This window comes from Rhinopithecus roxellana, chromosome 12 (genome assembly GCF_007565055.1).
Source record: "Rhinopithecus roxellana isolate Shanxi Qingling chromosome 12, ASM756505v1, whole genome shotgun sequence".
Taxonomy (NCBI): domain Eukaryota; kingdom Metazoa; phylum Chordata; class Mammalia; order Primates; family Cercopithecidae; genus Rhinopithecus; species Rhinopithecus roxellana.
Window position 1 is genome coordinate 100,816,040 of NC_044560.1, and position 288,358 is coordinate 101,104,397.

At 42.5% G+C, this 288,358-nt stretch overlaps 2 protein-coding genes across 7 annotated transcripts; both read right to left on the reverse strand.

Moving 5' to 3' along the window:
- Positions 1 to 12,463: 12,463 nt before the first annotated feature.
- On the reverse strand, positions 12,464 to 93,137 carry DPY19L3 (dpy-19 like C-mannosyltransferase 3). 5 transcript variants are annotated; one of them, XM_010355779.2, is made up of 19 exons: positions 92,546 to 92,742; positions 90,477 to 90,616; positions 87,489 to 87,622; positions 65,882 to 65,972; positions 62,185 to 62,306; positions 61,439 to 61,584; positions 59,581 to 59,704; positions 58,904 to 59,038; positions 45,332 to 45,463; positions 43,547 to 43,648; positions 40,408 to 40,481; positions 40,072 to 40,230; positions 35,228 to 35,350; positions 34,735 to 34,846; positions 33,930 to 33,986; positions 29,905 to 29,987; positions 20,688 to 20,820; positions 17,864 to 18,022; positions 12,464 to 16,264 (listed from the first exon to the last, which is right to left on the reverse strand). In XM_010355779.2, the coding sequence occupies exons 2-19, from the start codon at positions 90,577 to 90,579 to the stop codon at positions 16,103 to 16,105; spliced, it is 2,151 nt and encodes a 716-aa protein (XP_010354081.1). In that variant the 5' UTR covers positions 90,580 to 90,616; positions 92,546 to 92,742; the 3' UTR covers positions 12,464 to 16,102. The 5 variants fall into 5 exon arrangements, with proteins under 5 accessions (XP_010354081.1, XP_030768543.1, XP_030768544.1 ...); XM_030912683.1 differs by lacking the exon at positions 92,546 to 92,742 and adding an exon at positions 92,913 to 93,137 and having other exon boundaries at positions 13,462 to 16,264; XM_030912684.1 differs by having other exon boundaries at positions 13,462 to 16,264; positions 92,569 to 92,742.
- Positions 93,138 to 110,198: 17,061 nt separating this feature from the next.
- ZNF507 (zinc finger protein 507) lies at positions 110,199 to 151,166 on the reverse strand. Of its 2 annotated transcripts, XM_010355780.2 has the most exons (7): positions 150,983 to 151,156; positions 149,447 to 149,540; positions 141,801 to 143,929; positions 140,016 to 140,133; positions 136,113 to 136,227; positions 114,470 to 114,604; positions 110,199 to 114,354 (listed from the first exon to the last, which is right to left on the reverse strand). In XM_010355780.2, exons 3-7 carry the CDS (start codon positions 143,925 to 143,927, stop codon positions 113,988 to 113,990), a joined length of 2,862 nt encoding a protein of 953 aa, XP_010354082.2. In that variant the 5' UTR covers positions 143,928 to 143,929; positions 149,447 to 149,540; positions 150,983 to 151,156; the 3' UTR covers positions 110,199 to 113,987. The 2 variants fall into 2 exon arrangements, with proteins under 2 accessions (XP_010354082.2, XP_030768702.1); XM_030912842.1 differs by lacking the exon at positions 149,447 to 149,540 and having other exon boundaries at positions 150,983 to 151,166.
- Between the last annotated feature and the right edge of the window lie 137,192 nt (positions 151,167 to 288,358).

The window sequence follows — 288,358 nt, forward strand, 5'->3', positions numbered from 1 at the left end:
TTGCACATGTGCAGTTCTCTCTCCATGCCCCCTCATGGGTCCCATGTACAAGTTTGCGGCAAAGTAGTATGAAATGTACAGTGGAAATTTGGGCTGTGATGTCCACAAGCTCCTGCGGTGCAGACTCCAGTTGGCAATATGGGTTCAACTGATTTCTGCCAGTTTTGTTATCTTACAAATGGAGGGAGTTTCAGTGTTTCAGCAAATTGTTTCTCTTCTTATCCGCCATCTTGCAAGCTCAAGAATTTCTGTCAGTCATTGGTTTTAGTTAACTCTTTGGGGCATGGTTTCAAAGGTAACATACCTGACACAAATGACTGTAGGGTCTTTAGGCACCTCTCTACATGGCTAATTACTGTAGTCGAGGCAACTGGCAAAAAAAAAAAAAAAAGTTACTTATTATTTTCATTGCTTATTTAGGAAAAATGTTTGTCAGAATAAATCTAATGGTGGTTAAAGCTTACATGGGAGACATTCGTGTCAATTCTAGCCAACATTATCAGTGTTTGCAATGGTTCCCTGAAGGATGGGAATATTGGTAAGTGTGTAGGTGCTGAGGCAAGAGACTGAAGGCACAAACTGTTTCAGTATAATAAATAAAATAGTTAGAATAAGAATAGTTACAATACAAATTAGATATAGAGATGATCATGAACATTATCAATCATTAGTATAAACGTTATCAATCATTAGCTTTTAATATTACTCTTCGTTGTATTACTAATATAACCAAGGAATAACCAGCGGGTATAGGGTCAGGTGCTGAAGGGACATTGTGAGAAGTGACCTAGAAGGCAAGAGGTGAGCCCTCTGTCATGCCTGTGTAAGAGCCGCTTGAGGGCTCCTTGGTCAAGCGGTAACGCCAGTGCCTGGGAAGGCACCTGTTACTTAGCAGACAGTGAAAGAGAGTCTCCTTTCCTTGGAGGAGTCAGGGAACACTCTGCTCCACCAGCTTCTTGTGGGAGGCTGGATATTTTCCAGGCCTGCCTGCAGTCATCCGGAGGCCTAAACCCCTCCCTGTGGTGCTGTGCTTCAATGGTCACGCTCCTTGTCCACTTTCATGTTCCTCCCGTACTCCTGGTTCCTTTTTGAAGTTCTTAGTAGACAGGGGTAGAATAGTGAAAGTCTTTCTTTCTCTTTAGGTAGCCGAAGCAGACAGCATTTTCTGCTGATGTATGCTGCCTTCCCTCTCTGCTTCGGCTGCCTAAAAGGGAAGGGCCCCCTGTCCCATGATCACGTGACTTGCTTGACCTTATCAATCACTTGGATGATTCACCCTCCTTACCCTGACCCCTTGTCTTGTATGCAATAAATATCAGTGAGCCCAGCCATTCAGGGCCACTACCGGTCTCTGCGTCTTGGTGGTAGTGGTCCCCAGGGCCCAGCTGTTTTCTCTTTAACTCTTTGTCTTGTCTTTATTTTTCTACAATTTCTTGTCTCCGCACATGGGGAGAACACCTGCTAAGCCCCATCGGGCTGGACCCTAGAGGTAAGACCACACAAAGTGCCAAAGACAGTGCCAGATCTGCTGCAGGAACTTGAAGATGTCTTTTTCCTTGTACTGGACATGTATTCCCAGCATCTCTTCCCATCTTCTCCCTTTCCAATAGTAATCTGGCTTTCCTAGCCAGGTGATTTATGTGTGATTATTTCCACATTCCAACTCCAGAGATAGAAACTGACTGGTCCAAATCATCTACTGAACCCATGCCCCTGGTCACAGTGGTTGGCTCTATGATGGGCACATGAACCAAGCCAGGTCCAAAAGGCTCCAGTACTGGTCCTTTGAGCTATATTGGAGGTACACTTTCCCTACTCTGAACTTGGACCAGGAAACATACAGACCTTGAGAGTAGTGGGCAGCTATTCTAGAACCAGGAGTGGGTCTGCAAGAATGGAGTAGAATATGTTTACACTCCTCACAGCACAGCAGTGGAGTGGGCAGAAAGGCCTGGGACCTGGAACACCACTGAAAAAGCACCTTAAACTCCACATGGCCAATTCACAATTCTTTTTTCCTGCTCCTCCCCCAGTATGTCAGGTCAGAATGGGTGAGACTGTGGGGCAATAACACACAACCCCCAAATCTCAGTCACTTAAAACAATACAGGTTTATTTCTTACAGTACAAGTTGAATGCCAGTTGACAAGAAATCTCTGCTCCTCACCATCCTTATTTCAGGACCCAGGTGGACAGAGCAGCAGCCACCACTGGGGAGAGAGAGAGTTCTGGAGGATTTTGCAAGGGGAGTTGAATGCTCTGACCCAGAAATGACGTATCTCATTGTCAAGAACAAGTCATAAGGCCCCACATAAGTGAAAAGGGGCCAAGAAGAGGGGAGAACCAGAATATTTGTTGAACACCAATCATGACTAACACATAATCTTCTCCATCTCAAGAAAAGTCACCCTTTTATGTTCATAATATTAGGTTCATTAAAAAAAAAAGAGAATCAAGAAAAGGCACCATTATACACCCAGTTATGCAAGCCAAGAAAAAAATTTGTTCCTGATAGTCTTTCCCCTATTCCTAATGTCTAATCTTCCAGCAAGTCTTTTTTTTAAATTTATTTTTAATTTTTGTGGGTATGTAGTAGGTATATATATTTATGGGTTACATGAGATCTTTTGATTCAGCCATGCAATGCATAATATTTATATCAGAGTAAATGGTATATCTGTCACCTCAAGAATTTATCCTTTTGATATGGTATAGCTGTGTCCCCGCCCAAATCTTACCTTGAATTATAATAATCTCCATGTGCCAAGGGTGGGGCCAGGTGGAGATAATTGAATCCTGGGGATGGTTTCTCCCATACTGTTCTTGTGGTAGTTAAGTCTCACGAGATCTGATGGTTTCATAAATGGAAATTCCCCTGCACAAGCTCTCTTCTCTGCCACCATGGCAGAAATGCCTTTGCTCTTCTTTAATGTTCCGCCATGATTGTGAAGCCTCCCCAGCCACGTGGAACTATGAGTCCATTGAACCTTTTTCTTTATAAATTTCCCAGTCTCACGTATGTCTTTATTAGCAGCGTGAGAACAGAATAATACACCTTTGTCTTACAACATTCCAATTATAGTCTTTTAGTATGTACAATTAAATGCACAATTAAAATGTACAATTAAATTATTTTTGACTACAGGTGCACTGTTGTGCTAGCAAACACTAGGTGTTACTTATATTTTTTGGTACTCGTTAACCATTCACTTCCCCTCCACTCCCCCACTACCCTTCCCAGCCTTGGGTAACCACCCTTCTACTCTCTATCTCCATGAGTTCGATTATTTTAATTTTTAGCTCTCACAAGTGAGAACATGTGACGTTTGTCTTTCTGTGCCTGGCTTATTTCACTTAACATAATGACCTCCGGTTCCACTTATGTTGTTATAATACCAGCAAGTCCTATCAGCGCTACTTCCTCTCTTTCTCTACCCCTACCTACCATTCTGTTCCCAAACACCATAACATTGCACTTGGACTACCGAAGTATCCTGATCACTTGATCACTGGTCTCCCTGCTTCCGATCGCACACCTCACCCGCACATCTGATTTCCACCCAGCATCTGTGGTCGGCTGATTAATGCTGCCCCCCTCTGAAATATCCACTTCCTAATCTCTAGGAAATGTCCACTTCCTAATCTCTACAACCCGTGAATATGTCATGCTCCTTGGCCAAAGGGCCTTTGCAGATGTGATGACAATTATGAACCTTGAGATGAGGGAGATTATCTTCTCTTATCTGGTGGTTCCAATCTCACACACACCAGTCCTAAGAAGTGGAGACTCTTTCCCAGCTGAAGTCAAGAAGATGCGGCAAAGAGACAGAAGGAATGTGAAGCTTGACACCCTGCTGGTGGTCTTGAGATGTAGGGGGCTATGCAGCAAGAACCAGAGAGAGGCCTTGAGGAGTGAAGGGTGGTCTCTAGCTGAGAGCCAGCCAAGAAATGAGAACCCTGGTTCTTCAACTGAATGAGCCTGGAAACAGACTCATCCTTGGAGCTTCCAGAAGGGAGCCTAGGTTTCATCTTCCTGGACTCTGTGCAGAGGAAACAGTCACACCCTGTTCTACCTGGACTTCCGATTACAAAACTGGAGACCACATGTTTGTGATGTTTTAAGCCTGTACGTTTTTGGTCACTTGATATGGCAGCAATAGAAAAATACAGTATCACAGAGATGCTGTTTGAAACACAAATGAGATAATGTCACTACCCTGCTCAAAATCCTCCACTATTTTTCAGTCACATCTGGGAACAAATTCAACTTCCTTATGGTGGCATGTGTGGTCTGCCTTCTGCATCCTTCTACTCTCTCCTCTCCCATGTGCTGCATCTGACAGGCGCACCAAGCTCCTTTCTGCCTGGGGCTTTGTGATACTGGCTTAGCGACCTGGAGGCTTCTTCCCTCCAATCTTAGTATAGAGTGATTCTTCTGGGGGTAGTCATTGAAACCTTGGCCTAAATATCTCCTCCAAGATGGCTTTCTGAGCACCCAAACCCAAGGAGCCACCCACTCATCTCTACCACAGCACTTTCATTTCTCTTAAAACATTTGGAGTTTTCTGTAATTTTTCTTATCTGTTGTCCGTATCCTCCACTAAAATGTAAGCTCTATGAGATATGGAATGTCTTAGACACTAATGTATTCCCAAGGCCTTTTAGGTATCAATAAATATTAACTGAATAAATCTAATTACTAGGATATCAGATTAAGCCTTACCTAAAGGCCTAAAAATGTTAAATGTGCTAAAACATTCCCTTTATGTAAGACAACCTGAGTTAGGTTTTCTGAAACTTGTGTAAATCAAACATAAAATTCTAAGGCCCCCCCAACCACCTGAATGGACCCCTCCTTTTGGCCAAGGGCATTCTGAAGTTAACCTGAAAAACTAGTTCAGGGCATGATGGGAAGGGGGAACTGGACATGCTTCATTATATCCTCCTTACTTTGGGAATTATGGATAGAACAGACTCTTTAAGTCTGATAAGAAACATTTACAATCTACTGTCTCTGAAGCCTGCTACCTAGAGGCTTTATCTGCATAATAAAACCTTGGACTCCAGAGTCCCTTACCATAACTCGGACATTCCTTTCTATTGACAATAACTCTTTCAATTAACCGCCAATCAGAAAAATCTTTAAATCTACCTATGACCTGGGAGCCCCCCACTTTGAGTTGTCCCACCTTTCTGGACTCAACCAGTGTACATTTTACATGTATTGATTGATGTCCCATGTCTCCGTAAAGTGTATAAACCTAAGCTGCACCCCGACCACCTTGGGTACATGTCATCAGGACCTTCTGAGACTGTGTGTCATGATGTGTCCTTAACCTTGGCAAAATAAACTTTCTAAATTAAGACTTGTCTCAGATACTTTTGGTTTACACTTGCAATTTTAAATTTCCTAAATGATACACCCTTGGTTTTCCCTTAGAGGTCATCATAACCATTTCAATTCAGTGCAATAATAGGATCTTTTGAATTCATGTTTATATCATAAACCTATCCTCATGCCCTTTACTCCCCTGTTCCTCTGGCATAGAGTAGTTACTCAGTAAGTTCTCCCTGAAGAAACCATTGAGCTACATGATGGCCTAGGAAAAATTGTGTTCATAACTTTCATAATCTACCAGGCTCTTACAGATATTCAAAGAATATCTGTTAAACAAAAAGGCTGCCCACAAAAATACCACAGTAACAGTACAGCAGGTCCCCTAACAATGGTTTTGTCTATTTGTGCTGAACTATTAATTATCAGTAACCCCCAAAGCACCTTCCTAGCTACAGAGTGAATCTAGTGTGAGATCAGGTGTTGTAAAAAAAAAATAATAATAATTAACAGCAGTGAGTGCCAAATGAGCAAAACTTATGTAAATAATCTTAATAGAAATGAGAGATAATTGTTCACAGGTGTCATTTCCTGAGAAAAAACATACACCTTTTCTTGCAAGAGAAAATGCTAATAGTTTCATTAAATTTATGAGCCTTAATTAGCTCACTGCAGTTCTAATTACCCGGCTAGTCCTGAAATCATGTTCCTTCACTCCTTTCCCTTTCTTAAGCAGATTCATGCACAATCAGCCCCTTCTACTTCTTTATGAATATGTGCACCTTGGCAGGGCTTTGGCATTTATCTTCAGCAATGATAATGTCTCCTCTAAGAACATTCAATCAATCAGTGTCTCTTCGTCTTTGTCCATGGCTCTATTTTTCTGTCTCTCTTCCCCACCCATACACAGACACAAACACAAATCCATTTCCTTGTGTTGCAAATACACACCTCGGGACTTACTAAGAAACTGATTTCTCTATAAAACTGTTCTCTTTATCTCCTCCTCAGTCCCTGAAGTTTTTTTTTTTTTTTTTTTTTTTTTTTTGCTTTTAAAGATATTTTCTACAGCAAGAATAGTCAACATAAAATTACTAAGGGCTCTTTAGTATCTGTCAGACTCACCTGTAACTTTGTTCTTCAGGCTTTTCTCTTTCACATTCTAATTTTGAAGATGACTATAATAATAATCCTGCAGCTTTCATCTAATGTACTTACCATGTGCTAGATATTGGGCCTAGTGCTTGAAATGTTACCTCATTTAATCCACCCCACAACCCAATAGGTAGATTATGATTACAACTCCATTTACAAAAGAAGACATGAAGCTAAGAATATGAGTAGCATGCTCAAAGTGATACAGGTTCACTCTCTTTCCTTTTCTTGTGGGACTCCAGTACCACTTAGAGAATGGCATAAAATGTATCAAAATACATTCCATGCTCTCCTTTTTCTTTTTAAATAAAAATGGGGGCCGCGCATGGTAGCTCACACCTGTAATTCCAGCACTTTGGGAGGCCAAGGCGGGCGGATCACAAGGTCAAGAGATTGAGATCATCTTGGCCAATATGGTGAAACCTTGTCTCTACTAAAACTACAAAAATTAGCTGGGCATGGTGGGCGGCTGTAGTCTCAGCTGCTTGGGAGGCTGAGGCAGGAGAATCCCTTGAACCTGGGAGGCAGAGGTTGCAGTAAGCCCAGATCTTGCCACTGCACTCCAGCCTGGCAACAGAGTGAGACTCCATCTCAAAACAAAACGGGTCTCACTATGTTGCCCAGGCTGGTCTCAAACTCCTGAGGCCCAACCTATCCTGCTTTGGCCTCTCAAAGTGCTGGGATTACAGGTGTGAGTCACCACACACAGCCTTTCCTTTGTTTTTCACGTTCTCCCCAACCCACAATGTTTTAGTCTGGATATTTTCTTTTCCTTTTTTTTTTTTTTTTTTTTTTTGAGACAGAGTCTTGCTCTGTCACCCGGGCTGGAGTGCAGTGGCTGGATCTCAACTCACTGCAAGCTCCGCCTCCCGGGTTTATGCCATTCTCCTGCCTCAGCCTCCCAAGTAGCTGGGACTACAGGCGCCCTCCACCTCACCCTGCTAGTTTTTTGTATTTTTTAGTAGAGACGGGGTTTCACCGTGTTAGCCAGGATGGTCTCGATCTGCTGACCTCGTGATCTGCCTGTCTTGGCCTCCCAAAGTGCTGGGATTACAGGCTTGAGCCACCGTGCCCAGCCTGGATATTTTCTTCTAACCTATTGTCCAGTTGATCAGTTCTCTCTTCAGCTGTGTCTAACCCAACAGTGAACACTTAATTCATTGCACTTTTTCAGTTCTAGTATTTCCATTTTGCTTTTATCAAGTTTTCAGTTATTCACCTAAATTCTCCATCTTGTCATTTAAAGTCTTAAATATGATAGGCAGAGTTATTTTAAAGTCTATGCTTCAGGCTGCAATATTTGATTTGCCTATGGCTCTGTTTCTACTTCAATTCTGTTTCAGTCATGTTTTTTGTTTTTTTTTTTTTTGTTTTTGAGACAGGACTCTGTCACCAGGCTGGAGTACAGACTGACATGATCACGGCTCACTGCAGCCTCGATATCCCAGGCTCAGGTGATTCTCACACCTCAGCCTCCTGAGTAGCTGGGATTACAGGCACATGCTACCACACCTAAGTTTTTGTATTTTTTGTAGACACAGAATTTTGCTTTGTTGTCCAGGTGTCAAATTCCTGGGCTCAAGTGATCCTCCCTTCTCGACCCCCCCAAAGTGCTGGGATGACAGGTGTGAGCCACCACACCTGGTCTCAGTTTTTAAAAATTATTCCTGATTATTTTTTATTGAGTGCTACACTGTGTATATAAAAAGTGTAAAGATAATTTGAAGCCATGAATAAGGTTATCATCCTTCATAGCAGATTTACATTTGTTTCTGGCAATTTGGATAACAGCCTCTACTCCCAGAATAAGGTATAGCCTCTCTAGAGTCTCAGCTGAATGCCTGGGAGATTCACCATGGTCTCTCAGTCCCAGCTGGACCCAAATTCCAAAGTCTCCTCAGGATTGTGTAACCTCTGAAATTTCTGTTCAGTTCTGCCACTGACCAGATGTTCTCTGCTAAGCCTCTGCAGGCTAGGAACTGACCAAGGACCCAATGGGAAATTCTTAGGTTTTCTTTGTTGTAACTCCCTCCTCTCTGGTGCTCTGCCCCTCCAACCCCCTGCCAAATCCCAGCCACCTTAGCAGCTATCAACTCAAATCTGCTTCCTCCAGGAAGCCTGCCATACTCTGCTTGGGCTCCATTTTCCTGTGCCACAGTTTGGAAAAGCCTCTAAGGGAGAAAGCCTAGGTGACCCTGGGATTCACCTTGTGTGCCTCCTTTCTGTCAAAGTTTACAAAAGCTGTATGTTAACCATTATCGCCAGGCCCTATTCTTTTAAATTTTTTTTTAAGAGACAGGGTCTTGCTCTGTTGCCCAAGCTGGAGTGCAGTGATGCAATCATAGCTCACCGCTGCCTCAAATGCCTAGGCTCAAGGGATCCTCCCACCTCAGACTCCTAAGTAATTGGGACTACAGGTGTGTGCCATCACTCATGGCTAATTTAAAAAACATATATTTTGTAGAGATGGGGTCTTGTTATGTTGCCCAGGCTAATCTTGAACTCCTGACCTCAAGTGATCATTCTGCCTTGGCCTCCCAAAGCACTGGGATTACAGGTGTGAGCCACCATGCCTGGCCCAGATCCTGTCCTTTTAAACTGTGGTAGGAAGAATTCTAAGATGGCCCCCAAGATTCCCACTGCCTGAGGAACATGCCCTGCAGAGCCCCTCCCCTTGAGTGTGGATGAGCCTATGAATATAAACGCTACTCCTACTTATGTAATTAGGCAAGGCTATATAGCAAAAGCAAAAGGATTCTGCAGATGTAATTCAGGTCACAAATTAGCTGATTTTGAGCTAACAAAAATGGAGATTATATCAGGTGGGTCTGACTTAAACCAGGTGAAACCTCCCCTTTTTATTTTTGAGACAGAGTCTTGCTCTGTCACCCAAGCTAGAGTGCAGTGGTGTGATCTCGGCTCACTGCAATGCCCAGGCTGGAGTGCAGTGGCACAATCTCGGCTCACTGCAAGCTCCGCCTCCCGAGTTCACACCATTCTCCTGAGTCAGCCTCCTGAGTAGCTGGGACTACAGGTGCCTACCACCCCCCCCAGCTAATTTTTTGTATTTTTAGTAGACACGGGGTTTCACTGTGTTAGCCAGGATGGTCTCAATCTCCTGACCTCATGATCCACCCGCCTTGGCCTCCCAAAGTGCTGGGATTACAGGCGTGAGCTGAAAAACTCTTAAAAGATGAACTGGAGAGATGATTTCTGATGGCCTTGAAGAGGCTAACGGTCATGCTGTGAATCGCCTAGAGAGGGGTGGCCTCTAGGAGTTAATGGCCTCAGTCCCAAGGCATAAGGAATTTAATTTTGCCACCAGCTTGTATGAACTTGGAAGAGGTCTCCTAACTCCAGATGAGAAAGCAGCCTGGCTGATACCTTGATTGCAGCCTTGTGAGACACGAGAGGACCCAGCTAACCTGTGCTTTGGCTCCTGATCCACAAAACCTTGAGATAACAGACATGTGTTTTTTCAAGCTGCAAAATTTGTGGTAATTTGTTATGTAGTAATAGAAAATGGATACATTCTCTGTGTTATTTTGGTGTGAAAGTTGGACTAGCTTTCCTAAAACTTGGGGCTCTCCCTATTCTATGGCTGAGACTAAGTGAACTTGGGAGTCATCCCCTCTTTAAAAGTGAGAAAGAATCTGGCTGTGTACCCTTCTTGTCCTGATGTCCTTTGTGACCTTTGATGTCCTTTGTGACCTTTGAACCCCATGCCAGAACTTTCATGGGTCTTGTCTATTCAAGTTTTCAACTTCTTTTTTCAGGCCACATTGACATTTTCTATTTTGTTAGAAAGTAACCTATTTCCTATAGGTTATTTACTTTTGTTACAGAATTGCATAAGTTATCCTCATATAATTATTATTCCTGATTCTGGAATTATATTTTTTACATTTCTACTGTTTTATATTTTTGTTTTGTCTTAATCAGGTTGGCCCATTGTTTATCTGCTTCATTTTAAAAGAGCTGAATTTTGAATTTATTTATCCTTTTTACTATTTGTTGGATTGATTGATTTCAGCTATCTCATAAATTTTATCTTCCTAGTTTCCTGGTCTGTTTCGTTGGGTTTAATTTCTCTCTTTTCATTATCAAAAAATTCCAAACTAGCTTAAACCATATGTTTTCATTGTTAATTTGTTTCATCTAGATGCCCCACAAAATTTTGACACAAATCCTAGACATACACTTGCCTGTAAATATTTCAGTATATGTTTTAAAATATAATGACTTTAAAGAAACTTAAGAAAATGTCCATATCACATACAAGAATTATTGAGATGAGACTGTTTCCTTGAGCAAGGGAACCCCTTCGTGGGTGAGAACTGGAGTGGCTGTTTCACTCAGCCTGCTGCTGGCCACTCCTCGCGAGAGGGAGTATGTGAGCAAGTGAGTGCAGGAACTGGAGGGAAGGAAGGCTGGAACTGGCCAGTGGCTCCTCTCTGGCAGGAGGCAGGCTGTGTGTGGGCCCCACAGCAGCATCCAAGCCCCTGCCCTCCTGGCACCTGGGTTCTTGTCTGGCATCCAGGAAGAATCGGGTCACATGAACGGACTGAAGCGTAGTAATATGTGGATGATTTTATGGGGTGATGGAAGTGGCTCTCAGTGGGATGGGAGTTGGAAAGGGGATGGTGTGGGGAGATCTTTCCCTGAAGCCACATGTCTGAAGTTAGCTGGGTCTATCCATAGTCTCCGCTGCTCAGCTGCTTGTATTCCCGCCAGTTGGCGGCTTGTATCCCTGCTGTTCAGCTGCTTGAGTTGCTCTGCCACCTGAAGTATTTTTATGGGCACAGGATAGGGGTGTGGCAGCCGCAAAAGGCAACATTTGGGCAGAAAAACAGGGTCAGCTGTTTTCACTTAGGGTCAGGGTTCTGGGCTTAAGGGTGGGGTTCAGCCGGGAGCCCAGCCATTCTGTATCATTACGCTAGTTCTTTAATATCACCAATGTTCATTCAGACAGTTCTGCTAGCACAGAGGGCAAGGACACAGACAAGTTCAAGCTGCCATCCTCCCAGAATCCCCCAGCTAATAAAGGCCTGGCTTTCAGCCTGACTGTAACTCAGAAGAAATATATTTTATATTGTACCCCCCAAACATGAATACCTACATGTATAACTGGAACAGATCTTCCACAAAACAGCACTTACATTTAACACTGGGCTGTCCTCCTCCTTCCCTCCCTCCCTCCTTTCCTTTTAAATGTTGGTTGTAACTCATGAAATTGACTTCACATTATACTATAGTTCTATTATGCGCATGTTGAAAAACAATCTTATAAAGCAAACTTCTAAATAATAACAAAAAGGTTTATGAAATGAGTTTCAGACACCTTATCTGAAAGGAGGGGCAGAGAAAAAAAAGCATTTCATCTGTCAAGCGGCTGGTGTCCATGTCAGCCCATTCCATGTTCAGTATCATATCCCACATCTCTCGCTTATCTATACTATTATTCTTATTTTGCTAGGGACCACCTGTCAGTACAGAATATCTGAGATCTCACTGCCGGTTTTTTTCCATTTTTGTCTTTCTGACCATTTTTGCTTGAAATTTCAACTTCTGCTTTGAACGTAACAGTCCAACACATTTGTTATCTATACACTCTAACCAAGCAGGTGCACTACCACCCATCTTCCTGAACTACTAAAGACTCAGAATTTAATTAAGTAGAAACTGTTCTTGAGGTCAAAACAAATAGCATTTAGTCCTTCAAGGATAAATTCTGCTGATAGTAGTCTTCTCTTTATAAATCTAAACTATAACCTTGGAATTCAAGTGAAACAAATAAGCAGATGTCAAACCAAAATCCGTGTGAAAAAATAAACACCCTCAACAATAACAGTTACAATTAAGATCCCGATACACCCATCTTTAGTGATTTACTCTATTTAGCAAATATTTAATGCACTTCAACAAGCAGGTTCCTTGGGCTTTGACCTTCAAAGAAATGCAAGACACTCGTGCAATTTAAAAGAGCTTTACTTAGTATACAATCTCCATACAATTCAGTAAAACAAATTATAAAAGCTCTTTGTAAGATTTTACCCAAAGGGTGTTAAAAACAGAAAACCAATTGCCACAAGACAGACAGACATTCTCTCATCTCAAAAGCTTTTTTCCACAAACAGACAAACACTCTCTTAGGCCAAAAGGTTGCCACGTTTAAAGTATTTGGGAGCGTATTAACCAAGATACAGGATCTGATAACACTTTATTGATTTTGAGATTTGAGTTAAATTTTAAAAACCAAATATTTGTACGTTAATTTAGGTAGGTTTTGGCCAAAGATGAACTAAAATCTTTACATCTTAGACAAAATTAATACAGAATCAGAATAGACATTTTTACTTTTAGTTAATTGTGGAATAAAGATGCAGATCGGATGATGTATTTACATATGCCTTTGCCACCTGGCAGCATCCAACCAAAAACACACACCCACACAAACACAAACGCACACACTCCTGTCACGCTGATCTCACAAGGGTCAGGAAAATCACCATTAACACGATGACAAATGGCCTGGGTAACATCTAACTATGCTCCTGGCTAATATACTTGAAATGAATCCCTATTTTTCAAATGCCTGTAATAAAAGTGATTAGAACCTTCCAACTAAATTAGAATCTCTAATAACTATTGTGATCAGTATCAGTAGTTGGTCACTTAATAAAGTAAGTAGGTTAAAGTAGGGAATCATAACCTCAACTGTGTAACTGTACATTCGTTTGCTGATCTGCTGATATAAAGACATGAGTTTTTCCTTTGCCTAAGGGTCCAATGACTGTAGTTCTACTTCTCACATAAATCACACCAATAACATGATTTGGGTCCCTTCTTCTCGGTTTAGAGTTTTAAAAGGTGGGATGAGTACTTAAATAAATCTATGAAGCAATCTAAGCTCAGAAATTTTCTTGATTTGTAAAATTTCCCCAATATCTTATAATTTTCCCAGCCACACCTAATTTAAAAGCAACTTTTATTGGCAACTAGCCTTTATCACTTCTTACCAAAGCATTCAACTTAATTTTTGCAGAAAGCTCTTTCTTTTCACACCCGTATTTTCTACGTGTACGTAAATACTTAACTGAGTTGTGTACTTACAAGAGAAAGCAGAGCTTGCATGTAGTAGTTTGGGACGGGCGCACAACTCAAGGGAGAGAGCCAGAGCACTGAGAACACCAGAGAGCAGCCTCCAGCTGTGCTGGGGCAGGTGGCTTACGAGAGAGATGGAGACTCCGGGGCCTGGGAGTCACATAGACAGAGTCCGTTAAGAGCACTTCTATTGTACTTAGAGGGTCTTCTGATTGCTAACTCAGAAGCAAAATCAAGTGGGTTTTCTATCAACAGAAAACAGAGCCATTCTTTGAGGCTATCACCACCCAGGTCTGAGTGGCGGGGAGCTGCCGCCGTGGGTCTCTTGCTTCAGCCTGGTGGAGAGGCTGTAAGCCAGAGCCAGAAGTCAGATGCTCTTCTTTGCTTTCCTTCTGTGTACTCCAATGAGAAGGTCACATTGGAGAATACTGACAAGTGCTAAAAATATTTATTAATAACATGATTCGTTGATAGATTTGGTCATCAGGAAATAAAAACTTCTACTGTACATTGTCACAGTGTCTTGGAAAGAGTGTTAAGTATGGATTCTGTCTTGCAAGATTTTTTTGGCACTTTATATTTTTCACTGAAGACTGAGCACTAAAGGTGCTGGCAACAATGACACCTAAACTATGAAAAAGAAAAAAATCACTGTTTGCCATCATTGCAGTGATAAGCATACAAATTTAAGTGCATGTTTCTTGTATATTAAGACTCCAAATGCCCAAATGCTTAGATGAATACATACAGGAATACTTAAAACAAATTTAAATATAGCCATAACAGAGGATTTTGAAAACAAAACCACAGAGTCTAACATATTGTACCTTACGTGTGCTTGGTTTCAATTAGAGTAAGGCACTCGCTGAAGGATGGACTGACCCATGCTGTCAGCTACAACAGGCATGCATCATTATTGGCTTAATTAAAGTTTTAGTACTGATTAAAACGTTTTATTATTGTATTATCCTAAACTGCAGTGGTCTCCAATCTTATTAAGGGATACAAAAAAGGTGTAATTCAGGAGTTTCAGTTGCATAATTTAGTAACCCAGCTACTGTCAATTTTTTATTTAAACAAGTTTTGATAAAAGCTGAGTCTGCTTGTGTCCAACATGACAGTGTAAAAGACTTTTTGAATGCTGCTTAATAAGTAGTAATTTAATATAAAATCATTTGAAAATGTGATGTAGCCATCTTGATGTCTATGGTAATTTACTTCAATACAACTGCAAGCAGAAATGCTTAAATCATTTCCATCTGGCAAGAACAGGGGAGAACGTTAATTCCATTAGCCATCTTGATTTAATTAAATGCATAATATGTTCTTACTAGCAACTTTTACATGTCCTCATCATTAGAAATTAATTATATAAGCAATTATCAAAAAAATTTTGAGCAAGTACGTATACTCTTCTTTGTTGTTTACAAATAAGCATGACTTAGAGGCACTTGGTTACCTTTTAGTAAGGAAAAGAATTATACTACCAGGGCCCTCCCAGTAAGATTGGAGACCACAAGTCAAACTTGGTATGAAAATGCTGTCTGCTAAAAATACTATATTAGTGAACTAGTTAAGATAGAACATTTAAAAAATATTCAGACTTTGCAAGATTCTAGGCTGTAAAAAATACAAAGGCTAAAAACACAAAAAGTTTACAAAATTTTGCAAACCCAATAAATTGAAATGAGTAAGAAATAAAGCAAAACTATTACTTGCAAGAGAGGTTAGCGTATCAGTAAGTTTTAAAATAATAACACTAAAATGTAATAAATTCTACTTGGCTACATACATTTCTGCCCCTTTAAGGACTTACAATATGGAACTTGTAACACTTTTCTGTGCCCAGCATTAAAACACATGCGCGCACACGCACACACACACACAAATACATGACACATAGTGCTGAAGTACTCCACATTACATTTCAGACAGAGTGTAACAAAATGTTTGATAAAAGCCCTAACATGATTTTTTTGTTAATGCTAAAAGCATGACAATTGGAAAATATTGTAATATTTTAAGATACAACAGGACACTAAAGAGCTTTTTAGAAAGCTACCAATTCGTCTTCACCAGTGAAATCATATTAAATAAGCCGATCATCGTCTCTAATTGATTCAATCATAGCTATTTTAAGCCACCTGAAAATTAAAAGTATTTCAAATCCTGAGCAGGTGCTCATCTTCCAACATGGTATGTGCCTATCCAGGTATCCATGGAACACACATCATTCTCTCCAACAACATAATTTTAGGTCACTCTTAGAAAGTTGTCAACATTTAGGCTAAAGAACATTAATGAGAAAGATAGACACACAACAAAAAAGACTTCCGCTTGTAGAAGATGCTTTCAAAGATGGCAATGCTTGTGTAAACATCTGTAGAACTTACTCATATCACAGCTTGAAGGTTTGGGCTACCTACTTACATAGGAAACGTCATCTACCGAGTTTCATCATGATGCAGTTTCACTGTATCAAAAATAGACACTGGGCAGAAATCTGTGCTACTTGTTTCTGGACAGCTTGTAAACGTGGAAGGTTTTGTTCTGGAACACTCTGGTGAAGTGGGCCACGTAGGGAGGCAGGTTTCTTTTGATCTCTTCACAGAAGCGAGGGTGGTCTGCAGGTTTCAAATCAGGATCATTCTCTCCTGGGCCATCCATCATCTAAAACCAAAACAAACCCAAATACAATTTTTGGGGAAAATCCTACTTATGAAAGACAGTAGGAGCAGGAATGGGTATTGGGTTTAAGAATGGTATGTGAGTGAAATTAAATTATATTATTTCAATGTCCATGGGCACTTGGAGATCATCTGGCCCATCCTTTTCCCCCTTCAGAAGTGCAGACCACGGCTGAGAAGGAGAGTGCAGCATCACACGATGATCCCATTAACGGGAAAGCCAGAACTAGAACTCAGGTCTGCTTGTTCTTAGGAACATACTATACTGTCTCTCTCACAGAAATGAAATATAGAGGACCACTGTGATCAGAGAAAGCTCTCTAATTCATCAGAAAAAGTCACACTTCGGCCAGGTGCGGTGGCTCATGCCCAAAATCCCAGCACTTTGGGAGGCTGAGGCAGGAGGATCACTTGGATCAGGAGTCTGAGACTTCTCTGGGCAACACAGCCAGACCCCATCTTTACAAAAGATAAACAAAATTAGCTGGGTATGGTGATGTATGCCTGTGGTCCCAGCTACTTGGGAGGCTGAAGTGGGAGGATCACTTGAGCCTGGAAGGTTGAGGCTGCAGTAAGCCAAGATCATGCCACCGCACTCCAGTCTGAGTGACAGAGTGAGACCCTGTCTCCAAAAATAAATAAATAACCTGAAAAAGTCGCACTCAAATCAAAATTTAAATGGATGTCTTTGGTCTGCACCACCTCTGAACTCAAGACAATTATGAACTATGATTCTCCTCGGGCAAAAATCTGAATCTCAAATTTTGTACAGTTAAGAATTTTTTTTTTTTTTTTTTCAAATTCAGGCTAGGTTTGTCACTTTGTACAACTCATTTACAAATATCTATTGGCTTCCATACCATTAATTACAGCACACCTCACACCTCTAAAGGGTGAAAATCTGTTTGCTCTACTGAGACCTGGCAGAGCTCCAAGAACACTTTCCTCAGAAGGGAGAGGGGACAAGCGGCTGACTGCTTTTCTGCTCTGGAGTGCAACTTAGCCTCTGACAGCCGGCCTGTGGAAATGCACCAGAGGACACAGGACACTTAGTGGAAGACAGCAGGAGGGGCAGGGGGAATCCACCACCTAGATCGGAGGGCAGGAGGGCCCCACCATCCCCGCCATGCAGCGGCTAGCCAATACGAAGCGTTGGAGCAGTGGGTTTAAAAGCTGAGGTTTTGTTTATAGCAGCAAAATCCTTAACAGATACATTTTATGCAGAGCCCTATCATACGAATGAGCTGAAGGCAGAGCTGCTCTGTTTGATGTGACACTGGGGACCCAGGGCTCCCCTCTCACCTCTTCCTTGCCCAGCCCCAGTGGCAGTCACTAAAGTGCCAAGAGAGGCGTTCTGCAGGAAGCAAGAGAAAAAGTGAATACTTGATTTGTAGCGTAATTCAACTAGACATAAAGGATAAAAAGATGCACATTCTTAGGATTCAAATCAGAGTCCTGCCCTGGAGTGCAACTTAGCTTCTGAAAGCCAGCCTGTGGAAATGCACCAGTGGACACAGGACACTCAGTGGGAGAGAGCAGGAGGGGCAGGGGAACCCCACACAGGGAGAGGCAGCAGGCTCACGTGGCCGTTGGCGATGTCCAGCAGGTCCCGGAGTCGGCAGCCCCGGCGGTGCCTCCGCTCGTAGCAGATGCTGTCTTCCAGGATTACGTAGTCGGTGCCAAAGGACCTTAGGAGGGCATGCACTTCCTCTGGTGCCCTCTTGGCATATATCTGATAAACCTTCAAAAAGAGATAAAAATGCAATGTGGCAAATGCTACTCAATTGCCAGGGAGTTACCTATGTGACGTAGCCTTTCACAGGGCTGAGTCTAAGACCTAATGCCCAAGGTGCTCTCTCCAGCCGAGGCCACGCTACACACACTCATCTGCAGGCCTGGAGTGTGTGCATGGAAGTTCCCAAAACACTGCGAGTGCTCGGCCTTGGGAAGAGAGTGAGCCAGGAAGAACACATCTGGATTCAGAATGTATTACTTCAAGTTAGGACTATATTCATTAGTAGGCGCTGTTCCAAGGTAAATGACAGGGCTGAGTAAATAAGATACAGTCTCTACTTTTAAAAAGGGGACCCCTAGACTAAAATGGCCCATTAAGAGCGATGGGACAGTCTGGGAGACACCCTTCCCAGTAAGGCAGAGCCCCAGTTTCTGACACGGGTAGGTGGGGAGAAGGACCCCTGTAGGGTCCCTGCTCCTAGGTTGGGGCAGCACAGGCTGCTTTACCTGCTACACCGCATCTCGGCTAACTGAGAGACCCCACTGCTCCTCTCCCTCTCGTCCATCCTGGGGGTGAGAGCCACTTGCAGCACACCATGGGAAATGCCACAGGAGGCCCCCTTCACATTCATACCAGTGCCACACACCCTTAGTGGATGGATGCAAATTGAGCGTCCTATATTCTGGGGCTGGAATGGAAACAGACTTTGTGAGGTGTTGAATGTGGGGGTTCATGAAGAGAGGCACTGACTCCTTTCTTGCACCCTGATTTCGATGCTAGATTTCTGATTTGGGCTTAAGGGTCTAACTTGAATGTGTCCACACGGATGCGTGAAATGGTAGGGAGTAGGATGCTATTACTGAGACAACTGTGTCATCCTACAGTCCAGCACAAGGTCTCGGACTGAAGGCATTCCAAGGATTCCAGGGTCATGATGAAGAGCCGTAGGGCCTTCAGGATTTCAGCATGGGGGGCCTAACCCTAGTACCGAGACAGGAAAGGAGATGCCCAGAAGGACGCTCTGTGCACCTAACCTGTCTTTTCTGCAGTCTCCAGTCCAAGCAGTAGAGGCCACCCCGATGAACCTGGTGTCTCAAACACCAGGGAGCCCCTTTCCTGCATCCTCCTAGTTAATTTGGAACTATCTGGAACACTTGAGCCCATCAAAAAATCCCTATTTTAGCAGGAGTCTAAATTCAAATGATTCTTACACAAAACAGGAGATTTAGTAAAAATCATCTGCTTTCAGACTAGTCAAATGGCACCTCAAAACAAGACTTTTTCAACAACTTTTCAAATGTCAACATGAAAAAGTGACATTAGGAAACATTTATGAGTTGGAAACCTGATTGGAGGGACGAAGGGACACAGGCACCCTCCTGCGCTGCTGACTTGAATGTAAACAAATACGACTTGTATAGAGAGGACTTGATAACATCTTTCGATCTACATTACAGATGCCAACAACCCTGACCCAGCACTTCCACATCCAAGAATCTGCTGTACAGACAGACACTGTGTCTGGAAAGAGTGATGCGCAGACAAATTTATCTGCAGCATTGTTCATATAATCGCAAAAGACAGGGAAACAGCAGAAATGGCTAAATAAAATATGCCATAGCCATGTAAAATATTAAGCAGCTTTAAAAATAACAAGGAAGCTGTTAATATATTGAATATAGAATGATTTCCAAAACACATTAAGTGCCGAAGAAGCAGAATGTAGAATGCCACTTCTTTTGTTACAATGGAGAAAGGAGCACCACCCTCCCCCACCATATTTGTATATGCATGAAATACCTGTGGAAGGAGACACAAGAAACTGCTAACATTATCTGCCTCCTAGGAGGGGAACTAAGAACTGCAATAATGGAAAGGCATTTTTCACTATATTTCCTTTTGTATGTTCTGAATTTTGAACTATGAGACTATTATTATCTATTAAAAAACAAAAACCCCAGACTTCAGAATGGTCCATAAGAAATGTGACCAGTATGCCTCAACTCCTTTTCCTTCCCCTCCCTAATCCAAAAGCTTTGCTCCCAAATGCTCTTTTCTGCACATCTCAAGGCGTGTGTCTTCTCGGTTCTTCCCTGGGGAGGACCTGTGGCCCAATAGCACGTCCTTAGTGGATGTGGGCAGGCAGAGGTCCTGAACCGGGAGATGTGAGCCCTGTGCACTTACGCTCTGATTTCCCCTCTGATATGGTTTGGCTGTGTCCCCAACCAAATCACATCTTGAATTCCCACATGTTGTGGGAGGGACCCGGTGGGAGGTAACTGAATCATGGGGGCAAGTCTTTGCCATGCTGTTCTCGTGGTAGTGAATAAATCTCACGAGATCTGATGGTTTTATAAGGGGGAGTTTCCCTACACAAGCTCTCTCTTTGCCTGCTGCCATCCATGTATGCCATGACTTGCTCTTCCTTGCCTTCTGCTGTGATTGTGAGGCCTTCCCAGCCATGTGGAACTGTAAGTCCATTAAACCTCTCTTTCTTCTGTAAATTACCCAGTGTTGGGTATGCCTTTATCAGTAGCGTGAAAACTGACTAATACACCCTCCTAACCTAATGCTGGAGGGTGCAGCATTCAGCCCCATCTTTACCACACATAGGGACATGCAGCCCATGGCTGGCCCACAAGAAGCAAGGGGAGGCACAGGGAACCCTCACCGCTCTGGTCCGCTCTCTCAGGCTGCTGTCTTCGTAGTGTGGGTGGTTGGTTAGGGTCCTTCCCGTGCACAGCTTGACTCCGGCCAGCAACTGCATGCTTCCCGCAAACACAGCCTTTCTTGGAGTGTTAGAGCTGAAAGATTTTTGAGTCTGAATTAACCCCACCGTTAAGAGGTCCTTAAAGACAACAAAGAAGACAATATCAAACTCTTTCAAAAGAATCCAGCTATGTTACAAAGAGTTACGAAATCAGGGGAAAAAAAAAAACGGGAGTTTGTTTGGGTTTTGACTTCCACTCAAACCAGTGAGTGCAAAAATAATTGCGGTTTTTGCCATTACTTTCAACAGCAGAAACCTCAATTACTTTTGCACCAGTCCCTGTATTTTTTTACAACAATATTTTGTATCTGTTTTTGACTGTTCACCAGAATAGCAGTGGGGAAGCCACTTACTGTTTTGCTAGGTTTACTTTTATAAGGAATTGTCTTAGAAGGCAGGCAGTGTAGCTTTTGAGTTCAGACTTCTAGGCCAAGACCCACAATCCTCTCTTGCTATATTGTTCCAGAGGGGCAGAGTCTAACAAAAATAACCTGAAAGACTGCCACTGCTTGTGTATCCAACTTAACAAAAGGGCTACCTAAAGCAACATGTAACAAATCATCAAGCCAGAAACTGCAGGTGATACTATGTCAATTCCAAGGGTTTTCGCTTAAAAAAGCAATAAGGAAAAAAATCACAGATACTACCATAAATAAAAACACAATTAGCAACAATAACAAAAAATATGGGGCCGGGAGCGGCCCCACTCTGGGAGCGGTGGCTCAAGCCTGTAATCCCAACACTTTGGGAGGTCGAGACGGGAAGATCACGAGGTCAGGAGATCAAGACCATACTGGCTAACACGGTGAAACTCCGTTTCCACTAAAAAAAATACAAAAAACTAGCCCGGCGAGGTGGCGGGCACTTGTAGTCCCAGCTACTTGAGAGGCTGAAGCAGGAGAATGGCATAAACTCGGGAGGTGGAACTTGCAGTGAGCTGAGATCCAGCCACTGCACTCCAGCCTGGGCGACAGAGCGAGACTCCGTCTCAAAACAAAACAAAAACAAAAACAAAAACCAAATAAAAAAAAAACCATGGAAACAAGATTCTGAAATAGCCAATATCTTATTACTCAATATGGGGGATACACAATACTTCTGATGTGAAAACGCAAATATTTTACACATAACTTTTCTTTAGTCCTGATTATGAGAAACTATATGCAGTTTAAGGAACACAGGGCACCCTAGTATTACGGCACAAACTCGCTTTCTAGTTCCCACCACACTACGATCCTCCGCTTCCCATGGGTGTGAGGGGCAGGGACTAAGGACCAAGAAAAGACTCCCAGAATACAGGGAAAGCATTTTTCCTTTTTCCTCCCTGGAAAAAAGGAATCATAGTAGCTGATTTAATCCCTTTCCCTTTTTTTTTTTTTTTTCCTGAAACTTGAGAGTCACTTGCAAGCGGTCAAGGAGTTAATTTCTCAGGAGGCCCTAAGAGCTCTCTTCCAGGGATTCTCCTGAATGCAGAATTTCCCACAGAGGCCCACTGAGGACACTGCGGGATGCGTTTATCCTTCTTGTGTTGAGAGGAGTGTGTGCCTGCTGGACTGAACTAAAATGAGGAAGATGGTTGTGAGGAGTTTATTTAAAATCATTAAAATTCAACATCCTTTGCAGAAAAAGCCACGGCAGGCTGTTCTCCATGGTTTTGGAGCAGGGCACGCAACTAGCTCTGGTGCTGCGGTTTCTAAGAGAAGCTTCATCACATTCATACATCCCACCAGGATGTTTTATTTATTCCAACTCAGTGCTAAGGCTCCAGCGTGAACGCCATCCAACAGAGGCCTTGGATGTCTACAAGCAAGACATCCTACAATTCAAGTTGTGACATTTACAAATAGTTTACTTTTGAAAAATTCAAGATTTTCTTTCTAACAATGACACTCTCATTCACTCGCATTCCAATAAGTGTTCTTAAGTGAGGAAAAAAAGTGGCTGGAATGACAATGAGCATACATAATGACACATAATATGCATCCCCTCTCCCATGCCAGAGTCTAGAATGCGGATTCCAGCAGGAAAAAAGTTTCATATGAGCTTGGCTGCACTTGAGAGCTTGTCATTCTGACAGACCCAGGAACACAAGAACAAATAGATGTTAGCTCTGTCCTCCGTACCAACAAATTACAGGGACTGTCTCACATTTTGTCCCACGTGGTCAGAGGAATAAGAAGGCTTCAATGAAAATGCAATGAAGGTGCACAGAATTCCTTAGTGAAAGGTTTTAATGGAATTCAGTTTAATTCAACTGACACTTAATAAACACTTACTCTGGGCTTTGTGTACTGTGCTACCCTCACCTAGAGTATAATGCTAAAGGAAACAAGTACGAACAAATACTAATTTTTCAAAGTGCCACCATTTTTCCAAGCCAGGCTTCTTTCCTTTGAATACTCTCAACTGGCATGAGCCATTCCACAGCAATCAATGATACGATAACTTGACACATCCGTGCCAAAAAGTGGCTGTCTTTGGTCCTCTGAACTAGACAGATTTAAGATGCAGAAAGAACATGAGTCTGGTTTCCACGCCTGGCAGAGCAGGAGGTGGAGGCGAGAGCTATCAGGGGTGAGTGATCCTGGTTTGTAGTCTCACTGCCTGAACAGTGCCAAGCTGGCCTTCTACACAAAAGACAAACCCGGCAGCTGAGCTTACAACATCCATTCCAATCACAAGACTGTCTCCCCATCACCGTTTTGAATGTATAATAGGAATCTCTGTGTAGCTTCAGCACCAAGAAGATGCACAAAGCTATGTGTAGCATGCATTTTATAATTACAGCAGAGATGAGATGACAGGCCTTGTTATCCAGCCACAGCTAACGACCAAGGTTTCAGCCTGCCTCCTGGACTATAATCATAGCCCTTGGATGAATTAGAGTTCACAAAGGCTTAAATGCCCAAAGTCCTAAACTGCCCTCTAGGGAGTTATAAAGTTCTTTCTTTATTCAAACAATATTGCCGAGGGTCTACCATGTGCTGGGCTGGCAAACACGGTATGACAACCTGCCTTCCAGAAGCTTACTTAGGCCAGGTGTGGTGGCTCATATCTGTAATCCCAGCACTTTGGGAGGCCAAGATGGGGAGATCACTTGAGGTCAGTAGTCTGAGACCAGCCTGGCCAATATGGTGAAATCTGTCTCTACTAAAAATACAAAACTTAGCCAGGCGTGGTGGTGGGCGCCTGTAATGCCAGCTACTCAGGAGGCTGAGGAGGGAGAATCACTTGAACCTGGGAGGCAGAAGTTGCAGTGAACCAAGATCGTGCCACTGCACTCCAGCCTGGGCAACAGAGCGAAACTCCATCTCAAAAAATGAAAAAAGCTTACTTAACAGGTCCCATTACAGACAGACACTTCAAAATAACCCAGTGCTGTAGTGAGCCTAGTCTATCACATATTTACTAATGCTTACTGCAGGCCTTCAGCTAAGCTGGAAATGAAACAGCAGTCACTGAAGATGCTCTCTCCTGGGCAGGCTCTAAGAGCTCTTGAGTGGCTCCCACCCCCAGCCCCTAGCAGGTGCAGCCCCAAGGCAACAGCAGGGCCATCACCAGCAGAGCAAGTGACACATGGCTGCTCAGGGGAATGAGATAAAAAGTGGAACAAAGCTCATTAAGTTGTGACTGTCTTAATGTCTGGCCTTATTAGCAAAAGTCAGAAAGTTTAAAAGAAGTATCTCTGTTTAATGTGCTAGTGCCACAATCCTCTGGATTGTTAACATACTCTTTCACTGAGGACGTGGCTTTATTTTAAAGCAGTAAAATACACATATCCTCATGCCTATAAGATGAATTAAAAATAATACGTCTAACTGGGTGTAGCAGCTCACACCTGTAATCCTAACACTTTGGGAGGCTGAGATGGGTAGATTGCTTGAGGTCAGGAGTTTGAGATCAGCCTGGCCAACACAGTGAAACCCCATCTCTACCAAAAATACACAAATTAGCCAGGTGTGGTGGCGCCTGCCTGTAGTCCCAGCTGCCTGGGAGGCTGAGGCAGGAGAATCGCTTGACCCTGCAAAGCGAAGGTTGCAGTGAGCTGAGATCACGTCACTGCACTACAGCCTGGGCGACAGAGATTCCATCTAAAAAATAAAATAAAATAAAATAAAATAAAATAAAATAAAATAAAAACAAAAAAATAACACTATTTGAAAATGACTGACTTCTGAGGACAGTAGGGATGATGCTTCTTTCCTCTGTGCCATGTGGCCTTGTCTGATATGCCAGCTCCGTGGTAAACCTGGGAAATATCACTGCTACTTCCAATACTTCACTCTACCCGTAAGGCAAATGCCAAAGGAAAAGCTACAAGCAAAGTGGAACAAAATGAGAAACAAACAATCACACATTTCTAAACTTAAAAAGATACTTATATTCACTGTCCTTTCTATTTTGTGGTAAATTTAGCAGGCAAAGGGAGAAGGGATTCGTTGTCCTTAGCTGAAAGCACGCAGTGATGGACATAATGCTGGGTGCTCTTCCTTCACACACACTCTTGCCTGATACAGTCTGTGGTCTGTATCTAAAATAGCTAATGTGCTTTTAACCATTGAATGACATTTCTCTATTATAGAAAAACAAAGCAATTTTTACAAATGTTTGAACAAATGATGTATAAAATGAAAGGATAATTTGTTTTTATAGCTCTCTGCCAAGCTCCATAGCAGGCTGCCCAACCTGCACCCAATTTGTTCTGTAAGAAATGTCACTAAATAATGACAAGGACTCACAGGTCAAATGGATTTACATTATATAATTTAAATGTCATTCCAGGAAGACCTGATGGCATTTTGAACAAATAATCTCATTTATTTGTGAAGCTCTAAGCTTCAACAAGTTAATTGCTGTTGAACTAATGGGGAAACTGAGCATTATAATACAATGTGTGAACATTTGCTTTATCTACACTTCAAAAATTTATAGAATTATGCAAATACTAGAAAATGATTCATTAAATAGAAAAGAGGCTTATAGGCATTTAAGGTCTGCACTCAGCCTACATCATATTTAAAATATACACTCACTTTCTGCTTTGCTTAAATGTGAAAGAAGTTGGTTCATTTTTTCAGACCCATCGAGAAATTCCTGCACACGCAGGTTTCATTACTGGAAAGAGCCTATTTCCAGTGAAAATCTCCTAAAGTGAAGTAGCTAAAATGTCATCCCTCAAAACATGCAAATCTATAGATCTGTCTATCTTATTTGCAAAATGTCAGAAGAAAATTTTCAGGAACGAAAAATGAAACATTCAAGGACACAAAGAAACAAGGTGGAAACCACAGATTGTGGCTGCATTCGGCCTTGCTGAGGTAAACGTGCTTTCTAATCACACAGAACCTTTAAAACTACCGCCTGACTTTTGCTGAAAGAGATACCAGAAGGAAAAAAAAAATTCCAAGTTTTTAATTTTGTATCCAGGAAACCTTATCAGGAGAGAAGGGTAAATATGAATATATGCATTTAAATCGGCTTGAAAACAAGGCATGCAATGCATTGGTGTAGTGTGGAGAGCAGCAGACAGGTGAATGCACAAAAGCTGGGGGTGGAAGGCTGGACATGCCTCTCAGCTCTTAGGGAAGGCGGCTGGGGCTTCCGCAGCCTGGGGCCCTGACTTTAACAACATGTCAAATGTCACAACATCCTTGTAATAAAGAGCAACTTAATCCCTAAACACTCTTGGTTTCATTCTGAAACTTCAATCTCTACTCCTTTTAGGAGCTAAAGATAGGAAAGCATAAAACATTTTCTATTATTAAAATTAGAATTCTAAAAAAAAACTTTCCCACTGAACTCGCTAAGCCACTGAAGATCTTAAAATGGAGTAGAGAGTGAGAATCCGGGAGAGAAGAATGAGGGCAACTGTGCTGAGGCAAAGCCCAGCAGTTACTCCAGTGAGAGGCAGCTGCAGTGGCGTGCCACCTGCATCCACACACTTCACACGGTGCCCATACACAGCTGGTGCTCAATGAGCATCTGCTGAACTCTATTAACAAGTGCACAACTTCAGATGTGGAATAACTTTATAAATTAGTTAAGGCTTTAAGAGTCTTCACAGGAATCCAATCCCTTGGGTATGACCCTTCTCATTCTAAGTGTTCCCCTCAAGTAACGCCCTTTGTTTTCCCTTGAGGATATCTCTTCAGCCTCTGAAAAAGAAAGAACCAACTCCCACTGAGGCAACCACATCTTTCAATTTACCCTCAAAGCAGAGAAGCCCTCCAAGAATACTTGGAAAGCCTGAATCTCCGAGCTGAAGCCCTGTGCCAGGAGCACAATAGTGACACCTTGTGTGGGGTGTGGCTTTCCCCAGCAGCAAGGACACGGGGCAGGACACTTCCAGGTACGTGAGTGATGAAGAGGACGGATAAGCTTCTTTTCAACACTTCACATAAGGGGTGCTGTGTGCCAAAATGTAGGGTCACTTGAGGTGTCCCCAGGGTTTCTGCAGGCCACTATTTCTCTAGTTGTGATTCATCCCAAGGACAGCCATCCCTCCCATAATGGAGGTTGTGCCCCTGTCCGACAGATGCCGTGATGACTGCATGGGCAGAAGACAGACATTTGAGTGTGTCTGCTTCGACTGTCTGGGAACAGGGCAGACAGGAAGACAGGCAGCGGAGGACAGAGGCAGCCCTCAGGGACAGTGCTGGTTCTCTGTCAGGCATCTTGGGACTCTTTCAGACGCAGCCCATGCATCTGAAAGAGCCATTAGGCCGCAGCCTTTTCTCCAGAACAATTCATACTTGCTAATAACATGGATACTGTGTGACTAATCAAAGCAGTGAGGTGAAACTTGAAGGTCATATTTTATGTCTCAAAAACAGAAGAAATCAGGGCAGGTTAAAAGAATATTAAGGCAGTCACTTGCGTTTGGAATCCATGCCTTACAGGCCAGTGTGGATTTGAGTGTTGGTTTAAACAAACATATCTGATGTCTACATAGACCCTATTGTGGCATACATTCATCACCACTTACGCTTACTTTGCAAACATGCCAAGCAGCTGGTTTTATAAAAATATTATTTAGATTTGAAGAATTTTAGGGGAAAAAGCCGAGACTAGATCACAATAGAACAAATTTTTTGGAACAATGCAAATCCTTCAGTTGCTGAGAAAAAAAAAAAAAGCCAAAAGAGTATGTCTACTACAAAGGCACTACAGGGAGAGGAGCTGTTAGCAAAAGGAGGGACTGAAGAGTGAACATCACCTCCCAAACAAGGGAAATAGGACACTTGTATTCTCTTCTTTACACCTGGAATCATCTCTCATCCACAATTTTTCACGGTCAGAAATGTTACTTTAATTTTTTGTGGGGAAAAATATAAAAATAAAGGCACTACAAATAAATATATCTAGTCTGACACTGCCAAAGATAACCTGGGGCTCTGCTAGAATACATTTTTAATGACTTTGTAATTAATTCCTGAAAGACTGGGGTGTTTATGGTGCTAATCTAAGGAGATCTGGAAGACCCACTACCTTCAGGTTGCTACCAGAAAGCAGGGGTCCTCCAGCATTAATTTCAACAGTATAGTCCTGAAAATAGAAAATATCAGCCTCAACTTCAGATGTACGTCATAAATTTCCAGCCGACTATAGTTAAATTAGCTTTCCTTTACATGAATAACTCTCTTTTCCTGTACATAATAAATACTGAAGGAATTATTTACTCTGTAATTGTCTGGCATGATTTAAAATTAAATAAATAAAGACAAAGCATGGCTTACTGCTCTCAGCACTAGAAATATGTGAAAAATTATATTGACTGAATCTAGTCACACCCAGCCCGATATTAGGACCAAAGCCATGTGTATGTTTTAGACATAAATCTCTATGAGATCCATGCGTTGCCCTAGAAGGCCTCAGCTATCAAGCATCTCTGCAGACACTCAGGGCTGATGTGTACTGGTGAGTAAGCCTTAGCCATGGGCAGGTGCTGAAATAGTCGCTAACATCCCAAGTGATGCAGACAATCCAGCCAATGTTTTCAGAAGGTACCACATGTGATGCGCAGCCTCTATTTACGTGTGAATAATTACACTGCTGCTTTCTGGTTAAAAGTAGGGAAATACAGTGTTCCAGGGCATAGGAATGGTGCTCTAGGTAGAAAAGTTTATTTTTGCTGGTGCGAGGCAGGTTTTGTTAATAAAGCTTTGAAATACACAAATTTCATTCAGATGCTGAATGCTGAGGCAAAACAAAGTGCCGGAAGAAATAAGAGCCAACAGGACACTAAAGCATTATATTCAAGACAGAAGGTCCCAGGTTTTGTATCTAAAACTTTCTCTGGTCCTAAGCTCTAATATGATGAGTTAACATAAAATCTGCACTGAGCTGGCATGAGCCTCTACTTAACTGGAGTTTACAGTATAATTTAAAAATAATTAACGAGGGAAGAATATTTCCTTTCCTTTTTTTTTTTTTTGAGAGAGTGTCTTGCTCTGTCGCCCAGGATGAAGTGTGGTAGCGCGATCTCGGCTCACTGCAAACTCTACCTCCCGAGTTCAAGTGATTTTCCTCCCTCAGCCTCCTGAGTAGCTAGGACTATAGGCGCCTGCCTGGCTAATTTTTGTATTTTTGGTAGAGACAGACGGGGTTTCATCACGTTGGCCAGGCTAGTCTTGAACTACTGACCTCGGGTGATAAGCCCACCTCAGCCCCTCAAAGTGCTGGTATTACAGGCGTGAGCCATTGTGCCTGGCCAGAAAGAATACTTTCAAGTGTCACCATTAGTAGAAAATCAGAATGGTATTAAAATGAAAATAATAAAGATAAAATTGACAGAGACATAAAGTTTTAAGTTTCAACAGATACTATAAATAAACTTTTATTGTCATTTCTGTCAGTGGTTTGAAATGTCTTTATTGAAGTTGTTTTCCTCTCCAAATGAGTATTTTCCCTTTCTTCATGAGATACAGTTGGAGAGAATATTTCTTGAATAGAAAGACGTTATTTTCAAATATGGAGTTTTAAAGAAAAATTTAGTAAGGACGATTGTTTCTTCATAATTAGATTCAGAAACAAACAAAACCCCCCCAAAACCAAATGTGGTCTATAGTGACTCTTAAAAGGCACTTACAATTTTAAAAGTTAAAAAAAATCCTCTTACTTAATCCAGTTCATCAGCTCCACTGTATCTGGATCATAGAATTCTCTCAACTCGGAGAGTTCATCCATCATTCCTGGCCAGAACTGAAATTAAAAACAAAACAAAAACAAAATCCACCCCTATACCCACAACTATCACTAAGATTAAATGAAAAAAAGATAAACTGCATATAATGTGTGAACTAAATAAACATGGCAACTGGAATATACAACTATTTCACTTCTGCAGCAACCCTCCTAATACAAGGGAACTGGCGTCTGGGAAGTGTCTGAAATTATCTTCAGCTGAAGCTAATCAGGATGAGAGGTATCACCAACTTTAAAAAATGAGCCTTTTAGCTCGTTCCAATAAAAATGCTATTGTATGTGATGTGAATACCTGACAAAACATTATCTTGACATGACAAAAATGCCAACCATGAGAAAGCTCAGAGTCCGTTAGGAATATGTAATTAACTAATACCACGCAATTTACCCCTAAAAGTAGAATGTATCCTGTAGAAGACAGAGCCGTCTTATGGCTGCAAAAATGTTTTAGAATACGGCGTTGTTTTATCCTCACAATAACCCATGACATGGATGACGCAACAGGCAGCATCACCCACTGGGATTTATTTTTCATTTAGAAGTGTGGAAACTGCGGCTCAGAGAGGTATCTGACTTGACCAACTCACAAGTGGCAGAGCTACAACCTGGACCCTGGCTCCAAATCCAGCCCCCTTTTCATTTCATAATAGCATGATTGCATTTTTGTACTAGAAATCTGGTCAAATGGTTTGACATATATTAATATAATTGCTGGTACAATGAGAGAGAAGAATCTTTAAATGTAGGGCTCTCCAGGAAAATCTGGTACATCTGGTTGTATTTATACCACTTGGTGCCTCCTGGTCAACTTGAGTTACTTAAGATTTTGTAAATAAAATATAAAAACTACTCTCTGAATAACCCACTTATCTAATACCTTAAGTCCATTTAATTCAACAATTAACTAAATCTTAATTGTTTTTATCAAATGACAGTTGACTAAAAAGACTTGATCATATCTATGTACATCCTAAGGTTAAAGGCAGAATTCATTTCACATATTAGCACAGAACACCAGTGACAACGTATGTATGCTCCACTGACATAGAAAATAGAATACTTTTATTTAAGAACCACTAGTAGAATTAAAGCAGCACCTGATTGATCTCTGGCTGTGTTTGAGACCTATCACTTTTTTTTTGGTCATCTCATCTTTGGCCATTTTTACTGCTCATTCAAATCTTGTCTCCTGGGTGGGTGAATCAGGAAAATTGCTAGTGATGGGAAATCAGGTGTCAGGACTTCTGGTTCTAGTTTTTGGAAGAGATGTAGTAAAAATTACTGATTAAATGATACCTTTGTAATATTTCAATGATCTATTTTTCCTCATTAATTTGATAACCAATAGAATACCAACTTTTTAATGAAATGCTCTAATTCTTACAGCATAAACATATTTGAAATCTGTGAACTCAATGACTATTAGGTATTTTTCTAGTTTGAAAGTTACTAATTCTGAAAACGTTAAAAGCTAGTGAGAATTTTGTGGCAAACTCCTTTAACCATATGAAAGTGCTGAATTAACTAACTGCTGTTTTTACCAATCAACAGTAGGGATTTCAGCAATCCAAATAAGTTAATCAAGACCAACGTACTAATTTTACTAAAGTCTTGACTTCAGAGTGGAGGTTAGTACATGCTTTTATCCTTTTAATAGGCTTATCCTAAAGAGAGATACAGTAAAATTGGTAGTATAAACAAGAAATTTTGAAACCCTAATTAACAATTGCAATGTAAAACTGAAATCAGGCTTTGAAACATGAATTCACGTTACTTACAGGTAAGTCTGTAAGAGTTGGAATAGTTGGAAAACAGATTCAGTTTCAGGGTAACCCCTCATACCTGTAACATCTTTATTTTCTCTGTGATTTTATATACGTTTTGTGGAGATGAAGTATCTGAACTATTTTACACAGTGAAAGCTGAATGCATTAGGATTTCTCCTGAAGTCCTGTATCAAAGGCTAGGCCAACAGTCTTTTGGAGGATTCCTTAGGATACTAACTCTCTCAATTCAGGGAAAACCTGCAAGGATTTCCTGGAGATGATGGCTTCTTTAGCCGTCCCTGTTCTTCTATAGCAGTGGTTTTCAAGAGGAGTGAGGGGAGAGATTGTGCCCCCAGCCCTAGTCCCAGGGTGTTTGGCAATGTCTGGTGACATTTTTGGTTGTTGCAGCCAGGGGAGAGGTGCTTCAATGAGTGGGCTGAGGGTGAAGGTGCTGCAGAGCAGCCTACAGCACAAAGGACCGCCCCTGCCCCAGGCGGCAAAGAATTCTCTGGCCCAAGTGTCAATGTGCCACTGCTGAGAAACCCTGTAAACGCTACAGCAGGGGGGTTCTTAAACTTGGGGGCTGGTTAAGTGCATATTTCTATACTGGATTCCCACGCTTCTGACTCGGTAGGTCTGGAGTGGGACCCAAACACATGCATGTTTACAGGATCCCAAGAGATGCTGATGCTGTTTATCTGAGGACCACGCTTCAAGAGTCAGTGCTCCCTAGGACAGTTTACTTCTTATACAATGTCCTTCTTCAATTTTATTACAAACAAACAACCTCAGTCCTCAAACAGCAAAAAAAAAAAAAAAAAAAAATCTGTAAAATTTCAATAGATAGCTGAGACATAAAAGAACTGAACCTACATGCACACGGGCAGTGTGAAAGATGGTTATTGTCTGGTACAGCTTCAGTGGTGAGAAAAACATTCATGGGCTTTATCTTTTCTGTGAGGAGTGTGCTTTAATCCTCAGCATCATTGTGTAAAGAAAGGTAAACTGACTGGACTCCTCAGTAACATATACCGTTTAATCCTTAATTGTTGGTGTCTAGATGTTTTTAATGAGTTTCAGTTATTTACATTAGAGCAATAAAATTCCCAGAGGTGGGGAGGCATAAATCTATTTGTGTGTTTTTTAATATCTAGGAGTTAGCACAGAGTTTTGCTAATGGTAAATGTTTGATAGGCTCATGACAGAACACATTTTTTGAAATACTTACAATACAGTATTTAGCAATATTTTCTTTAGCCTGAAACCTTTGGTTCACAAAATCCTACATGAAAATATAAGCAAATAAACCCCAAAGCTGCGCTGCTCTAGCTGATCCTCTCTGTGGGAGGCCCCATCAACCCTGCTTTTAGCCACCCTCCCGAATCAGAGAACAACTCTACACGGTAGAGTCTGAAATCCGTCATTCCAACTCAAAGTAAAACTTAAAAGGAAAAAAAATCTAAACTTAGTATGTTAAGTTTTTTAAAAAGAGAGGTCAGAAGCTCAATTGGATAAAATAGTCTGTGCTATCTGCCCTGGTGATGATTCAAGACTGTCAGTGTCAAAGATGTGACAAAAAGCCACAGTCAACCTGACCAATGATCACTGTCTCTGATAATATCTGAATTAAAGGGCAGTTCATGCTGTTTCAGAAACTAGTCAAATGAGAATATGAAAAATTCAAATACTTCCTATTGATACTGAAGAACAGATTTAAAAAAGCCTAGCCTTAGACACTATTTATTTATGTGTCTAATTCTCTTATGAAGATAAGCATCTAACAAAATATGGAGCTTAAAGTAAGATACATTTAAAAATCTCTTAGTCTATATAAATCAGGTAATGGGAAAATAATTTTTCTACTTTCATTTCAAAATAGCCTGAAAACACTTTATTTTCAGAATTTGCATCAGCTGAATATTAATAGTCTAAACCAAAATTAATTAGAATTATTAAATGCTATAGTAGTTTTTGCTATCATGTTTTCACTTGTTAAAACTATTTGGGAAAAAGATCCGTTTTCCAATCAATGTCACCTGCAGTAGGAAGCTAAGGTGGTATTTATAACCTCCACAAACCACTCTATTTGCCAAATAATACAAAAAATACACTGAATCAAAGCAATTATTTTGCTAAATAAATGAATGACAAGAATGAGGAAAATCAGTCTTACCTTATAGCACAGATACAGCAGTATTAATATCGGTACTGAATATCGCATTATACATATCTATATAAGAAAGACATTATTTAGATTACAAGTATTTTGAACCTTTTCTTTTTTGAGAGACAGGATTGTGCTATGTTGCCTAGCCTGGCCTGGAATTCTTGGGCTCAAGTGATCTTCCTGTTTCAGCCTCCTGAGCAGCTAGGATTATAGGAGTGAGCCACTATGCCCAGCTTTTTAAAACACTTTTGACTTACAGTTTTGCTTTGTAAATATATGACTTAAAAAAATACCAGAAATATAATTTAATGGAACACAAGTCTCCAATATGCAAAATAACTGAGTCGATATGAGGATTCTAATCATTTGTAAGTTATCTGCAGCTTCTACCATATTGCCACCTAGTGAATGTACGGAGTAGAACAATTCAAAACTGCATTTATAGGCTATTGAAAAATGGTCATACATGTATTAATAATTACTTTATGAAAATACATTGTAATAATAACAGTTATAATTCTGGACAAGGGGAGTATTGGTAATTTTAATTCCCCTTTTGTGCTTTTTTTGTATTTCCAAATTCTGTATAATGAATATATTTAACTTATAGTCTGAGAAAAAAGAAGTAATTTTTAAAAATAAAATTATTTTAAAATATTCCCTATAAAATCTTAATATATCAATTATGTATTTTTAGCTTCAATTTCAGTATCCATTTTATCTCACTGCTACTGAAAAACAAACAAAAAAAAGTGGTATGAAAGAAATACTACAAGTCACAAAAGGAGATGGAAAAAGGGATGACACTGACCCTCTTTGGGTTATAAAGATGGACTGACTTCAGAAGTAACTCCCATATTTCGGGGCTACATAGGCCGAATGATGCGAACACGCACATGTGTGACGTCCAGAGGTACTTCATTCTGCAAGAACACATACAGGCGCAAGTCAGGAAGTACTAGTTGTAATATAAACCTGGATCCTGAGATACCTATAAAGGCAGCTTTACAGTCTATGACGGCAAAATCTTACTTAAAACTATGCAGATGCCATTTGCCGAAGGGTTCGTTGTTTAACTCCACTGCCTTTTGAGGACTATGTTTTGAGTAAAATGTAGAGGCATGTTTGTAATTAATTGTAAAAACTGATGATGAATATTTTATACTGAGAGAAGATAGTATATAAGGATGATTTTATGGGAACCATGATTATTAATGAAGATGACTGTCACTTTCCACATTATATTGCTAAGTAACATCAAGAGTGGTCAAATTAAAAAGTAAACAAACAGGTAAGAAAAATACCTCATTGTACTCAATGCCAAGAATCCAAACAGAATGGTATGTATTAAGTTGTAGGCAGTTTCTGGTTTCAGGTTAACTGTGCCTTTTTCCGTTTTACCCACGGATTGTTGATTTGTAGAATCACTGAGTAAAACAGCAACATACAAAATTTGAGCTGGAAACATAATTTTAGTTAGATCTTTTTAAAAGAAGAAGATACAAGAAATGTATGCCTTTATATATTCAGAAATGGATTATTTCCATAACATGAAATGAATTTGCATTGATCAATTTTGAATTTATGAGGCTAAAAGTGTAATATAAATGCATTAATAATGAGAAAAACTGAAATTTCACAGCAGCTTTGAAGTAAAAATTTAAAGTGCTTCAATTCTTTAAAAAAAAGAGAATGCAAAAAAAAACCCCAAATTTTTTTGGAATCTCTGAAACTGAAAGAGAGCTTTAAAAGATGTTTCACCAGTTATGAGTATTTTTCAAATTTTTACAAATAAAAGCAAAAAACACATCCATTAACTTGGAATTCAGTTTATGAACCCTCAAAAATCACATTTTTAACCTACCAATACCTCCTGATATCCAAAAGATGACTTTTATCAAACACAGCTACATTAAAATTATTACGCCCAATAAAAGTAACATTAATTCCTTAACATCATCTACTACCCAGTTCATGTTCTATTTTTCCTGTTTGCATCAACTGCTTTTTTCAGGTTTCTCTGAATCAAGAACTAAGAACTGCACATTGCATTTCACTAACACATCTCTTTAAATATCTTTTGATCTATAAAAGTATCTCCTTTTTTTAAAAAGCAGGCCATTTGTTTGGGGAAGAACACGGAACATACGTCCTGACGCTGTTCCCGTCTCCCAGGTGTGGCTCACAGGGGTGGTTATACACTTCATGCTTCTTGTAAACTCGTAATTAGATCTAGAGGTTTATTAGACACAAGTTCAGTGTTTTGGCAAGAACACTTCACGGGGTTATGATGCACAGTAGTCCCCTCTCATCTGTGGATTCACTTTCAGTGGTTTGTTACTGAGGAAACTGTTGTCCGAAAATATTCAACGGAAAATTCCAGAAATAAACTATTCATAGTGCTGAATTACACGTTATTCTATGTTGCATGATGAAATCTCTCCATCCTTGTCTGTCCCACCTGAGACATAGATTATCATCCCTTGCTCCTGTGTTTCCACGCTGTATACTCTACCCACCCACCCGAGACAGACAAGCAGATACATTCAGCTACTAAACTACTAATAAAGTAAGATACATTTAAATGTCCCTGTATTGTTTGTGTTCAAGCAGCCCTTATTTTACTTAATTAAGACCCCAAAGTACAAGAGAAGTGATGCTGGCATGTTGCTATTGATTGTTGTATTTTATGATTATTGTTAATCCCTTACCATGGTTAATTTATAAATGAAACTTTATTACAGGGATGTATGTATGGGAAAAAAACATAGTATAGAGAGGGTCTGAAACTATCCAAGGTTTCAGGCATCCACTGAGGGACTTGAAACATATTCCCACAGAAAGTGGGACAGCTCTACTCCACATTGCATTACACTGGGAAGCACACATTGCCTGGCTGTCTCCACTTCAGTGATGTTAAGACTGATCAGTGTTTAGATGTTGCACAATTTGTTGTCGAGGGAAAAAGAAAACAACAGTAAAGGATACTAGTTAAAGATGAAACTTTCATGAAGGTCTACTGATCACTTCATACATACCCAATAGAACTGGGCACCTGTGATGCTTCTCTATGTAACTAAAGACCTGACCTTTTTTATTTCCCAGAAATCCTTTTATCCCTACCCATAGATACATAGGAAAATTAAAAGGATATTCTAAGGCTGTTCTCACCACTGGTAATTCACTACTGGAATCTTAAAGGAAATATTACAACCCAAACACTGGTTTCTCTATTGGTACAAAAAGGATACTCCAAACAAGGAGAATATCCATAAACAGGGCAAGGTGTGAAAAGTAAATAAAAATAAAACAGACAAGGAGAGTATCTGCTCTTATCCTCTCTAGATACCTAAGAGAAGTCCTCAGCACCTCCCCAATAACCCAGCCAAACTGGAAATCTCTGATTAATTCCATGAACACAGAACACTGTGCCCCTTTCAGATGTACCCCTCACACTAATGCAGACGTGTTGCATAAAAGTTACAGTATCCGGCAGGGTGCAGTGGCTCATGCCTGTCACCTCAACACTTTGGGAGGCTGAGGCAGGCAGATCACTTGAGGTCAGGAGTTCAACACCAGCCTGGCTAACATGGTGAAACCCCGTTTCTATTAAAAATGCAAAAATTAGCTAGAGGTGGTTGTGCGTGCCTATAATTCCAGCTACTTAGGAGGCTGAGGCAGGAGAATTGCCTGAACCCAGAAGGCAGAGGTTGCAGTGAGCTGAGATTGCACCACTGCACTCCAGCCCAGGCAAGAGTGAAAGCATCTCAAAAACAAAACAAAACAAAGCAAGTCATAGTATCATCCTTCCTAGTACTAAAAAGGTAGCAATACTTTAAAAACTTGGCACTGACAAAAGGCCCTTATTTAAAAGTTAATTCACATTTGGACATAGTCACGTGCCACATAACAACATTTTGGCCAACAACAGATGACACTTACCACAGTGGACTCGTAAGATGATAATGGAGCTGAAAAATTCCTATTGCCTAGTGACGACATAGCCATCATAATGTCATAGCACAGTCACTTTGTTTCTTAAATAGATTTACTGTAGCCTAAGTGCACAGTGTTTATAAAATCTACAATAGTGTATGGTAACATCCTAGGCCTTCGCATTCACTCACAGGCTCACACAGAGAAACTTCCAGTCCTGCAAGCTCCATTTATGATAGCTGCCCTATATAGGTATATAATTTTTAATCTTTTATATAGTATTTTTTTAAATAGAGATAGGGTCTCCCTCTATTACCCAGGCTAGAGTGCAATGGTGCAATTATAGTTCACTGAAACCTCAAATGCCTGGGCTGAAGTGATCCTCCCGCCTCAGCCTCCTGACTTGTTAACACTACAGTTTGCACACATCATGCCTGGCTAATTTTTCTTTTCTTTTCTTTTTTTTTTGTAGAGATGGGGTCTTGCTATGTTGCCCAGGCTGGTCTAGAACTCCTGGCCTTAAGCAATCCTTCTCAGTCTCCCAAAGCACTGGGATTATAGGCGTGAGCCACCATACCTGGCCTTTGTATTTTTACTATACCTGTTCTATGTTTAGATACATTTAGTTACACAAATACTTACCATTGTGTTACAATTGCCTACAGTATTTAACATAGTAACTTGCTGTCCAGGTTTGTAGCCTAGATGCAGTAGGTTATAACATATAGCCTAGGTGTATAGTAGGCCATACTATCTATGTTTGTGTAAGTACACTCTATGATATTCGCACAATGATAAAATCACCTAATATGCATTTCTCAGAACATATCCCCCTTGTTAAGTGACACATGACTGTACTACGATTCTTTAATTACTTTAATGTAGTGCTTTTCCTCTAATAAAATCCTAATATCCCTATCTGGTAGATGAAGATGCTCTAAAATCTTTTATCTATGATCATATACCAAATCAGCCTCCAGAGATGGCTCATAGATTCACACAGGGCATGGCAGATATTTTCACAAAGATACTGCAGGCCCACTGAACTTCCTGCTTTGTATGCAGTCTAGAGTCCTGTCGACACTTGGTATGTCTGGAATAATATTAAATCACACTGTCCAGAATAATTTCCATCTATTTTCACAGGGCTAAATTTTATCTTGGGTTAGGTATAAAAAAGAACACTTCTGAAAGATAGTAAAATAGTTTACGGTCAATGAAATATTTTCATGGTTCAATGTTGCTTCATTCTTAATAATCATAAAACCTCTCAACTGCTCTGGACTCATTTTAATGACAGCTCTCTCGTGGCTGTGAATCACAGTTCACCAGCATCTTAATTGGCAAGGTAACTACAGAAAAAGGGCTTCCTCCTGAGCTTCATTAAGTTTTCACAAATGACAGTAGCTTCAACTTCTTACACTTAATTTTCTTTCAGTTTAACACGAACAGTCAATGCAAACCGCCCCCAGCAGCTTGATGGGTAGATATTCTTACAAGTTTTTAAAAAGCCTTTATACTCTTGATTTTTTTTCTTTCAGTAGATTAGTAGACATGCTAAGTTTTTTAAAACTGGCAGTTATTACTCAAAACTTTCAGTAGATACTAATAATTATGGTCCACTCCAATATTATCAGCCCTGAAGCAAGATGCAAGAAAACAAATGAGCAATAATTAATTCTTACATTTCAAGAGGAATACAAAAAAGCAGCTACAGGTGGAAGGGAGAAAAACACAGGATGCTAATGATGGAAACACAACAGAGGCTTATGAGTCAACAGTGATAATGAAACCAGTTCATGATGGCTCGTACCTGCCAAAGTCTAGGCACCAGACACTATTTTAAGTGCTTTATGTTGTTCTGACTTACTTATTTCTCAAATACCCTGTAGAGTAAGTACTCTTAGTCTTCCAATTCTAAAGATAAGGAAATGGACATATCGAAAGGTTATGTAACTGACTCAAGGATCACTTTGTCCTCAAGTGTGCAGGCCAAGACTTAGGCCCAGACCGTATGCAATCTGATCGTTACTCTGTTGTCTCTTAACTACTGGGAGCGTAGTCCACTGTAAAAGAGGTATGTTCCCCCTTTAAGATGAATACTATTACTCTGTTCTGTGTCTAACATTCTGACTTTCAACTTTGCGATTTTTCTGCAACATGTAACAAGTTCATTAATAGGAGAGCATTAGATTTCTGAAATATACCATACCTGAGATTATGAAAGGCAACAACGAATGCTACAGTCACTGTGATGGACAGAACAAATACGTAAGCATAAAAAAGCAGAGTGTCTGAAAGCCTTCCAAATGTATTAAAAGGCAGGAGGCCAAAAGCTTCTTCACACAGATAGAGATTTGCATCAAAATCCCTAGGGAATAAATGGAAAGCAAAGTATTAAATTCAATACAAGACAAAGAAATGACATTACATCTTTCCTCAAAGGGAGTCTGTAATTAATAGGTGAAGGCATAATGACAACTTAAGTTTTAAAGTCCCTGCTGATTCAACAGAAAATAGCAAACACAGATTTTCAATTCAGTTATACCTTGTTGCTCCAAGCCCAAATTTTGCCTTCAGAAATTTAAATATGTGTTCATCTGACTTCAGGTTAAGAATTTTCTATCGAGGAAAGAGAAAACAAAAATTGCTATTAGTCCTTTAGGTATAGTTTCCTGATAATTCCCCATTGAATTTATATATTCAGTGTCCAATTTCATAGGAGCGTGTGGGTGTATAAAATCAGTAAATGTTCACAGTAGTTCTCAGAACTGAGGAATTCCAAAGCAGGGACTTCCAAACTCCTTCCAATCCCCACTCCCCATTTTAGCATAATCCTTTATTCAAAAAACATCTTATACATAAGTTAAATATGCAAAATAGGTAAAAGATGAGATTTTTTGGTTTCAGGGAGAGGGAGAAGGCTGAGGCATAGTGAGCGTAAGTTTTCAGACCAGAAAACTGACAAGACGATGATCTGAAACCTCAAATAGATACACCACCCACAAGGCCTGTCTGGCTTTGGGGCTTTTGGTCTGCGGATATAATCGATCCAAGACTTATGCACTCAAAGACAATTCAAGACCGTTGTAACCCTCAAGGGGTGGACAGACAAATATGAGTGTTCATCATTAGTGATTACAATTTTAACTCATATAATTCTATTTTAAATTTGTGGCTTAAAAATCCATATATAATAACATAAATGGTGAAGAAATTCTATTCGAAGAAAAATGAAGATAGGGAAAAAAGATGAAGCCACAACTGAGTTCAGTACACACAATATATTCATTAGAGATGAGCCACAAATCTGGTCTTTTGCATTCCAGCAGCAAATGCAAGGAGGTAGGTCAATATATTTATGTTACTCACAGGTTTATAAGAGTAAAACAAAACAGTTGCTCAGAAGAGATCCTAAGAGTCCTAGAACTGAGACTCAAAATAAATTTTTCCCATGGGTATAGCAAAAATAGCAAGGACTTTCAAGGAAAATTTTCTCTACTTCCTCTTTTTGTAGGTCACTGGCAAGACTTCAAATGCAATTCAACAGATGTTATTCTTTGGGGGTTCAAAAAATGGTGGTCCAGGGATGCAGCTCTTTACTGATTTAATCCAAGAACAGGTCACTGAATATGTACAGTGGGCCAATGGAAGAATTGTGTATCTTTCGGCCACTTTTCCAGAAATGCTAGCAGTTCCACTCAAATAAGTTTTTGAAAAAAAAATTTTTAGTAGAGTTTAGGTTTTGCTATGTTTCCCAGGATGGTTTTGAACTCCTAGCTAGCCTCAGGCGATCCTCCCACCTTAGCCTCCCAAAATGCTGGAATTACAAGCATAAGCCACCATACCTGGCTTTGAACAAGCTTTTTAATTTTTAATTTTTGTGGGCACATAGTAGATGTATGCATTTATGGAGTATATGAGATATTCTGATACAAGCATATAGTGTGTAATAATCCCACCAGGATAAATGTGGTATTCATCAACTCAAAAAAAAGCTTTTGGCTGAGTGCAGCGGCTCGTGTCTGTAATCCTAGCATTGTGGGAGGCTGAAGTGGGGGGATACCTTGAGCCCAGGTGTTTGAGACTGGCCTGGGCAACATGGCAAGATCCCATCTGTACAAAAATTGTGAAAATTAGCCAGGTGTGGTGGCACACACCTGTAGTCCCAGCTACTCAGGCTGAAGTGGAATGACTGCTTAAGCCCAGGAGGTCAAGACTGCCGTGAACCAAGATCGTGCCACTGTACTTCAGTCTGGGTGGCACAGTGAGATTCCGTCTCAAAAACACAAAAACAGAAACAAAAGTAGAAATTTAAAAATAAATTATTGACAAGTACTGGACTATATGGAGTTTAAGACCATACTGACAGCCGGGCATGGTGGCTCACGCCTATAATCCTTCGGGAGGCCAACGCAGGTGGACTGCTTGAGCCTAGGAGTTTAAGACCAGCCTGGGCAACACAGCAAAACCTTGTCTCTACAAAAAATACAAAAATTAGCGTGGTGATATGCATCTATAGTCCCAGCTACTCAAGAGGCTGAGGTGGGACGATCACCTAAGCCCAGGAGATCGAGGCTGCAGTGAGCTGTGACCACACCAGTGCATTCCAGTCTGGGTGAGAGACCCTGTCCAAAAAAACAAAACAAAACAAAAAAAAGAACATAGTGACATAGTGACTGGCTGAGTGAAGACCCTTTTTTTCTTTGATAGTCAACAGATGTGAACAAGGACCACAGTTCTCTTGTGGAAAAGGAGCTTGTTTTGCAGATGCCTCCTATCCTGAGACCAACCTTCTAGGACAGGTAAAATTATCTGAAGAAATCAATGTAGTTTTGCTCTAGCATAAAAACAAATGGGATATCAAGGTCCAAGAACTATGCCTTTAATAAAGCCTACCCTGAAAAAAAATTAAAAAGCCAATAAAAACATTTAAAAAGTATGTTAAACGAAGCAGAGCCCCTGGGGCAATGTAAAAATCTTAGCAAAGCACCTACTGGACATAAAACCAATGGATGTCTACGTTACTAAATGAGTTGTTCTGTTAGGCATGTTACATATAAGTCAGTTAAATGTTGGGAAAAATGAGCTTAACTCTTCTTTCTAGCAGAAAGTAGATAGTAAGGCCAGTTTACTTATTAACTGAACTCAATAAAAATCATGTCTTTTTTTTTTTAAGTATCACAATACAGAAAGTTATGTGTATATTATGGTACTAAAAATACAAATTTTAAATTTAGGGAAATATTTGTTTAATGCTTTTTAAGCTTTTAAAAGTTTCATAACAAAAGGTGAGTAAGTTCAAGGTGGGACATAAGAGTACATAGAAATGAATGACTAAAATCAATAAAATAATTGTTGTTACTAAGACAAAGTTAAAACTGAGCCTGTTTGAAGTAAAACTGGTAACTCTCCAGTCACGGTAATACACTTTATAAAGCAAGAATTTATTTAAAATTGAAAGTTTCAAAGAAGCCAGGTGTGGTGGCACCTGTAGTCCCAGCAACCTGGGAGGCTAAGGTGGGAGGGTCATTTGAGACCAAATGTTCAAGAACAGCCTGGGAAATGGCAAGACCCAGTCTCTAAAAAAATTAGTTTATTAAAAATGAAAAAGAAAGTTTCAAAAATTATCTCCAATGCCATAAGTTAATTAAAAATACATTAAATATGTCATTTTATTAACTTACCTTAATTATGTTGTTGAGAAAAAGTGTCAAACATAAAACCATAAATAAATGCAACAAAAGTTTCCCAAGCCTATTAAGGAAGCTTCCAGTTTTCAGATTTTTCTAGAAATTAAAAGAGTTATGTTTTAATTCTTCAGTTTTAAAATAACTTCATAAACACTGAAGATAAGCTTACTTAAGGATTTAAAAACACTGGCTCATACAACATAAAGGGAAAATACACGTGGAAAATACAACCTACTCATTTTCATGGGGTTACACTGTCTTAATATCTGTGATTTTCTAGTGGTAAATGAGTCACTTAACAATGAGCTTCATAAGATGAGGAAATGTGTCCTAGTCTTTTTTTTTTTTTCCTAATTATTTTTTAAGACCTTAGCAACTGGACGACTGGGGTCTGCCATTTGGAAGGTATTCAGGATATGCTGACCGAACAAACTGTTACATCTTTTTTTTTTTTCTCTTTTTCTTTTGAGACGGAGTCTCACTCTGTTGCCCAGGCTGGAGGGCAGCAGAGCGATCTCAGCTCACTGCAAGCTCCCCTTCCTGGGTTCACGCCATTCTCCTGCCTCAGCCTCCCGAGTAGCTGGGACTACAGGCACCCGCCACAACGTCCAGCTAATGTTTTGTATTTTTAGTAGAGATGGGGTTTCACCATGTTAGCCAGGATGGTCTTGATCTCCTGACCTCGTGATCTGCCCATTTCGGCCTCCCAAAGTGCTGGGATTACAGGCATGAGCCACCTTGCCCGGCCCTGTTACATCTTTTATCCATTAATTCCCACATCACAGACATAGTTACAACTCAGTTACATAAAAGACCTATAGGTGTAAAAAGAAGTACATTGTGCCTTTTGACATGTAATAGTTTTCTTATAATCATCAGATAATTTTATACATTGTTAAATATAATAATATCTTAACAGTTCAAATACGAGTAATATTTATTTATAATTAAGGTTAAAAGGATGACTGTGAACTGCTGATTTTGATCGTCAACTAAAAGCCTTTGTCCATAACAATTCTCACTCAAAAGACTAATAAGAAAAATGATTTCTTTTTCTCAAAGTGGAAAACTTGAGACATTTCTTGACACAGAAATGTTTCTAGTATATGTGAAGCAGGATGTTATAATTTTAAGCAAAAACAAATGACTCATATCTTATGTAAATACAAGAAATTTAATTATATAAATAAAGCTAAAAGAGCAAGTCATTGTTTTCAAACATGATTTGACAATACCCTAGGAAATGTTCCACTGTTTCTAAAGCTATTTATTTGGATTTTCAAAATTCTCAAAACAGAGTTAATTTTGGTTCACCTAAAAATAACTAGTATGGTATGGAAGGATGGGGAAGAGAGTAGCTTTACTACATCAAATGACAACAGGGTATCCACCAACGTGAAAGACTGTGATGAACACGCTCCCAACATAAGCAGGAGACTCTTCTCGCTCCTGAGTTCACACTCATGAAAATTAAAAACTTTTCTCTTTTACTTCAACTTTAAATCAGTGGCCTTCAACTAAGCACCTTTAGCCGATCCCCACACTGAAGGTAAGGTTCCAATTCTCTAAGAAGTAACTGTCAAAACAAAAAGATGACCTCAGAAAGCTTGAAATAGAAATGCTACCACATGCACATGAAAAAGCACACAATGCCACTTGCGCTTTTTACTGCGAAATCAGGTCGTAAATTTCCCTTTATATGCTGCATGAAAATAAGGTTCAATAAGCCACGCAATTAAAAAAAAGTTTACTTCGATAAAGGACAAAAAAAAGTCCTACCTGAAGTTTTCTTGCAATGAATACTGAAAGGTTAAAACTGATGAGCAGCGATCCAAGAATCATGGAATTAAAAAACTGAAGAATGCAGACCAGGAGTAAACTTGTTATCTGTATTCCATACAGCCACGTCGCCTGCAAGAACCAAAGATTAGATGAGTACAAACATTTTACCAAGAGATCACCACACGTCGCCATGTTGGTCATGAGTTGGATACAACCTCAGCTTACAAATAATGCAGAAAACACACACAGCTTCAAGAAACACAATCTAGGCCGGGCGCGGTGGCTCACACCTATAATCCCAGCACTCTGGGAAACCAAGGCAGGCGGGATCACTGGAGATCAGGAGTTCAAGACCAGTCTGGCCAACATGGTGAAACCCCACCTCTATTAAAAATACAAAAAAAAAAAAAAAAAAAAGGGCCTGGTGCGGTGGCTCACGCTTGTAATCCCAGCACTTTGGGAGGCCGAGGTGGGCAGATCACAAGGTCAGGAGATCAAGACCATCCTGGCTAAGAAGTGAAACCCCGTCTCTACTAAAAAATACAAAAAATCAGTCAGGCGTGGTGGCGGGTGCCTGTAGTCCCAGCTACTCAGGAAGCTGAGGCAGGAGAATGGCATGAACCTGGGAGGCAGAGCTTGCAGTGAGCTGAGATTGCGCCACTGCACTCCACACTGGGGGATAGAGCGAGACTCCATCTCAAAAAAAAAGCCAGGTGTGGTGGCTCGTGCCTGTGATCCCAGCTACTTGGGAGGCCGAGACAGAAGAATCGCTTGAACCTGCGAGACAGGTTGCAGTGAGCCGAGAATGCGCCACTACACTCCAGCCTGGGCAACAAAGTGAGACTCCATCACAAGAGAAAAAAAAAAAAAAACACAATCTAAAAAAGGAAACTAAATCATATACATACCAACTGTTTATTTACCTTTTAATAACAAATCTTCTAACATTAATTAAAAGGGAAGTAAAGAGGGATGATATGAAGTAGAGGATGTAAAAAACAACATAAATGTATTTATTCATGGGAATTGGCAAAGGCCATTTGTAATCTTCAGTTTTCTTTTCAACTATTTCAGTTACTGTTTATGGCCAACAATAAGTACTTTACTGTGCTCTGTTCTTTCCTAGCTTTCCATTCTCTATACTTTAGGACTGTTTCATTCCTTGCTTTGTCTGTGTTAGTGTGTGCCCAGATCCCCTGATTAGACCGCAAACCCCTCCTGCTGCATGACCTTGTTTTCTCTGACCTCACAGCTTCACAGCAGGCAGCACAGTATAGTGGGCAATGACATCAGCTCCGGCACCAACAGCACGGTACTGCAGTTCCGATTCTGGTGCAAACCAGCTGTGTGACCTAAATGGTTCATCCGTGAACCAGAGACGATGACACCTTCCTCACAGTTGATGTAGGGTCTGACAAGAACCAGATGTGGTAATGTATGAAAATGCCTGGTGGCCAAGCACGGTGGCTAATGCCTGTAATCCCAACATCTTGGGAAGTTGAGACAGGAGGATCGCTTGAGCCCGGGAGTTCAAGACCAGCCTGGGAAACACAGCGAGACTGTGTCTCTACAAAAATAAAAAAAACTAACCAGGTATGGTGGTGCAAAAGTCCCAGCTGGTCAGGAAGCTGAGGCAGGAGGATCACTTGAGTCCAGGAGGTTGAGGCTGCAGTAAGCTATGATTGCTCCACTGCACTCCAGCCGAGGTAACAGAGCAAGACCTGGTCTCTAAAGAAAAGAGGGGGATGGGCGGATGGGGAGGAAATGCCTGGCACATAATGAGCGCTAAGGATTAACTCTCGATGTAATGAAAATTGTTGACAGGTTGATACTAAAAGCAGCAAAACACAACTAACTTGAATACACGAAACATGCCACAAAGAAAAAAAGGCAGTTCCTAACAAAGAGTGGACACTTATTCTGTTAGTTCGCTTTTTCTCTTTCAAATTAGACAATGCCATACTCATACTGACATGTGAAAAATACCAGTTTTATTCAGCAGCAAATCTGATTTTCTCCATGGTTTTGTTCTCTTAAACTCAAGGGAAACAAACCTATTGCTAGAAGCATTGAAAAGTGAGGCTTGCAGCAGTTCAGCGCTTTGCTTAGTGTCAGTGGGAACCCAGGGAAATGGATGCTGATGATCTTTAGGATCATGAAGATAATGTATCTTACTCTAGGAGAATTAAACACTTCAGAAAAACACAAACAAGAAATAGCAATCGATAGGTGGCCTCTTGAGTCAAAACCCAGCACCATTACCTAAAGAAATAATATTGATTTCATAGCAGTATATACTATTTCATGTACAGGATTTTACATCCTTCACATCCTACCATATCCTTTTCTCACATCAGTGACTATTCTGTGAAAACTTAAATTTTAAATGGTTATGTAACATTCCACCATATGCCATAATTTATTTGCCACTGGACCATTTAGGTGTTTCTGGCTTTTTATTCACATTGTGAACATCCCTTTAAAAATTTTTTTCAGATCTGATTCTCAGAATTTCTAATCGAATTCTGATTAGTTATGTATTTTGTTCACTGCTATATATCCCCAGCACCTTAAAGAATACCCACTAGAAGAGTGGCACTTAATAAACATTGGAGGAATGGATGAATAAAAACATTTCCTTAGGGATAGATCCCTGAGTACAATTACTGGTTAGAGAAGGAAGAGTTTTTTCCTTATTAGCAGTTTCATTAGTTGATATAATTCATATATCATCAAATTCACCCATTTAAAGTATACACTTCATGATTTTTGGCATATTCACAGAATTGTGCAACTATCACCTCAGTCTAATTTTATGACATTCTCATCACTTCAAAAGAAACCCATATCCACTAGCCATCACTCGCCATCATCCCCTACCCCCAGGCCCAGCAACCACTGATGCACTGTTCTCTACAGATTTGCAAATTCCGGACATTTCACAGAAATAGAATAAAGTGCAGTCTTTTTTGGCTATCTTCTCTTACTTAGCACGGTATTCTCAAGTTTCATCCATGTTGCACCATGTATCCACATTCTTTTTTATTGCTGTACACTATTTATTGCACAGCCGGACTACATTGTTTATGGAAGGGATATGGGCATTCGGGTGGTTTCCACTTTGTAGCTATGAATCACACTGCTATGAACATTCATATACAAACATTTCTACATGGTTATGTTTTCATTTCTCTTGGTATGTATCTAGGAGTGGGATTGCTAAATCATATGGTAGCTCTATATTTAAAATCAGGAAATGCTGAGGAAATGCTGGTTTTCAAAGTGACTACACCATTTTATAATCCCATCATCATCAACGTATGAGAGTTCTAATTTCTCCACATCCGTGACATTTGTCTCTGCTTTTTAATTTTAGCCATCCAAGTGGGTGTAAAGTGGTATCTGCTTGTGGTTTTGATTTGCATTTCTCTGACAGCTAATGATGTTGAGCATCTTTTCATGTGTTTATTGGACATTTATGTATCTTACTTGGAGAAATATCTACCCAAATCCTTTGCTATTTTATCACTGAAAGAGTTATAAGAGTTCTTCATACATTGTGGAATTCCTGATCAGATATATGACTACAAATATTCTCTCTTGTTCTATGGGCCGTCTTTTTACTTTCTTAATACTACACTTTTGAGTAAAACAGTTTTAATTTTGATGAAGTCCAACTAATCTGCTTTTGTAAAAGTCACTTGTGCTTTTGGTGTTGTATCTAAGAAGGTCTGTGCTACTCCAAGGTCATGGAGAGTTATTACTATGTTTTCTTCTAAAAGTTTTGGTTTTAGCTCTTACACTTAGGTCTGTGATTCGCTTTGAGTTAGTGTGTACAGTGAGAGGAAGGGGCTCAACTTCATTCTTTTGCATGTCGATATCAGTTATTCCTGCACCATTTGTTGAAAAGGCCATTAATTCTCCATTTAATTATCTTCAAACCCTTGTTGAAAATCAACTGACCATTTCTAGTGAGGGTTTCTCTCTCTCAATTCTATTCCTTGGGTGTATGTCAATCCTTCTGCCAGTATCACACTGTCCTGATTACTATAGCTTTGTAGTAAGTTTTGTAATTGGAAAGTGTGAGTCTTCCAACTTTACTCTTCTTTTTGAAGATTGTTTTAGCTATTCTGGGTCCCCTGAGTTTCCACATGAATTTCAGGATCAGCTTGTCAATTTCTACAAAAACTCCTCCTGGGATTCTGAGAGGGAATGTGTTGAATCTGTAGATCAATTTGGGAAGCACTGCCATCTTAACAACAGTTAAGTCTTCCAACCCAAGAACATGCATTATCTTTCCAATCTAGGCGTTTAAAACTTTCAACAATGCTTTGCGGTGTTTTGCAAAGCACAAGTTTTCACTTTGTGTTAAATTTGTACCTATGCATTTGACTCTTTGATGCTCTTCTTTCTAGGAAGTGTTTGTGTCCTTAGTTCCCTTTTCTCATCGGTTTATAAATGGTTTTCTCATGGACGTGTAGAAACTCTTTAAGGATACTAACTCATTCACAAATGCTTTTTTTCCAAAAACATCTTTCTATTTGCCTTTATTTGTGGGTGTTTTTTGATGTTTACAGTTCTTTTTATATCAAGTGAGCCTATTTCCAGAAAAAGGGGCAGTTTGTGTAACAAGATTGTATAGTTTTATATACATTCAAATGAAACATTGCTGATGAACAGCCAAAAATGTAAAATTGAGCAGTACTGTGTATTAGGAAGTCCTGGATTATCAGTGGTATATTGGATATTCTTTCCCGGTTCTATTAGTACAGTACAGTATAGAAACAAGGCGGCAAGAATATAGTTGACCCCTGAACAACACAAGTCTAATTATACATAGATTTTATTCTGCCTCTGCTACTCCTGAGAGAGCAAGACCAACCCCTCCTGTACCTCCTCCTCCTCGGCCTACTCAATGTGAAGACGATGAGGATGAAGACCTTTGTGATGATCCACTTCCACTTAACAAACAGTAAGTACATTTTCTCTTCCTCTGGATTTAACATTTCCCTTTCTCTAGCTTACTTTCAGAATATAGTACATAATGCATCACATACAAAATACGTGTTAATCAACTATGTTATTGATAAGGCTTCTGGTCAACAGTAGGCTACTAGTGGTTGAGATTTTGGGGAGTCAAAAATTGTGTGCAGATCTTCAACTGCTGGGGGGAGACATTGGCACCCGTAGCCCCTGTGTTGTTCAAGGGACAACTGTATATCCTTTCTGTGTATAATAACTGTAGCTGTCTTCAATGGATCATGTTCAGGCTCCTTATCACCATTCATAATAATCACAGTTAATATCTGTTTAACATTAATAAAATATCAAACATTTTTCCATATGACCCACGTATGACTTACTCAAACTTAGGCAGCCTGGCTGCAGACTCTGTGTGCTTCACCACTATGCTATACTGGCTATCACATAAATAGTACCAAGAGGCTCAAAACTTTGATTTATACATTTGTGTACATTTAAGCGGTACAAGTACAGTTTTGTTACATGTATATAACATATACTGATGAAGTCTGGGCTTTTCCTGTATCTATCACTCAAGTAATGTGAATTGTATCCATTAAGCACTCAACACCCACCCACCTCCCACTCTTTCTGAGACTCAGAACTTTGGAAGTCTGTTAAGATTGAAAAGTTTTAATGTTCCAAGGCAATTATGGAGGAGGTTCACAATTTTACTAATCTTTCAAAGAGCCAGCTCTATCTATCCATCCATCTATCCATCCATCCATCCGTCCATCCATCCATCCATTCATGAGACAGAGTTTCGCTCTCATTGCCCAGGATGGAGCGCAATTGCACGGTCTCGGCTCACCGCAGCCTTTGCCTACTGGATTCAAGTGATCCTTCCGCTCAGCCTCCCAAGTAGCTGGGATTACAGGTACCCACCACCACACTGAGCTAATTTTTGTATTTTCAGTAGAGATGGGGTTTCACCATGTTGGCCAGGCTGGTCTTGAACTCCTGACCTCAGGTGATCCACCCGCCTCAGCCTCCCAAAGTGCTGGGATTATAGGTGTGAGCCACCGTGCCCAACCAAGCTAGCTCTTTTTAATTAATTCTATTATTCATATGTTTTCAATAGCATTGATTTCTGCTCTTTATTATTTTCTTCTCCTGGCTTGAATTTATTTTGTTTCCTTTTTTAAGGTGAAAGCTTGGATGACTGATTTCAGACTTTCTGTCTTTTCTAATGTAAGTATTTTAGTGCTACACATTTTCCTCTTAATACTGCTTTGGATGTGTCTCACAAATTTAAATATGCTTCACTTTCATTTTCATTGAGTTCAATGCTCTCCAAGGGTTCCTGTTTGACTCTTTTTTAGTATATATCTTTATATATTTTTAAAGTGGTTATTCTGGCTATTACTACTATACATGTAATAGTGAGCTTAATTCCCAAGTATTGAAACATTTCCTGTTATCTTTCTGTACTGATTTCAAATTTGAATCCATTGTAGTCAGAGATTATAGTCTCTATAATCTTAATTCATTTATGTTTGTTGTTTTATGGCTCGGGAGATAGTCTATGTTGGTAAGTATTCTGTGACTGCTTGAAAAGAATGAGTATTCTGCTGTTGTTGGGTGGAGTTTCTGTAAATGATTATTAGATTCTGTCGGTTGAAGGTGTTGTTGGGTTCTGTATCTCTGATGATTTTCTGTCTGGTGTTCTATCAATTGTCCAGAGGGAGGTGTTGAAGTCTCAAACTAAAATTGTGAATTTGTCTATTTCTCCTTTCAGTTCGGTCAGTTTTTGCTTCACACATGTTGCAGTACTGTTGTTTGGTGCAGGTACACTTAGGATTACTGTGTCTTCTTGGTACACTAAACCTTTTATCATTATATAATGTTCTGTTGTGTCCCTAGTAATTTTCTTTGCTCTGATATCTACTTTCTCTGATATTAACACAGCTACTCCTTTCTTTTGATTAATACTTGCATGTTGTATCTTTCTCCATCCTTTTACTTTCAACTTATCTATACTGTTGTATTTCAAATATGTTTTAGACAACAGTTGGGTCATGCTTTTTAAATCCACCCTGCCATCTCTTTAATTAGTATATTTAGATCAATTACCTTTAATGTAATTATTGCTATTTTAGGTATTATATCTGCTCTTTTATTCTTTTTTGTTTGCTTGTTTCTAATTCCTGCTTTCTTCTTCCTGCCTTCCTGTGGGTTATCTGAACATTTTTAGAATTTATTTTTATTTATCTGTACTATTTTTTCATGTACCGCCTCATATAGTTTTTTAAAGTGGTTATTCTGGCTATTACATTATGCATTAATAACTTATTACAGACTAGTGGTATGGACATTTTAACTGTTTGAGTGAGGCATAGAACCCTAACCTCCATTTAGGTCTCATTACCCTTCCCATTTTATATTGTTTTAAGTATTTCTTTTACATACAGAGAACCGCATAAGACAGTGCTATAATTTTTGCTTCAGCCATCAAATATAATATATATGTATTTTTGAGACGAAGTTTCCCTCGTCTTCCAGGCTGGAGTGCAATGGCGCAATCTTGGCTCACTGTAACCTCCGCCTCCTGGGTTCAAGCAATTCTCCAGCCTCAGCCTCCTGAGTAGCTGGGATTACAGGCACCCATCACCACGCCCGACTAATTTTAGTATTTTTAGTAGAGATGGGGTTTCGCCATGTTGGCCAGGCTGGTCTTGAACTCCTGACCTCAGGTGATCCGCCCACCTCATCCTCCCAAAGTGCTGGAATTACAGGCATAAGCTACCATGCCGAGCCTCAAACATAATTTAGAAACTCAAGAGAATAAGAAAAGTCTGTTATATTTATTCACACTTTTACTTTTTTCATTGCCTTTTCTTCCTTTCTGATGCTCTTAAATTCCTTACTTCTTTTCTGTTTCAACAACTTCCTTTAGCCATTCTCTTAAGGTAGGACTGCTGGTAATATTGGTTTCCTTAATTGGGAATGTTTTGATTTCCCTTTCATTCCTGAAGGGTATTTTAACTAGGTATAGGAGTATAGGCTGACAGGTTTTTTTTTTTGTTTTTTGTTTTTTTTTTGAGACAGAGTCTTGCTCTGTCGACCAGGCTGGAGCGCAGTGGCATGATCTAGACTCACTGCAAGCTCCACCTCCTGGGTTCATGCCATTCTCGTGCCTCAGCCTTCCGAGTAGCTGGGACTACAAGTGCCTACCACCACGCCCAACTAATTTTTTGTATTTTTAGTAGAGACAGGGTTTCACAGTGTTAGCCAGGATGGTCCTGATCTCCTGACACTGTGATCCACCCACCTTGGCCTCTCAAAGTAGTAGGATTACAGGCATGAGCCACTATGCCCGGCCTTGACAGTTCTTTTTTTCTCCATCTGAAAATACTATGCCACTTCATTTTGGCCTCCATGTTTTTTTTTGTTTTGTTTTGTTTTTGCTTTTATTTTTGAGACTGGGTTTTGCTCTGTTGCCCAAGTTAGAATGCCGTGGTGCAATTACAGTTCACTGTAGCCTCAATTTCTCCCACTTCAGCCTCCCAAGTATCTGAGACCTCAGGCACGTGCTACCATGCCTGGCTGATCATATTCTTCTTCTTCTTATTTATAGAGATGGGGTTTCATCACGTTGCCCAGGCTGGTCTCAAACTCCTGGGCTCAAGCAATCCACCTGCCTCAGCCTCCCAAAGTGCTGGGATTATAGGCCTGAGTCACTGGGCCCAGCCCCTCCATGGTTTTTGATGAGGAATTCACTGTCATTTAAATTGGTTTTCCCCTATAGGTACAGTATTTTTCTGACTACTTTCAACTTTTTAAAATGTATGTTTACTCTCCAGAAGTTTGATTATAATGTGTCTTAGTGTGGCTCTATTTGGATTTTTCCTGTTTGATACTAGCTCAGCTTATTGATTCTGAAGGTTTATAGCTTTTGCCAAATTTAAGGAAATTTCAAATTTTTTCCAAAAGTATTTATTTGCATACTTTTTTCAGCTTCAGTATACTCTTTTCGTGTCGTCTTCTGGGGTTCTGATTACCTGAATGTTAGACTTTTCATTATAGTCTCACAAGTCCTCGAGGCTCTGTTCATTTTTGTTTCATTCTATTTTTTCTTGTTCAGATTAGGTAATTTCTAAATTGTTCTATCTTCAAGTTCACTGATTCTTTCCTCTGACCACTTCATTTTGCTGTTGAGTCCATCCACTGAGTTTTAAGCTTTGATTATTGGAATTTTTGTGTTCTAAAATTTCCACTTGCTTATTCTTTGTATCTTCTCCTTGTTTGCTTAGTGCTTGTATTTTCATTTGCTTCAAGTGTGTTTGTAACTGCTCAATGAAGCTTTTTTTTTATGATGGCTGCCTTAAATTCTTTGTAAGATAATCCAATTTCTGTGTATCTCAGTGTTAGCATCTATTGACTGTCTCTTCTCACTCAAGACAGATTTTCCTGATTCTTAATATAAGAAGTAATTTTTTTTTTTTTTTTGAGACAAGAGTCTTGCTCCGTTGTCCAGGCTGGAATGCAGTTGCCCCATCCCGACTCACTACAACCTCCGCCTCCTGGGCTCAAGCTATTCTTCTGCCTCAGCCTCCTGAATAGCTGCGTTACAGGCACATGCCACCACAGCCAGTTAATTTTTGCATTTTTAGTAGAGACGGGGTTTCACCATGTTGCCCGGGCTGATCTCAAACTGACCTCAAATATCTGCCTGCCTCGGCCTCCCAAAGTGCTGGGATTATAGGCATGAGCCACTGTGCCCGGCCTAAGAAGTGATTTTTAACTGTATCCTATTACATTATGGGATCCTGGATCTTATTTAAATCTGCCATGTTAGCAGGCCTCCTGTGACACCATGTGTCTTGGTCCATTTAGGCTGCTATGTAACAAAATACTGCAATCTAGGTAGCTTATAAACAACAAAAGAGTTACTTCTCATAGTTCTGGAGGCTGGGAAGTCCAAGATCAAGGAACTGGCAGATTCACTGGCTGGTGACGGCTTGTTTCCTGGTTCACTGATTGCACTTTTTTGCTGTGTCCTCCTCACATGGTGAAACAGCTCCCTTGTGCCTGTTTTATAATGGCACTAAACACCTCCTAAAAGGCCCTACCTCCTAATACCATTGCCTTGAGGGTTTGGGTTTCAACATATAAATTTGGTGGTGGACCACAAAAACATTCAAACTATGCCAACGCTATGCTAACGGGGAAAGAAGGGTGCTGCCTCGTTACTTCCAGATGGAAATGGAAGTCCAAGGTGCCCACTTGCCCTCCACTGACATCTGGGGGTCAGGAGAAGGTGTGGTTCCTTATTGCTGGGTGAAGGTGAAAGTTCAGGCTCTCTACAGGTCCCTGCTGACACATCCTGGCTGCGAGAGATAGAAGTGCATCCCCACTGCTCCTTACATGGCCTCCACCGACAGCATGAGGTAGGGCAGTAGATAGAGAAAGGCTTATTACATCTGGGTGGTGGTTAGAGTCTCAACCTCCCTGTTGGCCTCCTCTGACACCATCCTGACAGAGAGGGGACAGGATGTCTCATTATCACTGAGTGAGAGCTGAAGTCCAGGTTTCCCAAGCGGCCTTCACAGATGTCTCTGGGAGATGGTGAAAGTTCTGGTTCCCCACTAGACTTCTCTGACACAGGTCTGGCAGGAAGCGAGGCATGCCTAGTGACAGCTGGGTAGGGGTAGGAGTCTAGGCTTCTCACTGAACTTTGCTGATGGAGGTGGGAGTGGGGCTGTGGTTTTTTCTGTAGCATCTGGCTAGAATAAGGCAGTTAATGTTTGAAAGTTTTCTGTCTTGTTAGGCTTCCTCTCTTCTGGTCCTTTTGCTAGAGGGAGGAGGCTTTTTGTTTGTTTGAGTCCACTGGTATTCCCAGGTTTCTGACTTCTTCAGCACCCAGTCAAGGATATATGGGGCAAAAAGAAAACCCAAGAAACTCGCTGCCAAATTTTCCCTCTGGTCTCAAGGTCTCTAGGCAGTCTGATTTCGTCTCACTACCTCTCAAATTCCTCTTAGGTTTGTTATATACATATACTGTCTAAGGTTTTCAAATGTACTTTGGGGAGGAACAGGGAGAAATGTCTCTATCCCCTCTCGTCTGGAACCATATAGGGTACTTAACATGATCTCTTAAGCATTTATCATGAATGTGTCTTGTTTCCACATAAATTAAGAAAACTTTATTAACCTCCATATTTTAGCCTTTAATTAAGCTAAAGTATATACTTTATAACATGCTTGCTGTTCTGTTTTACTCTGTTCACATTTCTGACTGGAAACTTGAGTTTTTGCTGGCAAGGGTTTCATCATTCATGAAAAGATGACAAAACGGACTGAAGAAGGTACTGCTTCTTGTCAGCATCTCAAGCTCTGAATTTGTATCACCTTTTTCTATACCAATTATTCCAACTCTTTCCCATTTGACATGGTTAGAGAGAAGTAATTCTAATTTATGAAGAAACTAAGTGAAATCACTTGCCTAAGCTAAAAGAGCCAGTTACTTTCAGAGCTGATAGCCGCAATTTAGTTTTATAACTCAGGATCCTTTCATTGTAATAATGTTCCTCCTTAAAGTCTGATACTTAAAACTACTTCTAACACCAACATAGTTTCAAATGCAAAAGTTGAACAAAGTTTAGAACTAAATATAAATTAGCTATATTATTTTAAAATGTTGTGTGAGCCAAAACAGTACCTTTGTTTTCTAATTTTAAAAGAGATACATATTCAGATGGGCACAGTGGTTCACGTCTGTAATCCCAGCACTTTGAGAAGCTGAGGCAGGTGGATCACTTGAGGTCAGGAGTTCAAGACCAGCCTGGGCAATATGGCAAAACCCTGTCTCTACTAAAAATACAAATATTAGCCAGGTGTGGTGGCAAGCACCTGCATTCCCAGCTACTTGGGAGGCTGAGGCAGGAGAACCGCTTAAACTCGGGAGGTGGAGGTTGTAGTGAGCCAAGATCGCGCCGCTGCACTCCAGCATGGGAGACAGAGTGAGATTCACATTATCAGAAAAAATCAAAAGATCTAAAGAACAAAAAGAATATGCAGAACATCAATCATGTCGCTGACTGTTAATACTTGACTGTGTGTTTTTCCAGAACCTTTACTCATTTTCTCTATGTTTTGCTTTTTCAAAAAAATATGGGGGGAAACTAATGGTTATGTAATACTTGATTGCATAGATATGCCATCATTTATTTAAGTATACCCTATTGCTATTGGCTCAAGTCATTTCCAGTGTTTTATTTCTTTTTATCTGTTCTGCCCAGCTTTTTCTTATTACAATACAGCTAAAATGAACATGGTAGATTATTTACTTACTTAGGACAAATGTATAGGGGTAGAAATGTTGGTGAAAAGGCAAATACATTTTTAGGCTTTTGATACCTGCTGTGAAACTACACTAAAGAAGGATTACAGGAGTGTATAGGTTGCCAGCAGTGTAGGAGTGCCCACTGGCACACCTGCAGAAACACTAAACATTTTATATACATATATAAACTTTGTCCTATCTACTTGCTCTTGCTGTATTCCACCTTCCTATTCTGCCCCTACCCCAATATCCCACCCAAATTTTACTCTCGTTTGTGATCCCGGTGGTCCAGTTCTAGCTTCTCACTTCTGTAAACACTTCTCTGCCTAAAAATAACTTTTCTTCTTTTAGATATATCAGTATTGCTAATTAGCAGCTATCATTTGTCTGCCTGTTACTTGATGTGTGTAACCTTTGTTTCCCAAGCTAAAAGGCAAACTGTGGCTACGACAATGAATTACATATATTAGCATTTCCTGTAGTGCCCATCCGATTACAGTGTTTCAGCAGACAGGCAATGTGTATTTGCTGGTTGGCTTTCATGTTTCTTAATTCAGACTCAATCCGTTATGGAAGCTGACTGCATCTCCTTTGATATGGAATAAATGAGAGCAAATCCTTGGGCTACACTGCTGCCTTAGATGTGGAGAAAGTATTTTATTATACTTGGGAAATATTTAAGTTATTACTATTTTAGAATAGTAACTATAAGGCATTTTAAAACTGTACACAATACATAAAATCATATTTTTGCACATGAAAAAATGTGATTAAATGACAGCAGCAGACACTAGGAGACAGAGATGGGTTTATTTCACATGTGACTTTCAGCCAGTCAACAGGGATTCACATCCCATATTAGTTAAATGTGACTATGAAAATTTTATAAAGTACTACAAAAAAACTGTTATATACCTATTGAGTTCTTTTTTTAAAAGCGGCAGTACACAGTAAGAAATCTTAAAAGAGCTATCTTATATTTTAAAATTTAAGTCATCTCTATAAATAACAATTGACCTAGGCACTTATGCTCCAAAATAAATCCATTCCATTTTTTAACTTAAAATAAGCAGAATAAAAGTTAAGATGGTCAAACTAGGCTTCATAAATTACTTAGCTTCAACTGGCCACAGCAAATTTACAGCAGATCTAAGAAACAGCTTCAATTTTACCCATAAGTACTTGCATATTTTCATCTCATTCTATGATATAAAAACACTAAATGGCGAAAATCTCAAGTGAGAAAAGAAAGCAAAGCTCACCTTCACTGCTGGCAGCATGTCCAGGGAGTCCAGTGTGAACAGCACTAATGCTTGCATCAGCATCATAAATTGATTAAATTGCCATGTCAGACTAAAGAGAAAAGTTGATATGAAAATGGCAAGAAGTGTCAGCCTCTGTAAAAAGAAAACCTTTGTATAATTTACATGTCTCTAGTAATAAAAAACCTTGCAGACAAGTTTTCTCAAGAGCAGCCAGTATCTCTTTAAACCAAACAGAAAAACCATAAACTGTTGCTCTGAAAACCCTTGCATTTGTTATTTAAGCTCTAACTATCATAAAGTGACACTTTGCATATAAATATTCACATACGGTGTGTGTATTCCACACTATTATGGAGGCGATAATGCATCAAATCACATCTCAAGAGCAAGGGCTTAAAAATTCTGACAGTTTTGCAGAAATCATGTGTGGGTTTGCTGCAACTATTTAAGGGTAGATTATGTATAGTACATTTTTAACATCAAAAATGAAAACATTTTCTTTGCAAAGTAGGAAAAAGCTCAGGAAAAGAAAACTTAATTTAACTCAAGTTTAAAAATTGGTCATGGAATAAGAACTATTCACATGCATTGGGATACTAAGCACATCCCACTTTTTGAAGCTTCATATATAAAATTGGGGGATTAAAAATATATGAAATTTTATAAACACTTACTTCAGAAAGAGGCTGTAAGTTTGGTCTCAGGAAATATGTAATTGCTGCTATCTGAATTGCAAAGAATGGCAGTGCCCAGTTCTCCCTCAGTGGGATGGTAAACTCAACTCTTGTGGTATCTATTCTGCACAAAAGAAAACACAAATGGCCAAAGTGATAGCTTTTACAGTAATTTCTTCGAAGACTTCCTCAGTGAAAGATATATTACATTAAGGACAAGTATACTTAAGATTCGATTCTGGCCACTGGTTCTCAATAACTGTCCTTATCATCATCATCATCATCCCTGTAACATAAAATTGGCATAGAGAACATTTAAGTCCATGGGTATGCCCTTAGCACCTGGGATTCAAGCCCAGGTCAGACCTACTCACAAATGTATCAAACCAAACCCTTACTTTTATTTCTCCCTAACTTCATTAGTGTCAAGAGGCAATAAACATTTTCCCTCTCTCTGTATTTCTTTGGTGTTTTTTATGCTTGAGTCTTAAATATGTCATTGACAGTATTTTTTTAAAAATTCCTGCCTCTCTAGAATGTGAACCCCAAGAGGGCAAGTATGGGTAAGATTTTTCATCTTTGTATACCATCCCCACACATACTAGGCATTCAATAAATGATACACATATGTAACACAAACATACGTGTGTGTCTATATATCAAACAAGGTATCTATATCTACATATACCTCTATATAAAAGAGATATATATATGAAACAATGTATCAATGTATCTATATCTACATATATCTCATATAAAAGATATATAGATATATATACAGATATCTATATCTAGATACAAAATGTAACCTTTTAAGCCTCGATTTTATCATTTCTAAAATGGGGATAATAATGGTATCTACTCTATAGGGTTCTTAGAAGAAGACATATAACGCATATTGTAAAGTGTTTGGCATACAGTAAACCCCCAATAGGATTGTAATAACAATTTGCTTAGACTTATAAAATAAAACCTGTATTAGAACTCATGCTCAAGTTTTAAGACTCCTTTTGAATACTGGTATTGCCACTGTAGGTCAGGCAATAATTCAATGATCTTGAATATGTTTTTTTAAAATGTGATTTCATAAGGCTCTACTGCTTATAACAGTAGATATTAAATAAGGCAAAAATGTCCTTGCATTTGTACATCTTTAAGCTCTACTAACTGAGAGCCATACACAACCCTATTAAGGTTGACAGTGAAGATACAATTAAAACTTCTTAGGCAAGGCACAGTGGCTCATGCCTGTGAATCCCAATACTTTGGGAGGTCAAGGTGGGAGGACTGCTTGAAGCCAGGAGTTCAAGACCAGCCTGGGCAACACAGGAAGATCCTGTCTCTACAAAAAACAAAAACAACTGCTAAATAAATAAAATTTTTAAAAATATTCATTGGCTTTAAAAAAGAGCAAAAAGAACCCAAAAACTTTTTAATGACTGATATGCTAATTACCTTGATCTGATCACTATACACTCTGTATGTATTGAAATATCACTATGCAGCCCATGAATATGTACAATTACTATTTGTCAATTTAAAAAAACCCTTTAAGAGATGGGACATGTGGCTGGAGAAATCTTGATCACACAGCAAACAGATAATAGGTTTGGGATTATTATGAATGATTTTCTTGATTTGCAATTCAATGCTCTCTGTTCCTCAGCTGGAATTATACGTAAGCAGCACTTTCTCCCTAACTAAACAAGAAAAATTGAGTAAACCACCAGGTAAACCAAAGAGAAAACGCTCCCAACCAATCAAATGTGGCAGAAGAAATTTCTCTGAGCTGGAAATGAAGTGACTTCATTTTCACTTACATTTTGGAAAGAAAAGAAGCATACTGACTCCAACTCACCTATTTGTGACATACCAGAAAGCTGCCAACAGTCCTGACAGCCACGTACCACTGAGTAGCCAGCTGGTTATATAGAGAGCTGTGACATAGATTGCCTGGAGCCCAAATAAGGTGTAAATATAAAAATAAACCGGCTCTAAATATTTCTGTAAAAGGGAACAATAAAACAAGTTTGTCAGGTGAGCCCTAACCCTCCTTAGTGCCATTTAAAACATGACAGTAGGAACAGAATATGCAGGAGCTTGCCCCTAATTCCAAGCAGCAAGCCTACACACTTTCACCTGTTCGGGCAGCCTTTCTTCCCACCACTAAGAGACAGGGGAAGGAAGTCCGTGAGAAGTCTGGCTTCACTCTTTACTCCAGAAAGTTTTATACCTAACTTAGTCCGAGGATACCTCATTCACATGAGAAGTAGTCATTGTGATTTGCTGACTTTACAAATTTTTTTATCTCAAAGATCCATCAGGACTGATTACACATTTCCAAATGAAAGTATTTATCAGCTTCTAGGCCGCATACATATATAAGCCAGGAAGCATCTATGTACAAAAACCTTTTATCTTATGTAAACAAAAAGCAATATCTTACAAAATATAAAGTTCACAATATACATGGAAAAAATACGGTATTGCTGATTTTCTACTAAACCAGTTGAAGATCAACAGATGTGACAACTTTCAGCTCAAAATGGCAGGCTTTGACTTTCATCTGATATTAACAATTCAATGTCACAAAACATAACATACCTGTATGGGTAGAACTCTATATAAAATACTGAGAAAAACCTCTTGGTAAATATTCATTCGCTGAAGGAGATTAATTGTCTTCATAGATTCAGTTTTATTATCATATATTAGGCCATGAAAACCTAAGATTGGTATGTGAAAAGTCAGGAAGAAAATAATTACACTCATAATTATTCATTCATTCAAAACTATCCACAGATTGTTCAGTATGTTGTAGAGAGTGTGGTAGGCATTGGGGATATAATAGTAAGCAAAAAAACCATACTCCTGCCCTCAAAGAGCTTACCACACATTCGATGGACATCATTTAAACATTTACACAAACATAGGCAAATTAAAACTTTTGTAACTGGAATGCAAATACCACCACCACCACCGCCACCACAAGGTTCTTCTCTAGAAACGTGGGCAAGAGGATTTCACATTTTTCCACCCTGCCTTCCTGCCATGCGACCTGCAGTATCTCCTTTGGGAGAGTATACATGGCCTTCCTTCTCCACTCCCCAGAACAGCTTTGGCCATGTGCTCTAACCAGTGGCATGTGAGTGGATGTAAGTCACAGGTGAGCAGAGGTTTTAGGAGACAAAGCATGTTTCTACCAGCTCTTGCTCTTGCCCTCTGCCATGACACTGGCATGTTCCAGATAGGGCTTGAATGCACGGATGTTCGGGGCAGAGTAGAGCTGCAGCTCCCTCACAGCTGACATTGTCATGAGAAGGAGAACTCTACCTGCTGTTACAGAGATCCAAGCCATAGAGGTCCTCTGTCACTGTAACCAGGCTAATTAATCCAAGGCATGAATGGATAGTTCACAGAAAACATGCACACAGTCCTTCCCTATAGGAGAAGATGCTCAACCTTGCTCCTATTAAAAGACTGCAAATTAAAACTACCCTGAGGGATGCTATTTCTCAACTACTGCCTTGGCAAAAAAAGTTTTAAAATACACTCTGTGAGATTATAAAAAAGCAGACTCCTATATACTATAGTTGGGAATACAAAATGGTATCATCTCTATGAAGAGGAATTTTGCAGTATCTAGCAAAATCACATATGAATTTACCCTTTGACCCAGAAAGCCCATGCCTAGGAATCAGTCCCACACACAGGCTGGCAAAAAGACAAAATGACATCGGCACAAGGTCACTCATGCAGCACCATTTGTACCAGCAAAAGATTGATCCAAAACAACCCAGATGTCCCTCAACAGGAGGTGCTGTGGACTGAAATGTGTCCCCCTCAAATCTGTATGCTGAAGTCCTAACCCCTAATATGACTGTTCTTGGAGACAGGGCCTACAGGAGGTAATAAAGGGTAAGTGAGGTTACACAGTTGGGGTCTTAATCTGATAGGACTGGTGTTCTTATAAGAGGAACAGAGAAGAGCTTGCCCTTGTGCTCTCTGCATTTGCACAGAGGAAAGGATATGTGAGGACACAGCAAGAAAAGGGCATCTACAAAGCCAGGAAGAGAGGCCTCAATAGAAACCAATCCTAACAGCATGGGGATCTTGGACTTCTAGCCTCCAGAAGGGAGAGAAAAATTTCTGTTGTTTAAGCCATGCAGTCTGTGGTATTACATTATGGCAAGCCTGAAGTCTAACACAGGAGTGTTACGGATGGATAACTCTCCAACTCTTAGGTCGGAGAGTTATGGGCCCTCATGATGGGATTAGTGGCCTTAAAAGAAGTGACACCAGAGAACTCGCTCTTCTCTTTCTGCCATGTAAGGACAGAGCAAGAAGGTGGCTGTCTGCAAGCCAGGAAGACAGCCCTCCCTAGAACCTGACCATGTGGCTCCCTAACCTCAGATTTCCAGCCTCCTGAACTGTGAGAAAAAAAATTTCTGCCATTTAAGCCACCCAGTCTGTTGTGTTTTAATTCATTAATTTTTTTATTTTTTAAATTTTGATACGGAGTCTCACTCTGTCACCCAGGCTGGAGTGCAGTCACGTGATCTCGGCTCACCACAACCTCTGCCTCCCAGGTTTAATTGATTCTCCTGCCTCAGCCTACCGAGTAGCTGGAATTATAGGCATGCGCCACCATGCCCGGCTAATTTTTTTGTATTTTTAGTAGAGACAGGGTTTCTCCAGGTTGGTCAGGCTGGTCTTGAACTCCTGACCTCAGGTGATCCATCCGCCTCGGCCTCCCAAAGTGCTGGGATTATAGGCGTGAGCCACCGCACCTGGCCTTGGGGGATGATTTTAAACTGCAACAAAGAGCAAAACAATGCAAAGGCCATGGCATAAAAGAGACTTTCTGAAAGGGACACTGCAGTGTGAGAGCTGAGACAAGGAGGCAGAGTGTCACCTCATTCAGTCTCTGTGGGAAACACGCATGCCAGAAGCTACTCTGTTGCTCTGGACATGTCCATGAATGACTGTGAAAGCACTATTAATACTGATTTTAGGTTATAAGTACATTTTAGGAAGTAAATGATTTTGCAACTATGAGATCTGTGAATAACAAGGTTTGATTGTATGGGGAAAAAATGAATACTAAGCCTGCCTTTCTTGTATAAACTGTACCGCAAAGTAGCGAAACAATGAGAAGGTTCTCTATACAACAGAGTTCCAACTAATAAATACAGGAGGAATGACAGAATTAGAAGGTCACTAATTTGCATCCCTACTGAAATAAGAACTACAGATGATAATCATCAATGGCTGCTAAAACCAGTGAAGGGCTGGTGAGTAATTACCCTTATTACGGATGAATCTATCAACACAGGGACCAACTCATTAATTTTTATGGCACAAAACCAGAGATAACCAAAATGTCATGTCTCCTAGGTGATAAAACTACAAGTATAAAACATCACTTATGGGCTGGGTGCAGTGGCTCATGCCTATAATTCCAGCACTCTGGGAGGCTGAGGCAGGAGGATCACTTGAGCTCAGGAGTTTGAGACCAGTCTGGGCAACATAGTGAGACTTCGTCTCCACAGAGAAACAAAACAAAACAAAAAACGAATGTGGTAGTGCATACCCGTAGTCCCAGCTACTTGGGAAGCTGAGGCAGGAGGACTGCTTGAGCTTGGGAGATTGAGACTGCAGTGAGCTATGATCATACCACTGCAACTAATTTATGAATAACTGCCACCAAAAATGTCAAAGCCGACTCCAAATAAAGCCTATAAAAGAGCAGTTTTTCTGTCACATGCACTCATGCTAAGCCTATCAAGTATACATTAGGTAGAAGAGATGCATGTTGGGGCTTTCATTAGATGGAGTAAAGGCAGAGTGTGGGGTCTAACCCACTCAGGGTAAGTAAAACTGCAGGAAAATGACAACTGTGAAATAAACGAATGAATGGGGATACTGGGGACAAGAGAGACAACTGTAATTTTTATTTGTGTTACCAAAATGCCTCCTGTTCTCAGACAATATTTCTTTCGCCTGCAAAGACCTCTTCCAAAATGATCATGAGAAAATTCAGCAACAAAACCATGAAATTGTAAAGGTATTACTTTTGGGATGGAACAGAGCTGGAAGGCAAGGAGAGGAGGGTTATGTAAAGTATTACGTAACTTCTTCCAGAGCAAAAAAGACATTTTCATGGAATGATTAGACATTAACAAGGAAAAGCCACACATGTTCTAGAGAGCATTTAAGTAGTTTTTAGTACACAGTACTTCTGACTAAACTATTGAAAAAAATGCAAAAGACCCCAAACGAAACTATCAGTTGTAATTACCTTGCACGACGGTTGGAGCCTGCAGCATCTGCTTATAGTAGGAGTAATACAAACCACACTCTGTTCTGAATGAGATTTCTCGCTCCACTTCCTGAAAAAGAGTTAATCCTATGGGTTTACATGACCTAGTTTTGGTTTAAATACATATTGTTCCTGTAGAAAGGATATATAACTGCAACTTGAAAGAGAAAAAACTCTGAAAATATATCTCAAAAAATCTTGGCAAACAAGAATGGAAGGCTGATCATTGTTAAAGTTGAGTGAGGGATACATGGGAGTCTGTCCTACTATTCTCTACTTTAGTGAATGTTTAATCTTAAAAAAGATTTTTAAAGAATACATCACCATTCCTATGCAATATCAGTGAGACACAAAACAGGGATGGCAGAAAAAAAAATCTCCCACATGAAAAGAAATATAATTGCATTAGACACCTACCTAAAAGCTACTAATATTACATAAGATCTATCATTTTCTTTTTATTCTAAGATTAAAAGGCATTCGTAGTCAAATAAGGCAGACACATGAATTTTACTCTGACAAGTGTAACCCTGGTGGGAAGAGGTTCATGCAGGTAAATGGATATATGAAATATTTAAACTGCTTTTAGATAAGTATTCAACCCTAGAAGAACTGAAAACCTAAAGTAATAGCTATTAGCCAATTTAGTTACACGATACTTTTATTAAATTTAAATTATTACTATAAAACATAGAAGCAATAGGCAATAATGACACAGAAGACTTTCTGGAATAATGCAATTAATACTGTTGGATGATACATTTTATCTATAGGTTAAGCAGCCCTAACCTGAAAAGCTGAAATCCAAATGAAATACTTTAAAATCGGATACTTTCTGAGAGCCAAAATGATGCCACAAGTTACCCTGAAAGTGTTATTTTTTTCACTGTACTGATGGTATGTCATATTTTTTATCGTTAAGTACTTACGTGTGAATAAGTATAAGAAAATGATTACTTATAAAGGTAGCATGTAAATTCAGAGTCAGGAACAATGGTGATGCCAAATAATCATAGATTGCCCACTAGGATGGTTGACATAGTGCCACCTTTGTTTTCTGATGGTTCAGCATCTACAAACTTTGTTTCATGCACAAACTTATGAACTACATTGTATAAAATCACCTTTGGGCTATGTGCATAAGGTATACATGAAACATAAACGAATTTCATGTTTACATCTGAATCCCATCCCCAAGATTTCTCATTATGTATATGCAAATAACCCAAAATCTGAAATCCAAGACACTTCCGGTCCCAAGTATTTCAGATGAGGGATACTTAACCTGTACCTGTAAAAGCATAAATAAATAAAAAGTTATTATCTATGTCATTAGAGATTCTTTTACACCAGTATTAAAAATGAAACAAAACAAAACAAACCATGTCCTAGAATCTGTAACACACTGTCTAAAATATAATTCGATCTGTCCTTTTTTTCTTGAGATGGAGTTTCACTCTTATTGCCCAGGCTGGAGTGCAATGGTGCGATCTTGGCTCACCGCAACCTGCAACTTCCAGGTTCAAGCGATTCTCCTGCCTCAGCCTCCCTAGTAACCGCGATTACAGGCATGTGCCACCACTCCCGACTAATTTGGTATTTTTAGTAGAGACGGGGTTTCTCCATATTGGTCAGGCTGGTCTCGAACTACCGACCTCAGGTGATCCGCCCGCCTCAGCCTCCCAAAGTGCTGGGATTACAGGTGTGAGGCACCGCACCCGGCCGTGTTTTTTCATATTATAGCAGATCCACATTCCACAAACCCAGTGGGGGAAAGTGATAAACACTGAACGTATCATTTTCCAATTGATGAACTTCTTTTAGCTCATTTTGCTTTCCCTTAAGTCCAACTAATTTTCATATGGTAATAAACATTTTATTTTATTTTTTATTATTATTTTTTTTTGAGATGGAGTCTCGCTCTGTCTCCTGGGCTGGAGTGCAGTGGCCGGATCTCAGCTCACTGCAAGCTCCGCCTCCCGGGTTCACGCCATTCTCCTGCCTCAGCCTCCCGAGTAGCTGGGAATATAGGCGCCCGCCACCTTGCCTGGCTAGTTTTTTGTATTTTTTAGTAGAGACGGGGTTTCACCGTGTTAGCCAGGATGGTCTCGATCTCCTGACCTCATGATCCGCCCGTCTCAGCCTCCCAAGGTGCTGGGATTACAGGCTTGAGCCACCGCGCCCGGCTAAACATTTTATTAAAAGAACTACTCAGGCTGGGTGCGGTGGCTCACGCCTATAGCCTTGCACTTTGGGAGGCCAAAGTGGGTGGATTGCTTGAGCTCAGGAATTCAAGACCAGCCTGGGCAGCATGGCAAAACCCTGTCTCTACCGAAAAAAAAAAAAAAAAATTAGCCAGCCATAGTGGCATGTACCTGAATTCCCAGGTACTGGGGAGGTTAAGGAAGGAGGACTGATTGAGACTCAGCCCACTGGGAGGCTAAGGGGGCAGTAGCCATGATCAAGCCACTCCAGCCTGGATGACAGAGCAAGACCCTGCCTCAATAAATAAATAAATAAATAGATAAGTAATAATCATTCATGTTATTATCTTCAGACTTAGAAATGATTTATTTAATATATTTCTGCTACCCTCTAAATCTTTTTATCATTGTTTGCTAACTCCTTTTAGAAAAATGAGAGGTATGGTAGCAAACCTTACCGAACTTCCTTTCACAGAAAATAAATTTATCCTGAGGAAATCAAGCATTTAAAAAAAGGCCCATCAGGTTCTGAAATTTATTTATTTATTTTTTGGAGACAGGGTCTCACTCTGTCACCCAAGCTGGAGTACAGTGGCCTGATCACGGCTCATCATAGCCTTCGCCTGCCAGGCTCAAGTGATACTCTCGCCTCAGCTTCCAAGTAGCCTGGGACTACAGGCACATGCCACTGTGTCCGCCTAATTTTTGTATTTTTTGTAGAGGTACAGTTTCGCCGTGTTGCCCAAGCTGGTCTTGAACTCCTGAGCTTAAGTGATCCTCCTGCCACAGCCTCTCAAAGTGCTGGGATTACAGGCAGGAGCCACAGTGCCTGGGCCTACAATTTAATTTCAATAACACACTTGCTTCATAAAAAGGCTAATACATAATGATACAACTTTCCTAACTTTCATTGCGAGTGATTTGTGTTGTATCTTTCATAGCAGTAAAGGCAATTCTTCTGGGTAGTTATGTTAACCCACTCATTTTTTATCTTTGAGAAAAAGTGCTCTATTGCTTTTAAGAACACACACCTGGCTGGGCGCGGTGGCTCAAGCCTGTAATCCCAGCACTTTGGGAGGCCGAGACGGGCGGATCATGAGGTCAGGAGATTGAGACCATCCTGGCTAACACGGTGAAACCCCGTCTCTACTAAAAAAATACAAAAATCTAGCCAGGCGAAGTGGCGGGTGCCTGTAGTCCCAGCTACTCAGGAGGCTGAGGCAGGAGAATGGCGTGAACCCAGGAGGCGGAGCTTGCAGTGAGCTGAGACACGGCCACTGCACTCCAGCCCGGGCGACAGAGCGAGACTCCGTCTCAAAAAAAAAAAAAAAAAAAAAAAAAAAGAACATACACCCAACCTGGTATCACTCGTTTCTAGAATGTTCAAACTCCTACTCAGTCAAACAGCCACAGAGGCTATGAATTGATGTTAATTGAGCAAATACTAGCTTTTGTCCATGCAAATAAGAAAAACAACAACATTAATTACATTATTTTCTTTAGATTCCTTAAAGTGTTCAAAGGCACTCGAGGAGTGTGAAAATCCTCATGTCACACCTACATCCCAAATCAAACTGGAGAGCCAATAAAGAATGAAAGAGTGAATTATATGGTTCTAAGAATAAAAGACCAGGGAATAAGAAAAAACGTTGCTCAATGTACTAAAGGTAGAAAGCTTTTGTGTCCCATCCCTCCCTTTAATATAGCCAGAATGCATAAAGAACAGAGGGGGACCTAATTAGTAAAAATGCATTCAAACATGATTAATTGGTAATCTGGCACCAGCTGTATAGAACCAAATGCTATACTTTATTAGACAGACACTTGCAAGTTTTACATCTGCTTCATGCTAACAGAACATCTGCTTCACTCATTCAAACACTTTTCCAGTTTTACGGCAATTTATACTTCGCTTGGTAGATCACACCCGTGAAAATATACACCAATAGTAGTTATCCTCTAAAGAATGCAAAATGAACAAATACTTCATATTTCAATCTGCACAGGTTCCATGGGGAATGCAATGTTGACAGAACGAAAACATCTTCGAAGATGACAGAAAGAAGTAGAAAGACAAAAGACTTGTATTTATAAAGAACTGTACAGCTGGCCGGGTACGGTGGTTCATGCCTGTAATCCCAGCACTTTGGGAGGCCACGACAGGTGGATCATGAGGTCAGGAGTTCAAGACCAGCCTGGCTAAGATGGTGAAACCCCGTCTCTACTAAAAATACAAAAAATCAGCTGGGCATGGTGGCAGGCACCTGCAATCCCAGCTACTTGGGAGGCTGAGGCAAGAGAATCACCTGAACTCGGAGGGCAGAGGTTGCAGTGAGCCGAGATCACGCCATAGTACTCCAGCCTGGGAGACAGAGTGAGACTCCGTCTCAAAAAACAAAACAAAACAAAACAAACAAACAAAAAACCACATGGTTTAAGTACCACAATGGTACTTAAAACCACTGAAGTAACAATGTATATAGTAACTTAACAGAAGTACAAAAAGAAAATAAAATGACTGCTCACAATGACTCATCACATTCCCCACAGGCACTCAGATAAGTTGCTGGCAATGCCCAAAGGCTAGAGAGTCCTTTGAGACAAGCGACACCCAATGTGGAAAGGAAACATTAAATTAGCTTTTAAAAAATCTCATGTAAATAGATCCCCCACATAATGTCTGGTCACCCTGGCCTGCCTTTAGCAAGAATCCTCTAAGCCTGGTTGAGCCAGAATCTCCGATACCCCAGTGGTTCCTCTCACTCATTTCCCAGCCACTGACCCCACCCCACTCCTTGGCTGCCCATTCCTACTCATCCACGCTGTACTAGGAGTTGAGTACAATCTCTCTCCACCACTGCAAGACCTTGTTGCAGCGGTCCCTACATCTATCATGATGGTCCTAATAAAGTCTTCCTCACCCTGCTTTAAAAAAAACAAAAACAACTGATGTAAAAAAGTTCTGTTTACAGGCCGGGCGCAGTGGCTCACACCTACAATCCCATCACTTTGGGAAGTCGAGGTGGGGAGATCACTTGAGGTCAGGAGTTTGAGATGAGCCTGGCCAACATGCCAAAACCCTGCCTTTACTAAAAATACAAAAATTATCTGGGCATTGTGGCACATGTCTGTAATTCCAGCTACTTGGGAGGCTGAGGCATGAGAATTGCTTGAACCCGGGACATGGAAGGTGCAGTCAGCTGAGATCCCAGCACTGCACTGTAGCCTGGGTGATGGAGTGAGACTCTGTCTCAGAAAAAAAAAAGGTTTTGTTTACAAAAATTGTCCCCCCAAATAATTAGACTGTTAGTAGTGGGGAAGCCACCGAAAAATTAACTTTATAAATGTAATCTGTTTCAGAATGAGGTTAACAAATCATCTCACCAAGAAATAGTAGCCCATAAGACAGCTGTTCTTAAAGTTCTGTACTGGGAATCATGCCCTCAGCAAACATATTTATGGCACATACATGGTTTATTGTCTGGTTAAATTCATGTCCATCTGTTAGAGGGGAATGATTCTTGCCCTAGAGTTGATTAAAGCCGTGGCATGTGAGAAGTGCCAAGCAGGGCTTGTGAGGAGGGCAGTCTGCTGCTGAAGCGACAGTTCTTCCACTGGGCCCACACTCAGGCAATCAGCAGTCTTAGCACTACTGTGCTAGTACTGTGTGGATTAACCCTATCTATTTTAAAGTCTCCTTGCTTTGCAGGAGTATTCCATGGGAAGTCATGCAAATTCGGCGATATCAAGTAAATAAGTGGAAAATGTTAGCAAATGGAAAAAAAGACTAAAAAGAAGAGTGACCTTGGTGCTCACAGCCAAAGGAGAACTGCCTTCTTTATCACTGCACATTTATTTGCTGGGGAAACAAAAAGGTGCAGGAATTTAGTACTTGACCAAAAGATGTTTATGTTCCAGTAAGAAAGAAGAATGCGGCTGTGTGCGGTGGCTCACGCTTATAACCCCAGCACTTTGGGAGGCTGAGGCAGGTGGATTACTTGAGCCTAGGACTTTAAGACCAGCCTAGGGAACATGACAAAACCCAATCTATACTAAAAATATAAAAAATTAGCTGGGCACGGTGGTATGAACCTGTAGTTCCAGCTACTCGTGGGGTTGCAGTGGGAGAATCACCTGGGCTCAGGAGGTCGAGGCTACAGTGAGCTGAGATCGCACCGCCGCACTCCAGACTGGGAGACAGAGTGAGATCCTGTCTCAAAAACAAACAAACAAACAACAACAACAACAAAACACTAAAGAAAGAACACATTGTAAACAAAGGGAAATGACTTCAGGCATGCCTCATCTCACTATGCCTCACTTTCCTGCCCTTTGTAGATAATGCGTTTTTACAAACTGAAACTTAGTGGCAACTGTGCATCAAACAACTATCAACGCCATTTTCCCAACAGCTATTGCTATTTTTTGTCTCTGTCACATTTTAGTAATTCTTCCAATATTTCACATTTTTCTTTATTATTATACTTGTCATGGGATCTAGGATCAGTGATCTTTGATGTCATCAATACTACTGTAATTGTTTTGGGGCACAATAAACCACACCCATGTAAGACGGTGAACTGAAATGTGTGTGTTCTGATACCTCTGTCATTCTTCTGTCTCATTTCCTCTCCCCAGGCCTCTCTGCTCCCTGAGACACAATCATACCAAAATTACTAACTTTACAATAGCCTCTAAGTGTTGAAAGGAAGTGTGGCACATCTCTCACTTTAAATGGAAAGCTAGAGATGATAAGTTAGTGAGGAAAGCATGTCAAAAGTTGAGAGAGACCAAAAGCCAGGCCTCCTGTGCCAAACAGCCAAGCTGTTAACGCAAAGGAAAAGTTATGAAAGGAAATTAAAAGTGCTACTCCAGTGAACGCACCAATGATAAGAATGAAAAACAGTCTCATTGCTGATACGGAGAAAGTCTAATGCTCTGATAGAAAATCAACCCATCTAAAACATTCTTTTAAGCCAACGCCTAATCCAGAGCAAGGCCCTAACTCTCTTCAATTCTGTGAAGGCTAGAGAGGTGAGGAAGCTATAGAAGAAAAGCTGGAAGCTAGCAGAGGTTGGTGCATGAGGTTGAGGGGAAGTAGCCATCTCCCTAACATACAAGTGCAAGGTGAAGCTGAAAGTGCTAATGGAAAAGCTGTAGCAAGTCATCCAGAAGATCCAGCTAAGATGGCTGATGAAGGTGCCTACATTAAACAACAGATATTCAATGTAGATGAAACAGCCTTCTATTGAAAGATGTCGTCTTGGACTCTTACAGCTCAAGAGGAGAAGTCAATGCCTGGCTTCAAAGCTTCAGAGCATAGGCCGACTCTCTTGTTAGGGGCTAATGCAGCTGGCGGCTTTAAGTTGAAGCCAATGTTCATTTACCATTCTGAAAATCCTAGGGCCCTTATTAAGAATGATGTGAAATCTACTCTGCTTGTGCTCTAGAGATGGACAACAAAACCTGGATGACAGCAGACGTTTTGATAGCATGATTTACTGAGTATTTTAGGCCCACTGTTGAGACCTACTACTCAGGAAGAAAAAAAAATTCTTTTCAAAATACTACTGCTCATCGATAATGCATCTGGTGATTTGTGTTATTTTCACACCTGCTAACACAAAATCCACTCTACAAGGAATAATTTTGACTTTCAAGTCTTAATTTTTAATTTTTTTTTTTTTGAGTCGGAATCTCGCTCTGTCACCCAGGATGGAGCACAGTGGTGCCATCTCAGCTCACTGCAACCTCTGCCTCCCAGGTTCAAGTGATCCTCCTGCCTCAGCCTCCCTAGTAGCTGGGACTACAGATGTGTGCCATCACACCTGGCTAATTTTTGTGCTTTTAGCAGACACAGGGTTTCACCATTTTGGCCCGGCTGGTCTTGAACTCCTGACCTCAAGTGATCTGCCCACCTTGGCCTCCAAAGTGCTGAGATTACAGGCATGAGCCACTGCGCCTGGCCTGATGGTGTACTTTGGAGTATGAAAATGTCTAATTTTGATGAAGACCAATTTATTTATTTATTTTTAATCATGTGTTTTTAGTGTTGTCTCTATGAAGTTTTGGCCTACTCCACAGTTATAAAGATTCATTTGTATGTTTTCTTCTAAATGTTTTACAGTTTTAGACATTCAGGACTATGATCCATTTTGAGTTAATTTTTGTGTGTGGTGTGAGGCAGTGGTCTAACTTCATTCTTTTGCATGTGAATATCCATTTGTTTATAGATCATTTATTGAAGACTATTCTTTCTCTACTTAACTGGCCTTCCTGGTGCCCTGCTGAAAATCACTTGATCATCTAAGGATTTATGTCTGTATTTCCAATTTTATTCTACTGATCTATACGTCTACCTTATGCCAGCACAAGAGTCTTAATTACTGTGGCTGTGTAGTAAGTTTTGAAATCAGAAAGTTTGAGTCTTACAACTTCGTTTTTCTTTTTCAAAACTGTTTTAGCTATTCTGAGTCCCCTGAGTTCCCATATACATTTTTGGACTAGCTTGTCAATTTCTGTGAAAAGTCCACCTGGGATTCTGAGAGGGATCATGTTGAATCTGTAGATCAACTTGAAGAGTACTGCCATCTTTTTTTGTTTTTGAGACAGGGTCTTACTCTGTTGCCCAGGCTGGAGTGCAATGGTATGATCTTGGCTCACTTAAGACTTGGCTTCCTGTGCTCAGGTGATCATCCCATCACACCCTCTCAAGTAGCTGGGGGTAAGTTGTGTGCCACCAAGCCTGGCTAATTTTTTTTTAAATATTTTTAGTATAGACAGGTTTTTGCCATGTTGCCCAGGCTGGTGTTTCTTACCAGTTTTAAATCAAAATTTTGACTTCCAGATATAAAAGAGAAAGAAATCAGGATACTCCTACCTATTTTTTAAAAACTTTTTTTCTTTTCTTTTTTTTTGTTTTTAGAGACACGGTTTCACTCTGTCACCCAGGCCAGAGTGCAGTGGTGTGATCATAGCTCACTACAGCCTTGACCTCCCCAGCTCAGATGACCCTCCTGTCTCAGCTTCCCAAGTAACTGGGGCTGCAGGTGCACATCACCACACCCAGCTAATTTTCAAAAAAATTTTTGTAGAGATGGCATCTCACTATGTCGCCCAGGCTGGTCTTGAACTTCTGGGCTCAAGCAATCCTCCCACCTTCTGCCCTCCAGAGTGCTGAGATGACAGCTGTGAGCCACTCTGCCGGCTGGCTTCCCCCATCCTTTCTTTTTTGAGACAGGGTCTCATTCTGTCAAACAGGCTGGAGCACAATGGCACAATCTTAGCTAATGACAACCTCTGCCTCCTAAGCTCAAGTAATCCTCCTATACCTCAGTCTCCCGCGTAGATGGAACTATAGGCATGTGCCACCATGCCTGGCAATTTTAGTTTTTCAGAGATGGGGTTTCACCATATTGCCCAGGCTTGTCTTGAACTACTGAACTTAAGTGATCCTTGGCCTCCCAAAGTGCTGGGATGACAGGCGTGAGCCAGTGTGCCCAGTCAGCCTCCACCATCTTTTACCCTCTCTTCTCCTTCCTCTTTTATCTTGTGTTATACATATTACACTGTTATGTTATTATTATACTATTATGTATTATAACATTATTACTTATGTTGGCATTCTTATGTACTAGGTTGGTGCAAAAGTGATTGTGGTTTTTGCCATTTAAAAGTAATGGTGGCCAGGCATGGTGGCTCATGTCTGTAATCCTAACTTTGGGAGGCAGAGGTGGGTGGACTGCCTGAGCTCAGGAGTTCGAGACCAGCCTGGGCAACATGGCAAAATCCTGTCTCTACTAAAAATCCCCACCCCAAAAAAAAAATTAGCTGGGCATGGTGGTGCACGTCTGTAATCCCAACTACCAGAGAGGCTGAGGCACAACTGCTTGAACCCAGAAGGTGGAGGTTGCAGTGAGCGGAGATCATGCCACTTCATTCCAGCCTGGGTGACAGAGCAAGCTCTGTCTCATAAATAAATAAATAAATATTAATGACAAGACCTGCATTACTCTTGCACCTAATATGACAATATCTATATCATATACATTTTGTTCTATCACTAATTTTTAGTTTTAGTCCTATAGTTAAATAAATTTGAGCCCCACTGGGCATCTTTCTGTCATTGTTTTTCCATGTATCTCATGGATGGATCAAGTTTTTCCGCTTCCAATTTTTTCAGGTATTCTTAAAAATATATTATTTCTAGGGGAAAAAAAAGGTTGTATGCTGTCTTTATATGCAATGGAATGACTAGGTTGAAATGTGTAAATCATTTTCTCTTACTTGAGTATTTTCTAGGCATCACTCATGGTCTCTGACGATTAGACGTTACTGTGGAGAACCTGAATGCCAGGTTGACCTTTGTTTCTCCTTATTGGTAACTTGATCTTTTTGTCTAGAATGTCCAAAGGTTTCTTTATATATTTAAGTCCAGCAACTTCAGAGAACTCTATCCTGCTAATGGTTTTTCTAGGCCAATTTATCCTGGAACCTGCTCTGCCCCTTCAATTAGTAGATTCAAATTTCCTTTTATTTTTGGAAAGTTTCCTTGAATTACATCTTTAAACACGTGTTTTTTGTTTTGTTTGTTTTGTTTTCCTGATTTATTGTTCTGGTTCTCTTTTTTTGGGACACAAATGATGCATGCTTGCTGCTCTTTGTCCTCCTCAATTGTCACTTGCTTTCTCATACTGTCACTTTATTCAATCTTCCTTTCATTTTGTTGACCTCTCTCAGTCCTGTCCAACATTGCTCTTTCTGTACATTCTGCAGATTCTAGTCTCCTGTATGGTGCATCTGAGATGGTCATAATTTCCACAATGATTCTACCTTGAAATTCTATTTCTTTCTTTTTTTTTTTTTTTTTGAGGCGGAGTCTCGCTCTGTCGCCCGGACTGGAGTGCAGTGGCCGGATCTCAGCTCACTGCAAGCTCCGCCTCCCGGGTTTACGCCATTCTCCTGCCTCAGCCTCCGGAGTAGCTGGGACTACAGGAGCCCGCCACCTCGCCTGGCTAATTTTTTTGTATTTTTAGTAGAGACGGGGTTTCACTGTGTTAGCCAGGATGGTCTCGATCTCCTGACCTTGTGATCCGCCAGTCTCGGCCTCCCAAAGTGCTGGGATTACAGGCTTGAGCCACCATGCCCGGCCAAGAGATGGGGTTTCACTGTGTTAGCTAGGATGGTCTCGATCTCCTGACCTTGTGATCCGCCCGTCTCGGCCTCCCAAAGTGCTGGGATTACAGGCTTGAGCCACCGCGCCTGGCCAATTCTATTTCTTGTCTAAAGTCTGCCAGTTCATGTTTCACTTCCTTTTGTTCTCTTCCTGTTCCCCCTTGAAGAAGGTACACAGCTTCTTACGCTTCTCCTTTGTATGCATCTTCCACAGTGGCAAATGATTATCTTTTAACATGACATGTGTGGCTACAACCTCCACATCTCCACTGTAAAATTCTTCTGGGGACTGTTCTTCATCAATGATGTCTACTTGTTGTTCTCTTCCCTTTTCTGTTGCAGTATCACTGGACAATCTTGTCCCAGTTCCTTCCTTATTAGTTATGTCTGAATGTGGCAAGTTCTTACTACACAAGCTACTTGCAGGAAGTTCATGTGGGGGCGAGGCTGGGCACAAAGCTCAGGTCAGCAAGATTTTTCATTATATAGGGTGGTTTACAAGGGTGAGTTATTCAGTATTTTCCTCATTTTAGTCAACAGAACTTGATAGCTTTGGGGATCTTCAAAATGCAGGTTGCCTCCCTTCATTACTGTCCTCTTAAATCCCATCTCTTACAAATATGGCTTGTCTCTGTGATCACTCCTTTTGGCCTGCGTAGCGTGCTGTTCTTCATAGCAGAGTGAATCCAAGAGAGCTGCTGCCACTATAGCCTGCACACTCATCCCATGGTCCTACTCAAGGCGCTGTTGGTTTTACCCCTTAGGAGATACCACTAACTTTGGAGGACGACGCTTTACTCACTTTATCTGATCCCTGCAGCTTGCAGACTCCTCTTTCTTTTTTTTTTTTTTTTTTTGAGATGAAGTCTCGCTTTGTCACCCAGGCTGCAGTGCAGTGGCGCAATCTTGGTTCACTGCAACCTTTCCCGCCTGGGTTCAAGCGATTCTCCTGCTTCAGCTGGGATTATAGGAGTGCACCACCACGCCTGGCTAATTTTTGTATTTTTAGCAGAGACGGGGTTTTGCCATGTTGGCCAGGCTGGTCTTGAACTCCTGGGCTCAACTGATGTGCCCGCCTCGGCCTCCCAAAGTGCTGGGATTACAGGCATGAGCTACTATGCCTGGCCGCAGACTCTTCTCTCAGCATCTTTCTGAGTACCACTGGATTTGGCAGCCCCCTTGATCAAAGTTGGAACTTGATTATCTATTTTTCACATTCCTTAATTGCTCTGAGGGAATTCCAAGAAAGAAGGAACTAATAACCACTACATTGCCACTTTAAAGTGAGAATAAGTGAGCCATGTTAGGAATTTAACTGTAGTATTATAAACAATCTAACTATCCAAAGTTGGGAGCATGGAAATAGTGGAATAATCAAGAGTATAAAAACTTCAAAAATATTAAATTATAAAACCATAACTACTTACGTAATTATAAAAGTTTCGTGAAAATGTATATATGGAAAAAGCATATGATGTAACAGCAGATAAGGTAGATTATAAAAACTAGCTATACTCGGGTCATAAATAAGTAAAATATTTAGGCACTTAGGAGGAAGAATAGAAGGGAAAAATGAAAACTGCTTTTTTTTAAGGGTAATGAATATTAAGTAACTTTTTCATTTAAAATTTTTCATTATTGTTACAACAGAGTTTCAATAATTAAAAAAAAATACACACTCAAAAAATAAAAAGGAAGGCTATACAGATCTATCAAATTTACCCTAAGGGGTAAAACCAACAGCGCCTTGAGTAGGACCATGGCAAAGCGCGGTGGCTCACGCTTATAATCCCAGCACTTTGGGAGGCCGAGATGGGCGGAACACCTGAGGTCAGGAGTTCGAGACCAGTCTGACCAACATGGCAAAACTTCATCTCTACTAAAAAACACAAAAATTAGCTGGGCGTGGTGGTACGCACCTGTAATCCCAGCTACTCTACTCAGGAGGCTGAGGCAGGAGAATCACTTGAACTCGGGAGGCGAAGGTTGCAGTGAGTCAAGACTACACTACTGTACTCCAGCCTGGGTGACAGAGTGAGACTCCATCTCAACAACAACAACAACAAAAAACAAAACTACTAAATAAAAATCACTTAAAATGCATCCACTGGCTCCTGTAACTGCCAGGACTAACCATATTGTATCCCTGAAGGCAAGCTCCGAAAGTCATATCCTCTGGTTCTAGTTCCCACCCAGATCCTTCACAGCAGCTAGTGCCTCCCCTTTTCCTCCGCCTACCCCGTACCCCTCAGCCCCAGCAGCTGACTCTACTGCAGAATACTGGAAGCTACTTAGCACTGATGATGTGCCAGGCACCATAAGGGCAGAACACCAAGTAAGAAAACAGGTTTTCACTAGCTGGGCGTGGTGGCTCATGCCTGTAATTCCAGCACTTTGGGAGACTGAGGTGGGTGGATCACAAGGTCAAGAGATCGAGACCATTCTGGCCAACATGATGAAACCCCGTCTTCACTAAAAATACAAAAATTAGCCAGTCATGGTGGCGCCTACCTATAATCCCAGCTACTTGGGAGGCTGAGGCAGGAGAACCGCTTGAACCCAGGAGGCGGAGCTTGCAGTGAGCCAAAATCGCACCACTGCACTCCAGCCTGGGTGACAGAGCAAGACTCCGTCTCAAAAAAAAAAAAAAAAAAAAAAAAAGGTGGGGGGTGGTTTACTTTTTGTTTACAATAAAGGGCAGTAAGAAAGCAGGTTGCATTGAAAGGACAATTTAGAGTTAGTGTTTGGGCTCTAAAGGCAGGTAGATTAGCAAATATGTAGGTCGGGCATTGTGGCTCACGCCTGTAATCCCAGCACTTTGGGAGGCCCAGGTGGGAGGCTTGCTTGAGGCCAAGAGTTCAAGAACAGCCTGGGCAACAAAGTGAGACTCTGTCTCTACAAAAAATGAAAAAATTAGCCCGTGCCACTTGGGAGGCTGAGGTGGGTGGATTGCTTGAGCCCAGGAATTCAAGGTTACAGTGACCTTGATTGTGCCACTGCACTCCAACCTGAGTGATAGAGTGAGAACCTGTCTCAAAAAATAGGTACAAATAAATACAGCATGTATTAAAATGCCCCCAAATAGTTCCAAGCATGTAACAGACATTCAATAAATGGTATTTTAAAAAATCTTGAATACTTTCAATTTCCCAGCATTAAGACAACAGAAAAATAACTTAAAATTTCAAAAATATGCTGAGAAAGGATACTAGATATATATTTTCAAAGACCATGTAAAACTAGTATCTTTTCCTTTAACTTTCCAGTTGCTATTTCAGGGTTCCCACTTTTCACATACAAACAATACAACAAACATTTAAAAATCATTTTGAATGCATAAATTCAATGTATGACTTGTCTATTATATAAGCAACACTTTTACTCTCTGAATAATTACAACTACTTCAAAATATTCAAAAATAACATCAAAGTATTTTCATTAAACACTACCTAATTTTGATGAGGTAAGAACACGAAAGGAAAACAGATTTACTCTTCTCAAGTAATTCCCCAATATCGAAATGGTATAAATTAGAGGAGATTTATAAAGGAATATACACTCTAAAAATGAGCTTTTCTTTGGCCAATAAGGTCTTTGTTCAGTGATATTTATAATTTCTGATTGTTTACTGAAAGAAAATATGTACATATTTAAAAATTAAATCAGATTAATTAAAAAAAATTGAGTTCCTGAGTTGTACTACCCCATTTCAAGTGTTCAGTAGCCACATGTGCCCACTGTACTAGACAGTGGATAGACTGAACATTTCCTTCATTATAGTCCTATTGGACAATGCTGATCTAGAGAATCTAAACAAAACACTAAACCAAATGCCTACGCAGAGGTATTAACAGTTTGAGAAATGGTTCTAACATTGGAGGATTCTTCTTGTGATATAGGAAACAAACCAAAATGTGTGCTATGGACTACTGCTTCAACAAAGAGGAAAAAAATTGAATAAGACTCTGAGCTCAATTGTAAGTTTCAGAGGACAAGGTGGGTGGGTGGGAAAAAGTGCCTGTTTTATAGCTTCCCAGATGGTATCTGAGGCACAGACAGAAACTGGCCCAGGTTCTCTTTCCTTTCTCATTTTACACACTCCTGAAACAATCTCACCCACACATCTACAAGATGGTAATATGAAAATGCCCATTTCCAACACAGACGGAACTCCTGCCTTCAGCCCCGTAAGTCTAGCTCCCTTTACTCCATATTTCTGTGTGGACTGCTTTAAAAGTGCCTCACAACATAGTCAAACCTCAGCTCGTTGTTCCCTGCCCTGCCTCCTGTGCAAGAAAAAAATTGGCTGGCCTCTGTTCCTGGTTACGGGGAGGTAACCTTGTATTAGTCCATTCCTCACTCTGCTAATAAAGACATAACCGAGACTGGGTAATTTACAAAGGAAAGAGGTTTACTGGAGTCACAGTTCCATGTGGCTGGAGAGGTCTCACAATCATGGAAGAAGGTGAATGAGGAGCAAAGTCAAGTCTTACATGGTGGCAGGCAGATCTGGCCAGGCGTGGTGGCTCACACCTGTAATTCCAGCCCTTTGGGAGGCCAAAGGGGGCAGATCACGAGGTCAGGAGTTCAAGATCAGCCTGACCAACATGGTGAAACCCATCTCTACTGAAAATACAAAAATTAGTTAGGCGTGGTAGCACGCATCCTATAATCTCAGCTACTCAGGAGGCTGAGGCAGGAGAATTGATTGCTTAAACCCAGGAGGTGGAGGTTGCAGTGATCCAAGATTGTGCCACTGCACTCCAGTCTGGACGACAGAGTGAGACTCTGTCTTAAAAAAAAAAATTAAAATAAATAAATAAAACCAACAGATCTCGTGAGACTTATTCACTATCACAAGAGCAGCACAGGAAAGGCCCGCCCCCATGATTCAATTACCTCCCACTGGGTCCCTCCCACAACATGTGGGAATTATGTGAACTACAATTAAAGATGAGATTTGAGTGGGGACACAGCCAAACCATATTAAAACTCTACGCTCTAGGAATAAAGAATCTGGCTGCTGTTTGTCCCCAGTTCCTGGAAGATACGCTCTAAATCCTTAGAACTTTAAGTGATGAGAGTGTCTTTGTTATTCATGGTAGGTTCTTCAGACCTCATCTGAGAGCCTGTGCTAGCAGGTGACAGGGTGAGCTCCTAATTTGTGTTAAGGAGATGACTCAGGATTGGGGTTGGCCATGCCAGAAAACTCAACCATGTGGCTTGAGAGTCAGGGCTTTGAGCCATGTGCTAGCAGCCCAACCTCAAAGGAGCAGAAAAGGGCTGGAGATTGAGTCCAGCCTTGTGGGCAATAATTCAATCAATAGTGCCCACATAACGAAACCTCAATAAAAACTAGACACCGGAACTCAGGGGAGCTTCTTTGGTTGGCTCCACATAGTGTAACACACTGATGTGCCAGGAGGGTAATGGGCCTGACTCCACGGGGAAAAGATCATGAAAGCTTCCAAAGGGACCCTCGAAGACTTGGCTGCATGTGTCACTCCCTTTGGCTGGTTCTGATTTGTAATCTTTTGCTATAACAAATCTGTAGCCATAATACAGCACTTTCCTGAATTCTGAATTGTTTTAGTGAACTGTTGAAGCTGAGCGGGTGGTGGGAACCTCAGAATTTGTAGCCAGCTGGTCAGAAGTGAGGGTTGCCTGGGGGAGGCCCCAAACTTGCACTGGTGTGTGAAATGAAGGCATTTTTGTAGAGAGCTGTGCCCTCATCCTGTGAAGTTTGGCCTAATGGTGGGTAGCTGGTGTCAGAACTCAGACCCTCCAGCTCTGCTCCTCCTGGTGCTCACTGTCACAGTAAATGGCATGTCCATCCATCCACCCCGCTGCTAAGCAGACCAGGCAGCTTGGACCGACAGCCTCTCAACTGTTTCCTCTCAACGAACTTCTACACAGTGAATCAAGACATCCCTCCAAGTCCACTTCCTAAAAAGCTCTGACTTCTGTTCATGTCTCTGCAACTCTTCTGCAGCCTCAAAGCCCTACGTGATCTGTTCTTCTCCTCTTGTACCTTCTCCTCATCGCTCATACAATTCTGGCTACATGCACCTTCTCTCTGATCCTGGATTTGCCAAGTTCATTCCTACCTTACAGACTTTTGGCTTGCTGTTTCCTCTGCCTAGAACGTTCTCGCAGAGCTTAGCTTGGCTGGTTCCTTCTATAATATCATGTAGGTTTTGATTTACTTGTCCTCAAAGTGGTCTGCTTTACTTCCCTATCCAAGTAGCCTTCTAGTGACTATCTCATCATCCTGTATGACTTTCACCACAGGATGCATTTTCATTTTCCTTCTGATTTTTCCCCTTTTCATCCTAATTAAGTTCTATGTCATATTCAATGTTTTATTCCCAAGGCCTAGAAAAGTCTGGCACACAGAAGATATTCACTTACTGAATATCTGAATGTGATAAATATTACTGAATCCACTGAATTGGATTATTTTAGCAGTTTCCTGACTTTAGTTTTGCTCTCCCCAAGTCCATTTTCCACATCATAGCCTGAGGCAACTTTCTGAAACACCAGTACAATGACATCGCTGCCTCACTAAAAATATGGCTCACTACTATAATACATTCAGAGAGAGTTCTATCTTTGAGACAGAGAAGACAGACCCTTTATTATCTGGCCTCTGTTTACCATTCCCAGTACATCCCTTCTCCCCTTCTACTCTCTAGCCAGGTGGAGAGTAGTGCCTAAACCACTGCCAATGCTTCACATACCAGGCTCTCTTGCCTCTTCACTTTCCTGCACTTGTCCCTCTTCTAGGACACTCATCTTTCCTCCCCAGCTTGCCTGGTTAACTCTTACTCATCCTTCAGGTTTATTTAACCATCATTTCCTCTAGAAAAGCCTCCCTGATCTTCCAAAATGAGGTTAGGCTCCCCCTCCTATGTGCTTCCACAGTGCTCTCTATCTCACCCCATCCTAGCACTGAGTTTGGACGTCCTGTAATTGGCTGGATACTCACCTGTTTCCCTCTCAAGAGTGTAAGTTCCTTGGGGGCACGGCCTTGTCTTATTCAGTGATACTGCTACCACTAAGCACAGTGCCTGCTGGCATACTGTAGGTGCTTAATATATACTTACTCAATTCATTTACTATACTGGAAAATCTGCTGGCAAATTCAGTGTTTAACTCAATGTTACCCACGGAACAGGAGCTCAGTAAATACTAGGTGAAACTAGAACTTTCTTAACTCAGTGAAAGTAAAGAGAGAAAAACGAAGGGTGTTCAAGTTTCTTGATGATGGGATATATTTATTTAAGGAAACCAGCAAGGCTAGTTACAAGTTTTACATTAAAGAGCTACACTTAATAGTTTATAATTAAGTTATATGATCTCTTTCAACATGTCTCCTTGCTACACTGTTGTTAGCATTTAATTTGGGCTATCTGCTCACACAGGGATATTTCAGTCTTTTTCAAAATACTTATGTTAATATATAAGCACTACATGGTTTAATTCGAGGTAATCACTTTATAAGCACTTTTTTTTTGAGACGAAGTCTCGCTCTGTCACCCAGGCTGGAGTGCAGTGGCACGATCTCAGTTCACTGCAACCTCTGCCTCCTGGGTTCAAGCAATTCTCCTGCCTCAGCCTCCTGAGTAGCTGGAAATACAGGCACGCACCACCATACCTGGCTAGTTTCTTTTGTATTTTTAGTAGAGACGGGGTTTCACCATGTTGGCCAGGCTGGTCTCAAACTCCTGACCTCAAGTGATCCACCACGCCCTGCCAGCATTCCATTTTAAAAACATAGGCAAGGCATAGCGGCTCATACCTGTAATCCCAACACTTTGGGAGGCCAGTGCAGGAGGATTGCTTGAGTCCAGGAGTTTGAGAACAGTCTGGGCAACACAGTAGGTCCATCTCTACAAAAAATTAAATAATTAGCTGGCAATAGTGACGTGCACCAGTTACTTCGGAGGCTAAGGTGAGAGTAATGCTTCAGCCTAGGAGGTTGGGGCTGCAGCGAGCTGTGATTGCGCCACTGCACTCCAGCCTGGGTGACAAAGAAAGACCCTGTCCACCCCAGCTCCTCCCAAAAAAAAGATAGATAAACGGGTAAAATTCTTCTGACAAGAAGAACTACCTACTGTCACTGAAGGATAAGAATTATTCTTCTTTGGTACTATGATAATTTGCATAAAGATATATATATATATACTGTTCCCATAAAGCAACACAGCAGGTTTAAAAATAAACACACTAGAAGTTATTCTTACAAACTAGATTTCTCATCAAAGCAATCTCCTTTGGAAGCTCATTCCAGTAAGAGAACCAAAGCTCAAAATGTTTTGGAAAACTTTCTTTGGAAAATGTCTTTAGATCCTACATCAGTCACTTCTTTTGAACTTTCTTACAGATATACATCTTTGGCTTTGACGGTGTTTGTTTACCTTTACAAGCAACTAGTCATTAGACACCACAGTTTACGTTAAAAGAGCGTGACAGATTTAAAAATAAGGTATATTTGGATGTAAATTTCCACATGTAAGTTATATACGAGTTCTGAAAACAATGCCAAGAGGAGTTCTAGAAATGTTGAAAAAGAGAGAAAGAAAACAAGGAAATGTGTTTAAAGAGTCACAGACCACCCTCCCAACTTTTTTTTTTTTTTTTTTTTTGAGACAGAGTCTCACTCTGTGGCCCAGGCTGGAGTGCAGTGGTATGATCTCAGCTCACCACAACCTCTTCCTCCCGAGTTCAAGTGATTCTTGTGCCTCAGCCTCCCGAGTAGCTAAGATTACAGGTGCATGTCATCATGCCCGGCTAATTTTTGTGTTTTTAGTAGAGTTGGGGTTTCACCATGTTGGCCAAGCTGGTCTTGAACTCCTGACTTCAAGTGATCTACCCACCTTGACCTCCCAAAGTGCTGATATTACAGGCGTGATGCTCGGCTGACCCTCTTGCAAATCTGATTAAAATTACTGCTCCTTTCCCTGGAAATACCATGGGTTCCCCATCGCCCTATGCCCTGCAAAACCACTTGCACAGAGTATTAGATAGGCATGAACATGCTGAGGACCCTCTGTGGCGCCACATTCAGACCCCATGATTTAAAGCAGTGGCTTTTTTATTTCTTTTTCAGTTTTTTGTTTGTTGGTTGGTTTTTTTCCTGTGTAGCCAACAAGAAAAAAAAGAGAAGTACCTTGTATACTGTGACCCAGTTTGTGCATACATATATATATACAATTAAAAGTTTCACAAAACAATCCTCAACTCTACTAGATGTGATAGTATTCTCTTCTTTTTGATTTCATTAAGAAAAATGTTACTCATGACGTACTGCACTAATTTCACAATCTATAACTTGAAAAATACTAATTTAGAATAACTGCTAAATAAATGGAATAATTTAATGAAAAAGAAAAAACTCATTTGATTAGAAAAATCCTGGGCTGGGTGCTGTGGCTCATTCTCATATTTTGGAATACCGAGGCAGTAGGATCACTTGAGCCCAGGAGTTTGAGACCAGCATGGGCAACAAAGTGAGACCCTGTCTCTACAAAAAAATCAAAAAATTAGCTTGGCGAGGTGGTGCATGCCTGTGGTCCCAGCGACACAGGAAGCAATGGCAGGATACCCGCTTGAGCCCAGGAGGCTGAGGCTGCAGTGAGCCATGTTTGCACCACTGCATTCTAGCCTGGGTGACAAAGCAATAACCTATCTCAAAAAATTAAAAATAAAGAATCTGGCTGGGCGCAGTGGCTCATGCCTGTAATCCCAGCACGTTGGGAAGCAGAGGCAGGTGGATCACAAGGTCAGGAGTTCGAGACCAGCCTGGCCAACATGGTGAAATCCCGTCTCTAGTAAAAACACAAAAATTAGCTGGGTGTGGTGATGCGCACCTATAGTCCCAGCTACTCGGGAGGCTAAGCCAGAAGAATCACCTGAACCTGGGAGGCGGAGGTTGCAGTGAGCCAAGATTGTGTCATTGCACTCCAGCCTGGGTGACAGAGTGAGACTCCATCTCAAAAATAAATAAATAAATAAATATTTTTAAAAAGATTCTGATATGTTATTTTAAAATAATAAACACAAAAGTCTTTTCACTGTATAGTTCAACCTTTCTAGAGATTGGATTCTTTATGGCAAAACTGTGTTGCCTTGGTCATTCATCCACATGGCTTACTACTGGAGACCCTATTGAGTGAATCATACAATGGTCAAAGAAACTCCATACCTTAATATTAGAAAACCATAAATCATTTTCATGTAACGTGGCAAGGTAAACAGACGTAAGAAGTCCAATGCAAAGGGCAATGGTTCCACCAATTGTCAATGACAAAATCTTCCATAATCTTCTACTGGTACAACCTTTTGGAAAAATGGAACAGATAAATAACTAAGTTAGCAAAAAAATTAGAATGTAATAGTTCTACTTCAGATTACCAAGTAAGCTAAGTCTAGCTGCCTGTCACTGGGAAAGCTTTTCCTGTCTCCAACAGAGAGTCCTTTCTGATTTCACAGACCTGTTTTTATTCTATTACAACTTTTACCCCATATCCAACTGTTCATGTGTCCATTCTGCCAACTACAATGTGAGCTTCTTGAAGACAAATATATTATCTTATTCATCTTTAATACTGAGGACCTCTGTCTGGCACACTTTAACAACCATAATTTAACTATGAAGTCTGTTAAACGGATGACTAAATGTGTTACATGCCTAGGATGCAATCGATCTTTTAGACGATCTAGGTACAACTGGTGGTTTATTCTTTAAAAGCTATTTGAAAAACTTAATTACCTTAAAAAATTTTTTTTTTTTTTTTTTTTGAGACAGGATCTTGCTCTGTTGCCCAAGATGGAATGCAGTGGAGCATTCTCGGTTCACTACAACCTCTGCCTCCTAGGTTCAAGCAATTCTCCCACCTCAGTCTCCTGAGTAGCTGGGACTACAGGCACACACCACTATGCCTGGCTAATTTTTGTATTTTTAGTAGATACAGGGTTTCACCATGTTGGCCAGGCTGGTCTTGAACTCCTGACCTCAAGTGATCCACCCGCCTCGGGCTCCCAAAGTGCTGGGATTATAGGCATGAGCCACTGCGCCTGGCCGATTACCTAAAACTTTTTTTTAAAACCCACAGGTTTTGCAGGAATGCTCTGGCGGGAAAAAACCCAGAGAATAAATAATCCAACATTACTCAAGTTAAAGGACATATAAACTAGGAAAAATATGGATAGCACATATAAGAAAGCTTAAATACCCTTAATATAAGATGAATACTTTCAGGACAATTTATTTTATTTCAGGACAATTTATTGTCCTGTCAAGATGAATACTGCAGTAGGAAAAAGATAAAGGACATGAACAGGCAATGTACAATAGAAAAAAGTGGCCAATAATAACAGACTGAAGATGTTCAAATTCATTAATGTTAAAGAAATGCAAATCAAAAGTGTGAGTTATACTTCTAAAAATCTTGGCCAATTTGACAGCTTTCAAAATGCGAATACCCTGTTTTGGTAACGGTATAAAAAAAAGACATCTTCAAACACTACTGCTAGAAGAATAAATTGGTGCCTCTCTGGAATGCAACATGGCAGCAGTGAGTAAAAGCCACCAAAATGAGCATCCCATTTGGCCTGTAATTCCAAATCTAGGCATGTACCCTGCTATGGTTTGACTATTTGGCCCTCCAAATCTCATGATGAAATATGATTCCCAGTGTTGGAGGTGGGGCCTAATGGGAGGTGGTGTGGTGATGGAACCAGATCCCTGTAAAACGGCTTGGTGAGATTCCAGCAGTACTGAGTTCTCGAGTTCTCATTCTGTTAGTCCTAGGGGAGCTGGTTGGTTAAAAAAGAGCCTGACACCCTGTATTCCCTGGAAATTACTTCTGCCCTGGTCATGTGATCTCTACACACTGGCTCCCCTAGGCCTTCCACTATGACTGGAAGCTTCCTGAGGTCTCACTAGAGGCCAATGCTGGTGCCATGCTTCCCGTACAGTCTGCAGAACGCTGAGGCAAATAAATCTCTTTATGGCAACAGAAATGGACTAAGACATGCCCCAAGGAAATAAAGTTTTAAACAAACATATGGCCACAAGGAAACTGATCACGGTTCTGTCTGTATTAGCAAATGGTAAGGAAACCTTTCACTTCTACAGTGGCAGCTATAAAAATACTTTACATGGATATTTCAAAAATACGTTAACTGGCTTATGACATGTTCATAACATAATAAGAGAAAAATAGCAAGCCACAAAACAGCACGTGGATCCCAATTTTGCAAAACTGTATATGAATGCTTATGGGTATACATATGCAGAATATGACATTTAGACAGCAAGACAGTGTCATCGGTGTTAGTTTCAGGATGGGAGTGTATTTTTCTTTCTTTGCAGTGTTTAAGGTGTTCAGAAAGTACTATTATCCAAAATGCATTGATTACTTGCTCATGGCTGAGCCAGGTGGCATGACCTCCTATTACAGATCACTTTTGTTAAACTGTTTCCCTGAATTGCTTTACTAGCCTGGCTGGTAAGAATTAACATGGCTGTAAATAATGCAAATTCTCTCAGATATCCAAAATGGTTAATGGGTATGAAGATTTTCATGTTAACTTTTAAAATCCTGATCATGCTTTAGTTATAAAACCTACTCAGGAAGACAGAAATTAATGCTATTTGATGCATCACTTAGCAAGCTTTACCATTATACAAACAACTGACCAAGTTCTGATTACTTTTCCTACCAATAAAAGAAAAAAAAAAAAAAAAGCAAAAGAAAACTTCAGGTATTTGACTAAATTATAAGGAATTTAAAAAATGTTGATCCACCATTCACTATTTTAATGAAATGAGAAACTCACCCAAGGTAAGGCTGCCTGGTGTGAACAGTATACACGACTACAAAAATTAGAGAGACTAAACTCTGGGGTGTGGATGGGGGACCATTACTCCAGAGAGTCAAAGGATGAGACTGGAAGAACCATAAGTTAATGAACAGACAGCTGACGAATGCTTCTAATCAAAGTTCTTTCATCTTTTGTCAAATCGTAACTGTAAAATCAATCTAATCAAATTGCAATTAGAACATCAGGGTACTAGAACAAGTTTTAATTGTCAGGTCCCAACAAATTTTTATCCTATTGGAGAGTGACATTTTAACATGCAGAAATAAAAGCAACCCAAACCGCTGCTTTAGTTTAAATCACCTACCAGATGGCAATTTATTTTCCAACTTCACATCTTCTTCTTGGGCTGGAAAGTCTTCAGAAACTTCTGTGGCTCTTATTTCTCTTCTTTGCCGAATGGATATCATGATGTCAGACTTTCATGCATTGTTCTCCCAATCACTCCTACACAGAAATACACAGGCCATCAACGTCAGTACCTTCTCCCCAACACACCCCCTGCTCATCCATGCTGAAATGACTTTACTAATGCCATTTTCCCTCAATTCGCATGCCCTCCCATCTTTTTTTCTTCACCCTAAGAGAGGGTCTCACTGTCACCCAGGCTGGAGTGCAGTGGTATCATCATGGCTCACTGTAGTCTCTACTTCCCCAGGCTCAGGTGATCCTCCCACCTCAGCCTCCTGAGTATCTGGGCTACAGGAATGTGCTACCACACCTGGCTAATTATTTTTTGTAAAGATGGGGTCTTCCTATCTTGCCCAGGCTGGTCGTGAACTCCTGGCCTCATGCGATCCTCCCCGCCTTGGCCTCCCAAAGTGCTAGGATTACATGCATGAGCCATTGTGCCCAGCCTGCCCTTGATCTTGCCATCTAAATCGTTGCTGGCTTTCAAAGCTACACTCAAAACATAAATATTTATTTGACTCAATCATATTTATTCATGAAGCATGTGCTCTACAGCAGGCCCTGCCAGGAGTCAGGAATACAGGTGAGCAACACACACAAGCCACTGTTCTTCCAGAACATCTTGGGACATTCCAGTTCCAGCTGATCTTCTCCCTCCCTGAGCCATAGCAGTTACCATGCAATGCGTCACGTAATTACACAGTTGTATATTATTTTCTACTTCCATAGGCGGTAGTAGGTCTTCAGTACCTCCCACAGAAGTGGCCACGTGGGAGATACTCCATAGTAAATGTGTTGACAACCGGATTTTGAAGAACTAAAATATTGTTTAGTCTCAGGTACCTGAATTTTAACACCAGTGTTCTATAAAACAATTCACACTGGCAGCTTCAGGAATATGCCTCAGTGGTGATGACTGCGGGGGTGTGCCAATCAGGGCAGCTGCTATCCCAGGGAGCGTCGGTGGGAGTAACCACGGGGAGCAGGAGCCTGGTTTGGCAGCAGTAAGTGGGAGGCGGGGGAGTGGTGGCAGTGAGTAAGCGGGTTCCAGTCCTCCGGAACATCTTGCTTCACTCCTCTGAATAATGAACAGCTTCTTACTAATTATTTCTCAAATGTGACTAGTAGCCTGACATGATTGTTTCCACAGTTTATTAATTCCTAAGGGTAACTTGCTCCACAGAACAAACCAACTAACATTATACAATTCATGTATTCATTCATACCAAAAAAAAAAAAAAGCAGGAAGCCAGATTTAAGTACTGCGCTTTCAAGCACTGGAAATGGAGAACCTGGAACAGAGAGAGTGTTTAACAAAGTCCTACAGCCAAAGATGGGCTTATCCCCCATGTGACCGCATCCTAGAGTCCTCCCTAAGTGGGAAAGGACTTTTTAAAACAATTCATATATTCTAATATGGTAAGGCAGAAAACCAACACATATTTAAGTACCAATTATGTGTCAGGCACTGCAATAGTCCCACGAACTATGAAACAAAAAGTTCCTCCATCAGATCAAAAGGAATGCCATGGTAAGCGACTGAAAAGGGACCAGACTCGATTCTTTATTAATAAGGACGACTAGTGCTGGCCGAGCGAGGCGGCTCATGTAATTCCAGCGCTTTGGGAGGTTGAGGCAGGAGGATCACTTCTGACCAAGAGTTTGAGACCAGCCTGGGCAACAGAGCGAGACCCTATCTATACAATAAATAAAATAAAAATAAAAATAAATAAAATAAAATTAGGCGGGTGCGGTGGTGCATGCTTGTGGTCCCAGCTATTCCAGAGGCTGAGGTGGGAGAATCGCTTGAGCCCAGAAATTCGATGTTGCAGTGAGCCGTGATCGCGCCACTGCACTCCAGCCTGGGCCAGAGAGCGAGACCCCCGCCTCTAAAAAAAAAAAAATTAAAAAGCCTAGGGCTCTAGTGAGCATCCCCTGGGTGACGCAGGCACCGGGTCCGCTTACCTACGCGCCACGCCCCTGCACACCTGGCGTCCCCATCAAGTAGGTCTCCCAGGACAGGGGCAGCCGGGAAGTTCCGGCAAGCGGCCCTGGGGGTCGCAGCCCAGGCCCTGCCTCGCCGCACCGCCGTCGCGCAGAAGCCGCTCCGCAAACTTGGTCCCTCCCGAGTCCAGCCCGGCCCTCGTCCCGGCTGACACTTCCGCGCTCCGCCCCTCCCGACGCCCCGACGCCGCGGCCGCGCCCCCCGAATGCGCCACGCGGCGGGGCGGGGCGGCCCGAGGGGCTCGAGGCTGTAGCCGTGTGTTCCGCCGGCGGCCGCCCGCCCTCTCGGGGGACCCTCCCCCGCGCGTCCCCGCGCGCCGCCACAGACCTGCGGTCTCAGCGGTCCTCACGCGCGGCTCCGGGAGGGGAAGGAGGCCGACTGGGCTAGGCGGGAACGGGGCAGCGCCACGGGCCGCCGCGCCGCGGGGACAAGGAGGGCAGAGCCGCCGCGGAGCTTTGTGGAAATGAGGGGCTGGGGGGCGTCGACAGCCCCGGGGAGGGGGCGCGCCGGAGAGGCCGGGCGGCTGCGGCCGCACCCATAGGCCCCAGGAGCTGTTCGTCAACACGAGTCCCCGCCTCCTTCCGCGGATCCCCGCCCCGTCTCGTGCGGCCCTGGCCGGAAGGAAGCGGCACACTTCCGCTTGCCTGGCCTGCCTTGAGTCCGCTCAGTTCCGGAGACTCTGAGCGCCGCCGCGGAGCCGCTGTCGTGGGGAGCGGGGTGCGAATTCTGTGTTTGCGCACGCAGGCGTCGGTCACCTCAGGCCAGAGCTAGAGATTCGGCTCGGGAGAGGAGGGCCCGGCGGCTCCGAGGAAGGGTCGCCTCGAGCCGCACGGCCCGGAGCAGCGACTCAGCGATGGCCCCCGGGGCTTGAGAAGGGTGCGGGCCTGGGAGCCCCTGAGGGCCTGATTTACGGGACTTCCCCTCCTTCCTGCCGTCCCCTGCTCTGTGGCGGATGCGCAGGGATCGGTAGGGACGCCAGCAGTAGGGCCACTCGGGCCTGCCCCGCTTCCCGCGTTGCCTGGCCTGGCGCGCCGCTTCCAAGCCTTGGCAAAGCCCCAGTGCCCGATTGCCACTGACGAGTGCTTGGAAGTCCTTTAACAACTGCCCGTCAGCGTCCGGCAGAGAGGGTTTTTCGTTTCCAAAGACGCCCCTTTTCCGAAAATAGGCTCCTCTGTGTTCTTACTCGGATATGTTTTTCTGTCTCCAAACTAGATTGGCAGCCGCTTTTTGAGAGCAGGTAGTGACTGTGCTTTATTTCTAGATACCTTTCTTAGTCACACCACGAAAAACACTAAATGGAACCTTTTTTGAAATTATTTTTTAGAGATGAGGCTCTCACTCTGTCGCCCAGGCTGGAGTGCAATGGTGCTATCACGGCTCACTGCAACCTCGACCTCCTGGGCTCAAGCAATCCTACCGTCTCAGCCTCCCAAGTAGCTGGGACCACAGGCTCGCACTACTATGCCCGGCTAATTTTTAAATTTTTCGTAGAGACGGGGGTCTTGCTTTGTCGTCCAGGCTGGAGTGCAGTGGTGTGATGATAGCTCACTGCAACCTTAGTCCCCTGCACCCAAGTGACCCTGCTTCCTCAGCCTCCTGAGTAGCTGAGATTCATTTTAATTATTGTAGAGATGGGGTCTCGTGTTGCCCAGTCTGGTCTAAAACTCCTGAGTTCAGGCAGGCCTGCCTCAGCCTCTCAAAATGTTGGGATTACAGGCTTGAGCCACTGCACCGGGCCCATCAAACGTTTTATTTGTCAGCACATACTTTACATGTTAATTGATTTTTGTTAAAGGGATGGCCATCTGGGACCTCCACCCTTGAAAAGGCGGTTCATTGGTCTGACTCCAACACTCAATTACTCCATCCAGGAAGCCTTTCCTAGTCACCTCTGCTGGAGATCGTGAAAAGGCGGCTCATTGGTCTGACTCCAACACTAAATTACTCCATCCAGGGAGCCTTTCGTAGTCACCTCTGCTGGAGATCGTCCTCCTTTGTGTGTTGGTTGTTAGTAAAGAGCACACATTCTGTGCGAAGGTATTAAGGTATCTGCTGGATGACTGATAGAAACAAATGCCAGCTGTTTTTTCAGATGACATTTGTCTTGTTTCAACCTGGTTGTTGGTAGCTTTTCTGTCGCCTGGCTTGAGGGCAAGGACTGTATGTTTATTATCTTTCATGTTAAGATGACTTTATATACATTTGTCTGCTTCATGAATTTGTCTGCTTCATGAATACAGAGGTGAATTGAGTCCCCCTTAAATAGGATTTCCCTCTTACTGTATAGGTTTATTTTTTTTTTCTCTTAAGTTGTTTCACTCTGGGGGAAATGTGACCATTGTGAAACATCATCGCTTAGTTAAAAAGAAAGTAGAATTCAGCAGCAGCTGCTTGTTTTAATACTATGAAAGGACATTCCTAAGCAAGATAAAGCTTTGAGACTTTTCCTAAGTAGGACCTACTGCTGAGAGTAAGTCTTGGGGAGGATAAGCCAATTAAGAATTAGTCTTTGGTTCTGATAAAGTAACCATGGAGGTGATGGGTAATGAGTGTAGGTCCTCGCTCACATCTCTGGCCATATGAGCCAGGAGCCAGAGAGGAAATGTAAAAGGAATGGGTTCCAGTAATGGACTGTGACTGCAGTGGTGGTGTAGAGGAAGACTTCTGGTTTGCAGTAGGTTTAGAAGCCTAAATGGTCTCCCTGGTTGTCTCTGCCAGGGCCAGAAATAGTTGTGCTGTGCATCTCAAAAGTGTGGTCTGGGGATCTGCAGCGTCACTGTCACCATCACTTGGGAGGTTAAATGCCCGTTATCGGAAACCATCATTCTTAGCAAACTATCGCAAGAACAGAAAACCAAACACTCCATGTTCTCACTCATGGTGGGAACTGAACAATGAGAACACTTGGACACAGGAAGGGGAACGTCACACACCAGGGCCTATTGGGTGGGGGCAGGGGAGAGGGATAGCATTAGGAGATACACCTAATGTAAATGACGAGTTAATGGGTGCAGCACACCAACATGGCACATGTATACATATGTAACAAACCTGCACGTTGTGCACATGTACCCTAGAACTTAAAGTATAACAACAACAACAAAAAATGAAATGCACGTTGTCAGGTCCTACCCCACACCTACTGAATTTAGAATCTGTAGGGCTAGGGGACCACTAATCTTTAAGAAGTTGATGTGGTTAGACTTTATGTCCCCACCCAAATCTCATCTTGAATTGTAATTCCCATAATCCCCACCTTTCAAGGGAGAGACCGGGTGGAGGTAATTGAATTATGGAGGCAGGTTCCTCCATGCTGTTCTCGTGATAGTGAGTTCTCACGAGATGTGATGGTTTTATAAGGGGCTCTTGCCTCTTCGCTCAGCACGTCTTCCTGCCTCCTTGTGAAGAAAGTGTCTTGCTTCCCCCTTTGCCTTCTGCCATGATTATAAGTTTCCTGAGGCCTCCCCAGCCATGCTGAACTGTGAGTCAGTTAAACAACTTTCCTTTAAATTACCCAGTCTTGGGCATTCTTTATAGCAGTATTCTTCAAAGCAGTATGTATAGCTGTGTGGACTAATACAGAAGTTTTCCAGATAATTCTGTTCTCAGAAAAGTTAGGGAACCACAGGAGAACCTTGTTACTCAACATGTGGTCTGTGGGTTATGCAGCATGGGCATCACCTGGGGTCATCTGAGACATGCCGGGTCTCAGGTCCTACCCAAGACCTGTGTAGCCAAAATCTGCATTTTAACATGACCCCCCAGTTCATTTGTATGTACATCACACTTTGAGAAGCACTGCACCAGAAGTCATTAACACTGTTCATTACATCCTTCCCATGGAAGTATCTTTTCTTGGGGTCCCGAGGGTGTGAGTTCTTCTGTATTACTGGCTTTTTCCTGTCTGATATACAATGTTCATTTTATTTAATTTTTTGAGGTGGAGTCTAGCTTTGTCACCCAGGCTGGCATGCAGTGGCACGATCTCAGCTCACTGCAACCTCCATCTCCTAGCTTCAAGCGATTCTTCTGCCTCAGCCTCCCAAGAAGCTGGGATTAGAGGAGCCCGCCACCACACCCGGCTAATTTTTGACTTTTTAGTAGAGAGGGGATTTTACCATGTTGGCTAGGCTGGTCTCAAACTCCTGACCTCAAGTGATCCACCCGCCTCAGCCTCCCAAAGGACTGGGATTACAGGCGTGAGCCACCATGCCTAGCCCTGTAACTCATATTCTAAATTGTGATAAACATTGGCAAGCTACCTCCCAAAAAGGTTCAAGATTCTGTTGTTTTTCTCTTCCACCAGCGGGTATTATGGCACTTATTTCTCCATGCCCTTGCCAACAATTAGCATTTTAAATCTTTGCCAATCTTAGGTGACAAATAATACATGATTATGTAGTGTGCATTCTTTAGTAGTGAGGCGAAGACAATATATCAGGAGTTTATTGGCTATTTGCATTTATTTTGTGTAATTTGTACCCTTTCACCATCTATTTAATCTTGCTATGAAGGGATTATTTATAGATTATCGGGTTTTTTGTTTTGGTTTTTGTTTTCGAGACAGGGTCTTGCTCTGTTGCCCAGACTGGAGTACAGTGGCACCATCTCAGCTCACTGCAGCTTCAACCTCCTGGGCTCACGAAATCCTCCCGTCTCAACCTCCTGAGTAGCGGGGACCACAGACGTGTGCCACCACACCTGGCTAATTTAAAAAAATTTTTTTGTAGAGATGGGGTTTTGCCATGTTGCCCAGGCTGGTATTGAACCCCTGAGCTCAAGCAGTCTGCCCACCTTGGCCTCCCAAAGTGCTGGGATTATAGGCATGAGCCACTGCACCTGGCTGATTAGGGGTATTTATTAATCTGTTGTCATATATGCTGCAGATATTTTCTTATTATTGTGTATCTGATATTTTCTCATTATTGTGTATCTGGTATGATGTCTTTTGCTGTGCAGGGATTTCCCATTTTTATATTGTCAACTTTCTTTTATGCCTTCTGGGTTTTTCCATCATGCTTAGAAAAACCTTCCCCGTCTCAAGATCGTAAAATTTTTTAAATTCTTTCTGCTAGTATTTAAAAATATTATATCTTCTTAATATGGTGTGAGAGAGACTTGACAATTTTTTAAAAATTAGATAGTTGCCGGGCGCAGTGGCTCACGCCTGTAACCCCAGCACTTTGGGAGGCCAAGGCAGGCGGATCACCTGAGGTCAGGAGTTCGAGACCAGCCTGATCAACATGGAGAAACCTCGTCTCTACTAAAAATACAAAATTAGCCGGGCGTAGGGGCACAAGCATGTAATCCCAGCTACTCTACGGAGGCTGAGGCAGGAGAATCGCTTGAACCCGGGAGGCAGAGGTTGCGGTGAGCCGAGATCATGCCATTGCACTCCGGCCTGGGCAACAGCGGAACTCTGTCTCAATATGTATTTTGGCAATTTCTGCTATTTACTTGCTCAGATAAACTTTATAATCATTTACCAAGTTCCAAAACAGAATACATGGAAATTTTTACCAGAATTATATAAAATGTTTAGAAATGTTTGGGAGAAATGAGATATTTACAATGCTGAGTATTCCCTTACAGAAACATGTATGGGACAGTTTAGTACACTACGTATATTTTTTTTCCAACCGTGCTTTCATTCAATTTAGTTGACTTTTCAAGTGTCTTGGTGAAAGTCAAAGCAGTGATCTCCAAACTTCTTCTTCTTTTTTTTTTTTTGAAACGGGGTTTCACTCTGTTTCCCAGACTGGAGTGCAGTGGTGCGATTTCCCTCCTGGGTTCAAGCGATTCTCGTGCCTCAGCCTCCTGAGTAGCTGGGATTACAGGCATGTGCCACCACACCTGACTGATTTTTGTACTTCAAGTAGAGACGGGGTTTCACCATGTTGGCCAAGCTGGTCTTGAGCTCCTAGCTTCAAGTGATCTGCCTGCCTTGGTCTCCCCAAAGTGCTGGGAATACAGGTGTGAGCCATTGCGCCCAGCCTCCAAACTTTTATCAGAAAAAAATGTTGTATTCTCTTTCTGTATCTATATAAATGTATATATTTTTTTAAGTGAGGCAAGGTCTCGCCATGTTCCCCAGGCTGGTCTTGAACTTTTGAGCTCAAGCGATCTTCCAGCCTTGGGCTGCCCAAGTGTTGGGATTACAGACATGAGGCACCACACCCAGCCCATATAAACATATTTTTAAACAAAGTGACTACACGTGGAAATCCTAGTGTTTTCTGCATACATCCCATTGAATTGTTTTACACACACTGTATGACTCATGTCTGAGACCACAGAGGTGGGGCGTGTCTATGGCAGTCCTCTGAGATTGGCTTGGCATGTGTAGGTCTCAGGGAAGCCAGGCCGAGTGCCAGGGATGAGCTTCCTCTTTGCTCGCATCATTCCAGAGTCCCACAGTCACTGACATCACACTGGATTACTTTTTCCCTCCTTTTAAAGTGTTTATCAATAGATGGCTGCTTCTCTTGGAGTCTTCATGTGACAGGCCAGGTCTCACTAATGCAGGCCTCCGTAGCAACCATCTCATTACTGACTGAGTGGTGAAGTTAAATAGTAAAAACCAATAGAGCCAGTACCCTATACAAAGGCTAGAATGTAACAAATGCCCATCAGGAGTTTCGCCCTGGCCTTTCCTGGGTCTTGAAGCATGACAAGATAACGAGGAATTCTCAACAGGACCCGTTTAGGATTATACTAGTTTTATTGGGGTCTGAAGGAACTCCCCAAACCATGATTTAGCAGGAAACAAGATAAGGGTAATCACCCCAGTACCTGGACCCATTTAGATTAAATAAATTTACTGAGGCTCCAGAGGAAGGTCTTCAGGACTTAGATCTTAGTTACAGATTTGAAAAAGTCGATCACTTATGTGTTTAGATGAATGCACACTTACACACAGACATATAGCTGAGAAGGTCTATAAGCTCTGGAACACTATGATTTTGAGTTAGTCTGGGGATAATTTCTAGGCCTTCTCCCTGTACCCGATTACAGAAATAAACTCCCTCCTTTCCCAGGTCATCTGCATCTCGTTATTGGGCTGTGAGAATAAGGAGCCTGACCCTCGATTTGGTCCGGGAACATTCAGAAAAGCATTATGAAATGTTTGTGTTTTTTCTCTTCCTTTGTTCAACTTTATATTAACTAAATTTGTAGTGCTTTAAAATAGTGAAATTTTTAGACAGATTAGCATAGGTGCACAAATCCAAGGATTTCTATGAAATGTAAAGTTAGCAAAGTATTTACATATGGAACTTTTGTTTCATTTTCTTTTATTATTATTTTTGAGACAGAGTTTCGCTCTTGTCACCTGTTGCACTCTTGTCATCAGACCAAGTGCAATGGTGCGATCTCGGCTCACTGCAACCTCCGTCTCCTGAGTTCAAGTGATTCTCCTGCCTCGGCCTTCCAGGTAGCTGGGATTACAGGCATGCACCTCCACACCTCCCTAACTTTTTTGTATTTTTAGTAGAGACAGGGTTTCACCATGTTGGCCAGGTTGGTCTCGAACTCCTGACCACAGGTGATCCACCCATCTTGGCCTCCCAAAGTGTTGGGATTACAGGTGTGAGCCACTGCACCTGGTCAATTTTTAATAGAGGTGGGGTTCCAGTATGTTGCCCAGGTTGGTCTCGAACTCCTGGCCTCAAGCAATCCTGCCTTGGCATCCCACAGTGCTGGTATCACAGGGGTGAGTCACTGTGTCTGGCCTCATTTTCTTCTTTAACACCTGCTTCTCTGCTTACCTCTACTTGTCTGTACTTTTCTCATTTCCATGGTTACCACCTACACTTTTTTTCATTTCCATGGTTAGAATAACTTGTGTATTTTTGAATGAGGACACGGATAGGTAAGGTATTCAATTAAAGCAGATGATGATGCTTTATTACATAAGCTTTTGCCACATGTGCTGATTCCCTAGATGTTAGTCCGAGAATCAGTGTCCTTGGCTGGTCCTTCTGGTTTGTTTCCTTGGACTGCTGTAATGTCATTTCCTGCAAAACAGGCATGTACACACGTGTCCACAAATCTCAGCAGCAGAATTTTCCCTCTAATAGATGCCAAGGTGTATTGTTAGGCTTGGGACTTTTTTTTTTTTTTTTTTTTTTCTTGTTGTACGCAGGACTTTCAGCCAGAAAAGGATGTGTTTCTAACACTCTCAAATTCAGACATTTTATTGTGCCTTAAATCATGGCTGGATTTTCACTAACACTTACCAGGTGCTCCCCACAAACCTTCCTGAGTCAGCTGGTGGACAGAAATGAGATAACGCAAAGGACTCCATATGCATAAAGTCCACAGGTTTGGTTGCAACTGTCCAGGTCCGAAAGCTCTGAGACGGAAACTATCCCAACAGCTAGATGGAGTCTAGCTGTATCGAGTCGATTTTGTTGTACTTTAGTGATTCTCCACGTGATGGAGGTAACAAATCCAGCCTCCTCTTACAGGTTTCTCCTCACAATCTCTTGACCTTTTTGGATGTTCAGTCAAGATACCAGGAAATGAGATTTGAAATAAATAGCTTTCCCTGTAACTCTTCATTCAACCAGTTCATTTAAATACAAGGATGAATTTCCTATGGCAGTATAACCCCCTAGTGGGGAAAAACTGGTCCCTGGTTGTTGAAAAAAATTACTATTTTAATGTATAAAGCACAGATATACAGACTTGGTGCGGTGGCTTATGCCTGTAATCCAGCACTTTGGGAGGCTGAGGTGGGCAGATCACCTGTGGTCAGGAGTTAGAGACCACCCTGGCCAACGTGGCAAAACCCCGTCTCTACTAAAAATGCAAAAGTTATCCAGGTGTGGTGGCACGTGCCTGTAGACTCAGCTACTCAGCAGGCTGAGGCAAGAGAGTCTGTTAAACCTGGCGCGGTGGCTCAAGCCTGTAATCCCAGCACTTTGGGAGGCCGAGACGGGCGGATCACGAGGTCAGGAGATCAAGACCATCCTGGCTAACACGGTGAAACCCCGTCTCTACTAAAAATACAAAAACTAGCCGGGCGAAGTGGCGGGCGCCTGTAGTCCCAGCTACTCGGGAGGCTGAGGCAGGAGAATGGCGTAAACTCGGGAGGCGGAGCTTGCAGTGAGCTGAGATCTGGCCACTGCACTCCAGTCCGGGCGACAGAGCGAGACTCCGCCTCAAAAAAAAAAAAAAAAAAAAAAAAAAAAAAAAAAAAAAAAAAAAAAAACCTGGAGGTGGAGGTTGCGGTAACCTGAGATCACACCACTGTACTCCCGCCTGGGTGACAGAGTGAGACTCCGCCCCCCCCCCCACAAAAAAAGAAAAAGCACAGATATACTTACAGTACCTAGAAAGATAAACAGTACAGTACTTCTGTGTCATGGGTGGGGAAATTAATTGGGAAAAATGCCTTGAAGGGCTTAGGAGGAGGGTAATGAAATAAAGTGGAAACACCAATAACAGACTCGGTTTTGGTGATTGGATCCTTGCAGAATCCTGGTGGTTTACTTTTCCCTTTAATGTATTTCTCGATATGTAAATGGTGGGACAGATTGGAAATAAGAGCTGAGGGAACAGTATTGACCCAAAGACAGTGGCTGAAATGATGTTTATTTCTGTCACGTAAGCAGTCTGGTTCCACAATGTCAGGGACCCAGGGTCCTTCCAACAAAAATGTCACACTTGTGGTTTTTAAAAAAAATTTTCTTTTGTGGCAAAATACATGAAATTTACCTTCTTATCTTACTCTGTCGCCCAGGCTGTGATCTTAGCTCACTGAAGCCTCCACCTCCTGGGTTCAAGCCATTCTTGTGCCTCAGCCTCCCAAGTATCTGGGATTACAGGCACCTGCCACCACAGCTGACTTATTTTTGTATTTTAGGTAGAGACAGGGTTTCACCATGTTGGCCAGGCTGGTCTCAAACTCCTGACCTCAAGTGATCTGCCTGCCTTGGCCTCCCAAAGTGCTGGGATTGCCACTGTGCCTGGATGATTTTAACTATTTCTATATGTACAGTTCCGTGGTATCACATTCATAATGTTGTGCGACCATCACCATCATATACCTCCAAAACTCTTCATCTTATAAGACTGAAACTCTATGCGCATTAGACCACCATACTGTTTCCACAGTGATTGTACCATTTTACGTTCCCACCAATGGTGCACAAGGGTACCAGTGTCTCCACATCTTTACCAACACTTCATTATCTTCTGCTTTTTTATTTTTTGATAGTAGTCATCCTGATGGGCATAAGGTGGTATCTCATTGCAGTTTTGACTTCCATTTCCTTAATGATGAGTGATGTTGAACATCTTTCCATGTAATTTTGGCCATTTGTAGATCTTCTTTAGAGAAATATCTATTCAAGCCCTTTGCCCGTTTTTGAATTGAGTTTTGTTGAGTTTTAGTTCTGTCCTGTGCTTGTTCTCATAGTTAGTGATCATAACATTTACATAACAGGTGGCAGCACAGAGAAAGAAGGGGAGGTGGAACTTCCCTTCATTTTAAGGGCACACCCAGAAGTTTCTTTCATTTCTTTTGGTGGTAACTTCAGCTGATGTATTCTATCATTTTATGAAACAAAACAATTTTATATTTGCATTACAATATGTTTAGAGAAAAGACAGCCATCAAATACAGTGGATGTTTCAAGGACAACTGGTATATTTTCTCAGCCAGCTTTGAACTCTGTGATCCTAGATTCATTTCATCTCTTTTTTAAAAAAATAGTTTTAATTTTTATTTTTAGAGATCGTATCTCACTCTGTTGCCAAGGCTGGAGTGCAGTGGTGCAATTATAGCTCAATTACAACCTCTACCTTCTGGACTTAAGCAATACTCCCACCTCAGCCTCCTGAGTAGTTGGGGGTGTTACCTGGAAGAGCAGAGTCCTCAGTTCTTAGTCTTCCTTGGGAGAAGGAATTCGGCCAAGAGACAGTTTAGCCAAAAAAGAGAGAATTGATTGAAGGAAAACAGAGAGCAGAGAGTTTATTTAGAGAGACAGAATACTTTGAAAGATGAGGCAGAGCCAGCTGCGGAGACAGAATGAGCCAACAGCCGCTCCAAGGGTTCTGTGGTGGGTTTTAATGATGTCTGATTTTTTTCTGGAAGTTCCCGCCTCTGTCTTAAGTCCCTGCCCTTTTTCTTTGTCTAGTTTTCCTGCTTCTGCCTTAAGTCCTTGCCTTTATCACTGCCTCATTCCCTCCCATGCTCAAGGGACCCTCTCTTACTACTATTTGGTGGGCATGTGTGGCCGGTGTTGGGTGCAAACTCTACCAAATGGCTGCATTGCTCACTGCCGCCACCCCAGGAGGGTTGTATAGAGGTCAGGTCTGTATTGCACCTGGTATCTTAGGAATTTCTCCTTTGCCATCTTTCCCTCAACAGCACACAGCTAGCAACATTCTGAGAGGTTTACTGAAGAGTGGGTGATTACTAGGAGTCTTAAGGGGTGTTCCTTTCTGCATAGGTATTTCCCCGCCTCCTTGCTCACACTGGACTCGTTGCACACCCCCTCCAGTATTAGAGATGTTAATAATTTGCAAATTTTGGGTGGTCCCTGGGCATGAGGTTTCCCAGACCTTCCTTTTCTAGGGGCTCCCCGTCCTGCTTATGTCTAGCTGTTTGCGTACTATAACAGGACTACAGGCGTGTGTCACAACACCTGGCTGATTTTTGTATTTTTTTGTAGAGATGGGGTTTCACCATGTTGCCCAGGCTGGTCTGGAACTCCTGGCCTCGAGTGATTCTCCCTCCTTGGCCTCGCAAAGTACTGGGATTACAGGCATGAGACACTGTGCCTGGCGTGATCTCTTCAGAACTTTCGTATATCACTAATCATATCCCACGAACCATAACTTGGTTACATGACTTCATGTAGTTACAAGGAAGCCTGGGAAATACAGCCTCCCTGGGCAGCTTTGTGCCCAGCGAAAAATGCTGTGATCATGGAAGAATGGATGTTGAACAACTGGCAGTACCTGCCATTACCCATGTGAAAAGTGCATTCTTTTGAAGGCTAAGGTTGATGTGTATTGTTTCAGGCACACCATTAGTCCCTCCCTCCCTCCCTTTCTCTCTGTCCTCCCTCCCTCTCTCTCCTTCCTTCCTTTCCTCCCTCCCTCCCTCCCATCCTCCCACCCTCCCTCCCATCCTCCCACCCTGCCTCCCTCCCTCCCCTTCCACTTCCTCCTTCCTCCCCTCCCTTCCTTCCTTCTCTTTCTTGCTCTTTTTCTTCCTCCCTCCCTCCCTTTCCTTCTCTCTTCTTTTTTTCTTTTCCTTCCTTCCTTCCTTTCTTTTCCTTTTCTTTCTCTTTCCTTTCTCTTTCCCTTCCCCTTCCCTACCTCCCTTCCGTCCTTTCTCTCCCTCCCTCCTTCCTCCTTTCCTTTCCTTTCCTTTCCTCTCTCTCTCTTTTCTTTCATCTTGCTCTGTCACCCAGGGTGTTGTGCAGTGGTGCAATCACAGTTCGCAACAGGCTCAAGTGATCCTCCCACCTCAGCCTCCCGAATAACTGGGACTATACCAGGCTACTTTTTTTATTTTTATTTTTGTAGAGATGGGGTTTCATCATGTTGCCCAGGCTGGTATCGAACTCCAGGCCTCAAGCAATCCTCCTGCCTTTGCCTCCCAAAATGCTGGGATTACAGTGAGCCACTGTACTCGGCCTGATGTCTTGAATTTCAAAAACTCTGAAGGTATTTAATACAATGTATAGGTGCAGCTGGCTTGCCTGTTTACAGTAGATAGGTGTTACTATTTTAGGGTTTTAATTAGCGATCATGCCCTTTGTATCTCATGTCCATACTTATTCTTGTTAGTTTTGTAAGGAATAACCTAGTTAGGAATATGGCTATGAAGCTCTTGTTCCACTTTTTTTTTTGTTGAGACAGAATCACACTCACTCTGTCACCCAGGCTGGAGTGCAGTGGTGCAACCTCGGCTGACTGCAACCTCTGCCTCCTGAGTTTAAACAATTCTCCTGCCTCAGCCTCCCAAGTAGCTGGGATTACAGGTGCCCACCAACATGCCTGGCTAGTTTTTGTATTTTTAGTAGGGATGGGGTTTCACCATGTCAGCCAGACTGGTCTCAAACTCCTGACCTCAAATGATCCACCCGCCTCGGCCTCCCAGAGTGCTGGGATTACAGGCATGAACCACTGCACCATGCCTTGTTCCACTTCATCTTTCAAGAGTAAGTTTCATCAGTGGATTATGGTTAAAGACAAGTGCTGATTTGGTTTTATTTTTGCCACTTTTGCTGTTTTCCTGCCTGATCACGAGGCCACTTGATAGAACTATTAAGCTATGCCCTGGGCCTGCAGGATGGCACCTGATGTGAAGAGGCTAGCATTTGGACTGGTTTGCAGGTATACTTTTAAATTTTTTATTTTTTGAGATGGAATTTTGCTCTTGTTGCCCAGGCTGGAGTACAATGGCACCATCTTGGCTCACTGCAACCTCCGCCTCCCGGGTTCAAATGATTGTCCTGTCTCAGCCTTCCGAGTAGCTGGGATTAGAGGTGCATGCTACCACACCCGGTGATTCCTCAAAGATCTGGAACCAGAAATACCATTTGATGCAGCAGTCCCATTACTGGGTATATACCCAATGGAATGTAAATCATTCTATTACAAAGATACATGCACACATGTTCATTGCAGAACTATTCACAATAGCAAAGACATGGAATCAACCCAAATGCCCATCAGTGATAGACTGAATAAAGAAAATGTGGTATGTATACACCATGGAATACTATACAGACATGAAGAAGAATGAGATTATGTCCTTTGCAGGGACATGGATGAAACTGGAAGCCATTATCCTCAGCAAACTAGCGTGGGAACAGAAAACCAAACACCACATGTTCTCACTTATAAGTAGGGGCTGATCAGTGAGAACACACAGACACAGGGAGGGGAACACCACACACTGGGGCCTGTTGGGGGTGGGATGGGGGGAGGGAAAGCATCAGGATAAATAGCTAATGCATGCAGGGCTTAATACCTAGGTGATGGGTTGATAGGTACAGCAAACCACCATGGCACCTGTTCACCTATGTAACAAGCCTGCACGTCCTGCACATGTACCCTGGAACTTAAAAATTAAACAGCTGTCAGACAGTACACGGGAGCTTTTGTCTGCATTTGCAGGATGAGCACAGGGTTGCTCCAGGGGGGCCCAAATGCCGAAGAGCCTCATGTTAGAGTTTTTCATCTCTGCGGTGGAACTGGTGGACTCCAGTATCACCATTCCAGGGAGGCACAGCTGCACCAACTGTGTTCTCAGGCTTCACATGGAGAAGGGTTTTACAAAGTGCAGATAGCCTTGAAACCACTGGTTTCCTACCGCTGTTTATTTCAGCATAAGTATTTTTTTGTGGAATGCTAGCTCTGGAAGAGCAGAAATACAGCTTAAGCTTTGAACCATATCCTGCTGTACTTTTTCTCATAAGCCTGAAATAGAATTTTCTAACACCGTTTGTGGTGGGAAATACTGAATTTAAATGGGACTGCAGATATAAACAAAAAGAACAAGATGTGGATTGACGTGCCTATTTCAGTAAAACAGTCACATTATTTCTGAAATACGCATGAGATGACAAGTAGGAAAAAAGTTGGAGATATGCACAGTTGTGACAAAAATCTTTTAAATGTCAATAGTAGGTGCTAATAAAAATCCTGAAAAATGAATGTTTAATTTTGTTGAGGGTCTGTTCAGGTCCAGCTTTCCATTGTGTATACATTTCAGATAACACACTTTCTCATTTTAAAACTATACTTGATTATTACTGATCAATCCATGGTAATAACATGGGTAATTATAAATATTCTTTTTGTTTTTCCTTTTAACAAAGTACAAAGCTGATAGAAAGGTGAAACAGTTGGGTCTGAGCTCATGGCTAAGGATTCATGATTTTCTGATTTGTGCAAATATTTTTTTTTTTTCTTTTTTTTGAGACAGAGTTTTCGCTTTGTTGGCCAGGCTGGAGTGCAGTAGCACGATCTTGGCTCACTGCAACCACCGCCTCCCGGGTTCAAGAAGTCCTCCAGGCTCAGCCTCCCAAGTAGCTGGGACTATAGGCGTGTGCCACTACAACCGGCTAATTTTTGTATTTTTAGTAGAGATACAGTTTCACCATGTTGGCCAGGCTGGTCTTGAACTCTTGACCTCAAGTGATCTGCCCGCCTCAGCCTCCCAAAGTGCTGGGATTACAGAGGTGAGCCACTGCATCTGGTGAAAATGTTTTAAAAGATGTTTTTAGATGTTTTTTCTACATTTACCTAATATGTAGAATCCTTTTAAAACAAACACCGCATTGTAGAAGTACCTGTCTTATATAGATCTGTACAAATTATTACAGAATGACACCTTTTCTATCTGGATTAAGTAACACGACTGGTGTGACTTAGGGAGCAAAAAGCCACCACAATGTGACACAATTTTGTTATATGGCAGTAAGAATTTATATTAGATGCCTGACATTAAACTTTTTAATTCAAAAGAAAACCTTCTTACCTACATAATCTACTTTGGTAAGGCAAACAATTTAAACTGATTACCCATTATTGGAAAAAAAAAATCAGGAGATTAAAGAAACCAAAGCTGTCATATTCTCATAAACACTTAGTTCAAATAAAACTAGATACAGTATACTTATTAATGTACCACTAGAAAAATGAGGTCTATAGTCCCCTAGCACAGCATGCCAACTGGACTGTGCTGTACACATAGGTCTCTGGAAATGGTTTCAGCATCTCATGCTCCACTGATTTGGATTCTAAGATACACATCAAAACACACTACCTAAGTCAGTCTATCGTATGGCACCAATTAGTAACTTCTCTATGAATTTACAGGGCCAAAAATGTTCTCATTTTACATATTCACTGATTGACTTGGAAGAAATCTATGTAGAAGAGTAAGGACTTTTTCTTAGCTCTGCCAGTTTAATCAACAGCTCTAGACCAAAGCCAACTACCACCTCCTCCCTACCTTTGAAGCTGGCTTTGGAGTCACACGCTATTCATTATAAAGAGGTGCATTTAAGACTCTTTTCTTTATATCCTGGATTATTCAATTCACTTGTCACCCCAGCCAAGTGGATTAGTCACTGGGGGTATGCTGCACCATGGTTACATGTGCAGGCGGTGTGCTGCAGTCCCACACCACTGACAGGGTGAAGCCGTGGGGGCTGACATCAACACCATAAAGTTGTCAGGAGGCAAGTGAGACTTTTTATAGCTGCATTGTGATTTAATTTATTATTTAATCATGCATTGTTATTTCAAACAAACTGTTTGGCTTTAAATATCAGAGATGAAATAGGTTCAAGTCATCAACTATAGTTAAGATCTGAGACAGGTAGACTATAAAAATTACAAAGGAAGAAACAAACTAATTTAGTTATAAAGCACTACTATAAAAAGCTTTCTTTGTAAACAGCCATTTTCTTTCTGGTAGCTCTAGAGCACAAATTATACCATTGTTCTAGTTCAGAGGTCTATAGTCAGAAGGCTTTTTCTATCAAATAGGTGGTGAATTAGGCTTTGTGGGCCATACAGTCTCTGTCACAATTACTCAGTGCTGCTGTTGTACCTTGAAAATAGCTGTATATGATATGTACACACATAAGCATGGCTGTGTGCCAATAAAACTTTTAATTGCCAAAACAGGAGGCATGCTGGCTTTGAAGAGAGGGCCCTAGTTTGCTAATCTCTCTTCTGTACCAGCACTGTCCAAAAGAAATATAATGTAAGCCACACATGTAATTTAAAATTATCTAGTAGCTACATTAAAAAAAGGTAAAACTAATTTTATTTAAACCAAAATATCATTTCAACATGTAGTCAATATAAAATACTGTTAATACATTTCCTTTTTTTGTACTAAGTCTTTGCAACTCCTGTGTATTCTACACTTAGATCATATTATAGTGGTTGCCACACTGGACCATATGTTCTAGAGCTTCCATGCTAGGATTCTCTAATTTGGAGGTTAGTGACACAGTTTCAGATTGGGTTCTTCAAAGACAGGGGATATGATTACATTGTCCCTGGGAAGCATGGGATGAAATATTTGGTCTTGGTCACTTTCAACTGAGGTGGCTCAGGATTCTAGGGCACAAATGGATAACTAGACCCACAATACAGTCAGATGATGTTAGCTTCATTTGTCAATGCAACAAATATGATGTCAACAGCTATCTGTATACATTACAAAATGATCAAAGTATGAACATATCACTGTAGTTTTTGGCCTTCGCTAAGGAATGCTAATTGTCAATAGCAGAACTAGTCATTAGCACTTTGACTATATCAGAATTGAAAGCATATAAGCGTGTCACATTTGAAAGAGAAACTGAACTGGGTAGCAAGGAAAAAAGCTTCAAAATTAGACTGAATTTTTAAAATGATTTTAAAAGCTAAATGCTTATTCAATTTATCGTGTAACAGTCTAATGCTAGTCAGCAACAGATTAACAAGTTATTAAGAGTCATCATAAACCTTTGTTTAACCCTTGGGAAGCTTTTAATTATTTAAATACAACTTCCTAAGCAATAAAGTCATCATTTCCAGGAAAAGAATGGACACAACCCATGGTTAATAAAACTTGGAGGCAAGTTTTTTTTTAACAAAAAATTTATTACCAAAATACAATATTAAAGTCAATACATGACAAACTCCTGTAAAGCAAAATAAATTATTCTAACATTGTACAGTATTTCCAAAGGTAGTTAAAGAAGCACTACAGACCTTGCCTCACTGTTCTGAACAGATGAACTGTTCTCCCATGAACACAGTCCTAGAGTTTCAGCTTTAAGGCATGCAGCTCGATGTGCAGGATAATTTTACAAAATGCAAATCATCCTATTTTAATAAGATACAGTGTCAGAATTAACTGTAGTCTTTACATGTCAGTATTCCAGAAATTTTTATACTTTGGCTATAGAAGCAATGCCATAGTGTTACACAATACTTATTTCTTAAAAAAATACATGTATTCATGTTCATGAATATCAAACGCAAATTTCTATTAAATATATTTTATCGAATATTACTTAGAGCACCTTGCTGTACAATTTAAAAAGATTAAATAAGTGTCTATGAAAACTAAAAACACAATAAGTCTCAACAGAGAAGCCTGCTTGTCTTTGTCAAGCCAATTACAGCACAGGAAGGTGCAATGTAAACATGGATGCCCACCATTTACTTTGTGAGAAAAAAACAGAAAATAATTATGAAGCCACCAGCAGCCACCTTCAATAGAAGAAAGATCCAGAACAAAGGCTTCGGTTGGTGTCACAACATTGCACTATCTGGCCAAAGAACTTGGACTACCGATCAAATGGAATATTAGCATGATACTGTTGAACACTGGGACACCTGCCGTATTCTGGATGATTAGAGAAAGGGAGAAAATGATAGAGCCCTGAAAAGTATTCTTTATAATGATCAGAATGCATCATCTTCCCCCCTCCCCACCTTTGCCATATGCAGTTTCTTTTCAAGGCTATTTTCACTATCACATCTTAGAATTTTTTAAGTGTTCAGAGCAGAAAACAAATACTGTGAGCTCTCTGTCTAATAAGTCTAATGCCAATAAAGAAAATGTTATTCCTATGAAGGAATTGCTACTGAATTTTTTTTTTCGCGGCAGGCGGCGGTGGTGGGTAACAGGACCTCATCTGTTACCCCAGTTGGAGTGCAATGGTGCCATCACGGCTCACTGGAAGCCTCGATCTCCCAGGCTCAAGTGATCCTCCCACCTTAGCCTCCTGAGTAGCTGGGGTACAGGCACATGCCAACTAACTATGCCTGGCTAATTTTTAGTTTCTTGTAGACGGGGTCTCCCCTTGTTGCCCAGGCTGGTCTTAAACTTCTGGACTCAAGCAGTCCTCCAGCCTTGGCATTCTAAAGTACTGGGATTACAGGTGTGAGCTGCTGTGCCCAGGCTACTGATTATTTTAATAGCTATCTCTGTTACAATTATAATTGCATAATCTTCATTATCACTTTTAGAAAACTCAACTGTTCTTGGTAGACACATTGTTAACTTAAGGCTTGCCACAAAATGATAATGGGAAGGTAAAGAACCTCCTTGATATATGCTTCCTCCTATGGGCCAGGAGAAAGCTTTTAAGGACAATTCTAAGGCCAGAATCAAATGAAACTTTAAAGGCTTTGAACTTCTGGGTTAGTTTTTTCCCCATGAGGTGGGGAAATTTTAAATCCATGATTCCAAGTGGAAAATTTAAGTAACAATCAATGGAATTAGTTTAAAGAAATAAAAAAAGGTAATTTAAAAATTCACATCTTTCAAATTTTGGGGATGCTTATTATTATTTTCTAAATATGACATAAAACTAAAGCCAAGGAAATATTATAAAACAAGATTCTTCTAAGGTTGTTGATTTTCAGAACAACATATTTTTATAAAGAAATACTGAGTCATTGTACCAGCAATGAAAAAACTGACTTACAATATGAGTGGCAACAGTATGGGTAATAATAATGAAACCATTTTAAATGTTTTATTTGAATTTGAAATTAAAATGTTTCCATTCTGAAAAAAGGAGAAAATGCATATAAGTCCACATTCAGTGGATTTGAGGAATACAGTATATATAAATCCATTTCATATTTTTAAAAACCATGTATCAGAAATGGATTAACTTTCATAAATAAATTAAAGCTACCTAAATAAAAAGGCTGCAAAGTTACAATCATTTATGTTTGCTTAAATATCACCAAAATGAGATTAGAAAGAAAAAAAAAAAACCAACAAATCAGAAAATGTTGCAAGATGCCTGGCCCCACTTAAATAATTCCTAGTAATAATTTTATAAATATTAATCCAATCATACCTGGACTTTGCGAACAGAATTCTTCCTAAAATGTGCCTACAGTGTATCCCATTCGAAAACCTTCAGTGTTCCAAGTTGATCGGTCACAGCCTCATCTCAGGTGTTAGAAATCAATATTCAGATATTCAGAAATAGCACCATGAGGATGGTGCACGGAAGAGCGCACCGACCTTTTCACTTGTAGGCAGAATTTACTTTAACAAAACAATGCATAAATGAGTAATCAGAACTACAAAAACAAAAACACCCTGTTTTCTTCACTCCTTGAAATAATTAAATCACAAAATGTGTAATTAATAAGACTACATCTATTTGATGGTGAGTTTTAATGCTTAAGCATTTTGCATTGGTTTTCCATATGTCCTGTTGCACTCTTAACAAAATAGAATTTCCCAGATAGGAGGAATCCTATAGACTTGCCAAATGCTATTTGTTATTAAAATTTTTACAAACAACCTGAATTTTTGCTATTAATTTTAGTCACATTTGGTTATATTCCTCTTCTGCTAAATATAACTAAATTAATATATCCCAGGAAGGAAAAGCTCAACACAGCAGTACTCATTTTCAGCAGCTTCTAAATTTCACCCCTCATCCCCTAAGGGATTTTTGGAAATAGTTCAAACTATTTCCAGTGCAGGATGATCAAATGTAAATTTTCATACATTGTTTCTTTTACACACTTTCAGATAACAAGTGTGGTCTCATTTAGCAGAGAGTATTAGAAGGTCTATGTACTATGAAGAAAGTATGCCAAATTCTAACAGACACTGAAAAGAACCTCTGAGGACACACAAGACGATTTAGCATTACTATGAACTGAGATCTGGTTTGAGTCTGGTGGGAATCACCTGTTTCGTCCTCAGCTCACAAGAAATTAATTGTAAATTTAAGACAATACTTCTTGAATGCCTATTTACAATCTAGTTTTGAATTAAGAGGTCTTTTCTTTTTTAAGGTTACTCCTTAAAACATGTCCTAGATTGAGTATGATGAATTTCTATCAATTTAGGGATTTCAATAGATCATTTCAAAGCCCTCTAATTATGTTTCCTTGTTGACTCTGTTGGTGACACTGAAAAAACCCCTCCCAGAACTGCCTCCCATTTCTCACTGGAGGCCTCAAGTCTGCATTTGAGAAGTGAGAAGAAAACTAAGCTCTGCTTAAGACTGTGACCTTTTTATGACTTTTAGAATGGTTCCTGAAAAGCCCTTTCTTAACTCTTTTGCTTGCATTTCTACACTCTAATAAGCTTTAATAAATACACTCAACACTAAGAAGGGGTGACAGAGGGTTACTACAGGATTACACCTCTGCTTCCTCTTCGACCCACTCCCCCTCACTCAAAATATTTAAGTATCATTACTGCTTGTCCATTTGGAATTCCTTTTATTACAAGCTTGGTTCCAAAGTCACATCTGTCATTTTCTTGAAGATCACATCAATGATTTCTTCTGTGGCTAGGAAGTTATTTGACAGCGTAAATGTGAAACTGTGGTGAAGGAATCCTCTTCTACTGCTTTCGTGTTCGAGTCATTATTCCACCTAATTTGTGTTTAGAGCTGTGTTGTGGTCCTTATTCAGGATAATGTTTACAATTTCACCCTCATGCTCTTTCATATGATCCAAGAGGTTTTCTTTGCTGGTTGATTCAAAACCACAAATACAACAGCAGAAGAGTAAAACGCAGTACTCCATACCAGGAGGGGCCAGACTGGAGATTTTTTCTAAACTATATGAGGTATTACTTGTAGGGCTCAGTTTTTCATTCTCGCTGGGACCCAGAACTTCGGTGGGAGTCTGGGAAATCAGTTCTGCAGATGACACTGCATTTTCCGAACTTCCAGTGATGGGATCAGAACTCTCTTCACTGCTCTTTAATTGAGTCTTTCCAGGGGATTTCCCCAGAACTCTTAAAAACAAAACAAACACACCACACCGTGAGGAGGCTATAATGTAGAACTAGTAGATTTAATCCTGGCTTTAATTTACACATAGTAATAAAGGGAGGGGGTAGGATGAAATACCTGCCACTTTGTGAAATTGCGTCGTTAATAGCCTTGTTTACTTGTTCATAATTGTAGTTTTGGTCACTTGCATGTTTCCACATATGAGACTTCAAAGAAGGAGGATGGCTACACACATACCCACACAGAGAGCATCTGGAAGACAGGCAGGCAAAGGAATATAAGAACGGTTCCATAACACCGGTGAAAAATTATCATTTTGTAACAATCATTATAGCCCTTCTTCTGGACCCTTATTAGACATAGATTCATTCACTGAATCTAAGATGTTACTCATTCTAAGAGGTACACTGATTTCAGAGAGGTCCTAGAATAGATGTCCTGGAATCAATGAAAGAAGGTGTTTTATAAAGAATGAGTAACAATCAAGACAAACATTCCAGATTACTTTAGCTATTACAATATTTGGAAAGATTTTTGATGTAGTAATATGCAAAATATTTGCTCTAAATTAATCACACACGAAGAAAAACTTACACAATTAATACTTTATACCACTCTACTACTTGAGAAAGCAAAAAGGAAATGAAATGATTTTCAACATGAACTCTGCACTCTTTACAGACCCACAAAAAAATGGAAGCAGTCATCTTGAAAAAGCTTCAACAATTTAGATTTCATAAATAAAACAAATAATCTTAGAAAGTTTCTATTAAAAAACAATTGTTCCACATAGTTGGGTACACTTGGTAAAATCTGAATTTAACAATGAAGGATTTTTAGAAAAATTAATATACTTTATTTTTTAGATGTCTTTAGGTTTACAAAAAAAACTGGTCAGATAGAACTGAGTCCTCACATGCCCCCTCCTCTCCTGCTCCCAATTCCTCCCATTATTAATATCAGTGTGCTATATTGGTTATAAATGATGAATCTATATTGATACATTTTTTATTAACAAAAGTCCATAGTTTACATTAGGGTCTGCTATTTGTGTTGTACAATTCTGTGGGTTGTTTTGTTTTTGTTTTTTGAGACAGAGTCTTGCTCTGTTGCCCAGCCTGGAGTGCAGTCTTGCTCTGTCGCAATCTTGGCTCACTGCAACCTCTGCCTCCTGGATTCAAGTGATTCTCGTGCCTCAGACTCCTGAGTAGCTGGGATTACAGGCATGCACTTCCATGCCTGACTAAGTTTTATATTTTTGATAGAGATGGGGTTTCACTATGTCGTCCAGGCTGGTCTCGAACTCCTGGACTCAAGTGATCCACCCACTTCCCAAAGTGCTGAGATTACAGTTGTGAGCCACCATGCCCAGCCAATCCTGTGTTTTGACAAAGGTATAATGCCATGAATCCACCATTCCAGTGTCATATGAATAGTTTCACTGCCCTAAAAATGCCCTGTACTCCACCTTTCCATCCTTCCTTCCTGCCCCTGAATCCCTGGCAACCACTGATTTTTTTATTGACTCCATAGTTTTGCCTTTCCCAGAACATCACATAATTGGAATCATAGCAATATGCATGTACGATTTTTCCATGTCTGTCAGGGGTTGATCATTCTTATCGCTGAGTAATATTATACTGTGTGGATGTACCATAGTTTGTTTGTTCACTCACCTGCTGAACAATATCTTGGTTGCTTCCAGGTTTTTGCAAATACGAATAATTGCTGATATGAACATTCATGTGCAAAGTTGTTTTGTTTTGCTTTTGAGACTGGGTCTTACTCTGTTGCCCAGGTTGGAGTCCAGTGGCATGACCAGAGCTCACTGCAGTCTCAAACTCCTGGGCTCAAGCAATCCTCCTGCGTCAGCTTCCCAGCAAGCGCAGGTTTTTATAAGGAAAGCGCAAGTTTTTATAAGGATAAAAGTTGTCATCATTTGGGCAAATACCTAGGAGCACAATTGCTGAGTCGTACTGTAAAACTGTCATCTTTTTAGGAAACTGCAAATGCACTTTTCCAAAGACATTTTTGTTAAATACTTAATTACAAACCTAACAAATCAGATAACTTACCTGAACTCTTTCCTACACCAATAAGAGACACAGCAATAACGAGGCACAAAGAAAATCAAACGGCATAGGAGTAAATAAAACAATTAAATACGGGCAAAGACTAAACTCTTATTCTGACCCACCTCCAATTTAACTTTGTGATAGCATGCAGCAGTATTCTTTTTTTACACACCCTGAGGAATCAGGTCCAAGGCCAAAGGTCTCTGATCTCAAGAAATACCAGCCCACTTACAGGCAATACACAGGCAGTTCTTTTTTTTTTTTTTTTTTTTTTTTTTTGAGACAGGGTCTTGCTCTGTCGCCCAGGCTTGAGTGCAGTGGTGCGATCATGGCTCACTGCAGTCTTGGCCTCCTGGGCTCAAGTGATCCTCCCGCCTCATACTCCTTAAGTGCTAGGATTACAGGCATGAGCTACCATACCCGGCCCAAATAGGCAATTCTTGATAGAACTTCTAATAAACTCAACTATATGAAAAGATGTTCAATCTCACTAACAATCAGGGAAATGTATCACACCCCTCAGATTGGCAAAGATAAGTAAGTCTGATAAGATGTGGAATCTGATGAATCTGGTAAGATTTTTCCACAGATGTGGAAAAATGGAAATGTACAAATTTTATGTATGGCGCTCTGAAGAACAATTTGGCAATATCTATTAAGGCTGAAGTGGCACACACCTGTAGCCCCACAATTCTGGTGTTCACAAGGAAACACAAGAATCATCCTAGCTACGAACAGCAAGAAAAGATAGAACCCACAGCCCCTGTTCTTCCACAAGGATATGAAAATAAATTAGTTTATTTTCATATAGTGGAATGTTATAAAGTGGGGTTGAAAAAAAAACAACCAAAAAACCCCCATGAGATCTACACTTAGCACCAGGAACCAATGTCAATAATGATCAGTGAAAAGAAAAATAAAAAGACCTGTTAGGCTTTTAACTTAAATAGTTGAAACACCAAAACCAACAGAATGTATTGTTTAATACATCCATATATATGTATATCACATACATATATGTTATATACATAGAAAAGTTATTCACGAATACCTGAAATGATACACATCACTATCAAGACATCAAGACAATGGGGTACCTCTCAGGAGAAAGGGTTGAAGAAGTAAGAAATTGAAGCTTTAGCTGTATCTACAATGTTTTATTTCTTCAAAATGTGGTAAAATGTTTGACGTTTCATTATTTAAATATTTAAAAAATTGTTCCCCTTTTAAGCTTTTACAGCCTGCATTCTCCTTAAGACTTTATTACAGCTGGTATAATAAAATAAAATCACTACATTTTATTATTGGTTATCTACCAAAAAAAAAAAACCAATCTTAATTCATTTTACTTTGCCCATTTATATCTGAGATGCAGCCATTTTTTGACAAACCTCAATAAATCTATAATATTTTCACTAACATCTTTATCAGAGGGTGGGCAGCTGGCAACTTTTCCACCCCCAAACCATTAAACTCAGTGTTTATATCTGTGACTGTCACACAGTGGTGGTGTGTACTACAGTGTGGTTACAGTCCCCTGCTCAAATGTCTCTGGATCAGTTGCTTGAGAAGGGCAACTGCCCTGCGCCATGGTGGCTGGGCACCCAGCTTGATGCCAGCCAAGAGATGCCCACTCCCTTCCACCTAGTGCCTCTACCAAGGTGCCTTTACATGTCGGGCTCTCATACGTTAATTTTTATGTTATGCTAAGGGGAAACAGATACAAAATGCTGGCTCTTCAGACACCTGCCTCCTAACTTAGATTCAGACTGTGGTCCTGAGGCCTCACCCGAAAATTCTTTATCCAGAATGATCCCCCAATGACAAGTCATACTTATGCAACAAGAATTGCATACTTTTGCGAAAACTGGGTCAGAAAGTAAACACCAGAAATCTCAAATGTATCCTATAGAACATCTCTAATGTTATTCCAACCTTTTAAAAATGAGAGAACTGTTTACTGTTTTCCTTAAAAAAAAAAAAAAAAAAAAAAAGCTGCTCATTTTAGAATAGTTACAGATATAGATGCAGATACATAGAAAAGTTATTTCCCTTACTGTTAACACGTTACATTCCTGGGGTACATCTGTCACAAATCAGGAGCCAATGTTCCTTACATCATTATTAACTGAAGTCCACACTTTATTCGGATTTCCCTGGTTTGTACTTAACATCCTGTTTCTGTTCCATGACCCCATCCAGGAAACAACATGGCTTTTAGTCCTCACGTCTCCTTAGGATCTTCTAGACTGCAATTGTTTCTCCTACTTGCCTCATCTCTTCTGAGATGCATTTTCACTCTGGCGCCCAGGCTGCAGTGCGGTGGTGTGGTCTCGGCAAACGGCAACCTTGGCAAACTGCAACCTCCGCCTCCCAGGTTCAAGCGACTCTCCTGCCTCAGCCTCCGGAGTAGCTGGGATTACAGGCGTGCGCCACCACGCCTGGCTAATTTTTGCGTTTTTAGTAGAGACGGGGTTTCATCATGTTAGCCAGGCTGGTTTCTAACTCCTGACCTCAGATGATCCGCCTGCCTCGGCCTCCCAAAGTGCTGGGATTACAGGCATTGAACCACCAAGTCTGGCCAACTTGCCTTGTTTTTAATGCCCTTGACAGATCTGAGGAACATGGGTCAGATATTTTGTAAATGTCCCTCAAATTGGGACTGTCTGCTGTTTTTTTCACAGTTAGACTAAGCTGATGAGTTCTTGGGAGAAAGGCCACAAAGGAAAAGGGCCGTCCTCCCGACATCCCACTCTCAGGAGAACTTGCCCCTGACATTCCTCCCCTGGCTGAGCTCAGGTTTCTCCAGGGACAAGCTCCTCTTTCTCAACCCTGTTTCCATAGCGTACCACTGGGAAGGTGGTCACTGTGTGCAGCCCACACTTAAGAGCTGGGATGATCACCCCCCTCCTCGAGGGAGGGGTATCTACATCAATTATGTGGAATTCTTCTGCACGGGATGTGTCTATTCTCACCCACCTATTTATTCAACCATTTATGTACATCAGTATGGACACACGGGTATTTTATACTTTGGGGTATAATTCTGTATTGCACTATTTATTTTGTTGCTCAAACTCCTCTAGCCTTGCCCCCTGGGCCTCTGTGGTTGGCTCCCATGTCCTTCTGTCACACCCCGAGTTTTGTTTCTTAAGCACTTCCTTACTTGCTGGTCCCTATGAGATGCTCCAAGATCACCTTGCATATTCCCCACCAGTCCTGGACTAGACTGATAATTTCTCTCTAGTTCTTTCTATTGGAAAAAGGTATCAGAAACCAAGATTTGGGTGATAGGTGAACTGCTATAATTTTGTAAATAACTTTTTTCCTGATTTTAAAAATTCACTCTAGAAAATTAGAAATATACAGGAAAAAAAAAAAAAAACAAAGAAAATAAAAATCAATCATAGCCTTTTCACTAGATATAACCATTATTATTATTTTGATGTTTATTTTCCAGTATTTAAAAATACATATATTTTTACAAAATTTGAATTATGGAAGGCTACTGTTACAATTTAAACTTTCTACAATAAAGTATTTATTGACTACAATAAGCTGCCTAGCATTTCACATTGGATGGAATTGGTGGAATTCCATTTAATTCTCTATTTTATGCAGAATATATAATTCTGACAATTGACAATCATCTTTGCATAAAAATTTTAGGCACTTAAAGCTTCTAGGAACACAGTCTATAAACTTTAATTTGTGTACCAGCATGTGCTCATTCTTTTAGGGGAGACTTATTCTAGGAATACAGACAGTTCAGTATTAGGAGCTTCATTATTATGAGTCACCATTTGAAAGGATTGGAAGAGAAAAGGCATATTTTTGCTGGTGTTCCTGAGACTAAATCTAAAAAAAAATCAATATTCATTTTTAAATTTCTGATTATGGAAATTGTTAAACAAAGACAAAATTATAAATAAAAATGTGATGAATCCGTACCATCCAGTTTCAATACTGATTGTTGGCATTTTGCTAATCTTGTTTCATGTATTCTCCTAACTTAAAGTTGCTTGATTTTTGCAGACATGTCTTATTCAAATTAGGATCCAAATGAGATCTACATTTCATATTTGGTTGGTAAGTCTCTTAAGTCTCTTTTAATCTATAATATCTCTTCTTTCTTTCCCGTCACCCCTCATGCATGTATCTGTTGAAGATATCAGGCCATCTGTCTTGCAGAATCTCTCACCACATGGACTACACTGAGGACTTTCTGGTGATGTCGTTTATCATGTCCCTGTGTCCTTCATGTTTCTTGTGAACTGGAAGTGAGATCTAGAAAAAAGTTTCTCAGCTTCTGCATTCCTGACATTTGGGGCTGGCTAATTCTTCACTGTGATGGCTGTCTGGGCAGCAGGTTGTCCAGCAGCATCGCTGGCCTCTACTCACTAAATGCCAGTAGCGCTTTCTCCATCAATTGTGACAAACACAGTAATGTCTCCAGACACTGGCAAATGTCCTCTGAGGGGGCAAAAGCACCCTTAGTTGGGAACCAATGATCTACAGATTTCATTTCATTAGATTCAAGGTCATATTTAATTTTCTTTCTATTTTTTTTTTTTTTTTTTTACAAATATACTCCATGGGTATAGCTGTGTATTTCCTACTGCCATACTCAGGAGGCACTTGAACCAACAACACCTAACCCAATACACATTCTTAATAAAACTTCTCTACAAAATAAGGTAGATGGATAATTCTTCAATATCATAAAAATATAACTTTCTCAACTCCAAAACTAGTGTCAAGCTTAATTAGGAACCACCAGAAGCATTTCTATTAAATTCAAGAACAGAACAAGGACATTTACTATCCCCACTGTTATGCAGTGTTGTGGAGGTACCAGCTAAGACAATCAGACAAGGGAAAGAAAGAAGAGGTATAGGCTCAGTGTGGTGGCTCACACCTGTAAATCCTAGCACTGTGGGAGGCTGAGGTGGGCGGATCACCTGAGGTCGTGAGTTTGAGACCAGCCTGGCCAACATGGTAAAACCCTGTCTCTACCAAAAATACAAAAATGAGCCATGCATGGTCGCAGGTGCCTGGAATCCCAGCTACTTGGGAGACTGAGGCATGAGAATCTCTTGAACCCAGGAGGTGGAGGTTGCAGTGAGCTGAGATCATACCACTGCACCAATGTACTCCAGCCTGGGTGATAGCACAAGACTCTGTCTCAGGAAAAAATAAAAAATAAAAAAAGAAAGAAAGAAAGAAAAGCTATAAACAGAAAGGAAAGTATGAGAAAATGATTTGCAGATAATGTAATGATATACCTTAACAATCCAATACAAAATTAAAAACTGTTACTAAGTAAAGCCACAAATCTAACATTCTGTACAGATCAACAACTTTCTTATATGGAAACAATATTAAAATGCTAGCAAAATGCTAGAAGAAGGAAAAAATTTATAATAGCAATGGAAAAAATAAAATATACAAGAACAAGCCTAACAATGAGTGTGTGTGTGTGTGTGTGGGGGGGGGGGGTGTGGTCCTTGCTTTGCACAGTTCTGAGCTGCATGAATTTCAGTTACTATGGCTTAAACATTATCAGTCCCCCAACAGCATGGTTCAAATTTCAGTTATTAACTACTATGGGAATATGAACTGTGAGTAACTGCAGAGAACAAAGTTCACTGGCAGCTCTTCAGTCTACTATGTAAACAGAGATGTATCATGGCCAGTGACCAAACAAGCCTTTCAAAGCTGGTGACTGGTCACTGTGCTATGCCGTTCATTCCTTGACAGCAAAACATGTAGTTATGCTGCATCCTTATTTCCCAACGTTAAACCTGCAGGACATGTTACGAAAACGGATAGTCATAAGAGAGGAACTGGCCAACAAAATTGAAGTGCAGCAAAAACCCACAAAGTGATAATGCTGGAAGCAAAATTAGACATAAATGTAAATGAATTCTAGAACAAATTAATAACTGGCCACAGGAATGCTGACACTGCTGACACTGAAGAAAACTTGGGATATGCAGCCAGAGGATCTTACTAAAAGTGAATTTAACAACGAAGTATGTAGTTCCTGAAGGAAGTTATGGCAGCAAAAAAGTTTGTGTTAAAGGAACTCTTGGAGACAATTTCTTAGAAAGGACAACTGACTACTTGCCAAAGCACAGGAAAGATGCTCATTCTAGACTGTAAAGGACACAACGAGAAGGCAAGCACTATTCAGACCACTCAATAAGTCTCTTACAAAGAGACAAAACATTTTATTTCTCAAAGTTTCTAAGTGTCATATGATCTGAATTTATGTGTCCCCCGCCTCCCACCCCCGCCTGTCTGAAATTCCTATGTGGAAACTTTAACCTCCAAAGGGATAGTATTAAGGTGGGGCCTTTGGAAGGTAACTAGATCATGAGGGCAGAGGCCTTGTGAATGTGAGTGGTATGATCTGAATGTATGTGTACGTGCCCCCCCGCTGAAATTCCTATGTGGAATCTTAATCCCCAAAGGGATAGTATTAAGAGGTGGGGCCTTTGGAAGGTGACTAGGTCATGAGGGCAGAGGCCTTGTGAATGGGATTAGTGCCCTTATAAAAGAGGCTCAGGGGAGCTTTACTGCCCCTTCCAGCATGTCAGGATGCTGCAAAAAGGTGTTATTTATGAAGTAGGGAGCAGGCCCTCTTCAGACATCAAAGCTGCTGACACCTTGAGCTTGGACTTCCCAGCCTCCAGAACCATTAGCAACATATTTCTGTTGTTCATAAATTACCCAGTCTAAGGCATTTTGTTATAGCAGCCTGAATGGACTAAGACACAGCACCACAGTTTAGATATGGTCTGTCTGTCAATACCAAAACTAACGTTGAAATTTGATCCCCAATATGGCTGTACTGGGAGGAAGGGCCTTGTGGGAGGTTTCTGTGTTTGGGGGTGGATTCCTTATAAATGGGATGCTGGTGTTGTTCTCTCAGTGGTGGGTGAGTTACTGCTCTTCCAAGACTGGACTGGTTCTTGGAATGAATTAGTTCTCTTGAGAGTGGGGCGTTATGAAGCCAGGACACCCCTCAGTTCTTTGGTTCTTCGCATGTGTCCCCCCTTTTGTGACTTTCTCCGCCATGTTGTGTTGTAGCACAAAAACCTTCACCAGAAGCCAGGGCCAGGGCCTCAAACTTTTCGGCCTGCAGAACTGACAGCTGAAAAAAACGCCTTTTCTTCATTTGGAGCATTGTGGGTTATCTGATTTGCCATGCTATCAGAGCCCTTTGCTTATGGATTGTTGTTTTAAATTACTGAGCCAATTCCTGTCCACTCAACTGGTCAAGAAATGTTCTCTCTTTATTTAAACCCTTTTCTATTATATAGTCTATATTCCTTGCATAAAAATAGAATATAGGCAAGTATAAAGATAAATTCTAAGAAATTACTTGCATAGCTTTCTAGTCTTTTTAAATGTACATATGTAGATCTGAAGCAAAAGTAGAATCATACTATAGATTTTTAATCCTACTTTTGACAATGTTCCATGAGTATCTTCTCAAGTTAAAAATTATGCATTTTCAATGGGGTATAACATACCATCCTATGAAAATATCGTAATTTAACTACTCTACTAAGTAGCATAGAGCTAGAATGTTTTTGATATTTCTGACATTATAAACAATGCTATAACAAATTATCTTGTACATCAATATAAATGCATTGCAGATTATTCTTTAGGACAGAGTTCATTTCCCCCCAAGACTCCTTAAGAATAATAAAGAATGGGCCGGGCATGGTGCCTCATGCCTGTAATCCAGCACTTTGGGAGGCCGAGGAGGGCAGATTACGAGGTCAGGAGATTGAGACCATCCAGGACTAACATGGTGAAACCCCGTCTCTACTAAAAATATAAAAAATTAGCCAGGCACGGTAGTGGACGCCTATAATCCCAGCTACTTGAGAGGCTGAGGCAGGAGAATGGCACGAACCTGGGAGGCAGAGCTTGCAGTGAGCCGAGATCACGTCACTGCACTCCAGCCTGGGTGACAGAGCGAGACTCCGTCTCAAAACAAAAACAATAATGATAATGATAATAATAATAATAATAATGATAAACAATGAACACTCCTAGTTGAGACACAGGACATTACCAATATACCTTTGATACTCCCTGTGTGCCTCACCTCAATTGCCTCCCCTTCCTTTCCAGAGATAAGAACATTCCTGGGCTGCGGGGCACAGCATTTTTTTTTTTGTTTGTTTGTTTTTTTGACACAGAGTTTCACTCTTGTTGCCCAGGCTGGAGTGCAATAGCTCAATCAATCTTGGCTCACCGTAAGCTTCCCCTCCCAGATTCAGGTGATTCTCCTGCCTCAGCCTCCTGAGTAGCTGGGATTATAGGCATGTGCCACCACACCTGGCTAATTTTTTTAGTAGAGACAGGATTTCTCCATGTTGGTCAGGCTGGTCTCGAACTATCGGCCTCAGGTGATCCACCTGCCTCGGCCTCCCAAAGTGCTGGGATTACAGGCATGAGCCACTGTGCCTGGCCTAGCACAGCCATTTTTAAGGCTCTGATCTGTAAATGTAGTACCCAGAAAAAGGAGAAATGATAGAAAATATGTTTTGACAGTATGGTAAGGACATAAAAACAGAAATGCAGATCCATGGAACAGAATAAATGGCCCAGAAATCAATCTAAACATACACAGTCAATGAATATTTGACAAGGGCACCAAGAGGACATAATGAAGAAAGAACAGTCTCTTCAATAAATGGTGCTGGGAATACTGGATATCCACATGCAAAAGAATTAAATTGGATCCATATCTTACACCATCCACAAAAATCAACTCAAAATGGATAAAAGAGCTGAATGGAATATCAGAACCTGTCAAACTCCTAGAAGAGAATACAGGGAAAAATCTCGCTGCAGTGGCAATGATTTTTTGGATATGACACCAAAAGCTCAGGCTACAAAAGCACAAATAAAAGGGACAACATCAAACCAAAAAACTTCTGTACAGCAAAGAAAACAATCAACAAAAGGAAAGAGCAACCTAAGGACTGCAAAAAAAAAAAAAAAATTGCAAACCACATATCTGATAAGAGGTTAATATCCAAAATTTATAATGAACACTTATAACTCAATAGCAGAAGGACAAATAACTCGATTAAAAAATGAGCAAAGGACCTGAAAAGATATTTCTCCAAAGGCATAAAAACTGCAACAGTGATATGAAAATGTACTCAACATCACGAATCATCAGAGAAACACAAATTAAAACCACTATGAAATGATAACCTGTTAGGATGACTATTATCAAAGACAAAAGAGAGAACAAATGTTGGCAGGGGTGTAGGGAAAAGGAAATCCTACTACACTGTTGGTGACAATGTAGATTGGTACGGCCATGAAAACTAGTATGGAGGTTCCTAAAGAAATTAAAAATAGAACTACCACATGACCCAGAAATCCCTCTTCTGTGTAGGAGATGAAATCGCCACCTTACCAGGTATCTGCATTTCCATGCTCAGTGCAGCATTCCTCACAAAAACCAAGGCATGGAAACGACCTAAGTGTCCACTGACGAACAAATGGATAAAGAAAACGTGGCATGCACGCGACACACACACACACACACACACACACACACACACACACACACAATCATTCCACCTTAAAAAGGGAGATCCTGCCTTTTGCCACAACATGGATGGGCCTGGAGGCCTCATGCTAATAAGCCAGACACAGAAAGACAAGTATTGCTCAATGTTACTTAAAAGTCCAATACATACACACACAGAGAAGGAAGGAGTGGTTACAAGGGGCTAGGGGTGGGGAGGGAGAGAAGATTCTGGCATACAAAGCAGCATGTATGTAGGATGAACTTGTCTAGAGATCTAATACACAGCATAAGGACTATAATCAAAATGTACTGTATTAGGAATTTTTGTTAAATAAGTAGATTTTAGCTGCTTTTGCTACAAAAAAAATGTAAGATGATAGATATGCTAATTTGCTTCACTATAGTAACCATTTTACTATCTATATTCTATACATCATATTGTTAACCTCCAATATATACAATAAGATTTATTAAAAAACAAAACAAAAACATTAAAAAAAAGAAAATATGTTTTGAAACAGAGGCTATGTCTAACAAATCATTTCTAACCACCTCACCAACAGACCAGCAACAACCATATTTCCATGTAGGGTAAACTGCTCCTTCCTATCCCGCCCCATCCATTGGGCAAAAAAAGTCTTAAACCAAAACGAAACCACACTGACAAAAAAGCACACTGATCATGACACCACCTGTCATGATTCTGCTTTGCTTCCTTGGTGGAACTGCTGGATGCTCCTGGTGACAGAGCCATTTGGGACTCCTCTACCAAGGCAAAGTCATACACATGACATTAGGAAAAACACCCTAACAGTGTGATTGCTGGACTCCTAAAGTGGCCTGTAAATATGGCCATTGCTGAATCCAGGCTTTGGAATGTCCAAAGAAGCACAATTTCCATGTTACCCAATAAAACCCGATGTGTATCTGTATAAAAAATGATTCCTTCCCAATGCAAAGAAGCTACTTCGGCAACCCAAAGAAAGCCAGTGTAGAAACCCAAGGCTTCTTACAACGTGGCTAAAAAGCCTGAGACTGATTTTTTCTACAGACTTTCTCCCACTGTTAGTAAGTCAGTTACTTTGGTCTCAGAACCCCAAGGAGATAAGGATGCTGGTTTAAAAACCCCTACTTCCCTGGCCTGGGACCTTACTTGGTTACTTTCCAGGTCAAATGCCTTGAGGGCTTAGATGGAAGAAAGCAGCTGGATGTCCTACAAGATTTGGGGTGATTTGAGCCTGGTTTGAACACATACACAATGATTTCAACAGAAATTTTGCAATAGGGCTTATCTTATGACCTTCAATTCATTTTCTACGCTTTTAAAGAAATAACTAAGGCCCCCACAAAACAGCCACTTCAAATTTTGTGATGAACCTGAGAGATCTTCATGCCACTGAGAAAAACAAACTCTTTCAGTTCATCTCTTCAAAACAAAATATACATTTTTTCCTCCTGATGAAACTATCTCCTTCACTGTTTTCCTTAAACAAACTGAAGCTTTTTAAAGACTTAAGTTTTTTCCCAAGCCAACACATTGACTAAAGAATCACGATGCCTACAGATGAAAAAAGACTGAAGCTTGTAACTCTGGTGGAAGTGATGGGCTATGACTTCCAAAGTTAGGTCATAAAAGGCAACACAGCTTTTGCCTACCTATCTAAGAAGCTCATTTTGGGGACTAGCAGACCTGCAAAGTCCACAAGGAGAAATCATGTGTGTTTTCCAGCTGGGGCCCAACCAACGGCTAGCACAGCACCAGCCTGTGCTGAGGCAGCCTTCAGAGGACTATAACCCCCAGCTGTCTGGGTCACTTCCAGCCTTCAAGCTTTCTCTGATGAGACCCCAGACGGTATGGGACAGAGACAAGCCGTCTCTACTGTGTCCTTTCCAAATTCCTGACTGACCCACAGAATCCCTGAGCATAATGAGATTGCTTCTGTTTCACACCCTGATTTGGTGTGGGCTGCTGGCATGCAGCAGCAGTACACTTCATAAAGAGATCTCCCTGGTGTAGCACAGACAGGCAGGATGACACAGTTATTAGAAGCAAGAGTTCAAGCTCCAGCTCTGAGACATGGGGAAAGTTATTTAAGCTAGCCCAGCCTTTGTTTCTATGTCTATAAAATTGGGGTAGTAATATTCCTAAGTACTGGGCTGCTGTGAGGACTGAACTGACACGTATTGAATGCTTAGCACACCAGGCCTGGCCCAAAAACAATCTTCTCAAAAATATCAGCTATTATTATCATTTCTAATATACTTATATTTACACAAATCCCATACAATAACTGAGAGGCAACCTTATTATTTCCATTCCAAACTGTCATTCCCACTGCTGAAAGCCTTTCTGAAATGTTTTCTGTTTAGATTTCTTTTAGCTTTAGTGCCATATTACAGTAAACCAGGCTCAGTAATACCTAAGCATACATAGTTGATGCACCATCCCTGAAAATCAGCACACATTTTTATTTCTGCATCATCATCTACCTTACTCAACAGACTATTTCAAAAAATCAAAACCAGTTTCAGAATATAAAGACACAAAAGTCCTAAACACAAACAAAAAGATTAATACATTTGACTATATTAAACTGGAAATGTCTGTTCATCAAAAGACATCATTAAGAAAGTAGAAAGGCAAGCCATAGTTTAGATGACATCTGCAATATGCCCCACAAAGGCCTTGTACTCAGAATACATAAAGAGCTCCTGCAAATCAGTAAGAAAACAGCAGATGATAGTTTGGATATTTGTCCTTCCAAATCTCATGTCGAAATTTGATCCCCAATGTTGGAGGTAAAGCCTGGGGAGAGGCGACTGGGTCATGGGGACGGATCCCTTAGGAATGGCTTGGTGTAGCCATTCATGAATAATGAGTTCTCTCTGTTACTGCAAGATCTGACTGTTAAGAAGAGCCTGGTACTTCCTTCCCTCTCTCTTGGTCCATGTCTCACAATGTGACATATCTGCTCCCGCTTCACCTCTGTCATGACTGGAAGCCTCCTGAGGCCCTCACCAGAAGCAGAGGACAGCCTGCAGAACCATGAGCCAAATAAACCTCTTCTTTTATAAATTACCCAGCCTGAAGTATTCCCTCATAACAATGCTAAATACAACAGACAATGCAACAAAGAAGTGGGCAATGGCCCATAAATGAAAAGATGCTCAAACTCAGAAATTATCACGGAAATGCAAACGAAAGCACAATAATACACTGCTATACATCTACCAAAACAATAGAGATTAAAGACTGACAACACAAAGTGCTGCTGAGGATGTGAATAGGTACAACCATTTTGGAAAACTGTTGACACTGTCTACCAGAGCTGGAATACATATACATGTCCAATTACCAAGAAATCTTACCCCTAGGTATAAACCCAATAGAAATGGACTCATTTCATATATACGCCCCAAAACATGTAAAACAATGTTCAAACTGGTATCAGATCATTTCAGGGAGGAAAACCTTGCAATAACCCAAATGTCTATCCACAGCACAATGAATAAATTGTGGTGGTCTTAACAGTGGAATACTATACAGCAATGAAATGCATTTGTGCTAGGTGGAACTATACACACACACATTGAGTGAAAAAATCTAAACATAAAGTAGAATATGTCCTGTATGATTCCATTTTTATTAAGTTCAGAAACAGAAAAAACTAATTGATAATGTTAGAAGTCAAGATAGTGGTGGCTGGGTGCGATGGCTCAAGCCTGTAATCTCAGCACTTTGGGAGGCTGAGGAGGGCGGATCACAAGGTCAGGAGATCAAGACCATCCTGGCTAACACGGTGAAACCCCGTCTCTACTAAAAAAAAAATACAAAAAAGAATTAGCCGGGCGAGGTGGCGGACGCCTGCAGTCCCAGCTACTCGGGAGGCTGAGGCAGGAGAATGGCGTGAACCGGGGAGGCGGAGCTTGCAGTGAGCCGAGATCGCGCCACTGCACTCCAGCCTGGGCGACAGAGCGAGACTCTGTCTCAAAAAAAAAAAAAAAAAAAAGTCAAGATAGTGGTTACCAGAAAGAGGGGAGGGGTAGTTAAAGACTGGAAGGCCCATGAAGGGGTGCTGCTGAAGAGCTGATAATGGTTTGTGTTACAAGCATGAGTTTAATTTGTCATTATTCATCAGCTGTACCTTTATGATTTATGCAGTTTTCAGGAGGCATGGGAACATCAAGTATAAAATCTATTTAAAAAATTTAGAGGGAAGGAGGGAGACAGAGACTTAAGAGACTCTCTTAATAGAGTGGCTGGACCTTGTCTGGTTCTCGATATGAAAAAGCTACCTCTAAAAGTATATTTTGAAACAATTACGGAAAAATGGGTATTTTTGGACTGGGTATTAAAAAAATTCATCTTGCCGGGCGCGGTGGCTCAAGCCTGTAATCCCAGCACTTTGGGAGGCCGAGGCAGGCGGATCACGAGGTCAGGAGATTGAGACCATCCTGGGTAACACGGTGAAACCCCGTCTCTACTAAAAAAATACAAAAAACTAGCTGGGCGAGGTGGCGGGCGCCTGTAGTCCCAGCTACTCGGGAGGCTGAGGCAGGAGAATGGCGTAAACCCGGGAGGCGGAGCTTGCAGTGAGCTGAGATCCGGCCACTGCACTCCAGCCTGGGCGACAGAGCAAGACTCCGTCTCAAAAAAAAAAAAAAAAAAAAAATTCATCTTATATTATTTGGGCAGCTATTCTACTTAAGGAAGAAAAGGTATAATAATACCACTATACATTTATTTTCAAGAATAAATTAAACTTATACAAAAAACTTAAAGAATCAGACCCATTTTATAGACAGGAAAAACTGAGGGATATGGACAACTATCAGTCAACATTTACTGTGCACGTACGATGTCCTGGGCAGTGTGTGGAGTACTTGAGCCCAAAGCCCCTGTACTTCCCTTGACATCACACTGTCCCCCTGCCACAGTGTAGTTTCAGAACCTAAGCACAGTACACCTGTGTTTCTAAGGGAAAATGGGTTCCATGCCATATGGTTAAAAAGAAACTGATGCTCTCAGGACAACGTTTTGTTCTCCCATCTTGTTCTCTACAAAAGTGGTACTGGGAGATGTAAATCAGGGCAGGTCCAGCAGTGCAATATTAAACTAAACTGATGACCATCTATTATGAAAAATTTTGACTGGAACTTTTCGGTAAAACTTTGGGGTCAACATTATAAATGTCAGGTATAATCTCTCACCTTATATAAAAATCAAATCAAAATGGATTAAGGACTTAAACCTAAGACCTGAAACTATAAAAATTCTAGAAGATAACATTGGAAAAACCCTTCTAGACACTGGCTTAGGCAAGCATTTCGTGACCAAAAACACAAAAGCAATTGCAATAAAAACAGAGATAAATAGCTGTATCTAATTAAACTAAAGCGCTTCTGCATAAGGAACAGTCAAGAGAGTAAACAGACAACCCACTGAGTGGGAGAAAATCTTCACAATCTATACATCTCACAAAGGACTAATATCCAAAATCTATAACAAACTCAATTCAGTAGGAAAAAAAACAATCAATCCCATCAAAAAATGGGCTAAGGACATAAATAGACAATTCTCAAAAGAAGATATGCAAATGGCCAACAAACATATGAAAAATCACTAATGATCAGGGAAATGCAAATCAAATGCAACATCACTGATGATCAGGGAAATGCAAATCAAAACCAGAGTGTGACACCACCTTACTCCTGTAGGAATGGCCATAATGAAAGAATCAATCGACAGCAGACGTTGGTGTGGATGTGGCAATAAGGCAACACTCCTACACTGCTGGTGGGAATGTAAACTTGTACAGCCACTATGGAACAGTGCAGAGGTTCCTTAAAGAACTAAAGTAGAACTACCATTTGATTCAGCAATCCCACTACTGGGGATCTACCCAGAGGAAAAGAAGTCATTATTTGAAAAAGATACTTGCACACGCAAGTTTATAGCAGCATAATTCACAATAGCAAAATTGTGGAACCAACCCAAATGCCCATCAATCAACAAGTGGATAAAGAAGTCTGAGAGAGAGAGAGAGAGAGAGAGAGAGAGAGATATGCATACATATACACACACATATAAATATGTGTGTGTGTGTGTATATATATATGATGGAATACTAGTCAGCTATAAAAAGGAATGAATTAACAGCGTTTGCAGTGACCTGGATGAGATTAGAGACTATTATTCCAAGTGAAGTAACTCAGGAATGGAAAACCAAACATTGTATGTTCTCACTGATATGTGGGAGCTAAGCTATGAGGATGCAAAGGCATAACAATGATAAAATGGACTTTGGGGACTTGGGGGGAAAGAGTGGGAGGACGGCGAAAGATAAAAGACAACAAATATGGTGCTGTGTATACTGCTCCGGTGATGGGTGCACCAGGTTCTCACAAATCACCATTAAAGAACTTACTCATGTAACCAAATACCACCTGCACCCCAATTAACTTATGGAAAAAAAAAAAAAAAAAAAAAGGAATGTCAGGTATAACTATAATTGGTGTATGGTTTACACAGAATAAAAACAAAGTTATTAATAGCTGCATTAGTAGGGACTGGGATGGAATGATGTCATTTTAATCTTTACCTGCCTTCCACAGGAATGGAAAACAGCTCTCTTTTTTCTGGGTAAGAACAGGGCTTCTGAGATAATCTGACAACTTCATGAGCAGAAAATGGGAACAAGCCCCTTCAATGCACCAAGTAACATGCTGGGTACTTCATAAATATAATTTCACTTAATCTTCACAAAGCTTTATGAGCAGGGAAGTATTCTCCCCGGTTTCGTACGGGAAAAGAGGCTTAGTGTGGCATAACATTCCCAAGGCCACCAGTTGGGCACAGGAAGTGTGTGGTCCAGGCCTGGGATGCTCCCAAGACACTAGAGTGACTCCAAAGCAGCCAGACATAGCATGGGGACCTCAGCAGGGACAGCACTCTGCCTGGGCTCAGCATCTCTCCCGTAAAATGAGTTCTGCCTGCCTACCCTGGCACAGAATTCATTCTTTGTTTCCCCAGTGTTTAGAGGTCATCAGCCTTTTAGTACTTTTCTTTGTTTAGATAATGAATTATTGAGAAGATAAAAGCTGGGCCCAGTAACTACCAGCTACCACTTACTGGCTGCTTATTATGTGCTGGTACCTTATATGGTATTTCATTTCATCCTCACAACCTTAATATCCTCATTCTATTAATGACAAAACCAAGCACAGAGAGGTGAAACAAATCCCACAAGTGAGAGCTCAGATTCAATCTCAGGACTATCTGCCCCTAGAACCAGGGATCCACGAAGCCGTACTGCCCAGACCACAAAGATGGGGTCATTGAAGGACTGGAATGACAGCATAAAAAGCAAAAGCACGAGAAAGGAACAGGTTTCACCACTACAGAAAACCTATTATGTAACAGGCACACTAAAATAAACAATAAACCTTTTGTGCCCTTGTGCAAAATTTAGAAGTTGTGCAACAAGACCTTGCAGCTCTATAAGAACTCGTTACTGCTGCTTGTGAGCATGTTTCTTAATGAAATGTAGGGAATCAGAAATGCATAGAGTATGGCATGAACTCTGAGAAACCAAGCCCAAACTCTGACCATAAGTGCACCAGGCAACGAAACTGAATGAAGCAGACGCAAAAAGAGCCAGAGAAACTCCTGTGATCCTTGAATTAAGTCAGGCATTATAAAGCTTACACTTTCCAGCTCAGCTTAAGGTACACAGTATAGGACAACGAGGAGAAAGTCCTAGAAACATCCTGGAATAGAACATGTTAATCCATAATGCTCTGCGACCAGAAATCCCATAAAGACAAAGGATAGTGAGTATTTAAAGAAGGTTAAAAGGAGAGCCATGACATTAGAAAATAAGACTTATGAGGAAAAACTGACAATAAGTACAAAGAGGGAGGTATGACAAAATTGTTTCTAAGGCATAAACACACCAAACCCAGTGACAAAGTGGAGTGTGAATAAATTTGGAAAATAACAGACTGAGACTTCTCTGATGTTACACAAAGAGGATTCTCATAGGATGTTGCCTGTTAGTAGGAAGACCCTAGGGCAACTGCAAGGAATCCTATGAGTCTGTGAATATTTTAAGAACATAAGAAAACATCCCTGAGACACTGACAGCTATCAAAATGAATCTTTAAGCTGCAAGACTGATCTAATAAAGCAGATGTAAAACCTTCAACAGAACTGGAATCACTAACCTGTTGCATACATTTATCCTAAGTATTTGTGGGTCTACTTGCATATTGTTTGTCTACAAGTTCCATGACAGCAAAGATGACATCTGTTTTGTTATGACTGTAGTCCAAGAATCTAGCATGGCCCCTGAAGCATAATATTTGCTCGATAAATATTTCTCCATGAATGAAAGAACAATCTAATTCTGGACCCAGAGAAATGTTATTTTCTTCTTACTTAAATCACATGAATCTGGCATGGTATGTCTAAATTCAAGGATACCAAACATATAAACGCAAAGCTTTCTCCTCCTATCAGGTAAACTAGTGTTCCTTGTTTCCATCACATTCTACTAATCATTTCCCAGTATAAATCACGAATGTATACATACTCAGTTCCACCTATTAAATAGACTGATTGGACATGGTGTAACCATGTAATCCCAGCACTTTAGGAGGCTGAGGTGGGCAGACACTTGAGGCCAGGAGTTTAAGACCTGGTGAAACCCTGTCTCTAATTAGCTAATTAGCATGCCTGTGGTCCCAGCTACTCGGGAGGCTGAGGCATGATAATCACTTGAACCTGGGAGGCGGAGGTTGCCATGAGGCGAGATCACGCTACTGCACTCCGGCCTGGGCAATGACAGAGTAAGACTCTGTCGAAAGAAAAGGAAGGAAGGAAGGAAAGGAAGGAAGGGAAGGAAGGGAAGGAAGGGAAGGAAAGGAAGGAAAGAAAGAAAGGAAAGAAAGAAAGAAAAAGAAAGAAAGAAAGAAAAAGAAAGAAAGAAAGAAAAGAAAGAAAGAAGAAAAGAAAGAAAAGAGAAAAGAAAAGAAAGGACAGAAAGAGAAAGAAAAGAAAGAAAAGAAGGAAAGAAGGAAAGAAAGAAAGACACTGAGGAAGACTGAGGCAAGGTCAAATATCTTCCACAGAGTTTTAAGACTCTGCAAACAGATGTACTGTCTCAAGAGTGATTATAAGTAAATCTGCTGGTTTGCAAACTAAGCACATATTAAATATTCGAAACCATACACAGATCACCACACTATGGGATTAAACAATGACCTTTTATGGCACAGTCTATCGGGTTTTCATTGAGATTAATAAAATAACTTTCCCACACTCACTTGTATCGTATCTATAAATTCTGGGGAGAGAGTTAAAACCTGCAAAGTTTTGACAAGGGGGTGAAAGAGTTTATGCCCATGGCCTAGCACTATCACTGAGAATGCCTATATTTTCTGAAATACATATTTGAATTGGCTTTTGGGAAAAATCAAGTTAACAACATTAAATGACTTATTCTATACATACTAGCTTAATTTTGAAAAATGGACTCTTTAATAGGAAATTTTATTGCCTTTAAGTTTTAAGGATCTTTTGCTGGAATACTGAGTATCTTACTGCCAAATTACTGAAATGAACTCTAAGGCACTGAAAATTGCTATGAAATTCATACCCATATGAAATGAAAACATAAAATTGACAGATAAAGACAATTTCCTACATATCAACTAGACAAAATGCCTACTGTCCTAAGATTCAAGCTTAAAGTTCACATCTTAACAAACCAAACAAGACTTATAAAACCAGCCAGGTGCAGTGGCTCACGCCTGCAATCCCAGCACTTTGGGAGGGTGATGTGGGAGGATCCCTTGAGGCTAGGAGTTCGAGGCTGCAATGAGCTATGATCACTCCACTGCACTCCAGCCTGGGCAATACAGCAAGACCCTGACTCAAAAAATAAATAAGTAAATATATAAACAACAAAATATAAAACCAATTAGTGGAAATTTCTTACTTCTTAACCTGTGTTTCAATAAGTGCTATACATTTTTAATTATTTCATTTTATTTTTTACGATAAAATATTTTAATACAAGCATTAAAATTCTAGAATCATAACACTTACCTATACGGCTTATCAGAGTTATGGATTCGCCTGTGGTTTCTGACACCAACATATGTTGTACTTGTATAATCACACACATCACATCTATACTGTTTCTGGACTGAAGACTTATTCCCTAGACAAGGTATTTCAGAGTTTTAGTAGCAGGCTTTGACAAGATTCAAATGACAGCATTTACATTCCATTGTAAATGAAAATTTATACCACACAGTTGTATTAGTATTTCAATCACGGCTTTCTCGCTGTTTTAACAAGTCTGAAGTGGTTTTATAGGTTTTCCGCATATACACTATCAGCAGATACAAACTGAACATCATCTGACCTATAAACACAGATAGGTTGGGATGATTTCTGCATAACCATGTACAATATTCTAAATCATAATGAACTTGCTTCCGGCTGACTGTGTAGGAGCTAAATTAATCAGAGACACCCTGTTGATCTGTATCACCAAATAGGTGTTACTCTAACCAATACTGGATATACTGTCTTAAAGAAACACTGACTTGCCAACAAGCTGTAATTTAATACTATACTCCAATATTATAAAGTGTAGCTATGAAGCATATATAACCAACTCAACATAAAAAGCCTGGCTGGCTGGGTGTGGTGGCTCATGCCCATAATCCTAGCACTCTGGAAGGCCAAGGTGGGAGGATCGCTTGAGGCCAGGAGTTGGAGACCAGCCTGGGCAACACAGCATGAGATCTCTCCCCTACTCACCCCCTGCAAAAAAAAGCCTAAGGCCTTTTCACCCAGTGCATTTTCTTTGTTTACCACTAAACGTTAGCTATCAATGCAACAAGAAAGGAAAAGCAGCGCAAATTTTTAAGTGCTATGCAATGTATAATTCTTTCTAGTTAACTGACGGGTTACAGGGACAAAGGTTATGACTGACATGAATATGCAGCTCTCCGAAATGCAGGAAACATGGATCCAATGAAAAGAAGCCATGTTACTAAACTCACTCTGCAACAACAGGGCTGAGTAATTCAAGTTGGGGTAAGCTTATGTCAACACAAGTTGAGTGACTTGATCATATAAAACGATTTCCTGAAGATATTCAATGCTTCATGTACTTGTCTGTCAGCATACAGTCCACAGGCTATTCACACTCTGCTTTATATTCAGAAACAAAACAAGCATGGAAGCTCATGAAAAAGGCAGAGCAGGAAGAACTGTGTGTCTCTTGGCAGGAAGAAAGCTTAGGTAGAACACCTGTATACACTGCATAAAAGTAAAATCCGTGGTATTATACAAAGGAAAACCCACACTGAAATTTCAACAAAGAAAATCCTTAAGTTAAATTTACAGCTTCTGAAATTGAAATTTTCTTTTGCTAATAACTACTGCCAGGCAGAACAAAATGTCCTAATTTCCTGGTATAAATCTATAACATTAATATACACACTAATCATAATTATAATCTAAGTATTGCTCTTAATTGGTAGGTTAAAAACTTGGACTTGATTATAAATGGCACTGTTCCAAATACAGTTTTAAAAAAACCCTAAAAAATGAAGTGTGAAATACTGGATAATGGTTTTGTGTGAGAAATATTACAGATCAATGACAACTAATAAAACTGACAGATGGAAAAACTTAATATAGCACAGAATGAGAGCCTGTGATACTTCAAGCAACTGTTTCCAATGGAAAGAATATTGGATTTAAAGTTCAAAAACTTGGGCTTAGTCCTCGCTCTGCCACTTTCTACTAGTATGATCATGGGTAAATTATTTTGCCTCTTGAAGTCTCAGTTTTCTCATCTACAAATTGGAAACGCTAGAACCTCACAGCATAGTTTAGTAAGTCCTACATTTTTCCTTTAGCTAAGTCTGTACTTTACCTGCATGACTGGGTAAAATCTCCGCCCTGTCACTAAATGTCTATTCTCTGAGGATAAGGGATCTGCTTGTTCTGTTTAGACTGAATCCCCAGGGCTTGGCAAATTATAGGTTTCCAATAAAAACCAATTTAATTAGGTTTCATGGAGTAACACCATACGAAAGGGCTTTGCTTGCGGCTCTATTTGAGCTCCTGTGGTATCTGCTGACACACCCATCAGCCTCGTTCTGTCTTCTTCACTGAGTTGGGTTCCTGAAGGGCAGTGATGCCTTTCACTGCACTCCCAGCACCTAGCACAGTATCTAGTTCAAGACAGGCAGGCCACACCTTTTGGCCAAGCAAATGTTAAGCTGAAACATGCTCTAAGGTATCTGTGCTGTCAGAATGGCAGAGACTGGGGATCACAGAGACACACATCTCTCTTCCTGTTTAACAAGTTTACTAAATGCTTAAAGAAGTTTTAACAAAGCATGACTTATTATTACCTTATTTGTGAGCTAAAAATTTTTTCTTTGATCTGACAACCAGATTTCAAAATATCTAATGAGTTAATAGAATACCCATCCAGGTATAAATATGCAGCCATCTGAACTGCTACAGTACTGAGAGAAAAAAGCAAATGGAGCCAGGTGGAGAAAAAGAGGCATGGCAGGCAATTTAAAAATCCATACATGTAACCCTTAAAAAATGGCATGAGCCACAAAGAAAAGATGCTGCAACATAAAATATAGTAAACATACATTAATACTGTAAAGTCTGAAGTGGTTATTTTAATTTTGAGCTGACGCTTTAATCTTTTTATTAAAATTGTGAATTTTAATCTGTTAACTCATTTGGACAGTTTGAAATGTTTGCTTTTTAGGACGGTGCTAAAAAAAAGACGTCATCCAACACTGATATTAACTGCAGGTGGTGCTACTGAGTAATATTTACTTCATCCCTTCATTAGGGATTTATAGTTCAATCATATCAAACGTTTTAATGTCTCCTTTAAAGGAGATATGGAAACATAATGAATTAAAATAAAAGGAGGCATTGAGGGCTATTTTGTAAAAAGGAAACAAAACTGTTTTAGCTCAGCCATCTACTGCAGAAACAGATGCTATGCCATAAACTCCTTTTGTTTTGGAGAGTTTTACAGGGATGACATCTGTTTGACATGAGAATTTTGGTGCTACAGTGGTGTCAAAATCAGTTCTTTCAGAAGCATTCTAGAATCAGTTATGCTTTCTGGGGTATAATTTAATGAAACATTATGGTAAAACATTTCACTCTGTAGTCGTTTCTAACTTTAATTCTTAGTAAATCTAAAAAGGAAAGTCACCCCAATATGTTTTATCTCCCATAAACATTATGCGCCACACTGGAGACATTTAAAGTATATCAATTTAAGTGAGCTGAACCAAAGCGGCACAGCTTAGTACACTTTATACTTAATTCTCTGGATGTGGCATCCGCCTTTTCATGGAGCTCTAATTAAATCTTTTGATTCTAATATTCCTATTACCAGAAACTCGGTTGACTGCTACCTAACTAGTACATAAAAAGATCTTGTGTGTCTATGTGTGAGTATTTTTTTTTTTTTAAATAATGCAGATGAAATCTGGCAGTCATACTTGGGTAAGAATAAGATAACAGTGGGAAGCCCCAGTTAAAGTTTGGGGTGGGGGCCTACCATCTGCAAAAGCTCTGTTCTCAGTAGGTCAACTGGTGCCGAGAGAGGGAGGGGAAGTCTGTTTTCCATGTTGTAGCTTTTCTGGCTTGCTGGTACATCACCTTCTAAGGGGCGCTTAAGTTTCAACTGCAATATCTACCTACAAAGCTGAAGATGAATCCTTACTATCTAGGGCTTCTCACCTAGGACCTAGTAATCATCTGCTTCATTCAGTACTTGGCATTTCCTCAGAAACAGAGATCAGATTCACTCACATCCATGGTACAAAAAATGGAGAAGAATATAGGCTTTTGCCCTGAAAATAACCAATCATGACAACTAAGAGCACTTTTACGCCATGTGCGAGTCACTGCAGCCCATATAACAAAATACATAGATACCTTCCTGGACACATTTTCCATCAGCTGTATCACTGGAAATTCTTGGCTCATTAGAAGTTGCTATTGACAAGGTATCTGGAAGACTGTGCTGTTCTCTCTCATGATTCCTCAATTGACTCTAAAAAGTGGAAAGAAATATGTAATTTTCAATAAATATACATGTCCAACTCTTAGGAGGCTGTAGAAGAACAGGTTCATTGCTTTCATGGCCTAGTACAACGAATTATCATATTTTAAAATCAAGTCTGCTAAAAGATCATTTGACACATTTGACAATTTATAGAAAGAGGTACATTAGCAAATCATAACATCATGCAATGGACAGTTCCTCTTCATATTCTCTGAAAGGAAGTCACCGCTTTCTTAAGTGATTACACAGGGCGTGTCCGTATTTACCGAAACACTGGTAGGCCCAGAGGAACCAGCAGTGTTCAGAATAATGCAACTTCACAAAAATAAATCCAATCCCTAATTGCCAGACTCCTAATTTTTCATTTAAATATCTAAATGTGTAAGAGACCTAACTGGAAGTGCTCCTCCAAGGACATCCTGTCTCCCCTACTTCCACTCCCACGAATCAAGAGCTCAGCAGCAAAAGAAACTCCTGGAGACTTCTGGAACTTGTCTTTGCAGCCTATGTGGATGTCCTACTTGGAATTTCATGAGTGTAATCTGAGAAGCAGTGAACCTCAGACTCAAGGGCTTTTTTATTCCTGTTACCTTTTTGTTTGTTTGTCTGGTTGTTTAGAGACGGAGTTTCGCTCTGTTGCCCAGGCTGGAGTGCAGTGGCACGATCTCGGCTTACTGCAAGCTCCATCTCTCGGGCTCACGCCACTCTCTTGCCTCAGCCTCCCGAGGAGCTGGGACTACAGGTGCCCACCACCATGCCTGGCTAAGGTTTTGTATTTTTAGCAGAGATGGGGTTTCACAATGTTAGCAAGGATGGTCTCGATCTCCTGACCTTGTGCTCCGCCCGCCTCGGCCTCCCTCCTGTTACCTTTTTATCACAGCTAGACCCCAGCTCTCAGTAATCTAAAGGAAAAAGTCTACCTTCTAGTTAGCCCTTAGGATAACATTTGTAATACATTTTCAAGGAGTCACCTGGCCCACTGAAGAGGAAAAGTTCTAAACCAATGATTCAACGAGTTTCCTTTATAAAATAGCACTTCATACAGGATGCTGGTTTTGATAAGGTCAGCACTTAAGATAAAACTCAGACAGTCAAAATAACTTTGAAAGTTCTTTACCCTGCCCATAAAACATGACACACATGGTTCTATTTCCATGACAGTGCCTTTCACTAGGTCCACTATAGCCCATTTTTCCTTCTGCAATGATACACATCACTGTTGGTTGTGCAGAAGCTGAACTGAATGCCTGTTATTTTGGGGCCATATAAGATGAAAAATACGTATTTTTTTGTCGTGATGATGTACGGTTAAATTTAAGTCAAACGTATGTATGATGTCAATCCACTACATACTCCCTATAATTCTCTTGCAACAGAAAATCAACACTTTAAATAAACTATACACACTCAAACACAGAGGCTGTTAAGGAGGCAGCAGGCAGGGCAAAGGATTCTACAGCAGAAATTCTGAAGACCTAGATTTCAGTACCAACTTTAATACTGATACGTTGGGATCCCCTTGGGCAAATGGTCCAACTTTTCTGGGACCCAGTTTCCTTATCTATAAAATGAGGTGGTTGGACTAGATCTACAAAGTTCCCTTCTCACTCTAAGATGCTAAGGTCCTCTGAAAGACTTCCTGAACGAATGCTTACCTTATAATGGAAGGATTCTTCGCACTGCTTGCACTGGTATATTCTTGTCTTACAGTGGTGGATCATGTGGCTCTCCAGATCTTTGCTGTTGTCTGCTATGTGCTCACAGATAGGACACTGATAAGGCTGTCTCTGTCGATGCACTCGTAAGTGCTGCTTGATGTAGCCCTTGTTGCCACTTGTGTAATGACACAGGCGGCAACGGTAGGGTCGTTCAGCATTCGGGATGTATTCCACCACATTGTTTCCGGACAAACTTGTATCGCTGTTGGGCTGGCACTGGGCGTTGTCCTGCAACTCTTTCAAAATGTCATCGTCTGAAGCGTTTTGATCTGTCCTTTCTCTCAATTTTTCAATGACGGTGAGTAAGGACATGCTGATGCCTGTCTTAACTTGCCCATCTGACAATTCCTGCCTACCCTCTGGGAGTGCTACCAAGGTGGAGTTGCTTTGGTTAAGACTAGTTAATCCATCTGAAGAGTTTTTAAGTGGCGACATCATTTTTGAGTATGCTGCCAATGTACTATCTACTTGCCTTTGACTAGTATCTGGATCTAAAAGGTTTATATCTCCATAGTGCCCCAGGTTGGCTCTTGTCAACTCTGCAGCTCTTATAGGCATTGTGACAAGGGCTTCTGCAGCTAATGAGTGTAATCGAAGAGACTCAGAATTTGTCCTTCTCCGGCCTGGTGGGGCATTCTCATCAGTAGCCAGTCCTTTATTTATTAACTCATCTTTCTCCTCTGAACTACTCCAGCCTATGATCAATCCCCCAATATCAACAGTACATTTATCAGCACGATAAACATCATCCGTTCCTTCGCACCCAATCTGGGCTTCTGTCGGGCTCAGGTCCTTCCCTTCCTCCATTTCGGTGTTCATGAGGAAGCTCTTCTGTGAAAGGGTTTCTTCAGCACTTGGCAATCGCTCTACTATCACATTAACATGCCCTTTTTTATTGGGGCTGCTGCTGATGATTTTCTGTGCTGATGTAAGTAGGCTATCAGCAATCAGATTCTCCTCTGCATCAGAAATCACTTCTAGCATTTCTTCCTCATTGGGGTCCAGGGTAACCGACTGACTTAGGTGTACTCCTCTTTCTGCACTCTCTTCTAAAGGAGATGAAGATGATAATGGCTCTGAGCTACAAATCTGCACTTGCACTGATGGCCCATTGTGGATACTCAGTTCACTGTCTCCAATAGCAATGACCACTGCATCGACCCCACCAGGTGCAGTGGCTGCTGAAGAATCCAGCAGGCCTAGCGGCTCATTTTCATTTTCAAAGATTGGATAAGAGCAATCAACCTCCCCAGCATGTTTCCAAGCATGTGTTTTCAACATTCTCTGCTGGCCACAAGTATAACTACAAAACAAGCATCGATACATGCCGTACTGTTCGTATGCATACCATTTCCTCTTACCCATTTCTGCCACAGATGCAGTTTGGACAGTATGAGTCTGTAGATTGTCCACACTTACTGGGATGTCTGGAATGGTTTCATTTCTTTCTGTGGTTTTCCGACATAAAGAGTTGGAGGGGCTTACGCACTGTTGGGCTTTGGATGGGGTGTGGCTATTGGCATCATTGTCATGGTCATTCACCACATGAGCTTCAAGTTCCTCCTGGCTTCTAGACGTAATATGGCACTCTGAGCACATTAATATCACTTCATTCTGCTGACCATGCTGCTTAATATGATCTTTTAAGACGGAAAAAGATGATGATAGAAACTTACAAAGGCTACACTGATAAGACATAGCCTTCCCCTCATTCTGGGCAAGAGTGTCAGGGGTAAAATTTGTTTGTGACATCTCAGCTCTTCTAGTATCAGCAGCAGGTGACTGGGTTACTTTAGCCGGAATCTCACAAAGTTCTTGTGTTTCAAGAGAGTGTGTTGTAGCACTTGAACGTGGGCGTTTCTTCCCAATTAAAAGACATTTTTGTGACTTCTCATTTTCCACTATCTTGCTTAACTTCTGGATAACATGGATTAATGGATCTGGTTTAGTTTTTCTTTGTTCATCAACTTCCAATGAAGGACTGATGATACTTTCAGCAGTCAATACAGCTTCCTGTTCCCCAATATCTGGCACCAACATGGCAACACTGCTACTTTCTTCCATATCTAAAAAGGATAATGTAAAACAAAAATTCCAGGTTACAGGATAATTACAGGCATGTAATTTAGGAAATATAAGCGAATTTTAGTGTCAAATCTAACCTAAGTATTTTCCACGCTGGAAGCTCCACATCCACACACCTGGCAATCCCCAGTATAAATTTAAATTGGTTAGAATTTCTCTTTAGAATGCAATCTTCTATCAAGACTAATAATGAAGATACTCCCCTCTATCACTTATTTCTTTGGAAATGATGATATTTTTCTCCATTTTTCTTCACTTTCTTTGCCTTCAGCATCCAGCAGGACTAAAAGTACTCGCTCCCTTTTGCACAATGCCAAGAAAGAAATAAAAAAAAAAAAAAAAAAAGAAAGAAAAGACTGCTATTCCTTTTGATTAAAGGAGCATAGCCATTCTCAAGGCATGTGAAACCCCTCCAGTTACTGTGAAATATCACTCTGTAAAGTCCATGACTGATACAATTCTTGAGAGACTATTTCTTATACTAAATACAGCTACAGTTTTATTACTAAAATCACAAATTTGTTTATTTTCTCCCCAAATCTTTGGAATTGTGAAACTACAGTCATGTAGTTTGTACAGGGCATAGTGAATTTGGGAAAGTACTATATAAATGAAATTAAATAAAAGCAGTGATCTAGTTCCTACTTTTACTTCCTTTATCTTCCTGAAGATAAACCACAAACTATGCTGTGGTTTTTTTCTAGAGGTCATATTAGTGATCAACTATTACTCATATCCACATATATGTTTTTTGTTTGTTTGTTTTCTGTTTTTTTTTTTTTTTTCCTGAAAGGGTAAGGGACATCAGAGAAGGAAAAAAGTGATATCCCAGTTGTGTTTCAGGTCCAGATATGAACAGAGTTTCCTTAGAAGAGGTTATTTGTTCGTTCTAATAATGCATTATGGCTGAGGAAGTCACTAAACATAAAATACCCATAAATCTTCCTGCCTAAGTCTAGAATACTCTTTATATTTCCTGGCAGTACTTTCATTTCAAACATTTCCTTTGGCTTAAAGTGAGATTAATTTGTTGACTTGGATCACATTTTTAAGTTTAGGCTTTTTTCCAGCAACAAGTTTTGTTTTTCCACATTTTAGGTGCATTCTGGAATCTTACTCACAACATTCAATAAATGCCAACAAAAATTTTTAGTGGCACTAGCTATAGACCAGAGACCACACTATTCTTAAACTTCAGGCCCAGGCTCTGAATTCTTATTTTAGGTGGTGAATCATGGCTGTTCTTCCCCGCATGGCTGAATCAACATACAAGGGCCCTTCAGCCCTTGCCAAGATGATACCTAATGTCCTGCCAGCTGCCAGTCCCCTCCCTTCCTCCCCGCCGCCCCCCCCCCCACACACACAGTGCTGACCAGCTTCAGTGCCAGGTCGCCCACAACTCTGGGCAGCAGCTATGGCTTTTCTTCATTTTCTACTCCTTCTGGCAAGCCAGCTTTCTAGATCTACATCCACATCAGGCAAAAATGCAAACACTTTACTCTTGGCTTCTTCAGTACTACTTCTTCCCTTCTTCCTAACAATACTCTGCCCTATGGCATCAGCTTTTTTCTCTTTGCTACTAGCTGTCTCTTACTGCCCTCACAGCAGAAAATGCATTCCATGGCCATTCCAACAATGACGGCTACCCTGGCTCCCAAAGGCCCGTGGTCCTTTAGCCACTCTCCCTTAAACAGTCTCTCAAAATACTAGTTCTATTTCATCTTTCTCAGGTAGAAGGAACAAAAGTCTTTTTAGATCTCTTCGCTCAGCTGTAAGTCACTAAAGAGGAGACCAATGGGGGAACAATTTGTTCCCTTAGAAAAACCCTTTGTGACTTCCTAAGTTGCTTTATTGTCTTAGAATTCCACATTTTTAGGCCAAGGGGAGCTGGGGCTCTTCATGTGACTACCGATTTCCCTTTAAGGTGATTAACTTAAGGCCTTATTTCTGTCAGTTCAATGGTTAAATGCAAATTGGTTAAATAACAAGTTTAATAATAGGAATCCCCAAACATTCAATTTTCTGAACATGATACGGCTCTCTACTGTACATCTAAGGTCTCCTTCTCCATGAAATGTAACACCCATGTAGGCTGACTGATCATCTGGAGGTTAACAAGTGAATGTTTGTTGAAGAGACTTTGCACACCCATAGGGTTATGAAGGTGACTCATGTTATCTCTCTTCTACTTAATGATATAAGCGAAGTGACACAGACCAGTGCAAATTGCTCCCTGTGGATATTTCAGTGTGTACCTTAAAAAGAAAGTGAAATGAAGAAAAGGAGGAGTTCATCTTAATTCAAGAAAAAGACTAATACAAAAGAATCTGACAAAACATTCAGATTTTTAAAGCTGTGTCTGCTCAGGCATTAAGAGCTAATGGAAATTTGCAGCAGATGCTCCAATTTTCCCTGAACATTTATGTAAGTATCTCATTTTAAAGGCTGCATACATTTGGGGATAAGTACAGTAATGGCAGCTATAAAACAGATATGACAACATAAAATATGTCAGGAAACACCTGAAAAATCAGTTTGGGTCCACAGCAAAACCAATGCACAGGTTAATCTCATAAAAACGAGTCTCTGTTTAAAACAAAAAAATATTTAAAACAGCTCATAATGAAGTATACACAGAGGGGAAGCTACTGTAAGTCCCACTCTTCCAATTTTCACAAAAATTTTACTTAGACCACTAATGCAGAAAATACATATATGTATGATTATGTATGTGCGTGTGTGACACACACACACACATATGAGATTGCCTGTCAAGTGAAGTAAATCTGAACAAAAGAGATGAAATAAGGAGTACACATACAATGTCAGTGGCTCAATAGTGATGACAACATAAACTATGACAATCTGCATACTCTCCTTGGCCTCCAAGAGATCCACGTAAAACAATTACCTTGGTGACAGTACAGTGGTAGGGTGGAGAGGATGAGAATAAAGTAAGAATGACTAATTCTGTATTTAAAGTTGAATGATGAGTACCTAGGAATTCACTGTTCTTTCTACTTATATAAATGTTTAACATTTTTCATAATAAAAAGGTTAACAACTCATAATAAAGTATACACAGAGGGCAAGTTACCTTATGGCCAACTCTTCAAATTTCTTGATTACTTAGAATCCCAGAAATTTTACTTAGACCACTAATGCAGAAATACAAATATGTGTGTGCATGTAACAAATTGTTACACGCAAGACAAGACGCAAGGCAAAGTATCAGGAAAAATTTTATATTCTTAATACTTGTAGTTTAAAACTGAGTTGAATGGATAAGGCAAACATTTGGAAGTTAAAAAGTAACCGCGTTTAAACAATGCAATAGTACACAAGGTAAAATAAAAGGCAACAGTCAATGACTAAATCCCGAAAGAGACTGAAGAGCTCCTTTGGGCTAGCAAGGTAAGCAAAAGCTTCATGGAGAGGTTAAAATGTCCACTGGTTCCCAAAGGATGGGTAGCATGCCAGACATCATCCATTTGCCCTCCAGGCTCACTGTATCCTCCTTTCCATTCTGCTCTGTGTCAGAGGGATTACATCACTAGGCTCCCCTACCCTCTGCTTTCTGGTTGAGGTCAGCCAATGAAGAACCATGACAGATCAGAGGGAGGTAGCATAGTGAGATCAGAATATTCATTGTCCTGGTTCTCTATCTCTAGGTCACCTTGGATTGGCCATGTTCCTCAATAGAAGGCTATTTCTTTCCAGGTAGGCTGCTCTCCAAGACCCTTCTTCCGATTCTGATACCTCTCCCTCTCCTAATGCTGCTAGCTCCAGATAACTGCATTATGCTGTGGTTTGCTTATTGAAGTCCAACACCTTTATTACTAGTATCTTTGTAAATATACCTTCCTTGAATTATCCTCATTTCAACGTGCCATGTGCTTCCTTGGAATACTGCTGATACAAGTTGACACAAGGGTAGCAGTGACCAGAAAAGCAGCCATGACATGACTATATTTTTAGAAGTGAGAATAAGCATGCTATCTGGGGGTGAGTGAAAAGATCGATACGGCTGAATACGAAAGTTCACTAGGAGGAAAGAAGATGACAGGCATTAGCAAAACAGGAGATTTCTTGTTTGGAATTTCTTGTTTTGGACATAACAACATTATAGTAAATATATTAAATTGTTACAAATAAATAAGTAATAAACTAAAGTTTTATCCCAAATCAGAAAAGTTCTATAACCCTTTCCACCAACTCTCTCAAATCTTTCCTTGACAACAGTATTCCACAGGCAAACGCTTCTAATGAATATCTTTCTCACAAAAAGTTAGGAGCCAAATTATTTCAGTTGTCTTCGTTTCCTTATAATTTGCTATTTGGTGATTTGTGTACCTAATTAGTTCCTTATAGTTACAGTAGTATGGTTATCATGAGTAAAATCAAGGTGAACAATTTATGTGGGCCTGGAGAAAAGGCTATAATTTTCTGTGTATACATGAAGAACAGTACAATACAATACAAAAGAACCTTCTCTTTCAGAATAAGAATTTTTTTCCAAAATGAAAAAAAAAAAAAATTGTGCTATAGAAGTAATGGCCAATAAATTCCCCATTCTTCTACATTATTGTAATTCTAAAATATGACACATTTATTTTGCTCCAGCCAAAAGAAGGCAGGGGACATAAGCTCAAGGGTCCCTCCCCTAAAGTGCCCTCAATTAGCTGTGTGACCTTAGGCAAGTCACTGTCTCTGTGAGTTTTAGATTGCTCAGATGTAAAACAAGAGGGTGAAGCTAGATGAACTTTCAGGTCCCTGAATTATAAACTGTCTATAAAGTTACCTGGAAACTGCTTACACATTATTTATAGATTTAACTCACTATATTGGCTATAATTTATCTGATTTAAAATCTTCTGAGCCCAAGGTAATTATTAATTACCACTAAGAAAAAAATGAGTATAAATATCACAAGTATATGGAGTTTCATAGTCTAGAGTTTCTTAGTTGGCACATAGCCTGAGAGAATATTCTAATTTGGCAGCTGCAATGAAGACATAAGGTCTAACTAACATTAACCAATATTCAGATTTACTATCATTTATTGAGCACCTATAATGTGCCAACCAGAGTGCTGGAGACTACAAAAAAGACTGAGGAAATCCTCGCCCATGAGGTGCAAGTCTAGGGAGTAATGCCTCTGTAGATTTTGTGTAATACTCAAATTTTGTGTATTTTTTTTTGCAGATGAGGAACCTGAGACTCACAGACACAAAGTGGTAACTGGTTTAAGAACAGGAATCCAGGCCGATCTCATTCTAAAGCCACTGCTTTCTCTAATACACCAATTTTCCTCTTAATTCTCAATGAGAATAAACATGTACAAAATATCAATACTGAAAAGAGTAACAGCTCCTTACAGTGAGGCTCTATCAAATATGTTAGTGGTATCTGATCCTCATAACTCTTTGGGACAGGCTAGGTGGGTGTTATACAATCTTATAAATAAGGAAACACTCAGTGTGGTTTAAGTGACTTACCCAAGGTTACATGGCTGTTAAGTGGCAGAGCCAGTGTCTTTCAAATCAATTCCTGAAATTAACACAGTCCCTTGGATCAATCTTCAAAATCCAGCTGTGGCCAAGAACGAAAGTATATAGTATCAAAACATTTCTCTTTCTTGGTGAAACAAAGTAACGATTTTTTTTGGCAGTGAAAAATGTCTCAATATTCCATGTAAAAAGAAATTCAGAGGAATGTTCATGCAACCCCATTACGTAATGCAAATTTAAATAATTTATCTAACAAGCCGACTTGAGGGTTTTGCAGAAGTTAGGAAAAAATAGCTCTGGAAACTTCTCCCAATAATTGTGTATTTTGTTTTACCTCAGAATTTACGTACTAGACTCTACACGATTGGTTTTACTGACACGATTTTCTAATGAGAATGGAACAATAAATTGCACATTGCTATTTTAATCTAAACTAAAAACACAATCTAAAGAGTGATTCTGCAAATTTTGCAAGCACAATAGGCAGAAAAACAGGGTAAAAAGACATGACACAGTGGTGTGACCTATATATCTTCTAATGCAGTTTCCTACTCTGGTCCTACATTTCTTTGCCACTGTTTCTTATACTGGCTAGAATAAATCTAAAAGATAAAAAAAATGCTTATTCGTTTCACCTACAATGCAACTACCTTATCGATTACGGTTAAGTAAAATAGCTCACTGCCAGGGCAGAAAAAACATCTTTAGGGCTCCCCTGAAGTTAATTTTCAACGAGTTAGTGAGGTAAAGGAATGAAGGGCCAGGCTTTCTTTTAATCAATAACGCAACCCATACTCTGAGTGAGAGCAGAGTACTGGAGGAAGTGCAAACTCAAAGAGGTGATAAATCCAGTAATTGCCTGAGAAGAGCGATGCAGACTGATAGCAAATTACAGCCCACTGCAGAAACTTAAAAAGACCGCCTTGGGGTTGGGAAAGTGGCCTCCACCTTATTAATCATCCCGGCCTTCTACACAAACCATTCATTCCGATGCCCCCAGGTCTTAAGAGGTGGGAACTTTCCCTGATGGTCTCCGTGATCTCTGGAGATATAATTCTATCTCCAGAGGACGGTAATAAATGCAGAAGACCAGGACCGCATTTCCGTACTACCTTTTTCTACAACACGCACTGGCTAAAGGACTGAGGTGATGGGTGCGGAATGAGGGGGCTTAGAAAATTAATCAAAAGATGCTGGGGTCCATCCCGGCTGGCCTAAACGATCTCACGTCTGCAGAAGGAAGCAACGCCTGCGGGCGGGCCTACAGGCGGGCCGGGCTGGTGACAGTATGCGGGGAGCAGCGGGTTCCCCCCACCCCCAGCTGCAGGGCAAGCCCGGGGTCTCCGCAGGCCTTGCTGCACAGAAGACAGAAACCGGACACGGAACTTGGGGATTGTGGCTAGCACCGGGAGGGGCTCGGCCGGCTGAGGAGGAAGCGAGCGCCGGCAGAGGCCTGAGGGGAGGATGCACATGGCCGGCGGCGGCGCTAACAGCGGGCGGAGGGGCGGCCCCGGGGCGCGGTACCTGCGGTCAGGCGGCGGCTGCTGCTTCCGCGAGCCTCGTTTGGCCAGCCAGGACCCGGCCGTGCCCTCACCCTCGTCCTTGCCCACCTCTCTCCCGGCTCTTTTCCCTCTTTTCCCCCGCTTTCCCCCTCCTCATCCGGAGCTCCAAAATGGCGGCGCTGGGGATGGATCACGTGAGCCGCGAGTGGGTCAGGTGACCCGAATGGCGGGCAGCGGGGGCGGGGCGAGGCTCAGGCTCCGCCCACGAGCATCCCGGGCCGCCGAGGCTGGACCGGCGAGTAGGAGGCTCTCTAGCCAGCTTAGCCCCTTGCAAATCTCGGCTCTCAGGCGGGGTTCGGGCCCAGTTGTCTGGCTCTCACGGCCCCTTCCAGACGTCTAGGTTTAGAAGTCACCGTGTATTCACTTTGGCATCTCCCCATGTCGCCTAAATCCGCTCTGGGCTAGCCTTATCACCCCACTCACACCGCAATTGGTTTTCAACAATGGGCATTGGTTTTTTTTTTCTTTAGACTTGTGCTTCTAGATTTGTATTAGTTCTTTTGGTAGGACTGTACATTTTGAGGTGTTCTTGGCTAAAATATAGAGGTCTTAGCCAGATTCGCAGCTTGGCTTTAAGGGGTGCCTGTTAAGGACAAGAGCTGGGGGGAAAATCTCTTTGCTTGAGAGATTCAGGATTTTCAGGGTTTGTAGGACCAGACCCAGTAACACAACCTCAGCCCTCCGAGGGCACGATGGCGTTTGTCATTCGGATCTGTATTATGAAAGATACTAGGGTGGTTCCCCTGCTAACAGTGAAAAACGGACTGAGTGAAGCTTTCCAGCCAATTTCACCAAAAATGCTGGATAGTTTTGCCGTGTTAGGAACTACGCAGCGCAGTGCTTGGGTCTGGACTCCGGGTGAGCGGTGGACATGAGCAAGGAAGTAAAACTGAAGATTCCGGCCATTGTAATGGAATGGACTCGTTTGGTGAGATACCTCTTGGGGATCTATTCCAGATCTTTTTAGAAGCCTTTACAGCTGGCTGGGCTGTCCACTGTCCTGGGAGGAAGAGCCAACAAAATTTAGAATCAGAAAGGCTGATAATTCCTGTTACTGTATTTCAGAATACAAATTCATCTGAATTTGGGGGTTAGGAAACCAGCAAAGTTAGAATTTTTATTTTTATTTTTTTTGAAACGGAGTCTCACTCTCTCCCCAGGCTGGATTGCAGTGGCTCAATCTCGGCTCAGTGCAGCCTCCGCCTCCCAGGTTCAGGTGATTGTCCTGCCTCAGCCTCCCCAGTAGCTGGCACTACAGGGCGTGCCACCAGGCCCAGCTAATTTTTTTGTTTCTTTTTTTTTTTTTTTTTTTTTTGAGACGGAGTCTCGCTCTGTCACCCAGGCTGGAGTGCAGTGATGTGATCTCGGCTCACCACAAGCTCCGCCTCCCAGGTTCACGCCACTCTCCTGCCTCAGCCTCCAGAGTAACTGGGACTACAGGCACCCGCCACCACGCCCGGCTAACTTTTTGTATTTTTAGTAGAAACGGGGTTTCACCGTGTTAGCCAGGATGGTCTCAATCTCCAGACCTCGTGATCCGCCCGCCTCGGCCTCCCAAAGTGTTGGGATTACAGGCGTGAGCCACCGCCCCCGGTCATTTTTTTGTCTTTTTAGTAGTGATGGGGTTTCGCCATATTGGCCAGGATGGTCTTGATCTCTTGACCTCACGATTCACCTGCCTCGGCCTCCCAAAGTACTGGGGTTATGGGCGTGAGCCACCGCACCCGGCCGCAAAGTTAGAATTCTGCTGTTCCACAGAATCCTTTGCCAATTAGACCAAAGAGCTATGAAGAAATAAAAATAAAACGTTGAGTAATTTTTTTCAATAAAAGGTAAGAGATTGAGCAGGAGACTAGCATAGAAGGGTGGAAGGAAAAAACAGTCAAGGAAAACCAGAAATACGAAGCGTTGAAAGGGAGAACAAACAAGTAGTGTGAGCAATTCCTTCCCTTGGGCTATTGGCACAAACCATCTTAGCTTATCATTATCTGAACTGAAGAGAGCCTTTTCATTACTCATGTCTTAAGTGTAATGTCCATGAATCTGAAAGTGGACAGACGAAATGACAGAATTATTTGATCAAGGGAGAGTGCAGAACACAGTATAATATAATCTAGGGAAAATAAAGAACTTCTAAAACAAGCGAACGAAAGTGTATCTTTGTCTGAAGTTCCTGTGGTGATCATTACTGGTATTCACCAGCTAGTTCCCGTTGTCCCTCTTCTGGCATAAGGTTAGATAGAAATTCCTGGCCCTGTGGCTTGGGGGTGTGGCCAGTACTGGTGTTGGTGAATGGATGGTTTGTGGGAATGAGGGCATTCCCTTCATGCTGGAGCATTTAATTGCCAGTGCAGTTCCCTCCAGAGTACATTTCCCTTTGGCTTGATGACTGGCAATGTTTCAGGTGGCGGCCACACCATCAGCCAGCATCTTAGAGGGACAACGATGAGCTGAGTCCCCACTGACCCATGGTGGTGGATATGTAGGGTGAGCAAGTCTCTGATGATTTTGGAGCTGATTTTTTGTTGTTGTTTTTTGAGACGGAGTCTCACTCTGTGGCCCAGGCTGGAGTGCAGTGGTGCGATTCCGTCTCACTGCAACCTCCCCGTGCTGGGTTCAAGCGATTCTCCTGCCTCAGCCTCCTGAGTAGCTGGGATTACAGGCGCATGCCACCACTCCCAGATAATTTTGTATTTTTAGTAGACGAGCTTTCACCATGTCAGCCAGGCTGATCTCGAACTCCCAACCTCAGATGATCCACCCACCTTGGCCTCCCAAAGTGCTGGGATTACAGGCATGAGCCACCACACCTGACCTTTTTTTTTTTTTTCTTCAATTTTAGATTTGGGAGGTCCATGTGCAGATTTGTTACATGGTATATTACGTGATGCTGAGATATGGGCTTCCATTGATTCCCTCACCCGAATAGTGAACATGGTACCCTACAGGTAGTTTTTCAGACCTTTCCCCCCTCCATGCCTCTCCCCTTTTAGGGTCCCCAAATGTTCATTTTCCCCTTCTTTATGTCCATGTATACCCCATGTTTAGCTCCCACTTATAAGTGAAAACATGCAGTATTGGGCTTTCTGTTTCTGTGTTAATTTGCTTAGGATAATGGCCTCCAGCTGCATCCATGTTGCTGCAAGGGACATGATTTTGTTCTTTTTTATGGCTGCATAGTATTCCTTGCTGTTAATATGTACTGCATTTTCTTTATCCAGTCTACCACTGATGGGCACTTCGGTTGATTCCGTGTCTTTGCAATTGTGAATAGTGCTTCAGTAAATATAGGAGTGCAGGTGTCTTTTCGGTAAAATGATTTATCTTCCTTTGGGTATACACCCAGTAGTGGGATTGTTGGGTGGAATGGTAATTCTAATGTTAGTTCTTTGAGAACGCTGTTTGTTACTATAGCATGACACAGCCACTGATACCCACTCCCTACTTGGATGTACCTGCAACAGCCAGGGCCATTAGGAAGAAATCATTATAGGCAGAAAGAAATGATAATGAAATAATTAGGGCCTTCATTCCTGAAGACTGAGAAATTATACAATACAGAATCTTATAGGAAAACCAAGACAACTTCAAAAAGCCTGGGACACAGAACCTCAGTATTTCTTTTTCCTAGAAAAGAATTCTCTGGAAAATTGCAGTCACCATTTTTAAGTCAGAAGAATGCAAAGGCATTCAGATGTAGTTCCACTGAACTTGTGGACGTCTCATCTAAACTCTTCTCAGCACCTCTCACCTGCCACAGAGTGTTATTTATCATGATTTAATTAAACAATCCTAGTAAGATTTAGTATTATAGATAGGAAACTTGCTTACTCAATTATCTAGTGCCTATTCAGTGGAATCTGATTGTGTCTCCAGATGAGAGATGACCCGGTAACTGAATCCCTATCTCCACACACCTCATTATTTTACTTTGAGGCCATTAATTAGTTGATGAGGCTAAAGGTTTCGCTTCTCCTACAAGTATCATGGGTCTCTGTATCTCCTAAAGTGACCATGGAATTTGATGACACATAGTGCTTTACAAGTTGAACTGGAGCCCTGCTTACATTTTGGGAACACTGAAGACAGTGCCTTGAGTAAGTTGCCAAGGTGATGACTGGTTGTAAACTGAATGAGACATTGAACCAGTTGAAACTGGAGGGAGACCTACTTGTTTCCAGCCACAATACTTATGAAGGACACCTTGTCTTTGGTGTGATAAGATTAGATTTCTTTTGAAGGGATTAATCATGTAAGTCTTTGGCACAGCACAGAAAATTGGACGAGACGTGTGGCCCGTATTTCTTTAAGCTGTAATTTTTATCATGACCTTTAAAAAATACACTGCCTCAAAAAAGGAGAGATTGTACAAGGGTGAGAGGAGGCAAAAGAGCTAAAAGGGAAAAAAAGGATGTGGTAGTGTGAGCTGAGAAAAATAAACCCAAAAATTGTCCCTGACTTCGCTACTTAGCTCTTGTGGGACTGTGAGCAAGTGGGCTCCATCTTTCCGATGTTTTCACCTTGCTTGTAAAACAAGAAGTTCAATTTATCCTTTTTTTTGAGCTTCAGGTGACTGGTATATAGAAGCACAGAGTTTAATGATAGGAGTCCTCTGGGTTCAAGATGGAACTTCATCATTAAGAATAATGGCAAGACTTGATTTTATTAATGAATGAAAAGATTGCTTGATGTAAGTCAGAAGGAATGTAAGATGAAAAGATGTGATATATTATTATATATACAGCTGTCAGTAATAAATTAACATTAGCTCTGGATTCCTTACACTTTGCATCCTGAATATACACCTAGAAATACTTCATAATTATAGTTCAGGTCTCAAAGACCGTCATAAATTATCCATCTGTCATTCATTCTCTGCTAAAAAGCCACAGACCTACGTTTTTTCAACAGCACATCGACATCTAAAATCCCTGCTGCTGTGAGGCACACATATTAATTGATTTCTTATTGAGGGCCCAAGTAAACCAGAAGGATACATAGTGATCAACCATGACGACGAAGAGGAGGAGAAAAGGCAGGGGACGTGATTGTGAAAGTTGGCTCTGGCTAACACTGGACTTTGCTTAATTTGCAGCTCTGCTGTTTTGGGGCTGAGATGCTAACTTATTTAGAAAAGGCCCACCGTGGAACTCAGACATAGCAAATATAGCAGTCCTGCAGTCAACACTGGGAAGGAATTCTCTCCAGAGTTCCCCTAGCCCTGAGACCCTGTCTTAGACTCAGGACCTGGGTATAAGGACAAGAATCAATAATGGTGACATCTAGCGGCCCACCTGCAATGTGCAGCCAAGCCACAGGGCACTCCAGTGGAAAGTGGGACCTGTGCCTGGTCCAAGCCAACTTAGGCCTGACCCCAAGCTCCTGAATCAGCCTTAGAGTTTGGTGTCTGGCAGAGATTCCCTGCATTTGTGTTGATTTGTGATTGGGATCCAGGAAACGCACCAGCAGGCTGGGAGTGGAGGTGGAGGGGGGCTGCTTTTGAGGCCGACAGGAGGCTCCTTTCAGTCTAGTCTGCATATGCCACAGACTGGTGCTGCAGGAAAGCGTGGCTCGGCGGAGCTAGTGGTGGAGCAGGGAGCTTGCCTCCGCCAGACTGTCTTTCTGCCTCAACGCAGACTGGTTATTGGAACGCTCAAGCGATTTTCAGTCGTCTTTGTCAATAAAGTCAGTCTCTTCTCTGCAAGGGGAATGAAAATGAGATTTTGAGGCCTCCAGAGAGCTCTCTCCTTTGGCCATTTTTCTCTCCCCAGGAGCCAGGGAGTGGCTCCACCGAGCTGGGTGGGAGCTATTTGCTCTGCCCCAAACCCCTGTTGACAGGTAATACCACCTGCTTCTGAACAAGACAATGTGATTGTAATAGGATACTGTTCAATTCTTCCTAGAGAAGCAGTTTCCTGAAAACAGTGGCCTTTATTGATGAGTGGAGCAGAGGAAGAAAATGAAAAGAAGAAGGAGGAGAAGATGAAGAAAGATACTAAAAGGAAAAGTAACTGCTAATCAAACCAAGAGAGCCCAGCTAAGGGGTAATCCTGCAACTTAAAAATATGTCATTTGTTATTTTGACAGCTCCTCTTGAGGTGATAGACTAGGAGGAGCTGCTGGCATCATCACTGACTGGCTGGGAGTTCTACTTCTTGCTTCTTTAAGACATCAGTAAATGGATAACTGTAGATTGCAAGGAGTCTGTCTTCTAACGTTCCCAGCTTGAGCTCTTCATACTGGGGAAGACCAAGCAGAGGGAACATGGTATAGTATTTGACCTTCTGGAATGTTGCTTCATTTTATTTTAAATATTTATTTATTTATATTTGTTTTTTTGACACTGACTCTCGCTGTGTCACCCAGGCTGGAGTGCAGTGGCGCGATCTCAGCTTATTGCAACCTCTGCCTCCTGGGTTCCAACGATTCTCTTGCCTCAGCCTCCCGAGTAGCTGGGAATACAGGCGTGCAGCCCCATGCCTGGCTAATTTTTGTATTTTTAGTAGAGACAGGGTTTTACCATGTTGCCCAGGCTGGTCTTGAACTCCTGACCTCAAGTGATCCACCCATCTTGGCCTCCCAAAGTGCTGGAATTACAAGCGTGAGCCACTGTGCCCAGCCTGGGATGTTTCTTTTACTGAGAGAGAGACATGAGTGAGAAAGAAGAGGAAAAAATGCATTATCATACCCAGAGAAAGTTCACTATATTAGTCCATTATCACACTGCTCTAAAGAGCTACTTGAGACTCGGTAACTTATGAAGAAAAGAGGTTTAATTGACTCACAGTTCTGCAGGCTTAACAGGAAGCATGACTGAAAGGCCTCTGGAGACTTACAATCATGGCATAAGGCAAGGGGAAGCAACACATTTTACCATGGTTGGAGCAGGAGAGAGACAGAGTGAGAGGGAAAGTGCCACACACTTTCAAACAACCAGATCTCGTGAGAACTCACTCACTATCGTGAGAACAGCGAGGGGGAAGTCCACCCACATGATTCAATCACCCCCCCACCAGGACCTTCCCCAACACGTGGGGATTACAATTTGAGATGAGATTTGGGTGGGGACACAGAGCCAAACCGTATTATTCACACTGCAAATAGCAAATTGCATGCCCCTTCTGGCCTCTTCATCAGCTCCACAAGGCCGTAAGGCAGGAGGGCCCAGTAGAAATCTGTCACCAGGTGTAAGTGGTGCATCCCGAATTAGGCATGAGTGGAGCTGTGAGGTGCATGAAGCTTCATGAGTAGGTGGTCAGGCTGCCATGCCATCCATCCCTCTTGCATCAGGCCTCCTCCTTCAGCTCATATCTCTAGGCCACCTGCAGGGACATCCCTAGGACCAGGTAATGGTAAGGCAAACTTGAGCTAGCTAAGTTCAAGAATGGGTCACCTTGGCAGAAAGTGGACCAACCTGAATGGAGCAGGGAGGTGCACTATGGACACAGGGCATCTATTTGGATCGTGGAGACCCCTCTGCTGGGGTTGAAGGACTCAATATGGGCAGCAGGAAGAGCTCTGACCAGAAAGGCAGATTGGGGCTGAGACTGAGCCAGACGGAGACAGGCAGCAGGCCTCTGTTGAGGGCCTTCCGATGGAGGGCCCATGTTAGGGGCTCTGCTTGTGTGATTTCCTGTATCTTTGTGGACTTCACTCTCTTGTCAGTTAATTCCGTGTGTAATCACTGTCTCAACATCTGTCTACCCTGGTGGGAGATGAGCTTCAAGAGCCCAGCAGAGCTTGTCAGTTTTGTTCATCAATATCTCTCCTGCCCTCCCGGCCTAGAACAGGGCCTAACATTTAGCTACATTCAGTAAACACTGAGTGATCAAAGAAAAAAGTGATTTCATTTAGCAGACATGCTCCCAAGCATAAAGTTTATTGGAGGAGCTACTCAAAATCATCTTTTGGGAAGATAGGGCGTGAGATTGAGGGCCGGAGGCTTGGAAAGAAAATAAACATGGCACCCAGTTAGAGACGAGGGAGTTGGCCACAGAAAGGTCCTAAGAATCCAGTCTGTGGACTGGTTTTCACTTACCCTGTGCTTCAAAACCTGTTAGCACTCATTAGCTGTGTGTCCTGGGCAAGATACTGTACTTCTCTGTGCTTCAGTTACTTCATACCTACCTTACAGGGCAGTTGAAAAGTTTAAAGAACCAAATGTATGTCTGACTCATAGAAAGCAATCAATAAACAATAAAGTATTGTTATTGCGAAGACTGGGACTGGAATGATATGAAATGGAAGGAAAAGTTGGAGTTGAAGGACACTATGAACAAAGAATACGTCGCATTCGATGGCTTGTTGGAAACAGGGTGGGTGCTTCTGCTCTTCCATGCGCCCTTGATTGGAAGCTGCTGTTCGCAAGGCGCAGACGGCTCTGAGCTCCAGACACCGATGACAGAGGCAGGCACAGAAGTCAGACAACACACGAAAAGAAGAAGGGCAGAATCGCCCAGCGACTCCATAATCAGCTTATGTCGTGGAATTTGATGTGAGCACGTTAGGAATGTCACATACGACTACGTGGGTTTTTCAGCCTATTTTTCCTGAATGCGGATTTTGTTGGCAACTGAATGTGTGCTAACACCCTAAGATTTAGTTGCATTTTGGTTAAGAAGTCCAGAAGACTTTGGACTTGGCTTTGAAAAACCGAAAGTGAATTGAATTTGCATTATTTAAGGGGCTTATTCAGATGAACACTGCTATCTCTTCAGATGTAAAAATTCCAAGACTCAAGAGTTGATATTTCAGCAGCAACAATGACATCTAGGGGTTGGTTGCTACAGGTTTAATCTTAGCTATATATGGTCTACATTTTGAAAATGAAGAGTGCTAACATGTTGATGCAATCCAGAATGTCTGCTTGGACTGTGTGAACTTGGTTGGTGGCCAGGGCAACGCTGATGGATCAAAGAAAAGAAAAAGCTGAAAGTGGCTTCTGCTGTCATCTAAGAAAATTACTTTCCTTCTGAAATTGCAACACCTCTCAGTTTGCTTGATATACTCATTTTCCCCCGACCTTTTAACCAGGGATGTGGCATCCTTCTCAGCTTTCCTGTTTAATCCAGGTCCACTCTTCCCATGAGTGACAGAACCAACTTTCCTGCAGGGAGAGAGGCTGGGGCCTCAGGTTCTAGCCCCTTTTGGTTTTTCCCATCCTTTGAAGAGCCGGTGGAGCAAGTCTTTGGCTGTTCATTTCATCTCTCCCCTGTTTGTTTGTTTGTTGTTTTTTGTTTTTGTTTTTTTTTGACACAGGGTCTCTCTCTGTGGCCCAGGCTGGAATTCAATGGCATGATCCTAGCTACTGACTCTTAGCTGAGCCTCCAACTCCTGTACTCAAGTGACCCTCCCACCTTAGCCTCCAGAGTAGCCAGGACTACAGGTGCACGCTACTGCACCTGCCTAATTAATTTTTTTTTTTTTTGGTAGAGATGGGAGTCTTGCTATGTTGCCCACCCTGGTCTCAAACTGCTGATTTCAAGCAAACCTTCTGACTCGGTCTCCCAGAGTGCTGGGATTCCAGGTATGAGCCACCGTACCTGGCTCCCTTATATTTTTATCAGATTCTTTCATTTTCATTTTTATTTTTTTGAGACAGAATCTTGCTCTGTTGCCCAGGCTGGAGTGCAGTGGCATGGTCTCAGCTCCCTGCAACCTCTGCCTCCTGGGTTCAAGCGATTCTCCTGCCTCAGCCTCCCGAGTAGCTGGGATTACAGGTGCCTGCCACCATGCCCGGCTGATTTTTATATTTTTGGTGGAGACAGGCTTTTACCATGTTGGCTAGTCTTGAACTCCTAACCTCAGGTGATCTGCCCTCCTTGGCCTCCCAAATTGTTAGGATTATAGGCGTGAGCCACTGAGCTCAGCCGAATCAGATTCTTTTAAATGGAGACTAAATAAATCTCTTGACTTTATGGCTTTGACCATCGTCTCAGAGGCAGCCTTTGGTCTGTTGTCAGTAAGTCAGTCAACTAACAGTGTTGATTAAGCTCCTCTGAGTACAGTCGTGTGGGGGGTGGGGGTGGGGGGAAGGGGGTGGGTGGGGTGGGGGGTATGTGTGTTCCACTGGTGCTTAGATGGGAATGAGGGTAACCTGAAAGGCAGTACACATGGTATAGCCCACATGAAAAACACATAGTTTAATTAGAGGATACCAAACATATATGTTAACAGAAAATAAGCTATATATGAAAACATATGTGAGAATACTGGAAAAGTATACAAATATTCAGATAATGTTTAAGTTTCCTTCCAGCATGAACATTCTGTGATTTTTGTGCAGATTAAAACCAGTACCCTGCTCTATGGATGCATAATAATGTTGGTGTCATCACAAGAATAATAGCTATGTTATAGATTTTTGAATTTTTTGTTTTGTTTTGTTTTTTGAGGCCGAGTCTCACTCTGTCACCCAGACTGGAGAGCAGTGGCCCGATCTCGGCTCACTGCAACCTCCACCTCCCGGCTTCAATCAATTCTCCTGCCTCAGCCTCCTGAGTATCTTGGATTATAGGAATGTGCCACCACGCCTGGCTATTTTTTTTTTTTTTTTGTATTTTTAGTAGAGACGGAGTTTCACCATGTTTGCCAGGCTGGCCTCAAACTCCTGATCTCGGGTGATCTGCCCGCCTTGGCCTCCCAAAGTGTTGGGATTACAGATGTGAGCCACCATGCCCTGCCTAGATTTTTGTTTTGTTTTAGTGAGAGCAGTGCAAAATAGGACCCATCTCCGTGGTTGAAGATGGGTTGACTCTCATTGTTATCAAGCTCCGAGATTCGTTTCTGGGCCATTTGCAGAAGTGTACATTTGCAGTTAACTGAGAGTAGCGAAACTTGGCCTGACTGTACCACTCTGGAGATGTGTGCCCTCAGTGTTTAATTTTCCGTTTACCTTAAGATGGGCCAGGAAGTCCTTTTCATTCAGCCTTTGCTGTTGACCTTTCTTTTTCTCTCTTTAGTGTGTCTCTCTAGTCTCCTGCTTCAGCAAGTAGAGTGTGCCGAACGGATGCATAGCAGGTTGTCAGTTTCAACTTCTACATAGTCCTCGAATCTGTGCCTTTCTGAAGGAGCCTAAAGGTTCCCAGTGGCTACTCATAAAGATCCAGACCTTTATCTCATCTTTGAGGTCCAGCCTGATGTCCCTAGGCACTGCCCCAGCCTCAGCGCCATCACACCTGCCACCAATCTACACTTCGGTTTTCCAGCTGCACCAAGTTCCGTGTCCTCACTGTCTCTCCCCACTCCCCATTTATTCTCTTACTCTTCCTTCAGGTCTTAATGAAAGAGCTATTTCCTCAGGGATGCCTTCATTGACCTCTGTGACCGGATTAAAATCTCTTTACCCTCTCTTAACACCGTGTGCCCCTTGCTATAGTTGCAGTTTATCTGTGTAGTTTGGGGATGAATGGCCACCCCCTTCTATAGACTGGGGATTCTGTGGGGTCATCCACAATGTTGTATCAGCATCTGGCATGGTGCTAGTAGATTCTTTAGTGCTTCAGATCTGTCTACCCAATATCACATTGCTCCATTTAACTGTGTAAAATAGAGAACTGGATGGTAGACATCCATGGTAGACTGGTTGGGTTATCAAGGGTTATATTTATGTGGGTTGTTGGATCCACTGAGGAAATCTTGATTTTCTTTTTCTTTTTTCTTTTTTTTTTGTTTTCTTTCTTTCTTTCTTTTTTTTTTTTTTTTTTTTTTGAGATAGGGTCTCACTCTGTTGCCCAGGCTGGAGTGCAGTGATGTGATCTTGGCTCACTGCAACCTCCACCTCCCAGGCTCAAGTAATCCTCCCATCTCAGCCTCCCTTGCTGGGACCACAGGTGTGCATCCCCATGCCCAGTTAATTTTTTTGTATTTTTAGTAGAGGCAGGGTTTTGTCATGTTGCCCAGAATGATCTTGAATTCCTGGGCTCAAGTGACCTGTCTGCCTCAGCCTCCCGAAGTGCTGGGATTACAGGCATGAGCCACCACGCCAGGCCAGAAATTTTTATTTCAATGAATACTTACTTAACATTAGTGGGCATCAGTGTTGAGTATAGAAAATTCCAGTTACTTAAGGGGTCTCATTTATCAAAGGCCCCCCTGCATGTTAACACTGAAATGTTGTAAATCACAGGGACACCTGAGGGGGTCAGTTTTGCATCAGTGGAGAAGTTCATCTTTGTTAGCTGGAAATTCTTGTACTCTACACCCTTGGCAGAGAGTGCAAGCTGTCTCTGCCTGCTCCCGCCTTCGCTCTGCCAATTTAATCTGGGGTTGCGTTCTTACAGCTCAGGGAAGAGCTGCGTTCAACTCTCTCTTGGAAAGAACTTCATGTGCCTCACTAACCGCAGGTTAAGCATAGTCTTGAAGTTTTACCTGTAAGGGAGAGATTATCATGTGACATCTTGATTTGGAGCAGAGATTTGTAACTTGCAATCTACTTGGAAAGAAAAAATAAAAAATAAACTGAAGGTTGCAGAGCAGAGGGTTAGCACCCAAAGTCCTCTCTTGAGATGTTTTTCTAATTATTTTTGAATTTATCCTAGTTTTCAAAGTCAGGAGAAAGAGAAAGCCTAGCACAGGGGTTAAGGACAGAGATTCTGTCTGGAGTGCCTGGACCTATTTCCATCACTGTCACTTGCTAACTGTGTAACCCCAAGTCCTCACCTGTCACGAGCAGAGAATTCTGTTTCCTACCTCCTAGGGTTGTCTTGTGAATTTTATGAATGAATACCTTGGAGAGTACTTAAAACTCTCCCTAGAGAAAGCATTCTTTAAGTGTTAGCTCTTATTACTCCCTAGAAAAGTAGTGGGATATGTGCTTTTTCTTATTCTGATGTGTGGATAGGGTTTGTGGCTCACAATGTCATTCATTTGCTTACTTTTTTTTGTTGTTTGTTTGTTTTGAGACAGAGTCTAGCTCTGTCACCCAGGCTGGAGTGCAGTGGCGCCATCTCAGCTCACTGCAACCTCTGCCTCATGGGTTCAAGTGATTCTCCTGCCTCAGGCCCCCTGAGTAGCTGGGATTACAGGTGCCCGCCACCACGCCCGGCTAGAGTTTTTTTTTGTTTGTTTGTTTTTGTTTTTTTGTATTTTTGGTAGAGACAGGTTTTCACCACATTGGCCAGGCTGGTCTCGAACTTCTGACTTCAGGTGATCCGCCTGCCTTGGCCTCCCAAAGTGCTGGGATTACAGGCATGAACCACCACGCCTGGCCCCACTTACTTAAGTTTTAAAGCATCTAAGGTGTGCACGGTGCTGAGGAAGAAGGGATGCTTTCACAGAAGCCATGATCTAGTTGGATAGAGAAGGTCCCTGTAAGCACAACTTCAGAATGTGCCGAGTCCATTCATTCATGCAACAAATTCTTCTCACGGGGAGCAGTGGCTCATGCCTGTAATCCCAGCACTTTTGGAGGCAGAGGTGGGAGGATTGCATGAGGCCAGGAGTTCGAGACTGCAGTGAGTTATGATCATGTCACTGCATTCTAGCCTTGACGACAGAATGAGACCCTGTCTCAAAAACAAGAACACAACAGAGAAAAACAAACAAACAAACAAAAAAATAAATATTTCTTGAGTATCAGCCGTGTGCCGGCTACTGTATTTGGCGCCAAGGATACAGTGGTGGAAGAAACAGACCAAATTTCTGCTCTCCTGGACCTTAGAATCTAGTGAAAGAGACGGAAATAAACAGGCAAAGAGGCAGACCAATGCAAAGTGTAATTTCAGTGCTAGAAGAAACTAGAACAGAGTGAGGGGATGGAAAGTACATGAGGGAGGTGGAGGTTCTGTTTTAGAGAAATGGGGTGTTCAGAGGAGGCAGCACTGAGGAAGACCAGAAGGCTGGTATCCAGGGACTGGACTCTTCCAGGCTCAGGGGACCACGAAGTGATTAGAGCCGGGGCGGAACACCACCAAACACAGCAGGGCCACTTGGGGAAATCTCAAAGGAAATGACAGGTGTGGACTGGCAGAGCAAAGGCAGAAGGTATTTCCGTGCTCTGTTGGTGAGATCTGATATGGTTTGGCTCTGTGTCCCCACCCACATCTCATGCTCAATTGTATTCCCAGGTGTTGGAGGTGGGGCCTGGTGGGAGGTGATTGGATCCTGGGGGTGGTACCTAATGGTTTAGCACCATCCCCCAGTACTATCTGTTGTTTAGAAGTGTGTGGCACTTTGGGCTGGGCGTGGTGGCTCATGCCTGTAACCCTAGCATTTTGGGAGGCCGAGTTGGGTGGATTACCTGAGGTCAGGAGTTTGAGACCAGCCTGGCCAACATGGTCAAACCCCATCTTTACCGAAAATACAAAATTTACCCAGGCGTGGTGGTGCCTGCCTGTAATCCCAGCTACTTGGGAGGCTGAGGCAGGAGAATTGCTTGAACCTGGGAGGCGGAGCTTGCAGAGAGCCGAGATCACGCCATTGCACTCTAGCCTGGGCGACAGAGCAAGACTCCATCTCAAAAAAAAAAAAAAAAAAAAGGTGTGTGGCACTTTCCCCTTTGTTTTCTTCCTTCTTCTTCTTCTTCTTTTTTTTTTTTTTTTTTTTTTTTGGGAGGGGATGGAGTCTCGCTGTCGCCCAGGCTGGAGTGCAATGGCGCAGTCTCGGCTCACTATAACCTCCTCCTCTTGGGTTCAAGCGATTCCCCTGCCTCAGTCTCCTGAGTAGCTGGGATTACAGGCGCCCACCACCACGCTCAGCTAATTTTTGTACTTTTGGTACAGATGATGTTTCGCCATTTTGGCCAGGCTGGTCTTAAACTCCTGACCTCAAGTGATCTGCCCGTCTTGGCCTCTCAGAGTGCTGGGATTATAGTCATGAGACACCGCACCCAGTCTGCTCTCTTCCTTCTGCTCCCGTGGCTGCTTCCCCTTCATCTTCCACCATGATTGTAAGTTTCCTGAGGCCTCCCCAGAAGCAGAAGCCTGTACAGCCTGCAAAACCATGACCCAATTAAACTTTTTTTCTTTGTAAATGACCCAGTCTCAGGTATGTCTTTATAGCAGTGTGAGAACAGGCCAGGAGAAGGGGCGTTGGGTGGAGCGGGACAGCTCATACTTCCCTCACCTCTGTGAAGGGCCTTGCAGGATCTATGGAAGGTTCCTCTGCCTGGTGCCTCAGGACCCAGCATTGTGGATTTCTCCAGCTGGTGCCATGTCAGGCTCAGCCCCTTATCCTCTCCATCTCAGGATTGGAAAGCTGGGCAGGTGCGGTGACACCAGCGGAGCGCCCAAGAGCAAATGGGATTTTAAAGTTGTTAGGGCATTTTGGCATTCAGTTCCCTGAGATGAACAAAGTGTCTTGTCTGGTAATTGCAATTAATGGCTCTGCTATTCAAGCATATCCGTCAATAAATCTCCTCTAATAACCGATTGGGCACAGTTGTTGCCATAGTTATGTCTCTAAATTGAGCTCAGGGTAGTTGGCCACGACACTGACCTTAGTGGGGTCAGGGCTGCTTCCTGACTGTATGACTGCATATCCCAGGAATTAGAATGACCCTCCAAATGACTGGCTTCCAGCCAGCTGAGAGGCACGCTCAGCCCCTCAGCTTAACTGCCTGGAGATTTCCTGTAAATCTCTTAAATGCAGAATAAAAGTCTTCGAAACCCTGTAACACCGGTGGTTGCAGTAATTCTGTCCAATCCACTTCTGTACAATGCTGGGATAGAGTCAACGGGGAGACCCCACATCAGATTGGTGGTCACCAGTGTTCACGGCAGGCCTCATCTCAGATTCCATGGTTGATGAGGTCAGTGCCCTACAATGCATTCATTGTCTTAATTTCTTCCCTTCTAGATAATTCCTTCTCCACTCCCAAGTACTGTCTTTAGGAGTCCATCTATCTCTCTCTCAAAAAAAAAAAAAAAAAAAAATTTCTTGAATTTCTAGAGTGCCATCTCAAAACCCAGTTTAGAACAGGGTCTTGCTCTGTTGTTCAGGCTGGAGTTCAGTGGGGCAATTATGGCTCACTGCAGTCTTGAATTACTGGGCTCAAGTGATTCTCTTGCCTCAGTCTCCAGAGTAGCTAGTACTATAGGAATGTTCCACTGTGTTCAGATAATTTTTATTTTTATTTTTTTTATAGGGATGGGGTTCTCTCACTATGTTGTCCAGGCTGGTCTTGAACTCCTGAGCTCAAGGGATCCTCCCACCACAGCCTCCTAAAGTTTTGGGATTACAGGCATGAGCCACTGTACCCAGCCAGGAGTCCATCTGTCTTTTAATCCCACCCTTTGGTTCTTTCATGGGCCTTAATTCTTCAGCCACCATGCTTGCTTGTTTGGTTCAGGGGTCAGTTTCCTGAAGCCCCAGCCGTTACTCAGAGGTCACATCTGCCATTGCGCCCTCGTTTCATGACATGCCTTGCGTCTTAAGGAGATCTTGGATTTCTAGAGTGCCATCTCAAAGCCCAGTTTGGACACCTCCTGAGGTGGGGGTACTTTTAAAAGTGTCTGTTATAGATGATTGAGATGATTGCAGATGATCACACAGAAGGTGGAAAAAGGGACCTGGAGACAAAAGAAAAATAGTCTCTCTTAATTCCTATCTGTGTAAAACCCCTAAAATTGGGACGACAATGGAAGCCCATTTCCTGTCTCTGACTGGGACTCAGACTTGATTAAATTTTCTTTCTTTCTTTCTTTTTTTTTTTCCAGAGTTTTTCAGTCCCTCAAGTCTCTTTTATTCTAACACAGTTCCTTTATTTAATTATTTATTTATTTATTTATTTATTTTACTTTAAGTTCTGGGATACATGTGCAGAACATGCAGGTTTGTTACACAGGTATACATGTGCCATGGTGGTTTGCAGCACTTATCAACCTGTCATCTAGGTTTTAAGCCCTGCATGCATTCTATACTCTTATTTTCTTTTTTCAGAGTTGGGGTCTTGCTTTGTCCTCCAGGCTGGAGCGCAGTGACATGATCATAGCTCACTGTAGCTTCCAGTTGCCGGGCTCAAGTGATCCTCCCGCCTCAGCATCACTAGTAGCTAGGATTACAGGCATGTGCCACCACGCCTGGTTAATTTTTAATTTTTTTTTTTTTTTGGTAGAGATATGGATCTCACTATGCTGCCCAGGCTGGTCTCAAACTCCTGGGCTCAAGTGATCCTCCTGCCTCAGTCTCCCAGGTGGCTGGGACTGTTGGCAGGTACCACCATGCCTGCCTATTTAAAAAATATTCTTGTAGAGACAGGAGCTCACTATGTTGACCAGGCTAGTCTTGAACTCCTGGGCTCAAGCGATCCTCCTGCTTCCACTTCCCAAAGTTCTGGGATTGCAGGTGTGAGCCACCGTGCCTGGCCATACTTTTCATTGCTCTCCATTTTTGCTGTCCTGCTCTTCTTCTATTGTTTATCTCAGAGTTAATGTTGTAGAATTTTAGAGCTGGAAGGATCTCAGGGATGGGAAAAGCAGAGAGGTGGTGCGGCTGGGGGCCCACAGAGCAGAGGCCTGGACTCAACCATCCTGCCAAGGACCCAGTTTCTGCACCATTTTCCGTTCTGGAGAACCGCTGTAACGTGGTGTGGCAGGGCTTAGCATGTTCACCTTCTCTTGGAGGATCTCTGTGAGAAAAATGGAGAAGGATTTCCATAGGCCAGACATCTACCAAGGCATCTCTTTAAGAGGAAATAAAGTGTTTATTGGTTTGCTTGTAAGCTTTTTCAATGACCGTCAAATAGAATAAAAACAATGTGTCTGTTTTCAAGGTGGATCAAGTTGGAAAACTCACTGAGTTGGTGCAGGAATCCTAATCTTTTGAACTCTAGCATTTCAAATTAATATCAAAAGAAAACCAACCAGTTTTTATGTGTGTTTGGATAGATGAAATGTGCACCTTTTTAAAATGTCTCATATCAGTGGCTTATAAAAGTATTTTGATGGATGGTTGATGGAATTTGAATTATTGAGCAATGTTAAACAGAACTTCGGCTTCACCGTTAATGATGTACCGTTGAAAGGAGTTATAAACATAGCAGGTGATTTGCTTTAATAAAGCAGGAAAAAGGGAAAGGCAAGTAAAGTGCAGTAAACGCATGATGCGGAACAGTTGGAGGTACTCACCTCCTTCCTTCAGCCCCGTTTTCTCCTCTGTGTGTGGAGTTCTCTTACCACCTCTGCTGACGTATTCAGCACAGACGTTCAGCTAGTACTGGGTTTTCCTGGGTCCCTGTCTGAGAGACTGTGGGTGGAATCCCTACCACAAATGCGTGAAATATCGCCAGATTTCTAGACCCCATCCCGGATGCCTTTCTTCTACATGTTGACCAGTGCTGTCCAAGGGTCAGACATATTGTTCATCACTGTGGTATCTGAACTTAGAGAAGAAGATAAACAGACAACTCTCTGCTGAGCACTTTGAGTTCCAGAAGAGGGCAGATGACAGATGGGGCTGTTAACCGCAACGCAGCTTGTTCACACTGTTTGGGCGTCCCGGGTGCACGCAGTGTGTACCTGGCAAGCCCGGTCGTATACTGGCACCAGCACAGAAGGGCTGGCTCTGGTTCTCCTCACGGAGGGGGCTGGGGAGAATCCTCAGAGACAGGCAGAACGTGAGAAACCAGGGAAACTGAAATGAGAATTGACCACTAGGAGGGTGAATGGAAATGCAGAGGAGAGTAAATGGGAAGTGAGAGGAGAATGGAAGAAGGGGGGAGATTAGGGAAGAAACGCAAATTCAGGCTGGGTGTGGTGGCTCATGCTTGTAATCCCAGCACTCTGAGGGGCTGAGGCGGGTGGATCACCCGAGGTTAGGAGTTTGAGAGTAGCCTCAGCCTGGTCAACATGGAGAAACCCAATCTCTACTAAAAATACAAAAATTAGCTGGGCGTGGTGGCACATGCCTGTAATCCCACCTACTCAGGAGGCTGAGGCAAGAGAATTGCTTGAACCTGGGAGGCAGAGGTTGCAGTGAGCCGAAATTGTGCCATAGCACTCCAGCCTGGGTGACAGAGTGAGACTCTGTCTCAAAAAAAGAAAAAAAAAAAAAAAAAAAGAAAAGAAAGAAAGAAAAAGAAAAGTGAATTCAGGCTGGATTAGAACAGAGAAACTGTCAAGGAGGGGATGTGGGAAGGATGGTGGAGGGAAGCAAATCCCTGGCCCCCAGTGGCAGCCCTCACCCGCCCTTCTTGTATCCTTCTACTTCTGTCCTCTCCTCTGTGGCTTCTTTCCCTCCCCCCACTCCCTCCTTCCTTCCCTCCCTCCCTCCCTGCCTCCCTCCCTCCCTTCCTTCTTTATTTTCTTTTTTCTTTCTTTCTGTTTTCTTTTTTGTTTTGAGACAGGATCTTGCTCTGTTGCCCAGGCTGGAGTGCAGTGGTGTGATCATAGCACACTGCAGCCTCAACCTCCTGGGCTGAAGCAGTCCTCCTGCCTCAGCCTCCTGAGTAGCTAGGACTACTGGTACGCACCACCGGCTCAGCTAATTTTTATATTTTTGTAGAGATGGATCTCACTTTGTTGTCCAGGCTGATCTTGAACTCTTGGGCTCAAGTGATCCTCCTGCCTCAGCCTCCCAACAAACTGGGATTACAAATGTGAGCCACTGAGCCTGGTTGGTCTTTTCTTCGTAAATATTGACTTTTTATTTGAATTACAATCCAAAGCAGTTTTTGAAGTGTTTTATTTTTATGTATGCATTTCAAGTAGTTAATACATATATACGGTATACATTCAAGACAAAAATGAGTGTATAGTGAATTTTAAGTCTCTCCCATCCTGTTACCAGTCCCCTAGTTCTTCCTACAAAGGAACCATTGTTAGTGGTTGATTGTGTTTTTCCACAGAGATTCTATGCAAATACATATACTCTAAGCACACTATACACAACGTTTTGCACATTGCTTTTTTTTTTTTTTTTTACTTAACCGTATGATCTCGGAAATTGTGCCATATTGGTACATCTAGAGCTGCCTTGTTGATTTCAAAGGCTGTACAGTGTTCCATTTTGTGGATTTACCATAATTTACATGTCTTCTGTTGATGGACATTTAGTTTGTTTCCAGTCTTTTGCTGTGATAAATTTCCTTGTACATACATCTCTGTGTGCACACGTATGTATAGATCTGACAGATACATTTTTAGAGATGAGATCGCTGGTCAGAAGGTATATGCATTTTAAAATTTGGAAACTATCACCACATATTCCTCTTTTCTAATTTACAGCACTACCTTGCCAAACCAGTGTGATCGAAAGTTGATCTTTGACAATCTGTTAGGCAAAACATGTATCTCCTTGAATCGGCTTGTTGGCATTTCCTTTTCCGTGAACTGTTTGTTCATGTTAAGGGTAGTTTTGATAAATCCAGACGGAAGAGTGTCAGGGTCATGGAGGTCACCAACTGGGAAAGATTGAAGCGGGAGGGAAAATAGCCAAGTGTGCTTTACGAATGCAAAGTAAACTCAAGGACGAGGTCTCTTTCTAAAGAAACCACTGTATCTGGATGACACTGTGTCAATATGCCAGTGGCACAGATGGTTCTTGAATTTCATGCACTGACATTTCTTCCCCTGGACTGCGACGTAAAAGCATTTTCTCTCACAGATCCAGTACTCACACTGCCATAGTAGCATTACTGGAGTATGTTTGCATTGAAAATTGTATGAAAAACCCATTGTTTCACTGCAAATAAAAGTTTAGATTTACTACGACGTGACCACAAAGTGGTATTTTCATCCATAAAGCCCTCAGTTACTTATGTGCTGTAGTGCACTAGATTGGAGTGCGCCACCTCATTTTCAGTGACTGACCTTGAGATGGCAGCAACATTACATTCAATTCTGGGATGCACCAAGTCCTTTACAAAGTGAAAGTAAAAATGGCAATCAATCAGAATAATACTGATTGTTATAATTTTATTATCAGAGCATTAAGTCAATAAAACTTATCTGAAATGTCATTTGAAATTGTATACAATTTTTACTAGTTATCCAGTATGTCTTAAAAGCATGCTTAAAACAACAAAATGAAGAAATCGTGGATAAATGGTGCAAAAGCTGAGATTTAACTCATGCTATAGTAAAACTAAATTATCTTTTGATTTTTGCTTTGTAAAAATTTTCTTTTGCAGACTTTTCTTTTTTTTTTTTAAGATGGTGTCTCACTCTATTGCCCAGGCTGGCGTGCAGAGGTGTGATCTTGGCTAACTGCAACCTCCACCTCTCCAGCTGAAACGATTCTCGTGCCTCAGGCTTTCAAGTAGCTGGGACTACAGGCGCCCGCCACCATGCCCGGCTAATTTTTATATTTTTAGTAGAGACAGGGTTTCACTAGTTCAAGTTGGTCTTGAACTCCTGACCTCAAGTGATTCGCCCACCTCAGCCTCCTAGAGTGCTGGGATTACAGGTGTGAGCCTCTGTGCCTGGCCTTTTTTGCAGACTATACTATAATGCCTACTGTCTGCCCAGCTGTATTTAGTGCCTGATTGTCTGATTACTTATTTTCTTGCAGGTTGTCTGGTCTTCGCTCATTTGTGATTTTATATAGGAAGGTCATCTAATATATGACATCCTTTCAGGACAGGAGAATGTGGTTGTTTTTTTAAATAATGAGGAATAATGAAACTTATTTATGAAGGAAATCAGAAAAATTTATTGATGAATCACTATAAGGGAAACATGCAAATTAAAAAAGCCCTGCTTAATAGCATATTCATTACCAGGGAGCTTCCAAGGAATGAAATAGGCACGTAAAAGGCAGGATATTAGGTGATGTAATATTGCTTATATCAGGTACAATACATAATTACTGTGCATTTTTATCTTGTCAATTGCTATTAGATTATCATAGTATTACTGTGTAATTAGTTAAAATGCAAGACACTAAAAATGTTTAGGTCCGTATTTTTGTAACTTTTTTTTTCATTTTGTGATGGATTGCTGACATGTAAATTATGGAAAGTAGGAAAAATAGATTGTGAATATATCCCTAGTTTGAGATTAATGATGCTCTGGATATCCCTTTGATCTTGGTCTATGATAAAATCATTTTAGGCTGGGTGTGGTGGTTCACGCCTGTAATCTCAGCACTTCGGGAGGCTGAGGCGCTTTGGGTGGATCACCCGGGGTCAGGAGTTCGAGATCAGCCTGGCCAACGTGGTGAAACCCCGTCTCTACTAAAAATATAAAAATTAGCCAGGCATGGCGGCGGGCACCTATAATCCCAGCTACTCGGGAGGCTGAGGCAGGAGAACCACTTGACCCCAGGAGGCAGAGGCTGCAGTGAGCCGATATCATGCCACTGCACTCCATCCTGGGTGACAGAGCAAGACTCTGTCTCAAAAAAAAAAAAAAAAAAAAAAAAAAAAGACAATTTTAAAGAAAATTGCAGGCCAGGATCAGTGCCTCATACCTGTAAACCCAGCGCTTTGAGAGGCGGAGGCAGGATGATCTCTTTGAGCCCAGGAGTGTGAGACCAGCCTGGGCAATAGGGTGACCCTATCTCTATAAAAAAATAAAATTAACCTTCCTGTGGTCCCAGCTACTTGGGAGGCTGAGATGAGAGGATCACTTGAACCCAGGAGGTTGAGGCTGCAGTAAGCTAGGATCGTGCCACTGCACTCCAGCCTGGGTGACTGAGCAAGAAGCAAAGATGAGGTGCTCTGCTGTGGTGTGCAGACACTGGACTGGAAGTCAAGCAGCTTGAGTCGCCCTTTGACTGTGCCACCATCCAGTTCCATGGCTCCAGTTAGAGGCTTGGCCCCTCTGACCTTGCAGCCTCGTCTGCGCAGTGAGCTGGGGTTGCAGTGAGTGCATATATGCAGTCACTCACTCAATCAGCAGACATTCATGAGTGCTAGCCATGGGCTGGGAACTGTGTTGGGGCTGGGGCTCCTGAGATGAATGACGTACAACCCAGGACAGTGAGCGAGTCACAGCACAGTGGAGAAAGAGGGTGTATAATGAAGTCCCAGAGCAGGTGCTATGCAGGGTGTGCTGCAGGGAGAGTCCCCGGGGCAGATTGCGACTCATAACCGAGAACTGAGCAGTTATTCTGTGCCAGCAGCATGGTGAGCAATTTACATGTGTGGTTCCTTTCCTTCCTTTCCCTTCCCTTCTCTTCCCTTCCCTTTCCTTCCCTTCTCTTCCTTTCCCTTCCCTTCCCTTCCCTTCCCTTCCCTTCCCTTCCCTTCCCTTCCCTTCCCTTCCTTTCCCTTCCCTTTCCTTTTCTTTTCAGACTGAGTCTCATTCTGTTGCCCAGGCTAGAGTACAGTGGCATGATCTTGGCTCACTGCCACCTCCACCTCGTGGGTTCAAGTGATTCTCCTGCCTCAGCCTCCCAAGTAGCTGGGACTACAGATGTGCACCACCACTCCCAGCTAATTTTTTTTTTTTTTTTTTGTATTTTTAGTAGAGAGAGTGTTTTGCCATATTGGCCATGCTGGTTTCGAATTCCTGACCTCAGCCCGTCTCAGCCTTCCACAGTGCTGGGATTACTGGCATGAGCCACAGCGCCTGGCCAACATGTGTGGTTTCTTGTCCTCCTCTTCCTAACCCCACGTTGCAGCAGAATGATGATCATCCCCATTATACAGGTGAAGACGCTGAGGTAGGGTGACTTTATCCTTCTGTAGGGAGACATTGTTAATAGGGGATGAGCTGGGGTTTTGATGCAGGCGGGCTTCATCCACATGCCGCACTGCATCCACGTGCTCCTCTCTTTAGCTAGTCCTACTCAGAAAATACCCTTTGTCTAAAGAATGCAATAGACAGAGGCTCCAAGTCTTGTACAAAACTCCTAGAGAAGGGCAAACATCTTAGAAGGAAATCAAACGGCAGAGCAGAACAGCAGATGGAAGTGACTTTGACTTTCCTCAGGGATGGGGTCATCTCTTAGGTCCATTCTGGTGTTAACATCATGGCCCTCTTATTATCTGCTAACTCAGAGCAGAAAATCGTACAGAAATCTCTGCTTGGAATTACTCATGCTACTGAGAAGTGGGGCTGTGCAGTGGTTAGAAGCAGGGTTCTATTTTTATTTTATTTTATTTATTTTTGTGACAGGGTCTCACTCTGTTGCCCACTGGTATGATCAAAGCTCACTGCAGGGCTGGGTGTGGTGACTCATGCCTGTAATCCCAACACTTTGGGAGGCCGAGGTGGGTGGATCACTTGAGGCCAGGAGTTCGAGACCAGCCGAATCTCCATCTCTACTGAAAATACAAAAATTAGCCAGGCATGGGGGTGCATGCCTGTAATCCCAGCTACTTGGGAGGCTGAGGCACGAGGATCACTTGAATCTGATCTGGGAAGCAGAGGTTGCAGCGAGCTGAGATCGTGCCACTGCACTCCAGCCTGGGCAACAGAGTGAGACTCTGTCTCAAAAAAATTAAAAATAAATAAATAAACAATAAATAAAAGCTTACTGCAGTCTTTAACTCCCAGGCTCAAGTCATCCTCCATCCTTGGCCCCTCAAGTAGCTGGGATTACAGGCATGCATCACCATGCCCAGATAACTTTTTAATTTTTTTTAGAGACAGAGTCGTGTGTTGTTGCCCAGGCTGGTCTTGAACTCCTGGGCTTAAGCGATCCTTCTGCCTTAGCCTCCTAATGTGCTGGGATTTCAGGTTTGAGTCACCACGTCCTGCCAGGAGCAGGGCTCTAGAGTCAGACTGCAGGGGTTAAATCTCGGGGATAAGACACTTAATCTCAGCTCCAGTTCATCATCCATAAAATGGGGATATCAATCCATGGCCTCCTCATAGACTTGCCTGAAGATTGAAGTGGACACTCCTGATGGTGGCTTGAGCTCAGAGTCTGGCGTGCTAAAAGTGCTTTGTAAGTGTTTTCTATAACTATCTTTATTACTGATGTCCATTTCCTCCTGGGAAATTGGCATAAATAGATATGTCACAGGAAATCCAGATGAAAATTAAATTAGAAGCTCATATTTTATCTGAATGCAGCTGAGACAAAAATCAAAGTAATGTGTAGTTAAATGTAAATAATTGAGAACTGTCTTTCGGTAATGAGAGCCAGCATTGCAGATTTCAAATAAGTTGATTATTAGATAAGATACTTATTCCTCCCTCCCAAGAACTATTGATTTGATTTTGGTGACAGTGTCAATTTGAGGGGGCTGATTGAATATGTTGGAAAATGTTTATGTAAAATGGTCTAGCAAGACAGATTCTTTGAATTGCACTACCAATAGCATGGGTTTATGTATTTCAGATGTGACCTGTCTGCTGGTTGCTTCTTTGTGTCCTGATGTGTGTCATCCTCCTGCAGTTGGGAGTCTGGCCACAGCCCAGTTTTCTGCACTGAATTCTAAAGCCCCCGTTATTTGTCTGTTAATTTTTCCAAAGCCTCATATTGCCTTGATGAAGTTTCTGTTATATGTTATGGAACCATCTCACAAACACTTCACCAAACAAGTCTCGAATGGCTTGCTAACCCTGGGTTCTTTGAGGGAGGCATTGGGGAAATATTCTCTTTTGGAAAGTAATCATAATCATATTTGCCTGAAATCTTAAGATGTTAGATCACAGGCGAGGTGTGGTGGCTGATACCTGTAATCCCTGCACTTGGAGAGGCCGAGGCAGGAGGATTGCTTGAGCCCAGGAGTTTAAGACCAGCCTGGGCAACATAGCAAGACCCTGTCTCTACAAAAACAAAACGAAAAACCGAAAAAGCCACCCCAAACCAAAAACCTAACTGGGCATGGTGGTGCATGCCTGTAGCTGGGATAAGGTAGGAGGAATGCTTGAACCCAAGGGAATCGAGGCTGCAATAAGTCATGATCACACCACTGCACTCCAGCCTGGGTGACAGAGTGAGACCCTGTCTCAAGAAAAAAAAAAAAAAAAAAAGAAAAGATGTTAGATCATAAAATGCTTAAAACGATTCGTGGCTCTCCAGGGTGCAGCTTCTTAATCAGCACATATTGGTGTCAAACCAATGAGCCCTGCAACTTCTGGGCTTGGCCTCAGGGGCCACAGTGCTTGGAGGGTTGTCTTGACCATGATGGGAGCAGAAACTCACTGTGAACAATTGCCAATGTCAGCTGAATCAAATGCTCAGGGCTGCCTCGTGTGGGTTTCCTGACAGTATTCATCTGCTTATGGTCATCTTCCTATTTTTGGTAGTTGAAAAGGACCCTGTAGCTTGTCAGAAAATCAACAGACAGTTTGGCTTCTGGTACTTTGAAAGTGACACACACACACACCCCTCACACTCATGTACACTATGCAAACACCTACAAACACATGTGCAGGTGCATACAGTCTTTCCTGACTTCTGCAAGCTAAGAAGACTTTTTTTTTAAAATGTAGGTAAAAAAACATTCATTGTATTCCTTGGTGGAAGTGCCTAAAAAAACAAACAACAAACAAACAAAACATTTGTTGTCATTGCCACGGAAACCTTTTATTACCACCCTGTAAGTTTCACACGTGGATGGGGCACAGCTTTCAACTCATTTCAGCAGCCTAATGGTTCTGATGGACTCTACGCAGTACTTGTTGAAGGAGAAGTTGCAGCTGAAATCCAGAAAATCAAGATTCTTCTTTTGCAGTGACTGATCCCCACCATTGTCCTGCTCTGACCTGCTCCTTCCTCTGACGAGGGAAGGAGGCTTGAGAATGAGCTGTTTTACCCAGCAAGCATCCCATTGTGGAAGAAGCAGTGACACACATTGGTGGCTCTTGGTATCGCAGCTGACACACCCCTCTCCTTCTGCTGTGGAAAGAGATAGGAGGAATGCGGGGAAGGTGATCACAGTATTTTCAGGATAAATGAGAGGCTCTAATGGAGCCTCGGTGAGTGTGCTTTGGGATCCAGACTCTTGGCCCAGCCCAAGGTGTTAAGTTTATATGGACTAATGAGAAAGAGACCATGGACAGACTGCTTCTGCTGGGGATGGTTCATTTTTGTCCTCTAAAGAAGAAAAATCCTACACAGGAGGACTTTCACATTTACGGTTGAGATTTATGAAGTCTGATGTCTTTGTTCCTAAACTGCTCCCCTCCACTGCCCCCAGGCCCCAGCTCAGTCACCTCCAGGTCGAATTCCCTAGTGTCTTGCGCACTCCAGAACTCTAAATTATCTTGAGACTGAAATGAAAGAAATGGAGAGGCCTAGCTCTCCCAGCAAGAGGAGAGGGCACAGAAAGGCTGAAAAATGGATTGAGCGCTTCCCTCAGAATTTTTTTTTTTTTTTTGAGATGGAGCCTTGCTCTGTTGCCCAGGCTGGAGTGCAGTGGCACAATTTTGGCTCACTGCAGACTTCGCCTCTAGGGTTCAAGCAATTCTCCTGCCTCAGCCTCCTGAGTAGCTGGGACTACAGGCACCCGCCACCACGCCTGTCTAATTTTTTGTATTTTTAGTGAAGACAGCGTTTCACCATGTTGGCCAGGCTGATCTCAAACTCCTGACCTCAAGTGATCCACCTGCCTCTGCCACCCAAAGTGCTGGAATTACAGGCATGAGCCCAGCCCAGAAAATATTTTTAAAAGGCCCATTATCTGGGTCGTTTTAGCTCAATGAATTCAAGTTTTCAAGATGGTAACTTGATTGATGGCATTTTCATCATCATCATCATCATCATCATCATCATTACCACCCCCACCATCATCACCACTATCTTTTTCTTTTTCTTTTTCTTTTAAGAAAAAAGGGCAGTGCAGTGAGGGATTCTGGCTGCCCACCCAGAACAGTTACTCACCAGGTTAACAGGCTGCAGTGTTTAATGCAAAACAAATCACCAAGCTGGCACTGAGCGGTGTGAAACCCAATTGGCTAGAAACTGTGTCTCATTAGAGGCCATCCACACAGCAAGCAGATGCACTTGGAAGTTGTCGTGTGATTCCTTTACAGGAATCACAGAAATGATATTTGCTGCTACGCAGCCAATCGAGTCTCACGAATCTGTTTGCAGTTTCTCTTCCTTGATATTTTGCCTCTTCTAAAATCTCATCCCTCCCTTGCACATTCAGCTAGCTTTTGCCCACTCCCCTCCACAAAACACACTAGAGTTTTCAACAAAGACACTCCATTCTCTATTAAGTTGGCTCCAAGACCCACTGGGTTAAGTCTGAAGTCTGGATCCTCAACCAAACAGTTGGGTTAAGGCCTCTCCTGCCCTTTGCAGATGAGAAACAGATTTCTGGCAGAGAAAGGGCCTGCCTTTGAGTCTTCATAAAATGGATGTTTACACTTATGCCAGCATTTGTTTCTAACCTCTGCTTGGCATTTGTTTTTCTGAAGAAATAGATTAAAAATCATCATATGCAAAGAAGAGCTCAAGTATTTCTCAGGTTGCAGAGTGGAATGTTGCCACCACTTTTATTTCTAATGAGTTGGCTCCTAAACTCCCGACAAAACAAAAACAAAAGAATAACTTGTGTCCCTCCCAAGAATGATGGAAAGGGTTTATCATTCATCCTGACACACCGATAATTCATTTTCACTGGAGTTGCTCAAGCCAAAATCCTCCAGGAGTTTCCCAGAGTTTTTTTTTGCTTCTCTGCACCCCACTTAAATGTCACATCCTGAGAGGTTTTTCCTGACCACCCAGGGCATACGAGTGGCCTCTGTGACCCTGCCAATATCTCTCAATCACTCTATTCTGTTGTGTTCTCTTCATAGAATTTACAGCTTTCTGAAGTTATCTTTTTTAAAAACTAATTTTTTAAAAATGATTTTTTTGTAGAGACAGCGTCTTACTATGTTGCCCAGGCTGGTCTCGAACTACCGGCCTCAAGCGATCTTCCCTCCTTGGCCTCCCAAAGTGTAGGGATTACAGGTGTGACCACCGTGTCCAACCTGAAGTCATCTTGTTTATGATATGTTTACAACTTAATTGTCTCCCCTTACTGATTTTTTTTTTTCTTTGAGACAGGGTCTCATTTTGTCACTCAGGCTGGAGTGCAGTGGCTTGATCTTGGCTCACGACAATCTCTGCCTCCCAGGGTCAAAAGATCCTCCCACCCCAGCCTCCCGAGTAGCTGGGACTACAGGTGCATGCCATTACTTCTGGCAATTTTTTTTTGTACTTTTGGTAGAGACAGAGTCTCTCCACATTGCCCAGGTTGGTCTTGAACTCCCGGATTCAAGATAGTGCTGGGTTCATAGGCGTGAGCCATGGCGCCTGGCTCTCTACAGGTATTTAAATATCAGAGGAGTTAGGATCTTGTTGGTTGTTCTCAGCTGTGGGGGATCCAGCACTTAGGACAGCGCTCGGCCCTTTGTACAAGTAAGGGAATGATGAATGAGGTCATTGCAAGTCCCCAAGGCTCATACTTTAAGCCATTGAGTGTTTCTCTATTTGTGGTCTTTTTCTCATGAATAATCCCTTGACTTATTTGCTGTTCCCCTGAAAGTTTTTGGGTGAGCAGCCCTTCTGGTTTTGCTTTTCATCTTCCTTTGTTTTTAATAGCCTTGGAGTTGTACATCTTGTAGCTCTGTCATAGAAGTCATTCTATACAAAGCTATCTGTAACAGTTTCCCAATATCAGAGGCAGAGCAGTGTCCAATTTTAATAACTTGGTGTTTGTATGCAGAGCTAATCTGTTCCAGGATGACAATGAATCAGAGGAGAGATTCTGAAAGGGACACCCGAGGGATCTCAGCTCCCTACATGGCCCTTGCAAAGTCAGGAGGGGCCTCCTTTGCTGGAAAATTACCTTGCTTGCCCTTTTGGGGGAACTAGGGTTGCCCAGAAACTGTGCAGCCCAGTCACTGCATGGAAACAGGGTGAAAAGGGCAAAATGGGTGGGAAAGTGGGCACCCCAGAGGGCGGCCGTGGAGAAGGGCTGCCAGTGTTCCCCAGTGGGCAGCTATAATAATAGGGGGATAAAGCATTTGTGCATTAGCAGGATATTTTTTCATAACAGAAGTTGCTTCCTTTCTTTTGTTTTATTACTATTTTTTGAGTCATGGTCTTGCTCTGTTGACCAGGCTGGAGTACAATGGTGTGATCTTGGCTCACTGCAGCCTCAACCTCCCAGGCTAAAGCGATCCTTCCACCTCAGCCTCCCAGGTAGCTGGGACTACAGGTGCATGCCACCATGCCCGGTGAATTTTTGTATTTTTGTTTTTGTAGAGGTGGGGTTTCACCATGTTGCCTGGGCTGGTCTCAGACTTCTGGGCTCAAACCATCCTCCCTCCTCAGCCTCCCAAAGTGCTGGCACTATGGGCATGAGCCACAGCGTCCAACCTTCCTTATTTCATAAGAAAAGTGTGTATGCAGGCATGGCTGTTGATTCACATTGCCACTGAAAGACATCCACTGCTGTAGCCAGAGGAATCCCTACTGACTACAGGAGGTCCACAGTCATCATCTCTGTAGAAGGACAGGCATTGTATCCAAACTAGCCTAGTTCCTCAAACTCCCAAGTTCTGAAGTTTTATGAACTGATTACTAGAAAGAGGAGGCAGAGATTGTTCTGCTGAAATTGGCAGATAAATTGCAGAAAACTCAGGGATGGACAAAACTAAAATAATGAAAATCAATAGTGCATCTGATGTGATCTTACAGTTTAATCTGAGCAGTTCTTAGCATGTGTAATTTGTGAGAAAATTCATTATGTGGGGATGCAGCAAGTACATTCCATATAAATGCACAAATGCTGTGTCAATAAACGCTATCACCCCACTTTGCGTTGTGGAGGGTGCTGAACTAAAAGTCAGAATCCTACAATGTTATGGTTGGAAGCGCATGAGCCCATTTTAGGGTTGAGTAAATAAATAAAACCCAGAGAGGGGAAGGGGCTTTTCCAGAGCCTCTTGGTCATTCCCAGCTGTCCTCTAGACAGTATCCAATCACCTATCTCTACATCGTGCCAGGGTGCAAAACCTTTCTCCTCTCTCTGCTCAACTGTTCAGCTCTTCCCGCAGTCCTATCCTCAAACTCACGAACCCAAACCCAATGAAACAAAACACCTGCTCCGCCCCAGTTAACAGGATTCTTCTTAGAAGGCTGATTGATTTTTTTGATTGAAGATTGAAGGCCATCTTTATTTTTATTATTTATTTATTTGCTTGAGACAGAGTCTCACTCTGTTGCCCAGGCTGGAGTGCAGTGGCCTGATCTTGGCTGCTTATGAGAATCATTAGCTGCAGAGCTGGGTCTGTACTCAAGCCTCTGGCTCCTGCTACAGCGTAGATAGCAGCTCTGCCCTCATCCCCTGGTTCCTGTGTCTAGGCATGTGGTGTGTGTTTTGCTCACATGTCAACCTAGACATTGTTCCCACATGCTCCAAAAGTCCTTGCCCACAAAAGCATGAATGATCCCTGGTCGGCAGAGAAGGCTATAGTATAAGAAATATAGTTGGTCTTTGTTCCCAATTCTTGGCACAGAGATCTTAAAACTCTTGGAATTTCCTGAGTGATAGGAGAGTCTTTTGTCAATCATAATCAGCCTCTTTGGTCCCATGAATTTATGCTAATGACGTGGCTTAGTCTGGGAACCCTAGACAGCCTTAGCTTGGGTTGCCAGAAAGATCAGCTTTTCTGGTCACCAGAAAGACCAAATAATTTGAGGATTGGAACTTTCATTCCCACACACTGACCTCTGGGAAGCAGACTGGAGGTTAAGCTCTAAAAACTCTCGAACAATGGGAGCTGATAAGCCTCTGGGTTGGTGAACACCTCCATGTGCCGGGAGGGTGGCACACCCCAGCTAGTTCCATGGGGAGAGAAGCTCCTACGGACCTCCTGCCCCTTCCAGACCTCTCCCCACATACTTAGTCATCTGACTGTTTATTTATATGCTTTATAATTAACTGGTAATGGTAAGTAAAGCGTTTCCCTGAGTTCTGTGAGCTGTTATAGCAAAGCATTGAACCTTTATTTTCTAATTATTATTATTATTGTAGCAAATTATTGAATTATTGAAGAGGGGGCTGTGGGAACTCCTGATTTGTAGCCAAGTCAGACAGAAAGAAGTGTGGGCAACCCCCTACTTGCAATTGGGGTGTGACGTGGGAGGCAGTCTTATGGGGTCTGATGCTATCTCTGGGTACCTAAGGTCAGAATTGAAATGAATCACTAGATACCAAGTTGGTGTCTCCAGAGAACTGGAAAATGACTTGATGTGAAAAATGCATACATGTTGTGCCAGAAGTGTTGTGAGTAGGGAAAAAATTTTGTTTTTAGGGTCACAACTCAAAGACTTTGTAACATCCTCAATGAGAATTCTTGGCTACCAATGGCCACTCTTGGTCATTCCCAGCTGTCCTCTAGACAGTGTCCAATCACCTGGCTCTTCATCGTGCCAGGGTGCAAAACCTTTCTCCCCTCTATGTCCAACTGTTAAGCTCTTCCCTCAGTCCTATCCTCAAACTCGTAATCCCAAACCCAATAAAACAAAGCTCCACTCCTCCCCGCCACCTCACCCCAGATAACAGGATTCTCTTTAGGAGGCAGATTGATTGCCATCTCTATTTTTATTATGTATTTATTTATATTTACTTTTTTGAGACAGAGTCTCACGCTGTCACCCAGGCTGGAATGCAGTGGCGTGATCTCGGTTCGCTGCAACCTCCGCCTCCTGGGTTCAAGCGATTCTTGTGCCTCAGTCTCCCAAGTAGCTGGGATTACAGGCACATGCCACTACACTCAGCTAATTTTTGTATTTTTGGTAGAGATGGGGTTTCACCATGTTGGCCAGGCTGGCCTTGAACTCCTGATCTCAGGTGATCCACCCCTCCCAAAGTGCTGGGATCACAGGCCTGAGCCACTGTGCCCGGCCAGTTTTTATTATTATTTTTAAAATGCCGTCTTTATTACTTCAACAGGCTTCTGCGGTGTCACCCCCAAACCACAGGCAGCTTATCAAAGTCTTTCCTCTAAATGCTTATAGTTTTTCTCCAGGAAGAAGTCTGAAATGACATTTCTCCCTCTTGTCTCATTTCTATCATATCACGTAGATTCCCAAATTGGTTTCTCAGAAGCCACTTTCAGTGTCTGCTTTTCTGCCCTGGGAACTTGCCTGACAGCTTCCCCATCGTGTGTCCAAGTCCGACCTCCTGGACCTGAACACTGATAATGATAGGTGATATTCTCAACTGCCTGTGTGATGGGGTGTGCATACCCCACCTACAGGTGCCAAAGTCCACTCAGTTCATCCCCGTGCAGGGCTGGAGCTCCTCCCTGGGCCCCGATGAGGTATCCAGGAGTCCCCACTGGTTTTACAGCAGTCTCAGAAGATACTTGTAATCCCAGCACTTTGGGAGGCTGAGGCGGGTGGATCACCTGAGGTCAGGAGTTTGAGACCAGCTTGGCCAACATGGTGAAACCCCCATCGCTACTAAAAATACCAAAATTAGTCGGGCGTGGTGTTGCACATCTGTAATCTTAGCTAGCTACTTGGGAGGCTGAGGCAGGAGAATTGCTTGAACCCAGAAGGTGGAGGTTGCAGTGAGCTGAGATTGCGCACTGCACTCCAGCCTGGATGATGACAGAGCAAGACTTTGTCTCAAAAAAAAAAAAAAAAAAAAAAAAAAGGAAGACACTGTGGGGATAAGGGGAGCTGAATAACGGGGCCGGTCCTCACCCTCCTGGTGCCTGGGTGTGTATGTGGGGTCTGTTGTGGAAGGCCCACAATGTGGGCATGAAGATCAGGGGTGGGAATGTCTGCTGGTGAGGACACCCCAGTGAGATTCGTAGGCACTACAATAGCATCCTTGAGGAGGTCACCCATCAGTTCCTCTGTCTTTGAGTTGTGAGTGTGGGATGGGTCCACTTAGTACAAGGTTTTCTTCTGATTCCTCCCAACCCAAGCCTCCTCTGCATGCTGCCCATGTACTACCTTATCCCCCATCTCACTGCATGTCCATGACACACTCTCATGTTCAAGGTCAATCCCAAGGCTATGATACTTTACAGAAGCACATTGGTCTGACCTCTGCTTTCCACAGGGTCCTGGGGAAGGTTGCCCTGCAGGAGGAAAGACCACAGAAAGGCCGAGTTTCCCTGCTCAGTGGGTTGACTGTTGGCCTCTTCCTGCCTCTACGTGCCGCCCTCCTGTTGAGTCCTAAACGTTTTATACGCGTCTTCTTTAATTCCCACAACAAACTCGAGGGAGAGAATGCTATCATCCCCATTTTAGAGATTAAGAAATCAAAGCTCCAAAAGATTCTGAAACCTGGTCAGGGCCACCCAGCTATTTATGGCACAGCCAGAGCTGGACCCCAAGCCTACGTATTGCCAAAGTTGGGTTCCTTCCATAGTGCTCTTGAGGCTGTTGGTTAGAGTCCCCGGGAAAGACAGTGCTGCCTCTTCGTTTTAAAACAGACAGACACAGGTAATTTGGAACCGAGTTGTTCCAGAGCTGCCACCTGTTAAGGGGTCATCTTGTGGCACTTGATGGAAGATGCGTTGTGGCTGAAAACATGAGTTCTTCAGAAGGCAGGTGACTGTTCTAGAGCCCATGCCTCCAGGTGCTGCCTCTCTGGACACTACTACTTTTCTTTTCTTTTCTTTTCTTTTTTTTTGAGACAGGGTCTCACTCTGTCACCAAGGCTAGAGTGCAGTGGTATGATCTCAGCTCACTGTAACCTCCACCTCCTTGGTTCAAGTGATTCTCCTGCCTCAGCCTCCTGGGTAGCTGGGATTACAGGCATGTGCCACCATGACTGGCTAATTTTTGTATTTTTAGTAGAGATGGGGTTTCACCATGCTGCCAAGGCTGGTCTTGAACTCCTGGCCTCAAGTGATCCACTCGCCTCGGCCTCCCAAATTGCTGGGATTACAGGTGTGAGCCACCGTGCCTGGCCTACTTCTGTGCTTTCTGATATATGATCTGTTATCCAGACCCTGGAGGCATGTTCCCTCACACACGATCTGGGCCTGAAGATGGCACAAATGTCCCTTGCATGGTTGCAAGTTCCCCAGATTAGCATCCCCAAAGCCTTAGTGAATCTTGATTAGACTTGGACCCCTTGGGAGCCTGCGGGCATCCATCCTTAGCCGGGCCCAAGTTTGCCCTCCGCTGGGATGTGTTGCGCCATTGAAAGGTGTTGAGTCGACCGTGAAGATCGACGTGTGATCAATGTGTTTGTTGGCTCGGGTATTTGTGGACTTATACACACACTGAGTGTGGCTGAACATGTGTTGACAACGTTGAGCAGAGGGAAATTCTGAAGCAACAGCTATTGATCTTTCTGAGTGTTTGCATCGTGCGGGTGGAGGAGGAAGTGGCTACTGTGAGGCTGCCAGCCAGCTCTGCTGTCCCCGGTTCACACTCCCCGACAGCCTGTGAAGGCAGCGCTTATGGTCGGGATCACGCATCTCTGCGCTCAAGCTCAGACTGCAAAGAATCGGAGGCCTCGACGAGCCGCTGGAGTCCTCCTGGCAGCCTCTGAGGCATGGGTTGCTGCCAGATCACCGCCTCCCAGACGAATGTGTGAGTGAGTGCTCCAACTCAACCCAAAAGAGCGTTTTAAAAATCAAAGGCAAATCTTTAGAAAGTAAGGGGAACTTGTGAATTATTTTTCCCAGCTTCTGGAAGTTACCCCAAAATTTCTAGTTGTATTGAACCTGCTAGGGCTTCCCGCTCTGCAGACTGCACCTTCCGGAGGTCCCGGTCCACTTTAGACTCAGCTGCTGCCAGTAATAGGGGATGGCAGGTTCTGGAGGCATCTGCCCGGGGTGCCTGGTTGTGGATTTCGCAGAGAAGGCTCTCAGGATGCTGTCACTTTATTCCATCCCAAATCCACCAAGAGAACAATTTCAACCAGATTAATATCCAAAAAGCCCTAGTCTAATACCTGCAACTAAATGCAATGTCACAAAAATCTTAGCACTTTCTGATCTGTAAATGAAAGTAAGGCAGATAATTTATGACTCTTAAGTAACGACATGAGGAACTTAGGGAACCGAACATGGGATCCCCACAGCGCTCTTGGATGGGGTTTCATAGAAATCACCACTATCCATGGGAAATTTATGAAGCATAGGGCCCACATTGCGTCTCTCCTCACTGAGGTTATTTGATGACCAAACTTTCACTTTTCTACATTTTACCCCAACATAATATTTTCTCTTTTTTTCTTTTTCTTTTCTTTTGGTGAGATGGAGTCTTACTCTGTTGCCCAGGCTGGAGTGCAGTGGTGCAATTTCAGCTCACTGCAACCTCTGCCTCCTGGGTTCAAGCGATTCTCTTGCCTCAGCCTCCTGAGTAGCTGGGACTACAGATGCGTGCCACCATGCTTGGCTAATTTTGTATTTTTAATAGAGATGGGATTTCGCTATGTTGGCCAGGCTGGTCTCGAACTCCTGGCCTCAAGTGATCCACCTGTCTTTGCCTCCCAAAGCGCTGGGATTACAGGACCCACTGTACCCGGCCTCAACCTAATATTTTCTCACAGAGCGGTGGCATGCCCAGATTCTGCTGGAATCCCACAGGGAGACGCATGGTTAAGAATCTTATGCAATAACCCATTCCTTTGTCCTCCTGATCAGCATATGTATGGACAGCCACAGTGGGGAAAATCGTCAGAGGCGTGTGAACCAGAGCAACCCCATCTTGAGTAGGGGCTGGGTAAAATGAGGCTGAAACCTACTGGGCTGTATTCCCAGATAGTTAAGGCATTCTAAGTCACAGGATAAGACAGGAGGTCGGCACAAAATACAGATCATAAAGGCCTTGCTGACAAAACAGGCTGCAGTCAAGAAGTTGGTTAAAACCCACCAAAACCAAGATGGCCACGAGAGTGACCTCTGGTCGTCCTCACTGCTACACTCCCACCAGCGCCATGACAGTTTACAAATACCATGGCAACGTCAGGAAGTTACCCTATATGGTCTAAAAAGGGGAGGCATGAATAAGTCACCCTTGTTTAGCATATCATCAAGAAATAACCATAAAAATGGGCAACCAGCAGTGCTTGGGGCTGCTGTCTATGGAGTAGCCATTCTTTTATTCCTTTACTTTTTAAATAAACTTGCTTTTGCTTTGCACTGTGGACTCTCCCTGAATTTTTTCTCGTGCGAGATCCAAGAACACTCTCTTGAGGTCTGGATTGGAACCCCTTTCCTGTAACAGACCATATTTGTGAATTTTAGTTATTCCATCATAAACCAGAGTATTTTCTACCTCAGCGTCATGGCAACATCAAGGCATTGACTCCTAGGATAATGACGATTGCTTTTGCAGCAGTCTGCCCCTGAAGACACCCTGGGAATATTTCATACTTATCAGGCTTTTGACCTTTGAGGCCATATCTGCACAATTCCCCAATATATTATTATCATTTCAGTATAACATTTTAAAAAAGAGAAAAAGCAATTAACCAGTTGCCTACTTCCACATAGATAAAAATATCTGGATAATCAACCTAATCTTTGATTTGGCTTGATTGATTAATTAATTAAACATTTATTGAGCTAGGCTTGCACTAGGTGCTGCCATGCTGCATCTCGTAGTCAGAGGCCTGGAAGGTAATTTGCAAATGTTGATCCTGTCTGGGAGGGGTATGGGGGAGAAGAGAGGATGAACAAATATCCTTGATTGAAAGTGTGAGGGGCCTCCTTTTCCTCTCCCAGCACCAGAACCTGTTTCCCTTGGAAATCAGAAGATACAGTGCTTGTCCTGGCAGCACTGTGGCAGCAGGTCTCTGTGTGCCTGTGTGTGGAGCACACTGAGTATGGATGTGTGGGCATGTGCACATTTGCACACATATGCACACATGCAGGCCATGCAGATTGGAGGGACGGAGATGTCCCACTCTTATTGTTGGTGGGAGTGCTAATTAGTACATACTCCATGGAGTACAATACAGTCATATCTCCTAAATTATAAGATGCACATACTACCAGCTACTTGGGAGACTGAAGCAGGAGGATAGCTTAAGCCCAGGAGTTTGGATTCAGTCCAGCCAAGGCAACATAGTGAGAACTCATCTCAAACAACAACAACAACAACAACAAAAGCATATACTTTTTGATGCAATCATGCAACTTTTAGGAATTTATCTTAATGATATTCTTACAAATGTGTTAATGATGCTATTCAGAGATATTTAATTTGAATTCATTTAGTCATTCATCAAACATTTCACGAGGTACTGCTGCATTCCAGGCACTGTTCAGGACTCTGGAGAAACAGTCATGAGGAAGACAGACTAGTTTTTACCCTCCAGGAGCTTGCATTCGAGTAGGAGAAGCAGACGATAAAGAAATAAATAGGGAATGCACAATAGATCATATAGGATGACCATGTATTCCAGTTGCCTGGCAGAGTCATAGGCATGTTCTAGCAGAACTGTTAGGGTCCCCTTCTGCTCTTAGAAGTGTCTCAGTTTGGGCCAGGCACGGTGGCTCACGCCTGTAATCCCAGCACTCTGGGAGGCCGAGGTGGTCAGATCACTTGAGGTCAGGAGTTTAAGACAAGCCTGGCCAACATAGTGAAACCCTGTCTCTACTAAAAATACAAAAATTAGCCAGGTGTGGTGGTGGACACCTGTAGTCCCAGCTACAGGTGTAGGGAGGCTGAGGCAGGAGAATTGCTTGAACCTGGGAGGTGCAAGGTGTGGTGAGCCAAGGTCACGCCACTGCACTCCAGCCTGGGAGACAGAGCAAGACTCCATCTCAAAAAAAAAAAAAAAAGGAAAAAAAAAAAAAGGTGTCCCAGTCTGTACGATAAATGATGTGGTTACCCTGAGGTGGTGTTGAGTGCTTTGAAAAAAAGTAGGAAAAGAGGGAAAGAGTGACTGAAGTGTGTGCTATTTTATGTATTATTCATTGCAGATTGTTTGCAGTAACAAAAAAATTGGAAATATCCTGAATGGACATCAATTGGAGATTGATTAATAAATGATGTTACATTGATACGACAGAATAGTATGTAGCTGTCAAAAAGAATTGAGACATGATTACTGCTATGGGACAATGTCTAAGATATAGTGTTAAGTGAAAATAGCAAGATACAGAACGGCATGTGTAGTATAATACTACTATGTATATAAACAAGAAGGGTGTCTGTACTTGGATGTGTTTGATCACGCATAGAAAAAAAGCCCTGGGAGGGCCAGGCGCGGTGGCTCACGCCTGTAATCCCAGCACTTTGGGAGACCGAAGCGGGAAGATCACAAGGTCAGGAGTTTGAGACCAGCCTGGCTAATATGGTGAAACCCCATCTCTACTAAAAATACAAAAAAAGAAAAAATTAGCTGGGCATGGTGGCATGTGCCTGTAGTCTCAGCTACTTGGGAGGCTGAGGCAGAAGAATAGCTTGAACCTGGGAGGTGGAGGTTGCAGTGAGCTGAGATCATGCCATTCACTCCAGCCTGGGCCACGGAGTGAGACTGAAAAAAAAAAAAGAAAGAAAGAAAAGAAAAGCAGAAAATCTCTGGAAGGACACACACACACACACACACACACAAACTGGCAACAGTGGTTGCTTTTGGAGAGGAAATTGGGGCACTGAAGTTTAGAGATGGAGATAGACTTTCTTTTCACTGTACACTAGTTTATATTCTTTGACTTTTATTTATTTACTTCTTTGTTGATTTATTTTGAGACAGAGTCTTGCTCTATCATCCAGGCTAGAGTGCAGTGGTAAGACCTTGGCTCACTGTTTTTGCTTGTTTATTTATTTTGAGACAGTCTTGCTCTGTCACCCAGGCTGGAGTGCAGTGGTGAGATCTTGGCTCACTGCAACCTCTGCTTCCTGGGTTCAAGTGATCCTCCCATTTCAGCCTTCCAAGTAGCTGGTACTATAGGCATGCGCCACCATACCTGGCTCCCTTTTTTTTTTTTGTATTTTCAGTAGACACGGAGTTTCACCATTTTGGCCAGGCTAGTCTCAAACTGTTGACCTCAAGTGATTTGCCTGACTCGGCCTCCCAAAGTGCTGGGATTACAGACGTGAGCCACCCTGCCTGGCCTCTATTCTTTGACTTTAAAAAAGTTATGTGCACATATTACCTATGAAAAAGTAACACAGAAGAGAAGGAAAATTTCTCAAGTCTAGCTGGGTATGAAGTGTAGGAATCGTCACGGGAAATTCTCACTCAGGCCACACTAGAATCCTATTGGGAACATTTAAAATACAGATGCCTGGGCCCCACTCACAGAGAGTCTGATTTACTTGGTTGTGGGTGGGGCCTGGGTGTTGATATTTAAAAACTAAAGTTGCCAAGGTGATTCTAATATGCAGCTTCAAACCTTACTGTGCACATGCATCATCCAGGGATCTCGATAAAGTGCAGGCTCTGATTCAGTAGATCTGAAGTGGAGCAGCATTTCTAACAAGATTCTACATTTCTGATGCATCCCAGGTGATGCTAATGCAGCTGGTCCATGGACCACATTGGTAGTAGCAAAAGGCTAGAATATCTTTGGCTGAGAACAGATAGTTCCTGTGCCTCTGCTTACACATCTTTGGAGAGGAGCTGCTCACTTCTTTTTGAATGTTGCTGTTTTAAGGAAGAGTGGGTGCAGATAATTAGCTTTCTTCATTTGGAAGATCTGAATGCTGCTGAAGTGGATTCTGGGCTTAAATCTGGTATTTTTATTATTCTTCTAGGTTTCTTGTTCTGAGAGCATAAGAGCTGGACTACAACACAGTTTCATGGGTGATCTTGCAGAAACCATGGGCAGTTGAGAGAAGGCACCAATGATGTGAGCAGGTGGCCTTGAGAAGCAGCCCTAGAGAGCACAGGAAACTTTAGAACAGAAAACAAATGGAAGACAATGATGTCAGCAAGACGGTGGAATAGGAATTTTCTATCATAATTTACCTATAGTACACCAATTTTGACAGTCACCCCAAGATAAGAGTACCTCTGTGGGAATCTGAGAGTCCAGTGGGAGAAGTTCCAGCACACAGTTGAATCTTAAAATCTGAGAATAGATGCATTCAAGAGGGTAAGAACACTTTTACTTTGCCAGCATCTTCCCTCCACCATGGGGTCACAGCTCAATGACAGAAGAGACTCCCTCAGCCTGCAATTCCTCCCACTGGAAAAAATGAAAGCAATGAATGAGTGCCCAGGTTTCACAGCTGTGTGGAATGCTGTCCAAGAGGCTCGCCTTTTCTTCGCCTGTCATGCCTGTCTAGAATACTGAGGAGATAAGTATGCTGAGTAGCTGGGAGATGCTGGGAGTAGGAAAAAGAGGTGGAGACTCACAGTAACTAAGGCATGGGACTCGACAAAGGGCCACAAACCTACTAACTGCTTTGCAGAATCCATCAGGAAGCCTACCCACAAGCTGTTAGGGATGCCTCACCTGCAGACTCCTCCAGTTGACCCATGGACACCTCAATGCTCCGAACACCTCACCTATCTCTCCACCCATGGCTGGCTCCCTGTGTATAACCCCGGAAAGTGAGTGTTAGCCTTTGCAGATGGCTAACAAGCATGTATAGTCAGCCAGCTTGACTCTGGGGAATTGGGAGAAGGCACACAAATTTGAGCATTTCAAAACACTGTCATATGGGAAATGAGGTTCTCAACACCCAGCATGGCTTTGTAAAATTGAGAGAAGGCATACAATCATAAGAATTCCATCCTAAGAGGAAACGAGAAGGGTGGAATGGATGCTTTCATGAAAAATGTCTGAGAGGGCTTGGAATTTCTATCCAGGTTTACTGGTGTAGGCATTTCTCTCCCAAAGCAAGTCAGAGGGGTGACTGCTTCTTCAAGTGGAAAGACATCAATGCAAGACTTAAAGACACATAAAACAAGCAAACAAACAACCAGGGAAATACACCACCACCAAAGGAACACAGTAATTTTCCAGTAACTGACCCCAAAGAAATGAAGATCTATAAACATTGCCTGACAAATAATTCAAAATAATTGTTTTAAGAGAGCTCACCTAGCTATAAGAGAATACAGATGGACAACTCAATGAAATCAGAAGAATAATAAATGAACAGAACAAATTCAACAAAGAGAAAGAAATCACAAAAGTACCAAAGAGAAATTATGGAGCTGAAGAAAACAATGAATAGAATGAAAAAATGCAATAGAGAGCTTCAACAGCAGGGTTGATCAAGCAGAAGAAAGAATATGTGAATCTGAAGGCAGGTCATTTGAAATTATCCAGTCAGAGGAGAAAAAAGAATGAAAAGGTATGAAGAAAACTTACAGAATTAATGAGACATCACCAAGAGAAATAAAATTTCCACACTGGAAATCTTACAAGGAAAATAGAGAAAGGGGCAAAAGCTTATTTAAAGAAATAATGGTTAAAAACTTTTCAAATAGTGGGAGAGATATGGACAGCCACATACATGGTGATCAAAAATCCCCAAACAGATTCAACCTAAGTAAGACTTCAGTGGGGAACGCTGTAATCAAATTGTCAAAAATCAAAGACAAAGAGAATTTTGAAAGAGGCAAGAGAAAATAGATGGGTCACATACAAGGGAACCACCATAAGGTTATCAGTTAATTTCTCAGCAAAAATTTTGCAGACCAGGAGAGAGTAAGATATAATCAAATATACCATATTCAATGTGCTAAAAGAAAAAGACTATCAACTAAGGACACTTTATCTGGAAAAGATATCCTTCAGAAATGAGGGAGAGATAAAAACTTTCCCAGACACACAAAAGCTGAAGGAGTTCATGACCCCTAGACCTGTCTTATAAGAAATACTGAAGAAGGCCGGGAATGGTGGCTCACATCTATAATTCCAGCACTTTGGGAGGCCGAGGCAGGCAGATCATGAGATCAAAAGATCAAGACCATCCTGGTCGACATGGTGAAACCCCATCTCTCCTAAAAATACAAAAATTAGCCAGGCGTGGTGGCACACACCTGTAGTCCCAGCTACTTGGGAGGCTGACGCAGGAGAATCACTTGAACCTGGGAGGTGGAGGCTGCAGTGAGCCAAGATCATGCAACTGTACTCCAGCCTGGTGACAGAGCGAGACTCCACCTAAAAAAAAGAAAAAAAAAAAAAATACTGAAGAAATTCTTCAAGCTGAAATGAAAAGACACTCGTTAGTAAAATGAAACATATAAAAGTATAAAACTTAATTTTAAAGGTAAGTATATATAAATGCTCTTTGACTTATGATGAGGTTATGTCCTGATAAAACCATCATAAATTGAAAACATTATAAATTGAAAATGCATTTAATACACTCAATTTACTGAATATTATAGCTTAAACATACCCAGAATACTTATGTTAGCCTAAAGTTGGGCAAAATAATCTAACACAAAGCCCATTTTATAATAGAGTTGAATATCTCATGTAATTGATTAAATACTATACTGAAGTTTTTTGTTTTGTTTTACTTTTTTTTCTGAGTGCATATTGCTTTTGCACCATTGTAAAGTTGAAGCAGCATTAGTTGAATTATTGTAAGTCAGGGACTATCTGTACTCAAATTCAGAATACTTGTATACTGTAATGCTGGTGTATAAATCAAAATTATGAAAAAAAACTACAGCTACAATGATTTGTTAATGGACCCACAATATAAAAATAAGTAAATTGTGACATCAAAAGCATAAAATGTGAGGAGAGAAGTAAAAGTGTAGAGTTTTTGTATGTGATCAAAGTTAAGTTGTTATCAGCTTAAAATAGACTGATATAATTATAAGATTTTCATGTAAGCCCCATGGTAACCACAAAGCAAAGCCTTAGTGGATACAAAAACGATAAAAAGAAAGAAATCAAAGCATGCCATTATAGAAAACCATCAAATCACAAAAGAAGATGTTAAGAGAGGAAGAAATAAACAAAATTACAGAATAGTTAGAAAACAATTAACAAAATGGCAACAGTAAGTTATTACCTATCAATAATTGCTTTAAATGTAAATGGGTTAATTTCTCCAATCAAAAGACATACAGTGACTGACTGGATTTTTTTAAAAAAGATTTAATTTGGCTAGGTGCGGTGGCTCACACCTATAATCCCAGCACTTTGGGAGGCCGAGGTGGGTGGATCACAGGGTCAGGAGTTCAAGACCAGCCTGGCTAAGATGGTGAAACCCCATCTCCACTAAAACTACAAAAATTAACTGGGTGCTGTGGCAGGTGCCTGTAATCCCAGCTACTTGGGAGGCTGAGGCAGGAGAATCACTTGAACCTGGTTGGCAGAGGTTGCAGTGAGCCGAGATCACGCCACTGCACTCCAGCCTGGGCAACAGAGTGAGACTCTGTCTCCAAAAAAAAAAAAAAGATTTAATTATATGCTGCTTACAAGAGACACACATGGAAGGTGAGGGGATGAAAAAAGATATTCTAGGCAAATGTAACCAAAAGAGAGCAGGAGTGGCTATACTTAAATCAGAAAAAATAGACTTTAAGTAAAAAACTGTCACAAGAGACAAATAAGTTCATTATATAAGGATAAAAGGATCAATTTATCAAGAGGATATGACAATATATATGCACTAAGCATTGGAATACCTAAATATATAAAGCAAATATTAACAGATTTGAAGGGAGAAATAGACAACAATACAATAATAGAAGGGGAACTTCAATATCCCATTTTAAAAAACAGATAGATCTTCCAGATATAAAAATAAATAGGGAACATTGTACTTAAACTACACCTTAGACCAAATAAACCTAACAGACATATACAGGACACTGTATCCAACAGCAATCAAATACACATTCTTGTTAAGCACACATGGAACATTCTCTATGACAGATCATATGTTAGGTCACGAAACAAGTCTTAACAAATGTTAAGAATATTGAAATCATATTAAGTATCTCTTCTGACTACAATGGTATAAAACTAGAAATTAACAACAAGAGGAAAACCGGAAAAATTAACAAATATGTGGAAATTGAACAACACTTCTAAACAACTGTCTTAGTTTGCTCAGGCTTTTCTAGCAAAGTAGCATAAACTAGGTAGCTTATCAACAATAAACATACATTTCTTACATTTCTGGAGGTTGAGAAATCCAAGATCAAGGCAATGAAAGTTTCAATGTCTGGTGAGGGGTTGCTTTCTCCATAGACTAATGTCTTTTCACTGTAACTTCACATGGAGGAAGGGGCTAGCTAGCTTGGTGACATCTCTTTTATAAGGACACTAATCCTAATCATGAGGGCTCTGCCCTCATGATCTAATAACATTTCAAAAGCTCCCCCCGTCCCCCCAATACCATTACCTTGCAGGTTAGGGTTTCAAGGAGGATGCAAATATTCAGATCACAGTGACAACCAATGGGTTAAAGAAGAAAAAAATTTTTTTTTAAATCGAGATAAACAAAATGGAAATGAAATATACTAAAACTTTTGGGATGCAGCAAAAGCAGTTTAAGAGGGAAATTTATATAGATAAATACTTACATTAAGAAGAAGTGAAGATCTCAAATGAACAACTTAACTTTACATCTAAAGGGACTAGAAAAAGAGCAAACTAAGCCCAACATAAGTAAGCAGAAGAAAGGAAATAACAAAGATCAGAGCAGAAATAAATGAAATAGTGATTAGAGAAACAATAGAACATATTGAGACTGAGCTGTAAAGTAATAGAAAATATGAATGGATCAATGAAAAACAAGGAAATTGAATCAGTAATGAAAAATCTCCCAACAAAGAAAAGCCCATAGACAGATGGCTTTACTGGTGAATTTTACCAAACTTTAAAAAAAGAATTAATAGCAATTCTCAAACTCTACCAAAAATTGAAGAAGAGGGAACGCTTCCAAACTCATTTCAAAAGCTCAGCATTACCTAATAGAGGAGCCAGACCCGGAGATTACAAGAAAAAATTACTTTCCAATATCTCTGATGAAAATAAATGCCAAAATCCTCAACAAAATACTAGCAAACTGAATTCAATAGCACATAAAAACTCATATACGCTGATCAAATGGAATTTATCCCCAGGGTGCAAGGATAGTTCAATGTACACAAACCAATGAATATGATACATGATATTAACAGAATTAAAGATAAAAGCCATATGATCATCTCAATAAAAGCAAAAAAGCATTTGACAACATTCAACATAATTTCATGATAAAAACTCTCAACAAATTAGGTACAGAAGGAACGTACCTCAACATAATAAAGGCCATATATGACAAGCCCACAGCTAACATTAAACTGAACAGTGAAAGGCTGAATCATTTTCTCTAATATTAGGAATAAGACAAGGATGTCCACTCTATCCATTTCTATTCAACAAAGTACTGGAAATTCTAGCTAGAGCACGTGGGCAAGAAATAGAAATAAAAGGCATCCAAATCAGAAAGGAAGAGGTTAAATTTTCTCTGCAGATGACATGATTTTATATATAGAAAACCCTAAAGACATCCTCAAAAAACTGTTAGAATAAATGAATTAAGTGAAGTTGCAGAATACAAAATCAACATACAAAATTCAATTGTTTCTATACACTAAAAACAAACTGCTAGAAAAAGAAATTAAGAAAACATTTCCTTTTATGACAGCATCAAAAAGAATAAAATACTTAGGACTAAATGTATCCAAGGAGGTGAAAGATCTGTACAATGAAAACCATAAAATGTTGATGAAAGAAATTAAAGAAGACACAAATAAATGGAAAGATATCCTGTGTTTTATGTATTGGAAGAATTAATATTATTAAAATGTCCATACTATCCAAAGTGACCTAAAATTTCAGTGCAATCCCTATCAAAATTCCAATGGTATTTTTCATAGAACTATAAAAAAAATCTTAAATTTGTAGGAACCACAAAAGATCCCAAATAGCTAAAGCAGTTTTAAGAAAGAAGAACATAGTTGCAGGCATCAAGCTTTCTGATTTCAAATTATATTACAAAGCTATAGGAATCAAAACTGTATGGTACTGGCATAAAAACAAACATAAATCAATGGAACAGAATAGAGAGCCCAGAAATTCACCCACACATATATGATCAACTAATCTTTGACAAAAACAACAAGAATACACAATGAGAAAGGACAATCTCTTCATTAAACGTTGCTGGGGAAACTGAATGTTCACATATAAAAGAATGATAATGAATCCTTATTCTTATGCCATACACAAAAATCAACTCAAAATGGATTAAGGACTTAAACATAAGACCTGAAATCATAAAATTCTTTTTTTTTTTTTTTTTTTTTTGAGACGGAGTCTCGCTCTGTCGCCCAAGCTGGAGTACAGTGGCCGGATCTCAGCTCACTGCAAGCTCCGCCTCCCGGGTTCACGCCATTCTCCTGCCTCAGCCTCCTGAGTAGCTGGGACTACAGGCGCCCGCCACCTCGCCCGGCTAGTTTTTTTTTTGTACTTTTTAGTAGAGACGGGGTTTCACCGTGTTAGCCAGGATGGTCTTGATCTCCTGACCTTGTGATCCGCCCGTCTTGGCCTCCCAAAGTGCTGGGATTACAGGCTTGAGCCACCGTGCCCGGCCAATTCTTTTTTTTTTTTAGACGGAGTCTCGCTCTGTTGCTCAGGCTGGAGGAGTGCAGTGGCATGATCTCAACTCACTGCAACCTCTGACTCCTGGGTTCAAGCGATTCTTCTGTCTCAGCCTCCTGAGTAGCTGGGACTATAGGTGCGTGCCGCCACGCCCAGTGAATTTTTTGTATTTTTAGTAGAGATAAGGTTTCACAATGTTAACCAGGATGGTCTCGATCTTCTGACCTTGTGATCCACCCGCCTCGGCCTCCCAAAGTGCTAGGATTACAGGCGTGAGCCACCGCGCCAGGCCTGAAATCATAAAACTCTTAAAGGAAAATGTGGGGGAGAAGCTTCTTCATATGGGTCTTGGCAATGATTTTTTTGGATGTGACACCAGAAGCTCAGGCTATAAAAGAAAATTAAATAAATGGGACTATATCAAGCTAAAAAGCTTCTGCACAGTAAAGAAACAATTAACAAAATGAAAACGTAGCATATATATTGGGAGAAAATATTTACAAGCCGTATGTCTGATAAAGGGTTAATATCCAAAATATATAAAGGGCTCAATAACTCAATAGCGAAAAAACAAATAACCTGATTTTAAAATGGGCAAACGACCTGAATAGACATGTATATACACGTGTGTGTATATACATACACATACAACACACACACACACACAGACAAACATACCTACATACGATGGAATATTATTCAGCCTTAAAAAAGAAATCTTGCCATTTACCACAACATGGATGAATGTGGAGGACATTATGCTAAGTGAATAAGCTAGGCAGAGAAAGTCAAATACCGCATGACCTCACTTAGTGAAATCTAACCAAGTTAAACACATAGAAAGAGAGAGTAGAATGGTGCTTACCAGCGGCTAGTGGGGTGGGAGCAAGGGTGAGATACTGGTCAAAAGGTATGAAATTTTAGTTATACAGAATGGATAAGTCCTGGAGATCTAATGTACAGCATGGTGACTATCCATAGTCACCACAGTACAGCATGGTGACTAACCTGTTCTGACCTGTTATAAGTAAAGCATGAATTCTGTTTTCCTGCTGGTTGGGTGTACGACCACTTACTGAGGGCCTGGTGCTGCACAGCCCTCATCCTGGGCTGTATAAGGAATGTCAGAAGACAGTGTCAGGCCTTTCCCACTACATCGTTATGGTGGAGTGAAAGAGAGCCAGCATGCATTCCAGGGTTTGAAACGTCAATCCCAAAAACCAAGCAAGGGAAATCAGGGGACTTGGGGTTGACGTCACATATTAGAGATTCTCTGAGTCATTCCAAAAAAAAAAATAGTGAACATCTACAATGTGTTGCATGCCCAAGACACTAAGATACTTGATGTCTATTCTTTCTTTTATTTATTTATTTAAGACAGTCTCACTCTATAGCCCAGGCTGGAGTGCAGTGATGCAATCATGGGTCACTGCAGCCTTGACCTCCGGGGCTCCATAGTCACCATGGTGACTAGTTAATAATAATGTATCACACACTTGAAATTTGCTAAGAGAGTAGATCTTAAATGTTCTCATCACCCGCCAGACCCCCCACATGAAAGGATAACTATGGGAAGTGATGGATTTGTTAATTAGCTTGATTGTGGAAATATTTTCACTATATATATATATATATATATATGAATCATTATGTTGTATACCTTAAATATATACAATTTTTATTTGTCAATCCTACTTCAATAAAAATTTTTGGGGGGATGTGGAGCAGAAAACTGGCCAGGAGGTAGCAGGACTTCTGTGTGTTGGTGGATGTTGAGGTTCGTGCACAGCACAGGGCAGCTGCTGGGATTCCTAAAGATCCCTAAAAGAGAGAGTCCCCTTCCAGAAAGCAGAGACAGCCTTGGCTGTGCACTAACAGAATGGTGTCTTTTCCAAGAGGGTGAAATTTGAGGAAGCATCCACAGGCCGGCTGTGGTGTCTGTTTCTTGAACAGCCTCAATGGGCATCTCTCACAAGCTCCAGGAGGTGTCCAGAGCCCCCTCTCGCCTAAGAATACATTGTTACAGTGGAGTGAAAAACTTTAAGAAAATGCGAATTGGCACCGTCCTTTGTCAATTTCACAGTCTTCAACCTGTAGCTGCTCAGAATGCCTTTGTCCAGTTGTGGGACTTTTCCTTCTATGTGGATGGGCGGAACACTTGTCTTTGGATATTTTGGACTCTTTCATGAGGAGCAGAAGCAAACTATTGGAGGGTGGCTTGTCGCGCCAAGGATGCAAGAATAAAACACACCTATTCCCACTCAGAGGGACTGCCTCAGAGTAGAGCTGGACCGTGAGAGTGCAGAAGAGGCAGGAAGGCACAGGAGACATAAAGAGATCATTTCCCCGCAGGCTGGCTCCCAGGGAAAACTGTCCCTGCTTTCACTGCTGTTGTAAGATACTTGACTGGGTGAGGGATGAGGGACTGGGACACTGAAGGAGGAAATGAAATCTACAAAGTATGGAAGTCCAAGAGCCTTTTCGGGATGGGCGTTGAAAGTGGGCTCCCACTCATCACTCCTCAGCATGCCCTGCCCATTCCTGTCCTTGCCCACATGGTTCCTGTGCCCTACAGTGTTCCCTCCCCTGGCACTGCTTAACTCTGCCTGTTGGAAATGGACCTCTTCCAAAATTCCTCTTGACCTCCTTCCCACCTTCTCCACTCTCCACCCTAAGCAGGCAGAATCCAGCTCTCCCACCCTGTACTTTCAAGGCTTCTTGTAAACTAAACTTAACACTGTTGTTGATATTTATTTATTTATTTATTTATTTTTTGAGATGGAGTTTTGCTCTTGTTGCCCAGGCAGAAGTGCAATGGTGTAACCTTGGCTCACTGCAACCTCTGCCTCCTGGGTTCAAGCGATTCTCCTGCCTTAGCCTCCGGAGTAGCTGGGATTACAGGTGCCTGCCACCATACCTGGCTAAATTTTTGTATTTTTAGTAGAGACAGGGTTTCACCATGTTGGCCAGGCTGGTCTTGAACTCCTGACCTCAGGTGATTCACCTGCTTCAGTCCCCCAAAGTGCTGGGATTACAAGCATGAGCCACCACACCTGGTCTGTTTATTTTTTATTTCTTAGAGGTGGGGTCTTGCTGTGTTGCCCAGGCTGGACTCCAACTCTTGGGCTCAAGTGATTCTCCTGCCTCAACCTCTTGAATAGCTGGGACTACAGATGTGAGTCACAGTGTCTGGCTTTTGACACTATTGTTCATCTACACATCCCACACAAGGCCCAAGTTCCTAGCCAGAGCCCAGACAGCCTTCCTTCTTTGTCAAATTGGTGTCTAAGAATTTTACATCCTTAATCCCCCATGTCTAGTCCAGAGCCTTGTGTGTAATAGCATTGTTGAATTTAATCTGCAAGGTGGGCAAAAAACAAATGCAAATTAGAAGTGACCAAAGCAATTCTCCTCACAGATATAAACACCAGCCTGCAGCTCCCATTTCATGTGAAAACTCTGCGTGAGATGAGTTCTGTATTTTGCAGTTAACAAGAAGTTACGAAAACTGAGCTAGAGAAATGAGGTTCCTAGGCCGGGCGCGGTGGCTGAAGCCTGTAATCCCAGCACTTTGGGAGGCCAAGACGGGCAGATCACGAGGTTAGGAGATCGAGACCATCCTGGCCAACACGGTGAAACCCCGTCTCTACTAAAAAATACAAAAAACTAGCCGGGCGTGGTGGCAGGCGCCTGTAGTCCCAGTTACTCGGGAGGCTGAGGCAGGAGAATGGCATAAACCCGGGAGGCAGGAGCTTGCAGTGAGCAGCGATCCGGCCCCTGCACTCCAGCCTGGGCAACAGAGCAAGACACTGTCTCAAAAAAAAAAAAAAAAAAAAAAAAAAAAGAAGTGAGGTTCCTAGATCAGACTCAAGAATTCAGTTTCACTGGATCTTACTCCCATTTAGCCCTATTTGCCTGTGAGCCAGAAGGAGGCCAGCCCCAGGACAAGAGGTCTGTAGGCCAGGCCAAGGCTCAGTGTGGAGGAGAACTCGCCAGGGCCAACCCCAGAATTTGGACCCAGAAACTCAGAGTGAAGGTGCAAGCTAAACATTAACAGTGCTGGATCAGCACTAAGAAGAGTCCTCGAGGCCTATGGTTGAATCAAGAGTTCTCTTCTTCCAGCCTCCTTTCTAGGCAGGCCAATGACCGGATAAATTGGGCAGTTTGGAATATCCTTTTGTTCTAAGTGAAGTAACTCAGGAATGGAAAACCAAACATCGTATGTTTTCACTCATAAGTGGGAGCTAAGCTATGAGGATGCAAAAAAATGGATATTTTTTGTAGAGATGGGGATTTTGCAAACCCCCCTCTTTAGAAAAAAAAAAAAACAAAAACTAAAATTAGCTAGGCATGGTGGTGTGCACCTGTAGTCCCAGCTACACAGGAGGCTGAGGTTGGAGGATCACCTGAGCCCTGGAGGTCAAGGCTGCAGTGAGCCATGATTGCATCACTGCACTCCAGCCTGGGCTATAGAGTGAGACTCTGTCTTAAATAAATAAATAAAAGAAAGAATAGACATCAAGTATCTTAGTCTTGGGCATGCAACACATTGTAGATGTTCACTATTTTTTTTGAATGACTAAGAGAATTTCTAATATGTGACGTCAACCCCAAGTCCCCTGATTTCCCTTGCTCGGTTTTTGGGATTGACGTTTCAAGCCCTGGAATGCATGCTGGCTCTCTTTCACTCCACCATAACGATGTAGTGGGAAAGGCCTGACACTGTCTTCTGACATTCCTTATACAGCCCAGGATGAGGGCTGTGCAGCAGCAGGCCCTCAGTAAGTGGTCGTACACCCAACCAGCAGGAAAACAGAATTCATGCTTTACTTATAACAGGTCACAATCACTTTAACTAGGGTTGCTGGCTTGCTGTTCAGGAAATTGCTTTTCTACCCAGGTGGAGCCTAAATCAGTTGGTCCTCACTGACCCTCAGGACACGATTGACCAAGTTACCTTGCATAGGCCCAACTTTGGAAAGATTCAATTTTCCTAATTTTCCTCCAGGTCCTGAGCTGTGTCAGTGACTGATTAGCTCCAGAGTAGTCATGTGCCGGTTGTATTTATAGCACTAATTAATTAATACAGGTGAAGAGCTGGGAAGATAAAGTGATAGGAGCATGAGGTGTCTTAAAATGACTATTAGCGCATGGGCCAGGGACCTTTGAATGTGAACGTATGGGGAAAAAAAAAAAAATGCCGTCACAGGTAGAGCCTTTTAAAAAGCCTCAATGTGATTACGGAAGACATAAATTAACTAGAGGAAGTAGCGCTCCAGTCAGTGACAGACTGTCGTCAGAATCCTTCCCCGTTTGGTTTCCATTTAAATCGACACATATGGCGAGGGTTTTAAGCATACGAGCACTCTCCTGCAGGAATATGGAAGCCTCGGTTTCAGTGAACTCAGTGGGTGGTGTTGCTTCTCCCCATCAACAGGAAAAGAAATGTTGAGTTCTGCAAGGGTTAGGGAGCCCAGAGATGGGTGCTTGTTTCATTTGATTGCATTCTGTCGGAGGCACCTGAAACCCTTCAAAAATGCAGTGTGGACACAGATGCCTGGAAAACAGTGGGTGCCACCGAGGCCCAGCCTGGGGAGCTAGTGATCCAGGGAGGGCTTGGTACAGTCTCCTGGGTTCTTCATTTAGTAAGAGGAGACATAGAGAAAGATTTCTGACTGCTGCTGGTCCAACTTCCCAGTGGAAGCTCATACACAATAGGAGGGAGGCCTGGAGATATTTTGAGCAATGGAGAGCAAGGTTTCAGGCCACACCAGAAGCTCTGCTGGGTCTGGAATTCGCTTAGGTCTGGCCTGGCCTCTGCCTAAGTGGAATTGTTCATCAATCCTGACCAAAATGCTTTTCCTCTGAAATGTCCAAGTCTGCCCAGAAAACAATCCTGTGGGTATTTGGGAGGGTGCTAGGGGCTTGGAGCTAGGTGGCCCCACCCGTCTCAGCGGGGTTATCATCTGCCTATGTATATCTTAGAGAAAGGCCTCCCCCACCCACAAGGTGAGTGCCACAGTCTGGGCACAGGCTTGGAGAGCAGGTCTTAGCTGCGCATGTACCCTTAGCAGGGCACTTCTGTGCAATGAACAACAAGCACAACCGTGTGAAGTGGCATGTGTCTCAGGTGGGGCCTGGAAGACCGTGAGGCTTCTTCATAACAGCCTCCGCTGTGCAGAGATGAAAAGGTGGGACCATCGCTAGAATGGCCATGTGAGAAGGGTTGCCCTGACTTCCCTAGACACTTGCTCCAAGAATGAGTTAACTGTATCAGTTCAAGTTCCATCAGTCAAACACCCCCAGGTCTTTCAAAACAGGGCATTTAATCTAAGGAATTGGTTACAAAGGTGTCAGAAAAGTGAAAGGAGGAAAAAAGGGTGCAGTGAATTTACCCAATGAGTAACAGCTATGGAAGTTGCAACCACATGGCTGGATGCCCCTGAGACCACAGCTGTTAAGGACGAGCTACCTGAGCAGGAACCCAAGCCTGCATTTTCTGACCCGCTGCTGCCATCACAACTGTTCCTGCCTTGGCCACTGTCCCCTTCCCTGCTGACCCTCCTCCACTGCTGCTACTGCTACTTCTGTCACAGAAGCCTCCGGAAAAGAGTTTTACCTTTTCCCATGCCTTTCATTTTTATCCCCAGGGCTTTGTATTAGTGAAACCTAGCCCAAAGTCAGCCAGCTAGCAAAAGAATATGGAAAATGCAGTTTGCAGGCATCTAGCCCCAGTGCTAGAGAGGCATGCACAGCAGGGTGATTTTTTTGCTGAGAGATAACACAGTTTGTTTTGTAAATTCACCTATGCCGGCCTTTTTTTGGTGGCTTAAAATGTGAAGATTAGAAAATTTGGTAATAGTTACTACGTACCTCCTAAGTGTTGGGTACTATGTTAGTTCCCAGGGATACAGTGATGAGCAAAACAGAATTCTTGCTCACATGGAGCTAGTAGGTTAGAGAGAAATAGTCAGTGCTGTGTCAGGGAATTCCTAAGGCCAGCCACTGAGCTAAATATCAACATGCATGATTTCATTTAGTTCTCACAACCACGCTATGAGCTTTCAGATGAAGTGATAGAGGCTCAGTCAACTTAACCTGAGATAGGTAACTTATCCAAGATCACATCCAGTGGGAGGTTTGCTGCCAACCTTCGAGACCTCATGTAAAGTCCTTGCCCATGAGGGTGCAGGGCAGGAGCCTCCTTGGGCATCCCAGGTAAGGAGGCTTTGAAAGGCCTATCTTGGAGCTTCTGTAATGGGACAACCAGGCTCTTACCACAAGAAGGGTGGTCCCTGCTGCTCCATGTCCTGGTACCCTTCATGGCCCATCCCCAGTGCCCTGCCAGCTCATGCCAGTCCCTCTGTTCTCAGAGCTCCTAGAGGAGCTACTGGCAGTCCTGTCTGGGACCCTGTGGGAGTTGGGTAAGCATCATTCCTGATGTTTCTGTGCCGGAACCTCTTCTCTTCCTGGTGGGACCTGGGGAAGGACCCATGCCCTTATAGATTCATCTTGTTGTCCCTGGAGTCTGTCATAATGCCCTGCACATGAGAAGTGCTCAGATAGACATTATTCAAGTAGATTGCCTGTAAAATGGCAAGGCTGTGCAACTCACATTCAGCTGCCTTCGAGAGTAAATTCAGCCAAAATAACTGAAAACAGGGCCTGAAGCAGATATTTGTACACCCATGTTCACAGCGGCATTCTTCATAATAGCCAAAAGGTGGAAGCGACTCAAGGGTCCATTGACAGATGAATGAGGAAGCAAAATGTGGTATATCTGCACAAGGGATTATTATTCAGCTTGGAATAGAAAGGATTTTTTTTGGTGGGGGGACAGGGTCTCATTCTGTGACCCAGGCTGGAGTGCAGCGGCACAATCACGGCTCACTGCAGCCTTGACCTCCCAGGCTCAAGTGATCCTTCTGCCTCAGCCTCTTGAGTAGCTGAGACCACAGGCATGCGCCACCACACCCACCTACTTTTTTGACTTTTTGTAGAGATGGGGTCTCCCTATCTTGCCCAGGCTGGTCTCAAACTTCTGGGCTCAAGCAGTCCTCCCTCCTTAGCCTCCCAAAGTGCTGGGATTGCGTGCATGAGCCACCATGCCCAGCCAAGGAAGGAAATTTTGACCCATGCTACAACATCAGTGAACCCTGAGGATATTCTGCTAAGTGAAATAATCCAGTCACAAAAAGACTAATACTGTATGATTCCACTTATATGAGGTATCTGGAGTAGTCAAATACATAGAGACAGAAAGTAGAATAGTGGTTGCCCAGGGCTGGAGATGGGGAAGAGGAATGAGGAACTAGCATTTAGTGGGTGCAGAGTTTCAACTAGGGAAGATGAAAGGAACCCTGGAGATGCATGGTGGTCATGGTTGCACATGATATGAATGTATTTAATGCCACAGAACTGTAGACTTAAGAATGGTTAAAATGGTAAGTTGTATGTCATGTATGTTTTACCACAATTAAAATAAAATTAAATCTGGGATTCTACATGGTAGCCTCTTGGTTTTGATGGCTCCTGACACTTCTAACCTGAGAATCCTGCTTGAGAAAGGGTCCTAGAGAGAGCATAGGGTCCATCCTCTGTCTCTGTGAAGCCTTGGAATCCCAAGGATTATTTCTGGCTTTTGAAATAATGAAATCATAGTTCCGTGGCTTTATTTGCACCCCCAGAGAAGCACACTGGCCATTTTTCGGTAGGACCTTGTATTAGGGTTCTCTCAAGGGACAGGACTAACAGGATAGATGAATATATAAAGGGGAGTTTTTTAGGAGAATTGACTCACTTGATCACAAGGTGAAATCCCACAATAGGCCATCTGCAAACTGAGGAGCAAGGAAGCCAGTGTGAGTCCCAAACCTCAAAGTAGGGAAGCCGACAGTGCAGCCTTCAGTCTGTGACTGAAGGCCCGAGAGCCCCTGGCAAACCACTGGTGTGAGTCCAAGAGTCCAAAAGCTGAAGAACTTGGAGTCTGATGTTTAAGGGAAGGAAGCTTCCAGCACAGGAGAACGATGGAGGCTGCAAGACTCAGCCAGTCTAGTGCTTCTACGTTTCTCTGCCTGTTTTATCCTAGCCGCGCTGGCAGCTGATTAGATGGTGCCCATCCAGATTGAGGCTGGTCTGCCTCTCCCAGTCCACTGACTCAAATGTTAATTTCCTTTGGCAACACCCTCACAGACACCCAGAACAATACTTTGCATCCTTCAATCCAATCACGTTGACAGTATTAACCATCATAGGCCTCTGGAGGCAAAGTGAGTGTTTGCCTGGAGATGTGTGGTGCAAGTACTTCTGATGTTTGTCTTAGTAGCAGACCCTGGGGCTATATCCATCTTTAGCCATCAAGATTCTCTGCTGACAGGCAACTGCAACAAATTCCAGCAAGTATCAGCACATTAGGAATTTACTGGAAGGTTCCCAGACAACTCAAGAGAGCTAAGAGAACAAAGCTTGGGAAAAACAGAGGAAGCAGGGTGGCTTGAGACATCATGTGGTGTGGTAGACTCAAGTCCAGACACCAGGACTGCAATGAGAGGGTTCCCTCCAGGGCCTGGGTTAAGGATGCTGACGGGTCAAGCCCGGGCAAGGGGACACAAGTCTCTTAAAGACAATGAGGATCTGAGAGGAAGAAGCAATTTTAACAGCCTAAATGGCGAATGTGCACTTGAACAAAGACTGCCTTCCCGCCGAGACCACACAGAAACATACAGCAACTCTGGTATCCTATTACGCTTCTGCTGAAAGCTCCAGGCAGGGCTGTGGATCAGGAGAAGGAAGAAGGAGTCTCTTTTTGCCTTCTGCTTAGACCCTGGTCTTTCCCAGGCTGGTCTTGAACTCCTGGGCTCAAGCGATCCTCCCACCTCAGCCTTCCAAAGTGCTGGGATTGCATGTGTGAACCACTGTGCCCAACCAAGCTTGGGGACCGCTGCTTAGACCCCAGTAGGGTATTAAGGTCCAGCCTCGTGTTCTGGACGCATCTGCTTCAGTTCCTGGGTCCTAAGTCTTCAGGCTGTGGGAGGGCGTGCATGGACACTGTTGTCTTCGTTTCCGTAGCTACAGCGCCATCTTCTGGCTGTTGCCTCCCGGACTGTCTTGAGGGAGAATGCTTACTATGGCATTTAACCCAAACCCCACACATCTCCAGGAGTAGCAAAACAGCAGTGTTTGGGGCCTTCACGAATCTTTACAGGATCCCATGGCAGGGAAGATCAGCCACAAACCAGTGCATGACCTCATTTGCCCTAGAAAAATATGAATCTTGGCTAACTTTTCCCTTCCTCCCAAACATGCCGTAAAATGTTTACTTCCAATACATTTTTAAATGCACCACCGATGCGCTTGCTTCCCAAGTATATCAGCAGATTTAAAAGGTTAATAAAAATTCCCTTCATATGGCTACAGTAAACTTTTGTGCCATTGTTCTTCTGTGAGATGTAGTGGTTCACAGACTATCTTTTAAAGTTTGATCACTGATTTGTCTGAGACCTGATTATTAGCAGACTGGGGAATGACGAAGCTTATTTATCACCCAAGCTGGTGAAATCAACATAGTCCATTGAGCCTCTGGGGCTTATATCTCAAGGACCTTCTTCCTCTGTGGAACACGAAGTGCTCTTCTCTCTCCTATCTCCCTGTGCTCTCCTCTCAAGCACGTTGCTCATTGGTGAGCAGCTGTAGGTGTCTCAATCTGGGCCAGCATGGCACTCCCAGGGCTCAGAGGGAAAACAAGGATGAGGGACTGGCCTCATGGGGCTCGTGGTCTATCTTATCAGATGCAGAAACACGTGCTACTTAGATGCACTTTACAAGATGCTTATCCCAAAAACCTGACTAGCAGGTGCTTCAACAAGTAGAAAATAAATTGAAACCTGCCCAAGAGAAACTAAGGTCAAAGACAGCGGTGGCATAAAATGTCACCAGCGTGGCATGAAGTCTGGGGGGATGCGGTGGCTTCACCACATCAAACACATGGTCCCGCTCCAGTGGCTTCTTCTCTTTTGCTTCCCTCTGCCTGGTCTGCTCTTACCCCAGGGATCTACTTGGCTAATCTCACCACCTCCTTCAAGTGCTTACACAAGCTCCACCTTCTTTCATCATTATTATTGTTGTTGTTGCTTTAAATTTAAACGCTAAATTTATCATCCGGACAATATTTAAGTGTATAGTGCAGTGGTCTTAGGTATATTCACATTGTTATGCAAGGTGCAACTATTACCACCATCATCTCCAAAACTCTTTTCATCTTGCAAAACTGAAACTCTGTACCACTAAACCAGGGGTCCCCAACCCCTGGGTGGCAGATCGGTACCAGTCCGTGGCCTGTTAGGAACTGGGCCACATAGCAGGAGATGAGAGACAGGTGAGCAAGCATTATCACCTGAGCTCTGCCTCCTGTCAAATCAACGGCGGCATTAGATTCTCATAGGAGTGTGAACCCTGTTGTGAATTGTGCATGTGAGGGATCTAGGTTGTGTGCTCCTTATGAGAATTTAATGCCTCATGATTTGAGGTGGAAGAATTTCATCCTGAAACATCTCCCCCATACACACTCTGCCCCATCAGTGGAAAAATTTCATGAAACTGGTCCCTGGTGCCACAAAGGTTGGGGTGGGGACTGCATTAAACAATAACTTCATTCACCCTGCCTTCAGCTCCTGGTAACCACTATTCCAATTTCTGTCTATATATCTGACTACTGTAGGGACCTCATATAAGTGGAATCACGGAATATTTGTCTTTTTGTGCCTGGCTTATTTCACTTAGTATAATGTCCTTGAAGTTTATTCACATCATAGCATGTTTCAGAATTTCCTTCCTTTTCAGGCTGGATAATATTTCCCTGTGCAGTTATACTACAATTTTTTTTTTTTTTTTTTTTGAGACAGGGTCTCACTCTTTCGCCCAGGCTGGAGGGCAGTGGTGTGAACCCAGCTTACTGTAGCCTCGACCTCCTGGGCTTAAGCGATCCTCCTGCCTCAGACTCCTGAGTTGCTGGGACCACAGGTGTGCACCACCACACCTGGCTGATTTTTTGATATTTTGTAGAGATGAGGCCTCACTATATTGCCCAGGCTGGTCTCGAACTCCTGAGCTCAAGTGATCCTCCCACCTTAGTCTCCCAAAGTGTTGAGATTACAGGCATGAGCCACCACAGCTGGCCTGTACTGCATCTTGGTTTGAGTCTCTGATGTTTGCAATGCCTGGGGCAGGGTCTGACACTTGATAGGCACCTAACATAATTACTGAATGAGTGGATGAATGAATGAATGAATGATGTTGCTTTCTCCCGGACTTTCTAGCCTTGCTGGGCAGGGCAGAGTGTCCATCCTCAGGAGGTCCCTCTGGCCAGTGACTGAGCTGGAAGGCTGGCTGCTCAGGGTCTCCTGCCTCCACCGTTGGGTTGAGGGGGGACGGGGGAAGGGAAGACAGAGAGAGAGAGAGAGAGAGAGAGAGAGAGAGAGAGAGAGAGAGAGAGAGAGAGAGAGAGAGAGAGAGAGAGATTCCGCTGGCAGTGGAGCATCTCTGCTTCACTGTGGGCTTTACGACTTCATGCCGCTTAAGCATTATGATGCTGTGATGGACAGTCTGGTCCCCTCTGCCTCATAAGAGGACACCGAGGAATGTTCTTCCCCACTCCGCCCCCAGCCCGGTAGCCTGCAAGCCAGCCTTAGGGGTCTCTCTTCTCTAGGCATCTTCGGGGCCTATGTCCTTGTATTTATCCCTCCAACTGTATTTCTTTTTTTTTTTTTTTGAGGCGGAGTCTCGCTCTGTCGCCCGGACTGGAGTGCAGTGGCCGGATCTCAGCTCACTGCAAGCTCCGCCTCCCGGGTTCCCGCCATTCTCCCGCATCAGCCTCCGAGTAGCTGGGACTACAGGCGCCCGCCACCGCTCCCGGCTAGTTTTTTGTATTTTTAGTAGAGACGGGGTTTCACCGTGTTAGCCAGGAGGGTCTCGATCTCCTGACCTCGTGATCCGCCCGCCTCGGCCTCCCAAAGTGCTGGGATTACAGGCTTGAGCCACCGCGCCCGGCCTGTATTTCTTACAGTGAGGGAAAGTGGAGCCAAGAGAGTGCCCTCAATTGAAGATGGCTTGACCCCAATTATATCATTCACCTTTCTTTCAACATTGTCTTGGATGTTGTTTTATGTTGCCATCTTGAAGTTTCTGCTCTTGTTGACTAAGCTAAAAGCAACCTTGTGTGCACATCTATATAATCTACCCCTTAGCTGGATTACAAATATTAACACAAGTGGCGTATTTAAAGGAATGTATACAAGTTCTGGTTTCTTCAACTCACTTTCCCACCATATGTCATGTCCTCCTTTTGAAGTCCATGAAGATAATTTATATAATGTTCATAATTTATTTAACAAACGTTTAAGTAGCACTTACTCTCTTGCAGATGCTGTTCTATTATACACCTTTCCCACATATTAACTCATTCAATCCTCACCCCACCCCGTGATCCTGCTATTACCCTCATTTTACAGGTGGGAAAAATGAGGCATAGTGGGGTAACTTGCCAAAGTCACTTCAAGGTAATCTGCTGTAGCTTGCCCGAGGTCACCCACCTAGTCAGTGAAAACCCAACGATAGAGCATAGCTCCAGTACCCAAACCAGACCTTTAAATCCCAACCCGACTGCAAATCATTTGCTTTGGTTCTGCAATCATCTAAAATTGATTGTGAGGTAAAATGGACACAGCCATAGCAATGCAAACATCAACAGGGTAGTTATTGAAATAGGGATATTGGATGTTTAAGGCTAAGCGTAAGATGTATGTGTCCTGTGGGCACTCTTTAAAAAATTTTTTTTTAAATTTCTATTGTTTATTGGGGAACAGGTGGTGTTTGGTTACACAAGTAAGTTCTTTAGTGGAGATTTGTGAGATTTTGATGCACCCATCAGTTGAGCAGTATACACTGGACTCAATTAGTAGTCTTTTATCCATCACCCCCTTCCCATCCTTTCCCCCTGAGTCCCCAAAGTCCACTGTGTCATTCTTACACCCTTGTGTCCTCATAGCTTAACTCCCTCCCACTTATGAGTGAGAATGTATGATGTTTGGTTTTCCATTCCTGAGTTACTTTACTTAGAGTAATAGTCTCCAGTCTCCTCCAGGTTGCTGTGAATGCCATAATTCATTCATTTTTGTGGCTATGTAGTATTCCATTATATCTATCTATATCTATCTATATCTGTATCTCACAGTTTCTTTGTCCACTTGTTGATTGATGGGCATTTGGGCTGGTTTCACATTTTTGCAACTGTGAATTGTGCCACCATAAACATGCATGTGCAAGTATCTTTTTCATATAATGACTTCTTTTTCCCTGGGTAGAGACCCAATAGTGAGATTGCTGGATCAAGTGGCAGTTCTACTTTTAGTTCTTTAAGGAATCTCCACACTGTTTTCAGTAGCGGTTGTACTAGTTTACATTCCCACCAGCAGTGTAGAAGTGTTACCTGTTCACCGCTTCCATGCTGTGGACACTCTTGATACCCCAAAATGAGAAGCCTCCCTGGAGAAGACTCATTGAAAGGGATAGGGGCTGCAACCCTGGCTGCCTGACTTGGGAGCCTAGTGCAACCCGGTGCAGAGACGTAGTGGGAAGGAGTCGAGAGGACCAAGGTTTGTTCAACCCAGTGATGCCTGAAGCTGAGGGGTTGGAGAAGTGGGAAGAGACTCTATGTGCCCATTCAGAACTCCCAGCATCTTGTGTCTGCAACTTTGAGGTAGAGAGCAGTGAGTGGGCCTGAAGCACTGGGGTTCGAAGCATGGTGGGTAACCGAGATGCACAGACTTCAGACTGGGCCTGTCACTGAGATAGCTGCAATATTAACTGAGATCTTCTGTTTGTTTTTGATTGCTTTTGAATACCCCTGACAAAACTTGGGAAGAGGGGAGAAAGAGGATTACAGAGGACCCCTGCAGTGTGTAATCTGCCAGGGAATCAGGGATCCCTGGGGAAAAGATCGTGGCTGATGGAATCAAGAGATCAGGTGTCCAATATTAAATTTTTCCTCTTCTGCTGTGTGTTCCCTCCTATAATCCCCAGTCTTTAGTAAAGTTTGTGAAACACTCAGTTCGTGCTTGGAGGGCTTTGAGAAATGGGGAGAAGCCTGGAGTTTACACATGGGGCAAAGTGGACAGGCTTCTTCTCATTTCTCCAAAGCCCTGCTAGCATAAACTTGTGTTTAACAAACTTTACTAAAAACTGGGGAATAATAGGAAGGAGTATAAGATTTTCTTAGGCAAGATCAGAGGAGCTCATAGAGGTCTAGTGAGACGGGCAACAGCAACAGGCAGATGTGGTGAAAAGGGAGCACTTAGACACTCCTGGTGGGAATGTGAATTAGTATCACTGGTATCTACTCAAAGGAAAAGAAGTCATTATATCAAAAAGACACCTTCACGTGTATGTTTATTGCAGCACAATTGACAATTGCAAAGATACGGAATCAACCAAAGCGTCCATCAACCAATGACAGGATAAAGAAAATGCAGTATATATACACCATGCTATACTACTCAGTCATAAAAAAGAATGAAACAAAGCCTTCTGCAGCAACTTGAATGGAACTGGAGGCCATTATCCTAAGGGAAGTATCTCAGGAGTGGACCACCAAATACAGCATGTTCTCATTTGTCAGTGGGAGCAAAGCTATGGGTACACAAGGGCAGACAGAGTGTTACGGTGAACACTGGAGACTCAAAAGGGGAGAGGGTGGGAGGGGGTTTGAGGATGAAAAACTACCTATTGGGTACAAAATACACAATTCAGACGATGGGTGCAGACTTCACCACTATCCCCGACTTCATCACTATCAAATTCACCCATGTAACAAAAAAACACTCGAACCCTTAAAGCTACTGAAATAAAAAAAAAAAAATTTAAGGAAAAGAGCACATCAGCTGTCCCTGGATATCCACATCGAAATATGGGAGAAGGAGAGGGTCCAGGACGGTCTGTCTTCTCAGGAGGTGGGGCGGGGCAGGGATATCATTGCAAAGGAAGACCTTGAAAAGCTGTGAGCCCTGGAGTGAGATGTGATCCTAAGGACAGTAGGTTGTCTCCTGCTCATCTCTGGTCCTGGTCCAGCTGCCACAAGTCTTGGGAGGAAAGATGGGTCTAAGAGAAAGCTGAAAGAGCAGTTTTCCAGAAAAACAACATTAATAACAACAAAACCCATCAAACACTGGGGCCAACCACAAAGAAGCATGATGACAATGGTGGCAGAACTCTCACAGTAACATTGCTTGGGAGTCTTCTACTGAAGAGTTATGAGTGACCTGCTAGGGGCTCATCAGCACAGATAAATAACCACAGCTTTTTTTGGTGTGAGGAGCCAGATAGAACAGACAGGGGAGACTGCAGTGGAAGGGAGGCAGCAGCCAGGCCAGGAAAGTCAGGGATGCTTGGGAAGCCCCAGGAGCCTGCAGAAGCCACAATGACAGCAGGGGCTGCACGGAAGAAGCCTGACAGACTTGTTCATGAGCACACACAGTCCACTCTGGGAACTTCAGAAAACACCGTTGGGACTTAGTAAGGGGCTGGAGTTCTGCATTAGCAATATTCAGTACAAATGGAATGTGTTTTTACATTTTTTAAATTGAAGTTAAAATCGATATACAGTGAAATACACATACCTTAATTGTACAATTCTACAAGTGGTGACAAAACCATACAACTGGAACCAACACCACTATCAAGATATGGGGTTATTTGTTTTTTCTTGCTGAGTTGTTTAACTTCCTTATGGATTCTAGATATTTGCCCCTTGTTGGATGCATAGATTGCAAATATTTTCTCCCATTCTGTAGGTTGTCTGTCTCCTTAATCTGTTGATTATTTATTTTGCTATGCAGAAGCTCTTTAATGAAGAACAAACTGTCAATTTTTGATTCTGTTGCATTTGCTTTCCAGGTCTTAGTCATAAATTCTTTACTTAGGCCAATGTCCAGAAAAGTTTTTTTCTAGATTTTCTTCTAGGATTTTTATAGTTTGAGGTCTTACATTTAAGTTTTTAATCCAACTTGAGTTAATTTTTGTGATGGATTCCGTAGAAGCCCAGCATTACACAATACACCCTGGTAACAGACCTGCGTATGTATCCCTTGAATATATGAAAAAATATATGGAACGTTTCCCTCACTCCAGAAAGTTCCCTTGTGCCCCATTCCAGCGAATTCCCACCACCCATAGTGGATCTGATTTCTATCATGATAGATTATTTTTGTCTGTCTTGAACTTCAAATAAGTAAAATCACATAACATGTACCCTTTTGTGCCTGGCATGTTTCATTCAGCATACGGTTTCTGAGATTCATCCATGTTATTGTACATATCAACTGAGTAGTATTCCATTGTATGAATACACCACAGTTTGTTTATCCATTCTTCTGTTAATGAACATTTGGGGTTGTATCCAGCTGTATGGTTATTACGACAAAAGCTGCTATGAACATTTGTGGACAAGTTTTGTGTGAACATACATTTTCACTTCTCTTGGGAGAATATCTGAAAGTGGAATTGCTGGGTCATATAGTAAGTGTATGTTTAAATTTCCAAGAAACTGCTAGTTTTCCTAATTGGTTGTTCCATTTTAATCCCCATTAGCAATGTATGAGAGTTCCAGTTGTTTCACATTCTGGCCAACATTTGATATTCTTAGTCTTTTTAATTTTAGCCATGTTAGTGGCTGTGAAGTAGTATCTCACTGTAATTTTGATTTGTATTTCTTAGAGGATTAATGATGTTGAGCACCTTTCATGTGCTTTTTGGCCATTTAAATATCTTTTCTGGAAAAGTCTGCTCAAGTCTTTTATTTTTGATTTGTTTAAGTTCTTTATGTATTTTGGATACAAGTACTTTGTCAGATACACAAATTGTGAATATTTTTCCCCAGTCTGTGGCTTGTCTTTCCATTTTCTTGTTTTTTTGAGATGGGGTCTTGCTCTGTCGCCAGGCTGGAGTGCAGTGGTGCGATCTCAGCTCACTGCAACCTCCACCTCCAGGTTCCAGCGATTCTCCTGCCTTAGGCTCCTGAGCAGCTGGGATTACAGACGCCTGCCACCACGCCTGGCTAATTTTGGTATTTTTAGTAGAGACACGGTTTCACCAAATTGGCCAGGAAGGTCTCCATCTCTTGACCTTGTGATCCGCCCACCTCAGCTTCCCAAAAAGCTGGGATTACAGGCGTGAACCGCTGCGCCTGGAGTCTTTCCATTTTCTTAACAGCAATTTTTGATGAGTAAAAATTCTTAACTTTCATGAAGTTCAATTTGTTAATCATTTTTTTCTTTTAAAGTGAGTGCCTTTTGTATTTTCTCTAAGAGATGTTTGTCTATCAGAGGTCATGAAATTATTCTCCGATTATATTATTATAGTATTAATATAGTATTACTATAATTATTATAAATATTATAGTAATATATTATATTACTATAAAATGTTATAAATATTATAGTAATACTATAAATATTTAGTATTATAATATTATAATACTATATAAATATAAAGATAATACTATAATTATAAATATAATACTATAATTATTATAATATTTAGCATTACTATAATATTATAGTATTACTATAATATTATTAATATTATAGTATTACAAAACTATACTTTTTGAGACAGGGTCTCTTACACTGTTGCTCAGGCTGGAGCGCAGTGGTGCAATCATAGCTCACTGTAGTCTTGAACTCTTGGGCTGAAGTGATCCACCCACCTCAGCCTCCCAATGTGCTGAGACTACAGGTATACACCACTATGCTCAGCTAATATTTTAATTTTTTTTAGTAGAGATAGGGTCTTGCTGTGGCTGGTCTTGAACTTTTGGGTTCAAGTGATTCTTCTGCTCCAGCCTCCCAAAGTGCTGGAATTACAGGTGTGAGCCACAGCACCTGGCAGTATTAGCTTTTATGTTTACACTTGTAATCTGTTTCAAGTTGATTTTTTTTGTGTATAGTGTGAAGTAGGGGTTGAGGTTCACTTTACCCCATATATTTATTCAGTTATTCAGCACTATTTGTTGAAAAGTCTTATTTTCCTTATTGAATGACCTTGGTGGCATTGATGAAAATCAGTACCTATGGATCTATTCTGTTCTATTGATTTATTCATCTATTTTAATGCTAATACCTTACTGTCTTCATTACTGTAGCTTAGTAATTAGATAGTATGAGTCTCCCAACATTGTCCTTTTTCATTTATTTCAACATTGGCTATTACAGATGCTTTTCATTTCAGTAACGAATTTAGTCTGTGGATTTTGATTGGGATTGCATTGAAGCTATATATTATTATTGAGCATTTTGTATTGAGTCCTCCAGTATTAGAAGTCAATCAATAGTGAGTCTTCCAATTCGTAAACATGGTACCCCTTTCCATTTACTTTTACTTCTTTAATTTCTCTCGTTAATGTTTTCAAAGATCTCGCACTTACTTTGTTAATGCATTTTTAAATATTTTATATTTTTAATGCAAAAATGTAAAATATAACTTAAATTATTGAAACTTCATTTCCAATTGTTTGCTGCCACCAATACACAGAAATACTATCTACTTTTGTATACTGAGTTACCTTGCAACCTTGCTAAATTTACTGATGTTTTAGCAATTTTTCTGTAGATTTCTTAGGGTCTTCTGTATAAACCACTATACTATCTGTAAATGAATACAATTTTACTTCTTCTTTTTTGATCTTGGCTTTTTTTCTTTCTTAATGGACTGGCTAGTATCTCCAGGACAATGTTGAATAGACATGGTAGGAAAGAACTTCCTTGCCTTGTTTCCAGTCTTTAGGGGAACATATTTAGTAGTTTACCCTTAAGCATAATGTTGGTTGTAGATTTATCAGAAGTCCTTTATCAGATTGATGAAGTTCCTTTGCTTTTCTAGTTAAAATGTTTTTCTTCTACATATGGATGTTGAATCTCGATAGTTCTTTTTTTTGTATTTAGTGAGATTATTTTTTCTTTCCCTTTTTCTGTTAATACTGTGCATTACACTGATTTATATATGACTGTTGAAAAAAACCTAAAATTCTGTGAAAAGCTCTAATTGGTCATAATGTATTATTCTCTTTTTATATTACAGAATTTTATTTGCTAATATTTCGTGACAATTTTTGTGGCTGGTTCAAAAGGAATATTGGCTGGTAATTTTCCTTTCTTTTAATTTCTTTGCAAGGTTTGGAATCAGTATTCTCCTATCCTTACAAAACTTGTGAAGGAATGTTCTCTCATCTTCTATTTTCTGAGAGAGTTTATGTCAGGTTGGGATTATTCACTTTTTAAATATCTGATAGAATTCACCAGTGGAACCATTAGTCCTCAAGTTTGTTTTTGATTACAAATTCAACTTCTTTAATGGAATTAAGACTTTTCCAGATGTCCTATTTCTTCTAATATCCCTTTTGATGAATCAAAATCTTCAATAAATCTGTTCATTTCATATACACGGTCAAATATACTGGAATTAAGCTGTTCATCATCTTACCTTGTTACCCTTTCAGTATGTGTAGAATCTGTAGTGACGTCCTCCTTTTCATTTCTGATACTGAAAATATGTGTTTACTGTCTTTTTTCTTAGTTTTTCTTGGGATTCACCTTGTTACTTTTTTTCAAAGACACTTGTGGTTTTGCTAATTTTCTCGATTATTTGTCTATCTTTTAACTTCATTGATACTCATCTTTATTATTGTCTTCCTTATACTTACATTGGGTTAAACTTAATTTGCTTTTTTCCAGCTTCTTAAGATGGAAACATTAATGTTGATTTTAAAACTTTCTTCTTTTCTAACATAACCCATTAAAAGCTATAAATTCTCTCTAATTACTGCTCTAGCAGCATCCCACAAACTTTCATATGCTGTGTAAGAACACATTATCATTTAGTTTAAATATTTTGCAAGGTTTTTTTTTTGTAACTTCCTTAACCCATGCATTAGTTTGAAGCATGTTGTGAATTTATACATATTTGCAGCTTTTTGATTGTGGTGAAATTTTACTCTTTAAAATTGCAACATTTTGAAGTTTATTGAGACTTTAATTTGACCCAAAATATGATTTTTCTTGGTAAACCTTCGAGGTGCACTTAAAAACAACATGCACTTTGCAATTGTTGGGTATGGTGTTCTAAAAATGTCAGTTAGGTCACATTCATTGATAATGTTCTTCAAACATTGTATATATTTATCATTATTGTCTAATTGTTCTAGTGATTACCAAGAGACAGGAGTTAAAATCTCCAGTAATAATTGTGGATTATTTTCCCCTTAGTTTTCTTTGGTCTTGCTTCACGTATTTTGAAGCTTTGTTATTTATTGTTATATATGATGATATATATGTGTGTTATATATATCACATTGATATATATGTTGATATAGATCAACATATATAACAATATATAGTTATATATCTATACATAATAATATATAACTACATATTATTGCTACATATGTTTGTAACATATTTTGAGTTGTTATGTTTTCCTGATAAATTATCTATTTTTCACTATGAAGTCACTATTGCTATACAATGTCCTTCTTTATCTGTGTTTATATTCTGTGTTCTGAAGTCTGTCTGATGTTAATATAGTCAAACTAGCTTTTTTGTTTGCTTATTGTCTTTTTTTCATCCTTTTACATTTAACCTATTTATTTTCATTTAAAATGTCTCTTATAGACAGCATATAGTTGGATATAGCTTTCTGAATCCCATCTGGCAATCGGTGCTTTTTGACTGGAGAGTTTAGTCCATTGTATTTAATTTAGTGATTGATAATCTACAAGTCTACCATATCACAATTTATTTTCTAGTTATTCCATCTGATTTGCATTTATCTGTTCTTCCTTTTCTGAATACTTTTGCATTATTGCACTCTGGTTTCATTTTAATCCATCTTTTTATGTATTTTATTACAAAGAGCTCTACCTCTTTGTAACTTTTTTTTTAGGTGGTTGCTCTAGGAATTACGATGTATATTCTTAACTCACCATGGTCTATTTTGAGTTAATATTGTATCACCTCACGTAAAGTATAAGACCCTTACAACAGAAAAATTCATTTACTGGACCATCCCTTGTGCTTTGGTTCATTTACTGAATCATCGTTTGTGCATTTATGACTAAAAATGTCGTATTTTTAGTAATATTTAATAAACCCTATGACACTGTGTTACCAATTTTGATTAGACAGTTGTTTTACTAAAAAATTAAGAGAGGAAAAGTATTCTTTTATATTTACCCATATATTTACCATTCTACAGTTGTTCATTCTTTCTTATAGATCTAAATTCCAGTCTGGTAAGTCAGCTGTCATTAATATCACTGTTCTTCTGTAAGCTACGAGCCTTTATTAATTGACTACTTTTAAGATTGTTTCTTTATTTTTATTTTTGAGATAGGGTCTCACTCTAATGTCCAGGCTGGAGTGCAGTATCACAATCATGGCTCACTGCAGCCTCAACCTCCCAGGCTCAAGTGATCCTCCCACCTCAGCCTCCAAAGTAGCTGGGACTACAGGCACGTGTCACCACACCTAGCTAATTTATATATACATTTGTAGAGATGAGATTTCACATGTTGCTCAGGTTGGTCTCAAACTTCTGGGTTCAAGCGATCCACCTGCCTCAGCTTCCCAAAGTGCTGGGATTACAGGTGTAATCACATGCCCAGACATTCCTTTATCTTTGATTTTCAGCAGTTTGACATTGATGTCATCTAGGTGTAGTCCTCTTGGTGTTTGCGTCATTTGGGGTTTATTGACCTACTTGGCTCTATAAACTTATACTTTCCACAAAATTTATGTAAAGGTAGTTGTTAGTCCTTCACACATTTTTCTATCTTCTTTCTTTCTTTTCTTTCTGGGACTTCAATTAAATATCTATTTGACTGCTTGTATTTTCCCTGCAAGTCTCTGAGCCTCTGTTTATTCCCCAACCCCCATGTTTTTCTTTGTGTTCTTTGGTTTGATTTGTCTTTAAGTTCATTAACTTTCATTTGTAGTCTTTAATTTTATATTAAGTTTATGCAGAGCTTTCATTTTAGGCATTGTGCTGTTCAGCTTCAGAATTTCCATTTGGTTCTTTAAAAAAATTTTTTATATCTCTATTCTTCACTTATTATGGTTATCTTTTAAGTACCTGAACACATATTTATGTAGCTGTTTGAAAGACTTTTCCTACTAATTTCAACATGAGGGTATTCTTGGGGTCATTTTCTATTGAATGCTTTTAAAAAAGTATGGATCATAGGCCGGGCACGGTGGCTCACGCCTGTAATCCCAGCACTTTGGGAGGCCAAGGTGAGTGGATCACAAGGTCAGGGGATCAAGACCATCCTGGCTAACACGGTGAAACCCTGTCTCTACTAAAAAAATACATTAGCTGGGCGTGGTGGCAGGTACCTGTAGTCCCAGCTACTCGGGAGGCTGAGGCAGGAGAATGGTGTGAACCCGGGAGGCGGAGCTTACAGTGAGTAGAGATTGCACCACTGCACTCCATCCTGGGTGACAGAGCGAGACTCTGTATCAAAAAAAAAAAAAAAAAAAAAAAAAAAAAAAAAAAAATTATGGATCATATTTTGATGCTCCTTTTCATGTCTAGTAATTTCTGACTGCATAGTGGACATTGTGAAAAATGCACTGTGGAGATCCCAAATTATGTCATATTTTTCTTTAAAGAGTTTTAATGTTTGTTCTGTCAGTAACGTTATTGGTAGATCCCTTCTGTTATGTTAGAGTTGGCTTAATTTGTTGTTCAGATCTATTTTAATTTTGAGCTGAGTCTTATGGTATTGCCTTCACTTAGGGTCATGGTCCTTAACCCAAAGGCATGGCCTTTTCGAGGTCTCAGCTGGAGGCTTGGAGCATTCAGTGAACTTTCTGTACCTTGGCTTAGCCAAAATTTCAGTGCTTTTTTAGCAGTGCATGACCTCTGGTATCACCATACCATTCACAGCTCCATAGTAGGAGACATCTGCTAGGCTAACTGGAATCTCACTCTGCATGCACTTCTGTGCCTGCAGCCAAGGCCCCATGTTCTTTGTGAAGATCACTATTCTCTGTTATTCTGCTTCATAAAATCCAGCCACTTCAACAAGGTAGGACTCCAAACTCCACCTCCTCAGCTCAGTGCAACTATTGCTCCATTTGGACTTCCCATCTTTGTGCCTTGACAGAAAGGTGCCTCCAGCCAGAAAGCTAGATAAACAATGGGGCTCACCTCATGTGTATGCCTTTTTTCAAAATTACAGTCCTGCACTGTCTGTTGTTCAATGTCTGAAAACAGTTGCCTCATATATTTGTCTAGTTTTATAGTTATTTTTGGCAGGAAGGCAAGTCTCATATCAGTTATTCTGTCATGGCTAGAAGGAGTTCTCCAATTTTTAAAAAGAAAGATGTTATTTAAAATATAAACACGGATGGTTTTTGTCTATGTCTGTGTGTTAAATTTTAGCAGGGCCTGTTTAATTTAGGGGTTGATTACATGTGATTGAACTCTTTCTCTAATGCTTGAAAGGTCTTTAAGAAAGAACCAATTCTTTTATTTACACTGGAGATACAGATTAACATTGGTATTAAGCTACTAGAGAATGAGCCCTGGGCTGGTTGTCAGAAGAGCTGGGCCCTAGCTCTGGCTCTGCTGCTAACCAGGGGTGCTACTTTAGACTTCTGGCCCCAGCTTCACTATCTGTATAATGAACTGGATGGGTTGTATGCCCTCAGGTACCTTCTAGCTCTGATATTCTGGGATTGTCTTACTGAATGCTGACATTTCACATTTTCCTGATAACAACATTTTCTCTCTCTCTCTTTTTTTGAGACAGGATCTTACTCTGTTGCCCAGGATTGAGGGCCGATCATGGCTCACTGCAGCCTTGATTTCCTGGGCTGAGATGATCCTCTCATCTCTGCCTCCTGAGTAGCTGGGACTACAGACATGCACCACTATGCCTGGCTATTTTTTTTTTTTTTTTTTTTTGTAGTATTTGTAGAGTGAGGGTTTCACCATGTTGCTCAGGCTGGTCTTGAATTCCTGAGCTCAAGCGAGCTGCATGTCTTGGCTTCCCAAAGTGCCGAGACTACAGGCATGTGCCACCACACCAGCCCTGATAGCAAGCTTTTCTTAAGGAGATGGATCTTAAGACAGCCTGGGTATGCCGAGTCTTTAAATGGGTGAAACAGGCAGAAAAAACAAAACAAAACAAAACAAAGAGATCTTGAGACAGAAAAGCCAAATTTTATCAACTGCTAATTTTTCACGTAACCCACCTTCATCATTGAAGATGACAGTATCGATGAAAAGGATTCAGGGAACCAGGTTTTCTCCCATATTTTCTAGACTTTTACTAATAATGACCATCGTTATTTGAGCACTTGTAGGTACTTGAATCAACACTTAGATTCTCTTTCTCTCTCTTTTTCTCTCCACTTTGCTCTCCCTCTCCTTCTTTTCTGATATATTATCTGTTTTTATCTTCACAATCCTCTCAGGGAAGCCTTGTTGCCCTAATTTCACAGATGAAAAAACTGAGGATCAAAGAGATTGAGTGACTCCTCAAAGGTCATATAGTAACCCAGGTCTTTCTAACTTGCTATGGTCTACCTTTCTAATGCTGTGGGGAGAATTCTATCTTAACACTTGGTGACTGTAATATTGGCCTCAGGGACCCACAGTTTCCTTCTAATTCCTAACATGGGTATGCAGTTTAACAGTTTGCGAAGCACTTTGGTTTATAAAATCCAATTTGATTCTTGCAAGAACATGATGATTACAGGCCCTTCACAGATCAAGAATCTGAGGCTAAGTGAAACTCTCCAAAGAAACACTTAACAGCTAGTAAGTGGCAAAGCCAGGATTTAAACTGAGCTCTGGCTGCTTCCCGAGCTCTACACATAGCCACTTTTAGTGGGGTCATATTTAGGAACAGAGCTGAACTGATAAGGCAATAGTAACTAGTGGGCAACGGTGTTCAGGAAGGTCTTACTGCTGCTAGGGGCATCAATTGGTGTATACACGTCAGAAGACTATTTGCCTTTACTTAACAAAGGTGAACCTACGTCAGTTCCCCTCCTGCATGGAAAGAGAAACAGAAATGTCTGCATATGCGTAAGAACATTCACAACAATAGCCCAAATGATAATCCCAAATAGATTGCATATGCAGATTTCAGAATATCCACGTAATGAATTATTAAACAGTAAGAAAAATGAATGAGCTGTACTGTATGTAGCAACTTGGATGACTCTCTTTTGAAAGAAGGAATCCAGGCATAAGAGTACACGCTGTGTAACTCCATTTATATAAAGTTCCAAAAATAGGCAAAATTCATCTACGTTGTTAGAAGTCAGGACAGTAGTTATCTTTGGGTGGAAAGGGGAGGATGCTGTTTGGGAGGGGGGTCCCAAAGGAGTTTCTGGGGCACCAGTAATGTTCCATTTCTTGACCTCAATAGCAGTTACTTGAATGTGTTTATGTTGGGATAAGAATTGAGGTGTACACTTACAACTTACACACTTGCCTATAGGTATATTTCAACAAATACAGTTTAATGGATGAGAAAAAGAACATCTTGAAGTTGAAACTAAGTGGTTTCTTTAAACAATCTTGGTGCAACTGTCTCTGTGTTTATCTATCTCCTATAGAAAGCAATTACTTAATCTGACCTGTAATCTTAATTAAACTTAAAAAAATATATAAAAAGCAAGTGACTAGTCCTGCAGTTCACCTCATTTCTTTAGTTCTTGACCAGGGACTGTTTAATCTTCTGGCCTGAGCTTTAGAGGTCAAGAATGGCAGCTATTAAAATCCTGGACACTGGTGAGTGCGAAACTCATCTTTAGGAGTCCTTTTTGTGAATCCATCACATTTCAGTGATGCAGAGGCCGTATTCAGCCTAGATGTAGAAGGCATAGGACATTCAACACAAGTAAGCAGCTATATTCTCTACTCAAACCGTGAGTGAACTCTGGGTACGATATCTTGGTCAACAGAATTGGAGATTTTTGATCTGACCAAAGATGGAGTCTTGAAGTGGGCATTTGTTGCATTTGACCTCCCAACACCCAGTCCTCCCAGTTTTGCCGCCTGAGGCTCACACATCACTTCTCTTTGCCCACGTGCTTTGGTGAAGATCTTGCCCTCAGGCTGCAGAGAGGGGTATATGATCTAGTTTAAGCCAATCAATGCATTTCATCTCTCTGGCTGCAGTGATTGGCTCAGGCATGAACACACGACCCAAGTCAATGCTGTCTGGGCCAATCGTGTCAGTTCTGAGCTTTGGTTTGAACTCATTTTCTGCTGGCCCAAGTGTTATATTGGGGAAGAGGGTTACCCCAGGAAGCAGAGTAGGAGAGGTTGGTAATGGTAGGTTTCTAACTGATTCCTGCCCAAAGCCAGTTTACTCTTTGGACCTTTCATGTACATGAGCCCCTATCTTCTCTTTTGCCTCAACCCTTTTCAGGTTGGACTTCCTATTGCTTGCAACCAAAAGTGTCCTAATTGCTACACCCACCTATTCTCTGCCTCCCCTGTATCTCTGAATGGATTTCATCACATGAATGATGGAGGTAATTCTAATGGCCACCCTCCAGGACTTGGAAAATTTCTCTGGCCTGATGGCAATAATGACGAGGATGATAATAATACTGGCAAAACCCCAGGCTTTTCCAAACTTCTCAGCAGTTGCATGACAGGTTCACACCATCTTCACTTGGCAAGATGGGGCAAATATTGCAGCTCAGCAGCAAGAATGAGAAACCCAGGTCCAAAGTAGTTGGGTGACTCTTCTTCTTAGCAGCTTAGGCCGTATTTAAACCTCCTAAACTTTGCTGTGTGTGTGTGTGTGTGTGTGTGTGTGTGTGCATGTGTGTGTGTATGTGTGTGTGTAGGAGGGTTTGGACTCTCTTCTTTTGTTTTAAGGGGGAACAGGGAGCAGATTGGAACAGGTTGTAACACTTCCGCATGCCTGTGTCCTGGTGCTTATTTCATAGTGCCGTCTGCCAATTGGCGTCTGGATCCTATGTCTCTTTGATTTGTGTATTTATTGTACAGCAGCCAAATTTTAGAAAAGAAGAGAGGGTATTCTAATTTAATAGTAAGAGCAAGGTGTAATTTCTTATAAAGGGAGGGAAATGCACCCACATTCTTATTTGATGTCAGAAAATAAGAATTTGTTTAGGGCTTTCCTTTATCCATGGAAAAATTAGGACATGAGATGTCATTCATCAAATGATTATCTCAGTGCTGTTAGAAGATATGATCGTTTCATTTGTGTGTGTGTGTGTGTGTGTTGTATATGATTTAAAATTAGGTAGGGGCCAGGTGCTGTGGCTCATGCCTGTATTCCCAACAATTTGGGAGGCCAAGGCGGGAGGATTGCTTGAGCCTAGGAGTTTGAGGCCAGCCTGGGCAACATAGTGAGGCCTTATGTCTGTAAAAAAAATTAGCTAGGCATGGTGGCATGTACATGTAGTCCCAGCTACTGAGAAGGCTGAGGCAAGAGGTTCGCTTGAGTCCTGGAGTTTGAGGCTACAGTAAGCTATGATCATGCCACTGTGCTAAAGCTTGTCTCTTAAAAAAAAAAAAGAGAGAGAGAGAAAAAGAAAAATTAGGTAGGTATTACCTTAAGAAATAAAGGTAAGTGGAATCTTTTTGAAAAGAAAAAAACAGCTAATCTTCCAAAGAAATGTAGAAGCAAACAAATCCTTTACATTTTATCACCAATTACTATTTTCCTTTTCAAATAGGTTGCAAATATTGCTTAGAGAGAGGGCATGAGTTTGCATGCTAGAGTTGGAGGCCATTTCAAAATTCCTAGGCTGAGGGTGGGGCGCAGTGGCTCACCCCTGTAATCCCAGAACTTTGGGAGGCCGAGGTGGGTAGATCACCCCTGAGCTCAGGAGTGCAAGACCAGCCTGGCCAACGTGGTGAAACCCAGTCTCTACTAAAAATACAAAATTAGCCAGGTGTGGTGGAGCATGCCTGTAATCTCGGCTACTCAGGAGGCTGAGGCAAGAGAATCCTGAGGCAGGAGAATTGCTTGAACCCAGAAGGTGGAGGCTGCAGTGAGCCGAGATCGCACCACTGCACTCCAGCCTGTGTGACAGAGCAAGACTCCATCTCAAACAAAAGAAAACAAAAACAGAAACAACATTCCTGGACTGAGATGATGAATGTCTATGATGAAATGGCTGGGAGGGCCTGGATGGGTCTGTGAAATGGTTGGAAGGTGAAGGATAAAAATGTCTGCAGTGGGAAACAATTCCCGGGGTTCCTTGAGGCACCAGCTGGGAGGTCCTTGTTTGCCTGACTTGCATGAAGAGCTCCCGTGGGACCCCCTGTCCCTGTTGCCTTTGTAGGAATGTTTCCTGTCTTGGGTACCACCCTCCTTGGCTTCCTTTCACAGAAAGTAAATGTATTCTATCCAGCTAAATGATGGTGCTAAGCAAAATGTCAGTGTGTGTTGGGGAGGGCTGGATATGTGGGAGGGGAGGACCACAAGCAGGGCCTTGGTCTGGGCTGGCGTTGTCTTTGCCTCCTTCAACACCTGGCGCACAGTAGGGGCTCAGTCTGTGTGCACTGTAGACTTGAAATTCTATTCATCTGTTTTTGAAATGTGAATTTTTTTTTTTATTTTTTAAAAAAATTTTTGAGATGGAGTCTCGTTCTGTGGCCCAGGCTGGAGTTCAGTGGCATGATCTTAGCTCACTGCAACCTCCATCTCCCAGGTTCAAGCGACTCTCCTGCCTTAGCCTCTTGAGTAGCTGGGACTATAGGTGCTGTACCTCCACATCCAGCTAATTTTTGTTTTTTTTTCTACAGACAGTGTTTTGCCATGTTGGCCAGGCTGGTCTTGAACTCCTGACCTCAAGTGATCTGCCCTCCTTGGCCTCCCGAAGACTTGGGATGACACGCGTGAGCCACCACACCCAGCCTGAAATGTGGAATTGTTTGTCTCTGCTCTGCCCCACCTTGCGGCTCCTACTCCCACCTGCGCCACCTGTACTGAAGTTCCTGCATCCTCTTGAGCACTTCTGGGAAGTCTTTGTTTTGCCTTGGATGTGCTGTGACTTAGTCCGGACTCAGTTTCTAGCCCTTGCTTTGCCAGTGTCTGACTCATGTAGAGAGTATCTCAATCACAGCATGCCTCAGTTCCCCCTGCTTTCAAAATGGGTATCATAACATTTATCTTACCTCTTGAAGATATTATAAAATTAAAACAACATGCCTGTAATCCTAGCACTTTGGGAGGCTGAAGCAGGCGGATCACTTGTAGTGAGGAGTTCAAGACCAGCCTGGCCAACATGGCGAAACCTTGTCCCTACTAAAAAGTAGAAAAATTAGCCATGCGTGGTGGTACATGCCTGTAGTCCCAGCTACCCGGGAGGCTGAGGTAGGAGAATAGCTTAAACCCAGGAGGCAGAGGTTGCAGTGAGCCGAGATTGCATCACTGCACTCTAGTCTGGGCGACAGAGTGACTCTGTTTCAAAAACAAAAAAAATTAAATTAAATTAAATTAAAAAAGGATAGATGTGAAAGTAATCAGGAAAAAGGCTCTATGAAAATTCATCACTATGATTAACAATATCTTTATTTACTTTTATCAGAGACCTAAAGAATCACAAACTTCCATGTAAAGACATGATCTGGGCAATGGAAGAGAAGAGCTGCATCTGCCTGCAACCTTGGGGTAGAAAAATCCCTTTACTCTGTTTCTTCTTTCAGGAAAGAACTTGATGTGATCGGGTCATTGCATGTAAAATGCTTTAAGAATGTGATCTGTACTTCATCATTTTAAAATTCAAACATTCCTGAGCCTTTTTTCCCCTCACTCTCTTCATATTTATCTTCTTGGTCTTGCCTTCATTGGGCACCACATTTGTATTGATAAATTGTAGGTAGTAGGAGATGTATTGATGGGATGGAGACAGTTCAAAATGTAGAGTGCTGTGGCTTTGCATATCATTACACCTCGCTAGCTTTTTGCCTCCTGAAAGGTGTCGATTTGTGCATTATTGCTATTCAGGCTGATAAATGACAGTAATTGTTCTTAAGTTGAAGAGCTGGTTTAATATGCTGTCTGGCCTGGGAATTTCCTGAGCACCAGGGTTAAACTAGTGCTCCACTAGAGCTAGCAAAATGGCCCTTTTTTTCATCACAGACTATAGAGTTAATTGAATTACTCGCTATTCATGCAGTTTGTAGCCTTGATTCTAAAGATACCATGAACTGTAGAGGGAGGGAGGAGTGTTCTAGGGGGCTCAGGGTAACCGCGGGCCCTGCTTCAAGGACATGACCCCCCCCTTCGCCGAATGGAGGCCGTTCACATTCTGCAGCTCAGTTTGTTTTCTGGTTCCTCGACTTGCGGTTGGTTATTTTTGGGCAGTGCCTCTGAGGCCGTCCAAACCACAGAGTCCTAGAGGAAGGCAGGGTTTCTGATGTTGCAAAGGTGATTTTTTTTTCTGAGGCTGTTTTTGCATATTTTCTACAATTTGAAAATCAGAGCACCTGAATTTCTTGCGTCTCATTTGCTTTCTTAGCTTTTGGGCTGGGAACTTGGGCTATGATTTGGATGGAGTCTAAAGTGATCCCTTTCTGTGGGGAGGTCTCAGACACAACTCACTCCACGTTTTCCTCCCAGTGACTCAGCCTCTCAGCCAACCATTCAATGGCAAAGTCTCACTCAGGCCATCATCCTCAAACAGACCTCCCTTCCTTTGACGGGAGTAGGGGAAGGAATTCAATGCAGGGAACTGGAGAAGAGAATCTGTCTCTTGAGGCATGTCCCATCTGATTCTGGTGCATGAATGGAGATTTCCAGAAAAGTGTTTTTGTAGCAGTTCATCCAACAACCTTACCCTCATGGTGTTTCTGAGCTGGTTGTCCTGATGCCCCCTGGAAAGAATGATCCCAAAGGCAGAGGTAAAGCAGGTGGGAAAGCTGGAGTGCCTCATCTGCTCCTACCTTTGAGGTGCCTCCTTATGGCATCAGTGTGGGAGGCAACATTCCAGATTTGCATCTGTCTGGAGGGCAGTGCCCTCTCTCTCCCTGACCCTGAAAGGTTACACTCAATTGTTTCTCATACATTTTTTTTTTTTTTTGAGATGGAGTCTTGCTCTGTCACCCAGGCTGGAGTGCAGTGGTGCGATCTTGGCTCACTGCAACCTCCGTCTCCCGAGTTCAAGTGACTCTCCTGCCTCAGCCTCCCGAGTAGCTGGGATTACAGGCACCCGCCACCACACCTGGCTAATTTTTTGTATTTTTAGTACAGATGGGGTTTCACCGTGTTGGCCAGGCTGGTCTCAAACTCCTGACCTCAGGTGATCCGCCTGCTTAGGCCTTCCAAAGTGCTGGGATTACAGGTGTGAGCCACTGCGCCTGGGCCTTCTCATACATTTTCAAGCTTTTGCTACAGGCTTTGGCTTTATTAGTGGACAAACTTTCTCCTTCTCTCTCTCTCTCTTTACTTTCTCCTACTGGGTGAAAGACGATGTTAGGTACCAAATGGTGTTCAATGCCCTAACTGGAAATGTTTACCCTATTTAGATCCAACTTAAGAAAAGTTTGTAAGGTTCTTTCTCCATGCCCTTTCTTTGATCTCAGCTCTCAAATATGCCCACTGAAGCAGAACTGAGGAATGGGACCCCTTGTCAGAATGGCAGGAGTAGAGACAGGCACCCATTTAGGGGCATTAATCATTTCTCATCATAGAAGCCCATAAAAATCCATCTTTTGCTCCTCGACAAGGTATGAGATAATGAAAGAAGATTGCTTAAAATGTAAATCATTTGGGGCTGTTGGTAACACTGTTTAGAATTAAATTCATGTGTAATAGAACTTCCGATCAGAAATGAACAGTTTCCCAGACAAAGCCATCATAAGCCCCATAATTTCATATGGATGCTTCCAGCGCTAATGGAGCTGGTGCAGTTCAGTTGATAGTGCTCGAGGAAGGAAAGGATCATTTTTCCTGGTTCTGCAACTGGCAAACATGACTGCAAATCATTCACCCCAGTTCCTCCTGCCCAGCATCCCAGAAACTCACATCTCACACCTTTACCAGGCTAGAGAGAGCACAGCTGGCTGCTTCCCTCACCTGTGTTCCTTCCCTAGGGTGGGAGAAGATACTCTTTAAGGTCTAAGAGTGACCTGCGGAGTCAGCGCTCCACTTTGGTCTCTGGGCTTCTCACTGTCCCCCTCTGCACTGTCCCACACCTGGAGCCCGAGGGTGGTAATGTTACAGGAAAAGGGTCCTGATCCAGAACCCAAGAAAGGATTCTTGGATTTCGCACAAGAAAGAATTCAGGGTGAGTCTACAAAATGAAAGCAAGTTTATTAGGAAAGTAAAGGAATAAAAGAATGGCTACTCCATAGGCAGAGCAGCCCTGAGGGTTGCTGGTTGCTCATTTTTATGGTTATTTCTCAATGATCTGCTAAACAAGGGGTGGATTATTCATGTCTCCTCTTTTTAGACCATATCGGGTAGCTTCCTGATGTTGCCATGGCATTTGTAAACTGTCATGGCTGGTGGGAGTGTAGCAGTGAGAATGACCAGAGGTCACTCTTATTGCCATCTTGATTTTGGTGGGTTTTGGCTGGCTTCTTTACTGCAAGCTGTTTTATCAGCAAAGTCTTTATGACCGGTATCTTGTGCCGACCTCCTATCTCATCCTGTGACTTAAAATGCCTTAACCCGGTGGAACTTGTAGAGAGCCGAGATCGCGCCACTGCACTCCAGCCTGTGCGACAGAGTGAGACTCTGCCTCAAAAAAGAAAAAAAAAAAATGGCTTAACCATCTGGGAATGCAGCCCAGTAGGTCTTAGCCTCATTTTACCCAGCCCCTATTCAAGATGGAGTTGCTGTGGTTCACAAGCCTCTGAGAGTAGGGCTATAGGTATGGGACAGTGCAGAGGGTGCAGTGAAGCCCCAGTGTGGTAGAGGCTGGTGCACCCCAGGGCTTCATTTAGGCTCAGTGGTGAGGCCCAGTGAGCCCTGGAATGTGGGATGCCTACCACTGGTAGCCTGAGAAATGCTTGCGCGTACTACAGGGACATTGCAATAAATGACGTGGATCAAATGGATACAGGAGCTGGAAAGAAATTAGTTACGCAGATAGCGAGGGTAAAGGAGTCCTCGGCAAGGGTTCCGTTTCAACAAAAAGCAGCCCCCAAATCAACAAAGAGCAGCCTGAAGAATCAAGCTGCAAACATAAGTAAGCACGCGAGGAGCTTTCACGGGTAAACGCTGGTAACTGCGCCAATAGAAAAGGGCTACCTGGAAGCCCAGTATGTCCAACATGGAGGCTCCATCTTCCCTTTTCTGTGTCACCACATGTACAGTAAAGAACCAGGGTTGGCTGGGCGCGGTGGCTCACGCCTGTAATCCCAGCATTTTGGGAGGTCCAGACAGGCAGATCACTTGAGGTCAGAAGTTTGAGACCAGCCTGGTCAACATGGTGAAACCCTGTCTCTACTAAAAATACATAAAAATTAGCTGGGCATGATGGCGTACACCTGTAATCCCAGCTACTTGGGAGGCTGATGCAGGAGAATTGCTTGAACCTAGGAGATGGAGGTTGTGGTGAGCTGAGATCTCACCACTGCACTCCAGCCTGGGCACAGAGCAAGACTTCATCAAAAAAAAAAAAAAAAAAAAAAAAAAAAAAAAAAAAGAAGCAGGCAGCATGGCACCGGCCAGGTAGAGAATCCATCTGCATAATAAAAGATTAGGGTGCGGTGATCAACTTCTTGATACCTTATGCAAATGACACGCCTGGTCCGACCAATCCTTCATGCCCTATGTAAATCAGACACTGCCTCCTCTAGTTCACCTATAAAACCTCTTGCATTTCACCACTGAAGCAGCAACCCACTTTCTCCCAGACCCCTCTCTGTGCAGAGAGCTCTTCGCTTTCTTTTGCCTATTAAACTTCCTCTCTTAACCCCACTCGGGTGTATCTGAGTCCTAGTTTTCTGTGGCCATGGGACAATGAACCTCCGATATTACCCCAGACAACGATGCCACTTCAGCATGTCATTTCTCCTTCAATCCACTTTCAAGCCTTCAGACAATATCAGAAGAAAGGCTTATTTGCTGCAAATATGTCTTTAACGCCCACCTCTCTTACATTTGCTAACCTTCCTCTGTTACAAAAGAGCGAGTAGGTCTCCGACTCAGAACCTTCTACAGGCAACAGTATTCAGCTAGAGCTAAATAAGGCCACTTAAAGAAATGAAATCGATTGTACAGTTTCATTTTATTTATGACAGGTGATACTGATTTCCCTTTATGGTCATGATCAAGATTCCCTTTAAAGAAATATCTTTAAATAAAAATCCTCAATTTGAGGAAAAATACTCAGTAAACAAGAGGACGGGTGGTGCCGGTTTATGCATAAGATCCGGGAGGTGCCATTTTGACTGTAGTCTGAGAAACCGCTGAATTGCTGGGAGATGTGCTGTTGACCAATGGGCAGGGTGTTCCCTGCAGATCCCTGACAATTCCATTGTTGCTTCAGAAATCACCATAACTCCACATGGATTCCAAAGTACTTTACTGTCTTCTTTTCTTTTTTTTTTTTTTTTTTTGAGGTGGAGTCTCATTCCGTCACCCAGGCTGGAGTGCAGTGGCGTGATCTTGGCTCACTGCAACCTCCACCTCCCAGGTTTAAGCAAATCTCCTGACACAGCCTCCTGAGCAGGTGGGATTACAGGAGCGTGCCACCACACCCAGCTAATTTTGTATTTTTATTAGAAACGAAGTTTCACCATACTGGCCAGGTTGTTCTCAGACTTCTCACCTCAAGTGATCTGCCCAACTCAGCCTCCGAAAGTGCTGGGATTACAGGTATGAACCACTGTGCCTGACCTCACTTTACTGTCTTATTTTCTGTTTGAAAAAGGAATAAATGTTATTTGTAGAAAATCTGAAATACTCTATATAGAACACACACACACACACAAACACACATGCAAACACGAAATGAAAGAAGGGAAAGAAAGAAAAGAAAAATTCCCAGGATCTCATTCACCAGAAATAGCCTTTGTTAATGTTTTGGTTTACTTTGCTTTAGCCTTTTAATATGCAAAGATACATATATTTCTTTTCCTTTAAACAAAACTGTGGTTATGATGTACGTAAAGTCTTACAATCTGTTTCTTTTTTTTTTACTTACTGTATTGTGAACATTTTCTCATGTCATGATTTTCCGTGGTGCTGGGTGTTTCATCATTCAGGTTGAATTGATCTGATACATTGATTTTTTTTTTTTTTTTTTGAGATGGAGTCTCACTCTGTTGCCCAGGCTGGAGTGCAGTAGTGCAATCATGGCTCATTGCAGTTTCAACCTCCTGGGCTCAAGTGATCCTCCCACCTCAGCCTCCTGGGTAGCTGGGACTATAGGTGCACATCCCCACACCTGGCTAATTTTCTTGTGTGTGTGTGTGTGTGTGTGTGTGTGTGTGTGTATGTGTGTGTGTTTTCAGTAGAGACAGGTCTTGCTACGTTGCCCCTGGTCTCAAACTCCTGGACTCAAGTGACCTGCCTATCTTGGCCTCTCAAAGTGCCAGGATTACAGGTGTGAACCACTCCCTGGCCTATGTGATAATATTTAATGAAGCTCATTTCATGAAGGCATTTTGGATATGCTGATGCCCACACAAAAATCCCTGCCTTAGAGGAGTTTAAATTCAAGGTACTTTTTGTTTGTTCATTTGTTTTTTGGAGATGGTTCTGTCATCCAGGCTGGAGGGCAGTGGCGCGATCTTGGCTCACTGCAACCTCCGCCTCCCGGGTGGGTTCAAGTGATTCTCCTGCCTCAGCCTCCTGGGTAGCTGGGTTTACAGGCATGCACCACCACACCCAGCTAATTTTTGTATTTTTTGTAGAGTTGGGGTTTCACCATGTTGGCCAGGCTGGTCTTGAATTCCTGACCTCAGGTGAGCCGCCACCTGCCTCAGTCTTCCAAAGTGCTGGGATTACAGGTGTGAGCCACTGCATCTACCCTTTAGGTTCTTTTGGATGAAACACAATTTGCACAACTAATGCCTTATAGTTGGAGATTTAGAGGGTTAAATATTGTAAGTAAATAATGCTACAATTGACATTATTTTTTTTTTAAATTTAACTTTTATTTTAAATTCAGGGGAACACGTGCAGCTTGTTATATAGGTAAATTTATGTCATGGAGGCTTGTTGTAGAGATTATTTTGTCACCCAGGTGTTAAGCTTAGTACTCACTAGCTATTTTTTCTAAATCTCTCCCTCCTCACACCCTCCACCTTCTGATAGGCCCCAGTGGCTGTTGTTTTCTTCTATGTGTCCATGTGTTCTTATCATTTAATTCCTGCTTATAAGCGAGGACATGTGGTATTTGTTTTTCTGTTCCTGCCTTAGTTTGCTCACTATAATGGCCTCCAGCTCCATCCATGTTCCTGCAAAGGACATGATCTCATTCTTTTTTATGACTGCATAGTATTCCACAGTGTATATGTGCCACATTTTCTTTATCCGGTCTACCATACACTTGACATTCTGGATCTTGAAATCATTTTGCACATTTCTATTTCCTTTGGAGAAATCTGCAGAAGTAGAATCTCTGAATATAAAGATAATAGACTTTTCAAAACCTGCTGCCAAATGTACTTCGCTTTTCATGTTGTCAGAGGTGTTTGAACCAGAGCAACTCCATCTTGAATAGGGGCTGGGTAAAATAAGACCGAAAACTACTGGACTGCATTCCCAGATGGTTAATGCATTCTGAGTCGCAGGATGAGATAGGAGGTTGGCACAAGGTACAGGTCATAAAGACCTTGCTGATAAAACAGGTTGCAATAAAGAAGACGGCCAAAAAGACCAAAACCGAGATGTGATGAGAGTGACCTCTGGTCGTCCTCACTGCTACACTCCCATTAGCACCATGACAGTTAACAAATGCCATGGCAACATCAGGAAGTTACCCTATATAGTCTAAAAATGGAGGCATGAATAATCCACCCCTTGTGTAGCATATCTTCAGAAATAACCATTAAAATGGGCAACCAGCAACCCTCAGGGCTGCTATGTCTATGGAGTAGCAATTCTCTTCTTCCTTTATTTTCTTAATAAATTTACTTTCACTTTACTCTGTATAGACACCCTGAATTCTTTCTTGCATGAGATCCAAGAACCATCTCTTGGGGTCTGGATCCAGACCCCTTTCTTGTAGCTGTGTGATTATCTGCCATCTGTATAGCCTTGTCAGTGAAGTATCTGTTCATGTTTTTTGGCTCATTTTTTTTTTTTTTTTTTTTTTTTTTTTTTTTTTTTTTTTTTTTTTTTTTTTTTTTTTTTTTTTTTTTTTGAGACGGAGTCTTGCTCTGCCACCAAGGCTGGAGTGCAGTGGCCGGCTCTCAGCTCACTGCAAGCTCCGCCTCCCGGGTTCACGCCATTCCCTGTCTCAGCCTCCCGAGTAGTTGGGACTACAGGCGCCCGCCTCGTCGCCCGCTAGTTTTTGTATTTTTTAGTAGAGACGGGGTTTCACCGTGTTAGCCAGGATGGTCTCGATCTCCTGACCTCGTGATCCGCCCGTCTCGGCCTCCCAAAGTGCTGGGATTACAGGCTTGAGCCACCGCGCCCGGCCTTTTGGCTCATTTTTAAATTAGCTTCTTTCCTTTTCACTGTTGAGTTTTGAGGGTTCTTTATGTATTCTAGATACTAGTCCTTTGTCAGATAGATGGTTTGCAACAATTTTCTCCTAATCTGGAGCTTATCTTTTAATCTTTTTCATAGAGTTTTTGCAGAACAAAAGTTTTTAATTTTGATGAGGTCTAACCTATCAATTTCATCCCCTTTCCTTCTAAAAGCCTAACTGTGAGCATAACTCAATAATGAAGACTCATGCTCCATTAAAAAATACATTTTCTGAGGACCTGCTAAGCACTACAGATTTGTTTAGGGTGAGTGATACTATGGTGAGAAAAATGCATAGTTCTTGCCCATATGAAGTTAGACAATAGTAAAATTATAATTTCCCAAGGAATTACATATTTGCAGGAATGAAACATGCTCTCAAGGAAAAGAGTGGGGTTTTTTAGAGGCTGTAGTAGAGTCTGAAAAGGTCTGCTTTCCTGAAGGATCATTGTTTACGTAGAATGAAAAGAATGAGGCAGAGTTGGTCAAATAGAGAAAGAGTGGTGGGCACAAGGCTACCAGTGGAGCAGGGAGGGGCGGGCATGCTTAAGAAGTGGAAAGGCCAGGGAAAGGGAGGCCTGGGCTATCATGGCTGTGGGGAGGCACAGAGCAAGTAGGCAGGCTCTGTAGGCTTTGGTGGGACTTTGGGCATTTTCCTGGGAACCATAGGCGCCAAAGAAAAGTTTCATTGGATGAAGGGTCTTGTGAACACTTTATTCAACCTCGCAAAGGAGAATAAAATTCTTTGTTACGCAGAAATCTCAGCTCTGTATTGATATGAATAAGACATTAGACACTTAGATTAATTGTTGACTTATTAATATTTTTTTGAGAGACAAGGTCTCACTCTGTAGCCCACACTGGAGTGCAGTGGTGCTATCATAGCTCTGCAGCCTTGAACTCCTGGAGTCAGGTGATCCTCCTGCCTCAGCTTCCCAAGTAGCCAGGATTACAGGTGTGTGCCACCACACCTGGCTAATTTTTAAATTTTTTGTAGAGATGGGGTCTTGTTATGTTGCCCAGGCTGAAGTGCTGTGGAACAATTGTAGCTCACTGCAGCCTCCAACTCCTGGGCTTAAGCTTTTCTCCCACCTCGGCCTTCCAAAGTGCTGGGATTACAGGCATGAAACACTGTGCCTGGACAGTTGTTGACTTATTTACAGATTCTGAGATCTAGGATACTCCTTACTTAAAAAAAATTATTTTCAAAACTTCCACTTTACAGCTAGGATATGCAACATTTGCTTAGTTTCAGAAATGGGTTAAATTATGAAGGTGATAAAAATGCCTCCAGGAAAAGAAAAAAAAAAACAAGGCACATCTGCCATGGTAAGTTAGACAATGTCAAGAATTGCCAGAGGCCCGAGGTGTAGCTGGCATGTGCATCAGGGATCAGACCACTTCTGTTTGTTACTCTCTAAAGCTAGCAAGCTTTGCATACAAGGGTACACAATAATGGGCATGGGCTGGGAGGTACGGGCGTGGGAGAGGTGACAGGCTGTGGCTGGCCGATTGGCATGGATGTGGCTTGGAAGTGTGCATAGTTACTTCCATATGCCATAAAGCCAGGTCTTTTTGGGGTTGCCTTCACAAATTTGTTTCCATGTTTAGGGACCATTTCTGAGTACTCCGGACTACGCAAAATTCTGGAAACGCCTACTCCTCAGGAAATTGAATACCTTCACCCGTCTAGGGTTGTCAGGTGAATAGCAGTCTCAGGGCTGTGATGAGACAGAGAACTAGAGAAAAGAATAAGAAAAATGGGACTTTCAAATCAGACTCTGCTTGGAATTCTCATGTGTAACGCCCACGGGACACACATGAACTGCAGGGGTGCTGGCACTCAGCCACGGCCTGTGACCTGACCCATGAGGGGCGTGGAGGTGTCCTGACAGTGCAGAGGGTATTTTGGACCTGAACTGTGTCCCAGAGAGGTGTGTTGGAAAGTGGAGTGTAGTAGTTTTCGGATGCGTCCTGTCCCACCCCAGGATGTCCCCAGGGCTGTGAGAGGCTGTTCCCGTCTTAGCTTCTCAGCACCCTCACCCGTTTCGGAAGCACTCCCCACAACTCTCCACCACCCCCGTGGAGGAGATGGGTGTTTGGAACGTGCGTGAGTTCCTTCGAGGCTGTGTACCCACCACATTGGCTCTTTGTGGGTGGGGTGGGGGGAGGTAGGGAATAGGCCAGTTGTAACACCAGCTGTCAGCACACCAACTGCTTAATTTGAAAATCATGCCACAGACAGAATTAAAAACGCCACACTTGAGTTAAAGTGAGCTAAGGGAACAAAGAGAAGAATTTCCGACACAGAGCAGAGTGACAAACGTGTAGGAGGCTCTGAGGGGCTTGGGAGCTCTAGGAGAGGGTCTCTCTCAGCAATGCCCGGGAGACCCATTGGATTTTTGGTGATTAAACAGATAACTCTTCACCAACTGCCTGCCCCCATCTGAGAGTAACCAGGATCTGTGGGTGTATTAGACTCATCTCCGTTGCTGGTCTGTGACGTGAAATTTGGCAAATTGTTGACTCTGGGATGCTGCAAATCCACCTTTATTTTAACAGCATAGATGATCCGATCTGAGAGGCAGGAAGGAGAAGAATGCTAATGTCCTCTCTGCTCACCTTCCCCGAGGAGGGGGCTGTTCTGTTTCCTCCCCATCTCTAGGACTCAGCCTCTCCAAATGGTTAGGATGTTTGGCACGCAGCTCCGAGCGGAGTGGCCTGGAAAGCGCTTAGAGATTCCACTTCACTGTTATATATGTTTTTAAAAGTAGACACAGCTTCAGATGAAATGCAAAACAGCAGCTCTGGGTGGCGGTGGCCCCTTGCCCATCGCGATGTGTGGAACGTGTCTGAAATACCTAATGGCAAAGGAGGCTTTGCTTCTCAGTGGACTTTGTGAATTGCCTTTGGTCGGCTAGGTGGGAGGGGACGGGCCAAAGCCCGTGGGACGACACCTCCTTGTTCAGAATGAATTTCCCACCACTCCAGGCTCCTTTGGACGCTTGGTACTTCTCCTTGGGCGGGTCCCTGCCATTCTGCCATCTCAATGGTCCTTCCATGGGCATTTGCAGGTGCCCATTCAGCCTTACCTAGGCTTGGTTCCTGGGGAGACAGGAAGCAAGACATGACCCTTGGTTATTTATTTCTAGGCCTCTCCTTCCTCCTCCCCTAGGTGGACTGAGAGCATCTTCTTATTTTCTTCTATTTTCTCAGAGACAGGGTCTGGCTCTGTTGTTCAGGCTAGAGTGTCGTGGTGCAATCACATCTCACTGCAGCCTCGGCCTCCTGGGCTTAAGCAGTAGTTCCACCACCCCAGCATCCCCAGTAGCTGGGACTGTAAGCGTGGCCCATCATGCCTGACTAATTTAAACAATTTCATTTTTTGTAGAGATGGGGGGGGGGGTCTCACCATATTACCCAGGCTGGTCTTGAACTCCTGGCCTCAAGGAACCCTCCCACCTGTGCCTTCCTAGGTACTGGGATTCCAGGCGTGAGCCACCACGCCAGCCAGTGAACATCCTGAGAGCAGAAGTAGTATCTTATTTATCTCTGGATCCCCCAGGCATAAGATAGCACCTGCTACGAGTGGGCACCTGGCGAACATTGAGCTGGAAAATGGTGTTAGGAACGTGGATCTTTTCTTTCCCTCTTTGCTGCCATCTTGGGCTCAACATCCACTCCTGCAGCCAACCCTTTCTGAGCCATCTCCTCTTGCCCAGCACAGTGCCAACTGCTAAGGCAGCTGAGAGGAGCCAGCCCAGCTGCCTGGGGGGGGGGAGGGGGTGCAGTCATCCTGGGGTGTGTGTTTGGGGTGTGTGTGGGGTGTCATATCTGGCTGTGCTGTGACCTTCACAACACCCTTGGCCTGCCGAGTCCCCCAGATGTGCCAGGGAAGGTAGTGGGGGAGGACGATTTAGGACCGCTGTCATCTGCAAAAGAGATAGTAGAATTACGTGTCTCATAGCCCTTTGGGGGATTCGATGCACATCCAGAGAGAAAAAATAGGTTTTCCTCCTCAGCGTACTTCTCTGTTTTGAGTTTCAGAGAGGATGGAGTGGTGTCATCAAGTCAGATGTGTGGAACGTGTCTGAAATACCTAATGGCAAAGGAGGCTTTGCTTCTCGGTGGACTTTGCGAATTGCCTTTGGTCGGCTAGGTGGGAGGGGACGGGCCAAAGCCCGTGGGACGACACCTCCTTGTTCAGAATGAATTTCCCACCATTAGGAAAACCTCTAATAGGTGAGGTTTAGAGCCAAGTGCTCCGGTTTTTAACAAATCGTTTGGTTTAGGTGGAGCATTCACAGGTGCACACAAAGTCGCCGCTCCGGAAGACAGAGCTCAGTTATACAGGCTATGGTGGATGCAACCTTCCAATACGCTGCCTGCTTAAGACCTTCAGCCAGGGATGGGTCCTCCCAATGGTCATGAAACTCACTCTCAATTTCCCCTTTGCTTTTACCTTATCGGTGGGAAGGATGGAAAGTTGGGAGAAATGAGACGTAGGGGTGTGGGGCTGGAGGATTGAGCGCACAGGATTCTGGTTTTTAGGTGGCTTTCAACCCGTTCTCGGGGAAGGTCACCCCAAGGCTATGTTCCAGCTTTGGTGCCTGGAGCTGCTGGCCAGGGCTAGGGGATCTGGCCCCTGAAGTCCCTTTCCTGGTCTGCTTAGCCACAAAGACACTTGGCTCATGCTCTGAGCTTTTCTGTCTTCTCTCCCCAGCGAGCAGCTTCCAGGAATTCTCACCTTCCCCAAACCACTAGGGGAAGCCCCTCCTTGCCTCATCTGACTTGATGACACCACTCCATCCTCTCTGAAACTCAAAACAGAGAAGTACACTGAGGAGGAAAACTTATTTTTTCTCTCTTCCCTCTGGAAGCCAGCCTTGATCCGAATGTTCCTATAGCAACATTAATTCTCCCAAGTTGCACCTACTGTATAATAAGTTATATATATAGAAGACCTACTGGGATCCAAGTACCCCATATGTGCAAGCGAATGAGTTAATGCTGCCGTGAGAATTAGCAATGTTCCGTTTCCTGATTTTTGAAGTTACAACCTGTGTTCGCTAGGGGCTCGGGGTGCAGGGTTTTAGGAGCAGGGGGTGTGGGCACTGTTCTGGCAAGCACCTGCCTTCACCGCCGTGCGAAGAGTGTCTCTGGAAAATTTCTGAGTCCCGAGATGGAAATAGACTCGGGAATGCCAGCGTCCTTCCTAGTCAGCGCGGAACGATTTCTCGAGCTCGGCTCTGGCTGTCTTGGCCTCCACGGTTATCTGGAGGCCTCGGAGTGAGAGAAAGAACCGGGTAAGACTTCCAGACAGATGGGGCCCAGCCAGGCCCAGGGTCAGATGCTACTGGAGTCCTGTGGGTGGGGGCTACGGAGCTGAGCATAGGCCAATGCTTTTGTTGCTTGTCCCTGCAGGTTGGTGGGAAAATGTAGATTGCTTGGCTCTTGGACAAGCCTGAGTCTTTTGCGGGTCACTGGGCGGTTGTTTACATTGGGTAGGATATGCAGTGTTAGTAGGAAAGTGGTAGCCAGGAAAATAGCCAAGATGGTGATGGTTGGAGTTGAGAGCCAAATCGTGGGCCAGGCGTGGTTCCCAGCACTTCCTATGCAGTGTGTTGCCTGCTCTTACAACAGGCCTGCGAAGCGACTTACTTCGGTGATTCTCTCCCATTGTACAGATGAGGAAACCAAGACTTAGAGTCAGTGGGCAGGTAGCGCAAAAGCTGGAGTCAGAGCTCTCCAGCCCGTGTTCCCAAGAACATGCTACTGTGCCTGGCTCTGGCGGGTACTGACTGGATGGCCTACAGAGCTAGTGTGACCGCTTGGCTGGGCTCTGCTACTCTGAGCCTACTCTAACCCTTGCTTCTACACTGAGGCCTTGGAGCCCATGGTTTGGCATTAACACACGGATGGCAGTGGAGGGGATGTTCTGAGGCAAGTGGGGAAATGTGCCAAATCACCATCAGGGACCTGGGGGCACCTGAGCACATTGTGTACCTGGCTACACTCCCTTCCAGAGCCTGAGGGTGTGGCTGGCTGTTAAGTTGGAAGGGAGGAAGGTGAGAGCTGGGTTCTAAACTGCCCTTCTCTCTCAGGCCTGCAATCCCTCACCTGGCCACTGGCGTCAGGCCCGGCCCCATGGAATCGAGTGACCTGGGTCCCAGGAGGGCTACTGCAGCTTGTCCTCAGATGTGCTCAGCAGGTGGTGGCCAGAAGCAATGGTGCTGCCCCCGGCCACTTTTTCTGAAAATGGCCTGTTGTCACTACGAGGATGGGAAGAGAGAGAGGATAGGAGGGAGGTGAGGAGTGAAAGGAGGGCCTGTGGGGTAGAATTGGGTGTAGGCCTGTTGACCAGCGAAGAGAAGGTCCAAGGAAGGGGGGATGGATGTTTCCAGGTCCCTGTGGGTGACCCTGGTCCTGGGAGTGACTGCAAGCATGCTGTGTGTGTGTGCGTGTGCAGGTGTCTGTGGGGCTTGCATGCCTGCAGGTGCACATGGCATGCCCCCTCCAGTGGGTCAGCTCCTTGTCTCTGCCCGTCGTGGCCCTCAGGAGGCCTTGGCAGGGGTGGGACGCTGCAGGCCGCTGCCTGAACCTCTCCTAGGACCCAGATCACCATCAGCGGCCAGAGGGCGCTGCTCTTGACTCTCCTGCCTGCTCTCCCGTGGGAGCTGAGTTTTAAAACTCCCAGTAATTACCTGAAAGCCAGAGAACAAACAGTCCAACGCATTTCTGGCATTTCCGGCCATTCCTTCCTTCGTGCATTTAATGGGAGGCCTTTTCCCACTCCGCCCACAGTCATCAGATACCCTGAAGGGGTGTAAAACTCAATAGACACTCACAGAGATAAAAGCCCCTCTAAAAGTTCCTCGTTCTAAACCTTCTTTTATAGCCCCTTGTGGAAGTGTTCCTGGAAGGCTACTTAGGGAAATGAAATGGTCCATTTGTCCCCTTGTAAAGCCAAGCTGAGCCCCAGGAGTTCTTATTCTCCCACCCATGCCTCTGGCCCTCCCGCCCTGCACCACAGGGCCTGGCACTGCAGTGGGGTAGGTGACAGGGAGGTGGGTGTCCCTGGGTGCACGAGTGGTGTGGGGAGGCATGGTGGGCTGCTCTGGGGAGGCTGTGGAGCCGGGCTAGCCACCTGCAGGAATTCACAGTCACTGAGGGGCCAGCGCCCAGCGCCCAGCATTGCTCTGTGCCTGGGCAGACAGTGAAAAGTACACTACGAAGTACTAACCCAGTGCAGATGCATGCACGAATTAGTTGTTTTGTGCTGCTAAAAGGGAATACCTGAGATTCTGCAGTCTTTACAAGAAGCATGGGGCCCGATCTGCATCTGGTGAGGACCTCACGAAGCTTCCAATTACGGTGGATGGTGAAGGCAGAGCAGGCCAATGTCACGTGGCAGGAGAGGGAGCCAGAGAGAGAGGAGCAGGAGGCACCTTTAAACAACCAGCTCTCGCGTGAACTAACAGAGTGAGAACTCGCTCATGACCGTGGGAAAGGCACTAAGCCATCATAAGGGATCTACCCCCATGACCCAAACACCTCCCTCTGCCTACCTCCAACATTGGAAGTCACATCTCAACATGAGATTTGGAGGGGACAAATATCCAAACCATGTCAATGGGGGTTGCCCCGGGTCCCTCCTACTGACGTCAGCACTGAGGGAGGCCCAGGTCACAGGCTGCCTGTGCTGATCCATGTCACGTCCACCTCCAATGTTGGGGGACGAGTCCGAGGGGGCAGAACAGTGGCTGGGGTTGGGGGTGACGCTCAGCGTTTGCCCACTTTCTTCAGACCAACTGGGCAGGATCCGCCTGGTGGAAGGGACAGCGCAGTGGCACACAGGGAAGTTCACGTCAGTTCTTGATTTTTGGGGTCCAAAGGTGTATGAGTCTGCTAGGGCAGCCAAACAAATGACCACAGATGGGATGGCTTAAACAACAGCAGTGTGCTTCCTGGCAGTTCTGCAGGCTGGACGACCCAGGTCAAGGTGTTGGGGGGTTAGTTTCTTCCGCGCCCTCCCTCCTCGGCTTGTAGGAGGCTGTCTTCTCCTTGTGTCTTCACGTGGTCTCCCTCAGTGTGTCTGTGTCCTGATCTCTTCTTTTAAGAACACCTGGCAAGGCCAGGTGCGATGGCTTACCCCTGTAATCCCAGCACTTGGGAATGCTGAGGTGGGTGGATCTCTTGAATACCCCTCCAGGGCATTGGGCCTCCACACTGCAAATGCCACCCACCAGGGCAATGAACCCCCACCCTGTAGATGCCACTCTCCCAGCCACTGAACCTCCACCCTGCAAATGCCACCCTCCAGGGCATTGGGTCCCCACACTGCAGTTGCCACCATCCAGGACATTGAGTCTTCACCCTGCAGATGCCACCCTCCAGGGCATTGGGTTTCCACCCCGTAGATGCCACCCTCCAGGGTATTGATCCTCCACCCTGCAAATGCCACTTTCCAGGGCACTGCGCCTCCACCCTGCAGATGCTACCCTCAAGGGCATTAAGCCTCCACCTGCAGATACCACCCTCCAGGGTGCTGGGCCCCCACTCTGCAGATGCCACCCTCCAGAGCACTGAACCTCCACCCTGCAGATACCACCTTTTGGGGTACTGAACCTCCACTCTGCAGATGCCACCCTCCAGGGCATTGGGCCCTCACACTGCAAATGCCACCCTCAAGGGCACTGACTCTCCACCTTGCAGATGCCACCCTCCAGGGTACTGGACCTCCACCCTGCAGATGCCACCATCCAGGGCATTGGGCCTCCACTTTGCAGATGCCACCCCCCAGGGTACTAGGCCTCCACTCTGCGGTCTGTCTTGATAACCAAGAAGGAGAGGGTAAGAAATGGTATTATTAGTCCACCAATGCCTTGGCTTTGGGGAGATTTTCACCCCAGCTCCAAATAGACCTACATGCTCTCTCCTTATGATGAGAATCTGGGGGAATGGGTGGAATTTCATCAGGCGTGTATGAATAGAGAGTAGAGGTAGAGTTCCTGGCAGGTAGAAAGGCTTGGAGGTGAGAAACTCCCACTCCACCAAAATGCTCCAGGGGAAGTGCTCTCCCAACCGTATCACTGGGCGGAGAGAATTTCAGTGTAAGTCTGGTTTTGAGTAAGGAGGTTCAGCTGGCTCCCAGAAATGGGATCTCAGCCATGCTGGAGCAATGGGGATGAGTGAGAAAGCTCCCTCTGTGCTCTTAATGCCCTTTCTTTGCTCTAATCTGCCTTTCTCTTCTCCTTCCACCCTCTTGCACTTTCCACCCTCTTGCACTTCCCACCTCCTGTCTTTACATGGTACCCATCCCAGTGTGTAGTGGGCATTCGTGAGTTAATGGCTACTTCTTTAGGCCGACTCGTTCCCCCCCAGTGAGACCCAGCCTCCCAGTGGCCCAGTGGCTCAGCCCCTTCATCCTCAAGCTTGATTCATGTAGCTTATCCAGAAAAAAAAAAAAAAAAAAAAAAAAAGACTGATCTTAGTTGGTCTTACCTGTAATCCCAGTGTTTTGGGAGGGAGGCCAAGGCAGGAAGATTGCTTGAGGCCAGGAGTTTCAGATTAGCCTGGGCCACATAGCAAGACCCCTCCCCTCCACTGCAAAAAATTCGCCAGGCGTGGTGGTGCACGCCTATGGTCCCAGCTACTTGGAAGGCTGAGGTGGGAGAACTGCTTAAGCCTAGGAGGTTGGGGCTGCAGTGAGCTATGGTCATACCACTGCACTCCAGCCTGGGCAACAGAATGAGGCACAGTGTCTGAAAAAACAACAAACAAACAAGCAAACAATATTTGCAGACCTTCAATAATAACTTGAATTATTTTGTTGTAATATACATGATTCTAAAACAACATCAACATTCAGTAACAATTACTAAGTTCTTCCTATGTGCCTGGCAGGGAGCTGAGCATTATTCATTTCATCCTCATCACTCCTCAATAGAAATGAGAGTAACAGTCCTGACTACAGATCTTACCAAAGTAGATAAAAACTCCTTATATTTATAGCTTTTATAAAACTACAAAACCAAGCCACACTTACAAATTAAAAACAAAAATGTTATGAAACCAGCACCATTTTAAAACAGCAACATTCCTTTAATGGGAAGGATGATGTTATTCCACTGAAATGAAACCATTATTTACAACATGAATTGGGAACTGACAAATATGGCCCGGATTCTTTCCAGACTGGTAATGTTACATATCTTGGGGGTAGAGTGGAGGTGGAGCTGACTCAATTCTTCCATCACTTTTCTTCTTGGAGGTGGCAATCCCTTTCACTTGGAGGTGAGAGTCCCTCCACCCCACCCAGATACTCTGGGAGAAGTGTTTCCCAACAATATCACCAGGCTGAATTTCAGATGTAAGTCTGGTTTTGAGTAAGGAAGTTCAGTCAGCTCCCAGAAATGGAGTTTCAGCAATGGCTCCAGCAATGGTGATGAGTGATGATATCACTGGTGACTAGGTAGGGATTTCTTCTTTCCTTGTCTCCTTCTTTCTTTATCTCCATCATTCCTTCCAGAGGAACCATAAAAAGGAGATAATTCATTGACATAACAACACGTGAAAGTTATTCTCTAAGAGCTGTCAAGATGAGCAAGAAAGTGTCATTGGAACAGTTTGAAGAATCTGAGATATCTAAAATCGTCAGTGTAATGCAGGAGCTGAAAGATCTGATGCTGTCCATCCAGCATGGGGCATGGATCCAGAGGGGACACCTAGGAATGGAAAGAGGCCAAGGAAGCTGTAGAAGAAATGAATGAGGGAGAACAGAGAGAAGATTCCAGTTGCCCACCTGGATGGACTTGCCTAAACTCAGGCGACTCAATGGAGAGTCTTCTTATTGGAGACTCTCTTCTTCCCACTCTGAGGTTGGACTAACTCAGGGCTTACACATCCATGAACAGAATTCTATAATTCCATTTGGTCTTCCTTCAACCCCAGTATATAAGTTGCACGTTAATTCTGCTCTCATCTCTTTAGTCCCTGATGATTAGAAGAGTGTACAAGGCAGGCCTTGGAGGTATTGCAGGTTCATTTCCAGACTGCCACAATAAAGCAAATATTACAATAAAGAGAATCACATGAATTTTTTGGTTTCTTAGTGCATATAGAAGTTATGTTTATGCTATACTGTAGCCTATTAAGTGTGTAATAGAATTATGTCTACAAAACAATGTACATGTCTTAATTAAAAATACTTTATTGCTAAAAAATGTTAATGATGGTTTGAGCCTTCAGCAAGTCATATTCTTTTTGCTGGTGGGGGGTCCTGCCTTGATGCTGAGGCCTGCTGACTGATCACAGTGGTGGTTGCTGAAGGTTGGAGTGGCTGATGCAACAGTGAACTTTGCCACCTCAGTTGACTCTTTCTTTCACAGAAGATTTCTCCACAGTGTGCAATGCTGTTTAATAGCATTTTACCCACAGTGGAACTTCTTTCAAAATTGGAATAAATCTCTCAGAACCTGCCACTATTTTATCAATTAACTTTGTGGAATATTCTAAATCCTTTGTTGTCATTTCAACAATGTTCACAGCATCTTTACCAGGAGTAGATTCCATCTGAAAAACCACTATCTTTTCTCATCCATAAGAAGCAGCTCCTCATCCATTCAAGTTTGGTCATAAGACTGCAGCAGTTCAGTCCCATCTTCAGGCTTCACTTCCAACTCTAGTTCTCTTGCTATTTCCCCCACATCAGCAGTCACTTCCTCCACTGAAGTCTTGAACCATTCAAAGTCATTCGTGAAGCCTGGAATTAACCTCTTCCAAACTCTTGCTGATGTTGATATTTTGAGTACTTCCCATGCATTACAAATGTTCTTAATGGCAACTAGAATGGTGAGTCCTTTCTAGAAGGTTTTCAATTGAGTTTGCCCACATCTGCCAGATAAATCACTATCAATCACAGCTATAGCCTTATGAAGTGTATTTTTTTTCAATAATAAGACTTGAAAGTTGAAATTACTCCTTGATATATGGGCTGCAGAATGGATGTTGTGTTAGCAGGCATGAAAACAACATTCATCTTCTCGTACATCTTCATCAGATCTCCTGGGTGACCAGGTGCATTATCAACGAACAGCAATATCTTGAAAAAAAATACATGTTTTTTTCTGAACAGTGTTTCTCAACAATGGGTTTAAACTGTTCAGTAAATCATGCTATAAACAGATGTGCTGTCATCCAGCTTTGTTTTTCCATTTCTAGAGCATAGGCAGAGTAGATTTTGCATAATTCTTAAGGACCCTAGGATTTTTGAAATGGCAAATTAGCATTGGTTTTAATTTAAAGTCACCAGCTGCATTAGCCCCTAACAAGAGCCAGCCTTTTCTTTAAAGCTTTGACACCAAGCATTGACTTCTCCTCTCTACCTATGGAAGTTCTAGATGACATCTTCTTCCAACAGAAGGCTATTGCATCTACACTGAAAATCTAAAATCTATTGTTTAGGCTGGCTGTGGTGGCTCATGACTGTAATCCTAGCACATTGGGAGGCCAAGGTGGGCAGATCACTTGAGGTCAGGAGTTTGAGACCAGCCCGGCCAGCATGGTGAAACCCTGTCTCTACTAAAAATACAAAAATTAGCCGGGCATGGTAGCGTGCACCTGTTGTCCTAGCTACTCAGGAGGCTGAGGCAAGAGAATCGCTTGAATCCCGGAGGCGGAGGTTGTAGTGAGCCGAGATCACACTACTGCACTCCAGCCTTGGTGACAGAGTGAGGCTCCGTCTCAGAAAGAAACAAACAGGCCAGGCGTGGTGGCTCACACCTGTAATCCTAGCACTTTGGGAGGCTGAGGTGGGTGGATTGCCTGAGGTGGGGAGTTCGAGACCAGCCTGACCAACATGGAGAAACCCCATCTCTACTAAAAATACAAAATTAGCTGGGCATGGTGGCACATGCCTGTAATCCCAGCTACTTGGGAGGCTGAGGCAGGAGAATTGCTTGAACCCAGGAGGTGGAGGTTACAGTGAGTCGAGATCACGCCATTGCACTCCAGCCTGGGCAACAAGAGTGAAACTCCATCTCAAAAAAACCCCAAACAAACAAAAAGAAAACCTATTGTTTAGTGTGCCTACCTTCTCAGTAATCTTAGCTCTCCTGGATAACTTGCTGCAGCTTGTCCATCAGCACGTGCTGCTTCACCTTGCACTTTTATGTTGTGGAGTTGGCTTCTTTCCTTAAGCCCCATGAACAAATCTCTGTTAGCTTCCAACTTTTCTTCTGCAGCTTCCTCACCTTGCTGAGCCTTCATAGAATTGAATAGAGTTAGGGGCTTGCTCTGGATTAGGCTGTGGCTTAAGGGAATGTCGTGGTTGGTTTGATCTTCTATCCAGACCACTCAAACTTTCTCCATATCAGCAATAAGTCTGTTTAGCTTTCTTATCATTTGTGTGTTCACTGGAGTAGCACTTTTAATTTCTTTTAAGAACTTTTGTTTGCATTCACAACCTGACTAACTAGCACCAGATGCCTCACTTTCAGCCTATCTCAGCTTTTGACCTGCTTTCTTCACTAAACTTAACCATTTCTAGCTTTTAATTTAAAATGAGAGACATGTGACTCTTCCTTTCACTTGAACACTTAGAGGACATTTTAGGGTTATTCATCGGCCAGTTTTCAATATTGTTGTGTCTCAGGGAATAGGAAGGCCTGGGGAGAGGGAGAGAGATGAAGGAATAATCAGTTGGTGAAGTGGTCAGAACATGCATATTTATCGGTTAAATTCCCCATATTATGTGGGTGTAGTTCTTGGCACCTCAAAACAATGATAAGAGTAGCATCAAAGATAACTGCTTGGGCCGGGTGCAGTGTCTCACGCCTGTAATCTCAGCACTTTGGGAGTCCAAGGTGGGTGGATCACAAGGTCAGGAGTTCAAGACCAGCTTGGACAATATGGTGAAACCCTGTCTCTACTAAAAATACAAAAATTAACCGGGCATGGTGGTGTGTGCCTGTAATCCCAGCTACTTGGGAGGCTGAGGCAGGAGAATCGCTTGAACCCAGGAGGTGGAGGTTGCAGTGAGCCAAGATCGTGCCACTGTACTCCAGCCTGGGTAACAGGGCGAGACTCCATCTCAAAAAAAAAAAAAAAAAAAAAAAGGTCACTGCTCACAGATCACCATAACAGGTATAACAGTAATGAAAAAGTTTGAAATATTGCAAGAATTACCAAGATGTGACACAGAGACATGAAGTGAGGACCTGCTGCTGGAACAATGGTGCCCATGGACTTGCTCCATGCAAGGTTGCCAGAAACCTTCAATTTGTAAAAAACACAATTATCTGGGAGGTTCGATAAAGTGAACGCAATAAAACAAGGTATGTCTGTTCTGACGGAAAACACAAACTGTGCATGGAGATGACCTGGTGGTTGGTCACCCGGGTCATCCAGAATTTATTTATATTCATTGTTTCCTTTAGATGAATGCGCTAAGTGAAAACACTCACAAAATTAAAACCTACCGGCTGGGCGTGGTGGCTCATGCCTGTAATCCCAGCACTTTGGGAGGCCAAGGCAGGCGGATCCCCTGAAGTCACGAGTTGGAGACCAGCCTAGCCAACATGGCGAAACCCCAACTCTACTAAAAATACAAAAATTAGCTGGGCGTGGTGGCGCATGCCTGTAATCACAGCTACTCCAGAGGCTGAGACAGGAGAGTTGCTTGAACCCAGGGGTGGAGGTTGCAGTGAGCCGAGATCGCACCATTGCACTCCAGCCTGGGTAACAGAGAGAGACTCTGTATCAAAAAAAAAAAAAAAAAAAAAAAAAAAAAAAAAATTAAAACTTACCAAAAGGAGTCATGAACCCCTGAGAATGTATCTATGGGCCTCAGTTTGAGAAACTCAAGGGTCTGACCGAGGGCTGGGTTGCATAGCATGGTGGTGGGCATTACCATCAGGGTCTATCAGCCCTAAAGGCAGAGGATGTGGGTTTCTTTTCTTTGAGAAAGGGTCTCACTCTCAGGCTGCAGTGAGACTGCATGCCTGGGCTGGAGTGCAATGGCACGAACAGGGCTCACTGCAACCTCAACCCCTTGGGCTCAAGTGATCCCCCTGCCTCAGCCTCTTGAGTAGCTGGGACCACAGGTGTGCACCACCACTCCTGGCTAATTTTTGTATTTTTTATAGAGATGGGGTTTCACCATGTTGGCCAGGCTGGTCTCAAACTCCTGACCTCAAGTGATCCTCTTGCCTCTGTCTCCCAAAATACTGGGATTACAAGTGTGAGCCACACTGGCTCAGCTGGGTGTGGGTTTTAATTCCAATTCCGTGGTGCCACTCATTCACTGGTTGCCTTCAGGATGGCAACTTTATTCCTCTGGTCTATCAGTTTTCTAAAAAATGGTGATATTCACAGGAGCCACTGTGATCCCAGGGATACATGTAGTGTGACCTTGTGGGCCAGGGTGGGCTGCACAGCTGGAAAATGTAGGGGGTGGGATGGCAGGTGCCCAGGGTCTGAGGCTGTTCCTTCTGGTCCAAGTGCCTGGGTGTAGGGGCAGTTGGTGGGGGGCAGAGGGGTTTAACTGCTATTAGGGTACCTTATTTTGTGAAGACAGGGAGGTGGATGGGCCCCATCCCAACTCTGATGCTTGATTGAAAGTGTGAGGCAGAACCCTAATATCACCCTGAATGTGCCCGGTCTTATCTGATCTTGGAAGCTAAGCAGGGTTGGGGCCTGATAGTACTTGGATGGGAGACTGCCTGGGAATACTGGGTGCTGTAGGCTTGACCAGGCATGATGGTGCATGCCTATAATCCAATCAATCTGGGAGGCCGAGGTGGGAGGATCGCTTGAGCGCAGGAGTTCAAGACCAGCCTGGGCAACATGAGATCCCATCTTTACACACACACACACACACACACACACACACACACACACACACACACAGCGAGGACACTGAGTGAGAACCCCGGCAGAGAGCCATGTTGCACGTGGGGCAGGGCGGGGGGAGCACAGAAGCCCTGGATGGTGCTCAGGGACCCCCAGAGCCCAACCTTCCTGTAGGGCCCTTTTACAGCTAGGATGGCTGGGACAGAATTCCCCAACCAAACAAGGGCTGAGGCACGTCTTTAGGGCCAGATGGGAGAAAGGCTCTGGCAGCGCCTTCCCTGGAAGCTGATTCAGAGGCTCCATGGCAGGCAGGGGTGCGTAGCATTGGTTCCCTCCAGGGCTCAGGTCCCGATGACAGTTCTAAGTCCGCTGTGCTGTGTAGGCTGGAAGGGGCCCTTGGAGGGAAGTAAGGGTCCTGGAGAGGGGAGAGGAAAGGCATGATCGGCTTTGGAGGTGAGTAAAGGCTGGAGCCAGGTAGGCCAATGTGGGGGTCTTGCCCTCGTAGAGAGAGGTGGCCCACCTGGGGTTCTACTGTTTCTAATGTGGGCAGAAGGGACCTAGGTCCGGGGCTGCGAGCCTGCAAGGCCTCCTGTGGCGATCACTGCTTTCCTCTCCTCCATCTTTCTGGAACCATGGTGCACTCTACCTGCAACTCAGACAAGGACCTGCAGAGCTGGGTCCCACTCACTGTCATCTCGGGTCTCCCAGCCTCAGAGGCTTTGCTGTCCCCAGCTCTGTATGGGTCCATGTACTGTGTGCATGTGTTTGCCATATGGATGTGGAGCAGGTGGGGACAGAGGGTTGGAAAGACAGAGAAGGAGGTAAGACAAAGCCTGGAGGAAGGGCATGGGGACACATGCTCATGTTAGGTGTGATGGGGAGGTGTCTTGGGGGCCAGCCTGCTGAGGGAATCACGAGGTAGGTTTCCATGCCCTCAAAGGTGCCTGGACACTGCCTCCCCTTCCTGCAGGAGGTCTCTGCTCCAAAGACAGCCAGGAGCATTTTCTCCTGGAACTCAGATGCTGGCTGTCCACGTATCCCTCCACGGAGAGGCTGCAAAATGGTCCCCCAGCCAGCCCAGAGCTCTCTCTCTATGGGGTGCAAGCAAGTGAGCCCGAGTTCAGAATCATTTCTGTCCTTGGGGATGGCAAGTCTGGAGGTTAGCTTAGTGACTGCAGGCCAGGGAAACAAATTTACTGTCATTACTGCTTGGTAATTAATACCCTTGTTGCCTGCTCTGGAAGCAGATGTGAGAGATTTAGGGAATATTTTAATCTGAAATCTCACGGCACAGAGATAAACGTGGCGTGGTGAAGCCGCGCTGCAATCGACATATTTATCGTCCAAGGCTGACCGTCCAATGAGTGCGATCCGCTCTTCGCTTTGGATGGATAGCGAATCACTCTCTGTTTTTATTATTTCAATTCCTGTCCTTCATGGGGTTGTGGTGAATTAGCTCGGTGCCATTTTCTAAAATATCAAGCATTTTTATACATTAGGTATAGTGAATGGCAAATACTTGATGTAAAGTCTGCAGTTTTACTCCATAACCAGATTGTAAAATATGAACTGAATTAATCATAACTGCGAAGACTAATGGTACGTTTTCTCTTATTTTATCTTTAGTGCCTTTCAGATCATGTTTTAAAACCTTCCACGTCTGGCGTTGGGAACGCAGCCGCGGCTTGGTGGTGGATAGCAAGAGGCAAAGGTCAGACCGGAGGCTGCACAAATATTGTGTGCTGGATTTATTGTTTTAATTAAGAGCGTGGCAGTTCATCATAAACTGTTTATGGCGTTTCTGCACAGAGCAGCATTTTGAAATCAGCTGTTTTAATGAAAACATAATGTCATATCTGTCAAAGTTCTAAATATTTTGAAAGTGAAATATGGAAACAAGAACTTTAATTCTAGGTTTACCGAGATTAGCTCATTGAATTGCTTTTAAATCCCTTAAGAGGGTCACATCATGGGGACTGCATGGTTTCTTGTAGGTGACGGGGAAAAAAGAATTCTAGGCGGTTCTCAGGCTGGTTATTTAATAGTGAAAATACAAGTTGAAGGTTAATGTATCGAAAAACAAAAACCATTATGGTTGGCGTTGGGGTTTTAGATTAAAGATGCAATAATGGGTGTTCAGGGGCCTTGATGGTGGATGGTTTGGGGAGGCCTAATTGTTCCGAGAGGGAGCTGAGAGCCTCCCAGGGCAGGAGAGAAATGGACCCACCCTTGTTCTTTCCTAGTTGCGAAGCCTCAACATCTCCGTGTCTGCAACTAATTATTTATAATGACCTCAAAGATGATGGGGTTTCACGGACTTTTGAGGCTGAGCAGTTTGCAATATCCTAGTAATTCCCTCTCATGGTCGCTGGGCATCTGTGTAGACATGTCAGCCATTCTTGGTTACATTTGTTAGGGAGTCGGATAAAATATTTGTCTAATCTGGAAATTGTATTTTTAGCTGTACTCTCATTGGAAACAGAAATTAAGCTTGTCATTAGATGCCGGGCCACAGGAGTTGACTGAACAGGGTAATGTATGTTATATTCTGTGCTCTACTTGGTCAAGTTTCATATATATCGTATTCCACATTATTTTATTAACTTTAATATCTGCACTTCCTATTACCAGACATGCCCCTCATTCAAAGCACAGAGGCACAGTTCTCTAATCAGAAGTGACAGGCTATATACTTTTTCTCAGCCATTACTCGGTAGCCTAGAGCAAAGAACTCTGTTTCCTTGAAAATGTTTTGAATTGGGTTATTTTTATTGAAGTATTAAAGTAATTCTTCAGATTTTAGGCTATTATTTAAGTACTTTTGGGAGAATACAATAACCTCTGGATTCTATAGGCTTTGTTACTTTAACCATCTGAGCCGCTAAATGCATCTTTTTAATGCCAGTTATATAAGTGTCTCAGAACTCATCTGACCAGTGGAAGCTAAGAGCATGCAGGTAATTATAGAAAATTAGTAGGCTAAATTAGTTTAGGAAAGCACAAAAAAGTACAATATTAAAACTGCTTGCAAAATGTAGGTTTTGCTTGCCAGATTCTCAGTGACAAATGAGCATTTCTAATTATTTTATCTTCGCGGTTTTGTAATTTGGTTGAAATAGCCAAGAGACTGGTGGGGAAAGCTGACCTGGGCATTGGTTGGTGTAGTCTGAGAATGAAGCAATGACTTCAATAATCATTCCAATCCTGCTGCCGGGGTCGCCTACCATAGCATTGGAGCAGGTGGCAACGTGTTGGGCTGTTGGGCAGGAAAACCCACTATTGGACAGCTCTGTTGGAGGGCGTTTCTGGAGGTCAGAGTTCAAGCCATGAGAAAGTCTCATGGTTCCTTTCTGGAGATGGCTCCATTTCTTTCAACAGAAAGTTATAAAGAGGATACTATTTTTGTGCACATCCTGTACCAACTTGTCCATAACTCCTCCGCTGGCACAGTCCTATGATACTTCAGGTGCCCTGTGATGAGTGTGTCACCTGAAGCTTGAGTAAGAGAACTAGACTTCATCAAATGCTCAGTACCCACCAAGCCATAGTCCTTGGCCTGTTGTCTTATGGAGTCCTCCCTGTACCACCCTCCTCTCCTGCCAGGAAAGGCCCCAAAACAGGACATTGTATTAGGTTGTTCTTGCACTGCTATAAATAAATACCTGAGACTAGGTAATTTATAAAGAAAAGAGGTTTAATTGGCTCAAGTACTGCAGGTTGTACAGGAAGCATAGCACCTGCATCTGTTTCTGGTGAGGCCCCCGGAAGCTTCCAATCATGGCAGAAGGCGAAGAGGGGGCAGGCACCTCTCATTGGCGGAAGCAAGAGCAAGAGAGAAGGGGCAGGAGCCACACACTCTTAAACAATCAGATCTTGCAAGACCTCACTCATTATTGCCAGGACAGTACCAAGCCATGAGGGATCCACCCCAATGACTGAAACACCTTCCACCTGGCCCCACCTCCAACATTGGGAATTACATTTCAACATGACATTTCAATGTGGACAAATACCTAAACCACATCAGGTACCATCTGTTTAAGGGCACGTACACAAATGGCAGAATTGAGATTGAAATTGAAGTTCAAAGCCAAGTTTCTTTCACCCTGCTATGCCATGCCATCTCCAAAAGAACCCAGCAAGAAAGAGTCCATCTCATTCTTTCCCTTTTGTCCAGCCTCAAGGTGGTTTTGTTTGCAATTGGTCCTTTCTGATGTGACCCAGAGATGACTGCATGCCAAGAAGCTTTTAGGAAGAAGAGTTTGCAATACATGTGGTTAACAAAAAACAAAACAAAACAAAAACAACAAATCAAAAAAACAAAAACAAAACAAAACAAGAAAATCAGCATTATGTGATTGGAAAAATAACCAGACCCTGTGGCCTTCTCCAATATTCATTGGAATTCACTTTTGAATGTGGCGAAATAGACAAGTTTGACCACGGGCTAAGTGCGAATGGAAGCACCTGCAAGGGAAACCCATTGTAAGGTATCTGGGATAGATGCCATTAAAAAGCTCATTAAAAAAATCCCATCCAGTAGGCCAGGCACAGTGGCTCACACTTGCAATCCCAGCACTTTGGGAGGCCAAGGCAGGCAGATCACTTGAGGTCAGGAGTTTGAGACCAGCCTGGCCAACATGGTGAAACCTCATCTCTACTAAAAATACATAAACTAGACAGGCGTGGTGGTGCACACCTGTAATCCCAGCTACTCAGGAGACTGAGGCAGGAGAATCGCTTTAACCCATGGAGGCAGAGGCTGCAGTGAGCCAAGATAGCACCACTGCATTCTAGCCTGGGAAACACAGTGAGACTTCATCTCAGAAAACAAAAAAATTCCCAGCAAGTACTCTAAGGTAAGAACCAGTAGACATAAGTAAAGACGTTCATATCATCAGCAGATATGTTAAAGCAGAGGTAAATTTGAAAGGCACTAAAAGCAAGCAATCACCAAAGTAACCAGTTAGACGTCAGGTGGAACTGGATGGGGGTCACCATTCGGTGACTACTCTGGATGCTAAGTTCTAGGCATTGAACCAGGGTTTCCTTGCCCCACATGCTGAAATGCTAGCCCAGTAGCTATGGCTGTTATTTCCACCAACACACATGTGTGCATTAGTGATGTGCAATTTATAAATGCATCGTCTTAGGTCTTCATAGTAGCCTGTTAGACTGGCACTGGTATCCCTATTTTACAGATGAGGAAATTAAGTGTGCTCCATCACTTAGCCCAAGGAATGCAGGTAAAGCACAGTTTAGTTGTAGACAGAGGGGGCAAACATATTGCACAATAGTTTAGGGAAAGTGCTTAGAGGGTCCTTTGTGATGTATTCCGCAATCCCCAGGCGATGAGTGGCTCTGTGAAATTGTCTGTCGCCTGGGGTAGAATTAGTGATGTTCACCGGACATGACCTTCTCTTCTCCCACATTTCCCAGCTCCCTTGCAAATAGGAAGATGTGCCTTATTCTGGTCAAAAGGCTGCTTCCCGGTGAAAGCATAGTAGAGCCTGTGTGTGACTGACTATGGCTTTCTTTCACTTCATCTGCCTGGGCAGCCACAGAGGCCTTGTGTTAAGATACAGGAGCTGCAGAACAATACAGCCTGATCACTGAGACACATGGAATGTGGGACAGCTGCCCTTGTGAGTCTCCCAGACTCTCAGCACAAGAGATTAACACTGTGGCAGGGCACAGTGACTCACTCCTGTAATCTCAGCACTTTGAGTGGTCAAGGCAGGAGGATTGCTTGAACTCAGGAGTGTGAGATCAGCCTGGGCAACAGAGGGAGACCCCGTCTCTACAAAAAAAGAAAAAAAAATCGGTGGGGTGTGGCAGCATGTGCTTGTTAATTGCAGCTACTTGGGAGGCTGAGGCAGGAGGACTGCTTGAACCCAGGAGGTTGAGGCTGTGGTGAGCCATGATTAAGCCACTACTCTCCAGCCTGGGCGACAGAACCCTGTCTCTAAAAACTTAAAAAAAATAAAGAAATAAATTAACACTTGTATCAAACTACCGAGATTTTGGGACTGTTTGTTGCAGCGGTACGAGCCTGCCTCATCCTGACTTACACACCTCTCTAGGCACTTGTTTTGGTGGGATTTCAATTATAGCTGGGATTCTTCCCAGGGTCCAGAAGCAGCAGTTCCTCTTCCTCCTCCTTCTGCCTTCTTGGCTTCCACCCTGTTTGGTTTAGATCAGTGACAACCGACTCCCGCGAAGCCCTTTGCGATCTTTGTATTAGGGATGCAGTATAGAAATGAATTGTATTGTTTGTGTAGATGTCACCCTTGGCTCCTCCTCGCTGAAATTGACTGTAACAAGTGGTTGGAATTTCCACTGGAGGGTAATTTATATTTATTTGAGCTGCCACCAAGTCCTTATTTAGTTTGCATAAACTACCCAGGACAAAAGAGGAATCTCCCCAGACCCTGTTTATCTTGTGGAAGTGGAGCTTGTTCTGGAGGGCGGATCACTCTTCACATGGACCTCCTTCCATCCCTTTTAGCAATGAATAATCAGTCATCAGCAGAGGGGATTAAAAAATAGATTTATTGCTATTTCTAAAAGTCAGAACGAAAGGATGAGTAAACACAACAACAGATGTATAAGAACGTAAGTAGGAACACTATTTTACAATAACATGTACTGAAACACACTTATGTACTGGAAACTATGAAAAATAGCTCTCTTTAAATGATTTAACATTTGCTCTGTCTTATATACAGTTGGATTTCCAGTGGGAGAACAGAGATGCTCACAGCTCTCTCGGCCCTTGTGAAAACCCTTCCTCAAAACCTTCTGGAAGTTTCCATAAAGCAGCTGATGGCTTAGGAGGAAATAGGAACTGTCTTCAGTGTACACATGTGTTGTTCTATCTTCCCATCTCCCCCACACTTTGTGGGATCATTACGGGGATTCAGGAAACCCCATGGCCAGAGTCAAGCAAGAAGGTCATTAATTTTTTTTTTTTTTTTAAAGAGATAAGATTTTAATCACTATGTTGCCCAGGCTGGTCTTGAACTCCTGGGCTCCAGTGATCCACCAGCCTCGGCCTCTCAAAGTGCTGGGATTATAGGCGTGGATTTCTGGTAATGATATTCCCTTCTGGAGAAATAGCAGAGCTGACTTTCTCATGAGGAGGCTTGCATTGTGTGTCTGATTGCCTTCCTGAGATAACTCTTTTTTTTTTTTTTTTTTTAATTAAAACTTTTTTTGTAGAAATGGGTTTGCCCAGGCTGGTCTTGAACTCCTGGCCTCAAGCAATCCTCCTGCCTTGGCCTCCCAAAGTGCTAGGATTACAGACGTAAGCCACTGTGCCTCGCCTCCTGAGAGAATTCTGTTCAAGAAGCTTCTAGATAACTCATTTCTGCTGGCGATAGAGGTGCAAAGCATCAGATTTCACAGCTTTGGCTCTTTTTAAAAATCCTCATCAGGTGGGCTGTGTGGCTGGTTGGACTGATAACATGGAAAAAGATTATAAAAAAACACGTCAATTCCATAGCCACATCTAGACATACTCCATTAGTCCTTGAAAATGGGTGATTTTTGTAGCGTCTTAAAACGTGGATTGGCTGGAAGGATTTAGCCTGGGGGTTTTCGAGGGCCCTGAATACCAAGGCAGTCTGAAGCTGCCAGAATCAACCTCTGGGTGATGTTGCGGCCCAGAGTTTGGGACAGCTACACAGCGTCACAGCAGCACAGATACGAAAAGCCACCTGCAAAGTCCAGCCTGGTCCACCTAACAGGGAAGAGTATCTTTTCTGGGGATCGGCCTCTTTCTAATGACCTCAGTCCCTTGTTTTGGTGTCTGTTTGACTGTAGTCTTCTCAGTTTGGTTCAACCCAGTGACTGGAGAATGATAGAGGAATGATATAATTTGAAATGGGAGACAGAATTGAGGGCTCAGATTTCATATACCCTTCATGCAAACAAATCTCTCTTTTATGCTGTCTTCTGGATCCGGCTTGGATAGCAGAGGTCTGGTTTCCACAACCCTCTCCCCTACTCTTGTGCAATTAGCCAAACCATTTTTTTTTTCTCTTGAAGGAAGTGATTTGAATGAAAGGCACAGGTGATCACAAAATTCCCCTCAGGAAAATAAGGGCAAAATCTGAAATATTTGGAAGGGAGAAGCAGAATGTGTGGCTTGTAATCTTGGTTTTGTGCACACCGGATCACAAGCATGTATGTGCGTGTGTGTGTGTGTGTAGGTGCACAGGCACATGTGTGATCCCTAAGTGGAATTGCCTGATTTGGAAATCTGGGGCAGAAAAATAGGATGACATAGGTGTGTGCTGATTTTTGCACGTATTGCATCTCTGGTTTCAGTATTATTGAACTGGCTTCTATCTTTTTCTCTTCCGCAGTGGCATTGAGCAACCTCCCTACTAATGCAATATTAAGGACCGCATAATTAGCCACCTTAATAAATTTTTCCAAGATGGATAGGCAATGTTTGGCTTTACTCAGAAGAAAACATTTCTCTAATAGTATTCTGTGGGAAGCTACAGAGAGAACAATGAACAGAAAGATCTGGAAATATATTAAGATATATGTGCATATATTGGATATTAGCACCATACACCACGCATATTGGGAATATGCTTCAAAATATTTCAAACATTGTTGACCTTTGTTATATAATCCCGGGCTCGGGGAAACATATTTGCATAGACTTAGCAATATATTGTAAATAACTACATGGGACAGTGTGTATTTTTCCTTAAGATGCAGTATTATAAGCAAGACATTAAATTATGCCTATCAGACAAAGCAGCCGGATCTCCACTTTTTTTTATAGCACATTCTATCGGGAAGACATCCTTGCTTCTAAAAAGCACATGTATTAACTGCCTGATTCATGTGGTGACATGTGGCATATCCGAGTACGTTATGGATCTCTCAGGAATAAAAGCAACATAGCAAAACCATCACCTTGGGATGTTCATTGAGTGAATATTTTACAGACACACTCCTTTTATATTTATATAATAATTTAGTGTTATGACAATTTTTTTAGCAGAGTTGGCAGTTTTTCTTTTTTATAATGGTATTATATTTGTGAGCCTATTAAGAGCATATGGGATAAACTACAGAAAAAAGTATTTTTCATAATTCCTCAGGGTGCTTGTAGCCAAAAAAAAAGAAAGAAAGAAAGAAAAAAAACAAAACCACCACACCAAACATATTGGTTTAGAAAAATGTTAATAAAAGGTCAAGCAGAACGTTCCAATGCTTAAGCATGACAGCAGGTGACAATTTGGAGGCCTTTTTTGAATTGCATATTGAGGAGTCATGGGGACTTGTGGGGCTTCCAGCAGGAAAATGGCACCTAATATCCTTTCTGAAAGAGAGACTGACCCTTTGGTAGGGTTTGGGATTTTTTTTTTTTTTTTTTTTTTTTTTTTTTTTTTTGAGATATAGTCTCACTCTGTTGCCCAGGCTAGAGTGCAGTGGCATGATCTTGGCTCACTGCAACCTCCGCCTCCTGGGTTCAAGCGATTCTCCTGCCTTAGCCTCCCAAGCAGCTGGGACTACAGATGCCCGCCACCACACCTGGATAATTTTTGTACTTTTAGTAGAGACAGGGTTTTGCCATGTTGGTCAGGCTGGTCTCGAACTCCAGACCTCAAGTGATCTGCCTGCCTTGGCCTCCCAAGGCGTTCACAGGCGTGAGCCACCGTGCCCAGCCACGTTTTTAACAAAGAATTAAAACTGCATGTTGCTTCTCTCTCCTCATCCATCTCCCCTCTACAATGAACCCAGGCCAGTCTCTGGCTTGGCCTGGGTCCCTGGGAGCTGGCAGTGCTGGGCCCGCTGGCATTGGGCACCTCTCAGCTGGGCATCTTCCCAGGAAGCTGGGGGGGTGAAGTACATGTTGGGGTACTTCCCCCCTTTTTCCATCTTCTGAGGCAGAAAGGCAAAGCTGTCTCTCCAAGTCAGAGGAGACAGAACAGGTGCATACAGAGGAGGGGGCCAATGCCCACTTACTGAAGAGGAGCTGGGCAGAGGCTGTTGGCAGGACCCATGACCTGGCTGCCCCTGCAGGAGGCCCCCTGCACTTTCCCCTCCCTTCCTAAGTCCCCTGCAACTGGGAGGTCAGGTAAGGACAGGGAAACATCTTGTTGTTCTTTTTAAAAATATTTTATTTTTCTTTTTATTTTCTAAAGATGGGGTCTTACTATGTTGCCCAGGCTGATCTCAAACTCCTGGCCTCAAGCCACCCTCCCACCTTGGTCTCCCAATGCTCTGAGATGATAGGTGTGAGCCACTGTGCTCAGTCTTTTATTTCTTAATTTCTTCCCGCCCCCCCCCCCCCCCCCCCCCCCCCCGCTCCTTCTCTTTTCCTTTCAAAGAACTCATAAAAATGCAAAAATAGGGCGTGGCTATTTGGAGATTTTTACTTAGCCATTGCCTGCGTGTGAGCCTGTTTCAGGCAAACCCATACACTATGATTCCTACTGGCCTCAAATGAAACTTCCTCAATATAGAAATATTCTCTGTGAAGAAGTGGACAGAGTGACTGTCTTGGAATGGGTCCAACCTGGCTCCTGGGGGCGGAAGCCCAGCTGCCCAAGTGCCCAAAATGGCAGGACACACCCTCCCACAGCCATTTGGCAGTGGCCCTTGTGTGAGGTGGAGACAAGTCCGGGAGGCGCAGAAAATCAGTCACACATTATCCCGGGACCTGCTGGATTGTTTGTGTCTCTACTGCATCCCATCGGCTCTGCACTGAAAGTATCTTTTCACAAATGAAAGCAAAGCAGTCATTAGAACCCAGGTCTGGGTCAGGCGCAGTGGCTCACGCCTGTAATTCCAGTGCTTTGGGAGGCCAAGGCAGATGGATCACTTGAGGCCAGGAGTTTGAGACCAGCCTGACCAACATGGCAAAACCCCATCTCTACTAAAAATATAAAAATTAGCCAGGACGTGGTGGTGGGCGCCTGTAATCCCAGTTGGCCTGGGCAGGAGAGGCTGAGGCAGGAGAATCGCTTGAACCCAGGAGGCAGAGGTTGCAGTGAGCCGAGATGGTGCCACTGCACTCCAGCCTGGACGATGGGAATGAAACCCTGTCTCAAAAACAAACAAACAAACACACACACACACACACACACACACACACACACACACACATGCAGGTCTGGCTTCTACGTTCGGGAATGTAGGAGCTTGTACAGTGGCAGCGATCGGGTCGAGTGGAGAGTCCCCCAGGGCTACGAGCAGAAGTCCGCCGTGGCATCTGAGCAGAGAAGAGCTCTCAGCATAGCTTTCAGGGTCAAGTTCCATCAACAATGTTCATTTGGGTGTTCCCTGGGCACCACTTCTCCATGTGCCAGACTCTGAGCTAGGTGCCAGGTACTCAAAGACTAGTGAAGCATGTCGCCTTCGCCCTTGTAGGGGCAAAACCGAATCCAACCATCACTCCGATGAATATTTAATGACAATGGTGGTGAGTGAAATGAGGATGGAGTGCTCTGTCCTGTGAGAGTGTGAAACGGCCAGGTCGTGCTGAGTGAGGTAGCAAGGTCAGAGCTTGTCTTGATTTAAAATTTTGATAATCTTGCTCATTACGGATTTTGAAAAATGCATTAATTTTGATTTTTAAAGAGATTGCACTTACCTTGATTGTTGAGATTTTTGGTGGTCAATGTGAGGTGAGAGCTGTGTAGAACTGGAGGCTGGGTGAATCCCCTAACTTTCAGGGTGGTCAACGTATCTCCCAGCAAAACGCTCTTTCACCTCTGGTCTGCAACTTCCTGTGAGCTGTGGGGACTGTGTTCCTCATGGCGTCTCCTGGGTGGGACGAGGTCCAGGTTCGTGATCTTATATTCTCCAAGGGGCAGCTTGGAGAGGTTAAGCAAACTCCTCCAGGCCATCAGGCGTGGTCCAGGGCCAGGGGTGCTGACTTAATATTCCTCTATGGTCACCCTTGGGTCAGAAGGGCAAGTTCTACAGACCCCAAGTTCAAGGCTTGCTCCCTCTAGGACATGTCCCCTGCCTGCCCAGCCACACAGGCCTCTGCTCAGCTCTCCGGGGCTCGGTTGGGGCCACCTGATACTGGACTTCGATTCCTCGCTGACTGCTTCTGGGGTTTTCTCATGGCTGCTTGGATCTGCTTTTCCCAGACTGACAGTGAACTCCTGCCAGTCTCCAGTTTCACTGTTTCATCCTCGAGTCCCTTAGAAGATAGCTCAAGGGAGAGCGTTCCTGGTTTAAAATGTGCTAGGGTAAGCTTGAGTGCAGTGAAGGTGACTGAGAGGGCACCCTTGGTGGGGATGGGGCAGCCTCTGAACAGGCCACGGGGTGCAGGAGTCGGCTCTGACGCATGCAGGCTCTGCCTTTAACATAGGCAGGGCTTGCTGTTGGGGCGGGATCTCGTCCCTGTGGGCCCTCTCTTAGTGACAGGAGCAACGTGACACAGACAATTCCTAGACATGCAGCCTGGTGGGAGAAAGCGGGTCCCGGTGTCTGAGCCCTTCCTCCAGTCCCTCCCACACTAATCTTGCGGCGTGAGCTTGGCAGAGCATCTGCTTAGGAATCTAATGCAGGGGTCCAAAAATGGGCAGATCCTCTCTGTGTTTATTACATGTGCTTGTCTACTTCCGAATGCATAGCAACTCTCATGCCTTTGCCACTCTGTTCCAAGACGGAGGGAGCTGAGCAGCTTTCGTTGGAGGTGATTTCTATGCCTGGTGGTGGTGGAGACATCTGCTCTCTGATGAAGGGCATGGAGAGGCCCTCTGTGGGGGTCTGGTCGAGCCCCTGGGAGGAGCCTTTTGAAATGGGGAGGCCTCACTGCCCGCTTTCCACCCATTGTGTCCTTGCTCCTTGCACCAGGTAAAAGGCGGTCACTTGGAGCACACATGGGGCTGCCACTCTGAGTGTCTGCAGTGGCTCCTTTGCTCTGAGCACTCACTGGGGTCTTGCCCTCCAGGCAGCTCTGGGTCCCCGTGAGGAGAGGCAGGAGCCCAGGCTGGAGATCCCAGGCTCAGATGTGATGCTGATAGGCGATGGGCCAAGGGCCTCAAGCTTCTGGCTCCTTCCTGTTCCTCTTCCTCTGCTCTGTCCAGTGGCAAATGGCGTCCTTTAAACATGGGATAACGATGCCTTTTGCCCTCAGGCTAATGAGGGGCTTTCATGCTCATTATGTCATTAGAGTCTGGGGACGAGCTTAGGTAATTAGTGCCATCTTACAGATGGGGCAACAGAGACCAGGGTTCGTCCAACTTACCTGCTTGCCAAGTGGGTGGCAAGGGCTCTGCTTCAAGCCTACTGGCATCTGCTTTGTTGGCCACCTTTGAAGGCAGGTGGATCCCCTCTGCTGTGTCCTTCCTTGGCAGAACTTGGGGAGTGTCTCTTGGAAGGTGATTTTTTTATGGAGGTAAAACCACTCAGCCGCCTGGGCATGCGTGTCCTTCTTTCCCCCCACAGCTGATGCTCAGTATGAAATTGACAACATGGCCCGAGTTCCACCCTGAAATGTCATGCTGCCTTCTGGATACGAAACTGTCTGGATACGAAACTGGTAGAGAAACAAGCCACTGGATGGTTGTTTACACAGTCCTTCCATTCCCCCTGTTCCTTCCTATATTTAGAAAACACTCATTAAGTGCCTACCATGTGCCAGGTATCACGATGAGTGCCCGCGCAGAGCAGAGGCATTCAAGTCCAGAGGAGAGATGCTCACCGATGTGCGTGTCCATACGTGTAACCACGTATGTTCTCACCGCTTCCTGTAAGCAAGTGCCTTTGTTGCAGCGGTCGGGGTGGAAGGACCTTCTGACTTTATGCTGTGGCTGCCTTGCTGTGGTGCTGCTGTCTCTGGGATGGGCTGTGGTCAGTTGTGATACCTTGGAGGTCTGCTGTGTGTGTCAGAGACTGCTGGTACTACGATGTCCTTGGTCAGTGCTGAGTGTCCCTTGCCGGCATGGAGACTTTTCCATGCCAATACTGGGGACGGGGGGAGTCTTGTGTTAGCTTTTGCACTAGCACTGTGCCCAAGGTATTCTTTTGGAGATGCCCTTCTCTTATCATGTGCCTTACTTGGGACAGATGGGTTTTCAGGTTAGTGACCCCCACCTGGAGTCCCTGATACCTGTATCCGCACAAGTACCTCCTCCCCTGCTGCCTTGTATTCATTCAACCAGGTGGCACGTCAGGCATTAGGACACTGGCTGAATCTCCAAATTGCCTTGCACAGAAGAGCCCCGTCCTGAGCCTGTCGTCCCCCTGGTGTGCAAACAGCAGTCCCCCCAGATTTGGGCAAGGATAATGGAAGTCGTGAATTTACCTCTGACATATTTGACCCCAGTGTCTCAGCCCCCAGATGGCACAGGACCTGCCTCAAACTATGTCCTCAGGCCCCAGCCCACAGTTCCCCCATCCTCCATCACCCCAAGGGTTTTTTCTGGCTACAAAGAAGCAACTTCCCCAAGGGAGGGACTGGGGCAAGGGCAGACACAGATCTCTTGAGAAACTGGGGACCAAGTGCATGGTAAAATGGGATTATGGGCTGGGTAGGGTGGCTCACGCCTGTAATCCCAGCACTTTGGGAGGCCAAGATGGAAGGATCACTTGAGAGTTTGAGACCAGCCTGGGCAACATAGTGAGACCCCCTTCTCTACAAAACATAAGACATAAAAAAATGTAGCTAGGTGTGGTGGCGTGCACCTGTGATCCCAGGTACTTGGGAGGCTAAGACAGGAGGATGGCTTGAGCCCAGGAAGTTGAGGCTTCAGTGAGTTGTGATCACACCACTGCACTCCAGCCTGGGCAACAGAGAAAGACCCTGTATCATTAAAAAAAAAAAAAGTTAATAGTAGAAGAAATGGGACTATGGAAACAGGAGAGGCAAAGATGAGTGTCATTTCTGGGACATAAGATGTGCGGGCCTGTAAATAGGCACCTCAAGTTTACAAGAATTATCTTAAGAAAACAGTTTGATTAATTTTTATCATACAAAAGATGATAATGACTTTAAAATGATTGAGGAGGAAAGACATCATTTTCCTCCCATAAAAATATAGTGGGATGATATTAGAACCCAGGAGGAAATAAGTCCTGGAAATCTATTCATCTCCAAACCCTGAACAAAATGGGTAAGACCACATAGATTTTGTGTTTCCTTCCAGGACATGGTGCATTGGATGCAGGAAAACTCTGGATGTGTGTTTTTGGGAAAAGCATGATTTCTATGCTGACACCTGTGAAGGTGGACACGAAAGCTCCTGCAACTGTAGATGACGATCATGCTTCAACAGAACGCTCTTCTTTCTTAGTTTAGCCACTGATTGTCCAGCGTTTTGGTTGGACTCAAGGCCAATGCACAAGATGATTTCTGGGCTGGGGAGGATGGGGTGTGTACCCTGAGGGCAACCCCCTCAGCCTGATTCTCTATTTTCAGGGACATCCAGACCTCCTGAGGGATGAGCTACCGGAGCATTGCAGCTGACAAGGGGCTCAGAAAAGAAACACATCAAGATTCCACCCCCACGACGGTTGCTTACTCAATTAGCAAGTGTGAACCGCCAGTGCCGCCAGGTTCCCCGCACCAGGCCACTCCAGGCCAAGCCCAGCTGGTGCAGTGACCTCCTGAATCGGCCTCCCTGCTGCGGTTCGGGCATGCTGGGTTCCATTCTCAACCGGAGGAGCAGGCGGTATCCTGGGAAAATGAAATCAGATCTCGTCGCTCTCACGCACAAAGTCCCCAACGGCTCCCATCATACTCAAAAGAAAATCCAAACTCCATCTTGTGCCCCAGAAGATTCTCCGGGCTCCCCCACGCCTCTGATCTCACCTCCTGCAGCCTCCTCCTTCGCCTTCTCCCTTCCAGCCACAATGGGCTCCGTGCAGCTGTTCCTCAGGCACACCAAGCCCCTCCCCTCCTCGAGCCTTCGCCCCGGCTGTTCAGTCTTCGGGGAAATGCTTGTCCCAGACCCGCAGGTGACTCGCTGCTCACTTCACTCAGGTCTCCTCAACGCCACCTCCTCTGAGTGGCCCTCCCAGAACCCCTCCCTAGCATAGCTCCTTCCCCAGCCCGTCAGTGCCTCTCGCCCTGCTTCCCTCCACAGAAGGCCAGGAACATCCCCCCGGGGCTGCTTTCTTGGTTTGTTCCTTGTTTGTTTTCCTAACCGTGGAGCTTATCGACTGCTCTGCAAGCGTAGGGCTTTGTCTTGTTTACAGCTGTGGCCAGGCTTGAACGTGGTTTGATCTGAATGTGTTTTGAGAGTATTTGATTAAAAAAATGAGCAAATGAATGAGCATTGTCTTTTTTTCTTTAGTTTTTTTTTTTTTGTTGTTGTTGTTGAATGGAGGCTGGTCTCGAACTCCTGGACTCATGTGATCCTCCCGGCTTGGCCTCCCACGGTGCTGGGATTACAGGCATGAGCCCCACTCTCAAGTAATACTGGTGGGAACGTAAAATACAGTATTTCCAGAAAACCACTGAAAACTATTTTTCTCCTTAACAATTGATAACAAATTGTTAAATATATAAAGAAAAAGGAATAGTAAAGCAGCAAAAAGAATATTAAAAATTACTTGTAGCCCACCTGCCATTATTATTATTTAAAGGAATACCTTATAGGTTTTTTTTTCTAAGTGAGTAGGAAGCATGGCTATATTGTAACTTGCTTTTTGCTACAAAATAGTATTTTATGAGAACTTCTTGAATATTAAATGTTAAGAAATCCTTACATGTTAATTTCTACAGCATTACTATTGAGGACTTGATTGTGTTATCTCTCTTATGATATTGCATATCTATGTAAAATCTAGTCGCCTAGATTTTGTTGGACATTTGGTTTGTTTCTGATAGCAGTGAACAACTTTACAGGTGAATCTTTGCAGGTATCCGTGATAGATTCTTTTGGAAGTAGAATCTTTGGGTAGTGTGTTATTAAGAATTTTGATCATATTGTCAAATTACCCTTTATAAAGTTTACCTGATTTACTGCGTCACTCGTGGTGTTGAAAGGATTCATTTGTACATCCCTTAACAATAAAATCATTGTTTCTGTGTTTACCAAAACAGGGACAAAATTTTCTCATTTTTGTTTTAATTTGCATGTCTTTTGATTACTAATAAGACTAAGCATCTTTTGTATGTCTATCATTTGTACTTTTTTTTTTTTTTTGGTGAATTGCTGTTCATGTCCCCAATTCATTTTTTTCTATTAAAGTATTTGTCTCTTTTTCATTTGTGAGGAAGCTCTACACACCTGGAGCATTAACCTTCTTTCTGTCATGCATGTTGAAAGTATTTTTTTTCTCCTAGTGTTGGTTTACCTTTCAATTTCAAAATTGTATTTTTCACATATGGATATTTTAAATGTGTACACCTCAAATCTGGGCATTTAAAAGTTTTTAGCTTCTGCCTTTGCAATTGGACTTAGAAAGAACTTCTCTATTACCATATATGTAAATATCACTTTTATAGTTTCACTTAAAAATTTAATCTTTAATCCTTATAGCATTCATTTGAATATGTGGTATGAGGTAGGCCACTAACTTTTCTTGTTTTCTTAATGAGTGGCAGATTGTACCTGTATCTTCATCAATCAGTCATCCTTTTCCCACTGATACAATATGCCTTTATGTTAAAATATAAGTGTTTGCCTATTTGGATCCTACTTCTGACCTCTCTATTTTGTGCTTCACTGTTTTAATTATTGTAGCTTTCTGCAATATATGTTAATACCTTGTTGAGCAAGTCTCCTTTCTTTTTTCACAAAAATATATTTTGGAGATTTTTACTTACTCTTTCACATGGAATTTGGAATCAGTGTGACAAATATCAAAAAAGCTTTGATGGAATTTTTATTGGCCTTGCATTCAAGTGCAAGATGAGATGAGTGGGGACTGATATGTTGGTAATACAGTTTTTCTGACCAGTCATTTGAGCACCATTTTATATTCACTCATCATTTTAAATGATATTCTCCACATATGTATTATACATCTAGAAAATAATAATGCTGCTAAGAGCCTTAAAAATGTTAATTCTCGGCTGGGCACAGTGGCTCACGCCTGTAATCCCAGCACTTTGGGAGACTGAGATGGGCAGATCACCTGAGGTCCGGAGTTCAAGACCAACCTGGCCAACATGGTGAAACCCGGTCTCTACTAAAAATACAAAACTTAGTCGGGTGTGGTGGTACGTGCCTGTAGTCCCAACTACTGAGGAGGCTGAGGCAGGGGAATTGCTTGAACCAGGGAGGCGAATGTTGCAGTGAGCCCAGATCACTCCACTGCACTCCAGCCTGGGGGATGGAGCCAGACTCCATTAAAGAAAAAAATTAATTTCTTTTCATTTAGTAATTCTGCCTTTATTGGGGTATCTTAACAATGTGAACAAAAGTTTTTGAATAGAGGTTTCAGTGATAGCATTATGCACAATGATGAAAACGTTGGAAACTCTTTAAATGAACAATTGGGAGATGGTTCAGTAACTTTTGGTACAGTCTCAAGTTGAAATATTACACAGCCCCTAAAAACATATCTGTGAGGTTATCTTGTGTGACAGTAACTTTCGTTTAAGTGTTACCTACGAAATCAAGGTTTAATATTGTAGGAACAGCTTTGTATTTCATAGGTACAAAGAAAACATCATAGAATGCACATGAAGACAGGAGATAATTGTACCAAAACGTTAATAAGAGCGGTTATCTCTGGAAGAGAGGTTATGATGAACAAAAATGATTATTTTAAATATGGGAGCTCTCTGTCCTTTCGAATGTCCCTGTAATTTGCACGCACATTGAGCTAAGGGCGCAAAGCGAATGTCGGCGGGCAGCGAGCCGGCGGGAGAGCCGGGCGGCGGGGCCGGTGCAGTCCCGCGCGCGGCCGGAGGGTGGCAGTGTCCGCTCGCAGACCCGCGGCGCGCGGCCCGCTGACCTCTGTCGGCCTCGGCAGCCTCCGGTTTATCACCGATCGCAAGAGCGGAATGAACATATTTACTTGTGTTTTGCTTTCCACTTATAATATCTAGTGGCATGGGAGGGAAATGAAAACAATTGTTCATAGGGGAAATTTATGAGCTTCATCTGGCTGCGTGATTTCCACAGTTGCCCCGCCGCCGCCCGGGGACTCGGTTGCCTTCTGCATCCTCGGGCGAGCAGGAAGGCGCTTTTCCAGCCGCCAGGGCGGCCCTGCGGGGCCTTCGGCGCAGGTTTTGGTGGCAGCTGCCTCGCAGAAGCAGACCTTGGCAAGCTCCCTTTCCTTTCCCTTGAGTTCGAGAAGGGCTCCAGGTTCCCTGTTTTCGGGGTGTCAGGGTGCTCCTGGCTTCATGCTGGGCTCCCCAGGGGTCCGGATGAGCCAGCATTTCTTGACAATCCAGGGATGTCCCTGAAACGCCGTCCCCTTGATGGGCTGGGATGGGACAGGGCTCTGAGGACCTTCTCACCCTCGGGAAGGCCTCTTCCAGGTCATGGTATCGGGTGGAGGGTGGGGGCAAGTCCCTTCCCCTGCGATGCCAGCTGCATCCTGGGACCTGGGGTCTCATTTCCAGGACAGGGGCGGAGACCCCACGAAAGGGACGCCTGAGGGTTGGGGGTTTTGCTGGAGCTGCCTGTCTTTGGAAGAGAGCAGGAGATGGGGGAGCTTCTATCCCTTTCCAACCCGGCTGAAAGCAGGGCCCCTGGCTCAGCGCGAGTGGACCGCAGGTGCTTGCTGGGATGGAGGAGACCAGGGGGAGACCTGTGGTGTCTTCAGATGCCTGGGGCCTCAGGCTTACGGCACTTGCTCCTGGGAACCTACCCTGCCTGAAGTCCAGCCCTAGGCAGGAACTTTCTCCTTGAACTGAACCGTTCTGTCACCCTGATGAACGGCTCCCTCTCAGGCTGTGGACTGTGCCATGCCCAGCCTAGGCAGAGAACAGGCCGAGTGCTTACCCTCCGGGTGTGAGCTGTGCCTAAAGAGGGGAAGCCAGGCCCACTCTAGCAGGTGCGCTGAATACCAGGAGCGTAGAAGGAGCGAGATGTTAAAACCACAAACCGCAGCTACTGCCAGGAACACACTGCAAGTGGGCTTTGATGTGGAGACTCATGTCATTGGATGCATGTCAGGGTGTGTATGTGTGTGTTTTTGTGGGGTGCTGATCTTTTTTATATTAGGAAGAGCTGTTCATGGTTATAATGGATCTAGGATTCTCCCTTCTTTCTTCCATTTTCCTTCCTTCCTTCCATCCTCCCTTTCTTCCTCTCCCTTTTTTTCTCCTTCCTTCCCACTTCCGTCCCTCCTACCCTCTATCCTTCCTTTTACCCTTCCTTCCACCCTCCTTTTCTCCCTTCCTCCTTCCTCCTTTCCTTTCTTTCTCTTTTTTCTTACCTTCTTCCTTCCTTCTCTCCTTCCTTGCTCCTCTTTTTCTGTTTTCCTCCATCCTTCCTTCCTCCCTCCCTCCTTCCTTGCTTTCTTTCTCTCTTCCCTCCCTTCCTCCCCCTCTTTTCTTTCTTTCTCACTTTCTTTCTCTTTTTTATTCATTCTTCCTCTCTCTTTCCCTCCTTTTCTCCCCCTCTTTTCTCTTTCTTTCTGTTTTTTAAAAATTCATTCTTCTTCTCTCTTTCTCCTCCTTGTTGTCTTCTTTTTTCCTTCCTTCTCTTTTCCTTTCCCTCCCTTCTTCCTTCCCACCCTCCCTCCCTTCCTTTCCTGGCTTGGGGGAGGTTTCCTTGAAGTGGGTCTTTGTGCCTGTGGGATTCTAAGAAGGCGAAGTGCACAGGGTGCTTGCTCCCTGACCCCACAGCCTCCTCTTAGCCAGGATTGCCCCAGCTCTCTGGCTGCAGGGATGTGCCAGGATGCAGCTGCTGCTGGGAGCAGTGTCAGGGTCACTTTGGAGGAAGCAACCCCCTGGCCCCACCTGTTCCAGGCAGACAGGTGAGCCTTTGGTGCCAATCAGCTGGCTTGGTGGGACTAAGTTGCCCTGGGGTCACCTCAGCCTTTCCCAGGGACCAAGGTTCACTTCATCTAGGACTGGTTTTCTCTGAGTGACATTTACTCTGGCAGAAACATGAGAAGGGGAAACTGGTTCACTCTCTGTCTTGGAGAGAATATTTAAAGGACCTGTGCAATTGCTGGTGAGGACCTGGGCTTTGCATGTGCCAGAGCTGGCAGGTTGGTTCTTTGGGGTCTGTGGCCCACGGGACCCTTCCTAGGCTCATTACAATCCACCATGTTTCCCCAGCAGTTTTACAATCAAATTACTCAAAATTGCACTGCTTTATTGCATACGGCTCAACTCCAAGACAAGCAAAGGCCCAGATAATGAACAATTATTTATGACAAATTATTACCTTTACATATAAGATTAACCATTTCTATTAAGCTCAGTATAGGTGGCAACCTCTCTTAGAAAAATGCATGTGCAGTTCAGCAAGTGCCAGCTTGAAGGTGAGGTACGGAGGGTGCTGTGTTTGTGGGTGCACCTGCTGGCTCTTCTGGAGGGTGTATTCCAGGCCAAGGGGAGCCCTTGGCTGATGGGGACGAGCCGTCAGGCCACTCTTTCTCCCAAAGGCAGCCATGTTCCCGTCTCAGCTTGGAGGCTGGTGGTTTTGAAGGGGCTTCCAGCTTTCTTCATCTCCTTTTGAATGTGTAATGATGAAAGCACTAAAGAATGTGAAATGTTTCACTAATTGCATTTAAGTTTAAAAAATTCTGTTTTGTTTGAAACTGAACTTAACTTTTAAAATTATTTATGGACTCGATAACGTATGTTTGGGTTATTGAACCCCGTCTCCATGCTTGCTTTTGTGACTAGAATCCTCTCCCAGCTAATTATAACATACAGTATTTTCCCAGCAGTCTTACAATCAGATTATTCAAAATTGCATTTCTTTATTGCATATTGCTAGAACCCAAGACAAGCAAACATCAAGATAATAAACAATTATTTATTGCAAATTATTACCTAATATATAAGATTAACAGCTTGTAACTATTAAGATTAATACATGTGGTAAACTGTATTTATTATACTTATTTTGTAGCAAATATCTTTGTATAAAACATATGTTTATGTATTGCAATTAATGAGAAAAAGTGTAAGATTAACAATTTATGTTGGGTTTTGTTTTTAGATTTATGCACACTGTAAAACTTATTTATTGCACTTATTAAAAGTATTTAATGATGGACTTTTAGATGCTATATTTTTAATGTGCAAATATAAACTAAAGGAGTATTAAATTACAAAATAGAAAATTATAACTGAAGTCAAAGAATGTAACTATTTTCTGCTATAAATCTGCTTTAAAAAGATCATCACTGGAATTACCGAATCTTTAAATAGTGGCCTTTATAGTGCATAATGAGTTTCAATGAGTTATCCTTTGAAAGGTTTTTTTCATCATTAAAACTAAACTCAACATCTTGCTCTTAAAGATAAATGTAGCTAACAGCATAAACACTGGAATCATTCCATTTTATGACGAGAACTTGAAGTAACATTGGAGAAAAGAGAAACCCGTCCTGATCGTGTCCCGTGAAGGTGAGGAAACAGGACTGGCCAGAAGACAGAGAGAACCCGGGAACCAGGGGCAATTTGGCTGAGAGGCGATCTGAAGGCTGGGGGCTGAGGGGAGAATGTCCTTATCTTTGCCACCCTGGCTTGCCTTCTGCAACGGGGACAGCCGCAGGTGTAACCACAGTTTCTTAGCCACAGAATTACAAAATTAGAAAATATTATATACAAAGGTGGCAATGCTCAGACTATTAAAACAGAAATAAAATCAACAGAGTTCCTAGTCCTGAACATTCCCCGCCTTCCCAGGGTTCAGAGGCTCCAGGTGTGTGGCCAGTCTGGGAGGAGTATTCTAGAAGGCTGTTAGAGCAAAGGACCAAAGAAACCCCTTGGAAAAACTGCCCACATTTTGGATCATCTATTTACAAGAATATTGTAGAGGCCGGGTGTGGTGGCTCACGCCTGTAATCCCAGCACTTTGGGAGGCCAAGGGGGGCGGATCACGAGATCAGGAGATCGAGACCATCCTGCCTAATACAGTGAAACTCCATCTCTACTAAAAATACAAAAAATATAGCCGGGCGTGGTGGCAGGCGTCTGTAGTCCCAGCTACTGGGGAGGCTGAGGCAGGAGAATGGCGTGAACCCGGGAGGCAGAGCTTGCAGGGAGTGGAGATCGTGCCACTGCACTCCAGCCTGGGCGACAGAGCGAGACTCCGTCTCAAAAAAAAAAGAATATTGTAGAAACGAGTAAAGATAATTAGTAATTCCTGGGTTTCCTCTGGAGCAAAGTCTCCCCTAGCCTAGGGCTGTGTGTGTCCTGTTGCAAAGATGAAACATCACTCCAGTATAGCCATGTGTCCCATCTGTGCCCCTGGTTGGTGGCCCATGCCCTGACTTGCGAAAGTACATTGTCTCCAGCAGCTGAGGCTTGACTTCTGAGTTAGAGGTCTTGTCTAACCCCAGTTGCCTGTGGATCCCCCAAGAAGCCGGGGACGAAGTTTGAGCACAGCTTCTGAGCCAGATAGCACGGACCTCAGAACGGAGGTCTTTGTGCAGCACCTGTGGACCACTCTTGTTTCTCTGACCTATGGACAAGGATTGGTAGAGAGGGGCAGTGGTGCAGGGGGTGCAGGGATGGTTCCTGCAAATTATGTGGCTGGTAGGACCGGGGCAGAGACACCAGCCAGTGGAGAGCGTAGGGGTGTGGTGAGCTGCTTTCTTTTTCTCTACTGCTCCTTGGGACTCTAGCCCTTCTTAGGAAAAGGATTTGAGAGCAGAAGAGAGGACAGGAAAGAAAAGGTGGGAAGGGGAGGAAGGAGAGAGAGGCAAGGAGGGAAAAAAGAGCTTCCACTTCTCAAGCTGTGCACATCCCTGGTCACTGCTGGAGATTTCCAAAACACATTCTGCTTACTCAGAAGGCAAGTGTTCATTTACCCAGCAGCTTGTGTGATTTTCTTTCAGATGCTGAAAGCCTTCCTCTTCCCACAAATAATTATTTTAATTGTAGGTAGAGGGCACATATAAACATTCTTTGAAAAAATATGTAGAAAGCATAAAATCTGTTATTTTGTGTCTGGGGGATCATTGTGGGGGCAGTTTGGTGCTCCCGTCCTGGGATGCACTGTCCTGGGAGGTGGGTGTGAGAAGTTGATTGTGTCTCTTCCTCCTAAGGCTGCGTGCAACCTGGGTGGCAGAAGGACAGCAACGCAGGCTGGCAGGCTTCCATCTCTGCTGTGTCCCCCAATTCCCTGCCTGGCTAAGTTTTAAAGTTTTTTTTTTTTCTTTTTTTTTGGGTAGAGAGAGGGTCTCTCTATGTTGCCCAGGTCAGTCTCAAACTCTTGGACTCAAGTGATCCTCCCGCCTAGGCCTCCCAAAGTGCTGGGATTATAGGTGTGAGTCACCATGCTGGGACCAAGGTGACCTTATTTTAACCCACCAAATTGGCTGATGTTTCTTTGTAAATTTGATGGTATCTAGTAAAAAGCCAGATACCAACACTCCTTTTCTGCTCCTAGGCACTCACTCACTCACTCATCTTTTTCATTCATTGACACATTAGCTCATCTGTTCATTCATGAATTCATTGGTCAGTTAATTAAGCAATTTGTTCCTTTCTTCCTTCCTTCATTCATTCATTCATCGCTGGTTCATTCAGCAGGTGTTTCTGGTGCCTCCTAAGAAAGAATTGACCAGCCCAGTTTTTTTTTTTAAATTGATAAATACAAATTGTATATCTATATGGTGTAAAATGTGATGTTTTGATTTATACATACGTTGTGGAATGGCTACATAAAACTAATTAGCATATTCATTATCTTATGCATTTTTTTTTTTGTGGTGAGAACACTTAAAATCTACTCTCTTCGTGGTTTTCAAGTATTCAATATATTATTACGAACTATAGTCACCACCATGATGCACAATAGATCTCTTTAACCAATTCTTCCTGTCTGAGATTTTAAATCCTTTGACCAACATCTTTCTAATTTTCCATCTTCCCAGCCTCTGGTAACCACCATTCTACTCTCTGCTTCTATGAGTTCTACTTGTTTAGATTCTACGTATAAGTGACATCATGGCATATTTGTCTGTCTGTACCTGGTTTATCTCCCTTAACATAGTGTCTTTCAAGTTCACGCGTGTTGTTGCAAATGACATTTCTATCTTTTTTTTTTGAGATGGAGTCTCGCTCTGTCACCCAGGCTGGAGTACAGTGACTTGATGTCGGCTCACTGGAGCCTCTGCCTCCCAGGTTCAAGAGATTCTCCTGCCTCAGCCTCTCAAGTAGCTGGGATTACAGGCGCCCACCATCACTCCTGGCTAAGTTTTATATTTTTAGTAAAGACGTGGTTTTGCCATGTTGGCCAGGCTGGTCTTGAACTCCTGACCTCAGGTGATCTGCCTGCCTTGGTCTCCCGAAGTGCTGGATTTCTATCTTTTTTTTTTTTTTTTTTTTTTTTTTTTTTGAGGCAGAGTCTCGCTCTGTCGCCCAGGCTGGAGTGCAGTGGCTGGATCTCGGCACATTGCGAACTCCGCCTCCCGGGTTCACCCCATTCTCCTGCCTCAGCCTCCCCAGTAGCTGGGACTACAGGCACCCGCCACCTCGTCCGGCTAGTTTTTTGTATTTTTTTAGTAGAGACGGGGTTTCACTGTGTTAGCCAGGATGGTCTCGATCTCCTGACCTCGTGATCCGCCCGTCTCGGCCTCCCAAAGTGCTGGGATTACAGGCTTGAGCCACCGCGCCTGGCCTTTTTTTTTTTTTTTTTTTTTTTTTTTTTTAAGGCTGACTACTATTCAGCCTTAAGCCTTAAAACATTGTATATATGTGCCACATTTCTTTTTCCATTCATCTGTTGATAAACACTTAGGTTGATTCCATATTGTGGCTATTGTGAATAATCCAGCGCAGTTTTGAAGGATGAGGAACTGGCACGGCTCTCTCTAGGTCGGGGGTCTTTGTGGAATTCCATACGGATGCCCAGTCTCCGCTCCCAGAGACTCTGATACTGTAGGTCTGGGGTGGGTCTGTGAACTGGAATTTGCCAAGAGGCCATGTCTGCACGTGGTTCTGATGCCAGCATCTTCTGGTCACACTGGGAATCATGGCTCAGGGAGAGCTTGGGCTTTGGCTGTGGGGTGTGTTGGAAGCTGAACACCCATTCTTCTAAGAGAGTTTAATGCCAGATCTCATTTTCCAAGGGAGTCCAAGGAATTAAGCTTGCTCCTGAGAGTTGACCAGATTAGAGCATTCAACCCCCTGGTAATAAAAAGATGCTCATGTTAGCAGCAAGATGCCCTTATTAAAAAATTTTTTTAAGAGACAGAGTCTTGCTTTGTCACCCAGGCTGAAGTGTAATAGTGATCATCAAAGCTCATTGCAGCCTCAACCTCCTGGGCTTAAGCAGTCCTCCCATCTCAGCCTCCTGAAGTAGCTGGGACTACAGGCACGTGCCTCCATAGCTGGCTAAGTTTTAAAAGTTTGTTTTGTAGAGAGCGGTCTCTCTATGTAGCCCAGGTCAGTTTTGAACTCTTGGCCTCAAGCGATCCTCCCACCTTGGCCTCCCAAGATGTTGGGATTTCAGCCGTGAGCCACTGTGCCTACCCCAAGGTGACCTTATTTTAACCCATCAAATTGGCTGATGTTTGTTTTTAAATTTGATGGTACCTAGTAAAAAGCCAGGAACCAGTCACTGGGCACTGATGGGATTAACCAGAAACAGTTTCTAGGAAGGCAAAATACACTTTCTTTTGACCTAGGTAGATTTTTCTAGGAATTTATCCCAAGGACATAACAGTAAATAACCACAGCAATTTACTACAGGTGTGTTGTTACAGCATCTTGTATAAAAGAAAGAAACAAGCAAAATGCAGATATTCAAACACCAAAATTAGGTGAATACATGATTTTACATTCAGCTGATGGGTGCCAGAGAAATCTGAATAGTGAGAACCAGGGTTTGAGTGCTGGCTAAAATTTGGTTTCTTTCATAGAGGAAGGGTACGTCTGGGCAAAGAGGAGGAGAGGTAGGGTGGAGGAAGACAAGCCTTACCTCTAAAAACGTTCCTGGCTCATGACAGTAACCCTAGCACTTTGGGAGGCTGAGGTGGAAGTACCTCTTGAGGCCAGGAGTTTGAGACCAGCCTGGGTAACATAGCGAGATCCTGTCTCTACAAAAATTAAAAAAAATTAGCCAGGCCTGGGTGGCATGTGCCTGGAGTCCCAGCTACTCAGGAGGCTGAGGTGGAGGGATTGCTTGAGCCCAGGAGTTCCAGGCTGCAATGAACTATGACTGTGCCACTGCACACCAGTTTGGGGAACAGAACCAGACCATATCTTTTTTTTCTTTTCTTTTTTTTTTTTGAGACGGAGTCTCGCTCTGTCGCCCAGGCTGGAGTGCAGTGGCACGATCTCAGCTCACTGCAAGCTCCGCCTCCTGGGTTTACGCCATTCTCCTGCCTCAGCCTCCCCAGTAGCTGGGACTACAGACGCCCGCCACCTCGCCCAGCTAGTTTTTTGTATTTTTCAGTAGAGATGGGGTTTCACCGTGTTAGCCAGGATGGTCTCGATCTCCTGACCTCGTGATCCGCCCCTCTCGGCCTCCCAAAGTGCTGGGATTACAGGCGTGAGCCACCGCGCCCAGCCGTCTTTTTTTTTTTTTTTTTTTTTTTTTTTTTAAAGTTCCCTTATTTCCTGCTAGGAGATGGGCTACTCTATTTTTTCCTGTTTCGCTAGCTCACTCAAGCAATGCATTTCAAAAGCTTTACAACGTTCACATCCTTAAAACCCACAATTCCACTATTAGAAATTGTCTGTAGGTAATTAATCCTGGATGAAAACAAAGATTCACATACAATGATGCTCATTGAAGATTTGTTTTTGGCTTTTTATTATAGAAAAGTGAAAAATTGCACAAAAGTAGCATGAACAGAAAAATGGACTCCTGTGCCCTGTTACTCAGCTTCAATGGTTGTCAACTCCTGGGTCCCCTCCCCTCTCCCAGGTGATTGGAAGGAGGTCCCAGATATTGTATTATTTCGTCCATCAATAATTCAGAAGGCATCGCTAACACATAAGGGCTCCTTAAGAAAGCAAGTCACAATACCTTTATCTCACTTTAAAATTAACAAAAATTCCTTAATATTGGCAAATATTCAGTCGATATTTAATTTCTCCTGCTTGTCTCATAATCTTTCTTTTTTCTTTTGTTTGAATCAGATAAATCAGATAAAGTCCACCCTTGGCAACTGGTTGACGCGTCTCATCTCTTTTAATCTCTGTTTCCCTCTCCCATTCTCTTTTTCCCTTGGAATTTGTTGAAGGGGCTGGATGAATTGCATGGTTGGGTTTCCCACAGACTTGATTTTGCTGATTGTATTGTTTTCGTGTCATTTAACATGTTCCTCTGTATCTTGTATATCCTGCGACTATGTCACCAGTAGAAGTCACAGATATTTCCATGTAGCATTATAGCTATTTCAGGCATCTTGAAATATAATTTGTGCTCCTCTCCACTTTAAAATTATTAAACCTTCCTCTAGACTTTGTTATTGATAAGTACATAAGGATGCACATCTATTGTTATGTCACAAATTTGTTTTTTGTGAAATATTTTGATAATCATACCTCAAGAGTTTGTAACTTATGTATTTCATTTTACTTCATTTCATTATTTTCAGAGGGGGTCCATACTCTTCAGATGACCAAAAGGCCCATTGGTCTCAAGGAGTAAAATCTGATCTAGATCTATTATTTTATTAAGGCTGCAACATGGTTACATTCTATCACCCCTTCTTAACTCATTAGTTGGAATATTTCTGTAAGGAGGAGTTTCCCATCAACTATTTGGTTACCTTGATCTTTATTTTAAAAAATCAACCTTTGTATTTTGTGATAATTGGAAATCCACGTGCAGTTGTAAGAAATAGTACAGAGAGATCCCATGTACCCTTTACCCAGTTTCTCCCAGAATCAGAATACTGACATGGTTACAGGCAGAATACAGGAAACTTCCTTCACCAGGAGGATGTCTTATGTTGCTCTTTTATAGCTAAAAACCATTCCCTCCCAACTCACTCCTTAACCCCAGCAACCACCAGTCTGTTCTCTACTTCTATAATTTTACCATTTCAGGAATGTTAACTAAATGGAATCACATAGTCTGTAACTTTTTGGGATTGTCTTTTTCCCCTAAGCATCAGTCTCAGGAACATGATTCAAGCCGTTGCTTTTCATTGCTGCATAGTATTCTATAGCAAGGACAGACCACAATTTGCCTAATGATTCTCTCCCTGAAGGACATCTAGGTTGTTTCCAGCTTTTGGCTATTGTGAATAAAGCTAACCATTTGTGTATAGGTTTTTGTGTGAACCTGAGTTTTCATTTCTCTGAGATACGTGCCCAGGTGTTGTAATTGTTGGGTTGGATGGTATTTGCATATTTAGTTATTTAAGAAATTGCCAAGCTGTTTGTCAGAATGGCTTACCGTTTTACTTTCCTACCAATAACGCAAAAGTGATCTAGTTTCTCTGCATCCTTATCAGCATTTGGTGTTGTCACTCTAAAGACCTTTTGGCATGTGTGTCACAATATCCACTGTGGCTTTAATCTGCATTTCCCTAATGTCTAATGATCATATCTTTTCTTGTGTTTATTTACCATCTATATTTCCTCTGTGGTGAAATGTCTATTCATGTTTTTTTGCCTATTTTCTAATTGAATTGTTTAAATTTTTTTTTAATTGTTCAGTGTTTGGAGGTTTTTTTTTTTTTTTTTTTTTTTTTCCTCTAGTCTAGATACTAGTCCTTTGTCAGAGATGTGATTGCAAATATTTTCTATCAGTCTGTAGCTTGCTTTTTACTCTCTTACCATGGTCTTTTGAAAAGTGAAACCTTTAAATTTTGGTGAAGTGAATTTTAATCAAATTTTCCATTTATGGATCATGTTTTTGGTGTCAAGTCTAAGAACTCTTTGCCTAGTCTTAGATGCTGAAGATTTTCTCCAATGTTTTCTACTAGAAGTTTTAGAGTTTTATGTTTAAGCCAGTGATCAATTTGAATTAATTATTTTATGAAGTGTGAAGCATAGATCAAGTTTCATTTTTTTAAACCTATGGATATACAATTGCTTAGGCACCATTGGTTAAAAAGGCTATATCTTTCCTTCATTAAGTTGCTTTTGTGCCTTTGTAAAAAATTAGTTGAGTATTTTGTGTGGGTCTATTTCTGGGTTCTCTATTGTGTTCCCTTTATCTATATGTCTTTTCTTTTGCCAGCACCACCCAGCCTTGATAACCATGGTAACACAGGAAGTCTTGATAGTGGGTAGACTGATTTCTTCCATTTTATTCCCCCTTTCCAAAACCATTTTAGCTATGCTAGTTCCTTTGCTTTCAAAATAAATTTTGGAATATTGTCTATATATACAGACAAAACACATTCTGGGCTTTTGATAGAATTGCATTAAACCTGTATATCAGTTTGAGAATAGACTTCTTTATTATATTAAATCTTCTATTTCATGAACATGGTACATCTCCCTGTTTATTTTGACTTATTTCATCAGCATTGTGTAATTGTCTGTACATGTATACTGCTTGTATAGAGAAATGATAACATCATATGATGTTATTTTTGAGCCTGCTAAAATGGTGGATTACATTGGTTGATTTTCTAATATTGAACAAGTCTTGCACTCATGAAATAAATCACATGTGGTTTTGTGTAACTTTTTTTATATATTGCAGAATTCTATTTGCTAATGTTTGTGAAGGATTTTTGCATCTGTATGTGTGTAGCTTTGTTTATTTTCCTATTTGCACAGTCATTTACTTTTCTTATCGAGGTGATAATAACTTCATAATATAAATTAAGAAGTGTTCTGTTTTTGTATTTTCTGGAAAAGAGTGTGTAGAATGGTGCTAATTCTTCTTTAAATATTTAATAGAATTCAGCAGTGATACCATCTGGGCCTGGAGATTTCCTTTTTGGGAGCTTTAAAATTACAAATTCAAAGTTCTTAATCATTATAGGGCTATTTACATTATCTTTTCCATATTGGGTGAGATATAGTAACTTCGTTTTTAAGGAATTGGTCCATTTTGTTTCAGTTGTCAAATTTACACGTATAAAGTTGTTCACAGTATTGTATTTCCCTATTATTCTTTTGATGTCAGCAGGCTTTGTGGTGATATTATCTCTTTTAGTTTTGATATTGGTAATTTGTATTTTTCTCTAATATTGCTGGTTTTGCTAGAAGTTTGTCAATTTTACTAGTCTTTCCAAAGAAAAATTTTGTTTTGTTGATTTTCTCTATGGTTTTATTGTTCCGAATTTCATTTATTTCTACCCCTTATTATTTCCTTCATTTTGCTTGCTTTGGGTTTATTTTGCTCTTTTCTAGGTTCTTGAGGTGAGAGCTTAGATTATTGAACTGAGGAATTTCCTCTTTTCTAATGTATGCACTTAATACAATGAATTTCCCTCTCAGCACTGCTTTAGCTGTGTTCTGTCACTTCTGTTATGTTGTATTTTTATTTTTATTCAGTTCAATGTATTTTTGCTTTTATCTCTTTTAGGACTTCCTCCTCAGCCCATAGATTATTTAGAATGTTGTTGTTTACTTTCCAAGTGTTTGGAGATTTTTGGTTATCTTTCTGTTATTATTTCCATTTGATTCCATTGTGGTTGGAGAGCACACTCTGTATAATTTAAATTCTTCCAAATTTGTTGAGGTTTGTTTTATAAACCAGGACATAGTCTATTTTTGTGTATATTCATAGACAGGTGAAAAGAATGTGTAGTCTTCTGTTGTTGGGTGAACTACTTTATAAATGTTGACTAATTATTGCTGGTGAATAGTGCTGTTGAATATTCTGCAGACTTGTTGATTTTCTGTCTAATTGCAGAGAGAGGGAACTTAAAATACCCAACTGTGTATAACTGTGGATTTTTGTATTTCTCCTTTCAGCTCTGTCAGTTTTTGCTTGCTATGTTTTCAGTTCCTTTGGTGTACAGACATTTAGGGTTGCTATTTCTTTCTGGTGTATTAACTATTTTTTTTTTTTTTTTTTTTTTTTGAGGAGGAGTCTCGCTCTGTCGCCCAGGCTGGAGTGCAGTGGCGTGATCTCAGCTCACTGCAAGCTTCGCCTCCCGGGTTCCCGCCATTCTCCCACCTCAGCCTCCGAGTAGCTGGGACTACAGGCGCCCGCCACCTCGCCCGGCTAGTTTTTTGTATTTTTAGTAGAGACGGGGTTTCACCGTGTTAGCCAGGAGGGTCTCGATCTCCTGACCTCGTGATCCACCCTCCTCGGCCTCCCAAAGTGCTGGGATTACAGGCTTGAGCCACCGCGCCCGGCCTGTATTAACCATTTTATCGTTACATATCTTCTTTCTCTGACTCAGGTAATTTTCTTTGTTCCAAAGTCTATTTTATCTGATATTCATATAAGTACTGCTTTCCTTTGATTAATATTCGTGTGATATATCTTTGCCATCCTTTTGCTTTGAACATGTTTATATTGTTATATTCTAAGTGAGTTTCTTTGAGAAAGCATGTAGTTGGGTCATGTTTTTAAATCCATCTCTGCCATATTTTTAATTGGTATAATTAGGACATTTACATTTAATAGAATTATTGACATGTAAGAGATTAATTAATTCAGCCATTGCTTTTTGTTTGTTTTCATTCTGTGGTTTGCTTCTCTGTTTTTATTTTCCTATCTTCCTGTGGGTTACTTGAACTTTTCTTTAGAATTCAGTTTTATCTGTAGTATTTTTAAGAGTTAACTCTTTGCATAATTTTTTTTAGTGGTTGCTCTAGGTATTGTGTTATTTATACATAACTTATGAGAATCCTGCTGTTGTCATCTCATCAATTTGAGTGAAATGTAGAAACATTACCTCCCTTTAAGTACTTTTATCTCCTTCACTTTTAATGTCATTGTCTTTAATATTTTTTCTACATACATTTAGAACCACATCAAAAAGTGTTATAATTTTTACTTCAACCATCAAACATAATTTGGACACTCAAAAGAAGGGGAGCCTTTTTTATTTACCCATATTTTTGTTTCTTGCCTTCCTGCTGCCCCTCCCCTCCTCTTTTCTCTCCTCTCCTCTCCTTCCTGCCTCTCCTCTCTCTCTCTTCCAAGACTTTTTCTCACATCCTTTCTGTTTAGAGAACTTCCTTTAGACATTGTTTTAGAGTAGGTCTGCTAGAGACAAATTCTCTTAGTTTTCCTTCATTGGCCAATGTCTTGCTTTTCCCTTAATTACTGAAGTATATTTTTGCTGGATATAGGATTCTGGTTAGGCAGTTCTTGCAGTCCTTGAAAAACACATTGCCACTTCTGGTCTCCATGATTTCTGATGAGAAATCTACTGTTATTCTAATTGCTTTCCCCATAGATTAGCATGTTCTTTCTCTTTTTTTCTTTTTGCCTGTTTTTGTATTTGTCTTTAGTTTCCAAAAATTTAATTATGATGTGTCTTGATATGGAATTTTTTGCATTTATCTTGTTTGGGTGAACTCAGCTCTTTGAATCTGTAGATTTATATCTTGATAACTCAGAGACATTTTCAGTCACTCTTTTGTTGAGTATTTTTCAGTCCCATCCTCTTTCTCCTCTCGTTTCAAGGCTCTGATAAAATAAATGTTATGTTTTTTGTTGTAGTCCCACAGGTCCCCGAGGTGTTGTTATTTTTTTGTCTGTTTTTTCTCTCTGTTGTTCAGATGGATAATTTCCATTATTTTCTCTTCCAGTTCACTGATATTTTCTTCTATCCCCTTCATTATGTGTTTTGGCTCATTCACTGAGTTGTAAAAATTTGGTTATTGTATTTTTGAGTTCTAAAATTTCCATTTGGTTCTTCTCTATGTCATTTATTTCTTTGTCGAGACTCTTTTCTACCCCATTTGTTTCAAGTGCGTTTGTAATTTCTCACTCAAGCGCTTTTATGACTACTTTAAAATATTTGTTCGATAATTCTAACGTAATTCTGTCATATTGACGTTAGCATCTGATTGTCATTTTTATGCGGTTTGCGACCTTCCTTTTTATAGCATGAGTGATTTTTTAAATTGAAACGGGAATTTGTGTTCTATTATGAGACTTTGAATCTTACTTAGAGCTTGTGGTCTAGATGGCTTTTTTCTGATACTGCTCTTGTAGGGTAAGGGAGATGCTTCCCATCAGTTTTGGCTTCATGCATTTTGCAGCTTTTTTGTTTGGTGCACAAACATTTAGGATTGGTATGTCTTCTTGATGGATTAACGCTTTTATCATTATTATGATGTCTCTCTCTGTATCTGGGAATTTTATTTCTCTGACTTCTATTTTATCTAACATAAATATAATCTTCCTTGAGGTTCCCCACTTTGCCTCAGTTGACATCTGAGATAATATGATCCCACTACTCCTCCACTGATACTGTTGGGGGACGGAGGCCAGTGGGGATGAAGACTCCACACTTGGCCTTTTCTGACATCAGCTCAGCATGGATGTTGGGTTTCCTTGTGAGGGTGAGAGTCTAGACTCTTCACCTGGCCTTTAATGAAGTGGGACCACAAGGCTTTTTTGCTGTGGTATTTGGCTGAAGTAGTGTGGTTACTGTCTAAGAGTCTTCTGACTTGCTAGGCTGCTGCTTTTCTGCTCCTTTGGCTAGAGAGAGCATTTTGTTTTATTTTGTTTTTTTGTTTTTGACATCTGTGTCCATTGTTGTTTCCAGATTTCTAATTTCTTCAGTTGTATGTTCAGCATATATGAAGCAAAAAGAAAACCAAAGGAGCTCATTCCTATATTATTCCTCGGGTCTTGAGGTCCCCAACCACACTGCCATAGTTTTTCCATTTTTCAGAAAATTCTTATGTCTGTTTTACATTCAGAGAAATATTATGTTTGTTTTATATACAATGTTCAGGATTTTTGATTGTACTTAGTGGGAGGAATAGGAAAAAGTATTGCCTGTTTCATCTTTCTGGAGAGGATTAAAAAATCTAATTTTGTTTAAAATTATGTAAAATATTTCATGGGTTCAAAGTCAAATCAATAACACAAATAATGTTCAGAGACATTCAGCTCTATCCGTTTGTTTTCCTTTCTGTTCCTTCTGAATCTACGGACAATTAGTTTTTAAAGTTTTGGTTTGTTTTTTAATTTTAAAAATATAAGTAACTCTCTCTCTCTCTCTCTCTCTCTCTCTCTCTCTGTGTATGTGTGTGTGTGTGTGTGTGTGTGTGTATCCCTTCCTTTCTTAGATAAATGATACCATACAAAAGTCACTTTCCTCCACCATGCGATTTATTTGATAATATATCTGGGAGGTAACTCCATATCAGTATATAGAGATATTTTTATTCCTTTCTAAAGTGGTACAGCAGTCTACTTTTTTTGGATATACCATAGTTTATTCAACTAGTTCATTATTGAGAGACACTTGAGTTGTTTCCAGTCTTTTGCTAGCACGAATGTGCTGTAGTGAATAACACTGTGTTTCATCACTTTGTATTTTTCTCCTGTATCTTTTGTTAGATTCCTAGAAGTGAAAC

Bases quoted from the DNA above. Each gene is read 5' to 3' on its own strand.
- DPY19L3 (XM_010355779.2), bottom strand. From the start codon at position 90,579: ATGATATCCATTCGGCAAAGAAGAGAAATAAGAGCCACAGAAGTTTCT. The intron at 18,023-20,687 runs GTGAGGGTTCCC...CTCTTTTTGAAG, and splicing joins TGAGAGAGCGGACCAGAGCG to GTTTATCAGATATATGCCAA. The intron at 16,265-17,863 runs GTGAGCCTGCTG...TTTTGGTTTTAG, and splicing joins TGGACATCGCCAACGGCCAC to ATGATGGATGGCCCAGGAGA.
- ZNF507 (XM_030912842.1), bottom strand. From the start codon at position 143,927: ATGGAAGAAAGTAGCAGTGTTGCCATGTTGGTGCCAGATATTGGGGAA. The intron at 140,134-141,800 runs GTAAGCATTCGT...TCCACTTTTTAG, and splicing joins AAGAATCCTTCCATTATAAG to AGTCAATTGAGGAATCATGA. The intron at 114,605-136,112 runs GTAAGTGTTATG...CCTGTCTTCCAG, and splicing joins AACTCTGATAAGCCGTATAG to ATGCTCTCTGTGTGGGTATG.